This window comes from Mirounga angustirostris, unplaced genomic scaffold (assembly GCF_029215605.1).
Source record: "Mirounga angustirostris isolate CCGP_5_RB_7025 unplaced genomic scaffold, mMirAng1.0.hap1 SCAF_9, whole genome shotgun sequence".
NCBI classification, from domain to species: domain Eukaryota; kingdom Metazoa; phylum Chordata; class Mammalia; order Carnivora; family Phocidae; genus Mirounga; species Mirounga angustirostris.
In genome coordinates, this window is record NW_026991717.1 from 63,153,568 (window position 1) to 63,420,721 (window position 267,154).

Genomic DNA, 267,154 nt, shown 5'->3' on the forward strand with positions numbered 1-267,154 from the left:
AGGTCCTAATTTTAGAGATGTCACTGGAAGTCCCAGGATGAGGTCCTTATTATGAATCAGTCCCGTTTGCCCCCAGAGCTCTTGTTTTGGGTTTTGTTGCCTCAGTGAACTGCAGTAGGGCTCCAAGGGAGGAGGAGGAGGCGGGGGTGAGGCAGGCTGCTGAGCCGTGTCATGGCTCCGCTGGGCTCCCAGCCTGGGCTGATGGGGGCTTGTCCAAACCGACCTGGGGAGCAGGTGTGGGCCCTCTGTCCCCAGAGCTTCTCAAAGAACAGTTTGTTCTGCAGGGGCTGCAGCCGGGGTGGAAGGAGAGTGACAGACACCAGCACAGCCCTGGAGCCTGCTGCAGCTGCTTCCTGTTGTCAGAGGGCTCCTCGACGGAGGGGCTGAGCTCCTGGGCACCCCCACGCCCTGGCCTAGCGCTCCATGTGGTCAGTTGCCTCAGTGGGCCAGCCGCATGCCACGGACACAGAGAAAGACGGTGTTCAAGGGGAGAGAGCACAGAGGAAGGAAGAAGCTCACGGCCAGGCAAATTTCCAGTCTCATTCCTATGCAGACAGGGTCCTGTTCCTTGAAAGTACACGTGCATTCCTGCCTTGTCTCCCATTCCCTGTTGTGAAGACCTTTCCCGCCATCTCTGTAGAACTGTCCTCCCCATCCTGTGGCCCCCCCTCGGCCTTGTCCACAGTGACTGCCCCTGCCTTCCCACCAGCCATATTGGACTGTCCAGCATGAGAATGTTGGCTCCAACCTCACACTACTTTGTTCTGTGGTTTGACATTTTACCTGGGTTTGTTTTGTCTCTTCTTTAAGACTTAAAGACAGGAGAATTTGGGTCCCTAACCGCTGCCTCCTTCTTCAAACAAGATCCCTTAGAGAGCTGAGCTCAGAGCTGACCCTACCCTAAGGGCACAATAAATCCCCACTGACGGTCTCAATGTCTCTGACTTGATTCCCGCCTGAATTGCAGTCACCCCAGACTAGGGTATGTTGGGAGGAGAAGGAGGACGACCTGGGCTCCCCTCCCCAGAATTTTCTGCCCATTAGTCATGATACCTCATTACAGGAAGCTGACCAAGGCCTTGTCCCTCTTCCGGCTTGCTTCCAGGTTCCCCTCGACTGATAAGGAGCATGTTATGGGGCTGGCCTGAATGGAGCACCTCCTGCCCTACAAAGAATTTCCCCAGTGTGACTGCTTGCAGGTGCGTGGAAGAAGAAAAGGGGTGGGCACCTGCCAGGTGGCCCCCATGCCCGACTCCAGGGCACCGTTCCCAGAACACTACCAATGGGAGCTCTCCAGCCTCGGTCTTCCTTCAACCCAAATCTCACAAGGGGCCTGGATTACTCTCCCCAGGGGGTCTAAGAGGGGCTGAGGTAGGGGTGGAGTGAGCAGTCACCCGGGACTCTCAGCCCAGCGCTCTTCCCCCCATTGTGAAATGGCCTTGGATGAGGGCCAGGCAGGAAGCTGCCTCCTATGGCCTCTAATCCGAGGCCTGGCGCCCGGGGTGTGAGGATGGGCCCCAGGCTCTTCCTTCCCAAGGGAAGGCCCAGGCTGACACTGAGCCCACCTGCCAGCAGACAACCTGAGCTGCCCTTGGCTGATCAGGAGGGGCCCATGCCTTCCCTTCTACCCTCCCATTCTAGCCCCACAGGGCATCAAAGGGGTATAAAGGGCAGTGCAAAGTGCATGGTCCTGGGGCTCAGGGCTTCCAGGCTCTACTCTGCTATTACCAAACTCTGTGATCATGGGCAAGCCAATTTCCTTCTTTGGGCCTCAGTCAGTTCTTACTTGTGAATAACCAGACGGTAATGGGTTGGACTAGAAAGATCTTGGAACCTCTTGCAGTTTGATATTGTGACTCACTAAAGTCAGTGATTCATTGATGTTATTAGCAGGACTTGGCTCAGATCTGACAGTGCGTCTGTTCATTGTGTTTGTCTGGGTTTCCTTATATAAATCTGCATCTGTTGGTCTCTCAGAGTGGTGGAGTGGGCTTTCCTGGACAATCAAGGTTAAATGATGGCAGAGGCCAAGAGATGAACAGCATCTGTTACTTTTGGGAGTTAGGACACCTGGGTAATTTGTGCAGAAACTCTTGCTATATAATTATCTGTCCTTGACTTCCAAGGCAGGAAACTTAAAATGTTGGGACCCCTACTCATCATGAATAAAGGGGCTCCTCCTCCTACACACTAAACCCATGAAAGTAGGGGGAGGAGGGAGCCTGGCTGGGACTGATTGAGCAATAACCATGCCTGCTTTTCTTGGTCTTGGTTTCCCCTTGTATATTATGGCATGTGGCGGCCCTCTCCTTCCTGAGGTTTAGCAAGGAAGGAAATTATTGATGAGAAGGGGAGAACCTGTTAAAGGTTACTGTTTCATGAGTCCCACCACTGGATTCGGTACACAGCAGACCTTCCAGGCACATGGACCAGTAGTGTAGTCTCTGGAGGTATTGGGAGTTCCTTTGCACATCCCCCAAATCCCAGCACCTGAAATCCCATTAGAGTCTTTTCTTTGTTTAACGTTGCCTAAGTTTCTTCCAAAAATGGTGTGTGAAGTATGTAACCATCTGTCATGAACCTGTTAACATGATTAAGCCACCAGATGGGTTGCCTCTGCGTGGCTAGCTGAGGTCAGGGAGAGACTGGGGTTTTGGTAGGGGTAGAGGGGAGGGTGTTTTAGAGGACTGAGTATTTGTACTCAGGGTGCTGCCTGAGCAGGAGGGGGGGAAATAATGATGAAGCCCAGCCTTCCTACCATGCTTTCTCACTTATGAAGTGCTTTTATATACATTATCTCTTTTAACTCCACTATAACAGTGTGAGGAAGGTATTCCCATTTTATAGTGGAGGAAATGGAGACCCATAGGGTTCAAAGAAGTGACTTTCCTTCAGAGAGAGCTAGAAAACGCTGTGTTGGTCTAGAATCCAAGGATGGAGGACCAGACAGCAGGATTTTGCCAGCACATGTGGTGGTGGGGTAGGGTGCGATCGGGATGGGGCTTGGGATAGGGATCCACACCAACAAGGAAGGAGGGGATGGTGAGAGGTAGAGCATGGAGTCCCAAGTTTTTTTTTTACTCAACCAAGAGTTGGCCCCTTTTCCAACTTCCCTCCCTCTCTCCATCTCCTGCCCCCCTCTCAGCACCTCTTTGGACATCTGAAAGGCCTTATCTTCACTGAGCTGCTGAAGGCAGTGCTCATTTGCCTGTTCTTCTCTTGCTCAGAGACCGAGCAGCAAGGTAGGAGGCTCTGAAGGCAACTGGCCCAGATTCAGATCTCCATTCCACCTCTTACTAGTGTGTGACCAAGGCACGCCATTTCACCTCAGCCAGAAAATGAACATAAAACAACACTTCACTTCACAGGATTATTATGAGGGCTCGAGAGAGAATATATTTAAAGCACCTAGAAACGAACCTGGCACTTAGTAAATTCTCAAAAAATAGAAGTGAGCTATTATCTGAGAAAAAATAATCCCTCCCCTAATGCAGAACTCAGTCAGCTTCCCGTGACCCCAGCACCTAGAATAGTGCCTAGCACAAGTTGGTGCTGATTTAGTCCTTGTTCAATGATTTGATGAAAGTTTCTATCCATTACATAGAAACCTCTAGCCTCAGCAGAAGTGATTTTGAAAAATAATGAGTCTTGGGTGTTCTTATGGTTTGAGGTGATGGGACAAGGGCTGGGAAGGCTGGGACGGCCTGCAGCTGTGCTTGTCTGGCAAGGTCAGGGCGTCCCCTGCTGGCCACAAATTGCCGCTGCATGCAGGCCCCGGTGGGCTCTCTTGCCCCTGAGATGCCCACCTGGAGGGAGGGCATGGTGGCATTGCCTACTTCTCCTATCTCACCGTGAGTAAGGGGAAGGCCCGTGCTAACTGCTGATACTTGTGGGTTCTGGAAACTTCCCTTGGGCCCTCAGGAGAGAAGCAGTAGCTCTCATAATTTTGGAAGCAGAAGTGACCATCACAATCTAGTCTAAGTCCTTAACTAATGGTGAAAAAATTTTTAAATAGATATTTTGGGTGCTTCCTGAGTCAGCTCTTTACATGGATAATCCCACTGAAACCTGAAAACAACTCTTTGGGTAGGTACTATGCAGAGGAAACTGAAGATAAGTAACTTGCTCAAGGTCCCACATAAAGTAAGGGGCCAGCGGCTGACCCAGGTCCCCTGGCTCCCAGTCCAGGGCTCTCATGCTGTCTCTCCAGGACACTAGACCCAGGACTTCACTGGAGTGGCACAGGCAGAGGCAGAAGTCCCTGGAGCCCAGTCTCTCAAGAAGATACCCAGTGAACACTTGTTGATTGGCTGACTGGAGGAAGGAATAAAGGAATGGTAGCTCCAGGTGTCTGGTTGGATTTGGTCCAGGGAATGTGACTGCCAAGGCTACTGGGAGGATATTTGCTTACATTGGATGCACAGACTCCCAAGACAAACCCTCATCTCACCCCTGGCTACCCCTCTGGCCATCTCTAGGATGCTTCCTCCAGAGCTAACCACCTCCAACAGATTCAGGGGCTCTCCAGGCCTTAGGACCCCACTTCTGTCTCCCTGAACCCAAACCCACCCATTGCCATTCCCTGCTGCGTTATGTTGATTCCCTCTCTCCTTTCCCTCATCCTGAGCTGACTTCAAGTCAGCACAGTGGGGCTACAGTGAGGCGGTTCAGAACCTGGGGCCCTTCTCAGAGTGAAACTGGAAACAGGCAAACTAACACAACATCTGGCAGGGTGGGCACTAATCCATGCATATTGTGCTGTGATCTGCATCGGTGGGATGAATCCACCTTGACAAATAGGAAGGGGAAAGGGCTAATTCCCATCCTAAGTGACTGGGGTATAATAATGTATACCATAGCTCATTTACTCCTCCCCATGGCCCAGTGAGGTAGGCACTTGAATTACATCCCTATTTTACCGGTGAGGAAATTGAGGCACAGAAGAATTTAAGTAAATTTGGAATAAGCAAAAATAAATAAATAAATAAAAATAAAAATTCTTGCCTATGGATATGCAAAAGAATTCCGCTCAACCGTCCTCTGTTGTTGAAAATTCGATTTTTCTTCCATTACAAATTCATTTCAATATATCTGCTCTATGAATATGCCTGCTCTTTGGATTCTCCTTTGAATGGGTTGCAATATCTACCCGGTTCCCTCATTAACAGTAAGGTAAATAGGGGCGCCTGAGTGGCTCAGTCGGTTGGGTGTCCAACTCTTGATTTTGGCTCAGGTCACGATCTCAGGGTCGTGAGATCGAGCCCCATGCCGGTCTCTGCACTCAGCAGGGGGTCTGCTTGAGATTCTCTCTCTCCCTCTCCCTCTGGGCCTATACCTAGCCCCCACCACTCGTGCGGGCAAACTCTCTCTCAAAATAATAATAAGGTAAATAGATCTTGAATATGTGTATGAGAGTCATGACTTCACTTCTTTTTTTTTTTTTTAATTATCTTTTAACAGGGCTCATGTAATTTGCCTCCAGTCACTTAGACAAGAAGAGGTAGAGCTGGGATTCAAACCCAGGCAGTCAGAACATGGCATCTGTGTTTATCACCCTCACCGTATATTCCGGGCACTGCAAAGCTTAATTACATTAAGTAACTGCACCTGTAAATTAATCAACTTCAACCTAAATAAGACCCTTGACCCTACTTCAAACTCTAGCCCTAAATAAAACCCAATAAATAAAATTGTAGTCTGTCTGAGGAAAGGACACATGCGACCAGAGCATTTCGGAGAGATGATCTTTGGTGGCACAAGCAGGACAGACTCTCCTTTAGGCCCTTAGGCCCCTGTGCTGCTGAGGAGCTCGGGGGATTTTTCTCTCCCAGGTTTTCCATAGCAGCTAAGGTTAGTCAAGTAGATGCCAGTGTTCTGTGCTAAGGGGCTCCGTGTTGCTCTTGGTGCTGCTTGGGCGTTTGCTGAAGGCCCTAGGATGTGGGAGGGGATTTGGGAGCCATTTTTATTTCCCATTTCTCCTGGGGGTGAGGGAGAAGGAGGAGGAAGGTGTCTGGCTGCGTGACTTGGAGCTAGTGATCCAGCTCCCTGCCTCACATATTCCTCTGCTCCAAGTGCCAAAAGCCACCAACTTAATTGCAAGGTAGGATTTGGGGTGCTTGAAAACATTAAAATTTAACTATGTCTTATTGATATAGTCTCTTAATTTCATTGTTCACTGGGCTAACTTCATTCCTGACGGACCATAAACAGCTCCATTTTTTTCTCATTGAGGAATTTCTTTTCAGATATATATTTTTATAAAGCAATTCACTTTTGTTGCAATATAAAAGCAATTATTGCTTTCATTCATTGTTTTAAATTTTTTAATCTAAAAATTTTAAATTTAACCATGGTGTTTTTTTCATAGTAGTTATATTTGTGATTCCTTTTTTTTTTTTAAGATTTTATTTATTTTTTTGACAGAGAGAGACATAGCTAGAGCAGGAACACAAGCAGGGGGAGTGGGAGAGGGAGAAGCAGGCTTCCTGCGGAGGAGGGAGCCCGATGCGGGGCTCGATCCCAGGACCCTGGGATCATGACCCGAGCCGAAGGCAGACGCTTAACGACTGAGCCACCCAGGCGCCCTTGTGATTCCTTTTATTATTTAATGATACTGGTTTTCCATTTATGAAAATGATATTATATAAATCTGTTTAAGTATAAAATGAGTCAACTTAAAGAAACCTTTTAACTAATAATACAGGTGATATTGGGATGATGGCAGAAATCAAGGTGGAGTCCAAATGATGGAAGGTGGCTGGTCTATAAATAATAACACTGTTGTTTATTACTGTTATTGAGCATTCATTCTTCTTTTTTTTGAAAGATTTTATTTATTTATTTATTTATTTACTGGGCGGGCATGCACAAGGGGGGGGAGGGGCAGAGGGAGAGGGAGAAGAAGGCTCCCCACTGAGCAGGGAGCCCGATGTGGGGCTGGATCCCAGGACCCTGGGATTGTGACCTGAGCTGAGGGCAGACGCTTAACCAACTGAGCCACCCAAGTGCCCCTTGCGCATTCAGTCTGCCAGCATCAATGCTATTGACATATTCTGTAGTGCTGTCCAGTAGAATCTATGACAATAGAAATGCTCTATATCTGCACCATCCAAGCCACATGTGGCTATCGAATCCTTGAAATGTGGCTAGAGAGACTAAAGAATCGAATTTTTTCTTTTAATTTTAATTAATTTAAATTTTTGTATCCATATTTACCATATTAAACAGAACAAGCCTAAAGGTCTTAAATTTAGTATTTTATAAAATCTTTACAACATCTATGAGTAAGTATTATTGTCATTTTGCTGATGAAGAGATTTGGAACCTTGAGAGGTTGCCTGAGGTCACATAATAAGTAGCGGAGGCGGGATCTGAACCCAGACCCACTGGACTTCAGAAGAGGTGCTCTTCGTCACTTCCCACAGAAAAATAGAGCCCAAAGAACACTCTGTTGGTAGTTGAATTGTACTGGCCCAAGTGTGATGCTAAAACTGGCAGACTTGGGTATTTCTATTACTAGAGTAGTTTGTTCTGTTATGGGACAGGCCTGAGATGTCATGCTGGATGGCTGGCATGACTAATGACTCTCGAGTGGAACTGAGGTGTGGCTGAACCCACGGGAAGCAGTGAGATATGTCCACATTGAAGGCTGGACTCCTTCCTGGGAGTCCGCAGATGAATAGTGGCCTCCAGTGCTCCTTAAGGGCAGGACCATTTCCTTCACCCTGGTGCCCCCAGCACCAAAATCATGGCTCCATAGAATATTGCTCAATGTTCCATGAATGATAGAAGTTCAGAGCACAGTGGTCATCATTTAGGCCAACACAGCACTGTACCTGGTTCCACCTAAATTCATGACACAAATATCAAGGGGGGCCTTATATTCCCTGGCAATCTGACAACACATCTCAAATATGTTCACTCGCTGATGATTTCACACTTTCTTTCAAGCATACCCTTTGCCCACTTCTCATCCTAGGCTGTTGACTTTGTGTAGCAGACCTATGCTGGCTTTTGGTTCTCTGGGATCTGAATCTCTTTGTAATCCCCCATTGTGTGGGTCTTGCTGAAAAGCAAGTAAAATAAAAGGGTCAGAGAGTCACTCTCTCACCTGCCCGCAGGACTTGGGCTCAAGCATAGACCTAGGGTTGGCCAAATTGGAGCTCCCAGCTAGGACTCTGACTTCTGAGCCAGTGATACCAAGACCCAGGGCTTTTTAGAGGCTATTCATAGTGCTGGTCATCACAGAGTAGTCCTGTGCTGGCAGGCCTAAAGGAGGGGGACTCACCAGACTGTTCCCATCTGTTCTAGTCTCATGACGTATGAGACCCCAATTTTTATGTATAACTTTGACCTCTTTCCTGAGCTCCAAACTTGTATATTCAGCTGCTTATTTGATAGTTCTACTTGGACATGTGCAATATAATGATTTAAAAGAAATATATATTTGGTCATTCAGATGACCAGAACATATTTCTCAGATGTATTTGCTCTTCATACACAGTTCCTGAAAACACCTCAGAGCCATAAAGGCGAAAAGGATGTCTTGTTATTAACATTTATCATATCCTTTAATAAACTGAAACTGATAAATATAAGTGTTTCCCTGAGTTCTGTGACCTGCTCTAGCAAATTAATCGAATCTAAGGTGGAGATTGTTGGAACGTTTGGGCTAGTGACTAGCATTGGCAGTGGGAGGTCAGGGAGCAGTCTTACAGGACTGAACTCTTAATCTGTGGATTCTGATACTATCTTTGGGTAGATAGTGTCAGAATTGCCTGGTGTTGTGTACGTGGCAAGCTCCCACTGCACTACTGACATTGGAATTGGGTCTGGGAACCCTAAAAGAACATGTAATATGCATTTCAGATATTACATGACCAAACAAAACTTTTAATCTTCCTACAAAACATTTTACTTCCGAGGTCTTGCCTATCTTAGTAGATGGCACCACCATCCACCCAGTTGTTCAAATCAAAAACCTTTGACTCATTCCCAATTTCTTTTTCCTTCTAATGTTCACATCCAATTGTGCTTGAGTCCTGTTGACGCTAAGTATACCCTAACCTGATTGCAAATGTGCTTGCACCTGGGCTTTCGCAGTAACCTCTGTGGTAGCCCCTCCCACTCAGCCAAGATGTCTGTGTCCAAATACTGGGAATCTATGAATATGTTACCTTACATGTTTAAAGGAATTTGCAGGTGTGATTAAATTAAGGATCTCTAGATGAGGAGATTATCCAGAAAGGCCCAGTGTAATCACAGGTCCCTATAAAAGGGAGGCAGTAGAATCAAAGTAGTAGGAGATATACTGGAAGTAAGAGATTGTAATGATGGAAAGAAGGGGCCACAAGCCAAGGAATGAAAGTGGCTTCTGGTAGGACAATGAAACAGATTTTACCCTGAAGCTTTCAGACACAAGGCAACCCTGCAGACACATTGATTTTAGATTTCTGACCTCCAGACATGTAAAATAACAAATTCATGTTGTTTTAAGCCACTAAGTTTGTGGTGATTAGCAATAGGAAGCCAATACAACCCTCTAATTGGTCTCCCCATTTCCTGCCTTGTCATTCTACAGTGCGTTCTCCATACCACAGATGGAAGGAGGCGGTGCTTTTAAAATGTAAATTAGATTGTCACTGTCCTCTTTAAAACTTCCTTAACAAGCTTCTCTTTGTGCGTGGAACAAAATCCAAACTTAGCATGGCCATAGGCCCTTTATGAGCTGGTCACCTGTTATCTCTTCAAGCTCTCAATAGTCTTTCACTCCTCCTTGTGGACCCAGAGCAACTTGTCTCCATTGAGGCCTTTGTTCTTGCCATTCCCTGTGTCTGAAACACTGTCCCCAGATCTTTGAATGGCTGGTTCCTTTAGCTTTTGGCTCAAAGTTCTGCCCTAAGAGATTTTCCTGACCCCAACCTCTCTCTCATTTGTATCACCCTGTTGTCTTCACAGGGCTCATCATTATCTGAAGCTATTCTTACTTATTTCCTGCCTATTCCTTTAACCCAAGTTAACCCAGGAAACCAGGAACTTCGCTTATCCTGCTGTATCCTCAACCCCAGCAAGAGTGTCTGGCTCAGGCGAAGAGGCCCTCAGTAAAAAACCCTTGCATGATTAAATGCTTGACTTCACAGAGGGCCTGGGGTTCAAGTTGGCTACCGGCAGAGCAGGGCCTGGAATTCAGGTCTCCTGCCTGAATCCAGAGGGAAACCAAGACTGGACTCCAGTCCCTCTTGCGAGAGCTGGGCTCAGCCTTTATTTAGGGCACTAGCCTGGTCAGAGTAGATAGAAGGAGCGTTCAGAGGACCGCCATGGGAACTTACTATCATGATGACAGTGATAATGAAAACAACAACAACAAAGGCAGTTAATGCTTATGGAGCACTTTCTGTGTGCCAGGCACCATTCCAGATGCTAAATTAATTTACTCTTCACAACCACACTCTGAATTGGATACCGTTTTTATCACAGGCTCAGGAAACGGAAGCACTGAGCTGTTAGGTAATTTGCCCAACATACAACTGAATATACTAGAGGTATACTACAGGTCTCCATCAAAGCCCTCTTTCGCGCTCCCTCGCTCCCTCACACTGACGCGAGCGAGAGAACTTCCAAGCCGCTGAAACCCCTGGCCGCCCGAAGGCCCTACAGCTGGTCAGTCTACGCGGGCGGGGGGGCGGGGGGTGGCGCAGAGCGCAGGCGCTGGCGGAGGGAGAGGAGAGAACGGAGGCAGGGATTGGTGGAAGAGAGTTGCAATCTAATAGCGGAAGTCCCGCCCATTCTGGGCGAAAGCTTCCGGCTCTAATTGCTTGGGCCCTATGCTGACGCAGGGGAGCTAGCGGTGCCGGAATGGTGCTGCTGGAGAGCGAGCAGGTAAAGCCGGAGGGTCGGCTGAGGGACGGATATAGTTTGGGGCTTAGCTGGGGGGCCTCTGCCTTCTACTGCGGGAGGGACTGGGACTTGACGGGGCGAGGATTTGGGACTGCTTAACGGGGCCCGGCTTGTGTTCCAGTTCCTGACGGAGCTGACCAGACTCTTCCAGAAGTGCCGGTTGTCGGGCAGCGTGTTCATCACACTGAAGAAGTGTAAGCAGCTGTAGACGCGGCAAGGCCAGAAGGAATTTGGGAGGCCGAGCAACGCCCCGGCCGGGGTGCCCAGTGTCCCGGGGTGCCCAGTGTCGGGAACCGAGGGCGGAGTCTGTCTGCCGCGCATCCCCGCCTTCCCCCATCTTCCTCCCCCCGTACTGGGAACATTCAGGGCTGGGGGACCTGAGCATTAGGGAATGTGGCGCGTGCGACACCCCAGCATTTAGCTACCCAAGCTGGTTCTGGTTACAGTGTGCACCAATCAGAGAGGGCTTCTTGCGGGGAGGGGGGGCGGTCAAGGATCCCAAACCCCCGCCACCATTAGTGAGATTTCATCTGCTTTGCAATTACTGTGTTCCCGTTGTGGAAATGGCAAGTAGTTTCCCAAGGTTTGGCCAAATTTGATGTAGTTAACAGATCTAGAGCAGTGGAGATGAATTGGGTATCGTCTTCATATCCCCTCCCTACTTATTAACGTCTTGTCTACCTGTTAACGTTTGTGGCTCTGTTCACCAGGATGTGTTTTTCATGCAGATGATGGTCGAACTAAACCCATTCCAAGGAAAGGTTCTGTAGAGGGCTTTGAGCCCTCAGACAACAAGTGTCTGTTAAGAGCTACTGATGGGAAAAAGAAGATCAGCACTGTGGTGAGTTGGATTCCTGATAGTACAATTTTGGAGAGGGAAGACTTGAACTTAACTGAGGTTGGGCATATCTGAACCAGGTTTTTGTAAGGCTAGTAAGGGTGTAGCTCCCCAGCTGTTTCAGGATCAGGGCCACCTTTTATTACCCTAGTAGTAGGAAATTCAAGAGCAAAATTAAGTTGAAGAAGCAAAATACTCGTTGGTTCTACTGAAGTTTTGTTTTTTTTTTTAAAGATTTTATTTATTTATTTGAGAGAGAGAGAATGAGATAGAGAGAGAGCATGAGAGGGGGGAGGGTCAGAAGGAGAAGCAGACTCCCCGCCAAGCAGGGAGCCCCATGCGGGACTCGATCCCGGGACTCCAGGATCATGACCTGAGCCGAAGGCAGTCGCTTAACCAACTGAGCCACCCAGGCGCCCCTCTACTGAAGTTTTTGTGGAAATAAAATTAGCATATTAATCCTTACACATGGTGGCATTGTAAGGAGCAGTTGGCATAAATATTTGATTCTTAATTCCCTTACTGGGTTGGACCTTCAGTGAACAGTTTCTTGGTACCAGATGATTTTACTTGTAAGCTGATAATTTGCTTGAGTTTGTGGTTGACATAGCAAGCATGTAGCTGTATAGTAGGCCTGGTACTAACAAACAGAGAATATGAATTTAGTAAGCAGCCCTAGTGTTCCCTTTCAAGGTGGAGGTTGAATGTGGCAAAGCAATAGACTTTCTGGATTCTGAATGAATGCTTCTTTACTTTGCTGGAGCAGAACCAGACTGCTCTTCAGTCACATCAGGATAGGACATTCATGAGAATGTAGACCATAATTAGTTAAGTCTCCCTTTACCAGTTATCTTGAGAGGACTTTTATAGTAAAGCAAATGTAATGTGGTTTTATTTTATTTATTTTTTTAAAGATTTTATTTATTTATTTGGCAGAGAGATAGAAAGAGAGCACAAGTAGGCAGAGCAGCAGGGAGAAGCAGGCTCTCCGCTGAGCAGGGAGTCTGATGTGGGTCCCAATCCCAGGACCCTGGGATCGTGACCTGAGCCGAAGCAGACGCTTAACGGACTGAGCCATCCAGGCACCCCAAACTTATGTGGTTTTAAAAAATGAACTTGGGTATCATGAGATGTGAAAACCTTGGGAATCTTCAGAAGTAGAATTTCTCTTGTGGTAGCTTGCATTTTGCTTAAATAGGCCTGAATTAATGGAAGGTAGGTTTAAAATAAGATGAGGAGGGAGTAGTTTAAATATATCTTGCACAAAAGATTAAAATGAAGTTCTCTGACCTCTCTGGAATCCAGGGAGAAAGTCAGTGCCATGTGTATAAGAAATTTCAGAGGTGAGAAACTTAACTTCTTTAGGATCCCCCTTCTGCCTCTTGCCCTTCTTGGTACAATTCTTATGAGGAAAAAAGTGCAGAGCTGATTTGCTTCTTTCTCAGGCAAAGTAAAGTGGAGGAGAAGAATAGCTGTTAGTGTATTATGACCCCTGAAGTTGGAAAGATGTATTTTAAAGATTATGATGTTGTTGGGGTGCCTGAGTGGCTCAGTTGATTAAGTGGCTGCCTTCGGCTCAGGTCATGATCCCGGGGTCCTGGGATCGAGCCCCACATCGGGCTCCCTGCTCAGCGGAGAGCCTGCTTCTCCCTCTCCCTCTGCCTGCCTCTCTGCCTACTTGCGCTCTCTCTCTATCTCTCTGTCAAATAAATAAATAAAACCTTTAAAAAAAAAAAAGATTATGATGTTGTTTTAATGGGGCTTTTGAGTTATTGCCTGTGGTGAGACAGAGGATTCCTATATGGGTAATAGAGGTGCACCTTTTTTTTCTTTCCCTTTTCCAGGTGAGCTCCAAAGAAGTGAACAAGTTTCAGATGGTGAGTTTCTGGTGTTCCCTGTATGCCCTTTCTCAGGGCAAGAGTGAGCACAAAATTGAACACTGTGTCAAGAATGATATTTCTTATGTTTTGCCAGTACTTTGAGTAAAAGCTGCCAGGGTTTGATTTTTTACTTTCAACACTGGTATTGTCTTCCTTTTTAGTTTTTAAAGGTAGATTTTGCATTAAGCTTCAGATTTGTTCTATCTATAGTATAGTTAAACAAGAAGTTGCCTATGGTTTTCCCTTTTTGGTTAAAAAATGTCGGAAGCTGCTGTAATGTGAGGGTGTGTTTTCCTTTTACACCATTTTGCATAGGATACAAATATCCCACGGTATTACATGCTTTATCAGGTAGATAGCCTTTCTAATATTGACTACTCTAAATTCATTGTGGAAATGGGGGCAGCTGCTCCACCGATTTGCAACTCTTCCCACTAAGTTCGTGCTGTGTGTCTTTTAGGCTTACTCAAACCTATTGAGAGCTAACATGGATGGGCTGAAGAAGAGGGACAAAAAGAGCAAGAGTAAGAAGAGCAAAGCAGCACAGTGAAGGGCACCAGATATCCTTCTTTGACCAACTAACTACCGAATTACTATTTTTCCTTTGGTTATTACTTTTGGCCACAAAGCTAGGTTTCTGGTTCCCCTATAGAAACTTTTCATGTGAGATGAGGGTCATTTTGGATGGAAGAAGGGCTGCAGTGTTTACAGGATAGTTGTAAGAAGCCAAGTTTATTTTAGAATTGGCTGATTGGTCTGTGTTGTATTGTTGTATATCCTGGGATTATAAAGTCTCTGTAGCCATCTGTGTGACGAAAAATGGATCATTAAACCTGTATTTATCTGCACTGACGATCTCTTATTTATTACTTTTCCCACCCCCTATCAATAGTTTCTGGCAATAATTACTAATTCTGGAGTGTTATGATTATGAATAGGCTTTACCCCTATGTTCTAGGTTATTGGTATTAAAACCTGACAGTTTGGGGCACAAGGATGGCTCAGTCGGTTAAGTGTCATACTTTTGGTTTCAGCTCAGGTTGTGATCTTAGGGTCGTGAGATTGAGTCCCACGTTGGGCTCCAAGCTTAGTGCAGAGTCTGCTTGATTTTCTCTGCCTCTCCCTCTCCCTGTAACCCTCTCCCCCACTCATGCAGTCTATCTCTCTCAAATAAAATCTTTTTTTTTTTTAAGATTTTATTTATTTATTTGAGAGAGAGAGACACAGATTGTGAGAGCACGAGCAGGGAGAGGGAGAAACAGGCTCCCCTCTGAGAAGGGAGCCTGACATGGGGCTCAATTCCAGGACTCTGGGGTCATGACCTGAGCTGAAGGCAGATGCTTAACCAACTGAGCCACCCAGGCACCCCTCAAATAAAATCTTTAAAAAAAAAAAAAAAGACAGTTTTATAAAAAGTTGTATTCTTCCCAACTGGCTGTATAATTTAACATCCTTGTTCCTTTTGCAAATTTGAATGCATTCTCATAGCCAAATGAGACTTTGCTTAATCACCTTAAGGATAAGCACATTACAGAATCAGCAGGAATAATGATTCCAAGTTAAATATGATACTGTATTTCTTTAAGCCCTTTGGTTGGGACATTTTCTTTTTGGTTGGGACATTTTCTTTTTGGGGGGTGGGGGGAAGAATATTTTACTTTTTTCAAGAGCGCAGGTTGCAAGATGGGTTATTGGGTAATCTCTACTAGATTTCTTAATACCTGCATCCAAATGAAAAATTTTTTTAAAATTCCAGTATAGGCGCCTGGGTGGCTCAGTTGGTTAAGCGACTGCCTTCGGCTCAGGTCATGATCCTGGAGTCCCTGGATCGAGTCCCACATCGGGCTCCCTGCTCGGCAGGGAGTCTGCTTCTCCCTCTGACCCTCCCCCCTCTCATGTGCTCTCTCTCTCTCTCTCGTTCTCTCTCTCTCAAATAAATAAAATCTTTAAAAAAAAATAAAATAAAATAAAATAAAATAAAATAAAATTCCAGTATAGTTAACATACAGTGTTACAGTAAGTTTAGGTGTACAACATAGTGATTCAGCAATGCTATCGGTACTCATTAGGATAAGTGAATTTTTAATCCCCTTCAACTATTTCACCCATCTCCCCACCAACCTCCCCTCTGATAACCATCAGTTTGTTCCCTATAGTTAAGAGTCTGTTTTTTGGTTTTTCTTTGTTTTGGTTTTGTTTTGGTTTGTTTCTTAAATTCCACATATGAGTATGAGAACATGGTATATGTCTTTCTCTGACTTATTTCACTTAGCATTATACTCTAGCTCTGCCCATGTTGTTGCAAATGGTAGGATTTCATTCTTTTTTATGGCTGAGTAATACTCCACTGTGTATAGTTATACTACTTCTTTATCCACTCACCTACTGATGGACACTTGGGCTGCTTCCATACTTTGGCTGTTGTAAATAATGCTGCAATAAACCTAGGGGTGCATGTACCTTTTCAAATTAGTGTTTTTGTATTCGTTGGGTAAATTCCCAGTAGTGCAATTACTGGATCATATGGTAGTTCTTTTTTAATTTTTTGAGGAAACTCCATACTGTTTTCCCCAGTAGCTGCACCAGTTTGCATTCCCACCAACAGTGCATGAGGGTTCCTTTTTCTCCACATCATTGCCAATACTTATTTCTTGTGTTTTTGATTTTAGTCATTCTGACTGGTTGGAGGTGATATATATCTCATTGTGGTTTTAATGTGCATTTCCCTGACGAGTGATGTTGAGCATTTTTAATTTGTCTTTTGGCCATCTGTATGTCTTCTTTGGAGAAATGTCTATTCATATTTTATGTCCATTATTTATTTATTTATTTTTTATTCTTATGTTAATCCCCATATATTACATCATTAGTTTTAGATGAAGTGTTCCATGATTCATTGTTTGTGCATAACACCCAGTGCTCCATGCAGAACGTGCCCTCCTCAATACCCATCACCAGGCTAACCCATCCTCCTAAACCTCTAGAACCCTCAGTTTGTTTTTCAGAGTCCATTGTCTCTCATGGTTTGTCTACCCCTCTGATTCCCCCCCTTCATTCTTCCCCTCCTGCTATCTTCTTCTTTTTTTTTTTTCCTTAACATATATTGCATTATTTGTTTCAGAGGTACAGATCTGAGATTCAACAGTCTTGCACAATTCACAGTGCTTACCAGAGCACATACCCTCCCCAGTGTCTATCACCCAGTCACCCCATCCCTCCCACCCCACCCCCCACTCCAGCAACCCTCAGTTTGTTTCCTACAATTTATGTCCATTTTTAATTGGATTATATGGGGTTTTTTGGTGTTATGTAAGCTCTTTATATATTTTGGATACTAACCCTTTATCTGATATGTCATTTACAAACATCTTCTCCCATTCTTTAGGTTGTCTTTTAGTTTTGTTGACTGTTACCTTTGCTGTGCAGAAGCTCTGTATTTTGATGTAGTCCCAATAGTTTATTTTTGCTTTTATTTCCCTTGCCTCGGGAGACATATCTAGAAAAATGTTGCTATGGAAAATGTCAGAGAAATTACTAGTTGTGCTCTCATCTAGGACTTTTGTGGTTTCGGGTCTCACAATTAAGGTCCTTAATCCATTTTGAGTTTATTTTTGTGTATGGTATAAGAAAGTGGTCTACTTTTCTCAACACCATTTGTTGAAGAGACTTTCCCATTACATTATCATGTATCTTTGTCAAAGATTAATTGACTATACAATCATGGGTTTATTTCTGGGCTCTCTATTCTCTTCCATTGATCTGTATGTCTATACGGTCCGTACTATACTGTTTTGATTACTACAGCCTTGTAAGTGTATCTTAAAATCTGAGATTATGGTATGTCCCAGCTTTTTTTGTTCTTTCTCACAATTGCTTTGGCTATTTTGGTTTCTTTTATGGTTCCATACAAATTTTAGGATTGTTCTAGTTCTATGAAAAATACTGTTTGGGGGCGCCTGGGTGGCTCAGTCGTTAAGTGTCTGCCTTCAGCTCAGGTCATGATCCTAGGGTCCTGGGATCGAGTCCCACATCTGGCTCCCTGCTCGGCAGGAAGCCTGCTTCTCCCTCTCCTACTCCCCCTGCTTGTGTTCCTGCTTTCGCTATCTCTCTTCTCTCTCAAATAAACAAATAAAATCTTTAAAAAAAAAAAAAGAAAATACTGTTGGTATTTTGATAGAGATGGCATTAAATCCGTAGATTGCTTTGGGTAGTGTGGGCATCTTAACAGTATTTGTTCTTCCAATCCATAAGCATGGAATATCTTTCCATTTGTTTGTGTCATCTTCAATTTCTTTCATTAGTGTTTTATAGTTTTCAGAATATAGGTCTTTCTTCTCCTTGGTTAAGTTTATTCCTAGGTATTTTGTTATTTTTGGTGCAATTGTAAATGGGATTGTTTTCTTAGTTTCTCTTTCTGTTAATTCATTGTTAGTGTATAGAAGTGCAATGGATTTCTGTATATTGATTTTGTATCCTGCGACCTTACTGAATTCATTAATCAGTTCTAGTAGTTTTTTAGTGGAGTCTTTAGGGTTTTCTATATAGTAGTATCATGACATCTGCAAGTAGTGAATAAAGTTTTACTTTCTTGGGGCACTTGGGTGGCTCAGTTGCTTAAGTGTCTGCCTTCAGCTCAGGTCATGATTCCGGTGTCTTAGAATTGAGCCCAGCCCCGCATCAGGTTCCCTGCTCAGCGGGGAGCCAGCTTCTCCCCATCTCCCCCCAACGCTCATGTGCTGCTCTCTAATAAACTTAAAAAAAAAAAAAGTTTTACTTTCTTACAAATTTGGATGCCTTTTATTTCTTTTTTTGTCTGATTGCTGTAACTGGGACTTCCAGTACTAAGTTGAATAAAAGTGGTGAGAACGGACATCCATGTCTTTTTCCTAGTCTTATAGGAAAAGCTCTCATGTTTTCACCATTGAGTATGTTGTTAGGTGTGGGTTTTTCATATATGGCCTTTATTATGTTGAAGTATGTTCCCTCTAAACCTGTCTGTTGAGGATTTTTATCATGAATGGATGTTTTACTTTGTCAAATGCTTTTTCTGCATTTATTGAAATGATCATATGTTTTTTATCCATTCTCTTGTTGATGTGATGTATCACATTGGTTCATATGTGCATACTGAACCACTTTTGCATCCCAGGAATAAATCCCACTTAATCGTGGTGAATGATTTTTTTTAAATCATTATTGTTGATTCAGTTTGCTTATATTTTGTTGAGGATATTTACATCTATGTTCATTAGAGATATTGGCCTATAGTTCTCTTTTTTTGTGGTGTTTTGTTTGTTTCGTTTAAGTTGCTCCAAGCCTAGCATGGAGCCCAGCGGGGGCTTGAACTCATGACCCAGTGATCGAGACCTGAGCTGAGATTAGGAGTCAGATGCTTAACCAACTGAGCCACCAATGTGCCCCATGTTGACTTTTTTGATTACTGATTTAATTTCATTGCTGGTAAGTGGTCTGTTCAAATTCTCTATTTCTTCCTGATTTAGTTTGGGAGGTTATATGTTTCTAAAAATGTATCCATTTCTTCTAGGTTGTCTTAATTGGTTGGCATTTAATTTTCATAGTATTGTCTTATAATCCTTTGTATTTCTGCGCGGTTATTTCTCCTCTTCCATTTCTGATTTTGGAATCCTTTTTTTTTTTTAATGAGTTTGGCTAAATGTTTATCAATTTTGTTATCTTTTCAAAGAACAAGCTCCTCACTTCATTGATCTTTTCTATTGTTTTAGTTTCTTTTTCGTTTATTTCTGCTCTAACCTTTATTATTTCCTTCTTGGTTTGGGGTTTTGTTTATTCTTTCTAGCTCCTTTAGGTGTAAGCTTAGGTTATTTGAGAATTTTCTTGCTTTTTGATGTAGACCTGTATTGCTGTAAACTTCCCACTTACAACTGCTTTTGCCACACTCTGAAGATTTTGGACCATTGTATTTTCACTTTCATTTGTTTCCATGTATTTTTTTGTTTCCTTTTTGATTTTGTGGTTGACCCATTCACTGTTGAGTAGCATGTTATTTAGCTTCCATGTATTTGTGCTCTTTGCAGATTTTTTTTCTTTTTTTTTTTAAAGATCTTATTTATTTGGCAGAGAGAGAGAGAGCGCACAAGCAGGGGGAGCAGCAGGCAGAGGGAGAAGCAGGCTCCCTGCTGAGCAGGGAGCCCGATGCGGGGCTCGATCCCAGGACCCTGGTATCATGACCTGAGCCGAAGGCAGATGCTTAACCCACTGAGCCACCCAGGCGCCCCTCTTTCCAGGAAGATTTTATCTTGTTGAGTTCTAGTAACATAGCATTGTGATTGGAAAAGATGCATGGTATAACTTATTTGTTGAGGCTTGTTTTGTGGCCTAATATGTGATCGCTTCTGGAGAGTGTTCCATGTGCACTTGAGCAGAATGTGTATTTTGGTGTTTTAGGATAGAATGGTCGGAATATATCTGTTAGATCCATCTTGTCCAGTGTATCATTCAAAACCAGTTTCCTTGATTTTCTATTTGGATGATCTGTTAATATAAGTGGGGTGTTAAAGTCCCGTACTGTTACTGTATTACTCTTGATTGCTTCCTTTGTTATTACCTGCTCTATGTATTTGGGTGCTTCCATGTTGGGTGCATAGTTTTGTTACATCCTCTTGTTGGATTGTCCGTTTATTATTATGTAGTGCCCCTCTTCATCTCGTTAAAGTCTTTTTTTTTTTTAAGACTTTTTTTTTTTAAGATTTTATTTATTTATTTGACAGAGAGAGCACAAGCACAGGGAGCAGCAGAGGGAGAGGGAGAAGTAGGCTCCCCACACTGAGCAGGGAGCCCGACGTGGGGCTCGATCCCAGGACCCTGGGATCATGACCTGAGCCGAAAGCAGACGCCTAACCAACTGAGCCACCCAGGTGCCCCATGATTTTATTTGAGAGAGAGAGAGACTGCGGGGTTGTGGGGAGGGACAGAGGCAGAGAGGGAGGGAGCGAGAATCCCAAGAAGACTGTGCTGAGCACAGAGCCCAGCACAGGGCTCCATCTAATGACCCTGAGATCACGACCTGAGCCGAAACCAAGAGTCAGACACTTAATAACCCAGGTGTGACCCAGGTGCCCTAATATTCTTTGTTTTAAAGTCTATTTTGTCCCATGTAAGGATTGCAAACCTCCCCCCCCCCCCTTTGTTTTCACTTCCATTTGCGTAAGTGCTTTTCCATCCCTTCACTTTCAACCTGCAGGTGTCTGGGACTGAAATGAGTGTCTTGTAGGCAGCATGTTGATGGGTCTTGCTTTTTTATCCATCTATCACCCTTTGTCTTTTGATTAATCCATTTGCAAAGTAATTATTGATAGTTATATACTTACTGCCATTTTGTTACTTACTTTTATTTAAATTCGAGTTAGTTGGGGCGCCTGGGTGGCTCAGTCATTAAGCATCTGCCTTCGGCTCAGGTCACGATTCCAGGGTCCTGGGATCGAGCCCCACATAACGCTCCCTGCTCAGCGGGAGGCCTGCTTCTCCCTCTCCCACTCCCCCTGCTTGTGTTCCCTCTCTCGCTGTCTCTCTGTCAAATAAATAAAAGCTTAGGAAAAAAAAAAAAGAGTTACTTATGGTTTGGGGCACCTGGGTGGCTCAGTCGGTTAAGTGTCTGCCTTTGGCTCAGGTCATGATCCTGGAGTCTGGGGATTCAGCCCCACGTCAGCCTCCCTGTTTAGCAGGGAGTTGGCTTCTCCCTCTCCTTCTGCCCTTCCCCCCACTTGTGCTCATGGTCTCTCAAATTAAAAAAAAATCTTCTTTAAAAAAGTCACTTATGGTTTGCCTCCTGTTTTTATTTTTCCTTCCCTTCCCCTATGTTCATGTGTTTGGTTTCTTAAATTCCACGTATGCGTGAAATCATGTATTTGTCTTTCTCTGACTTGACTTAGCATCCTACACTCTAGTTCCATCCAGTGTTGCAAATGGCAAGATTTCATTCTTTTTGATGACTAATACCCTATTGTGTATATATACCATATCTTCTTCATTCAAAAATTGATGGAAATTTGGGTTCTTTCCATAATTTGGCTATGGTTGATAGTGCTGCTGTAAACATTGGGGTGCGTGTGCCCCTTCAAATCAGCATTTTTGAACCCTTTGGATAAATACCTACTAGTGCAATTGCTGGGTCGAAGTGTAGTTCTATTTTTAACTATTTTTTTTTTAAAGATTTATTTATTTGACAGAGAGAGACACAGCGAGAGAGGGAACACAAGCAGGGGAAGTGGGAGAGGGAGAAGCAGGCTTCCTGCCGAGCAGGGAGCCCGATGCAGGGCTCGATCCCAGGACCCTGGGACCACGACCTGAGCTGAAGGCAGATGTTTAACGATTGAGCCACCCAGGTGCCCCTATTTTTAACTATTTGAGGAACCTCCATACTGTTTTCCAGAGTGGCTACACCAGTTTGCATTCCCACTAACAGTGCAGAAGTGTTCTTTTTCTGCATCCTTGCCAACATGTGTTGTTTCCTGAGTTGTTAATTTTAGCCATTTTGACTTGTGTGAGGTAGTATCACACTGTGGTTTTGATTTGTATTTCCCTGATGATGAGTGATGTTGAACATTTTTTCATGTGTCTGTTAGTCCTCTGTGTGTCGTCTTTGGAGAAATGTCTGTTCATGTCTTCTGTACATTTCTTAACTGGATTATTTTTGGGGTGTTAATTTTGATGAGTTCTTTATAGATTCTGGATACTAGCCCTTTCTCCAGTATGTCATATGCAAATATCTTCTCCCAGTCCGTTGGTTGCCTTTTAGTTTTGTTGCTTGTTTCCTTCATTGTACAGAAGCTTTTTATCCTGATGAGGTCCCAATAGTTCATTTTTGCTTTTGTTTCCCTTGCCTCTGGAGATGTGTCTAGTAAGAAGTTGCTATGGCTGAGGTCAAAGACTTTGCTCCCTGGTATGTCCTCTAGTATTTTGATGGTTTCCTGTCTTACATTTAGGTCTTTCAACCATTTTGAATTTATTTTTGTGTATGGTTTTGTTACTTATTTTATGGTTGTTTTTGTAGTTCTTGGTTTCTTTCCTCTCTTGCGCTCTTCTCTCATGTTTTTGCAGGCTTTCCTTAGTGATATTCTTTTCTCTGTTTTTTGCCTATCTATTACTGGTTTTTGATTTGTGGTTACCATTAGGTTAGTATCTAACCTCTTAAGTATATAGCAATCTATATTAAGTTGACGTTCACTTAAGTTTGAACCCATTCTTTATTCCTCTCCCTACCACAATTCTAGGTATATGGTGTCATACTTTACATCCTTTTTTGCTGTTTCTCCCTTGACTAATTTTTACAGATATACTTAATTGCTTTGGTGCTTCCTACCCTTCTTGTGCCTGTTATGATTTTTCCTGTCCACTGAGTCCTCTTTAACACTTCTTGTAGGGCTGATTCAGTGGTCGTGAATTCCTTTAACTTTTGAGAAACTCTTTATCCAGCAAGGCTATCATTCAGAATAGAAGAGAGAGAGTATTCTTGGCTGCAGGCTTTTTCCTTTAAGCACTTTGAATTTATCACGGCACTCCCTTCTGCTCAAAGTTTCTGCTGAAAAATGAGCTGATAGCTTTACAAGGCTATGTAAGTGTTTTCTCTTGCTTTAAAATTCTCTTCATTACTACTTTGTGTCTTGATGTGGATCTTTTTGGGTTGACTTGTTGGGGGTGGTTTGGGCATTTCCTTAGTCATTAGAATTAAGGGAAAAACATGGCTATTTTCTTGTGTTCTAGCTCCACAAAACCTTCAGAGTTAAGAGATTTGCAACTTAAAAGCAGCAGATATATGAAAGCTTATTATGTTCAAAAAGATAAATTTATATATTATACATGAAAAACTTACAAAGCTCAACTTTGTAGGACAGCTTCTTACAATGTAAAGTTAAAATTACAATAACTGTACAGCATTTCGTAGTATAAGCTCCTGTCTTAGAACAAGATAACGACCATTCTTTAGGATTAAAATAAGATCCGGTAGTAGTCATCTCTGTAGCTGTACAGGAATAGCACAGACACCCTGCGAAAGAGTGAAGGTAAGATCAGTATACTGGGTGGTGAACAAAGTTAAAAACAAGTTATTTTTAGAACACTTAACTGTAAGAGTTTAGTTTAAAAAAAGATGGAAGGCTAGTGACTGAAAAAAATGACATGTTACAGAAGCTTTGACTGGCACGGGGTCTGTATGTAAGGCCCTACATAAGGGGAACCCCGGTCACCTCACAGGTTTTCTGGTCGCCTTTGAAGCAGATGGCAACATGAATGACCGGCATTCTGACAAGAGGACCTGCAGCAAAGCAGTCACAGCAGTTCCCTTTCATGCAGACACTGCTAGGAGTTACCTGGGTGATGAAAATTTTAAGTGGGACAGCTACTCCTGGCAATGCTGTGTTTTGTTATTGACAAATTGTGACTGTGATTCATAGTCCTGAACAAGATTTACTGATATCAAGTGCAGTTCTGACATAATGGTTTATCAGCCATCAAACCTCAACAAGACAATAAAATGTGTCACTTTAAACCCCTTGAATTTTAACCCATATTGAAACCTGCACTACTTTAGCAATAACTTACTTTTTTTCCACTTTGATCTTATAAATTTCATCACAGACTAATTTGAGGTATCTCTGCTTTGGCAGGCGTGACAGCAGCTGCTTCACGGTTGTGTTAAATGCCTGTGCGTCAGCATCCCACTGGGAAAAAAAGAGATAAGACTTGGTAACAGCTACTAATGTTTATTAACTGGCTTTTCCTGGGTCACTGATGAAATGCCAGTGCCATCCCCCCGTGTACTGAAAATAAAACCAGTTATAGATAGAAGTGGTGGGGCGACTGCTGGGGTTCTTCCTTTGAAGCATCAATTTTCTTTACAGCAAGACCCCTTATTAGATCCTGATTAGCAAAGCTGCAGCCGCAGTGTGCTACTGTGACTTTAGACCAGTTATTTCTGCCCATTCATTTTGTGGAAAATGGAAATAACACCTCTGTGCCTCCATCTGAGTGGCTCATAAAGCAGTAATAGCCAGCACAGTGGTATATATGCTTATTTACAAGACCACAATAGAAAATGTAGGAAATGTTACTTCTGGGGCAAAGTTCATTTATTTCATCTAATTTAATCGAAATGCTCTGGATAGACAAAGTATTCTTTAATAGGATGTTAAAAAATCCTCTGCAGCTGTGATTATAATTCATTATCTTTGCTATTAAGAATGCTTATTCACGCAGCATGAACACTACATCAAAAACTAATGAAGTACTGTACGGTGACTAACATGATAAAAAAAATGCTTATTCAAACTTTTTAAAGTTACTAGGCTATTTGATAAGAAGGCTACCCATAAAGAACTTTTTAAATCCAGTATGGTTAACACGCAGTATTATTAGTTTCAGGTGTACAATACAGTGATTCAGTAATTCTGTGTATTTACTCCCTGTTCATCATGAGAAGTGTACTCTTTAATCCCCATCACCTATTTACCTATCCCCCCACCCACCTCCCTTCTGGAAATCATCAGTTTATTCTCTATAGTTAAGAGTGTTTCTTGGGGTGCCTGGGTGGCTCAGTCGTTGAGCGTCTGCCTTCGGCTCGGGTCATGATCCCAGGGTCCTGGGATCGAGTCCCACATCGGGTTCCCTCCTCGGCGGGAGGCCTGCTCTCCCTCTCCCACTCCCGGGGCTTGTGTTCCTGCTCTCGCTGTCTCTGTCTCTGTCAAATAAATAAATAAAATCTTAAAAAAAAAAAAGAGTGTTTCTTGGTTTGTCTTTTTATTCCTTTGCTCATTTTGTTTCTTAAATTCCACATATGAGTGAAATCATATGGTATTTGTCTTTCTCTGGCTTATTCCACTTAGCATTCTAGTCTCTAGCTCCAACCATGTTGTTGCAAATGGCAGGATTTCATTCTTTTTTATGGCTGAATAACTTTCCATTGTGTGTGTATATATATGTGTGTATGTGTATGTGTATACACACACCCATCCCCACATCTTTATCCATTCATTTATCAGTGGACATCTGGGCTGCTTCCATAATTTGGCTATTGTAAATAATGCTGCTATAAACATAGGGGTGCGTGTATCTCTTTGAATTAGTGTTTTGTATTTTTTGAGTAAATACCCAGTAGTGCAATTACTGAATTGTAGAGTAGCTCCATTTTTAACTTTTTGAGAAACCTCCATACTATTTTCCACAGTATTTGCACCAGTTTGCATTCCCACCAACAGTGCACTAGGGTTCCTATTTATTTCTCCACATCCTCTCCAACACTTGTTGTTTCTTGTGTTGTTGATTTTAGCCATTCTGACGGATGTGAAGTGATATCCCATTGTAATTTTGATTTGTATCTCCCTGATGAGGAGTGATGTTGAACATCTTTTCATATGTCTGTTGGCCATCTGTATCCTTTCATGTCTTCTGCCCATTTTTAATTGGATTATTTGTTTTCTGTGCTACCCACAAAAAATTTTTATATAATGACCTCAGTTTTTACAAAAATATCTTCCATATAGTTCTAGATCTATATAAGCTTCCCTAGTTGAAATGAAGGTCTGAGGCAGCATTGTATAGTAGTTAGGAATACAGATTCCCCTAGCCTGCCTAAGTTCAAATCCTGGCTCTGCTAGCATTACTAGTAGGTTGACCTTGAGTAAGATATTTAACGTCTCTTCCATACTCCATAAAATGTAAAATGCTTTGGCTTCCGTTTATCTATATAATGGGCATAACGGTAGCTACCTCTCGAGGTTGTTATGATTATGCTTAGAGCAAGGCCTGCCAGAGCCTGACACACGATAAATGTACGAGGTGTTAAAATAATCTCTGAAACTTAGAAGTCACTAGAAAAGTATGATTCTCTCAAAATCTGATTTAGTAATATCTATGTCACATAAAAGGAACAATAATTAAATTCCTGGAACTGCCCAAAAGTATCACTAAGAAAATAATGCCATTTTCAGTTATGTTTTGGCAAATTAACAGCAAAACTTTGGAATTTTAAAGGCCCCAATGCACAAGAGCTCATCTTGCTTACCTCTAATGATAAAAACTGTAAGATTGTTTCTTTGGGTAGATCCACCTGTTGATACACAAAGATGTATGTCATCTGTCAGGGGACCTAGGCAGCACATACTGACTTGTCACAATAGTGTCACCCTGGATGGAGCAACATGCAGCCGGGCTTGCAGAGTCTGGGACGCTGCTGTGCTCTATCAAATCGGGCACACGTACGGGAACCGCGGAGAGGTAAGATGTCAACGCTGGTGGACAGATTCCCTCAGAGGCTTGCTGTTGCTGCCATACTCCATGGATTTTTAATAAGGCAAAAGTCTGAAGCATTTTAGAAAAATGGTGATTTTGGTTTTGACTCACCCTGCGCCCCATCTTTCAGAGGAAGAAAACAGGAGAAACAAATACAAAACCTTTCATTTTCTCCCCCGTTTTTACAGATTTAGATTACATGTGGTTCGCATCAGTGATAAAAGGTCTGCATCCCCATACTGTGCACAGGGAGCAAAAATGCCCTGACCTCTGAGGAAATGACTTTGATGACAGGGACACAGGCAGTCCTCAAAACGTTAAAGAGAGCAACTTACAGCCAAAATTTCAATTTCACTGCTTTTCTGATGTAAGTTGGCAAGGGAGGCCTGAAGTCGTGTTTGTACCTAAACAAGAAGACGACTTGTCAGAATTCAGAACCTGTCAACACAAACCATCTTTCTTGCCATTTTATTTCCTATTGTAGTAAACAATCACGAGTGACAAACTAAGGCCTAGAAGGGCTCCCAAAGCTTATCTAAGGACTTGAAAAGATGAGTGCCCAGCCTCTCCTGATCTCGAGATTTTATAGCCTGATTTTAGATTTTATTTATTTATTTGACAGAGACAGCTAGAAAGGGAACACAAGCACGGGTAGTGGGAGAGGGAGAAGCAGGCTCCTGGCTGAGCAGGGAGCCCGATGCGGGGCTCGATCCCAGGACCCTGGGATCATGACCTGAGCCGAAGGCAGACGCTTAACGACTGAGCCACCCAGGCGCCCCTATAGCCTGTTTTGATAATTTAATAACCCACCTACTTATTTCTTTATAATTTTAAAATGACACCTAAAACCTCAGAGCACTGAAACTGCATGTGGAAGCATGGGGATTTTGGTATTAAGCTAAATTTGGAAAAAGGGGAAGGTGACATCAATGAGGACATGGAACTGAAATATGGTAATAGATGAATGCAGCAGAAAGATGTCAAAATAAGTTGCCATCCACTATACTGAGAAACAGCTAGGAGTGCATACAAAAATGAGGTAACTTAATCTTTTGTATTTCAATCTAATCACATTTATTTTAAAGATTTATTTATTAGAGAGAGAGCAGCAGACTCTGCTGAGTGTGGTGCCTGGCTCGGGGCTTGATCTCAAACCCTGAGATCATGACTTGAGCTGAAATCAAGAGTCAGGAAACAACCGACTGAGCTACGCAGGTGCCCCTCTAATCCCATTTCTAAATAATGACTGCTCTAACACCCACTTGCCAAGTGAGGCCAGTGTCCTGACTGAGCTCATTAGCTGGAGGATTGCCCTGATCTTTCCTCCCTATTTAAATCCTTCAGGGATCCCCCTCCAGGAAACCTTCATCTATCATCCAAGCAGACACTGATCTCCACCCTGCCCCTATGTCCAACACTCACCTTCAGTGTATCTAATTCAGCATTCTGTTATTGCTCTTCTGTTGTTCTCTAACTGTATACTACATATGCTTCTAAGGTTAAAAGCTCCTTGAGGATTGGGGCGCCTGGTGGCTCAGATGGTTAAGCGTCTGTCTTTGGCTTGGGTCATGATCCCGGGGTTCTGGGATCAAGCCCCACATTAGGCTCCTGGCTGGGCAGGGAGCCTGCTTCTCCCTCTCCTGCTCCCCCTGCTCATGATCTCTCTCTCTCTCTCTGGATCTCTGTGTCTCAAATGAACAAATAAAATCTTAGGGGAAAAAAAAAAAAACTCTGAGGATTGGGGCCATGCCATATGTCTTTTAAATTTTATGTGGCATTTCACACAGAATCAGGTAGATAGCAAATACCAAAAACATGTATGCAGGGAGAAACCTGCCTCAAGTCTTGGAATAGATCTCTTCTGCTTTGTTAGAACAGAAACAAAGCAACCCTGTCTGCCATTAGATCCAGATCAGAAAGTCTTTGTTTATATCTAGTAATTCTGACAGTAGGTACTTCTAGGTGCCCATAATGTACACGGACGCCTCTTTAGAGGACAAATGGGACAGAATCCTAACACCAGAGAGATGCTTAAATTTTCAGAAGCCACCAAGTTAAGGAAGTGGGAAGAAAACTCTTTCCAGGAAACCATTTCTTATCTTCTTTCCTGTTTTCTTCCTCCTTTGTAGCTTGACATTAGAAAGCTGAGGAAAGTGTGTGTACCTGAGTTTCATACCGCCGCCTAGTGTTGGCTGACAGCTTCTCTGGGGCTATCACACTCACAATGGGAACAACTGCTGCTCCGTGGATTTCAAACAAACCTGAAACAGAGAGTTGAAGAATTTATGGTCTTGGGACCACAGAGACGGCAGAGATGTAGAATCCACTCTGGTGTGATTCTATGGGCTAGATTCTGTCTGGGCTTTGTTTTCCATCTCTGCAACTAGCTGCACTTGACCTTGAGGAACCCAGAACCCTAACACCCAGCAGTTTTAGTGCTTCTGTCGACTCCCAGCCTTCTCTCAGGTGGAAGTGGGGGTGGAAGGTGACAAAAGCATAGGGAGGCTATATGAATCACCAAAACCTCATGAACCTAAGGGAAAAAAAATCAAACTTACTATTTCTCAAACTCCAATACTTTAAATTCCTCAAAGTATTTGAAATCTGACAGTGGCAGAAAGTCAACGCTAACAAACCAAAAAGACCCAGTTCTGTTAAAAGCCAAATACGTCGTCTTGTGGACGTAATTGGGACATTTCTTTTTCAGTAAGGTTGGCAGATGTGATGAAACTAAAGACCTAACTGTCACCACCGTTCCCTCTTGGCTTTCATGAAATATAAAACGTATACATGGTCTTTCTCAAGGTTATTTATTTATTTATTTATTTTAAGATTTTATTTATTTGAGAGAGAGAGCATGAGATGGGGGAGGGTCAGAGGGAGAAGCAGGCTCCCTGCTGAGCAGGAAGCCTGATGCAGGACTCAATCCTGGGACTCCAGGATCGTGACCTGAGCCGAAGGCAGTTGCTTAACCAACTGAGTCACCCGGGGGCCCCTCAAGGTTATTTCAATATATTATTCTTCAACCTTCTGTGTGGGGAAAATTCCCAGGAAAATTAACCACATTTAATCTATACAGTAAACTGAGTCAAAGGAAGATTAAACCAGTTGTGAAAATAAGACAGGAAGACAGAGCTGTATTATGATTAGAGGAACCACCGAACTCCTAGTCATTTTCTAGGATGTGAGTTTCAAAGCATAAATTCCATTTGGTAAAATTAATTGAATATGTTACTTTAAAAATACATTTCCGGGGCGCCTGGGTGGCTCAGTTGGTTAAGCGACTGCCTTCAGCTCAGGTCATGATCCTGGAGTCCCTGGATCGAGTCCCGCATCGGGCTCCCTGCTCAGCGGGGGGTCTGCTTCTCCCTCTGACCCTCTCCCCTCTCATGCTCTCTCTCTCTCAAATAAATAAATAAAATCTTTAAAAAAAAAAAAAACAAAAACATTTCCGATGCAACAAGGAGTCAGCCACAGCATGTTTATAGCAGTGCGCACACACACAGCATTATGATGTTTAGATTCTAATTAGTCAATACCTGAAGCATTAGAAAAGGAGCCCTTCAGATTTTGCACTGCAAGATTATCAGAAGCTTCTCTAAAAAAAAGCAAACAAAAACAATTAGAAAACAGTCAATAGCACAACACAACAAAGATACTTTAAAGTGAGCCATTTTTTCCTCTTAAATGTAAAAATTAAATATTGGTTATTAGTGGAAGAAAAAAATTGAACTTAATTATGCTTTTGGTCAAGAGCAAGTAAAAATTATAAAGGATATCATTTCAAATTAACAAATGCCTAAAGATAACATTTTGATTTATTCAGCTGTGTCTGAAACCCTGGCTCAACATAAGAAGCTAATTTCAATGAACTATAATGGGTGTTCTTTCCGCTCCCTTCACAATACAAGGAAACATTAGGGAGGGCATGCCCCACCTTTTTTAAAAGTGGCAGCAACCTTGGTGATCACCTGCAGGAGAACATTTAGTAAATAAGGAGATTCTTTCAAAAGCTGTGAATGGATATTCTTTAAAGATTGAATTAGTTTACAGCCTTTGAGAGACACAAGAGCACTTTATCTTGGGAAAACAGGGAAGTAATCATGCACATGGAGGAAAGATATTAAACTTTTCCCTGCTAAAACTGAATCCCATCTGGGCCTTTTATGTGTCTTAAAATATTCAGCTCATTTTATGTTTGCTCTTCTACACCTCTGCCTTTTTTTGGGGATCAGTAATCCTAATACCTGGTACTTCTAGAACATTCTATTTCCTCAGAAGAAGTGTGATGGTGAATTTATTCAAGCTAGGTGCAGGTGGGAGGGAGCCGGGGTGAGGGAGGGAGAAGAAAGTAAGAATGTTTGTTTGATATAAGCCATGGTTTTTCATGTTGGCACTATTGACATTTTGGGCCAGATAATTCTTGGATGAGGGTACGGGGGTGGGGGGGGGCAGTTAGTCATCCGCATGGTAGGATGATTAGTAGCACCACCAGTTCTAACAGCCTAAAATATCTGCCAACAGTGCCAAATGTCCCCTGAGAATCACTGATACAAGCAAAAAAGAGAGAAAAAAAAAAGTATTTTTGGTTATAAGTGTGTATATATATATATATATATATATATATATATATATATATATAAAGTTACACATTTATAGAAAATTATAGAAATTTAAAGAAAATTAAGATCCCTTATAATCCCACTAACCAGAAATAACTAGAATTAAAAACTGGGGGGGCACCTGGATGGATCAGTTGGTTAAATGTCTGCCTTCAGCTCAGGTCATGATCCCCAGGGTCCTGGAATCTAGTCCAGCATCAAGCTCTCTGCTCAGTGGGGAACCTGCTTCTCCCTCTCATTCTTCCTCCCATGCTCTCTCTCAAATAAAGAAAATCTTAAAAAGAAAATCGGATATATCATTCCAGACAATGTACGGGCTATATATTTTGGTTTTAAAAAACAGGATTATATATCTCTTTGTGGACAGATTTCCAGGTCAATAAATTCAGCTTTACTAGAATCATCGTTTTTTTTAAAAAAAAATTTTAAGATTTTATTTATTTATTTGGCAGAGAGGGACACAGCGAGAGAGGGAACACAAGCAGGGGGAGTGGGAGAGGGAGAAGCAGGCTTCCCGCGGAGCAGGGAGCCTGATGCGGGGCTCGATCCCAGGACCCTGAGATCATAACCGAGCTGAAGGCAGACACTTAACGATTAAGCCACCCAGATGCCCCTTAAAAATTTTTTTTTAAGTAAACCCTGCGCCCAATGTGGCCCTCGAACTCATGACCCTGAGATCAAGAGTCACATGCTCTAGTGAGAAAGCCAGCCAGGCGTCCCTAGAATCATCATTTTTAAAGGCTACACACCATTTCATTGTATTGACTATAATCCAAACAATCTTCTACCAATCAATGTTGTGATATTGTGAGATTCTCCAAGTGTGGTCCAGGGACCTCTGGAAGTTTCTGAGATCCTTGCACAGGTCTGCAAGGTCAGAAAAGTTTTCACCATAATATAAAATGTTATTTACCTTTTTTACAGATAAAAAAAACCTCTTCTAAACCTCTACCTTTTTTGGGTCATCCTTTCACAAATGTGTCATGGAATTTTCCAGAGACTGTATGATGGGTGATAGCACAACAGATTGAATACAGACGCAGATAGTGACAATCTAGTTTTTTCTATTAACATGTTAAAGAGATTACAAAAATGTAAAACAATGCATTATCTGTAAAATGTCAAATTGTCACTCTTCCAAAATTTGTTTTGGAAAATGGGTTTATTGTTTTATTTTTTTAAAGAATTTTAATTTGTGTGAGAGAGAGCATGGGGGGAAGAGGGGGAAGGAAAGAGGGAGAGGGCGAAGCAGACTCCCTGCTGAGCAGGGAGCCTGGGCTGGATCCCAGGACCATGAGATCATAACTGGAAGTGAAAGCTGATACCTAACTGACTGAGCCACCCAGGTGCCTCGGGTTTATTATTTTAAAATAAATATTTTTAAAATGTGTTTTAATTTCTAACAAATTATTGTAGATATAACCCACAAAAACAAAGCTCTTTGGTGCTCTCAAATAATTTTTAAGGGTATAAAGTGGTTCTCAGACCAAAAAGATTGAAACTGTTACAAACAATGCCTTGCTAGACATCTTTGTACATACCCCCATGGAATAATTTTTACTATAAATTCCTGAAAGTAGAATTACTGGGTATTTCTTTTTAATTTTTAGTTTTAAGGCAATTTTAACTTTCTTAAATTCCTGTCCAGAGAGTTGAAACAATCTACATTTCCATCATGAATATATGACATCTTTTCCCAGAATATATTAATCTTTCAATTACTTTGACAAACACTACCAAAATTTACTAATTAACAGACCTAATTTTGGCTCCTTGGGCCTTTCAAACTGATAAAATATTCTCTGACATGTTATGAAAAACAAACCCTGAAACTATGATTGTCTTATATAGGGGGGTCACATACTTAAACTGCTGAGCTATTCGGAAGCAACAGAATGATCCATTAAAAGTTATCGTGATGTATCTGTATTTCCCAAAAGGATCAAATTGATTTTTAAAGGTACAGAAGTTCTACAGGTATTCACAGCTGGTTTTCTGGGCTTTTGTTACCTGATAGTCCTTTCATCACTGACTTTAGTTCTGAGTTTCTGCAAAACGTGGTCTATAAGATCAGACTCCTGCACATGTTTCTCTGTTTGCCTTTCCTTCTCAAAAGACTTAACCTTAAAAAGAATGAAACAGAATCAGTTTCTGAAGCCAAAAGGCTGAATCAGAGTACAAAACTAAGTCAACAGTTGAGGTTGGTGGTTCTCACCAGGGGCGATTTTGCTTATCACAGGACATTTGGCAATGTTTGGAGAACTTTCTGGCTGTGACAGCTACAGGGGGTGCTACCAGCATCTCGTGGGTAGAGGCCTGGGGTGCTGTTCAACTTCCTGTAGGGCCCAGGACAGCAGCCCCTACAATTATCTGGCCCCAAATGTCACTGTGGCGGTTAAGAAACCCTGGTATAGACTAGAAAAGCTTATCATTGATGATAGGATTTAAAAAAAGCCAAGACTAACCAGCTCCTATTTCATTTGATTCTTCCACATATTCTTCCCCTTAAACATCCCGATGGTCAGTCACCATTTTCCACAGCACTCCCCTCTCCGTTCCAAACTCAAGTCCTGTCATCCACTTCTATGGTACCTCCTCTCTCATCTTCACTCCATGGCCAGCACCCAACCTTGGCTTCAAACAGCCTTATATTCTTCCCACTGCCATTTTCCACTCACTCCGTTCCATGCTACACACCCCTGCAGATGAATTTTTCTCACATACCACTCTGATGTCCCCGTCTGTCCAAAACATGCTGGCTCCCCACTCGCTGCTACATAAAGTCCAAATTCCCTGGTTCGCATTTTGCTCTCCATGATCTGGTTAAAACCATTCTCTCCTGCTGAAGTATCCTTCTGCTTCACCCAAAGTAGACTTATTCTGGGTAATACCAGAATAGTTCTCTGCTGGCCTCCCTCTTTGGAATAGGCTATTCAAAGAATTACCATTATCTTTGCCATTCCTTCTGCTTAAAAGTCCCTTTCAGCACACATCTCTATCCTGCCCATCCATGAGGGTCCCCCATAAATCTACCTCTACCCTGAAGATTTCCCTGCTACCGCTGAGGTAATCTCCCAGGCTGATGAACCCTCAGAGAACTTGCACTGTAGGACTCTCATGGCATTTAGCACTTTCTAGCTCATAATCATGCATGATTGTGTTATGTTCCCTACCAGATTATGGGATCCTTGACAGCAGGGCCTGACGCGTCAATGTCCCTATATCCTTTGGGATCTTAAATTCCATCCCTCCCACACTGTGAACACTTAAAATGCATTTGCTGACTGGATGAATGAAGTGATGTCTTGCCCTTCAAATACGGAGATGATGCAAGATTCAAAACATAGATAGGCTGGAACAATGTGCTAGAATGAACAAGATCACATTTAATGGAGATTAATATGAAGTCCTGTAATGAAAGCCCTCATTGTAGGTGGCCAGCCAGACATGGTGATAACTGTGAAAAGGCCAATGGGTTTTAGTTGCTAAGTTCAGTACAAGCCAAAGAGCCACAAGATTGCTAAGAGTTCACTAGTAAACTTTCTGGGGAGAAATAGGGTATCTGGAATGAGGGAGGTCAGAGACCATTCTCATTTAGTTAGAATATGCCTAGAGTGCTCTGCAGAATTCTAGTATCACATTTAAAGACAGACATTGACAAGGCATGTCTAGAGGAGGTTAACTAGGAGGGTCAAGGATTTGGGAAATCATGTTATGAGGAATGGCTTAAGTAACCAGAATGTTTAAACCAGAAAAGAGGACAGAGTGACATGGCAGTCGTCTCCTACAATTTATTTGAAGGTAGCTGAGAGGGGGAAAAAATTAGACTTGTTAGGCAGAACTAAGACCACGGAGTGTAAATTTTGGGAAGGAAACTGATTCAAGTTTTTAAAATTTGTTAATCATTTTAGCAGTGTGTTATGGCTCAGATTACCCAGCAGAAGCTTGATGCAGTCACTGCTCTGGAAGAGGCCTGATCAGTAGTTCTTAGGGTCACTTAGGATTTTGTGACTAATAAGCAGACGAGTAGTGGGGACTTCCAAATCTTCCCATAAAGGATAAACTACTACAAGAAGTGCCTTCCTGCCTTAAACAATTACAAAGTCAAAGAAAACACATAGGACAATGGTTTCTCAGACCTTAGACAACAAGCAGTGGAGAACTATTTTCCAAGAGAAGGGAAACAAAGTGCCCTACCAGTGCCCGTTTACTGTGCTGAGGGAGCCTGCAGATTGCAGCACAGGAACGCGAAACCCAAACAGAGACCGGGAGTCTTGCCAAGGTGGGGAGACAGTTTAGGTAGACCCAGATGGCTAGAGGCTATGAGGCAGAGGACTGAAGAGTAGAGTGCTCCACACTCAGATCAATTTCTGAAACTCTGTGGAGAAGTCCCCTCAATTCTTGCCAGAGAACTGATCTGTGCTTTAAGGAAAGAAAACTGCCCAGGCTGGGGAAACAACCGCCAGAAATGAATAGGCGTCATAATTTCTGGAATTCACAGGGGCTGGAAATAGTTCTTATTCTTACCAGGGTAGAAAGACCTCAGAATACACAGGGCAGCAGGCAGAATCCTCCTAAGGGTATTCCTTACTAGTAATGGAGCCAACTCAGGCCTAGACTAACGGCTGCCCTGGATCTGCCCTAACAACGCATAAAATGAAGCCTGGAAAAAGATCAAGCAATTCAAGAATTTTAACTACACCCCAGAACAAAGCCCAACAGTATTTATAGGGACATAAAACCTAGCACCCAGAAATGTAAAATTCATAATGTCCAACAACCAATCAAAAGTTACTGGCAGGAGGGCCTGGGTGGCTCAGTCAGTCAAACGTCTGCCTTCGGCTTAGGTCATGGTCCCAGGGTCCTGGGATCGAGCCCACACTGGCCTCCCTGTTCAGTGGAGAGTCTGCTTCTCCCTCTCCCTCTGCCTCTGCCTGCAGCTCCTGCTTATTCTCTGTCAAATAAATAAATAAAATCTTAAAAAACAAAAAAACTACTGGCACGCAAAGTGGTAGGAAAATATGACTTATAACCAGAAGAAATGACAGATTCAGAAGTGTCAAAAATGATGGAATTAGTAGGCAAGTACCTTAAAACGACTATTTTTTTTTTAAGATTTTATTTTTAAGTTATCTCTACACCCAATGCGGGGCTTACGCTCACAACCCTGAGATCAAGAGTCACATGCTCTACTGACTGAGCCAGCCAGGTGCCCCTAAAATGACTATTTTAAATCTTATAAAAAATGTAAAGGAAACAAAAACTCTAAGAGAGAAATGGAAGATATATAAAGATACAAATATACAGATGAAAAAATACATAAGAAATGCAAAGGGATTAACAGCAGATGAGATATTGCAAAAAAGATCAGTGAATGGTCCCAAATAAAGCAAAGAGAAAGGGAAAAAACAAAACAAAAACAGAGTCTTAATGAGCTGTGTGTCAATATCAAATGATTAATATACTGTAATCAGAGTCCTACAAGGAAAAGAGAAAAGGGGGGGGGGGCGCCTGGGTGGCTCAGTCATTAAGCATCTGCCTTCGGCTGAGGTTGTGATCCTAGGGTCCTGGGATCAAGCCCTGCATCGGGCTCCCTCCTCGGCAGGAAGCCTGCTCCTCCCTCTCCCCCCGGCTTGTGTTCCCTCTCTTGCTGTGTGTCTCTCTCTGTCAAATAAATAAATAAAATCTTTGGGGGGGAGAAGGGACAGAAAAATATTTGAAGAAATAATGTCTGAAATTTTTCTAAATTTTTTAAAAAATTTTATTTATTTATTTGACAGAGGGCACAAGTAGGCAGAGCAACAAGCAGAGGGAAAGAGAGAAGCAGGCTCTCTGCAGAGCAGGGAGCCCGACATGGGGCTCGATCCTAGGACCCCAGGATTATGACCTGAGCCGAAGGCAGACACTTAACCGACTGAGCCACCCAGGCACCCTCTAAAATTTTTTTTAAAAGGTTTATTTATTAGAGAGAGAGAGAGAGAACACATGCACTAGTGGGGGCAGGATCAGAGCCAAAGGGAGAAGCAGACCCCCAGCTAAGCAGGGAGCCCAACTGAGGGCCCAATCCTGGGACCCTGGGATCATGACCCAAGCCAAAGGCAGAGGTTTAACCGACTGAGCCATGCAGGTGCCCCTGAAGATTTTCTGTATTTTATGAAAACCATAAATCTACAGTTCAAAAAAGTCCTAGCTATGAATACCAAGTATTAGAATATAGAGAATACCACACTGAGATATATCATATTCAAATTGCAGAAAATCAGTGACAGAAGAAAATCTTAGAAGCTGTCAGAAAATAAAGAGCATACATAGAGAATCAAAGCAGACTTTTAATAGAAACTACCATCATGTCAGAAGACAATAAAACACATCTTTAAAATGCAAAAAAAAAAAAAAAAAAGTCAATCTTGAATTTTATATCTAGCAAAAATATCTTTCAAAAATGAAGGTGAAGGGGTCGGTTGGGCATCAGACTCTTGGTTTTGGCTCAGGTCATGATCTCAGGGTTGGAGATTGAGCCCTGTGTCGGGCTCCACGCTCAGCAGGAAGTCTGCTTGAAATTCTCTCCCTCTCCCTCTGTCCCTCCTCCTGCTTGCTCTCTCTGTAAAATAAATAAATCTTTTTTTTTTTTTTTTGAGATTTTATTTATTTGTCAGAGAGAAAGAGAGAGAGAACACAAGCAGGGGAATGGCAGGCAGAGGGAGAAGCGGGCTCCCTGCTGAGCAAGGAGCCCTATGCCGGGACTCGATCCCAAGACCCCGGGATCATGACCTGAGCCAAAGGCAGGCGCTTAGCCAACTGAGCCACCCAGGTGTCCCTAAAATAAATAAATCTTAAAAGAAAAAAAATGAAGGTAAAATGAAGACTTTCTCAGACCAATAACAACTGAGAAAATTCACGACCAACAGACCTGCACAGGCCAGAAATAAAGGAAATTCTTCAGGCAGAAGGAAAATGAAGTCAGAATGATGTCTGCCTCAACATAGTAGTAAACAGTTCCAGAGATGGTAAATATGTGGGTAAATATAAAGGACATTTCCCCCCCTTATTTTAAAAACCTCTTTAAAAAATAACTAAAGCCAAAATAAGGGGCGTCTGGGTGGCTCAGTTGTTAAGCGTCTGCCTTCGGCTCAGGTCATGATCCCAGGGTGCTGGGATCGAGCCCTGCATCGGGCTCCCTGCTCAGCGGGGAACCTGCTTCTCCCTCTCCCTCTGCTGCTCCCCCTGCTTGTGTTCCCTCTCTCACTGTGTCTCTGTCAAATAAATAAATAAAATCTTTAAAGCCAAAATAAAAACAATGTATTGTGGAGTTTATAACATATGTAAGAAAAAATACTTGGCAACAATAGCACAAAGAAATAGAGAAGGGAAATGGAAGTATTCTGTTTTAAGGTTCTTACACTGTATGTGAAAGGCATATAATATTTTTTGAAGGTAGAATGTATAAGTTAAAGATGTACACTGTAAACCTTAAGAAGTCACCAAAAACAGGAGTAATGGTTAGCAAACCAGTAGGAGAGATCTAAAAAAAGAAGGTATGAAAAGAAAAAAATGGAAAAAAGAACAGATGGAATAATTAGAAAACAAATAGTAAAATGGTAGATTTAAACCCAACCATTTCAATAACTGCATTACATATAAATGGTCTAACCATTCCCATTAAAAGACGGGGATTGTCAGAGTAGATCAAAAAAGCAAAACTCAACTGAGTGTCTCTAAGAAACCCACTTTCAAGACACAGATGGGATGGAAACAGACATGCCATGCAAACACTAATCGAAAGACCTCAGAACAAGAAATATTATCAGGGATAAAGAAGAACATTTCATAATGATAAAGAGGTCAATTCATCAGATAGAAAATTCTAAATGTGTATTCAGCAAATAACAGAGCTTCAAAATGCACAAAACAAAACTGATAGAACTAAAAGGAGAAATAGATAAATCTACAATGATAGCTGGAGATTTTGACACTCCTCTCTCAGTAACTGATTGAGCAAGTAGACAAAATGATTAGTAACGATACAGAAGACTTCGGCAACACCATCATCTAATTTGACCTAACTGATGTTTATCAAACAACTCCTCCTAATAAGGCAGAATACACATTCTTCTCAAGTGCACATGAAACATTCATAGTTAACAGACAATTATTTTTTACTTTAAAACGTGGCTCAGTAAAATTAAAAGGACTGAAATCATACAGAGTATGTTCTTTGATCACAAGGGAATTAAATCATTAGAAATCTTTAAAGATGACATAATGAGCGCTGGGTATTATGTAAGACGAATCACTGACCTCTCTACCTCTGAAACTTTAATACAATATATGTTAATTGAATTTATTTTTTTTTTAAATATTTTATTTATTTTGACAGAGAGAGAGAGTGGGAGAGGGAGAAGCAGGCTTCCCACTGAGCAGAGAGAGCCCGACGTGGGGCTCGATCCCAGGACCCTCGGATCATGACCTGAGCCGAAGGCAGGTGCTTAACTGACTGAGCCACCCAGGCACCCGTTAATTGAATTTAAATAAAAAAATAAAAATTTTAGGGCGCCTGGGTGGCTCAGTCGTTAAGCATCTGCCTTCAGCTCAGGTCATGATCCCAGGGTCCTGGGATCGAGTCCCACATTGGGCTCCCTGCTCGGCGGGAAGCCTGCTTCTCCCACTCCCCCTGCCTGTGTTCCCTTTCTCGCTGTCTCTCTCTGTGTCGAAAAATAAAAAAATAAAATCTTAAATAAAAAAATAAAAATTTTAAAAAAAGGAAAGAAATCATGAAAGAAAGATAGTTGGAAAATACCTGAATATTTGGAAGTTAAGCCACACACTTCTAAATAACCTGTGGATCAAAGAAATCATCAAAGAAACTAGAAAGTATTTTGAACTAAATGAAAATGAAAGCATTACATCATTAAATGCTTATACTTAGATAAGTCAAGTCTAAACTTATTGATCCATGCCAGGTGCCAACTTTTTTTTCCCCCCTGTAAAGGCTCAGGTAAGTATTTTAGGCTTTGCGGGCCACATACTGTCACATCCTTGTTTTTTTTTTAAACGGAGAATGTAAAAAAGATTTGTAGTTCACAGGCCATACAAAAATAGGCTGTGTGCCAGATTTGGCCTACGGGCTGTAGTTTATCTACCCCTAACCTAAAGTTCCACCTGAAGAAACTAGAAAAGGAATAAACTAAATCCACAATTAGCAGAATGAAGAAGAATAGAATGGAAATCAGTAAAATAAAAAACAAATGAACAAAAAAATAAGAGAAAAATCAATGACATCAAAAGCTGGTTTTCTGAAAAGACAAATGAAATTGATAAACCTCTAGCCAGCCTGGTGAAGTAAAAAAAGGGGAAGGATGGGAGACATAAATTACTAATTAGCAGGCATGAAAGAGGGGATTATCATTACTGATCCTACAGATAATAAAAGAGAATATTTGAAAATTTAGATGAAATGGGAACATTCTGGGGAAGATACCAACTACTCAGACTCACTTACTCAGAAAGAGGACCTGAACGGCTCTCTGTCTAGGCCCTTGTGGCTTCACTGCTGAGTCTGACCAAACATCTAGGGATGAAATAATACCACCTGTACACAAAAATCTTTCAGAAAACAGAAGAGGAGAGGACACTGTCCAACTCATTGATGAGGCCAACATTACCCAGATATCAAAACCTGACAAAGACATTAAAAGGGGGGAAATACGTTGATTTTTTTTTTTCCTTAAAAACAGAAATAAAGGTTAGAAGTTGGTATATTTCTGAACTTTGTTAAGTTAAAGGTAACAGTAAAACTGGTTAGGAAACAGCCACAGGACATGCCAACCAGCAGGTTATCAGTGTGGTCATTCTTCTTATTTTCTGAGATGAAGAAAGCGAACAGAGGTAGAAAACTAGGGAAAACCTACTGCCACTATTTCTGATTTTTGATTTTTTAAGCTGGGAGGGAAGGGTTCCGATTCAGACTGTCTCTTACTCTATAGCCTTTCTCCAAACACAGGCCCAACAAATACAATAACGGATTTTCACCCACACCCAAGGCCAGGGGACAGCGGGAAGTGGGAATGTGACTGTGAACCGCGCACGACTTCCTTGGCTCTGTACCTTGACGTAGCTGCCTCCTTTATCCGAGACGAGGGCCACGTAGGTGATTTCGTGATGTCGGCAGTATTCCTGTAGCTCCTCTTGGGACTGAAACAAGCACAGCATGTGAGATAAACACCGAGCGCCTAGAGCGGCTCAAGGACTCAGGGAGACTGAAAACACGGTGTCCAAGTGTAGTGTCAAAGGGCCTTGCTAACCTGCTGACTCCCGGAGCGATCAGTGTTAAGCCGGAAGAGTAAGAATTCAAAGGAGCGGGAAGACCTTGCTTTTCTTACTGTCACCGCTGTCCTCAGGGGCCATGGACAATCCGTGTGCTCGCGGCACAGTAAGACACGGTTTTCAAAAGCTTCAAATCTTGGTGCAAGGTGCCCAAGTTACACGGTACGCACACATACAACGAGAAGGCCTTTGAGGAAAGCCAAGGCAACAAAAAACGGCGGACGGCGTAAAGCAGAAGTGAAGCCTAAAGCCACCAAGCAGCGGAGCAGGGACGCCTGCAGGGTCTGCCGCGGGGCAGGACTGAAGTCGGTTTCTGGAAGAACACTCCTCTAACAATTTATGCAACACGGGAACCAATGGAAGAGGACGCTGCTCTGTCGAATGATTAAAAATCAGTGCTCAGCAGACTGAGGAGGTTTTCCTAACACACACCAAGACGGACAGCAGCAGGAGGGAGGGAGGGTGGAGGTTCTGTTTCCCTGGGCGTCGCTTCAGGCTCTGGGGCGCCTGAGTGCGGGCGAACTGGACCATACGCCCTTCTGTGATCTGCTGGTGGCAGGTAGACGTTCTCTACCGGCCCCCCTTTCCGAAGGGCAGGCGGGTTCAAGGCTGCTCCTTTCCTCACTTCCAGCCCCACAGCAGGCTGCTGGGGGGGGTCTGAGGAGAGACAGCCACCCACACAGCTCAACACGGAACGCCTTTGGCAAGTGTGCGAGCCTGGATCCCGGCCCTGCAAAGACGGCCCAGCCTCATCCCTGGGGGAGTCTGTTCGCTTCTAGGGGCAAGGGAACTCTGAGTTACGGATCTTGAGACAGGGAGACGACCTGGATCAGCTGGGTGGCATCAGTGTAATTACAAGGATCCTTGTGAGAGGAGACAGGAGGGTCAGAGACGGAGAGACAGAAAGAGAGGTCAGAGAGGACAGAAAATGCTACCCTGCTGAGTTTGAAGGTGGAGGAAGGGACTACGAACGGAGGCATGCTGGAGGCCTCCCAGGGCTGGATAAGGCAGGGGAATGGATTCTCCCCCTCAAGCCTTCTGAAGGAACGGGCCCTGGCAGACACCTTGACTGGAGCCCAGTGGAACTAGTGTTACACTTCTGAATGCCAGAAATGTGAGATAACCAGCCTGTATTGTTTTAAACCAAGGAGTTGTGGTCCTTCGTTCCTGTAACAATCAGAAGCTAACACCGGAAGTGACTCTAACGAGAGAGAAGTTGAGTTTGAGAGAACCCTACTCTAAGGCTGGGGAGGACGATCGGCCACAGCAGCCGGGATGCATGCACTCCACTCAGGGGCACTTTGTGTCTCATTACCTGTGACCAGTCATACATGATTTGTGCTGTGATTCCCGCGGACCAGAGTTTCTGGGCTAGGTTGATGGCCCTGGACATGGACATCTGGCCAACACTTACGATCAGGAGGTCGCAAGAGCTTATTGTAACCTGGATCAGAAAGAGAGTGGTTACATTTAGAGGAGCCACACTGTGGGCCTGTAGGAGGGGAGGCAGCACGCATGTGAAGACAGGCATCTCAAAATCTTGTAAGCAACAGAAGTCTGGGCTTCACAATGACATATACTAAATAAATAAATAAAAAACGTCAAGGGGCGCCTGGGTGGCTCATTTGTTGGGCGTCTGCCTTCGGCTCAGGTCATGATCCCAGGGTCCTGGGATCAAGCCCCGCATTAGGCTCCCTGCTCCGCGGGAAGCCTGCTTCTCCCTCTCCCACTCTCCCTGCTTGTGTTCCCTCTCTTGCTGTGTCTCTCTGTGTCAAATAAATAAAATCTTAAAAAAAAAAAAAAAGTCAAAAACCTTTTATATTAGTCTTTTTAGAAAATTATTTCAGCTATCCTAAGCCGTCAGGAAGATATTCTTTTCCTCTGGGAAAACTAATCTTGTCTGAAACAAAAAGGAAAAAGAACCATTTCTAGCTCTTAGAGTGCGGCAGGATTTCTGAGCAAGGGGCTCTGATAGGCGTCTGCCAACATCTATAGCTCCCATGTACAGAGTGCATCAGACACGAGGAGAGTGAGGCCAGGCAAAGACGGAGGAGCTGTCTGAGGTCCCCCTGAGGGAGGCTAAGGACTTAGACGCAAGGACGGATGCCAAGTCCTAGGCTTGTCCATCATGGCAAAGATGAACCCCCCAAAGCCTCGGTCTATTGCCACGTCCAGGGCTCCATATAAAGGACTATAAAATGAAAGACCACTCAGAGCCCACTGGAAAGCTGGAAAGCAAAACTGGAACTTACAGGTTCTTCCATGTTGAGGATCGCTGCAGATATCTTGTCTATAGCTATGCTGACCCCAACAGCAGTGGGGATTGGTCCCAGAGCCTGGGGTCCTCTAAACTGGGGAATCTGGGAAGAAAGGCACAGCTTTGGTTATGAAAGAGAGAAGAAACTGTAACCATAAGCAAAGCAATGACTGGAGGGCACACACTTGTCAGCAACTTCTCATCAAAGGGTTCAACCAAGAAGTAAGTACGTGTGTGGTAGGGAGAGTGAGAGAGAGAGAGAGAAGGGGGGCCGGGGGAGGGAGAGGTGGGAGCACGCACACGTGCCAACTGAGGAAAAAAGTAACAAATGCTGCACCTAGAGCTGCACTGCGGAACACGGCGGCCACCTGCCACATGTGGGCTTCAACACCTGCAATCTGACTAATCCAAACGGACAGGCGCTGTGTATGTGAAGTACACAGAGGCTGCAGAGACTCAGAATGGAAAAAAAAAAAGAGGATATAAAATGGCTCATTAATCATATTGAGATGTCTGATTATATGCTGAAATAGTATTTGGGGTATATTGGGTTAAATATACACTGATCTGCAAAATCTTAGGAAAAAGGGGCGCCTGGGTGGCTCAGTCGTTGGGCGTCTGCCTTCGGTTCAGGTCATGATCCCGGGGTCCTGGGATCGAGCCCCGCATAGGGCTCCCTGCTCGGCGGGGAGCCTGCTTCTCCCTCTCCCGCTCCCCCTGCTTGTGTTCCCTCTCTTGCTGTGTCTCTCTCTGTCAAATAAAAAAAAAAAAAAATCTTAAAAAAAATTAAATAAATAAAAATAAAAAAAAAATCTTAAAAAAATTTTTTTTTGAAAATTTGGACTGTATGTTGAAACAACATTTTGGATATTTGGGTTAAATAAGATATTATTAAAATAAATTCCACCTTTTTCTTTTTATTTGCTTTATGTCCCTAGATAATTTAAAATTACATAGGTAGGTTCTGATTCTGGACCAAGACAAGAACACTTCTCTCTATTCCTCCCGCTAAGTAGAGCTAAAAATCCTGGACATTACTTATAAACAAACATGAGACGACTATGAAGTGAAGAGAAGGCAGCACACGGGCATGGGAACTGTAGGATCTGAGGGTAACACATGCTGACAACCCAGAAATGCCAAGGAGAACCAACAGAAGGTCCCCAGGAAACCCGCTCTCGCTAGCCAAAACATGAAGAAAGGGGCAACCCGGCAGGGCCGAAAATGTTTATATAACCCCTGCCCTGCTCCAGCCAAACACTACAGTAAAAGGTCCGCCCCCACCAGCAAAGGCTGAGTGGGGGCCCACACCTTTACTCAGATGTAAGGGGCCCCCCTCTCTCACCAAGCTCCAGCTGGGTAGCATCAGAGAAGACTAAATGGGAGCCAGGACTTTTCTTATCTGCCTGGGGTAGTGCTCCCTACCCCCCAAACAGTGTCAGGAACTGAAGGATTACAGATCCTCATGTCCACCCAAGCAGTAACGAGGCCACCCTCCCTGTGGGGGTGGTGCCCAAGGCGGCTGAGTGGGAGGCTGGAACGTTCCCTGCTCTCCAGCAGTCTCCTGCCACTTCCCCCACCCCTCACCATAGTACCAGTAAAGGCATGTGGGAACAGGAACAGGGCACCCCTCCCAGCCTAGGGATATTGAAGCAAGCAGAGTAAGGAACCTGAATCTTTACCCTTGACCAAGAGTAGCAAGGTGGCACCTCCTGCCCCTACTTGTGCTTTCAGGGGAGGCCTGCTAAACCTAAAGATCTAGCTAAGCTCCAGAGTCTCATAATACTTAAAATATCCAGGGTCCAAGTGAAAATCATGCATCATGGCAAGAACCAAGAAGGTCTCAAAATGTATAAAAGACAATCAACAGACAGGATGACACAGATGTTGGAACTATCTGACGGACTTTAAAGCAACCACCACGAAAAGCATGACGAACAGGCTTGGGACCAAAAAAAAAAAAAAAAAAAAATAGAAAGTCTCAGCAGAGAAGTAGGAGATTAAAAAACCTCTGGATGGGCTCAACAGCAGAATGGGGAAAACGGTGGAAATAATCAATGAAACTGAAGATGAAACAATAGAAACCATTCAATCTGAAGAAGAGAGAAAACAGACTGTAAAGCAGAAGGCCCCAGAACCTCAGGGATATAACAAAAACTTGAACATTTGTCATCAGAGTCCTAGAAGGAGAGCAAAAAGAGGGTAAGATGTAAGAGATATTAGAATAATATGCCCGAAACATGCCTTTACCGGTACTGTGGGGAGGGTGGCCTCGTTACTGTTTGGGTGCAGGTGAGGGTCTGTAATCCTTCAGTTCCTCCACTGACACTGTTTGCCACTGACACTGTTTGGGGGTGGGGGGCACTACCCCAGGTAGATATAAAAGTCTTAGCTCCCATTTAGTCTTCTCTGATGCCACCCTGCTGGGGGGCTTGGTGGCGGGCCCACACTGGAAGAGGACTTAAACCTCTAGATTCAAGAAGCTGAGATAATCCTGGGCGCCTGGGTGGCTCAGTTGGTTAAGCGACTGCCTTCGGCTCAGGTCATGATCCTGGAGTCCCTGGATCGAGTTCCGCATCGGGCTCCCTGCTCGGCGGGGAGTATGCTTCTCCCTCTGACCCTTCCCCCTCTCATGTGCTCTCTCTCATTCTCAAATAAATGAATAAAATCTTTAAAAAAAAAAAAAAAAAAAAAAAGCTGAGATAATCCCAAAGAGTACAAATCCAAAGAAAGTCATGCCAAGACACGTTCATGATCAAATTTCAAACTAAAGACAAAGAAAAAAAAATCTTAAAAGCACTGAGTGAAAATCAACTTTCCTAGAGGGGAAAACTCAAACAACAGCTCATTTCTCATCAGAAACCAGAAATTTGGGTCAAGTACAACAGACTTTCTTCTTCTCTTGAGTTTCTCAGCGTTTGACAGTTGAAGCAAAAAGCCAAACACTGTCTGATGTGGACATCAATGTATGGAGAGGAAATATTTAAGACAATTATATTATAAATGGCAGGAAGGGTATAGGGACCTCCAGGGAGGTAAAGGTTCCATACTTCACTTGAACTAGTAAATGTCAGCACCCACGGATCTTCATGGTGATAGAGGAGCATATCTGTATCTCGGTTGTGGTGGTGGTGACGAGACCCCACACACACAGTAACAACGGCACAGAGTTATACACATACAGTGTACCAACGTCCGTGTCCTGGTTTTGATTATTTTATTCTAGTTCTGCCAGATTTAACCATTCAAGAAAATGGAGCAAAAGGTACGCAAGATCTTTCTGTACTATCTTTGCAACTTCCTGTAAACCTGTAATTATTTTAAAATAAAAAGTCACAAACACTACAAATGTGGTCCAGAGTGTTTTTCTATTCCTAGCTAAAAGGCATGCAGGTGTTCAATTATACCACTGGTTCAGTTTTTCTGAAGCTTTGGAATATTTCAAACCACCACCTGAGAAAGAAAGGAAATTAAGCCAGACTAAATCAACCAACAAATCCGGGGTGAGCCCTCACCAGCAGGTCGTATCTGCCACCGGCGGCAAGGATTTCCGACACAGCCCTCTGCCTCCGTCTGATGACTGCCACAAATTGGAAGATGACTCCGTTGTGCTGTTGTACCTTGTAAACCAAGCCCAAATTGATCGAGACCTGTGAAGTACAAGCCCACGCAAACATGTCAAGGGCATGGTTTTCCATGGGTAGCATCAGAGCAATCAGGAATATGTCTAAGTATAGCCTGCCAGGTGAAGACTCTGTTCTCTTCAGGAATCAGCACTTGGCTGAGGCTAACTGACATCGTCAGACTTGCCGTACCATAGGAATTGTGATGCTTGCAAGGACATTCTGATTGAAGCCAAAATCGTTACTAGAAATCCAAAATGGGGAAAGCAGAGTTCTGGTGGGGGGAGAAAACGCGTCCTAGCATTAACTCAAAAACCCCATTTCGCCCTGTGCAGGCACCACAGACCCACAGGGGAATCCAGCGGTGGCCCAACCTGTAACTTGATGCCGAGTTTCTTCAACAGCCCGACAATCTCCTCTAGGTCTTTTAAGCCGTACTTCACCAGTTGGGCAACGCCTGTTTTCTGTTTTATTAATGAATTTATTGCCGGTGTTAGATCTTGCAAATCTCCCTTCTGCTCGATGAATTTGTAGAGTCGACACAGCTGGAAAGCAAAGAGGCACACTTAGCTTCCGATCCCTGGCAGGGAAGACACACTCCACACAGTGTTCAGACGTACGGGGGACAGAGCGGAGCTTCCGCACCGCCAGGAGCAGGGATTTTGTGGTCAGAGGCCATTTTAACCTTTACTGGGAACCTGACTACGGATTACCCTTTTCCAGCAACTCAGAAGCACCTCACAGGAGTGCTTTGGGCACCTACTCCCAGTGAATGCTGCCCCCAGCAGAGCAGTCCCTTGTACTAGCTGAGCCACCATGACAATATTTCCAAGCCAGGATTGTTCTTTTTTACCTTCCTCATTCTCATCAACTCCCGTTCCTGCAGGCACAGAAACGGGGAGGGCAGTGGGGGGAACACACAGGAAGGCAAAGTCTGACTGGTTCTAATTCTACTCTGAAGTAGCCAGAAATTCCCTCTGCTCCCTTTGCTTGAATCATTCCTGTTTGGAGCCTTGGGGTGCCACTCGGGTGTCACCTCCCAGACAGCCCCCTGATCCTTCCCTCCCTCTGGCTCACACCTCCATCCCAGCTCCCAGCCGCTGTACCCATCGTCTTCCACACGAGGGCAATGGCTAGAGATGATCTGTGGGCCAGGCCCAGTCCCTGGCACATAGCAGGGGAAGCAGGAACTACGGTCTAAACCAGAAAGAAATTTCCACTCGAGCTCCTGGGAGTTGAACAGAATTATAGCTATTTTAAGACTATATAAGCATAACCTGGTTCAATGATAAATTGGCACATGGAAACAGAGCTGAATGAAGACTCAGCTTATTTCAGTTTAATGTAAGAATCATACACCACATGTATTTTTTTAAATCCAAAAAGTAATATAATCTCAATTTCCTTACTATATTAAATGTTTTTCTTCTTAAAAAACTATTTCTTCTCAAATTTTAACATTAAATTACCCCAGAACAATAAACTCCCAGAAGCACTAGAGTTGCTCTCTCCAGATAAGCATCTTCACCCCATCATCAACAAACTCCATGTGACTTTGGACAAGTCACAGCATCTCTGGGCCGGAGGTGCCTCATCTGTAAAATCAGAACACTGGGCCAGACACTGGCTTGCACTATTTCTACTTCCTTTTCTAGAATCTTCAGAGTTCCATTTTTATATAATGACAGCACCAAATGTCTTTATTAGGTGCTAATTTTTCCATTTTTAAGCTAATCAAACATACAACTTTGATGCTCATCATCAGATAACCAGAGGTTTAACAAAAAGAAGATTTTAGCAACTGAGGCAGCTATCGTGTGCAAGTGTGAAATATGTTTGAAATGTGACATTAGTTCAAAGAACCTTTTGGGCTTGAGCCTTCAGGTAAGGAATCACCAGATTGGGCAGTTTCTTGAGCAGATTCTTCATGCTATTTATATATGGAACTATTTCTGCTCATAGGTATGTGCTGTGTACTTGTCTAGAGAATTATGTAAATAGTGTGCTTCATATTAAAATATTTTATCACTGGTCACTTAATATCCATTAATATCTCCTCCTCTATGTAACATCTAAAATTTAACCTGGCTTAATTTCTCGAACTCCTAGGCTGTGTCATCTGGTTGACTCTCCCTAACTGACTGCATGCTGACTGCTATGAGCTGCAGTGTGTGTGTGCAAGTTTGGTTAGAGAGCCGAGGGTAGACAGATGCTGCACGGAGCCCCCCATGGCTTTTTAAAAGGCCAATATGAATTAAGTTGGAAGCAGCCGGTGGAGTCTTCAGCTGACTCCTTTATGCCTACAGCACTATGTCCGCCATACTGTAGGTGTGTAGGTCAAAAGAATGAGCATTTCTGCCTGGCCTGTGTATAGTCATATTTTAATCTATCCTAAACATGAATTTGCTGATCATCACAGGATCATGTAATTCAGTGCCCCACCAGGGCTAGAGGGCTTCTGGGGAAGTTTTAAAAAAGTATCTCTTCTTATCTAAATATTCAGGAAAATGTCAGAAATCCCCGTTGTCTTCAGCTATCCAGTGACTCCATGAAGTATGGGTTACTGCGCCAAGATTAGAGACCTATCTGATGCCTGCTGAGAGAATAGGACAAACCTGCTTACCCCATGAGATAGTCCTCATTGCCACTGGGATCAAATGTCAGATTTTAGGGGTAAGAAATGTACCAGAAAAGCAGGAGCTTTAATTCAACTCTGATGTGTTGGAAGATCGGGGGGTAGGGTGGTGGGGGAAACCCAGATGGATGTGCAGAGCTCTGTGCCTCATTCCAGTCCCCTAGGATCTATTTCAGAAGAGGACAACCAGTACTAGACCCGCTCGCTCAGCAGGAGGCTCTGCCGAGCATGGCCCGCACAGGGCGGGAGAGCAAAGCAGCTGGTGATCCAGAAAGAACAGGATGATGACCCCACGGTGAACAGCAGCATGGAGAGGCAGGCTTTGAGCCCAGCGCTGGGCTCTCTTCCCCTAGTCCCCGAGGTTGCCAAGGAACCTATGAACACGTAGGGGAAACCTGTCTGTGAGGAGCCGTGGAACAGCCCAGCCCTGCCTCACTGCCTTGAGAATCGGGGTTCATAAAGTTACGGAGAAAGCTGTAAGAGCCCCATCCCTGGGTACTTACACTATTAGACGACAAAGACAGATTACAAAACTTGGCTTCCACTTCTCTCCTCGTCAGCTTTTCTGTCTAACACGGAAGAGAAAGGGAACAATAAGAGTCACCAAATTTGGCCCTGAACATAAAGATGCTCTCCAGGCACATTCCGACAAGTATATACCCTCCATTTTGGACAAACTGCTCCTAATCATGAAGGATGGATTAACTCTGTGATTAGAAAAATTCTTTTTCCAATTCACATAAAATTAACATTTTTTTTTTTTTTAAAGATTTTTAAGTAATTTCTACACCCAATGTGGGGCTCGAACCCACAACCCCGAGATCAAGAGCTGCATGCTCTACTGAGCCAGCCAGGTGCCCCTAACATGTGTCTTAGAATATGAAAACTCCTGACATAAAAGAATTAAAAGGGGGAGGCTGCCCTTGCTGAATGATGAGGCAACCCAGAGCCGGGCAGGCCGAGTAATGGATCCGTGTCCCTCTGGCAAAAGCCGTGCGCGGACAGGCAGTTAGCCTGTGGCTGTGGGATATGAACAAGGATGGCGTGCAGCCCCCCTGCACAATCGCTGGGGTTCTCGCCAGCGTCCAACGGACACACCATGTCTGCTATGGCCAGCAGCAGCCACGGTGCCGGGGGCGGGGACAGACGGTAAAACCAGGACCCCTGTGTGTACCTGCCAGACGAGAGAGAAGCGACTTAGGCTTCTGGTGTCTAGAAAACAGTAAGCCTGAGGTGCCCGGGTGGCTCAGTCGGTTAAGCGTCTGCCCTCGGCTCAGGTCATGGTCCCAGGGTCCTGGGATCGAGCCCCGCATCGGGCTCCCTGCTCCGCGGGAAGCCTGCTTCTCCCTCCCCCACTCCCCCTGCTCGTGCTCTCTCTCTCTCTTTCTCTCTCTGACAAATAAATAAAATTTAAATAAATAAAATAAAATAAAATAAAATTTTCAGTGACTCCCCTCCAGGCTCAGCACAATTACCGTAGAGTACCTGCACACATACTAGAGAGCAATGAGTACTACGATTTGGCTCAACTGGGAAGAGTAACTGGAGGGGCTGCTGCCCCGGACCCATAGGAAGCAGGTGCTAAGGCTCCAGCCAAGGGCTAAACTTTATTCTCAATACAATCACTCCCTCCAACTGTTTTTTTTTTTACTTTAGAGAAATGAGGGAAGGAGATAAAACTCCCCACTCAGTTCTATGGTTCCATCACTAAGAAAAACACTTATGAACTATTATCATCCTTCAATATCAAGTCAAAGTAATTAAATGCTTACCACGGCATCATACAGAATAACATAGACTTGACTGAGTTTATCTTCTGGGATCCCACAGTGTAAGAGGATTGCTTTCAATAACGTTGTATGGTTCAAGTAAATACTGTAATTTCTTTCCTAGGATACAAAAAGAAAAATTATTAGTTTCCCCATAGAAGCAGTACAGGTACCTGACCAAAGCCAGCCTTGTCACCAACTTACCATCCAGGCAGGGGACTGTGGAAGGACTGAATTTTGGCATATTGCCTCCTAGTTTATTTTCACATAAGCATGCCTTTTACATTGTCATAATCAAAGAGTGTAATATAATCAAACCCTTCATCATACGTATCTAAACCACTTCGGTCCCCAGCTCTGGTGAAAAGCCTGAATGAGTCCACACAGACTTCAGCGAGGGACAGCACAGGGGTGAGTAGTCACTGCCATTCAAGGACGGGCTGCGGAGCAACCGCGGTAACGGGCGAGTGCTCACAGAGTAGCGAGCGGTGAGCTGAGCTGGGGGCAGTGGGCTCTACAGAAAAGGGGCCACCTCGGCTCCGCCCTCGAGGAGCAGGTGGCCTCTCCCCTCGAGGGCGGGGAGGGTGGGGAAAGAAAGGTGGCCGGCCAACCGATGAGGGCGCAGGCAGGCTCCCGGGGCAGAAGGGGCACCCACCGCGGCTGGGAAGGCAGGCCTTCTGAACGAGGAAAGCCGTGACAGGCACAGCAATTGCGGGGGACGGGGGAGCGGCCCCGTGTGTGGGACCCAGAGGCAAGGCCTGAGGAGAGCCAGCAGTTGTGCTAGAGGCAGTCTCCACTGGCGAGGCGGGATGCCGGCTCGACGCCAAGTGTGAAGCTGGGGAGCTGAGAGCCAGGGCGGAGCATAGGAGGGGACCACAGAGGGTGCGGAGCAGGGTGACCGTGCTAAAAGCATCCTAGGAATCTGAGCTTATTTCTCGCACCGTGGAAGAATGGGCAGAGCAACGACACCCTTCCCCCAAAATAGATGAAGACAAAACCCACTCCTGTCAAGGCAGGGGTGAGAGCCTGAGAGAAACCCACAAGTAACCTCATCAAACTCTTCTCCGTTATCCTAGTAAAATGTGGCCCACTGCCGGCACCAAGTGAGGGGCAGTTCTGTTGTAGTCATGCCCCCCCCACCGCCCGCCCCTGGGTCAAGGACTCGAGCGGGGCGACCTCGGGACATCGGACCCTGGAAAGTAACCTGAAGTGCCGGGAACTCCTGGATGATCTCACAGATCGTGTAGATGACTTCGGCAGTGGGCAGAGAGCTGTTGGTGGTAGATGTGACAATATCAAATGCACATTCCAGAAGCTCTTTGGGATGAAATCGGTCTAACTTGCGAGGTCTGAACACGCGCTCTATGCAGTATCTGGAGAGAGAAACCCAGAAACCCAGGTCACCGCTTACTGGAATCACATACATGCAAGAGATCGTTGAACAAGAGAAAAGAAACAGAGGAAAATTAATCAGTGGTATAAGCAAGAGACCTTAAAGACAGATTTAGGTGCCAGTTCCTAGGGGGGCCACTATTAAACTATGGGGCTTCATTTTTTTTTCATGTCTGAAATAGAGATGAAATTGCACACAAGAAATAATTTTCCCTTTAGTACTTGCTCTCTACACAGGGATACACCTAAGGACCATGACTATTAATTAATTGTTCACTTGCAGCTGAGAATAAAAGCACAGAAAGAGCTCTGACTTCGTGTGAAGGAAGGCTTTAAGGTAGGGTGCCTCGTTGGCAACAATACTGCTCCGATTTATGAAGATCTCGCTGCTCGCCCTCTGCAGGATCTGAATGTACAGAAAACCCTTCCCCACTGCTAAGTGCCCGGAGGCCCGGGGCGTTCGGCACGCCTGCTGGATTGACTCCATTTCTCTACAAACAGCTTTTGTTCAGTTACCTGTGGAAGCAGGTTTCACACAGAGACCGCCGGCCATTTGTCCCTCCAATTAAGTTTTAAAAGGGGCCATGTGGGATCAAGACCAGCCATATGTTTTTGTCAAGCAACCATTTGTGAAAATAATTAGTTCTGTTGCTCGGGAACATTAGAAGGCAGAGAACAGACGGCAGGAGCTTCAGGGTACCTAGCCCCCAACAGCTACACGTCCGCTAAAGGGAAGGCTAAGAGTCTTTGTCATCCTACAAAGGGGTACTGTGGCTGAGCACTGGGACCATATTCCAAGCTCACTACTTTAAACCCAAAATTCAAACCCCAAATTCATTGCTATTTAAGGATCACAGATGATACGACATCCTTCTTTGGTCTCTCTCCCACATCCACCAAATGAAACCCCCACAGTTTCGTACCGTTTCAAATTCAAAATATTATTTCTTGCCACGTATCTTGCAAAAGGAATCTGAAACACAAAGTTTCAAGGGTCAACGTCAAAATGTGCCAACAACCCCTCCTTTGGGTTTTTTTTTTTATTAACAGCTTTGTTAAGATATAACTCACATACCACAGAGTCTACCCTTTTACAGTGTACAACTCAATGGTTTTAGTATATTCACGGAGTAGTGAACGGCTCACCATTCACGTTCCTGAAATGTTCCTGAGGTGGTCCGTCAGCAGTAGATCCCACTGCTGAGCACGCCACCAACCTTACTCACTGCAGCATTTCTTAGGGTTTTAAATTTGAGAAAAATTCACTTTTAATTAAGTATGCTCTGCCCAATTTTATGATGCCAAGTTAAAATCAGTGTAAGTTATCTGGTTCCTGTGACTTTTTCCCCTTTATCTGTTTTTTCATTCTCCCCCCCCCCTCCCCTCTGGCAATCACCAGTTTGTTCTCTGTAGTTAAGGGTCTGGGGTTTTTTGTTTTCTAGATTCCAGACAGAAGTGAAATCATACAGTGTTTGTCTTTCTCAGACTTACTGTACTTAGCATAATACCCTCTAGTTTTATCCATGTTGTTGCACATGGCAAGAGTTCATTCTTTTTATGGCTGAATAATGTTCCGCTGTATGTATATACCACATATTCTTCATTCATTCATCTATCGAAGGACACTTGGGGTGTTTCCATAGCTTGGCTACTGTAAATAATGTGAATTATGTAAATAACTGAAATGTTTTTTCAAGTGTCATTTATGATAATGCAATCAAAATGGATCTTCTCTATTATGGTGAATTCCCTGATTCTCCCATGGTCTTCTAGGTGAAATTCTTACCCACCCACTAATAATAACCACAGCTTATGAAATTACTGTCAGATTGTCCCAAGAGATCTAACATTGTACCATTAACTATGGATCAAATTCTTAAAGGGTACTCACTTTTTATTTGGGGGGGAATGTCTATTAGATCACAGAAAGCAAGCTGATGTTTAAAAATCTACACTTTAGGGGTGCCTGGGTGGCTCAGTTGGCTGAGTGTCCAACTCTTGATTTCAGCTCAGGTCATGATCTTGGGATCATGAGATCCAGCCCCGCATTGGGTTCCATGCTCAGCAGGGAGTCTACTTGAGATTCTCTCTGCCCTCCCTCTCTCTCTCTGTTCCACCCTTCCATTCGTGCTCTTGCTCCCAAATAAATAAATCTTAAGAAAAAAATCTGCTCTTCAGTCTCATAATGTCTAAAGAATAAACAGCCAGTTTTAAGTATAGCAATTTAAATATTTTTATCCGTCCAACGGGTGAAGTTGAGATACCTCTTCTCTGCATTGCCTTATTATGCATGAGGCTTAACATTGTTCCAGAGGTTTATCAGCCCCGTGCTCTGGTTATATCCTTTGCTCATCTTTCCACCTGTCAGTGCTTTCTGTACACGAGGGGAATGAAACTCTTGTCTCATGCATGTACAAGACTGCAGATGGGCTCGTTAGCAGGCCACGCTATGTGAGTGGATAACCCATCAGAGGGAACCCTGGGGATCAGAAGCAAGCAAGCACGAACAGAATTCAGCACACCTCATTAGCAGAGGCACTTGCTGTTAGGAGAATTTAATTGTTCTCCGCATTAACACGTTAGGAATTTAGTGAAAATCTAGCTAGGTGAAGAAGACAACTGTGTTCATTTGTCTGAGTTGGCCAGGGCAAGCCGCGGTGGTCACTCGGCAGAACTCAGCACCGGGGCGCAGACGTGGCATTGGCAATGCAGGGGCCCAGTTTCTAGGGTCGTAAGCACTTGTGCTATGAGCCAGCTGGACGTACACAAGGTTAGATGTTCACTGAATTTCAGTGATGCTCTCGCCCCGGTAACTCCCTCAACAATGTGTTTCCTAAAGCTCATGTTTAGAATATAAGCCGAGGGGGAAAAGTGATGGCTAAGGGTAATCCACCCGTGGCCAGACACGGCATCTGGCCTGCCCCAGGGCATTCCCAGCCTCACCCGCAGGTCAAAAGGAAGCATCACCAGCATCCCGCTGTGGTCCATGAATAAGGCGGCTTCGTTGTGCTCATATATTTGCCTATTTTGGGGAAGCAGTAGTGGGGTACACAACTGGACAGCTCCTACACCAAGTCAGAAAAAAGTAACCGATCATCAAGTTCTCATTCTTCCAGGAGGCAACTGAAAATGAACATGGACCTGACCATGAAGTCATCTGCTACTGGCCGCTGGAATCACTAGCAAGCAGTCTTCAGCTCTCTGACTCCACTAATGGACAGCTCATCTGAGGTCAAGTTTGTTAATCAGTCTTATTCCTGACTCCACAACCCAACTGTATTTTAGTAGCAAGTCTCTAATATTCAAATCGTAATATTCAAACGTTCTCCTCAACAAGCTGAATGTTAAAAATAAGCTTAAATTTTACATGAAGTCAAGTGCCTGGTACTGAATTTAAAGGTTAAATACGGGGACGCCTGGGTGGCTCAGTCAGTTAAGCATCTGCCTTCAGCTCAGGTCATGGTCCTGGGGTGCTGGGATCAAGCTCCACATCGGGCTCTTTGCTCAGTGGGGAGTCTGCTTCTCCCTCTCCCTCTGCCTCTCCCCCCCGCTCCTGCTCTCTCATACTCTCTACCTGACAAATAAAATCTTAAGTAAATAAAGATAAAATATGGTTGCAGCCAAAATCTATTAACAGTGCTTTCTAGTGACGAAACAAAACACTCTTTGAGAAGGCCTATGATTTTTTTAAAAAGGACATACCGTGTCTTTTAAAAACGCGGACGACAGTGTCACACACGTGTTGCTGTATCTTGGATGTACGGATTGAGAAGCCCTAAAATATGACCAATTAACATGTCATCAAAGCCAAATCAAAGGGACCCCCTAAAATATTCATCTGTAGCTTGCAATAAGCATCACATTACTTATTCCCAAGACCATAAAAGAGACGTCAGCAATTAGTCCCCTTTTGAACATGCGCAGGGAGGGAAGAAAAGCAGTACATCCCGCTTTAGGAAGGCCATCTAAAGCTCCAAGTCCAAACTCTTCACCATGTTGATATATAGGCCTTTCAGAGAGCCAGTCAAATACACACATTCTCCCTGAGGAGTCTCAGGGATACCATGCAGCAATCAAACATTTAATGGCATCAGGCCTCCGCTCACATACTAAGGTGATCCACTTTATATATATAATATATAATTTATATATAATATATTTATTTTGTAGAGAGCTTTCCTTTCCATTTGTTTCTTATTATACAAGTAATACCATTTCACTTGAGAAAATTTAGAAACAACAGGCAAGCAAAAAGACAAAAATAAAAAAGTCACCTATAATCCTCTAAGTATCTTTCTACTGTTGCTAGCCAGCCAAAACTGGTCTGGCCCTCGAGAGCTATACCGATCTTCCACAAATCTTACCACTACTTTCTACTACTCTTTGAAAATTACATCAGTATTTTAAGCATACAGAAACATATAAAGAGCATGGCAAATATCTGTTGTTCACCCATCTCACTTTTCCAATTTTAACATTTTGCTATATCGTTTCAGACTGTTTTTGTTTGGAAAGAAAAAAAGAAAGAAGGAAGGGGAGGAAAAAGGAAAAAAAGGAAGAAAAAGAACAAGTTGCTGGCTATGCCTCAGAAACCATCTGGGAGCTTTTAAACAGAGACTCTTGGGGTGCCTCACACCTGGACATTCCAAGTCACCAGATCGGGCAGAAGGACTGAGTGTTGGAATGGTCTAAAGGGCCTCCCAGGTGCACCTCCAGGGGCAGCCAGCGTTGGGAGCTACTGACAAGATGGTCTGGATCTCAGCTGGTTAGATGGTTTCAGCTCTGGGCAGCTGGGCCAGGGCTCAGTTTCCAAAAGCACTGCTGCTTAAACTCTTGGGTAGATGGAGAGGAGGGTGGGTCGGGAACTCCTTAGAGTTACATGATTAAAACCATGGCTCTGCGGGGGCCTGGGTGGCTCAGTCGGTTGAGCATCTGCCTTCGGGTCAGGTCATGATCTCTGGGTCCTAGGATCAAGCCCTGCATTGGGCTTCCTGCTCCGTGGGGAGTCTGCTTCTCCCTCTCCCTCTGCCCCGCCCCACCACTTACTCCCTCTCTCTCTCAAATAAATAAAATCTTTTAAAAAATTTTAAAAATAGGGGCGCCTGGGTGGCTCAGTCCTTAAGCGTCTGCCTTCGGCTCGGGTCATGGTCCCAGGGTCCTGGGATTGAGCCCCACATCGGGCTCCCTGCTCAGCGGGAAGCCCGCTTCTCCCTCTCCCACTCCCCCTTCTTGTGTTCCCTCTCTCGCTGTATCTCTCACTGTCAAATAAATATAATCTTTAAAAAAAAAAAAATTTTTTTTTAAATAAAAATAAAATCATGGCTCTTCCCAGAATAATGCATATACGGACCTCAGATGAGAACCGCATGTTGGAGGCATTAAAGGAATCCATGAAAACTAAGGAACTGACTTGACCCTTCTGTGAACCGAGTTGCGCTCTCTTTTGGCAGGACAGCTGAAGCCCACCTTCGGCAAGTTGCTGTCGTAGGTGTAATCGATGGCTGGGGAGATGCGCTGGGAGAAGATCTGGGCCATCATGGTGCGGTAGGCCTTTCCGTCCACGTTGGCCAGGGTGTGGTGCAGAACTTCGTGCAGCTCCGACTCCTCCATCTGGGGTGGGGGCAGCAGCTCGCTCTTGAGCAGTTCTGTAGCTGTGGGCCGCTTGGCGGGATCGTGGTTCAAAAGCCAGGAGATGACAGATTTCTATAATGAAAGCCAGGCACGCTGGTGACCCGACGGCAACAGATGATGCTCTGGAATTCTGACAAGCTGGTGGTTGGCTCAAACCAAAGAAAAGACACCCCACTTCTTGCACGTAGTTGGTGCATTTTAATTGGTATTTCTGAAATCTCTGCATCTGTCATTTCCCCCTTCCCTGCACTTCATTATGGCCACATAGTTGTGCAACACTGTAACAGGAGTGTTTCTTAAAAGGCAGAGACACTGGGGCACCTGGGTGGCTCAGTCAGTTGAGTGTCTGACTCCTGATTTCTGCTCACGTCATGATCTTGGGGTCAGGAGATCAAGCCCAGCGTCAGCGGAGAGTGTTTGTCTTTCCTTCTGTTCCTCCTCCCCTGCCTCGTGCTCTCTTTCTCTCAAATAAATAAATATGACAGGGGCCCTATTTATATTTTATTGTTATAAACAACCAAAAAAAATCCTCAACTCAAGAACTACAAAGAAGCAGAACTTTGGCCATACTTATAAACACACAAAATACTGTCTAAAAAAGGGTGCAGAAACATAAAACAATTATCTCTAGATGCCTAATTTTAGTAGAAATTGTAATGCGTAGCAGCTGCTGACATCCTTACATCTTGTTTTCATTTTTTCTTCTCCCCTTATGCTATCTGTATTAATGCCACTCCCTGGAATTCTCTTGATTTATGTTACTCATTTACCACGCCTTCACAGTCACTACCTCAATTAAGCAGGGAACTATTGGAAAACAACCCAAAGCTTGAAAGGTTTCTTCATGTGTCCTTAATTCTCTCATGTACAGGAAGGACTTAGAGAGAAATACTTGAGATCAGAAACATCTCAACTTTTAGGTCAAATTTATTAAGTATCTTCTAATTATGTGTTTTTAATACACTCTCTCCCAGCGGCCCTCCCAACGCTTACCCCTGTCTTAGGCTGAGATTAACACACATGTAAAGAAGAAATTAACACACATAAGAAAGGAACTGACAGGATACAGCTTTTATGAAAAGCTATATTAAATTAAACTGGTAAAAATAATACCCTATTCAGCAATACAGACCCCATTACACTGCTCTCTTTCTGTTGTGGAGCAACACTCGTGTTATTCGGTATAGAAGCACTTTCTAGGCTGCCTCCTTTCAGATAAAAAGCAACGACCGTGATGTATTGGGGAGCAGGGGTTGTGGTCCAGGGACCAAGTCATTCCAGCCCAAACACACGGAGTACGTACCTGTGAGAGGCGAGCGATCATTATCGAGAGAAATGGTTTGTACAGTTGCTCTCGTGTCTATAGCTTAAGAAAACAGACCCCACAGCTGCCAACATGTGGGACTACTGAGTAAGACTGACCGTGTTACAGGGAGAGGCTATGAAATGAACATTTATTCATGACATCTGGAAACACAGGAAACAACTCCGTTCAAATCAATGATAACAGGGGCGCCTGGGTGGCTCACTTATTAAGCGTCTGCCTTTGGCTCAGGTCATGATCCCGGGGTCCTGAGATCGAGCCCCGCATCGGGCTCCCTGTTCTGCAGGGAGCCTGCTTCTCCTTCTGCCTCTGCCTCTGCCCCTGCCTCTGTTTCTCATGAATAAGTAAATAAAATCTTTTTTAAAAAACTCAGTGATAATAGCAAACTAAAGAAGCAGAAATGTAACACGGTGTATTATCCGGTGATCCTTCACTAACAGAACAGACGAGGCAGAACGGATCCTTCTCGCCATAAATAAATGTCATGTTAAATACTACCGAATTATAGGATGCCAGTGCTGATATAAATAAAAGGTACTTAATCCTTTTATTTGACAGGTGAGGAAAATTAAAGTCTCGATTAGTTAAGTGACTCGTCCAACCGGATACATCACCAATAAGCAAGAAGTTGCAAACTAATGCCATACTCTAGCTGGGTTTCTGTCCTCAACATTAGTGATTTAAATAAGGGAGTTTGCCTTGATTATAATTAAGAAAAGTCAGTTTCAGGAATAAATTTCCATACGCCAGGAGTATCAGCCACAGAAGGCTTCACCATGACAAACCGCCAAGCACGAAAAAGCAATGCACACCAGAGGCACAAGACACAAACTCACTCCCCATTATTCATTCAAATCAGCTGGGTGCCACAGACCCCATGACAGGAGTCACATACACGCATACTCAGATATTTCTAGCACGGAGGAGAAAGCATTTTACTTTAAAATACTATTCACATCAGACTGACTAGTCTTCCCCTTTACAATCTGAGCTACTTTAACTACAAAATGGAACAAAATTATAGTTTTAAATTGTATTTTTCTTTTCTTGAATAGTTCCAAGGTTTCTCTAAAGTAATGAAATCTAAAAGCATTCTCTCCTCCTCCGATAGCGAAGCCAAGGTTCCAAACAGCACTTCAGAAGCACAATGAACCACACAAAAGAACCCTGGAGTTTGCTAATTTTCTGGGCCAGTCCTTGGCGGTTTTTTTTTTTGGTATGTTTCAAGTCTAATAACATTTTAAGCATTTCACCTTTTGATATTTTTTCCCCACACTGTTCCCAGGGCACGAGAGAGTGAGTGGCAGAAGATGACTAACTGAAAAAGAAAAACAGTGATTAAAACCCAGGAGTGAAGACACTGTAATGAAACCATCAGAAAATTACCTGCTTTGTATGCTCTTCACCATCAAAGTCTTCTGGAAACTTAGGCGAAGTGGGCTAAAAGATTATAATATTCAAATCAGCAAGTGCTTGGCAAACTGCCACAGTGAGAGCATTTATTCCCCAGAGGTAAGAAAATCAAAGACAGAAATGAAAAGGTAAGACTCAAAGTGATACCTTCTTGAAACCCAATGCCCATTGTTCCAAGTACATACATGTTATTTTAATACAAACGTGACCCAAGTGACAGACTCGGAGATAGAAAGCACTGGACAAAGTATTTTAAAATCGAATGATTTCAGAGGAAGACAAAGTAACTTTAGTAGACACACAGATGAAAAGAGGCAAAAAAACACCAAAGCACCAACAAAGAGCAAACAAAAAACATTAATACTGAAACCTCTACCTGCTGAAAAGCTCTCACCTTTCTGTTAAATAAGATCTCAGTCATAACATGAACTTGCCAGTTTGGTTTTTTTTTTTTTTTTAAAGATTTTATTTATTTATTTATTTGAGAGAGAGAATGAGAGAGAGAGAGAGAGCATGAGATGGGGGAGGGTCAGAGGGAGAAGCAGACCCCCCGCTGAGCAGGGAGCCCGATGCGGGACTCGATCCCGGGACTCCGGGATCATGACCTGAGCCGAAGGCAGTCGCTTAACCGACTGAGCCACCCAGGCGCCCACCACTTTGGTTTTTTGATTTTTTTCTTTTTACAGTTTAGATATTCTTGAAATGAGGGAACAAACATGGATTTTAGACTAAAGAAAGCCACTTCATCCAGGACCTAATTCTGTAGGAGCATTCCAAGTCAAGGCAAGGACATGGTAATCACTTCACTTATCTCCAAACTTTGTGAACACCACGGTCCATGCTGTACTGGAAATAATTCAACAGTTTTCAAAAATACCTAGAGGAGTGTTTTTAGTGTCGGTGTAGAGGACTGTAGCTCAGGAAAAAAGAAGGCTCTTCGCATCTCTTGCTCATGAATTGCAAATCTCCATCACCCTCACCTGGACCTTCCTCTCTACTTTCATCCTAGTGCTGTTTGCAGTGGGCTTCCTTGGCCTCATGCACTGGTAACGTTAGTCCCTTGTAGTTTGGGCAATAACTGAGGCAAGGATTAATCCCAAGAGCACAGAGGGAGATTTCACTGGGCAAAAAAAAGTCGAGCGGCTGACATCTTCCTCAGACCCTTTTTAACGTCTGGGCATGGAGGTATTGTTTAGGCATTACCACCACATCCACTAAGTTGGAACCTTTAATTTCTAGAACTAAATATCCATTATCCTTATAACCTATTCCCATTGTTGCAACTATATTGGTATCTGCAGAATTTCTGGATCCCTCCTTTGTTTTAAAACCAAGGGAGGGGGGCCGTACCTGGTGGCACAGTTAGTTAAGTGTCTGACTCTTGATTTCAGCTCAGGTTGTGATCTCAGGGTGGTGAGACAGAGCCCCGTACCGCAAGTGGAGATTCTCTCTCTCCCTTCCCCTTTGCCGACCCCCCGGCCCCCACTTGCACTGGCAGGCACTCTTTCTCTCTCTCTAAAATGAATAAAATCTTAAAAAAAATATAGAAATATAGGTCATAGTAAGACTGCCTCTTTCATATTATAAATACCAGAAAAATACCCTGCATTAAATTCTGATGTCCATGCTAAGATTTGGGTGCTGGAAATTGAGGCATTAAAATATCTGATACGTACATCTCTGAGTTGGTTGAGAATAAAGATCCTTTCCGAGGCCGTGACCATGGGGTGATAGGACATCTCAAAGAAGATAATTCCCAGACTGAAGAGATCCACTTTCTAGGGAGTAAAAGGAACTGTATTTAGACAGCCTTGAATGAATGAATTCCTTGATAAATGAATATGTCATTTATCAAGGAATTAGACGACGAGCACTGTTAGCTGGAAACAAGTTTGCATAAGGGAAAAACAAGCCACACCAGGAAAAAAAAAAAAACTTGATTTCTTCTAAAAAACAACAACAACAACAACACAGGTATAAAGTACAGATAAAATATTTGGTATGACGTCTCAACACTTCCCTTGAAAATTCATTGTCACTGGTTTAGCTATATACACAGACATAGAAAATCACTGGCTAAACACTGAGAGTAATCACTAAAGAGCGAGGACAGGGGCGCCTGGGTGGCTCAGTCGGTTAAGCGTCTGCCTTTGGCTCAGGTCATGATCCCAGGGTCCTGGGATCGAGCCCCACATCGGGCTCCCTGCTCCGCGGGAAGCCTGCTTCTCCCTCTCCCACTCCCCCTGCTTGTGTTCCCGCTCTCACTGTGTCTCTCCCTGTCAAATTAAAAAAAAAAAAAAAAAAAAATCTTAAAAAAAATAAATAAATAAAGAGCAAGGACAACTGAGACCTGTCAAAGGAATCTGCTTTGCACCTTTACAAATCATCTCGAAAGTGGAACGCAGACCAAAACCTGCTGTTGACAGCAGAGGTCAACTGCTGACTGCTAAGCCATACCCATGAAGACAGAAAAATGGCTCCACAGAGAGATCATGTGACTAGTCCTAACAGAACACGGAAATGCAACTAAAAAAGAAAAGGGGCGAGTCCGTGCAGAGTGTCAGGTAGGGAGATGCTGAGGCAAGGATGATGAGCAGAAGGCGGCACAGTCCTGCTGAGGGGAAGACTGTTCCCAGCCAACTGCTCACAGGCACACAAGCCACGTTCAAGGGCAACTCCGGCATGAATTTGGACTCAAGGATTAGTAGGAGAGACTCTAATTATCACCAGTGACCTCCCAAGCCTTAAAAACAAACATCTGCTGTGGCATTTCCTACACATTGGCTATAGAAAATGTGAAACATCCAGAGAAGCACAAAGAAAAACAGCACTCACTCATCATCCCACTGCTCAAGGATATTTACTACTGTATGTCAGAGATAGCCGCCCCCCTCCCGAGGTTTTTTTAAATGCGCGCGCGCGCACGCACACACACACACGCGCACACACACAATAAAACTAGAACCATACATTTTGTAACTTTTATTCCCTTAAGGTAGCATGAATAGTTTTCATTTTGCTAAAACATGATTTTAATGACATACTGTACTCAATTACATGGAAGTCTCATAATTTATTTAACCATTCATTTTTAAACACCGGTATTTTTCACTGTTCTGAATAATGCTGTCATGAACCCCTTTCATACCCATCTTTTCGGATGTTGTTGTTTCCTCTGGGTAAATTTCAAAGGGGGTAAATGCTCAGGCAAAGGGTTGAAAGAGCCTCTAAGAATTTCCTAACATCTTGCAAACTGAGCTCCGAGGAGTTCCCCGCCCACCACGCCCGCTGGGTATTTGGTGGTCTGTATAACTCCATGTCACTGCCCAGAGCTTCTTGTCAGAACTGAAACCCATACTTGGGTTTCACCGTGAGCCTTAAAATTATGCTCTGATGTGAACTGCCTAACATATTTTTGAAATTTAGCTTTACACTCTCACCCTAAGGGATCCCATCCGGTCTCATGGCTTTAAATCCCATCCGTGCACCGATGAGTCCCAAACGGATACCTTTGATTCGGACCTTTCTTCTGAACTCAAGTCCTGAGCCTTCAATAACCTACTGGACATCTCTAACTGGATCTCTCATCAGGCATTTCCAAATGAACATGCCCCCCAAAATGGAATTTTCCTTCTGTCTCCTCCTCTGTCTCTCCCCATCTTGGTCAACTAGCCTGCTCCCAGCTGCTCCATCAGAAACCTGAGCACTGTCCTATCATCCTTCCTTTTCCCAACATCTGCTCCACCAGGAATGCCTGGCAACTCCCCTCCATGTCTCTTACTCGAGCACACGTCTCCCCATTGCTACTGCCACCACTCTGGTTCCAGCTAGCAGCCACCCCACCTGACTTCCGCAAAGCCTCCAGCCGCAGATGGAGCAAACTCTCTTGCTCAAGACCCTGCGGTGGCTCCCGGTGCACACTCCTTACCATGACTCAGCTGGCCCTGCATCATCTGACCCCGGTCTTCCTTTCCAGCTTCACTTCATGCCTCTCTCCCCCATCGCTCACCACGCTGTAGCTGCTTGGACGTTCCTTTTGATCATCTCCAAGTGCGAAGGGAGTGCTCACTCAGAGTTTTCTCCTTATGCATGCTATTTCTTCTGCATACCCTTTTTTCCTCAGCTCCCACCTTCATGTGGCTTTCCCTTCTTTATCTTTAAAGCCATCCTCTTGGGGAAGCCTTCTCTGGTCAGTTTATCTGAAGATGATGCCCCTATTTTTCTCTGGTCACTGGCGTCCATTTCTTTTCTTAACAATTTGTGATTATTTTATTTTTTTCACTTGTTTATTGCCTGTTTCATCCACCAAAGGCTAAACTCCCCAAGGGCTGGAATAAGACACCTGTCTTATTAGCCAACTGTCCTGTTCTCTGTATTCCTGGGGCCTAGCTTAGGACCGAGATTAGTGCAAATCCTCTTTGGATGGATGGACTATAAGGTCCTTAGCAACAGGGCCAGCTTCGGTGGAATCGTCAACTCAATATAAGTGTGGATATCTATCAAGGGAATGAATGTTCCCTATTTCTGTTGGTAATTAACACCAAACGCTGTGATCTTGATGTCTTACTACTATCTCCCTCTAGAGACCTCCCCTTCCCAGAAAGCTTCCCCTTTACCTGGTTGTACGTGGGTCTACTGCTTCCCTGGACCTCTGGGCTTACATATAAAGCAGTACCAACCATCCCAGTCAAATGACCTGCGTGGAACAAGACAAAGGGAAACCTTTCTCATAATGGGGCTTAAGAGGTAAGGCAAATTTTTATTTAAAAAGGGGGGAGGGAGTTCTTAGGAGTGAGGCATGATCTGTTAACTGTTCACTGCCTTCAGAGGAAGGAGCAGCATGCGTTTCACCGAGGGATTAACCCGAAGTCACGTATGGCCACAGGAGGTCTTTGCTGTTGCAGAGGGGCGGTACAGATAGAAGATCCCAGACGTCCCAGGTCATGAGGTAACCTCACATTACTGTGTGGGGTCAAAGTGTAACTCTATCCAGGAGAGCCAATTATTCTAACTGAAGCTCTAATTTCTTGAAATTTCGAGGAACAGTCAATATAGTGAAGAGGGGAAAAAACTAAAGCATGTTCATGATTTTGTTAATTTTAACGAGTAATTGTAATCTGCTTTAGAATAAAATCTTTACAGATGGAAAACAGGTTTCGGATTAAGAAATTTTGTACTGTGTGGCATACTTAAAATTTTCCTAAGAGAACAGATCTTATGTTGAGTGTTCCTGTCACAAAATTAAATAATAATAATAATAATAATAATTAAGAGGGCAGGAGGAACTTGAAGGTTATGGATATGATAGATTGAGGTGGATGGTTTCATGGGTATATATGTATCTCCAAGCTCCTCAGGTGGTATACATTGTATTTGCAGTTTTTTTATGTGTAAAAAAAAAAAAAGAGAAAGAGAGAAAATAAGGGAAGAAAACCTTTGTGGTCTCTTTTTAATCCATTAATTGAATACACAGTCTTCTGGATTTACCTGAGGGGTCTGATTTAATCAAGTGATCTGCCGTATCATCTTGCTTGCCGTCAGCCTAAAAAAATACAAGTCAGCCAACTATCACTATTAAAATGTTACGTTATTCCACAGGAATGGCCTCTCGATTTCTAAATCAAGACTGACTAAAAAACTACACACAGAAAACAGAGTAACTACAATAATGCTTTTTCTGTGCTCTCCACAGTTTTAGTTTAGTTAGCCTGCTAACGCGGGACTCCCCGGAAACCCCCCTGAGATCAAGAAGGTGAAGGAGGGCAGGTCACGGAGGAACTCCTCCTTCAGGGCAGAAAGCCCCAAAAGAGAAACCAATTTATTTTCACATTGCGAATGCCAAAGCAGAATCTATTTACTAGGAAGATTCAGAGCATATGAACAACCACCACAAACTCACTTTCTAACTTTCCCACTGCTGTTCCCTGATGTGGGTCCATGTTTATTCCTCTCTCCTAGAGGCTGGTCACCAAATCTTCTCCACTGTCATTGCCAGCCCCTCTCAGATGGCCTTGCCTTTCTCAGCTGTATCCGTGACAGCACCATCTCACATACTACCCTGAATCACCACTCCACGGGCTCCTATCACAGGCACCACCATGCGTAACAGCATCTTTCACATTCTCAACAGCAGGCACTATTCTGGGGGCTTTACCTGTACTCTCATTTTATCCTGCTGCCAACTCTCGGAAGTAGGTTCTAGCATCAGGCACGTCATATAGTTGAGGTACCGGGAGGTTAACTAACCTGCCCAAGGTCACAACACAAAGAAGTGGCAGGGAAAGGATTACAGCCCTGGTCAAGGGGCCTCCTCAGCCTGTGCCTTTATCTACCCACTACTACAGCCTCCAGATATTAGGTTAAATTCTTTGGTTTGGGGATCAAGATGCCCTTCATAAGGTCCTTCCTTGGTCTTAGCACTCTTCAAAATGCCCCGCTGTTCTGCTCAGGACCACGCCCTCACTGTCCCCCTTCCATTTTCTCCCTCTCCACTCCTAACCTCACCTTCAGTTTTGTCCCTATGGTTGTTCTTACACTGATCTAAATTTCCGACCACCCTTAGAATTAATGATGTGTACTAGAGATTTTGTGCCTAGTAACTCTGACTTATAAGACTCTTCCTCCGGCACTTAAGGCCTGCCACCTATAAGACTCCCCAACTTTCCAGCATCCTCACTGCTCCCCTAACGCTTCACAGTTTTAACCAACCAGACCACATGCTGGCCTCCCAACAGTCATGTCTGTTCACCCCAGGGCCTTTGCTTATGCTGTTCTCTCTCTTTCAGATCTCTTGCCCTGGTCTGCCTTCAATCTCAGCCTGCTGGACTCCCACCCATCCTTTAAGGCCCATCCAAAATGCTAATTTCTTTATATTGCCTTTCTGGCAACTATTCTATAATGATGTCTAGGACTAGTTCTTCTGGTGTTCCATGGTTTTTTGAGCTCTATTTCCTTAAACTAACGAAAAGCCCCTCAAGGGTAAAGCATCTAGCCCAGTGGCTGGCATGGTAGACCAAACGACCAAATTATTTCATAAAGTATTATATGCCTTTGACCTAAATATCATCCACAAACCAATAATTTTATGTCTCTCAAGTGGAACATCCTCACTACAATGTATTCATCCTTTCAAAGCCTTAAGGATCATTTGTGGCTCACCCCTTCAGACTTGCAGAATTTCTTGGGGATTACAGAGCAGAGTTCAATCAACTCATAACCATGAAAGTGTTGTAAGACAGGATAATCAAGGCACCCGGGTCCATTTTTTAGGCATAGTCTAATCTGAAAAATACTCACAGTGAAGGCTAGATGGTCTGTCGCTAAACCAAAATCACCTATTTTTACATGGTCATCGGAGTCCAAAAAAATGTTGACAGGCTTCAAATCCCGGTGAATCATTCCCTGATGGAAGAGAGCAAAGAACTGTTTCCCAAGCACAGTTTATGGTTCACCTGTTTCCTCATTTCAAAGGCCAACCTTTGCAGATGCAGATGAGGTCTTCTCCCTCACACTGGCCCAGACTGTCTTGGCCTCTCCACTTGCCCCTGACTGTCCTGCCAATGACCTTGCAACCATCTCCCCGTCCACCTGCTGGTGGTCCTAGAGAAGTCAAACCCAAATGGTTCCCTGGTGGCATCCAAGGGCCCCCTCCACCAGGTTCCCAATCTCTTTCTCTCTGTGGCATCACAAAATCCTGCTGCATCTCTGGTTGGGGAGACACACACCATTTTCATTCCTTCTCCTATTCCTCTCTTCACACTATTTCCCCTGCTTCAAAAATTCTTGTTTTCTCCACTCACTTGAATTGTGCCAACAGTTCCAAGTGCCAACTCCCCTACAAAGCCTTTCAGAGTGATTCTAATTCAACTTGCATCCCCAGCACACACATAAGTGCTCAATGATTAACTGTTACATGAACTTGGCTTTCTGCCCTTCCTAATGGCATCCTTATGATGCTTACCGTTTCAGGTACTGTAATATAGGAAATAATTAAAATAATAAAAACACTTTATTGTATGATCTCCTTACTGTTACATGAAGGTAAATTTTGGCTCCTTCAAAAAAGAACAAGTCCCTTTCAAGTATGGGGTTTGCTATATGCTTGTGTGTGTCTGCATTTCTAGATGTGGCACAGCATTACATACCCAGCAGATGATTAGCAGATGCTGAGCAAATTAAGATGTAGAGGAAGAGTGCACATGCGCACAGTTCTAGTACCCCGGGTGATACCACAGTACAGAGTTCTAAAGGCCATCATTAGAATTCATTTTGATTTCCAACCTTGCAAGCTTACCCCACCAAATCATTTATAAACTAGGTGTGTAAATTACAGTCCTAGCTTTTTAGTATAAATATAGGACAGTGAAAACATTCTAAGGTTAAAGAAAATTATGCAAAGGAAAAAAACGTATTTACAATGCCCAATGCATTAGATAATCCCATTTTTAAAATGTAAGTAGTGTTTCATCCTGAAGCTAGATCCATTAGCATTTACATTGTCATGACAATTTCTAGCTTTATAAATTGTGGTGAGCTGTGTTTCTCAGTCTCATCTCTACCCTTGCTAGATGACTTTCTGGCCATGGCCCTAGGAAGGACAGGACTAAGCCAAGTAGAATCAAATAACTGGGCCTTTATTAATCACACTCACTTTATTCTAAACAACTCAAGGAATCGCCCTTGCACTTTATGTGTGTTGAAACATTTCCACTTAACTCAGAGGTTGGAGAACTCTTTTTCTAAAGGGCCAGATAAATATTTTACACGTTATGGGCCATACAGTCTCTGTTACAACTATTCAACCCACAGCTATAACACAGACACAACCGTAGGCAATATGTAAACAAACAAGCATGGCCCTGTTCTTTTTTTTTTTTTAAAGATTTTATTTATTTATTTGACAGAGAGAGACAGCGAGATAGGGAACACAAGCAGGGGGAGTGGGAGAGGGAGAAGCAGGCTTCCCGTGGAGCAGGGAGCCCAATGCGGGGCTCGATCCCAGCACCCTGGGATCATGACCTGAGCCGAAGGCAGACGCTTAACTGACTGAGCCACCCAGGCGCCCCATGCATGGCCCTGTTCTAATAAAAGTTTATGGTGGACACTAAAATTTGAATTTCACAGAGTTTTCATGTGTTATGAAATATTCTCCTTTTGATTTTTTTTTTTTATGATCCTTTAACAATGTAAAAGCTGGGCATCTTGGTGTCTCAGTTAATTAAGTATTCAACTCTTGATCTCAGCTCAGGTCTTGATCTCAGGATTTTGAGTTCAAGCCCTGCACTGGGCTCCATGCTAGGTACGGAGCCTACTTAAAAAATGAAAAAAATTTAAAGAAAATGTAGGGGTGCCTGGGTGACTCAGTTCGTTAAGCATCTGCCTTTGGCTCAGGTTGTGATCCCAGGGTCCTGGGATCAAGCCCTACGTTGGGCTCCCTGCTTGGTGGGGAGCCTGCTTCTCCCTCTCCTGCTTGCCCTGCTTGTGTTCCCTCTCTCTGCCAAATAAATAAAATCTTTTTTAAAAAAATGTAAAAGCCATTCTTAGCTCACGGGCTGTATAAAAGCAGGCAGAGGTTGGTTTGACCCCATGGCCACAGTTTGCTGACCCCTGTCCTAATCTTCAATCTTTTCTTTGAACTTTGATACCTTATACTATTTTGTCTTTTGACATGTCTGACCTATAAAAATAAATTTCAATATGCCCATAACTTTCCCTCTGTTTCTGTTTTTCTCCAATCTCACAATATTTTTTTGTCATAAGTTTTATATAAACGTAAGTTTTCAGGCATGAAATGTTATAAAGTTTACTTTCTCATGGATATATGCCAGTCCATCCAGAATCTCTCGAAAAAGCCTCCAGAGTCTGATGGTGTCTTGATATAGCCCCTGGTCAATGGTGTCACGCAAAGTGCTCTTCTCACAGTACTCCATCTGGGGACAAAAACAAATCAGGCAGCATTTGATTGTATAGGGTTTCAATTAAGGTAGACAATGGCAATTAATGTAATCCTCCATTTTAAAACATGCACTGTGGATTTTAAGTAGTTAAAGGCAAGGCTTAGGTTTTTTTTGAGAAAAGAAACCAACAGTATTTGAAAAATTGGGGGGAAAGAAGCATTATCACAGCACCCCAACATAACCATTTTAATTTTTATTATTATTATTCATTAAAAAATAAGACTTGTTTAAAATTTTTATCATAAATAATTTTTTTTTCAAATAATGAAAAAACAGAATTAAGTAAAATTTTATTTCTTTTACACGATTGTTTCCAAACCCAAATTTCCAAGAAAGGCTAATTAAAAATCTAATGATGTCAAGAGCCTTTCTCGTTTATACTTTGAATTATCGACAATGACCTTCAGGTCTAGAGCAAAACATTATAAATATCCAAACATCCAGGACAAGTCTCTTTCTCACCCCTTCTTAAATATTAATGTATCAGAAAACAATGCAGTATCATTTACATCTTCAATCAGCACGTAGCCTTTGATTTATGAAACTGGCCTATGGGTTTCAAACCAGTGCCAGAGTTGAGATCTCTCATGAAGAAGGATTTCACTGTTTTTAAAGAGAGGACCATCCCCTCATGCTCTGAATAACCACCTCCAGATTCTGACTCATCCTCGAGCCCTCACGAGGGCTGGTGATTCCCAGACTGTGATCCTACCACACCTCCAGACTCACCTCCCCTATGTCCTTCTGACTCATAGCTGTCCAGAGACTGAATGCACGGAGTACAGACTTAACAGTTAGTGGTTTAGAGGACAAATGCTTTATCCTGTGTTTGAGTGGTATCTCAGAGATACTTATATTATGGAATAATTAAAAGCAGCCACCTAATTAGTCTCTTTGGAAACACCACACTTGTCTGAGGCTTTGCTTCTGGCACATACCACTGTGTCTGACATTTAAAGATCTGCCTACTTACCGACAGGACTGCAAATACTCTTAAGGCCCCATGGCCCTATTCACTTGCGGGGGAGGCAGAGTGTTCTTAAAGATGTGATTTCTCTTACTCTTCACAAGTCACTGAGATGGCTGGATGCGCACAGAATGCGAAAAGAAACTTGCCTGAGCGCTGTGACTGGGGGATCCAGGATGAGAACTTACACAGCCTGAGTCCGGAGCCCATAACCACGGCCCTATGCCATCTCCTGCTACTTGCTCTAGCCTCCTGCAACATCCCCACCAGCGACCACCGGGAGGGGCTGTGACCCGAGCCGCACGCACGCCAGGGCCTCACCTGGATATACAGGTAGTGCACGGCTTCGACGGCCGCCGATGGCTCACTTTCATGGCAACTGCTCTTCCCACTGCAGTCTTCATCCTAATCCAAGAGGAGCGCGGGGGAACTCATAAATGGGACATGACCATCACCATCCTCAAGTCCTTTGTGCCCGCCCCGCCACACACCCGGACATCCTGTTGCCTCAGAGGGGAGGTCTGAGCAGAACGCAGCCACTGTCCTTTAGGTGCTTCCAGCATTTAAAAGGCAACTGCGCTATTACCCGACTCTACTGTATAGTTTACAGGTATGTCACTATATAGCATAATGATGGGGGCAAATAAGAAATAGGTAGGTATTACAGTTGTGCGATCTACAGAAAGATTCCAAGTCAAGTCCATTCTTTCTTACCATGGGTATCTTTTTATGGGTAAGAAAGGCAGAATGTGTACAGGCTAATATTTTAAGGTTTCAGACTTAATGGAATACCTTTCTTTGCTGGTAGGCTTACTTTGGAAGCAGAAGATGAGAGATCCATCTTTAGCTAAATCAACTTAAATATGATGATATTACCAAAAGGCACACCGCCCTCGGGGCTGTACCACTGAGGGAAAAGCACCCGGCTGCCACTTAACTGTGACTGATCTTCTGGAATGCTTTTCCACACGGCTAGTCTATTCTTCCCATACAGCTCATTTTCTTACTCTTGTCCCTTTTTTTTTTCCCCCAGTTCTTTTGGGGATGCCTGGGTGGCTCAGTTGGTTGAGCATCTGCCTTCGGCTCAGGTCATGATCCCAGGGTCCTGCGATCAAGCCCCACATCGGGCTCCCTGCTCAGTGGGGAGTCTGCTCCTCTCTCCGCCTGCCACTCCCCCTGCTGGTCTCTCCAATAAATAAAAAAAAATAAAGTTCTTTCATTCTTCTCATAAATGTTTTTAAGTATTTCCCCTCAACACCACCACCTGGGGGAAAAGGACTGGCTGAGGAAAAAGCATTAGGTAGCATTTGGTGGTTTCTGATTTACAGTTTGTTTGTGGAAGCATTTCTCAACATTTTTCCTTTAGCAAAGGAAAAAAAAAGCCCCCCTGTTCTGCAAACAATCAAGTTCTACTCCTGAATCATTTACATACCCTGGGGATTATCTGTAGAAGACTGTTAATCTCTTGGAGGCTTCCACTCATCAATTAGAATGCCCCTGGGATGTTGCCCTTAACTGAGCAAAACCAGGATTATAAATTTGGTGCTCTCATAATAATTAAATGCATAACTAATGCTAAAATCAAAGCAGTTGGTTATAATTTATAATTTTTTAAAAGATTTTATTTATTTATCTGAGAGAGAGAGAGAGAGCATGTGCGGGGTGAGGGGCAGAGGGAGCAGCAGACTCCCTGCTGAGCAGGGAGCCCAAAGTGGGACTTGATCCCGGGACTCCAGGATCATGACCTGAGCCAAAGGCAGATGCTTAACTGACTGAGCCAAACAGGTGCCCCTATAATTTATAAATTTAAACCAAACGGACTTTAAGGTGCTTTTAATAAAAGAAAAGGGGGGGGGATTACTTCTAAAAAATGCAGGGGAATACATTCAAACCTTACAATTAATTTAAGTGCTTATCTAACAGGGTGTACATGTAGACCTTTCTTTATCTACTATGAATACAGGCTTATAACTGCTTGTAATTCTGTTTTTATTTCTGGAAATACAGTCATGGCACTCAACCCCCTCTCATGGAAGTTTCCTCTACACCAACAACGGACACTCCTAGTTGTCAGTGCCATGCACCAGCATTCAGGGGCTCTGCTGGTCTGGGCAGAAGATGCAAAACTGAGTGGGGTCCAAGGCCTGGAACAGTGTTTTTCAAACTTTTCAGACCATGGTCCACATGAAGAAATGTTATTTTATATCACACTCAGTTCACATACTCACGTGAGACATGGTGTACAAACAGGTTACCTTTCCTAGTGTGATGCACGGTCTCCACTCTTCCCTACAGCACTAAAATAGTTGGTTGTGGCCCTGAAAACTGATTTCATAGCCTGTTACAGGATCATGACTCAGTGCTAAAACACTGTTCTAGATGATGGTTTATGAGAATAAATAACCTGGATTAATTGACCATAGAGGACAACAGAACTCTACAATAAGGCTGTTTTAATTACTTAAATCAATCCCTAACCCCAACCACATCAAGTACCCCCAAATCTTCTAGGAGATAGTTTTCATTTAAAGAAACAAAACAAAACAAAACCAGCATGTCAATTTACTCCTCTCTTCTAAAAGCAGTTATGTTCGGTTATGTGGACAAATTAAGGCCCATAAATAAACACAGGCGTAGCATATACATTAAATAATCATGTTTCTATATCTGCCTATCAGAGTGAGGCTTTACTGTTCCACCTGGAGCTTCTAACAACAAACACTTGTTTTCTTACATGCCCACCCCTGATAAAACGGTGTAATTTCTATTTATATATTTACCTGATTCTGACTCTTACTGTTCTCATCTTCAAAGATGATATCACTGTCAGAATCTGAAGCAGGTCTTAAAAACAGAAACGGAGAAATTATAAAGAAATCAAATTCCCTATTATAATTCCATAGCTAAGAGTTAAGATCAACTGTATCCAACTGGATAGGATGAAATCAAACGAGGAAAGTCAAGATGGATCTGGGTGGCTTCTGAGATGCACAAACTTTAGGATCTTAATTCTTGACTTTTTAGAACGGCAGTTGGCCCTATGTCAAGATTCCAGGTTAGTTTTTAAATGTACCAGAGTTGGAAGCCCTTATCCAAAAGAATGCTCTTTAAAAACTTTCTATCAATGGTACTAAGATGATGAGGTATTGAAAGGAATTTCTATTTTTCCTTTCTCCAGGGTCTGGATTTTGGAGATCTTTTAAAGACTGTAGGGAATAAACCCCTTTGGACTGAATCTGGTTCCTCTCTAAACACACAGTTCTGTACCTCAACATGGTGACAGCCTGGGTTTCTAACAGAATCCCCGCTCCCGGGGCGTGGGCCTTGCACCCCCGCTGATGCTCTTACAGGAAGGGTTGGGGGAAGACGCCCTCGTGCTCGTCCTCATCGTCGTCCTCGTCCTCGTCGCTGCTGGAGCCCGGGCCCGCGGCGGGGAAGCGGGCGCTGGCCGAGCGCTCGCCCGACGTGCTCCACTCCACCGAGCTGAGGATGGGCGGGGGCGCGGCGGCCTCCAAGCTGCCCGGGCCGTCGGGGCCACTGTTGTGCGCTGGCGGCTGGGACGAAGCTCGCCCATCCCGTGCCTGGGGCCGTGAGTCCGAGTCTGAGTCCAGGGGCAGCATCCCCGGGCCCACCGGCCGCTCATATCTCTCGATCCAGGCGTTGTAGTAGCGCACGATGTTCTCATGGTGCAGGCGCGACAGCAGCGTCACCTCGCCCTTGATTCTGCGGAAGTGCCTGCTGGCCGGGTTGATGGGTATGCGCTTCACCGCGTAGCAGCAGCCGTCCAGCTTGTTCTGCACCTGCCGCGGGGAGGGGAGGGGAAGGAACCCGGTGCCCGTCAGCCACTGGGAGCCTCGCAGACCAGCATTTGTAGCCTGTCACCCCATGCCCTCCCAAGGGGAGCCCAGAGTTCTCAGTGAGAAGCAACAGCTATAGTCCAGAGCCACACAGTTCGACTTCTTACACTGGATAAAGTCTTGACTGCCGAAATCTGTAGGAAACATCTCACCCCAAACGACACCTATATTTAGTTTAACAAGAGACCTGGAGAAAACATGACCTCCATTTTAATCATTAATTTTACCGACAATTACATTCCTGCTTTTCCAGTATCACACCTGATATCTCAATTCTAAGAAATTATTATTTTAACCCTGTTTAAAAAATACTAATTATCTGGGCGCCTGGGTGGCTCAGCCGTTAAGCGTCTGCCTTCGGCTCAGGTCATGATCCCAGAGTCCTGGGATCGAGCCCCGCATCGGGCTCCCCGCTCCGCTGGAAGCCTGCTTCTCCCTCTCCCACTCCCCCTGCTTGTGTTCCCTCTCTCACTGTCTCTCTCTCTGTCAAATAAATAAAATCTTTAAAAAAAAAAAAAACTAATTATTTTGGGGGCACCTGGGTGGTACATTCCTTAAGTGAGGACTCTTGGTTTCGGCTCAGGGCATGGTCTCAGGGTCATGAGATCCAGCCCTGTGTTGGCTCTGTGCTCAGCAGGGAGTCTACTTGAGCTTCTCTCTCCCTCTCCTTCTGCCCCTCCTGCTCATGCTCACGGTCTCTCCCTCTATATCAAATAAATAAATCTTAAAAAAAAAATACTAATTATTTTCTAAAGTCAATATGAGGTTTCAGAACTTTAGTTTCTCTCCAAGCTTTTTTTTTTTTTTTTTACACTTCAAGTCACTAAACACAAATTAAATTCCAAAAATGTTAATCTGAATACAATTTCTAATTCCGGACTTATCAAGCAGTGTAAACTTGGGCAAATGATTTAATTTCCTTGAAACTCCATTTTCTCATCTGCATGTACACCACTCCCCTCACCTCAGAGGTGACAGACTTTAGGATAAAATGCGTGAGGTGAGTAAACCACTTATGACCAAGGCCTCACTGAGCAACGGGCTCAGTAAAACGAGACTGGTATCAACACAATTACTGCCCACTGATTTTGTTTGTACTAAGATGTTTGTTACTAAGATTTATAACTGATGATATGTTTTAAGACCAGAATAATGTGATTAAGAACACAATAAAATAAAGACAAGTAAAATACAAGAGAAAGTTTCAAAGACTCCACAACCTGCACAGAGACCCTTTCTCCTGGGCAGTCACAGGATGCCACTGGGTTGACTGAAGTTAACTTTTACAAAATTCTGCTCATGAGAACATTCTGGACCCAATATGCAGGTCAAATGAGGTGATGAAAAGGAACAACTCCCATGGGCAGAGGGAGGAACTAGTTGATTACAAAATACAAAATAAAGCATCATTCTCATAGGTTTCAATTAGAATGAGAAAGGACTACTATAAAATTGAGTTTCAGATTACCTTTGTGTGGAAAGTGGCAAAAAACCATGCTTTTGAGTAGAACAGATATAGGTATGAATGCTGATTTATCTCTTACTGCATGTAGGTAACCTCATACAAATTATGTGACTTCTCTGAAGGTCAGTTCCCTCATCTGAAAAATGGGGATAATACTTATTTCGTAACAATGTCCTGAAACTGAAAGACAAGGTTTGTGAGCCACCTGGCACAGAACCTGAAATATGGAACATGCTCCAAAAAGCTATGGCCCGTGTTCTTTTACTGCTACAACATTAATAGAGTAGGAAACAGTGGTTAAGTCTTGGCACTGTCTTCGACCTTGAGTCTCAGAACACATCACGAATGCCTGGAGTCATTGACCGGGGTGTGGAGCTCACTACACTGCAAACTCCCAGGGATTCACTTATTACAGTGGAAAGGTACCTGAACCATAATGGGGCCAACTGCTCATGAAATGCCAGATGACTGAACAGAATGCCCTACCCTAACCCGGAAAGAGAGATGGAATGTGAGGGCTGTGGCCTCTCAGAGGGAAAAACCACAAGAGAACTTAGGAACTTAAATTACTAGACGTTTTCATTATATGAGCCTACTCATCATTTTTAAGTACTTGTAAGGAAATGGGAGTTTGATAATGTCTCACGTTCAAGAATTGAAAATACAAACAAGTTAAAGGACCTGATCAAAATTACGGCGAGAGTTAAAGGAATAATACATACATCAATCACCCACTCCCCTGAACAGCACTGGGATTACCCAATCAAGATATCTGCCACAGTAGGTCTATTTAACCACCTAACTATAATGTCTACACTTGCATGAAGAAAGTTGAAAATTTTCCATGATCCTCTAACTTCCTTTTGGGAAGCTTAAGATTGTCTTTCTGTCCCTGATTACCACAGAAAACCTTTTTATTTTGGGGGTTGTTGTAAAAGACCTTCCACAGTAATACCAGTAACCCTTCCTAATAACACTCTCAGAATCCTCAACAGGCATAAATGCCCTCTTGATGGTGGGCCATTCTATTCTGTGAAAGGTAACATGTCTTATATGGATTTAATCAACAATATTAGCCTGGGCCTCCTAAAGTCAAAATACTTAAATTACACAAGAACAGCTGAAATCTCCTTCTCAAAGGGCAGGTAATCACAAGTCACCCAAATAGACCAGAAAGCAGAAGAGAAAACCTAAGAAAAGCACACCTTCATAACGCACCACTGATTTTCTTTCTCAGTAACAGCTGGAAAGTGAAAGCTACTGAGACCATTTGGAGCCATTTCCCAGTGAATTCCACCTCAGCTCTAACCTCGCAGCCCTTTTATCCACAGCACCTCTACAAGCAAATGGGACCAAAAGGACAATTTTCTTTCTGAACCACAGCACAGCAAAATGGTCTTGACGTAGAGGGCCTGGCTCCACTTAAGCCCTGGGAGAATCATGTGGTTTTCTCGTTAATGCACTGTATCAAGCAAGGAGGAGGAAATGATGCGTTCTTAATGTGTCCACTGCGACTTTAAGTAAAGCCTTTAACTCTGCGAAGGCGACGAAGATCATAGTTTCAAATGGGCATATTTACTTCTCTCCCCACTCTCAAAAAAGAGCTCCCTAAGTCTGCGGAAAGGGAACCAAGAAGGAACTCGGAGGGGCCTGGGCACAACTCCACAGCACACCTTGATGACCGCTCCGAAGGCTCCTTTGCCGAGAAGCTGTAATTCTTCAAACTCAATGAAATACCGGGAAAACGGTCTCTGTGTCTCACTGAAGAATGCGGCACTGGGTAGCTGTTTACTAGGAATAACAGTCTCAACATAATCTTGTCCTCCAGAATCTGAGATAAAACAAAATGGGAGAGGCAAACAAGGCATCAGAAAAATAGTGAGAAGGGCGCCTGGGTGGCTCAGTTGGTTAAGCGACTGCCTTCGGCTCAGGTCATGATCCTGGAGTCCCGGGATCGAGTCCCGCATCGGGCTCCCTGCTCGGCAGGGAGTCTGCTTCTCCCTCTGACCCTCCTCCCTCTCATGCTCTCTGTCTCTCATTCTCTCTGTCTCAAATAAATAAATAAAATCTTTAAAAAAAAAAAAAAAAAAAAAGAAAAAGAAAAATAGTGAGAGATGCAAAACCCAACAGCAAAGCCAGGGCTGGAAGAAGAGGACCCAACCCGTAGTTTGAACAAGGACCTCTTCCCTGGCACGGACCCTTCAACACTTTTCTCCACCTCATTCTTCTTCAAGTAGGTAGAATATACCCAGGTTATGGGCGGGGCTAAGTCAGAGAGACACACACACACACACACACACACACGGACCACACACAGACAGACACACACACACACAGACACACACACCCACAGTAAAGGAATGACTACTCGATAGAGCCAGAACCCGAACCTGGGTCTCCTGACCCATCCCCAGCTCTACTGAGGTTCCTTAATCTGTTCCTTGAGCAGCAACAGGGAAATCTACTTCCGTGGCAGTAAGGTGACGGGACCAGAAGGGTACCTGACACTAAGAGAGGCTACCCCAACGAACACTCCAACCATCGAGGCTGGGGAAACCAGGACGGCAAAACAGTTCTGTGCACACGGTACACATGCAATGAATGGATTTATGTGCAGCTCAGCATAAAATAGATAAAAAAATGATCCAGGCAGTCTGTTCCAGCCTTAGGCTTCTGCGTTCTTTAAAAATAATTTATGTCAAACAGGCTTTCAAGAAAAGAGTGGTAACAGACTCACCTTCAGGACTTTGTTCCAATAAAGACATTTTTGGCTGCGGACTGATAAAGCTGTGTTTCAGCAATTGCTGGGCATTCCATCTTTCCTTGTCATCCAAGCAAACACACCTCAGTGAGAGGGAAGAGAGAATCTCAGCGACACAGAAAATGATCACTGATCTTGTTAATCAAAGGGTTTATTTTTTATTTATGGGTCTATTTTAAGGTAAATACACATTAGAGAACTCATGTTGTTTATGGACCCAAATGCACTCTTAAGTGAAAACACGCTGAACACCAGGCTGGGTGTAAGTGGGGAATCAAAAAATATATAGTCTCTGCAGCGCCTGGGTGGCTCAGTCATTAAATGTCTGCCTTCTGCTCGGGTCATGATCCGAGGTTCCTGGAATCGAGCCCCGCATCAGGCTTCCTGCTCGGCGGAGGCCTGCTTCTCCCTCTACCACTCCTCCTGCTTGTGTTCCCACTCTCGCTGTGTCCGTCAAATAAATAAATAAAATCTTTAAAAAAAAGACAAAAAATATATAGTCTCTAGGAAGACTTACCTCATGGAAGAATTTTTTTTCATGGGTTTAAGATAGCACAAGTTACAAATTTTCACGCCCACTAAATAGTTCAGTGACTTGCCATCCTACACTAAGCTTCTCCAGGGACCAGTGAAAACCAAAGCTTTCCAAAAGAAAAGCAAATCTGATGGCTGATGCAGCGTGGGGGCCCAATATGACAAACTTTGGATGAAGCCTGTTCATGGTATGATGTAACTTGGTAACAGTTACAGACTACTTTTTAAAAAGTCCCACATTTTACCATATACTTCTTTTCATTCTCATTCCTAGAACCTTGTTTCTAATAAGTGTAAGTCTTTTTTGTTCTTTAGTGAAGACAAGCCATACCTTTAACCCAGTGGTTCTTAAGGTGGGGTCCCTGACCAGGAGCATCAGTACCAGTATGACCTGGGAATTTGTTACAAATTCTGTTCTAACCCTGTCCTAGTAAATCAGCAACTTTGGTGGTTTGGGCAGTAATCTGTGCTTTACCCTGCTGTCCAGGTGGTTTCTGAGAACCACACTGTTCTAACTAATATAAACTCTTTGATTTTTATGACAATGACCCAAGTAGCACCACTTGGTGGCACCTGACCCTAATTACCAACAATGAATTTAAAAGAACCAACCAACTTTCACTTATTTGTGGAACATAAAGAATAGCATGGAGGACAATAGAAGAAGGAAGGGAAAAATAAAGGAGGAAATCAGAGTGGGAGACGAGCCATGAGAGACTATGGACTCACACAGACAGACAAACAAACTGAGGGTTTTGGGGGGGGGGGTTAGCCTGCTGATGGGTATTAAAGAGGGCACGTATTGAATGGAGCACTGGGTGTTATACGCAAACAATGAATCATGGAACACTACATCAAAAACTAATGATGTGAGGCGCCTGGGTGGCTCAGTGGTTAAGCGTCTGCCTTCTGGCTCAGTTCATGATCCCAGGGTCCTGGGATCGAGTCCCGCATCGGGCTCCCTGCTCAGCGGGAAGCCTGCTTCTGCTTCTCCCTCTCCCTCTCCCACTCCCCCTGCTTGTGTTCCCTCTCTCGCTGTGTCTCCCTCTGTCAAATAAATAAATAAAATCTTAAAAAAAAAAACAACTAATGATGTACTGTATGGTGACTAACATAACATAAAAAAAAAAAAAAGCCAACCATCATTGTGAATTCTGTACTTATCACCTGTAGCTATAAAGTGGTGGCAGTAACTACCTTAAAGGGTAACATATTTTTTTATGTCAGCACTAAAATGCAAAGCACTCCTAATTTCATACCTTGAAAAGGACAAGATCACAATAAAAGCATTTGTGTAAGATACTGGTTTTTTCCCCTAAATTTAAGATTATTTTTAATTACATCAGTAAAACAAAAAAAGTACAAATATTAAAACATTACTGATTATGATAAAGTCTTTGACTAAATCCCCATCTCTCTCCAATTCCTCTCCTCTCCTTTAGTGTCTGTCATTCCAGACTTGTTTTACGCATTTAACACAGTCGTATAAAAGATAGTTTTGTTTTGTGGATATATTGTGGATATATATTTTTTTATGACATCATCTTATATTATCCTCAACTTGCTTTTTTCATTTGCTCATGTAAAAGGTTCTATACACAATTCCACTGGTGGAGGGCTGTGGGGGAGGGGGGCCACCAAGCAATTCTCGAACGCCAGCTGGGTGGGTATCCTACAATTCAACTCAATTCTGACACTACCTACCTGGAGATAGCATCAGATCCCACAGGTTGAGGGCTCATTCCTTTAAGACTGCCCCCCAACCCCTTGAAGATGCCAATCGCAACCTTGCTTTCAACCAACCAGCTAGAGACCAAAGATTCCAACAACCCCCTCCTTGGGTTCAACTGGTCTGCTACAGTGCTTCACAGAACTCAAAGGAACATTTTTTTTTTTTTACTAGATTACCAGTTTCGTATGAAAGAATACAGCTCAGGAACAGCCACCTGTTCCTGCAGAGAAATGCAGCATCTCTATGTGTTCACCAACTGGAAGCTCGCCAAACTCCATCCTTCTGGGTTTTTATGGAGGCTTCATTATATAGGCATGGTTGATTAAATCACTGGCTACTGGTGATCGATTCAATGTCCAGCCCTTCTCTTCACCCCACAGGTTGGGAAGTGGGACTGGAAGTTCCAGCTCCTCTCTATTCATGGGTCTCATGTCAGCTCTCCAGGCAACCAGCCCTGTTCCTCAGATGAGTTCCAAAACTCACCTCATTAACATAAAAAGAGGGAATGGTTTTAAGAGCTCGGTGCTGGCCAGGCACATGACAAAGCGTCATTAAGTCTGTGTCTCAGTTATGTCAACTGCAAAACGTTAGTAAGAATAGCAGATAGAGAACAAACTGAGGGGTGAAGGGGGTGTGTGGGGGATGGGCTAAATGGATGATGGGTATTAAGGAGGGCACTTGTGATGACCACTGGGTGTTACATATAAGCGATGAATCAGTAAATTCTATACCTGAAGCCAATACTACACTATATGTTAACTAACTGGAATTTAAATAAAAACTTAAAAAGAAAAAAGAAAAAAAAAAAGAAGGCATTGGGGTTTTTATTGGCCTCAAGTTTCCAAGCCAAAAAAAAAAGCTCTGTGCTTGAAACAGGGGTGAAGACCAAATATATTTATTATAAATCACAGTTATTACACCATGTGTCTTAGAGATCTTTCTAAGCCCAGTACTTCAAGATCTCTTTGAGCTTACCAGAACTTACTCACATTATATACACATTCTCCTATTGTTGGTCATTTAGATTATTTCCAGTTTTTCACTTGTACAAAACAACGCTGCAATGAACATCCGTATACACATCCTGTTGGGTTTCTGAAGTCCACTGTCACCATAACTCAACTGCGACAGTAATCAAGAAAATTTTAAAACCTACCTAGACTGGGGCGCCTGGGTGGCTCAGTTGGTTAAGCGACTGCCTTCGGCTCAGGTCATGATCCTGGGGTCCCTGGATCGAGTCCCGCATCGGGCTCTGTGCTCGGCAGGGAGCCTGCTTCTCCCTCTGACCCTCCCCCCTCTCATGTGCTCTCTCTCTCTCATTCTCTCTGTCTCAAATAAATAAATAAAATCTTTAAAAAAAAAAAAACCTACCTAGACTGAATTGTATCTTTAAGAGAAAATTTTATAAGCCACCAGGATCTCAGTTAAAAAGATGAAATTTTCCGAGCCCATCATCTTGGCACCAGAGTAGCTCTAAGCAGCAGAGGCAAATGTTACATCCAGCTCTGAAAAGGGATGAAATGCCTGGAACCTTCCCCGTCAGATGCACTGTCCTCTCTACGGAGGATGCCAGTGCGACCCAACACTGCCTCACCACAGGCCACTTTACAGGTGTGAGTGAGCTCACTTAATCCTCACAGCCACCTCGGGAGGTAGGCAGTGCTCTTATTATTAAACCACTAAATGAAATTATTAAATCAAAATGATCCATTTTACAAGGACAAACCTCAAGGTAGAGAGTTTAAGTACTCAGTGAGGAAGAGGTAAAGGTGGGACCTGGATCCAGCTGTCTGGCTCCAGACTGGGCTCTTTCCTATCGGAGACTGATATGAAGCAAAATCTTTCTCCAGAGGATATTCACCAAGAAGTAAAAAGACAACTACAAATGAAATGTTGTTACGCTTATGTTGTTCGTGAATGGTTTTCTTTCTTTTTTTTTTAACTGAGGCTGGACAGCAAAGGAAGTAAAATAATACTGTGCGGGCTCCTCCTTCACCAAGTCGTCCATCAAACCAATCTAGGATGAGAGGAATACACACAAAAATCTCAAGAACAACCATGTTAAACAGAGTACGAAATAGTGCTGATCTCAAGTTCAATACGCTTAGAGTGTTGAGCGATTCTCTAAGAAGAAAACTAGGAAAGTTTTAGCTACTGAGTCTGTCATTTTGCTGTTAAATGTGAGAGATACGTTGCACATAAACTTCCCAGTGTTGTTTTTTAAAAAATACATAATGCTATTTGCTCAATTACCCTTGACCCATAAAGGGCCGAAAGCAAAAGGTGACATTTTGAAGAATGAAATGAGTCTATCAATGGTTCTGTCACCATATTTCCATTGATGTCCTTTTAGCCAACCTCATCCTCAGGGTGCATTTAAATAAATATTTTCAAGTTCTATTGCATTTAAGAGAAATTGCAAAAGATTTCTTTAGAAATCTTAAGATGTTTATATACTTGGAGAACACAGTTTATAAAGAATCAAAGTTGGCCTCTTTCCATGACTGTACATCATGTCTGCTTCAGTTTTACACAGAAACTATCTTATTTAAACAGAAGTACAGTTACTTTCATTTGTAGGATGTAGATAATGTAGGAAGTGGATAAAAGTGAATGGCTGGGAAAAAGAAATAAAGTGAGAAACAAGACAGAGTGCTGGGAAGGGAAGAAACCAGGCCAGCTCAACTTCCACAGGAAAGCTGGACCAGGGGTGTGCCTGGAAAAACCCACAGTGAAGGGATCTTATTTCTCGTTTAACAGAGAAACTAAGAGAACCTCGGTCTGGCTTGGACAGGGCTGAGAGGCAGGGCTAAGCTGAAAAGCACTGAAGGGAAGGACCTGGACAAAAACTTTAGGCCTAGGTGAACCTTTCATAAGGATTCTCTCAAAGCAGTCAGACTTGGCTCTGCAATGAAATGTGCACCTGGAATTTACAGGTGTCGAAAATCCTATGGCTCGTGCGAGGAAGTCACTGCACTCGATCACCTGGCTGAATGAGACATTGTTAATGAAGAACGGTTAAGAAGGGGGAGAATTGTGATTCTCCTAACGCTGTTTTTAAATAGGAGGCCTTGTCTTTGACCCCTTAGGGGCCAGCAGCTGAGGTAGATAGAGACGGTCTTCCATTTGGAATACCTGGGGCATTTCTCCCTGTTAACTTCCTAGATATACCAGGCACTCCCCAAAAGCAGTCTGAAAATCTACTACGAAGCCCAAGTGAATTTAGGAGAATGTGCAAGAAGGGAATGAAAATGGTAAGCAAGAAATCAGAACCTATGCGGCTAAGAAAGGGTTGGAAGAACAAAGAATAAACTCCAATCCTGTTCCTCGCTTTTCATCTTAAACACATCACTTAGATGCTGAGCACATTCAAGCACAATTACAAGTTCAGGAGTAGGGGCGCCTGGGTGGCTCAGTTGGTTAAGCATCTGCCTCGGGCTCAGGTCATGATCTCGGGGTCCTGCGATCACACTTAGCAGGGAATCTGTCTCTCCTTCTGCCCCTCCCCCTGCTCATGCTCCCTCCCTCTCTCTTTCAAATAAATAAAATCTTAAAAAAAAAAAAAAGTTCAGGAGTAAAGTGCAATCAGAGAGAATCTCAATGATACTCACTTCTTCAGAAAATCTTGAAAGTCAGCTGGTAAGTCACGAGGGATGGTCACGGGGTACTCTCCACATTCTTGTCCTTGGCTGAGGAAGAGCAGCAGAAGGCCAAGACACCAAACATCCCCTTTCTTGCCCGTTTTATAAGGCAGGGCACTGTCACTAAAGCTAACTCGGCTTTGTTCAAACACGTCCTCCTTGCAAATGTCTGCTAGGCGCTTAGAAATGCTGTAGTCCGTGATCTTGACATTGCCGTCTGCATCCACCAGGATATTTGATGCACGCAGCACCTTGTGTACCACATCATTGCTGTGCAAATACTCAAGGCCCGACAAGAGCTGGGCTGTGTACCTGCGGAGCTGATGCACGGGGATGGGGCCTGAGTGGCTCAGGTGTGCAGCGAGGGAGACACCATTGATGTGCTCTGATAAAATGTCCACCACGATGGAGTCATCATGCTCTTTGAGATTCATTGCAAAGTAGCGTACTACATTTGGATGGCTCAATTTTACCAGTGAGCTGAATTCCGTTTCTGCCCCTTGAATCTGATAAGGAAAAACACCACTAAGATAATATTGCATTGATCAGCATTAACTGGTATTTCATTTCAAAGGTAAAATATTTAATAGAAAAAAACAAAATATTTAATAGAAAATGTACTTTCAAAGGAGAAGGAATATGTTCTGAACTATAACCTCCCCTAAATTATAAGGCCAACCTAACAGTTCATAAAGATGAAAGCAATTTAATTAATTCTCCACTTCTGTGATCTCAAAATCTAGTGTACAAATACTATAAAATTAGTGAACAGCTTTTTTTTTTTAAAGATTTTATTTATTTGGGAGAGAGGGAGTGTGCAAGAGAGCACAAGCAGGGGGAGCAGCAGAGGGAGAAGGAGAAGCAGACTCCCCAATGAGCAGGGAGCCCAATGCGGGGCTCAATGCCAGGGCCCCAGGATTATGACCTGAGCAGAAGGCAGACACTTAACTGACTGAGCCACCCAGGCGCCCCAAAATTAACCAGTTTTCTCTATTTTTTTAAATAGGCTCCATGCTCAGCACGGAGCCCAATATGGGGCTTGAACTCAAGACCCTGAAATCAAGACCTGAGACTAAGAGTCAGACACTTAACCCACTGAGCTACCCAGGTGCTCAGGTGAACAGCTTTTAAAAGCAATTTCTCTTGCCATAAGGCCAGCAGAAAAAAAGGGAAAAAAAAAATATTAATTTTTAAAAAAACGTTTCCTGATCAGGCTGCCTGGCTGGCTCAGTCGGCACAGCATGTAGTCTTGATTTGGGGGTTTTGGGTTCAAGCTCCACGTTGGGTGTAGGAATTACTTAAAAATAATTTTAGGGGCGCCTGGGTGGCTCAGTTGGTTGGGCGACTGCCTTCGGCTCAGGTCATGATCCTGGAGTCCCTGGATCGAGTCCCACATCAGGCTCCCTGCTCGGCAGGGAGTCTGCTTCTCCCTCTGACCCTCCCCCCTCTCATGTGCTCGCTCTCATTCTCTCTCTCTCAAATAAATAAATAAAATCTTTAAAAAAATAATAATAATTTTAAAAAGTTTTTAAAAAAAAGTCTTTCTGATTATAAAGCATCAACGTCAACCTTTTTAGTAAGTACTAACACAAAAGAAGAAACCGCACAAATTACCTATATGGTCACTACCAAAAGACAACCATTATGATTTCAGTGCCTTTACTTCCAGTTTTTTCATCATAAATACACATGTCTAAACACAATGCTTTCCTACTGTTTTGTAACCTCTTTATGATGTAACTGTGCGATATGCAATGTTAAATGTTCTCCTTAAGCTCAGAATTATAAATTAACGTTCAAACTGTCTAGTCCCCTAAAATTCAGTTTTGATGCAAAGATTTCAAAAGATTGCAGAAAGCACGAGAATGAAGCTATTTAGCCCCAGCTGGGGACGGCTATTAATGCCATAACACGTGCAGACAACAAAGTCTGACCGTGTTTTGTGAGTGTTGTGAAAGGGGCAGCAAGGGGCTGAGAAACTTGGAGAAGAGGGCGGGTCCCCCACCATCCCCTCTGGTTAAACAGATCTCATACCATTCTGGATCATCTTTTTTTTTTTTTTTTTAAGTTTTTTTTTATTTATTCATTCAAGATACAGAGACACAGAAAGAGAGAGAGAATATGAGCAGGGGGAGAAGTAGAGGGAAGGGGAGAAGCAGGCCCCCCGCTGAGCAGGGAGCCCGATGCGGGGCTCGATCCCAGGACCCTGGGATCATGACCTGAGCCGAAGGCAGACACTCAACCATCTGAGCCACCCAGGTGCCCCCCGGATCATCTTTGCTAGCCAATCAAAGGCACAGCTCTTTCGTTCTGTCATCTCATCAAGTTCGAGGTGGGGCCTCTGCTCAAGGGCCACCTCGGATGCCCACCTGCTTTTTGCACTTATCAATCTTCTCCTTCTCTTGACTGGTAAGGAACAGACCCATTTTTTTCTGCCATCGAAGGACCCACTCATGCAACAAGACAAAATTGCCAGTGGCCGTTTCCAAAGCATTGTAAACTAATTTTCCAAGCGGCTCATCACTTCCTGCACATTGAAAGAAAATATAATGAAATCTCACTGGTCTATTTTCTGTGGGGGTAAAGAAAGAGGGGCTGTATCTTCACACATTCATTCAACAGTCGATACCATACGCTACCTATAAAAAATATGACTGCATGTAATACATGCTCTTTTGTGACCAAATTTTTTTTTTAATTTTTATTTATTTATTTGACAGAGAGAGACACAGTGAGAGAGGGAACACAAGCAGGGGGAGGGGGAGAGGGAGAAGCAGGCTTCCCACTGAGCAGGGAGAAGATGCGGAGTTCGATCCCAGGACTCTGGGACTATGACCCGAGCCGAAGGCAGACGCCTAACGAATGAGCCACCCAGGCGCCCCTTGTGACCAAATTTTTAATATTTGACAACATATTCTGAACCCTTTTTTTTTTTTATTCTGAACCCTTAAACATTAATTTTTATAAAGGGACAACAATCAACCATGAGATTTTAGTCTCAGATCAGTGTTTTCCTCTACCAGCCATTATTCACAATATTACTTTCATAACCGGTACACTCCTGATGATGATGCCTACCCTCACGGAGCTAAATACCAACTAAGGTGAAGGAATTTGGAAATGGGAGCACTCCATCAAGATTATTCCATCAATGTAGATTAGTATTAAAAACAAGTTTTAATAATTTGGAAATATGAATATATCAATGATCTTCTTACTACAAAATCTGAGTATGTTCAGCAAATACAAACTGGCCAATAGTTTGGGAGAAGGACCCAGAAATGACAGTTTAAATTTAAAGCTAGAAAGACACATTTATTTAGTGATAGGCATATGATTTCCACTTGTACTTGGGAGAGTAAAATTTCTGTAACACCAATTTTCATTAAAGACTATGATAGAAAATTACCAAAAAATTGGAAATGGAGAAAAATATCACCCATAATATCACCATTTTGTTTTCTCTTTCAGGTCCCTCTACTCTTTGATTCTAATTTACCAAATCATAGCAAGAAAACAGGGCTTCTCACCCTTGATGCTAGTGTCAATTACTCTAAAATCTTTTGTTGAAAAGGGCTGTCTTGTGCACTGCAGGACGTTTAGCGGCATCCCTGGTCTCTACCCACTGGATGCCAGGAGCACCCCTACCCTCGTCTTAACCACGGAAAATATGTCTGCACATCCACAAACGTCCCCCAGGGAACAAAACTGCCCCCAAATGAGAACCACTTTTATACAGTATTTTGTCTTTTTCTCTTAATATATAAGTAACAGTTTTCCATGATGCTACATTGGCTTCATAACAAAAAAATGTTCTAAAGAAATAACGGTAATTATTTTTTTCCATTTAAAAATGAAATGTAGGGGCGCCTGGGTGGCTCAGTCGGTTAAGCGGCTGCCTTCGGCTCAGGTCATGATCCCAGGGTCCTGGGATCGAGCCCCGCATCGGGCTCCCTGCTCAGCGGGGAGCCTGCTTCTCCCTCTCCCTCTGTCTGCCTCTCTGCCTACTTGTGCTCTCTCTCTATCTCTCTGTCAAATAAATACATAAATTCTTTAAAAAAAAAAAAAATGAGACATAACCTGTATTTATAAGACAGAGTGGTCTTAGCAAAAATACGTTGGAGAAATATGGCTGAATTAGCTCACCTAGACTTTTTAACTGAAAAGCAGTTTTTAACCTCATAGAAATGCTGGCAATTTAAGAAATTTTAATTAAAATGATCTGTTAACGTGAGTTACAAATTCCTGGCATTCTTAGCCTAAGGGGAAAAAACCTTGATGTGTGAAAATTCGACAACCAAAGGCAGCAACCTGTGGAATATGGGGTCTAAGTACTACACAAGGGGAGACACTTGATTTTAATGTTTATGGGATGGAATGTGATGTTATTTACAGAAAGCCTAATTAAATGTGTGCATTACATAGTACAATGTCTTGCAATATGTGTCTCCTTAATTGGAACCGGGTGGGTATCTCCTAATTGCTGACTGGAGGGTTGTTTTTGTATTGTAGCTTTGTTATCATCACCCTCCTCTTGTCACTTTTTTGTGAGGGGGGTAATAAAAGGGACAAAAGAACACACTGCAATGAGGTTAGAGGAAGTACGTTACCAGAAGATTTCTGACTGAGACTCTATTATATGCTAATGATCATTTGTACAGATAGTCTCTGTAAGTGCTTTATCCATCAGCTTTCTCTCTTTCTGTAACAGCTTTAAGTTGGAAAACAAATGTTAATTAGTTCATCTTTTATAAAAACATTTTGTAGAAAATCAGGACATATTTTAAAAATCAGACCTGTTGTGAGAAAGCAAAGTAAGTCATTTACTTGATGGTTTTGCATACCAGTGGGGATATGAGACCGAGGGAAGGTACAAAGCAGCTGGATTAATTTGCCTTCCTGGTTTCCCCATGTTACTGAACGTAGTGAGTTTTATGTTGCCAATTCAGGAGTCTGAAATGCCTGAGTCAAGGACAGTCTCAGGTCCGGGGTTGTGAGCCTGTTTAAATGGCTGCTTTGTCTCAGTACGGCACACCGTGTGTCCACATGGTCCTGTACCATTCAGGTTGCTTTCTGTCAGCCAAGGTTAAGTGTCCAGTTCATAGACTATTCAGATACTCAGTTTCTTCTCCCTCTTATCTGCTGCCTGCTCCCCGGCAACTCCCCTGCTAATTTGGATCTCCTTAAAGGGGATGGGAAAAGACACCAAAAGAAAGTAGATTCAATTTAGATCATCTGGCTGTTAGTTTTGGTAAGAATATTCATGGGACTGAAAATTAAATTTTGGAATTCACTACATACAAGTGATCCCTACACCAACTAGTGGCTGTATCTGTATGGCTGATAAAAGACATACATTTAGGGCAAAAGAGGTAGATATTGAAAACTTGATTTTAACATAAACAATTCAAATCACCATTGCTAAACCAGCTTTACTCCAAACAGCCATTAGTAGACAAAACTGCTAAATAAGACATAGAGAAAATAAAGTGGTTTTCCTGGTCAGGAATGCCAAGCAGGAAAATGCTATTCAGATGGATATCAACGTAAGAAAATCAGACTTGGTCATTAAAGATTACAGGCATTAGAACTCATTTTATTACACATATTTCATCAGCAATAGATGCGCATGCTGCAAAATTCTACTGATTCCTATTTCGACCACTTTGGTTTCAAAAAGCTTGACTAATTATAATAATGACAAATTTTAAATTATCTTTCAGCTAACAGTATTTCCAAAGGTTAAGTTTTTATTTCCATCTTACTGAAGGGGAAACCTGAGCAGTTTCTCATTCTGGTCATTAGGTAACGGGAACCAGAATGACTTACCGACTTAATAGTCCTCCCTGCATCAGACAATCTACCCCACTCCTTCATGATTAACTTTTCTTGTTTGAGTAATTTAAATCAATTTAACTAGTTTACTCACCAATGCACTTCCCTTTGTAAACCATGAGCTGATCAGGGCTCCCCACAGAGAAATACAGGACTTCACAAGAGCCAGGAGAATCTTCACTACTACATATAGAATACTGACGTTCTCGCCTTAAAAACAAATTTGGACAATGATACTTTTTTTTTTAACCTAAGATTAACACAGGAAATTCTTGCCGTTCCATTTTCTCCTGTTTACTAGCCCATTCACCATCTCTACTAGGAACTGAGTTGAAGTGTTAATGGAATCGTTAGCACCTCACTTCACTGAGGTCTTCTCCATATGAACTCTACAAACCCCTAACTCTGTATCTGTGCTGTCCAACAGGGGAGCTACTAGCCACATGTGGCTATTTAGATTTAACTAAAATGCAATGAAAAGTTCAGGGGCACCTGGGTGGCTCAGCTGGTTAAGCGTCTCATCTGCTTTTGGCTCAGGTCATGGTCCCAGGGTCCTGGGATCGAGCCCCACATCAGGCTCCTTGCTCAGCAGGGAGAAGCAGGCTCTTCTCCCTCTCCCACTCCCCCTGCTTGTGTTCCCTCTCTTGCTGTGTCTCTCTCTGTCAAGTAAATGAATAAAATCTTTAAAAAAAATAAAAGAAATTAAAAGTTTAGTTCTTCGACAGCAGTCAGTAGCCAAATTTTAGTACTCAATAGCCACAAGTGACTAGAGGCTACTCTATTGGACAGCACCAATAGGGGACACTTCCATCATCACAAAAGTTCTATAGCAGTGATTTAGCTCAGTCCCACCGTGATCCCACATTTCTGCATTCCCATACACTTGCACACCTGGAGAAAGCTGCAAATGGGGGTTCTGGAGCACTACAAATTCCTAGTCTCCAGTTGGGCCCCCAACCATTGCATGCTCTCATTCACTGTCCTACTTGTTTTTGGTAGATATGCTCTGCCATTCCCCTCTATGACTTCCCCACAACACTCAAAGCCCACCTTGTCCTTCCCTCTTCCCCATTTTCTTCTTTTTTTCTGAGTGAGAAGCAATAGCTGGGAAGCTAGATGATAATGCAAAAATAATCAGGGAATTATGAATATAAATACAATATAAATGAATAAATTGGCAAAAGTTGTAGGGAAAGAGGCAAAGGAGAGAGTTCCTGATGGTCAGGATTGGACACCTGTACAAAATGTTTTGATGAGGCACAGGGACAGATCTCTCGAAAGCAGCCCCTTCACTCTAAGCATGATCCTGCCTTCTACTTTCCCTCTTAACATGAAGCAATGGGCAGTGAAGCCCACACTTTCTATTCCACCTATAACATTTCTTGGCATCTGCACCATTCTTTCTTTTTCCCAGACTCTGAAGGACAGTGATCCTGTCCTCAGTTCCATTGCCTACAATCTCCTCTGTAATCTTGGTCCATCAGCTAGACCCTGTCTCCTGAACGTTCAGTATGACCCTCCATCTAGGCTCCAGCCCCTCAGACTATAGCTCTCTCCCAGGTCCACATTCCCCTTCCTCAATCCTGTGCTCCCACCCACTTTTTCAGTCATTAAGCGTCTGCCTTCAGCTCAGGTCATGATCCCAGGGTCCGAGCATCGGGCTCCCTGCTCGGCGGAAAGCCTGCTTCTCCCTCTCCCACTCCCCCTGCCTGTGTTCCCTCTCTCACTCTCTCTCTGTCAGAAAAATAAATAAAAACTTAAAAAAAAAAAAAAAAAAAGAACCTGGAAAATTGGGATTTAAAAAATAAATAAAAATAAAACTCTTTGTGAAACCAAGAGCACTCTAAAATTTATGGAGAAAAACATAAAGCAAAGGTTTAAAATGATACGGAGGCTTATTAACATAAATTATCCAAAAGCACCTCTATATCCACTCTATTCCCTCCAAAAGATGGTGTTAATAGACATTTTAGCCTATGTAATCTTTATGCTGTTTATAGTGTGTCAATGCTTGGTTTAACGGTGTTTTAGACTATTAATCACCGTATCACGACTATTAAGTACAAACACAATGAGAATGTTAAGAGTTCTGGTATGAAAAGATGTATCATTAGGACTGAAATAAAAATCAAGAGAATTTTAAAAGTGAAAGTATCAAGAAGACAACCAACGTGGTACAAACAGAATAGAATGTTTCACAGTAGTAATCATTCTGAAGGATAAAAAGTAAATCTCACAAAGTTTGAGGAGAAGGAATCAAGAAACAAAATCCAATGTCATCGATGTTTCCCTGTTTTCACCCAAGAAATGTATATATGCTGGGTGCTCATATTGTCTGTTTTGGACTCATCCAGAATTGAATGGATTAGAACAAGCTTTAGGAACCTAACTCACTCATGAGTAAAACAGCTTCTGAACAGCCATCCCAGGGGGCGCCAGGGTGGCTCAGTCAGTTAAGCATCGGACTTTTGATTTTGGCTCAGATCATGATCTCTGGGTTGTGAGGTTAAGCCTCAGGCTGGGCTCTGCACTGGGAGTGGAGCCTGCTTAAGATTCTCTCGCTCTCCTCCTCCCTCTGTTCCTCCCCCACTCCCTCTCTTAAAAAAAAAAAAAAAAAAAAGGAAAGAAAGAAAAGAAAAAAAGAAATAGCCATCCTAATGTAAACAAATGGAATCTAGCAGCAATAACACGGGTCTCATTGTCAAGGGTCTATTCTAGATTACGGAATGTTCACAAGGGGTTGTGGTTATCATTAGGAACATCACCCATGCTATCAGTTTTTCCAAATAGCTGTGGCAGTACGCAAAGATAAAGGGTGTTTTAAACAAGATTGCCAAATATTATTATTTTTTAAATTTTATTTATTTTAGAGAGAGAGAATGCAAGCAGGGGAGGAGCAGAGGGAGAGGGAGATAGTCTCCAGCAGACTCCTTGCTGAGCACAGAGCCCGATGCAGGGCTTGATCCCAGAAGCCTGAGATCATGACCTGAGCCAAAACCAAGAGTCGGACAGTTAACCAACTGCACCACCCAGGTGCCCTGAAAAGGTAACTGTTTTTAAAAGCCAAGTAGCAAGAAGAGAGGTGGCAATCTGTCAAAGGGGGACTTTAGAATTGGGCTCCCATCCAAAAGACTGCTCTGCCAACATAACCAAGGGTATAGATGACTGGGATGGGATAGAAAAGGGAGAATCTCACCTGAGACATATGGGGGGGATAGGACGGTCTCACCTTCCTGCCTAATTCACCCGGACGCCACAGAAAACTCTAGCTATTCATCCCTTGGTTTGAAACTCAGGGCAGCTTTGTGGACAGAAAGTTAGTAAGAATTCCCGATATTGTTTAAGTTGAGGTGAACTAGTCTATGCCCTCATGGAGCCAAGTAGAGGAACAGTGATCAATGGAGGATCACAGAGGAGGTTTGGAAAGATGTAGCAAGGATCCCCTCCTCTCCTACCCACATCTTTTATATACTTCAGTAGTTCCCTAGCTTTTTGGGGAAAATGGAGGGAATCCCACGTCTTACACACTTCATAATCTGTTCTCTGTAAGGATGAACAGCCAGCAGTTACCATACCTGGTTTTAGGATCAGGAAAACAAGCTAGGAGATGAGCCAATGTTGTTTGATGGTGGAGACAGGTGATGTCTCCTAGACTCTGGGCTACAATACACCCTAGTAACCTGCAAAGAAGGCGGCTATGAATCTGTGGGAAATAATTCTCTTCCATGAACTGCTTAGAGAGACTTTTTCTTTTTCCTTGGCTTCTCCTAAAAAATCTGAAGTACCTGTTTATGAGGCAGACTATCCCTGGGAAGAAGGCAGGGACTGGGAAGGACTGTGTCTGTACTTCACAAAAGGCAATCTGACACTGAATTGTATACCTGAACATGTTTAGTTTTATGCTATTTTTTTTTTTTAAGTCAATCCTTCAAGGGGGAAAAAAAGACAACTTGAAGGATACAGAAAATGAAGTTCTTCCACAAAAGCAATGACTCATCAGTGAAAAGCTGGGCCAAAGGGCCAGGTCCCTAGGGCACCAGGTTGGCTCAATCAGTGGAGTGTGCGACTCTCCGTGTCTTGGGGTTGTGAGCTTGAGCCCCATGTTGGGTGGAGAGACTGCTTAAAAATAAAATCTTCAAAAAAAAAAAAGACCAGGCCCTTGAGTATCAAGCCTTTCTTTCTACTAGAAGAGTGAATGGTTTTCTGTTCTCTCATTTTTTTTTTAAACAACAGAAACCTTTTGTTACTGGTTTTTTATATAACCCACAGAAAAAGAAAAGCAGAGTTGCCCTGGTTAAAGAGGCTGCAGACTCTAAAAGTGCCAAAAAGACAGTATCTGCCCTCCTTCCCATGGGCTCTCCCTTCTTCCCTCCCTTCATCAGATGTTTAGTGAGCACCTACTATGTGCCTGCCAGGCCCTGTTCCAGGTCCTGATGAAAACACAGATGAGGTCCTTGCTCTTGTGAACTTAGGCTCTCATGAAAGGAGAAAGACACTAAAAAAGCTAACAAATGAAGATGTTCAGCTAGTGGTTAAGTGCTATGCAGAAAAACAAAACAGGATTGGGGAAGAGGTGCCTAAGCAGGGAAATGGGGTCTCTGAGGTCACATATGAGGGGAGAACTGAAGGTAAAAGGGAGCCAGCCATGCCAAGTGCCAGTGGGACAGCATCCCAGGCAGGGATGAGCAGGGGCCCTGAGATGGGAAGGAGCCTGGTGTGCTCTAAGGATGAGAGATGAATGTGACTGCAACACACTGAGGGTGAGGACGAGGACAGGGAGGGATGGAGTGAGAGGCGAAAACCACTCCTCTACTATTGGTCCCAGGCTAGCCACTCTCTACTTGTACCCAGGAAGAACTTCCTGCACTGTGAATCCGATGAGATCTTATTCCTACGTAAAACCCCCCAAAGCTTCTCATTACACCTGAACTCCTGACCTGGCCAACAAAGCCCTCTGGGACCTACCCGTGCTTGCCCCATGCCCGCTACTTCTAGCCACACTGTTCTATTGTTTGATGAGCTTTGTGCATGACAAGCCAATACCAGCCTCCCGTCTTCTGCACCAGCCGCCCTCCAGCTCTGGCTGGCTCCTTCTCATCATCCAGCTCTGGTACCCCCCCTCCCAACCTAAAACCACTCTCCTCTAGCCACTCAAGATCCAATTGTGTACTCTTTCCTCCAAACTCCCAATCTAAAGTAGCCATCCAGCCTTTCCTCACCATAGCCTCTTCTTATTCTCTGTAGAGCACTAATCACTAGATGACATTTTCTTCTTTGCTTATGGACAGTCTCCTCCAACCAGAATATAAGCTCCATGAAGCCTGACTCCTTCTTGATCTTGTTTACTGAATGCCCAGGATTCAGAACAGTGTCTGGCATTTAGTAGGCACTCACTACCTATTGAATGAATGGACGAACATGGTTCTAGATGTTATTGCTTTTAGTCACAGCCAATTCAAATACTGCCCTCTTGACTACATTGATGACAAGGTCACCCCTACCAACTCTACTAAATGTATCCACTAACTGAAAGAACAAAATGGAACACTTTGCTTATTTCCTTTGGCTTTCCAACCACAAGAGACAATGAATAGCAAAGAAGAAGAATCAAAGAGTATATCATGAAGTACTTTGGTTCATCAAGGGCTTTCTGTTTCGTAACCAAAAAAGCAACTAAACTAAACTTTCTTAAAGAAAGATTTCCTTCCCTACTCAGTAGCCAACACAGTGGCAGAGTTCTATGCAGGTATGTGCAACAATTTTGGCAAATAATAGATGAAAACAATCTCTTTTCATATTTCTTCTGGATGCTCATGGAATACTGTTCTATCTAAGACATACAAATGTTATTCCACAAACATTATATAAAAGTTGTTTTACCTATGTCAAGGGGAGAGATTTTCCCATCCTCTCTTGAATAAACTTGCTAATATGATCTTTGATTTCAAAAGCAAGTCTAATCTCAGACCCAGTAACAGCCACAAAAATGGAAATGTTTAAACCTAAAAAAATTGCTTTTTGTATAGGCAGAAATACTTCTTAGCACTAATTGATTTCTGTTTCTAACACAATAGGAATTTGACAAATACTTCCTAGTGAATTACTCTGACAACTTCCAACTATGTTGCCTACTAGAAGCCCAGTTGCAAAAATACCCTAAACTGGTGTAAGGAGTTATAATCTTAAAATGGAATTGACGCCAGAAACAGTAGTCAAGAAAACATTTAGTCCACCTTGACAGTAGGTGGTTAACAATACCAAAATTACTTCTAAAGTGATTTTTTCTTTTTAAGGAGATAATTAGGGAACAAAATAACAAACAGGTAATTAGGGAAAGAACTGAAATGGTTCTTTCTTATAAATAATCTATATCCCGAAAATTTATGTAAGTCTTTTGTTGGTACCTAAAATGTTTCTTTTCACTGAAGGAAAGTATTAGTTTTAAGTGCTGCTTAGGTTCTCACAAGAGATAAACACATAAAGAAGCTGATTTATAATAACTACACTACTTAATCACCCATCTGCTCATAAATGGATTCTGCACTAAAATTCCTTCGTGCCCACAGGGGGTTACAACAAATAGAGAAGCTTCAGTCTTTAGTGGAAAAGGATGTGGAAGAAGAGGTAGTATCTTTCATGTGGTATCTGATGACAGGGAACAACCCCAGAATACCTCTGAAAATGGGGAAGCCCACTGTCCTCAGCTGTAATGGAGAGGGGCACCCTGGCAGCAAACTGGGGTTCCCATTCTCATGTAAAGGATCTTCTATACCTGTGCCCATTTTGGAATATCTGTGGTGGGACCTATAGAGTTATAGATTGAAAACACATACAGTGTGAAATTTCACTGGATGATGATTCTGATGGAAGAAAATTTTAAAAATCACTTACTCAATAGTTAGATCATTAAAAGTCAGATGGAACGGCATTGGAAGCAAGACTGTAAAGTGTCATAGGCCACTGCAAAGAGGAATGAGCTATAAAACTAGTTTAATTATGGGCGCCTGGGTGGCTCAGTTGGTTAAGCGACTGCCTTCGGCTCAGGTCATGATCCTGGAGTCCCGGGATCGAGTCCCGCATTGGGCTCCCTGCTCGGCAGGGAGTCTGCTTCTCCCTCTGGCCCTCCCCTCTCTCATGTGCTCTCTCTCTCATTCTCTCTGTCTCAAATAAATAAATAAAATCTTTAAAAAAAAAACTAGTTTAATTAAAGATAACTGGAATGAGTTGTTGGCATCACAATTAATATAATCATAAGTTATATTACAAAGCTGTAGTAATCAAAATAATATGGTACTGGTACAAAAACAAACACATAAATCAACAGAACAGAACAGAAAATCCAGAACAAAACCCATAATTATATGGTCAATTAATCTTTGACAAAGCAGGAAAGAATATCTAAAGGGAAGAAGACAGTCTCTTCAAAAAATGGTGTTAGGAAAACTGGACAGCTACACACAAAAGAATGAAATTGGACCACTTTCTTACACCATACACAAAAATAATTTCAAAATGGATTAAAGACCTAAATGTGATTCCTGAAATCATAAAAATCACAGGAGAGCTCACAGGCAGTAAGCTCTCTGACATCATCCGTAGCAACATTTTTCTGGACATGTCTCCTGAGGCAAAGGAAACAAAAGCAAAAATAAACTATTGGGGGACACGTGGGTGGCTCAGTCTGTTAAGTGTCTGCCTTTGGCTCTGGGATCAAGTCCTGCATCGGGCTCCTTGCTCAGCGGGGAGCCTGCTTCTCCCTCTGCCTGCCACTCCCCCTGCTTGTGCTCTCTCTCTCTCTGATAGATAAATAACAAAATTCAAAAAATAAAAAATAAAATAAAATAAAATAATTTTTAAAAAGATAAACTATTGGGACTACAACAAAAATAAAAAGCTTCTGCACAGCAAAGGAAACAATCAACAAAATTAAATAAAAGGCAACTACCTAAATGGGAGAAGAGATTTACAAATGACGTATCCAATAAAGAGTATCCAAAATATATAAAGAACTTCTACAACTCAATACCCCCCAAAAAGAATAATCCAATCAAAAAATGGGCACAAGACATGAACAGACATTTCTCCAAAGACATACAGATGGCCAACAGACACATGAAAAGATGCTCATCATGTACCATCAGGGAAACGCCAATCAAAACCACAATGAGATATCACCTCACATCTGTCAGAATGGCTAAAATCAACAACACAGGAAACAAGTGCTGGCGAGGATGTGCAGAAAAATGAACACTCATGCACTGTTGGTGGGAATGCAAACTGGTGCAGCCACTGTGGAAAACAGTATGGAGGTTCCTTAAAAAGTTAAAAACAGAACAACGTTATGATCCAGCAATCGCACTACTGGGTATTTATGCAGAGAATACAAGAACACTAATTCAAAGGGACACATGCACCCCTATGTTTATTGCAGCATTATTTACAACAGCTAAGATATGTAAGCAGCCCAAGTGTCCATCAGTTGATGAATGGATAAAGAAAATGTGGTATACATACACAATGGAAAATTATTCAGCCATAAAAAAGGAATGAAATCTTGCCATTCAACAACATGGATGGAGCTAGAGAATATAATGCTTAGCGAAATAAGTCAGAGAAAGACATAAACCATATGATTTCACTCATATGTGGAACTTAGGAAACAAAACAAAGAAGCAAAGGGAAAAAAATAAGAGAACAAATCAAGAAAAGGAATCTTAGCTACAAAGAACAAACTGGTGGTTACCAGAGGGGAGTTGGGTGGGGAGATGGGTGAAACAGGTGATGGGGATTAAGGAGGGCATTTGTCATGATGAGCACTGGGTGATGTATGGAATTGGTGAATCACTGTATTGCACACCTGAAACTAATATAACACTGTATGCTAACTAACTGGAATTAAAATAAAAACTTAAAATTAAAAAAAAAAAAAAGATACTTGGAATGAGCTAGAACAAATGAAAACTTTGTTTTATATTGCCAATACATTAAGATTTACAGGCTTTGAAAAAGTTACTAAATCCATTCCCTGAAAATTCCATCACATGTCACTACAAGTTGTTTTCTCTCTTCTACAACCTTCACCCTTCCAAACAAATCAGAAATCCCAGGGACTTACCTCGACCTTCCAGAGGAGTTGGTCCGATGTTTACCATTTCCCACAAAGTCGGGAGCGCCTCCATGTAGAACAGCAGCTGGTCTGTGTCCTCCCGGGTCTTTCCTAGAGTTTTGATCTTGGTTTGACAAACTAGCAATTTCTAAACGCTCCTAGAAGAAAGAAAAGTAAAACCTACTTTAGATACAAGTCATAAATCGGAGACAATCACGGTACCTAATCATTAATTCAGTAGAGAGTGCAAATTCTCTTTAAGCTGAATGCTTTCAAGTGTAATGAACTTGAACTTTTAAAAACTTAACGTCCAGATACGTACTGCTTCAAGAACTGAAGACCAGGTTACAGTATGAAGAGAATGGGAATTTTACAAATGAAAATGCTTAGAATTTACAAGATGGGTGGAAAGTCAGGGAGAAAAGCAAGAGGCGGTGAACAGAGGGAGGAGGCTTTGGAGGAGGGAGCAGATGGCTGGCAAGTGGGTGGGATCAGAGTAAGACAGAGCTGGTGGAAACAGTCACATCACCTTACATTTGTGTACGGCTCTGTACTTTCACAGAGGGCAGGACATTTCTCTGTGGGAATAACTATATGAGAGGGAAGGGAGGCATCACCAGTCCCATTTTAAGACACATTTAGTGTCACTGTCAAGGTCACAGAGCTGGCAGGAAAAACACCAAAGCTTTAAGCCAGGTGCTGCTTACTATTACATCAGTGCCTCCTCCCACCACCCCTCAGAGTTGCCCTTAAGTTAAATGCCATTAATTCTACAAAAGAGAATGAGTAAGATTTTCCCTGGATTTCTCCAAACACAGGTAACTGGTGTTTTGACTGAGCTGGACTCTGGAAAAATACAGGAAAAAGGACTTTATCTTTTCTACCACTGCTTTTTTAATCCTGCCCTGTTGGATCCTTCTTTTCCATCACTGAATGAAATCTCCAGCAGAGGGGCGCCTGGGTGGCTCAGTTGATTAAGCATCTGCCTTCGGCTCAGGTCGTGATCCCAGGGTCCTGGGATCGAGCCCCACATGGGGCTCCCTGCTCAGTGGGGAGTCTGCTTCTCCCTCTCCCTCTGTCTGCCTCTCTGCCTGCTTGTGCTTTCTCTCTATCTCTCTGTCAAATAAATAAATAAAATATTAAAAAAAAAAAAAGAAATCTCCAGCAGATCCATATGATTTCCATTCACTCTTCAGTTGAACAAATAGTTGTGTTTTCCAAGTACATACTAAGAATTCCAGTCTGGGTTAATTCCATCTCTGCTCTCCCTCAACTCATCTGATACACTACTGTCATTCCATCAACCTGTGTCATCTACAGATAACATACAACTCTAAATTTTGCATCCTCTTTGGGGAATCTGAAATACACAATGAACGATATTCGGGGATTTTTTTTTTTTTTTAATGCTTCATTTCCAGCTTTACTACTGATAGTAACACAGGAGAGGAAAACATGATCAGTGGAAAGAAAAACATTTTAGACTGATAGAGTACCTGCTTAGCCATTTCTTTTCTTTTTCTCTCTTCTTTTATCTCTTCTTTCCTTCTCTTAATCTCATGAAGGATTTCACGTTGCTGAAATAAATCATACTGCATCAAATGCCAATCTCTAAAACCCAGATAACATATAAATTCTATAATCACAAAAAATCTTTTGCATTTTTTTTTTAAAGATTTTATTTATTTATTTGACAGAGAGACACAGCGAGAGGGGGAACACAAGCAGGGGGAGTGGGAGAGGGAGAAGCAGGCCTCCCGCAGAGCAGGGAGCCCGATGCGGGGCTCGATCCCAGACCTGAGCCGAAGGCAGACGCTTAATGACTGAGCCACCCAGGCGCCCCTTTTGCATTTTTTTTTTTTTATAAAGATTTTATGTACTCATTTATTTGAGAGAGAGGAGAGAGCGAGTGAGCGAGTGAGTGCAGGGGGAGGAACAGAGAGAGAGAGACAAGCACACTCTGTGGCGAACTCGGAGCCCGACGGAGCCGGACGCAGGGCTTGATCTCATGATCCTGAGATCATGACCTGAGCCAAAATCAAGAGTTGGACACCCAACCCACTGAGCCACCCAGGCACCACCCAAAACACCTTTTGCATTTCTATGATTCAAGCCCTCCTTTCCTAAAAGGCCTGTTTATACAGAACCGTACAACAAACTACTATTTCATCAGTTCAGATGCAATACTTGTTCGTGTTTTAAAAAGTTTCCAGACTGTGGGGGAGGGGCGCTGATCCCCACTCTTCATGTTTCCACGTGGAGAGACTTTCACGACAGCAGCACCCCCACCTTGACTCAGCCCCTCCCCCTTGATATCTCCCTGTCTGTGGAGAACAAGTGCTGGTGTCTGCTCCCCGCCACAGAGGGTGGGGCCCCGTTGGTGGAGGTGGGCTGAGCTGTCCTCAGTGCCAGGACCCGGGGTGGCAGTGGCTCAAGCACTATCCCCATGTGCCAGAGACCTTCAGCTATGTTCTCTAGTTTTCTCAGCATTAAAAGCGGTATTTTGATTTCCATTCATTTGATTCACGTATCTATGGCTCAAGTGGGACTGAATTTAGGTTGGGAAAAATAGTGGGGTTTTTTTTGTTCTTGGTTTTTTTTTTACGAGTCCCCTAAAATTCCAGGTTGTGTATATCAAAACCATTAAGAGACTCACCAGAATCTGTATCAGCAATAATACAAAATGAAAAAATGCCCCAAATTTATAAGTAAACAGTATACCTAAACAAGACTGCTAGATAAATGTCCACTAATAAAAACGTGCCTTCCTAAAAATGATGAAAATAAGGAACTTTAAACTCTAAATGATAACTAGGCAAAAAAAAGAACCAAGAGCAAGAAGCTAAGAAAAGCAGAATAACAAAACCCTGGAAGTAACTGTAAGAAACAGTAACATCTAAGGGAAGAAAGCTAGAAAGCTAGAAAGCCTCACCAAGAGATAAGAATAAGCAGACAAACATTCCTGGATAGGGAGTCTGAATATTGCCAAGGTGTCAATTCTTCCTAAATGAACATGTAAGTCTAGGGCAGAGAGTTTGGCTTGATTTTGAAAGAGCGATCCTGTATTTCATCTGTAAGAATAAATGGTGAGAATGGCTGAGGGAAAAAGAAAAGCATAACAGAAGGTGAAGGGAAGGGGACTTGACTTTTCAGATATTAAAACAGCATAAAAGATACGGTAGGGACTCAAGAAAAAAGACAAATTGAACAAAATGGGTAATTCACAAATAGAGTTTCATATATATATATAGTTAAAATACACCTTAAAGGAAGTTTACAAATCAACTAAGAAAAAATGATTATTTAATGTGTTGGGAAATGTCTGGGAAGGAAAAAAAAAAAAACTTCAGACACTTATTTTTACAACCCCCCCCCCTCCAAATTCTAGGTAAGCTGATTAAAAGACTGAATAGAGGGTCACCTGGATGGTTCAGTCGTTAAGCGTCTGCCGTTGGCTCAGGTCATGATCCCAGGGTCCTGGGAACGAGCCCTGCATCGGGCTCCCTGCTCTGCGGGAAGCCTGCTTCTCCCTCTCCCACTCCCCCTGCTTGTGTTCCCTCTCTCACAGTCTGTCTCTGTCAAATAAATAAATAAAATCTTTAAAATAAAATAAAATAAAAGACTGAATAGAGAGTAAGTTAAAAATCAAGAAGGAAACTTAGGAAAAAGAAAAAAGAAGTAACCTTGGATATGTACATTATCTTTGATTAAAGGATTTAAAAAATAACACAGCAGTGTACATCCTTGTGCAAACAGATTGAAGAAAAAATACAAACGGTTACAGCACATAAAAAAGGTCAATCTCTGGCTTTTGCTACTCATTTGGACAGTAGATACCCGTCCCACAGAGGGAAGAAAATAGCCTATAAAGCTCAGTGAATTCCTGCACAGCTTTACAAGCTCAAAAGACCACAAGAAGTTTGGTTCAACAAACTTTTTTCTCTTCTTTTCTTTGAAGACCCGGACTAGACTGAAGGTACTAGGAGCAGCGTTGCTATTTGTGGGGAGGAAACCACTCGCCATATTTCTCAGTTACTCTTTGGGCCTCCTCTGACTCGGATCTCCAAGTGCTTGAAGCCAAGGCCCAGCAAAATTTAAATAAAGATTAGCATGTAGGTAGAGAGAGAGTAAAAACCGATAGGAGTTCGCCGTCTTCTGGGCCCGGCCTCCGGTAGTGACGAGGGTCTCACCTCCTGCTCCACCTTCTGCTTGGCCTCCAACAGCCTCCGCTGCTCCTCCTGAGCCCGCCTTTCCAACATTTCTTCATGGAAAGACTTGGGAGGGGGCTTGTTATGCTCGCTGAGAAACGATTGCACATGGTCGGCCAGTTCAAATATCATCACCTAAACATGTAGAGGAAAGTCAACCACAAATGGTCAAGTAATGGGAAGACAGGGCCCAAAGGAGAGGGGAAAGCAGGCAGGCAATGAGAGGCCCACTTAAAATGGTGATGCGTACTTTGATAGGACACGTTCTGAGTTAGGTATCTGAGGCAATCGCAGCAGGGAAAAGCTTTCATAGGTCTCCCCTCTTGTGCTGTCAAGAGAAATCACTATCTAGATACATAAAAAGCTTCCCTTTTCTTACAGTCTTCCTCAACTTTACTGGCATCTTCTGTAGAGCAAATCTGGTAAAATATTTTTATCTGGACAAATAAATCTGGTAGAATATTTTTATCTGGACAAATAAATCTGGTAAAATATTTAACACTGCATAAAAATAAAGTACTTTCCCAACTAGAAAACCTGTCTACAAAATGACAGCAGAAGAATCACTGCAGCAGTGAGAACTTCCATCTGTCCGTACAGTGTACTGAAAACATTCTTTGGGGTACAGAGGCAAATACTTAAAGGCCTCACTAGCTCCCTGCTAGTAACAGTCCAGTGGAGGCTGATCAATACTAAGAGAGCATTCCATTTCCACTTAGGGAAGCATTCATGGATACTACCAGAAGGAACCCCCCCCCCCCCCCCGCCGCAGACATTGCCCTCTCGGAAAGTGAAGCCACTTTCTCATACCTGTAGGAGTCATAAATCTTATCTGCGCTGGTAAACTCATAAAACAAGGGTTTCTGGGACCCTACGCTGAGTGACTGCCCCAACCCCAGAGAGGTCAGGAGTACCAAGCTCCTTCCGCAGATGACGACCACCACTCTGAAATTCCTTTTTCCTCAATTACAATAAAGCAGTTTAAAAATTCTTATTTCTGAAGGGACTTGAGAGGGTGATAATTAGTAATAAAGGTCACTATGCACAAGAATATAAAGTTAGTTCACGTGGTGTTCATGCCACCTTTCTCTCGAGGAGTAAATGCAAAGACACCACAGGGGGAAGTTAATGTATTTTTTGATTGTAGCAGAAGCTGTGTCATTCACTGGATGTACTTCACTTTACGGTTGACAAGCACTCATCTAGAGTTTAAGAGGCAAGTTCTCCAAAGAAAAGCTCTTTTAAGAAAAGCTGGGGAAGATAGGTAGTTTCTATTATGTCAAAGAGAAACCACTTCTACACCAGAAAGGAGACAGGAGCCAAGCAGTGGAGGGTTTTTCTTCTGCCAATCAATTTGAATGACTAGAATTTTCTGTACAAACACATCAGATACAATATATGTAAGACTAGATGAAAATAAGAACTACTTTCCAAACTGGCTCTTGTCCCCCCCTCCCTGTGGATCTACACGGCTGACTGTCCTGCCCCTCTCAGCACTCTGCTCAAATGTGACCTCATCAGAAGCCTCTCCTGATCTCCTTATTTAGAACAGCCACTCTACCATCCCCTCACAATACGTATCCGTATTAGCCAGGGTTCTCCAGAGAAACAGAACCAACAGGATGGGGGGGGGGGTATCCACGTGTGTGGGTGTCCACGTGTGTGTGGGTGGGTGTACACATGGGGGGTGTACACGTGCACATGTGTACGGCGAGAGACTGATTTTAAGGAATTGACCCAATGAATTATCGAGAGTCTAGAATATGTGGGGTAGACCAGCAGGCTGGAGACCTGGCAGGTCTGGTCTAACAGCCATCCTCTGATAATTTCCCCTGCTTCCAGACAAGCCAGTTGTTTTCAGTTAAAACACTCAAGCAATTGGGGTGCCTAGGTGGCTCAATCCATTAAGCGTCTGCCTTCAGCTCAGACCCTGGGGTCCTGGGATCTAGCCCTGCATCGGGCTCCCTGCTCGGTGGAGAGTCTGGTTCTCCCTCTCCCATTGCCCCTCTCTCTCCCCCTTTCTTGCTCGTGCTCGCTCTCAAATAAATAAATTCTTTAAAAAAAATTTTTTTTAAACCCTCAAGTGATTGGATGAGGCCTGCACACATTATGGAGGATAATCTGCTTAACCCAAAGTCTACTGATTTAAATATTAACCTCATCTAAAAAAAATACTTCAGAGAAACATCAAGAGGGACACCTGGGTTGCTCAGATGGTTGGGCGTCTGCCTTCGGCTCAGATCATGATCACAGAGTTTTGGGATCAAGTCCCACATCAGTCTCCTTACTCAGCAGGGAGTCTGCTTCTCCCTCTCCCTCTGCACCCCCCCACCCCACTTGCACTCTCTGGCTCTCTCTCTCGTCAAATAAATAAAATCTTAAAACAAAAAACAAAAAGCAAAAAAAGAAAAAACAAAACCAGAGCACATCTAGAACGATGTTTGTCCAAATAGCTGGGTACCATGGTCTAGCAAGTTTGGCACATAAAATTAACCATCACATCTATTAGAATATAGCTGAAATTTAAAAAGGGACAACATCAAACACTGGCAAGGATGTGGAGAAACTGGATCACTGGATCACTCAGACACTGCTGGTGGGAATGTAAGCCAATCTGTACAAGTCTGACAGCTGCTTAAAAAATTGAACATGCAGCTTCCATATACCAACAACTGCACTCCTGGGCATTAATCCAGAGAAACAAAAACTTACCTTCACATAAAAACCTATAATGATGTTTACAACAGCTTTTTTTTTCGTTTTTTTTTTAAGAGAGAGAATGTGAGGGAGGGGGCACAGGGAGAGAGAATCTTAAGCAAGCTCCATGCTCAGAGCAGGGCTCGACCTCACAACCCTGAGATCATAACCGAGCCAAAATCAGGAGTTAGAGGCTTAACCAACTGATTCACCCAGGTGCCCCCACAGCTTTATTTTTAATAGCCAAAAACTAGAAACAACTCAGATGTCTTTCACCTGGTGGATGGCTAAATCAACAGTGGTATATCTATACCATGGAATACTACCTAATAATAAGAAGTAACAACTACTGATACGTCCAACAATCTGGATGAGTCTCTAAGAGAATTATGTTGGGTGAAAAGAAAGCCAATCCCAAAAGTTACATATTGTATGATTCCACTTATATAACATCCTTGAAGCTGAGTAAAAGGGTATATAGGATCTTAGTATTAGATCTTAAAACTGCATGTGAATCTGTAATTATCTCAAAATAAAAAGTGTAATTTAAAATAAAGCCCAAAGGGCGCCTGGGTGGCTCAGTACGTTAAGCATCTGCCTTCGGCTCAGGTCATGATCCCGGGGTCGTGGGATCGAGCCCCGCATCGGGCTCCCTGCTCGACGGGGGGCCTGCTTCTCCCTCTCCCACTCCCCCTGCTGTGTTCCCTCTCTCGCTGTCTCTCTATCAAAACAAATAAATAAAATCTTTAAAAAATAAATAAATAAAATAAAGCCCAAGAAAGGGCATCAAAAGCAAAGTAAACAAGTGGGACTACATCAAATTTTAGAACTTCTGCACAGCAAAGGAAACCATCCACAAAATGAAAAGGCAACCTATGGAATGGGAGAAAATATTTGCAAAACATGTTTCTGATAAAGAGCTAACATCCAAAATATAGAAGGAACCCATAGAACTTTAACAGCAAAAAACCCCAAATGATCCAATTAGAAAATGGGCAGAGAATCTGAACAGACGTTTTTTCCAGAGAAGATATAGAGATGGCCAACAGACACATGAGAAGTTGCTCAACATCACTCATCATCAGGGAAATGGAAATCAAAACCACAATGAGCTATCACTTCACACCTGTCAGAATGGCTGTCATCAAAAAGACAAGGAATAGCAAATACTAGCAAGGATGTGGCGAAAAGGGAACCCTTGTGCACTGTTGGTGGAAATGAAATTGGTTCAACCACTATGGAAAACAATATAAAGGATCCTCAAAAAATAAACACAGAACTGATATGATCCAGCAACCCCACTTCCGAGGACATATGCAAAGGAAGTGAAAACAGGATCTGGAAGAGATACCTGCAGCCCCATGTTATTGTAGCATTATTCACAACAGCCAAGTTATGAAAACCAGCTCAGTGTCTTCCAATGGATGAATGAATAAAGAAGACGTATATAAATGCAATGGAACATTATTTGGCCATGAGAAAGGATGTCATGCTGTTTCCAACAACGTGGATGGACCCTGAGGACATTATGCTAAGTGAAATAAGTCAGCCAGAGAAAGACAAATACTGTATGATCTCACTTATATGTGGAATGTAAAAAAGCCAAACTCATAAAGACAAGAGACTGGAGTGGTGGTTACCAGGAACTGACAGGTTGGAGAAAGAGGGGATGTTGGTCAAGGGGTACAAACTTCTGGTTATATGACGAGTAAGTTCTGGGGATCTAATGTACAGCTCAGTGATAATAGTTAATAATACTGTATTGTGAAAAATAAATAAAGCAAAAGTATTTTCCAAAAAAATCCCACATCATGAATCCAAGAGACCAGAGGATTCTATAGTTGAATTTTCAGTATAACTCCGTATTATTTTTCAGTGAGACATTAGACTACATCAGAAAGAACTCTGCAGGGGCACCTGGGTGGCTCAGTTGGTTAAGGCAAAGGCTCTGCCTTTAACTCGGGTCATGATCCCAGGGTCCTGGGAAAGAGCCCTACATGGGGCTCCCTGATCAGCGGGAAGCCTGCTTCTCCCTCTCCCTCTGCCTGCCTCTCTGCCTGCTTGTGCTCTCAATCTCTGTCAAATAAATAAATAAAATATATATATAAAAAGAAAGAACTCTGCAATCATCCCCAGGGCCTACTTTTTTGTTCAGGCTGTTCTATAATCACTCTGCAGCTCAGCAATCACTGAAAATCTTGAGATAACCCAGAGGTGGGTCATGCTGTGACTCCTGTGTTATAGAATGCAACGGAAAACCTGTCCAGTCACTTTAACAGACGTCCAAAACAGACACAGAGACCTGGGATAAGTCCTTACTTAACTCTTCTGTTTTTACAGGATGGATTCTTAAGCATGAGCTGCCTAAGTGAGGAAAAGATGGGTCATACTTGAAGAGAAGTGGTCTGGCCTAAGAGACCCACGGTAACCCACTGCCCCAAGAAGTCACCTAGTCTAGCCTTCCGGAGAGTTCTGCCACTCAAGGGGGAACTCACGTACACCCTGATGTGCAGAGGATTACAAAAGAATACTGAACTAGATGGAAATGCTCCAGTACAAAAGGGACGCTGATGGAGCAGAGTATGTGGCTAATCACTGAGAAGGCAAACCATTAGCTCTTCTAATATGTAACCGGGAGAGGAGGCAAGGTTCGGTCCGAAATCATTTGTCTGCAAACATTTTCCAATGTAAAGGTTCAAGTCAAGATCAGGTTATGATGCCCGGCCCAAGGTGTGCCAACAGTATGGCCAGGCTCACGTGGACTCCTTTCAGAAAAATTCTGAATCGTCAATGTACCCTCCATATACACTCTACAATTTGTCATTCATAAAAGCTGTACATTAAAGAAATACAAGTACCAATGTTCCCCTTTGTACATATCAATAAGAAACAAAACATTCTAGTCAACACTGGGTTTGAGGTGTCATGGAAAAGCCTCTTGGCCCAAGAGAAGGCAGGAAGGTGAACACTGCTGAACGGGATGAGATTTCTACTGTCCTGTTACAACTCCAGTTAAACGTATCTTACCTCGGGGCGCCTGGGTGGCTCAGTCGGTTAAGTGTCTGCCTTCGGCTCAGGTCATGATCCCAGGGTGCTGGGATCGGGATCGAGCCCTGCATCGGGCTCCCTGCTCTGCAGGGAGCCTGCTTCTCCCTCTCTGCTACTCCCCCTGCTTGTGCTCTATCCCTCTCTCTCTCAGATAAATAATAAAATCTTAAAAAAAATTAAAAAAAAAAAAACAAAAACGTATCTTACCTCTCCACAGTGTTTTTGGGCCACTTTCTCTAGGTGGGATTTTAACAAATTAACACTTTCATTTGACAGACCTTTGGCATTCTTTAACTCTATTTCAGGGACTCTGGAAAAGAAAGAGACAAAAAGGAGTTACTCCAAAAAGTATGGCCTCTTTGCATAATATTTGCTAGGTCCAAGCACTGAGCACAGAGATTTCACACAGGCCTCTCTATACCCCTAGCAGCCTCCTCCTCCATTTCCAAGGATTACAACTGTATCCTAGCAACTCTGTCAACACAGTGTTTGACGTGGGGGTCACCTGCAGTCCCTGGGGGAGAAGCTGGTCCCCCAGATGACTAGACTTAGTGGGCTTGGGGCGCCTGGGTGGCTCAGTTGGTTAAGCGACTGCCTTCGGCTCAGGTCATGATCCTGGAGTCCCGGGATCGAGTCCCGCATCGGGCTACCTGCTCGGCGGGGAGTCTGCTTCTCCCTCTGACCCTCCCCCCTCTCATGTGCTCTCTCTCTATCTCATTCTCTCTCAAATAAATAAATAAAATCTTTAAAAAAAAAAAAATAGACTTGGTGGGCTTGATCCTGGCTTGCCCCCCAACATCAATTAACCAGCTCTCACAGTTCACCCACAAGAGTCCAAGCGCTCTGGGCTCATTCGTGTGCTTCAGCATAAAGCAAGACAAGCACGACGAGGCAAGAGGAAGCCTCAGACGGGGCGCCTGGCTGACTCAGTCGGTAGAGCATGTGACTCTTGATCTCGGCGTTGTGGGTTCGAGCCCCACATTGGGTGTAGAGATTACTGAAAATCTTAAAGAAAAAAATGAAGCCTAGGTGATCCATCCAGCATTCCCACCATGTGCCCTGTCACATCACTCCTGATTGTCAACGAGATGGAAATGCTCGCTCACCCACTCCCACAGCTGAATCCACCTGGGGGTGTTGTGCACCCTCTGCTATTACAAGGATGCCGAACACGCCCCTCTTCTCTCCGCCCAGCATAACCGACACTCAATGCTCTCTATTCAAAGTTCACAGAGCCGCTCCTCGGGTTCCCCTTGGTTCCCAATCAAGAGATATCCAGGAAGGGCGCCTAGGTGGCTCAGTTGGTTAAGCGACTGCCTTCGGCTCAGGTCATGATTCTGGAGTCCCGGGATCGAGTCCCGCATCAGGCTCCCTGCTCGGCAGGGAGTCTGCTTCTCCCTCTGACCCTCCCCCCTCTCATGTGCTCTCTCTCATTCTCTCTCTCTCAAATAAATAAATAAAATCTTAAAAAAAAAAAAAGAGAGATCCAGGAACAATTCACGGAGATCAAACAGGCTTTATTTAATTTTACCGAAGAGAAGATGACTACTTCCTACCAAGCATTTCTGAGTAACTGATGGTATTTTTATCTTAGCAAAGCCTTTATGATTCACTGTCTCTGCATTCTCTCAATGCTTCAGTGTGACAGATGGCTACAATCATGATCTACTCGGATAGATGGAAATCTCAGAGAAGGGAGTTGATATATATGAGAAAAAGGACAGAAATGCCACAGAGTCCTGAGTCTACGTATGATCTAACCAAGGACTCTGTCACAGTGGCATGAAAGACTACTTTGCAGAAAAAGTTTTCCTGTACCATGTCATCTCAAAGGATAAGAATGTTCCCCCCCCAAGTCAAGCCTTACATAATTTCTTTTTAATTCAGCTGTCATTATGTAGCAATATTAATAGAATGATGAAAAATCCATCTACAATACTAATTAAACTTAAAAAAATTTTTTTCCAGGTTTCTCTTTATGCCCTTGGCACAAAATTTATAATTTTATGTAGCTGATATTATAATGTCTACTCTGTGGCTTTTTATAATCATTTTCATGGTTTGTTTGTTTTTTTAAATCATCCCATATTATTTTTACCAATTGGACACATCAAGATTTACCAGAATGGCCCTCCAGCACAGTGGTTCCCAACCAGGGGTGACTGTGCCCCCAGGGGATGCCTGTCAAAGGCAAGAGGGAAGAGAAACTCCACGCCTCTTACCACATTCCTTCCCTATGCACCTCTTTCACTGGGCTGGTCCTGCGCTGTATCCTTTATAGTAAGCCGGTAATTGTAAGTCAAGTGCCTTCCTGAGTTCTCCATGCTGTTCTAACACAGCATCAAACCTGATGAAGGGGTTGAATGAGCTCACAAATTCTTGGCCAGCTGATCAGAAATACTGGTACACGCAAACTGGCGTTTGAAATTTTGTGGAACTGAGCCCCTAACCCAGGTCTGCAGTAACTATGCTAGTTTGTGTCAAAACTGAACTGAATTGCTAGACACCCAGCTGTCAGAAAACGCACCACCTATTTGGTGTCAGGAAAAATAAAACCCAGAGAGGCGCGGCTTTATTTTCCTTTCATAAAATTTAATTACCCTTTAACCAATTCATGAATTAAATACTAAACACCTACTCTATCTACTCTAGGCATGATGTTAGAGACAAAAGAGGGTTACTAAATTCAAGAAACTCATCTTGAGGGCGCCTGGGTGGCTCAGTTGGTTGAGCAACTGCCTTTGGCTCAGGTCATGATCCTGGAGTCCCTGGATCGAGTCCCGCATCAGGCTCCCTGCTCGGCAGGGAGCCTGCTTCTCCCTCTGACCCTCCCCCCTCTCATGTGCTCTCTCTCTCTCATTCTCTCTGTCTCAAATAAATAAATAAAATCTTTAAAAAAAGAAAAAAGAAAGAAACTCATCTTGACCTATCTGTACTTTCATCTTCTCCATCAGCTGTTAGGATAACAAATTCCACAGATTTCCCACCCACTCTGTAAGGCACAGCTTCCTTTTATTTGTCACCTGACTCCCTGCACAGTAAGCGCAAACCACAAAATGTCATCTAAGCCCATCTGCCTTTCCAGGTTGAATGTCTGAGGAAACATTACACGGAATACACACATACTTCGAAAAGACAATACTTGGCTACTGACTGCCAGTGCTTTTGCTCTGTCAGTGGTTCTCATCCAGAGGCAGTCCACGTGCAGGGGGCGCCTGGGTGGCTCAGTCGGTTAAGCGTCTGCCTTCGGCTCAGGTCATGATTCCGGGGTCCCGGGATCGAGTCCCGCGTCAGCGGGGAGCCTGCTTCTCCCTCTCCCTCTGCCCCGCCCCCCTGCTCATGCTCCCTCGCGCTCTCTCTCTTAAATAAATAAATCTCTTTAAAAAAGAAAGTATGTGGGGGTTTTACGGTTGTCTCATAGATCGCAGAGCACTCGTAGCATCACTGGCTAGAGCCAGGGTGTTAGACACCGTGCATCACAGACCAGCCCTGCACAGTGGAGTCCCATCAGCAGTGCCCCGAATAACAGTGTGACTCAAATCTCCTTTTTCCTCTACAAAGTAAAACTCCCATTAGGGCCAAAAGGCTATTCTAAGTCCTAATGCCAACTATACTTTAAAACTAAGTATACAAGGGCGCCTGGGTGGCTCAGTTGGTTAAGTGTCCAACTCTTGACCTCAGCTCAGATCTTGATCTCAGGGTTGTGAGATCAAGGCCCGCGTCCGGCTCTGCACTGAGCGGGGAGTCTGCTTGAGGATTCTCTTTCACTCTCCCTCTGCCCCTCCCCACCCCCTGAAACAAAATAAAACTAAGTATACAAGGGCTCTACTAGTCCTAATGACTTTGTCCTTTTCTCCTAAGACTGTTCCTCTTCCCAATTTATGAAGAATTAAACAAAAATCAACACATCAGAGGGGCGCCTGGGTGGCTCAGTCGTTAAGCGTCTGCCTTTGGCTCAGGTCATGATCCCGGGGTCCTGGGATCCAGCCCTGCTTCGGGCTCCCTGCTCAGCGGGGAGTCTGCTTCTCCCTCTGCTCCTTCCCCTGCTTGTGCTTCCTTCTCTCTCTCCCTCTCTTTTTTTTAAATGAACACATTAGAGAAAGCAAACAATTAGTCATGGAGCAAACATTAGTACCTGGAGTGACTATTCTACAACTATAAGCAGACTTAATGTGAGACAGGTTTCACGAAAATGTCTACTGCGGATGGTAGTTTCGGTGAGATATACACGATAGGAAATGAAATTATAAGGGGAACAGAGGCAGAAAGGAGAAAATACCATTAATGTGTCTGTTTCTAGGTTGTCAAAACAGAGAAGTGGTATCACATGGAAGGTATTTATAAATGTACTCACATGTCTGGGTAGGTTGGTGGGCATCTAACCCTCAAATCCACTTGAACGTATACTTCTTCACCAGTCAGACCCTGAGGGTACAGAACTAAATTGATTTCAGGGGGCTCACTGACCTAAAAGAGAAAAAGAAAATCTTTTTTTTTTTTCCCTCCTGGAGAGCCAATTATTATCAATTAAGATAATGAGCATCTTAGCTCAAACGTTCTACTTTCTAAATATTACGTGCAATTGTACTTTTATACAAGCATTCGGTTATCTTTTCCTAAAGCGTGGTTTAAAAACAAAACCTGGGGCACCTGGGTGGCTCAGTTGGTTAAGCGACTGCCTTTAGCTCAGGTCATGATCCCAGGGTCCTGGGATCGAGTCCCGCATCAGGCTCCCTCTCCCACTCCCCCTGCTTGTGTTCCCTCTTTCGCTGTGTCTCTGTCTGTCAAATAAATAAATAAAATCTTAAAAAAAAAAAATAAAAACAAAACCTGTGCCAGAGAGACTGCATCTTCCTTTTCAAAGTTATCTAAGAGGTGAAGCAAAATGTTCCATGGAGCATCTATTCATTCACATGTTATGGAGTACCAATCACATGGTTATGCAGGAGTACCATTCTAGGAGTAGGCTAGGAGTACAGGGGTCAATTTGGACAGATGTGGGACCAACTAGCCAACACACATGAGAAGACAAGGACGTATTCTCCATAGTGATGAGTGCTATAAAGAAAATCAGGCAGAGTAATGGAATACAGCGGTAAGGGAGATTTTCAGACAGGTGGGTCAGGGGCCTCTTGAGCAGAGGAAACCAGTTGAAACATGAATACTGAGATAATGACAAGTGAAAGCCTTAACATGAAAATCTGACGGCTCTTCTAAACATGGATATGCTCTCACCCAACTGCTTTTCGCCAAAGAAACCAAATACTCCATTTATTGTTCTTTATTAAATATGCTTTTTCCAAAAAAGGTTTGAGGCAGTTTATATTATCTGTACATCATAAGAGAAGGGAGGGGCGCCTGAGTGGCGCAGTCAGTTAAGCGTCTGCCTTCGGCTCCGGTCGTGATCCCAGGGTCCTGGGATCGAGCCCCGCATGGGGCTCCCTGCTCAGTGGGAAGCCTGCTTCTTCCTCTCCCACTCCCCCTGCTTGTGTTCCCTCTCTCGCTGTGTCTCTGTCAAATAAATAAATAAAATCTTTAAAAAAAACAAAAAAAATAAGAGAAGGGAGGCTGAGGGAAGAAATATTTAGTCTCATGGTCCAGGCACTTAACTAACTCTGTAGGTGGGCACCGCCACCGTTTTACAGATAAAGCAGCTCAGGCTCAGAAATTTCAGTTTTTTGCCCACAGATACACGACGACAAGGCTGGATTTCAGATCCAACTTTGGCTCCCAAACCTGTGTTTTTTATCAGCCACTCCCTCATTAGTGCCAATTCTGAGCTGCTGTGACCGAGCCTTGACTTTGTCTTGGAACATCCAGGTGGCCAGGGCAAAAAGGGAAATGTGACATCATTTCACATTTCACAAAAAAGGAAAAGCACAAAAAATTGGGGGGGGGGGGCAACAAAGTACATAGCAACACTAAATTCTAACAGGTATTTACAACCTATAGTACCCTGAATTATACAATAAACAAAATTCTCATCAACGATGTGTATAACATTTGGAAGCTCGGTTTTCATATGGCTTTATCCTAATGCTTGCTCAAAGCTGCAGGGTCAGGTTCCAGGAAAGCACAGATCTGTGAACGTGGTGAAACGTCCCGTGACCCATGAGGTTTTCCAGGTACTCAGTCAGCCATCTCGCCTCATCACCCACAGTGATGGGCGTGGACTCTGTCAGGCACTGGGAGCACAAAGTGAGAAAACAGACGTGGTTCCAGCTGACGTGGAACTTCCAGTCTGGTGGGGGAAAACAAATAATTAACACGTAAGTTCAAGTTCAGAAAGTCCTACTGAAGAGAAGACATGAGTGATGGAATCAGCCGCTCCATAATATGCCACTTTGGTTTAAGGATTATTTTTTTTTTAATTTTTTTATTCTTATGTTAATCCCCATACATTACATCATTAGTTTTAGATGTGGTGTTCCATGATTCATTGTTTGTGCATAACACCCAGTGCTCCATGCAGAATGTGCCCTCCTCAATACCCATCACCAGGCTAACCCATCCTCCCACCCCCCTCCCCTCTAGAACCCTCAGTTTGTTTTTCAGAGTCCATCGTCTCTCATGGTTCGTCTACCCCTCCGATTTCCCCCCTTCATTCTTCCCCTCCTGCTGCTACCTTGTTCTTCTTCTTTTTTTTTTTCTCAACATATATTGCATTATTTGTTTCAGAGGTACAGATCTGAGATTCAACAGTCTTGCACAATTCACAGCACTTACCAGAGCACATGGTTTAAGGATTATTTTGAGCTAAGGGTACTTGAAAACAGAAGGTGCAAGAAGGGCCTGCTGACCTCCTCTTTCCTTCCTGAAAACAGGAGATAAGACGCCCATGTGAAAGATGCCCTCCTACATAAGAGACGATGGACTCTGAAAAACAAACTGAGGGTTCTAGAGGGGAGGGCGGGGGAGGATGGGTTAGCCTGGTGATGGGTATTAAAGAGGGTGCGTTCTGCATGGAGCACTGGGTGTTATGCACAAACAATAAATCATGGAACACAAATCTAAAACTAATGATGTAATGCATGGTGATTAACATAACAATAAATTTTAAAAAAGAAAGAAAGAAAGATGCCCTCCTACACTGGAAAGAAAGAAATATCCTATGAAGCCTGGGTGGCTAAGTTGGTTAAGCATCTGCCTTCAGCTCAGGTCATGATCCAGGGGTCCTGGGATCGAGTCCTGAGTCAGGCTCCCTGCTGAGTGGGGAGCCTGCTTCTCTCTCTCCCCTTGCTCCTTCCCCCTGCTCATGCTCTCTTTCTCTGTCAAATAAATAAAATCTTTAAAAATAAAATAAAATACAGATTTTTATTTATTTATTTGACAGAGAGAGAATGAGAGGGGGGAGGGCCAGAGGGAGAAGCAGACCCCCTGCTGATCAGGGAGCCCAATGCGGGACTCCATCCCGGGACTCATTATCAGAGAACATTAAGGCCGAGAGAATCCTGTACAAACAGAACTTGGCAAAATAACTCTTACCTTTCTTCAGTCTCCCCATATGTTCGCTACTTTCCACAACTGCCTCTCTTTGTTCAGCCTACCCTGTAGATACTTAGGCCTGGCCACTTCTTCGGGTCTTCATGTCCCTATGGAGTTTCCAATGTGCATGTAAATACCTGTATGTTATTCTCCTGTCAGTCTGTCTCATGTCAATTTATTCTCAGACCCTAGCCAGAGACCCTACGGGGATAAAAGTACTGTCTAGTCTCCCTACACTCTACTTCGAGAATGACCCGCAGTGGGTGTGAGGGAACATACTTGGATATGGTCATCAGGAACACCTGAGTACACTGCACAGAAGCTGAGACAAGCCAGAGACCGAGCATTCCAGAGGAGGGAAGAGCATATAAAGAGGTTCAAAGCAAACAAGAGGTTGATGTATTCCAAAAAGCCCAAGAGAGGCCAGTGTGTCTGGAACACAGGAAGGAGGGGGGACACCAAGTGAAGCAGGAGAAACGTGTACTTGAGATAAAGCGGACAAAGGGACTGGGCCTCAAGGGAGGGAAGGAAAGTGTCTTCTCACAGATGCTCCTAAGGCTGAGTAGGATGACAGAGAGCATCCACTGCTGGGTAACACGGGACTGTAGGTGACCTTGCCAAGAGCGGGCTCCGTGGGCACTGAACGCAGACCCCGGTGTGATGAGGAGTGAATACTGGGCGAGGAGGAGGACTAGGCACACCTGGACGAGTCCTTCAAGGAGGTGTGGGCATTAAGGGCACAGAGGATGGGGCCACAGATGGAGGAGGATGTGCAATCAAGGGAAAAATCTCTTGTTCTGTCTTAAAGATGAGAGATACTAAAGCATGTGAGGATGTTGATGGGAATTTTATGGAAGAGTAGGAATGAGACAAAATTAGGATCTGTCGGAGGGCAGATAGTGATGAGCACAAGAGAGACAGGAGGAGGGGCCCTTCTTTAGAAGGATAGAGGACATGAGAAGAAAAAGCAGGCAGACTGGTGGGTTTCCTCAGAGGAACCTCAAAGGTTTGAGCGTGAGAATGAACTAACAGGGCTCCAGGCCTCCTGTCCCCCTCCAAGCAAGGCAGGCCAGCTGCGCTCTGAGTTGTATCTGAGACAGAATTTTGCATAGGAAGCATTTAGATAAGAGCAGTTGAAACAGGTAGTTGCTAGCAAGAAAAGCAAAGACTATTGTCTTGACCAGTCTCCTTAAACAGCCTCTCTCTCTCTCTCTCTCTCTCTCTCTCTCTCTCTCTCTCTGAAGAACTTTTTATTATGGAGATTTTAAAACAAAAGCTAATAATGATACAATGAACTCCATGTGCCCACCATACAGTTTCAACAATTACCCATTTATGGCCAATACTGTGTATCTATATGTTGCCTCTACTCCCAACCACCACCTGAGATTATTTTGAAGTACATTCTACCAACCCATCTTTGCCTCGTTACTGTTACTCCTTCTCTAACAAGAATGCAGCTCTGTAGGAGGTTATACATGTCCATTTTACAAATGTAAACACTGAGAGAAAGGCTAGTTAGACTCAAAATTTTACCAGTGCTTTCTCCACCAGATCAAACCTTTACAGGCTTTCTCATCTCACAGGCCACAAATTTTGGAGAGATATGATAAATAGTAATTTTAACAAGAAAATACTTTTTGGGGGTGCCTGGCTGGCTCAGTCAGTAAAGCATGTGACTTGATCTCAGGATTGTGAGTTCAAGCCCCACATTGGGTATGTAGCTTAAAGAAAAAAAAAGGGGTGCCTAGGTGGCTCAGTCGGTTAAGCATCTGCCTTGGGCTCAGGTCATGATCCCGGGGGTCCTGGGATCGAGCCCCACGTCAGCGAGGAGTCTGTTACTCCCTCTCCCTCACCCCCTCTGCCCACTTGTGCTCTTTCTCTAAAATAAACAAAATCTTAAAAAGAAAAAAAATGCATTTTTGCTCCCTCTTTATTGTATATATTATATCACTTTTGAAAACAATAGTATCAGAAGTAGGAGGAAGTACAAAAATAGAGTAGAGCTCAATTGTATCTTAAGAAGGGTCAATTTATCTTATACTAATACATCTTCACTTACACATTGTTCTGCCTTTCATTTTCTCACTTGGCTGTTGACCAATGAAAAATTTATTTCAGAACAACCAATGAGGGGGGCGCCTGGGTGGCTCAGTTGGTTAGGCGACCAACTCTTGATTTTGGCTCAGGTCATGATCTCAGGGTCCTGGGACTGAGCCCCACGGCGTGATCTCAGGGTCCTGGGATTGAGTCCCACGGCGGGCTCCCTGCGTAGCACAGAGTCTGCTTGAGATTTTCTCTTCCTGTCCCTCTGCCCCTCCCCCTGCACAAGCTCTCTCTCTCCCCGTCTCAAATAAATAAATCTTAAAAGAAAAAAAAAAAGAACTAATGAGAATACTGTTCTAAATCCATAGTGACTTGAGAGCTTAAAAGAGGCAAAAGAAATAAGGTAAGAATATAAGGGGAAATGCCATACAGATGGTTTTCTTCAAGTAAAATACTAAAGACCCAAAAAGCCCAATGTGAAAGAGATTAAGATGTTACAATCCAAGCACACCACCCAGGAGTTAACAGCAGACCTTTCGTTTCTGAAGCAACAAAATTAAGGTAGCCCTCTATAGCTGCAAGGAGCAAGAATTATGTAAATATAAGAACCAAAATTATCAGCAAGCCGGGGGCACCTGGGTGGCGCAGTCGGTTAAGCATCCGCCTTCAGCTCAGACCCTGCGGTCCTGGGATCGAGCCCTACATCGGGCTCCCTGCTCAGTGGGGATCCTGCTTTTCCTTCTACTTGCCCCTCCCCCCGCTTGTGCTCATTCTCTCAAATAAAATCTTTTTAAAAAATTAAAATCAAAAAAATAAAAATAGATAAAATTATCAACAAGCCTCATAAGTAGAAACTACAAATATAAACCAAAGGATAGGTCTTTCCTGGGCCCAGGATGGAAATGAACTTATAACATATAGACAACATACACCACATGAAGTGAGTTATCCCTGCAGAAGCAAAACACTGAATCTGGTTTAACATTCTCTTTTGTCTTTATGTAGGAAGTGAAGAGCGTTATCTGAATGTAAGTAACCTTCATGGGAAACGGTACAGAGAGCGTATGTCCAGAATCCAGGGAACAGGAAGCAAGCTTCAGAAAAAAAGAGGCCTATTGGGGGATTACACATTTTGAAGATGTTCTTACTCAAAGGAATGCTTAATAAAGCACAATGGATCCAGTTACGGATCGCTGGCAAGCCTCAGGGAAGGAGGCCTCTGGGCCAGTCCCAGGCACTAGGGGGACCAACACTGGGGCCTAAAGAAGTCGTAAGCACCCTGCAAACACTCCTGGGCTGGACCAGCCATGTCACACCATGCACATCTAGTGTTCCAGTTATTTCTACAACATAGCAACACTAGCAGGGCAGAAGTGATAATAGTAATGAGCCCAGGTAATGCCAAAACAAACTTCTAAAAAAGAGGAAGGAGTTTTGAAGCAAAGTAAAGAGATTCCTGGATGCGTTAAAGGTTTCAGCTTTAAGAGGTGCATGAGCCCAGTGGTGGAGGCTTGGATGAAGGAACAGACCCAAGGCCACTGAGGGATGACATACTATTGGACAAAAACCCAACAGCTTGCCTGGATCTGAGTACCAAGTGGAACTAACTCAAAGAACAGCGCACTGAGGAACGGGGTGTCTGCTACTTTCAAGGCTTTTTCTCTGGCTAACAATTTATTTTTTTTTTAAGATTTTATTTATTTATTTGACAGAGAGAGACACAGCGAGAGAGGGAACACAAGCAGGGGGAGTGGGAGAGGGAGAAGCAGGCTTCCCGCTGAGCAGGGAGACCGATGCGGGGGCTCGATCCCAAGATCCTGGGATCATGACCTGAGCTGAAGGCAGACGCTTAACGACTGAGCCACCCAGGTGCCCCTCTGGCTAACAATTTAACTGGACCAGAATGATATTCTTCTCCACAGGGCATAAACTTCAGGGTATTTCTCAGACTATTAATTGTTCCCCCAATATCCACTCTCCCCTTATTTCTTAGCAACAGAACCGCTGATTTTTTAGCTGTATACAATTCCTTTGCAGCTAACTGTGGCCATTGGGTTAATTTCTGGTTAATGAGATGAACTATGGGCACCTGGGTGGCTCAGTCGGTTGAGCATCTGACACTTCATTTCAGCTCGGGTCAAGATCTCAGGGTCCTGGGATTGAGCTGAGTCAGGCTCCGTGCTCAGCGTGGGGTGCTTGTCCCTCTCCTTCCCCCTGCTTGTTCGTGCTCTCTCTCTCTCTCTCTCTCAAATACATAAATAAATAAAATCTTTAAAAAAAAAAAAAGATGAAAGGGGCACCTGGGTGGCTCAGTCGTTAAGCGTCTGCCTTCAGCTCAGGTCATGATCCCAGGGTCCTGGGGTCGAGCCCCGCATCGGGCTCCCTGCTCTGCGGGGAGCCTGCTTCTCCCTCTCCCACTACTCCTGCTTGTGTTCCCTCTCTCTCTGTCAAATAAATAAATAAAATCTTTAAAAAAAAAAAAAGATGAGGGGCACCTGGGTGGCTCAGTTGGTTAAGCGACTGCCTTCGGCTCAGGTCATGATCCTGGAGTCCCTGGATCGAGTCCCGCATCGGGCTCCCTGCTCGGCAAGGAGTCTGCTTCTCCCTCTGACCCTCCCCCCTCTCATGTGCTCTCTCTCTCATTCTCTCTGTCAAATAAATAAATAAAATCTTTAAAAAAAAAAAAGATGAAAGAACTAACACATGCAACTTCATCCCTTTCTCCTTCCTGCTGACTGGAACGCAGATATGATGGTCGGCATTCAGACAGCCATTTTGGACCATGAAGGGCACATTAAGGATGATGGAACAACAAATCAGAAAAAGCCCTAGACCCAAAACTTCTGCATGCAGAAAAACGAACTTTGTTAAGTTTTCTATAATATGTAGCCAAACTTAACACTAACCAATACAGGGACATTGAGGGAAAAAAGAAAAAAAAAAAGGCCAGTCAGGAAACAATGACTTTAGAGGTAAGAGCAGAATATTTGCCAAGCTTTCCTTGAGCAAACTGAGGGGCTTCTCAACATGTGAAGAGGCTTTTATGCAAGCCATGTTTAGGATACCACGCATGAGCTCATGTTAGGGCAATCAAGGAGTCCTGGAGCTAAACAGGACTTGATCAAAAATGATGGTAACAACCAAGATGTGCTGGGGAGTGGAGTGGGTAGGGCCTCCTTCTTGTGTTCAGAAGATAAATGGTCATTAGAACAGTGTCGAGGGTGCCTGGGTGGCTCAGTTGGTTGAGCGACTGCCTTCGGCTCAGGTCATGATCCTGGAGTCCCTGGATCGAGTCCCGCATCGGGCTCCCTGCTCGGCAAGGAGTCTGCTTCTCCCTCTGACCCTCCCCCCTCTCATGTGCTTGCTCTCTCTCATTCTCTCTCTCTCAAATAAATAAATAAATAAAATCTTAAAAAAAAAAAGAACAGTGTCGATAAAATCTTTTACTTACTCTGCATAAGGAAATAATGAATTCCTGGAATATCTACAGGCAAGTATTTACAAAGTAAGGGATAACCAAAAAAAAATTTGAGAGCACTAAAGGACAGGAAAACACAATGCAGGATATATCAGATACAAAATGTACATACTACAAAATATATATTAAAAAAACCAATTTGTCACCCCAATGTTTATAGCAGTAATGTCCACAATAGCCAACTATGGAAAGAGCCTAGATGTCCGTGGACAGACGAATGGATAAAGAAGTGGTGTATACACACACACACACACACACACACAGGAATATTATGCAGCCATCAAAAAAAAAAAAGAAATCTTGGGGCGCCTGGGTGGCTCAGTCGTTAAGCATCTGCCTTCAGCTCAGGTCATGGTCCCAGGGTCCTGGGGTCCTGGGATCGAGCCCCACATCGGGCTCCCTGCTCAGCGGGGAGTCTGCTTCTCCCTCTCCCTCTGTGTGCTTGTTCTCTCTCTCTCTCTCTCTCTCTCTCTCTCTCTCTCAAATAAATAAATAAATAAATCTTAAAAAAAAACTCACTGGATTACAAGATAAGCAACAGATGAGGACAAGGTTTGGGAAATTAATTAAAACCACTAACAGGGGCGCCTGGGTGGCTCAGTCGTTAAGCGTCTGCCTTCGGCTCGGGTCATTGTCCCGGGGTCCTGGGATCGAGCCCCGCATTGGGCTCTCTGCTCCGCGGGAGGCCTGCTTCTCCCTCTCCCACTCCCCCTGCTTGTGTTCCCTCTCTGCCTGTCTCTCTCTGTCAAATAAATAAAATCTTTAAAAAAAAAAAAAAACCACTAACAATTTTCTGCTGCACAATAACATAAATAAGCTTAACACTACTGAACTGAACTCTGAGGAATGGTTAAGATGATAAACTCTATGCTATGTGTTATTTACTACAATTATATATATAAAAAAGTTACACAATTCAAACCACTTTCAGGTGTTTGGCCTAGAACTGTTACCTAGGACTCTGTGAATCACATCCTCCTTAAAATTTTAATGGCCAGACTTGGCTCAATTTGGCCTCTTTCTCACACGCTTTAGATCTCATATTCTGTAAAGTGGAAAGAAACTAGTCTGTGTGAAAATAGAACAAATCTAGAAATAAAGTAACATGTGCAAACAAGATAATCTGGGCAAGTTTCTGGTTTTAAGTCTGCAAAGAAGTCAAAAATAAAAATGATGATAGTAAAAGCTCAGAAAAGGAAATTAGGTAACATTCTTCTATATTTTATGTTTTTTAAATTTGATTTATTTAAACCTAAAAAAACAAAAAACAGTTCTCCCATCCTCCCCTCCTCCCTCCAAGCAAACACCAATCTGTTCTCTGCATCTATGAGCTTGGCTTATATTTTTAGATTCCACATATAAGAGAGATTATACAGTATTTGTCTTTCTCTGATTTTATGTTAAATGCTTTAATCACTGATTTTCCCCCACATCTCCTTTTCTAAATATGAGTATTTTCTGTAACTGACTTTGTAAAAATCACCCTTCTCTCTTAAGTATTTGTCTGTCAGGCTGGAGAGATTTTTAAACAGTGCTAGAATTTAATAACCTATAGCTCCATTTCAAACATATGTGAAAACAGATTAAAGACCTAAATGTGAGAGCTTCTTAGCAACATTTTTCTAGATATGTGTCCTCACGCAAGGGAAACAAAGGCAAAAATAAACTATTGGAATTATATCAAAATAAAAAGCTTTTACACAGGGGCACCTGGCTGGCTTAGCTGGTGGAGCATGGAACTCTTGATCTTGGGGTTGTGAGTTCAAGCCCCACGTTGGGTAAAGAGATCACTTTAAAAAATAAAATCTTAAAAAAACAAATTTTTTTTTTGCACAGTGAAAAATGAAACAAACAAAAAGACAATCTACTGACTGGGAGAAGATATTTACAAGTGATATATCCAATAGGGATTAATATCTGAAATATATAAAGAACTTATACAACTCAACACCAAAAACCCACAAATAATTCAATTAAAAATTGGCAGAGGACCTGAACAGACATTTTCCCAAAGACTTATAAATGGATGAGGTGCCTGGGTGGCTCAGTTGGTTAAGCATCCAACTCTTGATCTCAGCTCAGGTCTTGATCTCAGGGTTGTGAGTTCAAGCCCCATGCTGGGCTCCAAGCTGGGCGTGAAGCCTACTTAAAAAAAAAGAAAAATGGGGGGCGCCTGGGTGGCTCAGTCCTTAAGCGTCTGCCTTCGGCTCGGGTCATGGTCCCAGGGTCCTGGGATCGAGCCCCACATCGGGCTCCCTGCTCAGCGGGAAGCCTGCTTCTCCCTCTCCCACTCCCCCTGCTTGTGTTCCGTCTCTCACTGTGTCTCTCTCTGTCAAATAAATAAATAAAATCTTTAAAAAAAAAAAAAAAGAAAAATGGGGCGCCTGGGTGGCTCAGTTGGTTAAGCGACTGCCTTCGGCTCAGGTCATGATCCTGGAGTCCCGGGATCGAGTCCCACGTTGGGCTCCCTGCTCAGCGGGGAGTCTGCTTCTCCCTCTGACCCTCCCCCCTCTCATGTGCTCTCTCTCAAATAAATAAATAAAATCTTTAAAAAAAAAAAAAAGTAAAAAAAAAAAGAAAAATGGCCAACAGACACATGAAAAGGTGCTCAACATCACTAATCATCAGGGAATTGCAAATCAAAACCATGAGATATCACCTTACACTTGTGAGAATGGCTAAAATAAAAATTTTAAGAGGAAACAACTGTTGGCAAGGATGTGGAGAAAAGGAAAGCCTGTGCATTGTTGGTGGAAATGTAAACTTGTACAGCTACTGCAGTAAACAGTATTTTTTGAGGTTACTCAAAAAATTAAAAAAAAGAAATACCATATGATCTAGTAATTTCACCACTAGGTATTTGCCCAAAGAAAATGAAAACACTAATTTGAAAAGATATACACACCTCTATGTTTACTGCAGCATTATTTATAGTAGCCAAGCTATGGAAGCAGCCCAAGTGTCCATCCATAGATGAATGGATAAAAAAGAAGTGATCACACACACACACACACACACACACACACGGAGTATTACTCAGCCATAAAAAAAGAATGAGATCTTGCCATTTGTGACAATATGGATGACATAGAGGGTATTATGCTAAGTGAAGTAAGTCTGAGAGAGAAAGACAAAAACCCTATGATTTCACTTATATGTGGAATCTAAAAAAAACAAAAAACACAATAAACAAAAAGCAGAGACAGACTCACAAATACAGAAAACAAACTGATAGCTGGCAGAGGGGACGGAAATGGGGGAACGGATAGACTGGGTGAAAGGACGTAGGAAATACAGGCTTCCAGGTATGGAAGGAATACAGGAATAAAAGAGGATCAAAAGTACAGTATAGGCAGGTGGCTGGGTGGCTTGGTCCGTTAAGCATCTGACTCTTGATCTCAGCTCAGGCCTTGATCTCAGGGTTATGAGTTCAAGCCCCGGGTTGGGCTCCACGCTGGGCATGGAGCCTACCTTAAAAAAAAAAAAAAAAAAGTACAGCATAGGGAATATAGCCAATGGTATTCGAATAGGTTATATGGTAACAATGGTAAGAGATAATAGCTACATTTGTGGTGAGCATGGCATAATGCAGAGAAGTATAGAATCACTGTTGTACACTTGAAACTAATATAACATTGTGTCAATTGTACTTCAATAAAAAAATAAATGAACATGAAAATATTCAGAATCTGAATTCTCCCCAAATTAAATATATGTAATGTTATTCCACTAAGAACGTCACCATAAGTTTTTGAACTAGGCAAGTTGATTCTGAAGTTCATATGGAAAAACTACAGGAACGCCTGGGTGGCTCAGTCGGTTAAGCTTCTGCCTTTGGCTCAAGTCATGATCCCAGGGTCCTGTGATCAAGTTCCGCATCGGGCTCCCTGCTCTGCGGGAAGCCTGCTTCTCCCTCTCCCACTCCCCCCGTTTGTGTTCCCTCTCTCTCTCTCTCTCTCTCTCAAATGGGTAAATAAAATCTTTAAAAAAATTTTTTAAACATTTTTTTTTAATTTGAAAACAAAGTTATGAAAGAATTAAAAGAAAACCATGAAGACTTCATTTTTTAGTAACAATGGAGTAGGGAAATCTTTTCTAGGAAAAAAAAGGGGGGACTATAAAACAAAAAAAATAGGTCATTTTAACTATATTAGTTTTTTTAATCGCATAAATTTCGTAAGTATCAAAATGCACATGGTTAAATAGGGAAAAACATTTGCAACATATGACCCATAATGCTATTTTTTTTTTTTAACATAAAATAACTGACAAATGACTAAGAAAACAAGATAATATATGGGATGCCTGGCTGGCTCAGTTGGTGGAGCATGCTTCTCTTCATCTCAGGGTTGTGAGTTTAAGCCCCATGTTGGGCATAGAGATTACTAAAAAAAAAAAAAAAGGAGGAGAAAAGAAAATAGACAATACATGGGGCACCTGGGTGGCTCAGTCGTTGGGCATCTGCCTTCGGTTCAGGCCATGATCCCAGGGTCCTGGGATCGAGCCCCACATTGGGCTCCCTGCTCAGCCAGAAGCCTGCTTCTCCCTCTCCCACTCCCCTCTGCTTGTGTTCCCTCTCTCGCTGTGTCTCTCTCTGTCAAATGAATAAATAAAATCTTAAAAAAAAAAAAAGAAAATAGATAACACAGTGGGGAAAAAAAGTGTTTCATTCATCTACTGGCAAAGATGAAAAAGCCTGCTGTTTACAATGCTGGGGAAGATGCAGGAAAACAAGGACTCTCATACACTACTGGTGGGCCCAGAGACAGAAGCAGCAAGCTTTTAGGAGAGAACTTTGCAATAGATATCAAATTATAAATTAAGAGACCCTTTGCTGACATGCAAGATAAGCCAAGATAATTAGTACTACACGTATAACTCTAGAGTAAATTGTATTTTAACCTAGTAGTGTCCAAACTTTTTTAGTATGTAAACTAATTATTAGCATTCATTCCCAAAACGTTTAGTTATCTATAAATGATATTACAAATGCTAGTAAACTGAAACCTCTGAAACCTACATTCTAACACATCCCCTAAAAGAAGTCAAAGAAACGTGAAGTTTATTCAGGTCAATAAATTCTGAATTGAATTTATTGGCAGCAAATTTGGCCTGACCTGACAAGAGGCTATTAACAGCCTTTATTTATCCCAGTCATGTGAACATTTGAACATTCAGGTTTCACTGTGTTTAATTTTGGATGCTGCCCCCCACCCCCCCCCCCCGAGGTGTTAGGTAAGCTATGGAATGTGTACACATGAACTTGAACACAAACACCTCTGAATTTTGAAACCGGACAGGTCTCTAGGGTTTTGGATAAAGGATTGTGGACCCGCCTACTCTTCCCCAGAAGACGGGCACACAAGTGATAATAAGGACTTGCTGAATGACTGCACTCTGATTCATTGTTAATGGCCAGCAGTTACTTGCCTATGAGGCCTATGAAAAGTGTTCAGGCTATTCAACCTGTGCTATGAACCACAGACAGCTATTTGAATTCTTCTACCTGACATTTATAGTTGTTTGTTTTTGTTAATCTTCTATCTGTTAGAAAAGGTCACCAACTGTAAATTCTGGGATTATTGATATCCCTACGTACAGCAGCTCCTTTTTCCTGTCTTTTCGTAGCCTTACAACTAGATAGCTAAGCATGTATAAAGCAAATAAAAGTGGCTGGGGGGGGCGGGGCGCCTGGGTGGCTCAGACGTTAAGCGTCTGCCTTCGGCTCAGGTCATGATTCCAGGGTCCTAGGATCAAGTCCCGCATCGGGCTCCCTGCTCTGCGGGAAGCCTGCTTCTCCCTCTCCCACTCCCGCTGCTTGTGTTCCCTCTCTCGCTGTCTCTCCCTCTGTCAAATAAATAAAATCTTTAAAAAAAAAAAAAAAAAGTGGCTCTGGGGGCACCTGGGTAGCTCAGTCGGTTAAGTGTCCGCCTTCGGCTCAGGTCATGATCCTGGGGTTCTGGGATGGAGCCTCAATTTGGGCTCTCTGCTCAGCAAGGAGCCTGCTTCTCCCTCCCCCCGACTGACACTCCCCCTGCTTATACTCTCTCTGTCAAATAAATAAATAAATAAATAAATAAATAAATATTTTTTTCAAAAGAGTGGCTCTGAAGGAGGTCTTACAGACTTTGCCTTGAGTCCATGGGTACACTTTGTGACTCCCATTTTGGCTGCTTAATGGGCCTACTTACTGGTTCTCGATGTTTAGAAAGACAAGTTACCACATCACCAAAAAGTTATATTATTTTGGGCGCCTGGGTGGCTCAGTTGGTTAGGCGACTGCCTTCGGCTCAGGTCATGATCCTGGGGTCCCTGGATCGAGTCCTGCATCGGGGAGCCTGCTTCTCCCTCTGACCCTCCCTCCTCTCATGTGCTCTCTGTCTCTCTCATTCTGTCTCATATAAATAAATAAAATCTTTTAAAAAAAAAGTTATATTATTTTTAATATAAGGATGTATAAGAGGAGTATTTACATTTTTACTACTTCAGGTTAAAAAAAAAAACTTTTGAAATTAAGCACTAGAAAAGTAAGCTTCCCGAGGGCAAGAGGTTTGATATGTTTTGTCCTGGACTGTGTTCCTGATGCCCAGAACAATAAATATTTAGTGAAGGAAGAATCACTTTGAGTGAAAGGGAGAATGTTTTTGCTCTGACAGCTGTAGAAAATCCTGTTAAGGAAATCTCGGATACAGGCAGATGCTGTGAAATGCAGGAATGACAGTCAGGGAAGGAAGAGACTACCTTTTAAATGATATTCAGAGACAATTCCTCATGGATCGGGGAGAAACCATCAGTGTCAGCTGCTTATAATGAGCCTTTACTCCCAGACAAAAGGGAAAATAATATTTTAAACCAAATGCCATTTCAAAGGTCTAAACTCAGCGCACTCCTCCATTCCCACGACCAAGATGAATGTATGCTGTACTCTCTAAGTGCCTTAAAGGTTGCTCCAGGCCCGAAAACAGTGAGGACGCCTGGGGAGTACAGTGGGGTTTACACGGTTTATAGTTCTGCACACAAGGGAGGGTGAGACTTGAAGGGAATAGTGATGGGGGGGAGGGGGGATCAGTAAGGTCTGTACAAGCGCCTCCAAGCGTCGCCCGAACAAAGTTGCAACGGATCTCTATGATGCACTGTTGTATCAAACTCAAGGGCTTTCAGCAGGGGGGGAAAGGGCAAGACTGGAAGGAGGCAGGAATGTTACGGCCTATCAGTGGAAATGAGAAGTGTGAGGTAGGGCAGAGGAGCCGACCTGGAGAAGAGGCTGGGAGAGAATTCGGCCGAGGTGGGGGTTCTGAAGACCCCGGCGAGCGGGTGCAAGGACAGAAAGTAAGCGTGGGTGGAATCGGGAGGGACTCAAGACTGAAGAATCGTAAAAAGGGCCGGTGGCTCCGTGTCGGCGAGGCCAGGCCGGGCCTGGCCGGGGGCAGTCGCGCAGAGGAAAGACTGGGCCGCAACACCCAGCACCGCCCGGACCAGCCACGTTCCTACCGATTTGCACGCGTCCGGTCGCAGGTCCTGGAAGTCGGCGCCGTAGATGGCCTCCAGAGCCTGCAGCTCATGCTCCTGCCGCTGCGGGTAGCTCTCCGGCGGCTCGTCCCGGCCGCGCCCGGGGGCCCCACGGCCCCCAGCCATGGCGACGCGGTGGCCCAAGCCGGGCGGCCTTGCGGTGGCGGTGATGGGCACCCAGCGGGCTCCGGGACTGGGCTCCGCTCCGCTCTCCAGACAGGCCCGTGGGCGGGGCTCCGGCCGGGGTTAGGTCCGTGGGTGGGAGCTGCGCGCCGGGGCGGGGCTCCGCGCCGGGGGCGTACCCGGGGGCTGGGCGCAGCGCCCCGAATCGGCTTCAGCAGCGGGAGGACCAGGTAGCGGAAGCAAGGGAAAGAGGCCAGGATATGGCCTTGCTTATTTTTTGCGGGAGAACCTGAGCAAAGAAATCTGCAAGAACGTGGAAAAATAAATCAGTCAAAATGGAATGATAATGCCGGATGTTTTCACGAAATGCCTGGAACTTCTTTACTCCAGCACCATAGGGAGAGGAAACTCAAAGGGCAGTCTTTGATGGGTTTTCAACTCACTTAGGTTCTAACCTTGAACCTTCCTTCAAGACTACTAGGAGTAAAGTGACCTTTACTCCGCGTCCTCTCAGCTTTGTGCCCCCAAACTCATCCCTTTAAGGATGGATTCACCGGCCCTTTGTCCCTACATTCCCACCTTTAAGAATCTTCATTATCACCTTACAATTTCAACTTTAAAATATTGGGATGCCTGGGTGGCTCAGTCAGTTAAGCATCTGCCTTCGGCTCAGGTCATGCATGATACCAGGGTCCTGGGATGGAGCTCTCCATCAGGCTCCTTGCTCAGCAGGGAGCCTGCTTCTCTCTCTGCCTGCTATCTCCTGCTTGTGCTCTCTCTGACAAATAAAATATATTTTTTTAAAAAGTGCAACTGAAAGATGCCTTTCCTTCAGCCATCTTTTTGAACTACTAAGAAAGGAGAGTTGGAAGAAAGGCAGGCAGAGAGAAGGACCCCGCCCTAAGAGGAAACCACCCTTAAAAGGATTTTACACCACACTGGAAGGAGCCCTCCACCCTTCCCCAAGTGATAGGTAGATGATAAAAACCTGATTGGGTGACAGGTGCAGGGAGGGTTAATCAGATTAAAACATCCTGCCAACAATCCCAGAAAAACCCCTAGATCTAAATGCCAAATCGGCGACCCTCTCTGGTCCCTTTCCTGTTGGGAAGCTTTGTACTATCGCTCAATAAACTTTATTGTCCCTCAATAAACTTTGCTTGGCTACCCACCACTCTTCATCTGGTCTCCCTCTTCATTCTTCAAAGCATTGTGACCAAGAACCACAGGCACTGAAAGACAAGAAATCCTGTAACACTACAGTTCCATGAAGAGAATTATGTTCCATGCCCAGTTTACTTAATGTGAATTTAGGTCTTTCTATTATAATCCTGCCTCCAAGCATATTTTTCTTTTCTTTTTTTTTTTTTAAATTTTATTTGCCTGAGAGTGAGAGACAGAGAGCATAAGCAGTGGGGAGGGATCTGAGCAGAGAGCCCAATGCAAGACTTGATCCCAGGACTCTGGGATCATGACCTGAGCTGTAGGCAGACGCTTAACGGACTGAGCCACCCAGGCATCCTCCAAGCATATTTTTCTTTAAAAAAAAAAAAAAAAGATTTTAGGGGCGCCTGGGTGGCTCAGTTGGTTGGGCGACTGCCTTCGGCTCAGGTCATGATCCTGGAGTCCCTGGATCAAGTCCCGCATTCGGCTCCCTGCTCGGCGGGGAGCCTGCTTCTCCCTCTGACCCTCCCCCTTCTCATGTGCTCTCTCTCATTCTCTCTCTCAAATAAATAAATAAAGTCTTAAAAAAAAATAAAATAAAAATAAAGATTTTATTTATTTATTTGACAGAGACACAGTGAGAGAGGGAACACAAGTAGGGGGAGTGGGGGAGGGAGAAGCAGGCTTCCCGCTGAGCAGGGAGCCTGATGTGGGGCTCGATCCCAGGACTGGGGTCATGACCTGACCCGAAAGTAGACGCTTAACAACTGAGCCACCCAGGCACCCCTCCAAGCATATTTTTCCAAGTGCCATTTCCTTTATCTACCTCTCCTACCCCTATACTGTTTGCTAAATAATGATTACTTAAGTATCTTGCTGTCATCTATTCACTCAGTGCTGGCTCGGTTAACAGAGATATCTGGCCCAGATAATCTGATAACACAAATGCACTAGTTTGACCCAAGGCCTCTTCAAACTGTCTTCTCCTTCCTTCCCCTGGGAGCTGTTCTTTTTCCAGCAATCTGTATCTAGGTAAATGGTGCCACTCTGCCCACATTGGCCCAAGCCAACGAAGTGGTGTTCTGGATTCCTTTTCTCTCAACTTTCACATTCAGGTAGTCCATTTCTTCAATCTATCCACTTCACTTCATCCCATTACCACTAACTTACTTCACACCACAATCATCTCTTCCCTGGATGACCTTAACAGCTCAAAAAACAGTCACTGTCTTCATTTTTGATCCATTTGAAGCCATTTTTCCTATTGCAGCCAGAATAATGTTACTAAATCACAAATAGGATCTCACTCCAATCTTTAAAATCTTTCAACTTCTCCATTGGTCTTTTATTTAAAAACTTCAGTTATAGAAAATTTGAAACATATGTCAAAGTAGAAGAAATATTATAATAAACCTTCCTACACTTGGGGCTCCTGGGTGGCTCAGTCAGTAGAGCATCTGACTCTGGATCTCGAGGTTGGTGAGTTCAAGCCCCACACTGGACGTGGAGTCTACTTAAAAAATAAACATATAAATAAATAAAAATAAATAAACCCTCCTGTACTCATTACCCAGCTTCAACAGTTATAGATATCTTGCCAGTCTTATTTCATTTCTCACCCTCCACCCCAGCTCTGTAGGAGTGAATCTCAAAGAATCTCAAACATCATTTTTTTCTATAAATACTTAAGTATGTATCTCTAATAGGTCAAAGACTTTTTACAAACATAATATGCTTATAGCTTAAAAATGTAACAATTGTTTAACATCATTTAATACCCATCTATATTCAAAATTCTCAGTTTGTCTAAATTAAAATCTGTACTGGGTGATGGACCTATAAATGACATAATCAAAACAATCAGCAAGATTTGAAGGGGGTGGTGTCTGTGGACTAGATGACAGTATTGTATTAGTGTTCATTTCCTGACTTTAATGGTTGTACTGTGGTCATTTAGAAAAATGTCCTTGTCCATAGGAAATTTCCACTGCTGTCTTAAGGGGTAATAGGAACATGCAGTTAGCTCCCAAATAATTCAGAAAATGGAGGGAGGGATTATGATTAAGTCAAATGTAGAATGTAGACCTTTGGGGAATTTAGTGGAAGGATGTATGAAAGTTCTTTGGATGATTCTTGTAACTTTTATGTAAGTTTGAAGATATTTCAAAGTCAAAATTTCACAATAAAAGAAACTGACAAACTGTTTTCCAAAGTGGTTGTACCATTTTATATTCCCACCAGTTTATGAGAATTCTAGTTATTCTATATCCTTACTAGTAGTTGGTATTGTCAGTCCTTTATATATATATATATATATATATATATATATATAAAGATTTTATTCATTTATTTGAGAGGGAGAGAGCACAAGCAGGGAGAGCAGGAGAAGGAGAAGCAATCTCCCCAATGAGCAGGAAGCCCGATGTAGGGCTTGATCCCAGGACCCGGGATCATGACCTGAGCTGAAGGCAGATGCTTAACCAACTGAGCCACCCATGTGACCCAGTCCTTTATATTTTATTTTATTTTATTTTTATTTTTATTTTTTTAAAGATTTTATTTATTCATTTATTTGAGAGAGTGAGAGAGAGCACATGAGAGGGGGGAAGGTCACAGGGAGAAGCAGACTCCCCGCCGAGCAGGGAGCCCAATGTGGGACTCCATCCCAGGACTCCAGGATCATGACCTGAGCCGAAGGCAGTCGCTTAACCAACTGAGCCACCCAGGCGCCCTATTGTATGTCAATTATAACTTAATAAGCTGTTAGAAGACAAAAGTTGTTTTGTTTTGTTTTACAGTGGCTTTTTTCAGATAAAAACAAAGTCCACACATTGCATTTGGTTGCTCTATGTCAAATAAAGGGTCTGCTCAGCAGGCTTGGGATGTACAAACTGTACCTTTGAAAGGAAAGACTGGCCCTTAAGTGGCCCCTGGGAGATAACTTCCGAGCATTCCGAGCATCCAGACTGATCAGTGGGGCTAAGAACTTTTCAGGATACCCCAAGATTTTCTTATTCTCCAACCCCTCTCTAAACCCTTAGATCAAATCCCCAAGGAAGAGTCTCTACTCCCCCATGTACTCCCTGCTTCCCCAAAGTATATCTCCTGATCTTACTGTTTACCTTCAACTTACCAAGGAAAAACTCCCAGATTGGCTGTTGTACTCCAAATCTTAAAAACCACAATCCCCTTTCCCTTCATTCCTGAAGGTTATTTTCCCTGGATGGAGAGTTCTGGGTCAACAGTTCTTTTCCTTCAATACTTGAAAACTGTTTTGCCACTTCCTTCTGGCCCACATGGTTTCAATGGAAATCTATTGTTTTTACCCTATGGGTAATGTGGTATTTCTCTTTGGCTACTTTCAGGAATTTATTTATTTATTTTTTTAGTGTCTGGAAATTCGACTAGGACTATGATTTGTCTTGTGTGGATTTCACTGGATTTATCCTATTAAGAAGTCAGTAAACTTCTCAAATCTCTAGATTTTTGCCAAATACAGGAATTTTTCAGCCATTACTTCTTTGAATACATTTTCTGCTCTGCCTTCTTTCTCCTCTCCATCCAGGAGATAAAGGCATTGATGTATTCTTGCTGCTTTGTGGCCTGGCAGCCAGAAGCAGGAGAGGTAATAGAGCTCCTGCTGCTGAAGAAAGTATGAAATAAAAAATACTTAATGGCTTTTGCAGCACATAGTGGGTATTTGTGTGTATTTACACATTTACATACCCAAATGAATCTTATCCTTTAAATTCTGGAATAAGTTTTAACAAGATAAATTCTGGAATAAGTTTATATTTTTATTCCAAAGTTGTGCCATTAATTCCAAGTCAAGACTATGAGTAATAGTGGGGCTCCTGGGTGGCTCAGTCGTTAAGCGTCTGCCTTTGGCTCAGGTCATGATCTCAGGGTCCTGGGATCAAGCCCCGCATCAGGCTCCCTGCTCGGTGGGAAGTCTGCTTCTCCCTCTCCCACTCCCCCTGCTTGTGTTCCCTCTCTCGCTGTGCCTCTCTCTGTCAAATAAATAAATAAAATCTTTAAAAAAAAAAAAAAGACTATGAGTAATAGTATCTTATAATCATATCTCATCTTTTAGCAAAGAAGATATTACTATCTTGATCACTTAATTCACCAGAATTTGTCCTAAGTAACTTTTGACTCTTTCAAAAAAAAAAATCAAATTTATTTTTAAAGGACATATTTGTTATGATCAGGGATATAGAAAAGAATGTATCAGCTTCTGAAGTCACAAAAAAACGTTGGAGTCACAAAAAGATGTTGAGAAATCATGATATTCTTCAACAACTAAATAACTTCCCAAAGTGATTCCTTTAAAGGTGATAATACTTGTGGTATTTTAATTCTGGCATATTTGCTATTAAAAAACTAGTCATGTTTTATGACCACTGTGTTTATATGCTCATATGTTAAGACTATTGAGGCTACCTGGGGGAGGGGAGTATTAAACCTTGCACTTCCTAAATATTCTTTTTTTTTTTTTAAGATTTTTTTTTTTTAATTTATTTGACAGACACAACAAGAGAGGGAACACAAGCAGGGGGAGTCGGGGAGGGAGAAGCAGGCTTCCCGCAGAGCAGGGAGCTGGATGCAGGGCTAGATCCCAGGACCCTGGGATCATGACCTGAGCTGAAGGCAGATGCTTAATGGCTGAGCCACTCAGGTGCCCCAACACCTCCTAAATATTCTTGATGAATTTAATAGCAATTCATAGGTGCAAGGACTATTACAAATTGGGGAACTGAATTAGGAGATATATTCATAGATTCATATCATTTCCCAATCCACATATTGAGATAATTTGGAATACATGAGAAGGCTGTGTTAGTATCTTTTTTATTTTAAAGGTTTTTTTTTTTATTTATTCATTCGAGACACAGAGATACAGAGAGAGAGAGAGAGAATATGAGCAGGGGGAGAAGCAGAGGGAGGGGGAGAAGCAGGCCCCCCGCTGAGCAGGGAGCCCGATGTGGGGCTCGATCCCAGGACCCTGGGGCCACGACACAAGCCAAAGGCAGATGCCCAACCATCTGAGCCACCCAGGCACCTGATAATAGGGTTTTTTAAAATTACCTATTACCTTTTTGTTTTAGTCAGACTTTAACTAATTGGATGAAACCTGCCCATAGTAAGGAAGGGAATCTTCTTTTCTCGGCCTGCAGATTCAAATGTTAATCTCATCCAGAAATACCTTCATAGAAAAACCAGAACAGTGTGTGGCCAAATATCTGTGCAACCCAAGTGGCTTAGTTAAGTTGACACACAAAATTAACCATCATATCTATTTTCCCATGGATACAATAAGGAAAATCCCTAAGCAAATGTCAGTAGGTAGATGATTAAGAGAGGTGATTGGAGAAAGCTATGAGAATCTGTTCTATTCCATGCTACTATATTCCTGCCTTCCCAGCACACAGGCATTAACCTTTGTTAAATGAGTGAATTACTAGCATAAGAAGAGTAGCTCTTGGGGCGCCTGGGTGGCTCAGTCGTTAAGCGTCTGCCTTCCGCTCAGATCATGATCCCAGGGTCCTGGGATCAAGCCCCACATCAGGCTCCCTGCTCAGTGGGAAGCCTGCTTTTCCCTCCCCCACTCGCCCTGCTTGTGTTCCCTCTCTGGCTGTGTCTCTCTCTCTGTCAAATAAATAAATAAAATCTTAAAAAAAAAAAAGAAGAGTAGCTCTTTTAAATGCTGTGGAGAGTGAAGAAGGCAGACCTGAAAGACTAAGTAGGACCTCCCCGGGAGTCCTTAATCTCCAGAGAACCTCACTCCCTTTTTTTGTTCCCACTCTGCCTTGAGAACCCTATCATCATGTTTATTATTTCAATAAGAAAATGGTCCTTGAGTGCTAAAAAATGATTTAAAAACTTTGGGAACACAGGTGTTTTTAAAATTGGGAGAATGCCTTCTTATATTATTCATTACGGGAGAGGAATGTTACTTGTAAAAGCATTTTCTAAGAGCCAGAGGTTGCTTATTTTCTACTCCATTTCCCATTGAGACAGGGAAACAGAAGGACCCCGTAAAAGACTGCTTTTTTTTTTTGCTACCTCTACTCTTTTTATTTTTTTAAAGATGTTATTTATTTATTTGAGAGAGAGAGAGAAAGAAAGCAGGAACAACGGGGAGAGGGAGAAGCAGGCTTTCTGCTGAGCAGGGAACCCAACATGGGGCTCCATCCCAGGACCCTAGGATCATGATCCAAGCCAAATGCAGATGCTCAACTGACAGAGCCACCCAGGCACCCCTCCCTTTTTTTTTTTTAGAATTATTTATTTAAGAGAGGGAGGGAAAGAGAGCATGCATGAGCAGGGTTGGGGTGGGGGTGGGCAGGCAAAGAGAGAGGGAGAGAAAACCCTAAGCAGACTCACATGATGCTGTGATCACAACCTGAGCTGACACCACGAGTCAGACGCCCAACAGACTGCACCACCCAGGTGCCCCTTCTGCCTCTATTCTCGCTAGGACCTGCACCCCGCCTCACACATGCCTTACTGTACTTCCTCCTTGTAAAGGTCAAGGAGTTAATGATTACTTTGGAGACTTCCAGCACAATAGAAAGCATCTAAGGTGACTGGGTGAGGTCATCATGAAAGTTTTCCAAGACCACTGTCTCCTTACACCTTGATGCCAAGACCCCTAGCTCCAGGGCATAAGTGACTTATGGAGGATGCTTGAGCACTCCTCCTGGTTTTGCCCAGGGCCTGGTATGGCTGGGAGGATACATATAGCAGACCACCATCCTTCATTAAACAACAACAACAACAACAAAAAAGACCCCGATCAAAGACAAGACTCTCTCTCTTTTCAAGAGTCTCCCAGAAATTCTACTTCTATCTTCTCTCTCTATATATCTTCAATAAACTCTGCTCACAATTCCTCTCAGCTCGTGTTTGATTTCCATTCTGCACGAAGCCCAGGATCCTCCTGGCTGGTCCTGTGGGAATCCCTCTGGGTTCTCAGACTCAGCCAGCCTGCACATAAATGTAGGTTGGTAGTCCTACCACCTGCCTTCAGCCACTGCTGTGTACCTGATTGTTGTCTGGTATTAATATTGACCAGCTCATAAACACATAACACCTATACATGGTAAGTAACTAGAGCAGACTCCAATTAATTTTTTTTTTTAAGATTTTATTTCTTTATTTGACTGAGAGAGAGAGCACAAGCAGGGGGAGTGGCAGGCAGAGGAACAGGGAGGGGCAGGGAGCCCAACATAGGGTTCTATCCCAGGACTCCAGGATCGTGACCTGAGCCGAAGGCAGACACTTAATCGACTGAGCCACTTAGGCGCCCCTTAATTTTTTTCCCCAACTTTTCAGGTTTAATTCCAGGAAAAAAAGGTATCTAAAATGGGGCCTTTTGGTGGAGTTGTTTTTTTTTTTTTCTTTTGGACAAAAGTAAAATAGGCATTATAGCAAATTATATTTTCCTTAAATGACTATAATATCTCTCATTCCACATGCTCTCCTTACAATATAACTGCGACTTTGCCCATTTACAAGTATAGTGTATGTACTTTCCCCATAAATGTGGTGTTTTTTGGGACTGCTTCAACAAATAGTTGAACTGATCCTATGTGACTTCTGAGATTAGGCCACAGAAGTCAATATAACTGCTCCACTTCAACTATCCCCATGTTGACGTCAAACTTCCTAAATAGGTTCTCCTTTCTAGCGTATTTCTTCACTCAGGCAAAGGACCCTATGGGCAGAGCATCCCCTGACAGAAACTGAAACTACCTCCTCAAGCAATAAGGACTGCCCTGAGCCAGCATGACCCTGCCGGTGATTGATTTCAAGACAATGATTGACCTGACCCTCACTGCCCACCTGCGCATACCTAGTGTTGGCCTCACTGAAATAAATTCCTTTCTTGGTTCACCACCACTCATTTCTCTGCCTTAGGATTTGGTGAGTGGCGAGTGGGCGAACCTTGTTTGTTTGGGAGCCCTGGAGCCAGGTGCTTTTGTACCCCTGTGCCCCAGCTACACCTTGTCCTCTTGGAAATTTCTTGGAGTGCTCACTTTTGGAAGATAGCTGCCAGGCAGTGAGGAAGCCTCCACATGGAGGGCCACCTATAGGTATTCCAGCTCACAGTCCTAGCTGAAGTCCAGCATCAACTGACAGACACGTGAATGAACAAGCCTTCAGATTCCATACCCTGGCCTTGATTTTGAGCTGCCCCAGCTTATGTCATGTGGTGCAGACAAGCTGTGCCATTGAGCCTTGACCAAATTGCATATCTGTGAGCAAACTAAATGATTGTTGTTTTTTAGTCTAAGTTTGCAATGACCAGGCAAGTATAAATAACACTACCATAGACACTTAACATATATTTAAATCCTATCCAATCTCTTATATCAATCAAATTATCCTGTACTTGGTGAAAACAAGTAAGGGACAGGCGGAGCTAGGTAGGGAAAGATATAAGGGGCTCTGGGATCAGGCTCACAGAAATCCCAAAAATGAGGGGATGTAAGGAAACCAGAGATAAGGGAACAAACCAGACCACCCTGCCCTAGGCCTGTATGTGTGTGTATCTTTTTTTATGATGGTCACCTGTGACCAACAAAGAATAACCAGACCCTAATAAAAGAAGTAAGCCATTAAAGATATTATCACCAGTCCTTACTCCAGCCAAGATATCATAAGACTGATAAGGACATAAGTGCTTGGTCAGTTCTAAATAAAAGACTACCAGTGGAGGCTCACGTTGGTAACCGTGTCCAGACCCCCTCTCACTCCTGAGGTTTTTTTTTCTGTATCCTTAATAATTTTTTTTTTTTTTTTAGATTTTGACAGAGAGAGAGAGCACACACAAGCATGGGGAGTGGCAGAGGGAGAGGGAGAAGCAGACTCCCTGCTGAGCAGGGAGCCCGATGTGGGGCTTGATCCCAGGAATCTGGGATCATGACCTGAGCCAAAGGCAGACGCTTAACCAACTGAACCACCCAGGTGCCCCTGCTTAATAAACTTCTATCGCTTTACTCACTCTCCTTTGTCTGTGAGATTGATTCTTCGACTCCGTGAGACAAGGACCTAGCTCTTAGCACACAGCCATACTCAGGGAACCTGGGTTTATTTTTAAGTAATCTCTATGATGTAGTTTTGGAATGTTAGTGAGGTCCGGAGCCCACGGCCAAGAAAGAATTCTTGAGATGGCTTTGGTACAAAAAGGTGATTTTATTAAAGTATGGGAACAAGACCCTGGGGCAGAAAGAGCTAAGGCACTGGTGTTGTGAGGAATAGCTGATTATATACTTGGGAGTTGGGGGAGGTAAGGAAAAAGGGAGATGTCCAAAAGGACTTTTATATGCTAAAGAAGATTCATATGCTAAAGAAGATACTGGGCCGGGCTATTGGCAAGGGGAAGTTGTTTTTCCCTCTAGCAAGCAAAGTATTAACATTAAGACCCTTGGGAATTTCCTGGAGGAATGTCTCACCTATCCCATCCAGGAGTGGCGTGGGGGAGAGGGGTTGTTGTTGTTGTGGGGTGTCAGCTTATGCTTTGTCCTCAGTTTACCTTCTGCTCCCTCATCATCTACACACAATGTAGGGCTCAAATTTACAACCCCAAGATCAAGAGTCACATGCTCCACTGACTGAGCCAGCCAGATGCCCCAAGTTAATTTTTCTTTTTTTCTTTCTTTCTTTCTTTCTTTCTTTCTTTCTTTCTTTCTTTCTTTCTTTCTCTTTCTTTCTTTCTTTCTCCCTTCCTTCCTTCCTTTCTTTCAGATTATTTATTTATTAGAGAGAGAGAGAGAAGGAGCAGAAGGAGAGGCACAAGCAGACTCCTCGCCAAGCACGGAACCCGATGCAGGACTCAATCTCAGGACCTTGAGATCATGACCTGAGCCCAAACTGAGCCACCCAACTCAACCAACTGAGCCACCCAGGCATCCTTCAAGTTAATTCTTAATTCTATTAACCTTACACCCTAACACTGTCATCAGCTAGATCCCAAGACCTGATCTTTACTGCTCACCTGCTTGTACCCACCAGTCTTTGTCCTATAGTTTTCCTTAAGCTCTTAACTCAGGCAAAAGATCCTATACACAGAGAATCCTGTGATGGAAACCAAAACTACCCCTCAAGCAATACTGACTGCTGTGATAGAGAGCTGGCCTAGACCACCCAGACCAGTTTGAGCTTAACCCCTGTCTCATTCCTGCGCAAACAGACCATGATGTGACCCACAGAGTGACCAAGAGTTACCCTTACATTATTATTTACCCTTACCTCATTATAATACTAAAGTCTCCACCGGAGGAGGAGCACAAGCCTCATTTACATAACATACAATGTATGTATAGGTATGTTTCCTTAAGGTGCATGTGAGATCTTATGCCCACCTCTACATATAACACTAAGGCTCCCTTATCTAAATATTCATCCTAACCCTAAATAAAAGGATCCCATTCTTCCTTGCTTGGGAGTCATGGCTTTGGAAGTTATTCCCCATGATCTCCTTATTTACTGTAAATAAAGTTTCCTTTGTGGGACAACTCACCTGGTGTAGTTCCTGATGTAGGAAAGAACCTTAGGGTTTGAAGCTGAGAGCCAAGAAAGAATTCTTGAAACATTTTTGTTGCAAAAAGGTGGTTTTACTAAAGCACAGGGACAGGACCTGTGGGCAGAAAGAGCTATACCGGGGTCATGAGGAGTGGACCATTATATACTTTCAAGTTGGGAGGGGGTTAGGGATAGCATAAGTCTCTAAGGAATTTGGAAGCAAGTTTTTCAGGACCTGAGGGAGCTAGCTAATTATTGGGAAAACGTCATTTATTACTGTCTAATAAAACCTTAGTCATGAGACCTTTCAGATGTATATCGGGGGCCATATGCCTGGGGGTGATTGCCAACACTATCTTGGGGGGTTTAGAGATAAGGAAATTTTTAAAGGAATTTTTATATGTTAAAGTAGACTTACAGGATTCTAGGGAGGGGTTGGGCTAGGATTGCCTTTTACCCTTAGCAAAGTCAGAATGTCACTCTGCCTGTTTCAAGGACTTATCAATGGGCTATAAGGTAGTAAGGAAATTTAATAATTTTTCTTCTGCCTTTGTTTCCCACATCAGTTCCTGTGACTCACCAATGAGCTAACTCAGGTTAGTCTGGTTACAATACTAATCTAGGGGCTATAGAGAATTTACTGGTATCTTTTCAGAATAAAAAAATGAGGTTTCTTGCTTTACTAAACCCTTTACATCTACAAAATGGACTCTTCTCTACGTATTTTTTTTTAAAGATTTTATTTATTTGTCGGGGGTGTTGTATAATCAGGGGGAGCGGCAGGCAGAGGGAGAAGCAGGCTCCCCAAAGAGCAAGGAGCCAGATGTGGGACCTGAGCCAAAGGCAGACACTTAACCCATTGAGCCACCCAGGCGTCCCTCTTTTCTACAACTTTATCCCAGTTCTTCCTAGTAGTTTTTGTTTTTTTAAAGATTTTATTTATTTATTTGACACAGAAAGACAGCTAGAAAGGGAACACAAGCCGGGGGAGTGGGAGAGGGAGAAGCAGGCTCCCCGCCGAGCAGGGAGCCCGATGCGGGGCTCGATGTGGGGCTCGATGTGGGGCTCGATGTGGGGCTCGATGCGGGGCTCGATCCCAGGACCCTGGGATCATGATCTGAGCTGGAGGCAGACGCTTAACGACTGAGCCACCTAGGCGCCCCTCTTCCTAGTAGTTTTGAATAGGGAGTGGCAGGTAAAGAGGTATTTTTACAACTGCTACTAAACAACTCATTTACAAAACACATTCTTCAGCCTTTTCTACAGGAACATGCTGGATGTTGCTGAATGACTACTACATTTTGTTTTGTAATGATTATAGTGCAAGGGGTTTGAAAAATATGTTTGGATGCTAAGAACTAATTTTAACTACTAGAAATGGCTTTTTAAAAAAAATACACAATTGATCAGTAATTTTGATGTGGGAAACAAAGGCAGAAGGAAATGTAGATTGACAAATACTTGAGGCAGGCAGAGTATAATGCTCCTCCAGGAACCTCCCAACTGTCTTAATGTTAAAGCACTGGTAGAAGGAAAAATAACTTTCATTTGACAATAGCAAGGCCTTGGGTATCCTATGAGTTTTCTTTAGCATAAAAAAATCCTTTGGGAACTTCCTTTACCTTTACTTCCCCCAACCTCAAAGTACATAATCAGTTGCTCCTCACAATTCTGGGGCAACAGCCCAAGGTCCTGTCGCATGCTTTAATAAAACCACCTTTTTTTGCGTGGAAGCTATCTTAAGAATTCTTGGCGGTGGGCTCTGGACCCCACCACCACCAACATTCCAAAACTACATCATTTTTGCCTCTCCTCTTTTTATGGCCTCTGAAATGTTTAAAGTAACTGCTTACATGGAGGATTATTATGTGCAGATATTGTGAAACCCAATAATGTACAAGACATGGAGGGCTTTTTTGCTCTTTAAAGACTTCATGTCTTGCACACTGTAGGTGAAATAGTCACACTGTAGCAGGATCAGCCTTGAGACCACCAAGAATTTTGGTAATTTTTTTTTTTTTTTTAAAGTAATCTCCACACCCAACATGGGGCTGGAACTCATAAGCCCAAGATGAAGAGTCCCATGCCCTACTGACTGGGCCAACAAGGTGCCCCAAGAAATTCTGTAATTCTACTCAATTCTTAAGAGTTAGTATGCGGGGACCTAACGCTATCAGTCAGTATGTTAAAGCCCTCTACCAACTCCTTCACTAATTAAAAAGAAACCAATTTCCAAAACTTCAAAACAGCACATCTTTAGTTGTCTTTTCCTCTCATTTCTCCTTTTCTCCAGATCCTTTCTCTGGATGCAGTACACGTTCCTTTTACTACTCAGCTACTCTTTACTGTTTCTTGTTCACTTGGTTATCCCAGCTTCTCAACTTTTTGCATCAGCTGGCAGGAAGTTGCTCCCTCCCCAAGTATTCATTCTTCGGATTGCACCAGACTTGGGCCGTACTGTGTACCTTTTAGAAATGAGGCTCAGTAAGAAGGTCCAGGAAACCGTGCACGGTATTCCTAAATTTTGCCTTTCATCTTCGGCTACACCCAAGGCGTCACTGAGGGGCCCAAAACTGGGATACCTGCCCAGGTGACACTGTAGTGTAATTATAAGCCTCTCACGCAGCCCCTGCTGAAGAGATAAGGGGCAGTAACCACAGGAGTAAATAAGGCGAAGCCGGGGAAGCGCTTCGAACGCATCCACTGCAGCCAAATCAGGACCCCCGCGCCTCCCACGCTCCAGCCTTGGCAGTCGCGCTCGGAAGGGCCAACATGGCGCCATCCCCTCGGCCCCCTCGGCGTGGAGGGCGGAGCCGCGCGCATCACGTGACCGCCGCCCCCCACCCCCTCCTCCGGCAGCGCTCCCTTCGCCTGCTCCCTTCCCTTGCTCCTGGAGCGCGCGGGTAGTCCGGCGGTGCGCAGATGGTGTCCTGCTCCTGTAGGGGCGTCCTCCCTTGTCCCGGCGCGTCCGCGAGCGTCTCTCCCCGCAGCAAAGGCGGGAGCAGGGCCGGGAAAGGGGGCGCTAGGCCGTGCAGAGGCAAAGGGGCTCCAGAACGGTGTCTCTTGCCGCTGACACCGAGGCGGGAGGTTGGAGTCCCGGACTAGGGGCTGGGCCAGAGGAGACCGCGCCGGCGTCCTGGGGGACGGCCGGGCGCGTGAGGGCGAGGCTGTTGGGAGATTCAGGGCATTCCGCCCAGACCGTAGGTGCCGTCGGGACTCCGGGTCCCCTCGGAGCTCCGGTCACTTGGCTTGGGCATTTCACAGGTTTCCCATCGCCATCCAGCCACTCAGAGCCAGCAGGATTGATCAGCCAAATGTTCTCGTCCTCCTGAGGAGAGGGGTCAAGCCCGTCGGCCGGAGGGGACTCGAGAGGGATGGCCCGGCCCTCGGGGGGTGGAAGGAGCAGAGGTTGAAGAGGGCGGCGGGAGCGGGGAGCACCTCCTTGACTATCAGATGCCTCCTGTGTTTCCATCTCTGCCGAGTGGGCTTGGCCGCGCTGACTACCCGGGAGGAGGGACGGACGCAGCTCGGCCGGCTCTGACCGTGCCGCCTCCATGTGGCTGCTGACGGGGACCCAGGAGGGAACCGGCTTGGGGCGCAGCCTCGCCCTCCTCCCTCCCCGCCTCCCAGGCGCCGGGGCTGGCGATGTGGAGAGGTGAGGGGACCCGCGGCTGCCCCGGGTTCTCCAGGACTCCACCAGGCGCCCGCGTGTTCCACCGCACCCGGGGCAGGAGCGACCCAGGCGGGGCTCCGAGGTGGGCGGGCGACGAGTGGAGCCGGAACCCCTTCCTCGACATGGGGCACAACGGCAGCTGGATCTCCCGAAACGCCAGCGAGCCGCGCAACGCGTCGGGCGCGGAGGCTGGGAGCGCCAACCGCAGCGCGCTCGGGGAGTTCGGCGAGGCTCAGCTGTACCGCCAGTTCACCACCACCGTGCAGGTCGTCATCTTCATAGGCTCGCTGCTCGGTAAGCCGCCTACGGGGGCGCCGCCCGGGGGCGCTTCCCGGAGCGCACAGGCTCGGAGGGGCCACGGGATCGGGGGCCGCCGGAGCCGCGGTGGATTCGGGGTGCCTGGCAAAGTGGAGATAGTGGGGTTTAAGAATGCGGGGATAACTGCAGGGAAGTTAAGCAGGGACGGTTGACTCCAGCCCCCAAGCTGGAAGCAGAAGAGTTCTCGTAGGGCTTTGTCTCGGTCCGAGGACCGTGCCTGGTACAGGAGGAGGTCCGCCTCCCGGGCAGCCCTTGCGGAACGCTTCGTGATGGGCAAAACCCTGCCCAACAATCATTCCTCACCTCCTGGGTGCCTGGTCGGAGCGCTGGCCCGAGCTCCTGTTTACAAATAGCGAGGGACAAAGATTCTTTTTTGTTACTGATGACTGATGTGTTTTGCACTCCCGTCTATTCCCTATATAAAAAATTATTTTGAAAGAGACTTATTTTGCATATGTTCTATGGCTTTCTTCTTCGGAACACCGACCTGCTTGCTGGTAAACAATTCCGTGGAGTTAAACTCTATGATGCCTTCTGATAACCCTAAACAAAACAAATCCCAGTACATTTCTCTACCTATATTTTGTCTGAAGTACAAAATATGCAGATTTAGGCATACTTGTTCAACGAACTGAAATGAGTGGTTAGTAAAAACGTTTGTCCACTAGCATGAGAATTACCTGTATTTCTGATAGGTACTCTTTAAATGATAAGTGATAGCAATATTCATTTCTGTTGAGGTTAGTTGAACATATTGCATATTACTTGTAGATAAGTGACTTCCCTTCAAATGTAAATTTTCTTTTTTTTTTTTTAAAGATTTTATTTATTTGAGACAGAGAATGAGAGAGAGAGAGAGAGCACATGAGAGGGGGGAGGGTCAGAGAGAGAAGCAGGTTCCCCGCTGAGCAGGGAGCCCGATGCGGGACTCGATCCCCGGACTCCAGGATCATGACCTGAGCCGAAGGCAATCGCTTAACCAACTGAGCCACCCAGGCGCCCCAAATGTAAATTTTCTGATAAGGCATTTAAATGGATGTAAAAAGATGTGATTATGTGTGATATTGTGGTCAAGAGCAGTCCTAAAGTTTTGAAGTAGGAATAGATTTTTTGCAGACACCTGTCAATTTCCATGGAAATCAATATAAGTGACATCAGAAAGACTGGAAACATTTAGTGTTTGGAATTTCCCTTCATAATTTCTCTAATTGTCATCATCCTGTTCCACTGTATCATACTGATTTTCCACTTCTTGTTATGAGGGCATTTTCAGGAGTAGATATCAGTGTGGCTGTGTGTGTGTGTTAAGATGTGTTTTTAATGAGTAGAATGATAAATGCACATTAACAAAATGCTTGTGTATCAAATATTTGTATTCATTTAACAACAAACACTGGACACCTACTAGGTACCATGCACAATGAATTGTAGATTATTAGGAGTTAAATTCTAGTGTTGTCACATTTACTTAAAGTGTAGATTATTGGGGAGAGTAGAAGTGGCTGCATTTTTATTTCTGCAGGGTTTTACATATATATATATTTGTTTTGTTTTCCCCATTGGGAACTCTAACAATGAAGAAAGATGATGATGGGAGAAATTTTCCCAGAGTTTGACTCCAAAATTTTGAGTACTATTGAAACAGAAAATAGAGCATGTATGTAAAGGGCATAGCAAATAGTGCACACTTAATGTTAGTTCTGTTTCCAGTGTACCATCTCTTTTGTAAATTACATTGGATTCAAGAATTGCTAGGTAGAGGTGTCCAGGTGGCTCAGTCGGTTAAGTATCTAACTCTTGATCTCAGCTCAGGTCTTGGTATCAGGGTGGTGAGTCAAAGCCCCGTGTTGGTGGTTATAGAGCCGCCTTTTTAAAAATTTTTATTTAATTTTTAAAAATTTTATTTATTCGAGAGAGAGAGCATGAACAGGGGGAAGCGTAGATTGAGAAGCAGACTCCCTGCTGAGGTGGGATTCCCAATGTGGGACTTGATCCTAGGACCCTGGGACCATGACCTGAGCCAAAAGAAGACGCTTAACGAGTGAGCCACCCAGGCGCCCGTCTGCCCTTACTTCAACTTTTTCCCCACAGCGGTTTAATTGACAGGCAAGAACTGTTTTTGTGGCTTTCTCCAAAGAGGAGACTGATTTTCCTCTTGATTGTTAGTTATGCCTGGCTTGGTGAAGGAGGACATTATTTTCTCCCTTCCATGTTACTTGGCCCTCCTAAGAGAGAATTCCATTTGCTCTTTTTTCTTTTCAGAAAAAGTATAAATATGGTTAAATTCCATGAAATCTAAAGTCAGAGAACTTGGGCAAAAGGAAAGACAGCATGGGGTGCCTGGGTGGCTGTCAGTTAAGGGTCTGACTTCTGATTTCTGCTCAGGTCATGACCTCAGGGTCCTGGGCTCGAGCTGCACCTCGAGTTCTGCACTCAGTGCGGAGTTGGCTTGTCTCTCTTCTTATGCTCCTCTCCACTCCTCAAATAAAGTCTTCAAAAGGAAAGGCATTTCAGGTGTCCTTAAAATTTTAGCTGAATCATAACAGCCTTGTGTACTTACTTACTGGTATTCTTGATTGTTTTTGAGGATTTCACCTGTATAAACATATCTGTGTAATTGAATCCTCCTGGTGATGCCAGCTGAGGCTCAGAGCTTAAATTGCAAAGCCAAGTAGAGTCAGTTGCAAGGCAAGTAAACTTGGGAAGCATAGTTTCATGAAAGCCCCCCCCCCCCCCCCGCCCCAGAAAACTCACAGATTAGGAATGAAAGAAAAACATTTATTATGGAAGAATCTTTAAGGCGGAAAAGTTAAGTGGAGAATAGAATAGTATCTAGAATAGCATGTGATGCTGATTTAATCTACTTGTTTCTCCTATCTGCAAATATAGACAAATGAGTTTTTATTTTTTCCCCTTTAAACAAACTCAGATATACTTCCTAGATTGCCTAAATAGATTTTTTTCATTAGAATTTTCAAAGGCCCACTGTTAGGTGAAAATAATTCCTTTATACTATTGTGGTTTTACAGTCTTTTGGAAACTTAGTGCCCTGTATGAGGAAAAAAGTCAACTTGGGATAACTATAATATTCTAGCCATAGGGAACATTAATTGCTTTCAGAATGAACTCTTGAATTTATATAATACTCTTCAAATAATGCCTTTTGATGCTTTGTGTAAACTAGTGTTTCTCAGCCTTTTTTAAAAAAATTTTTTTAAAGGTTTTACTTATTTGAGAAAGCACAGAGGGAGAGTGAGAGGGAGAAGCAGACTCCCTGCTGAGCAGGAAGCCCAACACTGAGGGGGCTCTATTCTAGGACCCCAGGACCATGACCCAAGCCAAAGGCAGACCCTCAACTGACTGAGCCACCCAGGCGCCCTTCTCAGCCTTCTTTATGTAACATCTTGGGATATCTGAAGATATGCTTTAGGTCTTGAAAGAGTCAAATTTATATTTTTATTTTTTTTAAGATTTTTTTTTTTTTTTAACACAGAGCACAAACAGGGGAAGCAGCAGGCAGAGGTAGAGGGAGAAGCAGGCTTCCCGCTGAGCAGGGAGCCAGATTCAGGGCTCCATCCCAGGACCCTGGGCCATATCCTGAGCTCAAGGCGGATGCTTAACCAACTGAGCTACCCAGGTGCCCTGAAGGAGTTAGATTTCCCTTTGGTAAATATATGGCACACAACACTTTTAATAGTGAACAGTGTAAAATCGAAGACTCAGAAAAGATTTGGAATCACCATTTCCCATAAGTGCTTTGGATCTAACTCCTCAGAGTTGATCTTCTCTCCCTTTTTCCCAGTCCTTTGGGATTCACAATGCAAGTGCATGGAAAGCTAGTCCCCTCTCTGGTGCTTTCACTTGACAAAGGTCAGTGGCTGTTATGAAGCCTGTTACCTCTAGGCTCCCCCCGCCCCCTACATAAATTGCCTGTCATCTGTGCCTGTTACCATTGAAGGAGGCATTTAGGAGGTTTTTGTAAATGAACTTGCTCTTATTTAAAGAAAATGAGCATTGTGGACAATAGCCAACAAATTATATATCTTTCCTCACCAATGGTCTATAGTATGAAATTGATGACCCTAAGTAAAGGTCCATCTTGTCTGTGGCCTGATTCTTGAGGTGGTTATTGAAGTATTCATATGGGGAACTGTCTTACTGAATTGATCTGACAGATGATTGGATAAACACCATTTTTGCTCATGATTTTTTTTAAAGATTTTATTTATTAGAGTGTGCGTAAGACAGCACGAGCCGGTGGGAGAGGGAGAAGCAGGCTCCCTGCTGAACCAAGAGACTGACATGGGGCTGGATCCCAGGACCCTAATCATGACCTAAGCCAAAGGCAGAAGCTTAACTGACTGAGCCACCCAGGCGTCCCGTTAGTTAAATGTTTGGTAGAAACAGTGTTAATATTAGTTTGTGCTTATGAGTCATAATTATATAGGATGACTTTTAGTTAACCATAATTATAGCCAATAATAATGTAATATCATCAGCCTTATTTTACCTGCTTTTTAGGTATGCCTGGAAACCTAAGTAGACTAAATCAAGAATGTGATGTCTTCGATTGACCTAAGAAGTTTGAAATAGTGAGGTCAATAGTTACAGCCTATGTAGGTGGACTCCTATTGTATTGACTCAGATTCTCTCACATTGTTGATTTCCATGTGATACATGCATTCCCCCATTCTTTTATAATGTAGTATGTTAGGTGTAGAAAATAAATTTGACTTCCTTCTGAATGAAACACTTTTGTTAATACTATTCTTTTCATTACTAGGTCTTCAGTGTATATCCTTCCACTTCTTAATTCCTTCAGGAAATTATATTGTGTGAAAACTTGAAATAGTAGCTTTATTGAGATAAATAAAATTCCTGTACTACACAATTCGCCCAATTATATAGTATATAATTCAGTGGTTTTAAGTATATTCACAGCTAAGCAATGATTACCAGTATGGAATTCCAGAACTTTTTTTTATCATCCCAAAAAGAAACCAAGTACCCATTAGTAGCTTTCCATTTCCCCTCAATACCCTGAGCCCTAGGCAACTACTAATCTACTTTTTGTGTCAGTGGATTTGTTCTGGACATTTCATATGTATGGAGTCATACAATATGTGGTTCTTTGTAAATGGCTTCTTCCATGTAGCATAATGTTTCCAAGGTTCATCTGTGTTGTAGCATATTTTTTATTCCTTTCTATTATGGAATAATACTCCCATTTTATGGGTATATTACCTTTTCTTCATGCATTCATCAGTTGAAGGACATTTTGAGTTGTTTTCACTTTTTGGCAATTAAGAGTAATGCTACTCGGGAGGGGAAGAATGAAGCGGGGGAAATCGGAGGGGTAGACAAACCATGAAAGACGATGGACTCTGAAAAACAAACAGGGTTCTGGAGGGGAGGGGGGTGGGAGGATGGGTTAGCCTGGTGATGGGTATTGAGGAGGGCACGTTCTGCATGGAGCACTGGGTGTTATGCACAAACAATGAATCATGGAACACTTCATCTAAAACTAATGATGTAAGGGCACCTGGGTGGCTCAGTTGGTTAAGCGACTGCCTTCGGCTCAGGTCATGATCCTGGAGTCCCTGGATCGAGTCCCGCATCGGGCTCCCTGCTCGGCGGGGAGTCTGCTTCTCCCTCTCCCACTCCCCGTTTGTGTTCCCTCTCTCACTGTGTCTTCTCTGTCAAATAAAATAAAATCTTTAAAAAAAAAAATAAAATAAAACTAATGATGTAATGTATGGGGATTAACATAAGAATAAAAAAATACATGCAAAAAAAAAAGTTCTGTGGCAAATAAACATCCCTTTCATGGGTTCTAGTTTCAAAAAAAAAAAAAAGTAATGCTACTCTGAGCATTTGTGTAGTTTTTGTGTGGACATAATGTTTTTAATTTTCTTGGGTATATAGCAAGAGTGAAATTTCTGGGTCATAAGGTAACTCTAAGTTTATTCTTTTAAGAATTGCCAGACTGCTTTCCAAAATGCCTGCATCATTTTACATTCCCACCAGCAGTGTACAAAGGTTCTAATTTCTCCACATCTCTGCCAATATTTGTTACTGTTTTTTTTTTGTTGTTGTTACAGCCACGCTAGTGGGTATTAAATGGTATCTCATTATGGTTTTGATTTGCATTTTTTAAAAAAAATATATTTATATTTGAGAGAGAGCATGAACTGGGGGAGGGGCAGAGAGGGAGAGAGAGAGAGAGAGAGAGAGAGAAGCAGACTCCCAACTGAACATAGAGCCTGACATGGGGCTGCATCTCATGGCCCATGAGATCATGACCTGAGTTGAAATCAAGAGTCGGATGCTTAACTGACTGACCACCCAGGCGCCCCTGATTTGCATTTTTTAAAAAGATTTTGAGAGAGAGCATGAGCAGGGAGAGGGGGCAGAGGGAGAAGAGGGAGAAGAGGGAGAAGAGGGAGAAGAGGGAGAAGGCGGTCCCCCAGCTGAGCAAGGAGCCTCATGCTGGGCTTGATCCCAGGATCCTGGGATTATGACCTGAGCCAAAGGCAGAAGCTTAATGGACTGAGCCACCCAGGCGCCCCAAGTTGTAAGCATTCTTAATATATTCTGAACACCAGATTCTTTTTTTTTTAAAGATTTTATTTATTTATTTGAGCCAGAGAGAATGAGAGAGAGAGAGAGCACATGAGAGGGGCGAGGGTCAGAGGGAGAAGCAGGCTCCTTGCCGAGCAGGGAGCCCGATGCGGGACTCGATCCAGGGACTCCAGGATCATGACCTGAGCCGAAGGCAGTCGCTTAACCAACTGAGCCACCCAGGTGCCCTAAACACCAGATTCTTATTGATACGTGATTGGCAAAAATGTGCTCCCATTCTGTGGATTGTCTTTTCATTTTATTATTGGTGTCCTTTTTAAAACCACAAAGGTTTTAAATTTTGATGAAGTCTGATTTATCTAAAATTTTTTGTTGTTGCTTGTGCTTTTGGTATCCTATCTGAGAAACCATTGCCTAATTCAAGATCATAAAAATAACATTCTTATGTTTTCATCTGAGAGATTTATAATTTTAGCTCTTACAGTTAGGTCTTTGATCCAGGTATGTTAATTTTTGTACATAGTGTGAACTAGGGGCCTAAATTATTTTACCTGTGGATATACAAGTGTCTCAGCATCATTTGTTGAAAATACTTTTCTTTCCCCATTGAATTGTCTTGGCACTCTTGTTGATCTGGGAAAACTTTTGACACCATTGTTCCATTGAAGGATTTTCATAAACCTTTGACAAGGAATAAATAAAAGGAAAATGAATCTTTATCCCCACTGGTAATTTACTTTATGTGCTTTAAAAACAATCTGGAAACAGACTTTCCCCAGAGGCATGGAGATGAATCACCTATCTAATGTATTAATAGAGACTTACTTGCAGTACAATCAGGTAATTGCTTTTTTCTGGGTTTCTTAGATTTCTTCCACTTAGAGTAGAAATTAGTCCCTTTTCAGGTGTGCTAATACACCTTGTCTCTGTTAAGGCTCAGTCATTTGTAATTTCTGGGGTGTTAATTATCTGGCTTTATTGTAACTCTGCGACATTAATGTTACTTCTAACAGGAATTCCTGTCACCTAAAAAAACTAACTCCAGAAATATTTACAAGTTTCACCTTTACAGATGTTCCAACAGCAATGAGCCCACTGGGGCAAGAAGACAGATTTAAAGTCAGCCCATTGTTTTCTTTTTCTTTTCTTTTTTACATTCTTTTCTTTTTTTAAGATTTTATTTGTGTCTTTGACAGAGAGAGAGAGAGAGAGTGCACAAGCAGGGGGAGTGGCAGGCAGAGGGAGAGGGAGAAGCAGGTTCCCTGCTGAGCAAGGAGCCGCACATGGGGCTGGATCCCAGGACCCTGGTATCATGCCCTGAGTGGAAGGCAGATGCTTACCCTAGTGAGCCACCCAGGCACCCCAGGATTTTATTTTTAAGTAATCTCCACACCCAACGTGCAGCCTGAACCCACAACCCTGAAATTAAGAGTTGCACGCTTTACCAGCTGAGCCAGCCAGGCAACCCGGACTCAAACAATATTGATTAGTGGCCACACTTGATTCTGAAGAGTTCTGGGAAATGTTTTTTTCTGGCCAACAGTGAAATCTTGCTTCACCAAATCTGAGATACTCTGAAAAACTTCCATGTTAAGCCACAAATGTCTAGGCAGCTTAGTGCTTTAAATAAACTTCTAACAATGTTTTACTAAAAGTTTTGGAATTCAGTTTTTTTCCTTTAATTCTTTTTTTTTAAGATTTATTTATTTATTTATTTATTTTTTAAAGATTTTATTTATTTATTTGAGAGAGAGAGAGAGAGAGTGTGAGCACGAGAGGGGGGAGCGGGAGAGGGAGAAGCAGACTCCCCGCTGAGCAGGGAGCCCGATGCGGGACTCGATCCCAGGACTCCAGGATCATGACCTGAGCTGAAGGCAGTCGCCCAACCAACTGAGCCACCCAGGCGCCCCTAAGATTTATTTATTTACTTGACAGAGACACAGCGAGAGAGGGAACACAAGCAGGGGGAGTGGGAGAGGAAGAAGCAGGCTTCCCGCCGATCAGGGAGCCGGATGCTGGGATGGATCCCAGGACCCTGACATCATGACCTGAGCCGAAGGCAGCCGCTTAATCGACTGAGGCAGCCAGGCGCCCCTAATTATTTCTGATGAAAGTTTCCCCTGAGGGGCAAAATTACAGAGGTAGAGGTAGAGGCAGAGCATGAAACCTATAACAGCCTCTCTGGCTACCTGACTTTTTTTCTTTTGAGGGTTTTTAAAAATACAAAAAAATGTTAACAAATTATCATAAACCCACAACTCAGAAATAACAGATGTTTACATTTTGTCATGTTTGTATAAAAATAAAATGTTCAAGTGCATTTGACTCTCCTCTGATGGCTCTCATTCCATTCTCCCCCATATCTTCCAGAGCTGGTGGCGACCCTGAATTGGGTGTCCAGTTTAAACTTCCCTCCTGTCTGTGTCCTCTTGGTGCTGCCTGTTGCTGGCCTGTGATCATGAAGTTTTTGCCAGTAGCGCTTATTCAGTGCCTACTGCCTGGACACATGACTTTATATGCAGTGTTGATTTACAAATAATGGTCACCTCATCTAGGAAGACTGCATGTGGGCAGTTCAGGAAACTCACTGGGGACAAACGAAGGTTTTGCTAATGGGAGATGGGTGCTTCCTGGGCAGTGCACGTACCCTTGACTTAACCTGCCAGTGTGGTAACTACCAGTCAAGAATATTCCTTTTACCTTACGTTTACATTGGATTTTATGGTGTATAACTACCACATTGTTCCATTCAATCGTAATAACTTTATGAAATAACGTAGGGGCATTTTCTGTTTTTCTTGTTTGTTTCTTCTCAACATACTCCTTTACTCTAAAGCACTGCCCTCCCTCTCTATAAGACGTGCACACCTACCAGTGAGCCTCCCTTCCAGTATTCATCAGGGATTTTAGTTGCAAACAACAGCGCCTGTTGTCAAAAGACACAGTTACTGAAGCATTCAGTAAAGAAAAACATTTTACTTGCAAAGATGAATTGCAAAGGAGTTCAGGTTTTATTTATTCTTTTTAATTTTTTTTTTTAAAGATTTTATTTATTTGACAAAGAGAGACACAGCAAGAGAGGGAACACAAGCAGGGGGAGTGGGAGAGGGAGAAGCAGGCTTCCCGCTGAGCAGGGAGCCTGATGTGGGGCTCGATCCCAGGACCCTGGGATCATGACCCGAAGGCAGATGCTCAACCGACTGAGCCATCCAGGCGCCCCAGGAGTTCAGGCTTTAGAAGGACTGATTTTGCCAATTGAAATGTACAACAGAGGGCGCCTTGGGTGGCTCTGTCAAATGTCTGCCTTCAGCTCAGGTCATGATCCTAGAATCCTGGGATCAAGTCTTACATGGGGCTCCCTGCTCAGGGAGTCTGCTTCTCCCTCTGACCCTCCCCCCTCTCTCTCGTGCTTGCTCTCTCTCAAATAAAAAAATAAAAAAAATATAAAAAAAAATGTACAACAGATACTTGAAGGCAACCACAAGATTACCGTATTTACAGTTAACCATGTTCGTTGTGGGGAAGAAAAAGCAGTTGTCTCATGAGTGTTACAACCTCAAAGATTGTGTCATGCCTTCAGATACCAGCATTGCAAAAGCCAATAAAGTTGCAAATTAGTAAAGTTGTTTTTATTAGGAGTCACAGGAAAGTCTCAAGATTTCATTTATTTTGTGGACCGGAACTAGACAGTGGAGCCTGAGTCTTTTTTTTTAAAGATTTTTTTTTATTTATTCATTGGAGAGAGAGAGCATGAGAGAGCATGAACAGAGGGAAAGGCAGACTCCCTGCTCAGCAAGGAGCCTGATGGGGACTCAATCCCAGGACCTGGGATCATGACCCGAGCTGAAAGTCATGAGCCACCCCGGTGCCCAGATCCTGAGTCTTTCAGTGTTTTTATTTTTGGGGAGGAAATGGGGCTCAGGGAGCAAGTGTTGCTTTCTCATGGTGGAACGTAATGGGCACAGTTTTGCATAATGCAGCAGGGTCAGGTGTTTTACTTCTATACCGAAGTAGCCAGTTTATGAAGAAGGACATTTATTACAGGATATTGGATTACTTTCAGAATTTATCGGAGAGTCTGGGAACCAGGGACACTCAAGAAATATGCACAGTCATACCCCTGGTTCTAGCAGAAATCATGAAGCTGTTGTCTGTCATACACTACCAGTGTGTGAGGAATTAGACTCTAGAACCCTAGGGCACAGGTGGCCCAGATCTAGAACCAAAGGACATGTCTTTTTTTTTTTTTTTTTTTTTGCATTTACAAGAATCCGATGACTGTACCTAGCCACCACCTCACATAAATCATGTCTAGTTTTCTTGGGAACATCTTCTGGACAGAATATAGATCATAAGCCTGCACCACAACTGCAAGGCTGTCTGAAAAGTATTTTTAGCTTTCCAGCCTTTAGAGCAGAGGGTAGCAGCTGGTTGAAAGATTATGGAATAACTGTTTAGTGAATCAAACTAGTATCTGCTGCCTTATACTTCATGTGATTCCTTAATGTGACTGTCCCTCACAGTGCTCAACAGAGCCCCACTTCCACCCTGGGAAAGAGTGGTGGGCACATGATCCAGGCCTTGCTGGTCCCAGGATCCTATTTCCCTGTCCTCAGTAATTAGTTCAGGGATGTTGTGGGATCCAAACTTGGTCAAAGTACTTGACATTAGAGATGCTGGTAGAAAAGCCTGCCTTTTCCAAAGGGGCTGCTTAAGCAGGGATAAAGGAAGCCAGGAACTGTCTTCTCAGGAGGGAGTGAGGGTGAGAGAAAAGAGGGGGAGGAGGAGGAGGAGGAGAGCAAGAGAGAGAAACCATCCTGATGTTATTGTGTAAGTCCCTGGAAGTGCTGAGCCTGTATTTTCCAATTACAACAAAAGAAAAAATGCAAAGTCTCTTTTCCACTTAAACTTGTATGACTTAGGTTCCTGTCACACACAACAAAAATACCCTGATGTGTGTGTGTATAGATAGTATTTTTCTCACCATGCATATCCATCATTTGGGTAAAAATTCAGAGGGATAGTGACTTGCTCATTAGCAGCTTCACAGCCAGGCAGGACCTGATGCAATGGAAGTCTGATGCCCAGGAAAGAGGAGTGACTGAAACTCCGAGCCCCCGGAATTGAGCAGGAGCAGGACCCTAGGTCTGGTAGTGCAAGAGGTCCGCAATGGAAGGCTGTATTCAGGCCCGGGAGTGGAAAGGAGGCTGAAAGCCATGGGGTGTCGGAGGCCCATGCGTGTGCAGAGGCAGAAGCCCAGAGATTTTACTGGACCAGGAAGTACTCTGGCAACTATCCCACATCAGCGTTTAGCCTCCAATTTTTTTTCTCTCTCAGGGAAACATCTTTTTTAAAAAAGAAATCAATGGTTGCTTGCACAATTGGTTGTTAATTGATACAAAAACTTAGTAGCCAGAAAAACCGTAGCTGTGTTAGAAGAGGGAGATGTTGGCAAAGTTAGATGTAGCTGCTCAGGAGATGATGAGCTCATGTCGTTGGGTCATAAACTGGCTTCCACTTTACTGAGTTGTTTGTAAGGGTTTCTGGGGGGGGTCAGTGGGCAAGGCTGTGGGTGAGTCCTGGGAAACAACCCTCACCGGTCGCTTGCAGGGTGTGGGCCAAGTCCTGGACCTCTGGCAGATACATGGTTGAGGGGATGAACTGTTCTTTGTTTTCTGCTTCACATTCACCATGGCCAGTGTCCGGCTCTCAGACTGTGGAAGCAGAATCCTGTGGGGGTGAAATGCGTGTCTGCAGCTGATCCAAGCCCAGGGTGTGGAGTGGAGAGTGGGAGCTTCCCTAACATGAGGTCCAGGCATCCAAGTGCAAGGAAGAATCTGGGCCAGACTCACATGGGCCGTGTTGAACTCCATAGATAGTAAAAAGACGGTCGAAACAAGTGCCAAAAGGTGGAGAGGAGCAGAGCAGAGATAACCTACACCCCTGAAGGCCATTGTCTTTGTTCTTGCTGATGCAGAGTGTTCTTCCCTAGGTGTTTTCTGTGGCTGGCGTGTGTTCATACTTCAGACTGCAACCCAAATGTCACCTCCAAGACAGCTTCCCTAAAGTAGTCTCCCCTCCACTTTTATCACACCATCCTGCTTATTTTTCTGTGGTAGTTATAACCCCAGGGATTTTCTTGTTTGTTTGGTGTCCTATCCCTCCATTAGGATGCAGAGCCATGAGGACAGAGACTGTTTCATTCACTGCGGTGTCCCCAGCATCTGGAACAGTGCTTGGCGTGTAGTTGGTGCTCAGTAAATATTGATTAGTTAATTGAATGAAATGCTTAGGGACAATTAAATGGAACAAATAATTAAATAGGCACTATCTTGACTTGCATGAAGCTTAGGAGCTTTCTGGAAAGGAGCATGAATTTCGTCCACAGCTAGGACTCAGACACACATAGTCATATCCAGGGGCCTGGAGGGTGCTCAGAAAAGCCAGGTATTTGGAGGGACAGCAGGTCTCTTGACAGAAAATCTGCAGGGACAGGTGTTACAGCCTGATTTAAGAGTGAGTCTATGAAATAAGACAGGCAGCATTTTGAACCAGGCAGCGTTATGTGTGTGGGGATGTCACTCTAGCTTTTATTATTCATTTATTTTTTAAAAGATTTTATTTGTTTATTTGACAGAGAGAGACACAGCGAGAGAGGGAACACAAGCAGCGGGAGTGGGAGAGGGAGAAGCAGGCTTCCCGCGGAGCAGGGAGCCCGATGCGGGGCTCGATCCCAGGACCCTGGGACCATGACCTGAGCCGAAGGCAGACGCTTAACGACTGAGCCACCCAGGCGCCCCTCACTCTAGCTTTTAAAAGCTTTTGGATTCTAGACAAAGTCAAAGGATCGCTTGAAGCAGCTGGAGGCATGACCCTGCCTGTGGGAGAGTGGCTGAGAGGCACTATTTTGCGTGCTTATACGGAGACAGATGGCTCTTCAGTGTGTGAGGTCAGTGGTGCCTGTGAGGCAGATGGCTCTTCAGTGTGTGAGGTCAGTGGTGCCTGTGAGTTCTAGCAACTGTTAGGAAATACGCCTTCCTCCTATCTGTCTGGGGAGCTCAGTGGTAGGAATGGGAATGTTGAATAAGTCTGGAAACAACAAACAGAACATTTTCACTCTAGCCAGGTGTTAGGGGTTCAATTGTGTGCCTCTCCCCATAAAAAAAAAAAAGGGAAAGAAGATACGTAAAAGTGTAAACGTCTTAATCCTCTAGTACCTCAGAATGTGACCATATTTGGAGAAGGGGTGGTTGTAGATGTAATTACTTAAGATGAGGTCATACTGGAGTAGGGTGGGTCCTTGTAAGGGGAACACTGTGTGATGAAGACCCAGATTGGGATTACAAGGCTGCAAAGCTAAGGGACGCTAAAGGGCCACTAGAAGTGGGGGAAGAAGCAAGGAAGGATCCCCCTATGCGTGTCAGAGGGAGCACTCTCGGCCCTGCCAGCACCTTCATTTCAGAATTCTAGCTCTCATAACTGCGAGACATTAAATTTCTGTTTTAAGCCGTCCTGTTTGTGGTTCTTTCTTATGGCAACCCTGTAAACTACTACACAAAGGCAACGAACAAATAGGTTGAAAACCCTGATTTTTGCACAACTGTATGCAGTGAGTTTGACAAAAGAGCATCTTCAGCTGACAGAATGTGAGTCAGTGCAGTATAGGCTGGTCATCGCTTGTGCCATCCACTTACATAGCTTTCAGCACCTTTTTATTTTTATTTATTCATTTAAAGATTTTGTTCATTTGAGAGCGAGAGAGCGAGTACACACGTACAGGGGAGGAGCAGAGGGAAAGAGAATCTGAGGCAGACTCCACACTCAGTGTGGAACCTGACCTGGGGCTTGATCCCACGACCCTGAGATTGTGACCTGAGCTGAAACCAAGACTCAGACACTCAACCGACTCGGGCGCCCCTCTGCACCTTTTTTTTTTTTTTTTTTTTTTTTTTTTAAGATTTTTATTTATTTATTCATGAGAGACAGAGAGAGAGAGGCAGAGGGAGAAGCAGGCTCCCAAGAAGCAGAGAGCCCGATGCGGGACCCGATCCCAGGACCCTGGGATCATGACCTGAGCCGAAGGCAGACGCTTAACCATCTGAGCCACCCAGGCGCCCCCCTCTGCACCTTTTTAAAAATTTTTTATTTTGAGATAATTGTAGATCCATGTGTAGTTTTAGAAGATAACACAGGCAATGTTGCATACCCTTTACCCGATTTCCCCCAGTAGTACGGGGGGGAGGTATGTGTGTATGGTGGGTACAGTATCCTAACCAGGATATTGATATAACCAAGACACGTCCCTGTAAGGATGATTTTTTTTTTTTTTAAGATTTTATTTATTAGAGAAAGCACGAGCAGGGGGGAGGGGCAGAGGGAGAGGGAGAGGCAGACTCCCCGCTGAGCAAGGAGCCCGATGCGGGACTCCATCCCAGGACCCTGGGATCATGACCTGAGCCCGAAGGCAGATGCTTAACCAACTGAGCCACCCAGGCGCCCCTGCAAGGATCTTCCTGTTACTTTTTCATAACCACATCCACTTTCCTCCAGCTCCTACCCTCTTCTTAACTCTTGGCAACCACAAATCTGATCTCCATTTCTATAATTTTGTCATTTCAAGAGCTTTACATAAATGCAAAAATAATACAGTATGTAACCCTGGGGATTTTTTTTTTTTTTTTTTTTCTTTTTCATCCAGTATACTTCCCTGGAGATTTCATTCCTGTATCCATGGTTTGTTCCTTTTTATTTTAATTCTCTTTGTGTGACCTTCTTCAATCAAAGTATGGGCAACTCCATGACATTTCTGATTATTCTTAAGTCACAAAACACTTCCAGTTTAGTACATAAGATGTGCAGTCTGATGAAAGAGGCAAAGCTCTAAACTTAATAGAAAATGAAAAATTCTCCCCTCCCCACGATCCCCAGTCTAGGTCCATTGCTTAGGAGAAGCTTGAAGTTGGGGAAGAGAGTATGGTTGGCTTCCTTCCACATCTTGAGCTTCTGGCCAACCTTGGCCCTCCAGGATTGGTGCTGAGATGAGGTTTTGTGGTGCAGGGATGGAGGGACAGAAAAGGCCATAAAGACTGATCCTGGTGTAAGTGGTTTCATACTCTCTGGACTGTCACCTGTCCCTTGATGGTGGTGATGCCCTCCCATTTTCTTGGTTGGTAGCATACTCTGTCCTCAGTCCTTTGAATGCTGCTGGACCTCTAGCTTCTCTCTGTTGAGGGCTCTTTTGCCCCTGAAGGTGACCCTCTTGGACAAGTCTCAACGTGACCCCATGCCATTGCTCTCACTCGTTGAACCATACGTAGTACAAGGGAACACACACATCCTTGGCCCTGATGAATTCTGGGAGTGCAGGCTTCTCCCTGTAGCCTCTTTGAGCCACTCATCAGCCCATCTCTGGCCCTTTGTTTCTCAAAGAGGATCCAGTTTACTTCACTGTAAACCCCAATTGATCCTCAACCGGCTCTCCCCAATTGCGGCCCTCATCAAGCTGTCTGCATGGGCTTGTTGAAACTCCCTCCCTTACTTTTTGAAATCCCCTTACTGGGCTTGGGGAGAGATGGGCACCCCCTCCTTTCTCTTCTGGGTGGGTAGGACTTGTTGCCCACCCACAGCTCTGTCTTCCTGTGTCTCCTCCAGGTGAGTAGGGGTTCAGGTGTTCTAAGTATTTAACCATAACTTTGAAAAATACACATTTAAAAAAAATACTTACTTATTCATGAGAAGCAGAGAGAGGCAGAGGGAGAAGCAGGCTCCCCATGGAGCAAGGAGCCCGATGTGTGGGACTCGATCCCAGAACCCTGGGATCACAACTTAAGCTGAAGGCAGATGCTTCACTGCCTGAGCCACCAAGGTACCCGAAAAATATGCATCTTGATCTGACACTTTGGTATTTATTGTATCTTGATGCCTTGGTAAAATTTTCCAATTCCAATGCCTAAATAGTATGTTCATTTAAAAATACTTTTTTCCGGGGCGCCTGGGTGGCTCCGTTGGTTAAGCAACTGCCTTAGGCTCAGGTCATGATCCTGGAGTCCCAGGATCGAGTCCCGCATCGGGCTCCCTGCTCAGCAGGGAGTCTGCTTCTCCCTCTCCCGCTCCCCGCTCTTGTGCTCTGTCTCTAAAATAAATAAATAAAATCTTTAAAAAAATAAAAAAAATAAAAATAAAAATAAAAATACTTTTTTCCTACTTAAAATTTATGAAGCAGTTTTGTTCAAATTTTCCACATACCTCTTTGACCTCTGCAACTCTTTTTTTGTTGGAAACATTTTGGAGCTACCTTATCCAATTTTTCAGGGTCCCTCACCATTACTTCTAAGCCCTGTGAACAAGACACTGTGCTTGTTTGTTTTTTAAAGATTTTGTCAGACAGGGAGAGCACACACAAGAAGGGAGAGCGGAAGTCAGAGCGAGAGGCAGGCTTCCGGGCGCCTGGGTGGCTCAGTTGGTTAAGCGACTGCCTTCGGCTCAGGTCATGATCCTGGAGTCCCGGGATTGAGTCCCGCATCGGGCTCCCTGCTCAGCGGAGAGTCTGCTTCTCCCTCTGACCCTCCCCCCTCTCATGTGTTCTCTCTCCCTCTCTCTCTCATTCTCTCTGTCTCAAATAAATAAATAAAATCTTTAAAAAAAAAAAAGAGGCAGGCTTCCACTGAGCAAGGAGCCCAACACGGGCCTTGATCCCAGGACCCTGGGATCATGACCTGAGCTGAAGACAGGTACTTAGCGACTGAGCCACCCAGGTGCTGCTGAAATTTCACCCGAAGTGACAAGTAACCCTTCTGGTTTCTTTAGGGCAGGAATGAAGAATGATACTGTTGCCTTCTTTTTCACTTACTCTATCAGATGACATTTATAGAAGCCCAAAGTAACATTGATTGAGGTAATTTCATATCATTGTGCCTTCTCCAAACAAAATTCCAAATAAAGTAATTTATTACTTGTTCCGAATAAAGTAATTGAAGGAGTGCCTTGTATTAAGAGTGATTTTTTGTTTTCTGAGCAAGAATGTTTGAGGATACCTCTGCGTTGTGTTAGAGGGTATGAGATATTTACTACCTGGTTCCCTGGGCATCCCTGTGTGTGCTCATTTGCACCTTTAATTAACAGCTACATTTTGTTGGGGCTTCCTGTGCAGTTTCTTAGGACAAGAAACACTTCCAACGGCTGCTAACTGGAAAGGAAAGAATAATTCTCTGAAGTCTACCGAAGTGTGAATTTAATTTCCAGGAACACAGAGTTCAAGCAAGGCTCAAGCTGAGACAAAATAATCAAATTTTGGTTTTCAGACCTTCTCATTGATTGATGAGAATAGCACCTTTTGTATTTGTCCTGTTGTTTCTGTGGCCTTCTCCCAAGGCTGCAAATCTTTAGCAGCAATGAGTCTACAAATTACCAGAAGCCTTAAAATGAAACCTATGTGAAGGTCTGGATTAGGGACTAGAGAGTTAACTGCCTGTTTCTCTCAGGGATACTGTTATTGTTAAGATTACATGGGACTTAAAAAAAAAAAAAACAGGGGCGCCTGGGTGGCTCAGTCGGTTAAGCGTCTGCCTTCGGCTCGGGTCATGATCCCAGGGTCCTGGGATTGGGCCTCGCATCGGGCTCCCTGCCCAGCAGGAAGCCTGTTTCTCCCTCTCCCACTCTCCCTGCTTGTGTTCCCTCTCTTGCTGTGTCTCTCTCTGTCAAATAAATAAACAAAATCTTAAAAAAAAAGAATTAAAAAAAAAAAGAGTACATGGGACTTTAAAGATTCTTTAAAGAGCACCACATTTTTTCTTGTTAGTAACGAGTCATTGGACTCTAGCTGGTGAGGATCACACCAGGTGCTTAGGAAGGGTGGATTCTAGCCTGGCCCTGCTGTTGAGTGGTGGGTTTACTGTTGGTGAATCACTTTGCCTCTTTGTGATTGTTACTGTGAGGCAGAGATTCTTTTTTTTTTTTTTTTTTGAAGATTTTATTTATTTATTTGAAAGAGAGAGTGCATGCGAGAGTGCCAGGTGGGAGAGAGAGGGAGAAGCAGATGTGCAGAGTCCAACGTGGTGCTCAGTCTCAGGACCCAGAAATCATGACCTGAGCTGAAATCAAGAGTTGGATGCTTAACTGACTGAGCCACCAGGTGCCCTGGCAGGCAGAGATTCTTAAACCTAGTGTGCATAAAAATCACTTGTTACAAATGCAGATTCCTGATGAGTTCGATCATCAGAACTTTCCTTTTGGTGGGTTTGACATGGAGTCTTGGAGTCATATATATATGTCTTTAAGATTTTATTTATTTTGATAGACAGCGAGAGGGAATACAAGCAGGGGGAGTGGGAGAGGGAGAAGCAGGCTTCCCACCGAGCAGGGAGCCCAGCACAGGGCTCAGTCTGCATCATGACCTGAGCCGAAGGCAGACACTTAACCGACTGAGCCACCCACACGCCCCAGAGTCTATATTTTTAACGAACACTTACTGTGATTTTGATGAAGATGCTTCACACTTTCACACTGATCTAAGGGATGGCCTGGCCGACTTCTTAGTCTGTGGAGGTGACAGGTGGTCATCATGTACACTCCCAGGTTATAGCCCTGGGAGTCAAGCAGTGAGGGTAGATATCAGGAGGATGGAAGGGGGAAGACTAGTTTTTTAAGGTAAGTGCTTGGGGTCATTAGATTTCCCCCCTACTCTTAGTGGAGTAATAGCATTACCTTCAGACTATTCTTGCAAAGAGAGTTGTTGGGATGGGGTGGAAGTAGGAATTTAATTTGGGGGTTATTGGTACCATTTCTACCCATCTTTTAATAGGTAGTGTTGCTTAAGGTCTGAAGGTAATATGGAAAAAAATAATTATGAATAGACCAAACCTCTTCTCAAATCTGACTTAAAGAAACTTACCTCAAAGTTTTATGAATTGAGAAATCTGACTTCCTAATTCTTCCCCTGCCCACTGTCTCCATCTCAATATATATCCTATAGGTAATAACTAAATTACTATTTTTTAAAAAGATTTTATTTATTTGACAGAGCACAAGCAGGGGGAGAGGCAGGCAGAGGCAGAGGGAGAAGCAGGCTCCCCGCTGAGCAAGGAGCCCGATGCAGGGCTCTATCCCAGGACCCTGGGATCATGGCCTGAGCTGAAGGCAGACGCCTAATGACTGAGCCACCCAGGCGCCCCTCTATGCAGAATTTAAAACATTTTTTCAAAATTTTCATTGAGCTTGAAATTAAAAATTTAGACAATATGCACCATCTCACAGGGACTTGTCATATATCACCCCTAGTTTCTTGGGCTCCTTTTGCCTTCAGTCTTTTTGGCCGTGCTGTGCTCCACCTTCTTCTAGGAATTCCTGATACCTCAATAATTAAGGCCTTGAAATTCCACCCATCTGCCACCAGTCTGGACTTAACCAGTGTCCCTGAGATGGTTTAAGCCTAAGTGTGTCCTCCAAATACCCAGTATATATGCAGCAACAGTCTCAAACTAGGAAACTAAGTCTTTATCTAAAGAGCCATAAGCAGTGTAGATAGGGAACCCACATAGTATAGTTAAGTGTCATTTTTAGCTTGGCACAAAGGAGAACAGAGAGGGCAAGTGAGTGATCAGAAAGACCAGTTAAGGGCTACTTGGCTTTGGGGAGAATGTGATTGCTTTAGCACGCAAATCTCTTGTTAGAATATGAACAACAAGGGAGCAGGTGGGCAGCTTTAAAAGTACATTCCAAACCAATTTGGTGTGCTTATTAGGCCTTCTTATTGTTAATATCAGACATCTTTAATTTTGACTATGGGATCATCATGTACTATCTCAAGTTATAGAATGCAAAATGTAGTTTAAATCTCTGCTGCCCCTTTTTAATCTTGACATGAGTCTTGTGTGGTCGAGGAGTTAGGGACAGAGGTTGAGCTGAACTCACAGATAACCCTATTGACCTCATCATGTTAACGTCAGTATATTGACTCATATTGAATTTAGCATCTACTAAAACTCCCAAGCTTTTATTTCATGTATTGCTGTTACGATTCTTTTTCATCATCCTTGTTTGATTCAATTTAGGAGCCCAGATTAGTACTTCCATTTTATCATTTTAATTCATCTAAATTTAACTAAAATGTTTTACTTCTTTGTATCAATCTGTTAATTTTTTGGGGGGGAAGGATCCTGATTATGCCATATAACATTACTGCTTTCTGTGATATTAACTATTTATCTTTTGTATTTCCATCTAAATTCTCAAAAAGAGTATTGAGTGGTACAGGAAGAGAAGAAGGTTGGAGATCTTGTTACTAGTGATCTGGTAATTGAGGTTAATTTACTAGTCAAAACCCTTTTGGAATAATTGTTAAATTATTAACTAGAACCCTCACCCAGGTCATTGTTTCTTTATCTTGTTTCCAAAAACATTTGGAGACATCGGATGTTTTACTGAAAGTCAGATATACTATGTCTACTACATCTCCTAGGCTTACTGATATAAGAAAATAAGGAGAATCTGACATGATTTATTCTTAGTTCATCTGTGCTGGCTCCTAGTGATTACCTCTGGCCTTCCTGTCAATAATTAATTCTAGTGTCAGGTTGACCAATATGAATTTTGCTGTATTTTCCTTCTTCCTCTTTTCTGTGTCTCTAGTTCTGGTTCCTTTCCTATTCTACATAATTCCTTAAAGTTCTCCAGAGTTGGTCCAGAATAGTGCTTCTCACACTTCAATGTATAAGTAAATCTGATGGGGTTCTTGTTACAATGCAGGTTCTGATTCAGGAGGTCAGGGATGGGGCCTAAGATTCCACATTTCTTTTTTCTTTTTTTTTAAGATTTTATTTATTTGTGAGAGAGAGCACACAAGCAGGGGTAGCGGCAGGCAGAGGGAGAAGCAGGCTCCTTGCTGAGCACGGAACCTGATGTGGGACTTGATCCCAGGACCCTGGGATGACCTGAGCCGAAAGCAGCCACCTAACTGACTAAGCCACCCAGGCATCCCAGGTTCTGCTTTTTTTTTTTTTAAGATTTTATTTATTTATTTGACAGAGAGACACAGCAAGAGAGGGAACACAAGCAGGGGGAGTGGGAGAGGGAGAACCAGGCTTCCCGCCGAGCAGGGAGCCCGATGCAGGGCTCGATCCCAGGACCCTGGGACCATGACCTGAGCCGAAGGCAGACGCTTAATGACTGAGCCACCCAGGTGCCCCCCAGGTTCTGCATTTTTAACAAACTACTAGATGCTATTGGTCCTCAGGCTGTTCACATTGACTAGAAGACTTGGTGTTCTAGATAAGAGTTCTAGATTTTAGTGCTCCTCTAGAGCAGGAAGGAGGTCTCTGGTGGAGGTCTCATCAGCATCTGTATCCTCTAACAGTTACCTTCCTCATTCCTTTATCTTCAGTGTCTCTTGCTCCCAATGGCTCCTTGGCCTCCTTCTTTTGCATTTCTTGCCCTGTATTGCCTTTCTTCCTTCTTCGGTTCACAGGCTTCTTGGGAGAATAGTCTTAAATTTCATTCTTCCATTTTATCCTCTGCTGATTACTCCTCAATCAACAACTCTGATCATGTCACTCTCCTCTTTCTATCCCTTTCCTAGCTCCCCTTTCCTTCTGGCTCCTTCCAGTGACATTCTGCAACCTGGCTCCTGTTTCCCTCTTCAGCTCACTCATCTTACACTCCAGGAATTCCAGCCTACTTGTGGTTCCCAGGGTACATTCTATTTCCAGTCTTCTTGCCTTAGCTTTTATTATTCCTTTGTCCATAAAAACTCTTCCCTGCCTTATTAGCCTGGCTAATTTCTCTCAATTCCTTTCACACTCAGAAACTTAGTATCTCAGGGGCGCTTGGGTGGCTCAGTCGTTGGGCGTCTGCCTTCGGCTCAGGCCATGATCCCAGGGTCCTGGGATCGAGCCCCACATCGGGCTCCCTGCTCCATGGGAGGCCTGCTTCTCCCTCTCCCACTCCCCCTGCTTCTTTTCCCTCTCTCGCTGTGTCTCTGTCAAATAAATAAATAAAATCTTAAAAAAAAAAGAAACAATATCTCTATATTTATTACTTGTATGATTCAAGAATAATTGAAATGAGGGGTACTGGTGCTTTCCCTCTTTAAGCTGCAGCTATAACTGTAGAATTACTGGAAGGAGATGTTATTTTGACATGATGATGGTCAGTTGCACTGAAGGATTTTAAGGATACAAAGTCACTTGGTAAAATCTTATTTATTTATTTATTTATTTATTTATTTATATTTTTACAGCACAAGTGGGGGAGTGACAGGCAGAGGCAGAGGGAGAGGGAGAGGGAGAGGGAGAAGCAGGCTCCCCACTGAGCAAGGAGCCCGATGTGGGACTTGATTCCAGGGACCCCAGGATCATGACCCGAGCTGAAGGCAGTTGCTTGACCAACTGAGCCACCCAGACACCTATTTACTTATTTTTAAGTAGGCTGCTCACCCAGCATGGAGCCCACGTGGGGTGCTAACCCACAACCCTGAGATAAGACTGAGCTGAGATCAAGAGTCGGAAGCTTAACTGACTGAGCCACCCATAAATCTTATTTTTTAAAAAGGGAAAACTTAATCATCACTCTGTAAATGAAGAGGGAACAATATTTTTAATTAGTTTATCATTGTGTGAATTAGCCTAGCTGACCTATACAATATTCATTGACAAAGTTTCATGGGAATGAAGCAGTAAAATAAAAATGATAAGTTTTATCTGATGAGAATATTTCACTAATGTGATCTGCAGAGACAGTGTGAATGGTAAGGTTTTCAGATGACAATTCAGAACTTTGACATCTTGCATTGTCCTGACCTTGGGAGCAGAGTGACAAGAGAGGGTTACATGTTGGCTTAGAGAGTGGCCTTCTACAAATCACTATAAACTAATGGGGGTTACTTCACAGTAACGGAATAGAGATGAAGAGCTGCCTGACAAGATGCAAATACTGAGGATTTGATGGATTATTAGCTGGTGAGTCAAACTAGACGCTCAGGACTTGAAATAAGTCCGAAATTTTTAATAAAATTTTAAAATATTTCCCATAGCTGTGGTCATGATCTCTCAGGCAACAAATGCAATTTGCCACCAGATGTGTCGTTGCTATGACACTTGCAGATACGAGAAGGGATGGTGAAAGGTGGAGATTGAAGTGCTAATAGATTTGAAACCTTTTGTGCAAAATGATCTTAATGTATGTGTTTCAGAGATAAGCCTTAATCCTTTGTACATAATAGGTATTCTGTAAATGTGTGTAGAGCAAATATAAAATATGTGAAATATTTAAAATTAAATGAAGCAAATAACCTTTGCTTTTCTTAAGGAATTGTTCTTTATGGTGTGGTTTTATGCCTGCTGGATCACACTGTGTCCTAGATTTCTGTGACTATAGAGAAAGGCATGCAAAAGAGAGTAAGAATTGTCAGCTTCATTAAGGATATAGCATGTGCTGATATAATTTCCTTTTCCCCAGGGATGTGGAACTGTTGATGAATTCCTTTCTAGCTGAAATGCCTGAGTGGGAGCTCTGGTCTCCATTCTTGTCACGGATTTCCTGGCCAGCCTGTTTCTGGGTAATGACTCTCTCAGTTTATGTTGCCTTTCAGCATAATACATTTGTTCAAACCAAACTGTGTGTCTGGTGGGTTATACCACAAAACCAAGAACCCACAGCCAGAGCTAGAGGCAATATTTTCAATTATGAAAGCTCATAGTCATAATAGTCTATTTTGTAAAATAGTACTTGGCTATGCCAAACCTGTTTCTCTTTTGAGAATCATGTTCCTGGGATAAAAATAGGACTTCTGGTAAGATCAGTATTGGGTAGTGGGCCATAGGGCTCTAGAGTCAGAGAGTTGTGAGTTTAAGTCCTAGTTCAGCCACTTGCTAGCATTTTGTCCTTGGGCCCGCTTTTATTATTATTTTTTTTCAAAGATTTTATTGTTTGTTTATTTATTTATTTGCTAGAGAGAGAGAGAGGGAACACAAGCAGGGGGAGACGCAGAGGGAGAAGCAGGCTTCCCGCCGAGCAGGGATCCTGATGCAGGACTCGATCCCAGGACCCTGGGATCATGACCTGAGCCAAAGGCAGAAGCTTAATTGACTGGGCCACCCGGGGTGTCCCTCAAAGATTTTATTTATTTATTTGACGGAAAGAGAGAGAGAAAGAGCATGAGCAAGGGGGAAAAGGCAGAGGGAGAGGGAGAAGCAGAACCCTCACTGAGCAGGGAACCTGAGGTGGGGCTTGATCCAAGAACCGTGTGATCATGACCTGAGCTGAAGGCAGACACTTAACCACTCAGGCGCCCCCAGCTTTTATTATCTTTAATTTTTTAAATTAATTATTTTTAAAATATTTTTTCCTCACTGTAAAATAGTAAAGAATTTTTTTGAAAGCATAGGAAGTTAAGAAAATGAATATTCATATAACATGAGCATTTTCTTATACAATTAAATATTCTTCGAAAACCTCATTTCATATATTTATATAGTATTTGATTATTCAGTCATTTAATCATTCTTAACATTTTTAGACATTATGGTGTTCCTTTTTTTTTTTTTAGGATACATCTATAATTTTATTACAAAACCATTCTTTTGGCATTAGTTGGTTACAGTGATTGCAGGATACTGTGAGTGTGGCAGAGCAGCCCTAATGTAACACTGCATTCCCTGCTTCCTGGACCCAAATTTAAGTTACCTTATACCCATTACTCACAAGTAACCAGCGTTCATTAATGCTGCAACTTCTGACGCATATTCCCTTTAGGGAGGAGCTGATGCTAAGGGATTAGAGTAAATGTTGATAAGGCTACAAAAGTTCCTTCATGGGACTTGTTTCTTCTCCCTCCCCCCAAATTACTTTGCTTTAAAAGAATCAAATAACTAGTCTGAATAGCAGCGCACCCAAGAAGCATCACACTTTTTTTTTTTTTTTAAGATTTTATTTATTTATTTGACAGAGAGAGACACAGTGAGAGAGGGAACACAAGCAGGGGGAGCGGGAGAGGGAGAAGCAGGCTTCCCGCCGAGCAGGGAGGCCGATGCGGGGCTCGATCCCAGGATCCTAGGATCATGACCTGAGCTGAAGGCAGACGTTTAACGACTGAGCCACCCAGGCGCCCCAAAGCATCACACTTAGTTCTTGTTAAAAAGCAGTACCTGTGCAATGCACGTTTTACACCGCAGGCAAAAGGGAATGATCCCTTTAGTTTTAAACTCCCGCTTTAGAGTCTCTTAAAAAAATAAAAGCATTCCATCGAGTTCTTCCAGATGGTGTTATTGCTGTACATGTGTTGGTGGGTCACTCTCTGTGCTGTGTTTGCTTTGAAGGGATCTTCCAATATATCTCCAATATTCCTTTCTTACAGTGTCCTTTTCTTTAGCTAGAATCTCACACAACTCTAATGCTTTATTAAAAATGTCCTTCTTGTCACATTGGTTTTCTAGCATGTCTTCATAGATATCCACGAGAAAGGCAATTAGGTAGGGGGAACTGTGACTCGGTTGTAAATCAAGTAACTGATTTAACGGATTTGGATATTCGGAAAGACCACGATCCTGTAAAATCCCTTTCAGATAGTTCCGTGCACTTTCATTATGTGGTACTAGTTTGATCATTTCTAGAGTGTACTGGACTTCTCTCTCCAGTATAGCACGATCATTGTAGCCAGTGGTGTTAGAAATTACGAAGTACCGGGGCGCTTGGGTGGCTCAGTTGGTTAAGCGACTGCCTTCGGCTCAGGTCATGATCCTGGAGTCCGGGGACCGAGTCCCGCATTGGGCTCCCTGCTCAGCAGGGAGTCTGCTTCTCCCTCTGACCCTCCTCCCTCTCACACTCTGTCTCTCATTCTCTCTCTCACAAATAAATAAAATCTTAAAAAAAAAAAAAAAAGAAAGAAATTACGAAGTACCTTTGGTTCCAGACAGTTATTTCTCACATCCTCTTTAAGAAGTTGGTCTACATACTGCAGCTCATTATCCCAAAGTTTAAATTCCTGCATCCTGATTAAGAATATCAGCAATAAACTCAAGCTCCTGAGATGGATCTTTTAGCCATTCCACTAATAACTCGCCTATGATGCCAAAGTTGAGAGTTTTGGGGCTGTTCCTCGATTATTGCAGTGATGTAGTTCATTTCCTCATGTAGATCCTTTTTAAGTGACTTTAAGAGAACTCTCTGAAAATGCCACACTGTCTAATTGGCTGCATTTAACTCAATAGCATCTCTGGTTAGTTTAAAAGCTTGTTCACTTCTTTCATCACGCTGCAGGACAGCCCGGAAATAATCAAAAACTTCTCTATAAATTTTTCACTGTAAATTATCTGGACCACTGGATTGGGGCCATCATTCTGCGGCACTGGATCTACATCAGCCCATTCTGCTCTGTCCCTGTACAGGACGTAAGTGGGCAAGTCCAGGCTCAGGAACCCATCGTCCATAGGGGACGCCACTGCTTCTCGGGGCTCAGCTGCCATAGCTTCTTCCTGCCGCTGCTGGGGCGGCGGAGGGTGCGGCTGGGGTGGTGGTGGCTCCGGCTGCCCGGACTTTCTGCCCTGCGCAGCCTCTCCGACCCCCTCAGTGGCCGCCGTCTTGCCTTGGCCCGCAAACCATTATGGTGTTTCTTGGTTAAACCATGATAAATAGTGCTGTGACAGATACCTTTTAATTAAAAAAAAAAAAAAAAAAATCTTTGTCCAGTTTTCTTTTTCCATGAGGTAGTTTCTTAGGAAGGGTGTTCTAGAGTTTTGTTTGTACATTTTTATTTATTATTTCATGCAAGTGCTAGTGGGGGCGGGGCAAAGGGAGAGGGAGAGAATCTCAAGCAGACTCCCTAATGAGTGCTGACCGCTGAGCCAGATGCAGGCCGATCCCATGACCCTGAGAGCCTGACCTGAGCCAAAACCAAGAGTCAGACACTAAACTGACTGAGCCACCCAGGTGTCCCTGTTTGTACATTTTTAAAAAAGATTTTATTTATTTATTTATTAAAGATTTTATTTATTTATTTGAGAGAGAATGAGAGACAGAGAGCATGAGAGGGAGGAAGGTCAGAGGGAGAAGCAGACTCCCTGCCGAGCAGGGAGCCCGATGCGGGACTCGATCCCGGGACTCCAGGATCATGACCTGAGCCGAAGGCAGTCGCTTAACCAACTGAGCCACCCAGGCGCCCTTTTTTATTTATATTTTTAAAAGATTTTATCTATATATTTGTCAGAGAGAGAGAGAGAACAAACAGAGGGAGAAGCAGGCTCTCCAATGTGGGGCTCCATCCCAGGATCCTGGGATCATGACCTGAGCCAAAGGCAGACACCTAACGGACTGAGCCACCCAGGCATCTCAATAGATTTTATTTATTTATGAGAGGGAGGGCACACGCATGCCCGCGAGCACCCCCTAAAAAGGGGGGGCAGTAGGAGAAGCAGACTCCTCGCTGAGCAGGGAGCCCAATGTGGGACTCGATCCCAGGATCCCAGGATCATGACCTGAGCCGAAGTTAGACGCTTAAACGACTGAGCCACCCAGGCACTCGTGTTTATACATTTTTAATAGTAGCTTTTGAAACTCTTGATAACCAAAAGCAGAGTAAAGGGTAAGTAATTTAACTGAGCTTCAGTTTTCTTATTTATCCGTATCCTAATGGTGGGAGGATATGGGCTAATATATGCAAAACACATAGCAGAATGCCTGGCACATGTTCTTAATGTTTTTAGTCTTTGCTTTAACATATCTGTTGTCCACACCGTATCATTAAGTGCTCAACCACCTTCACTATCTTTTTAAGTTTTTTATTTTTAAAATTTATTTTATTTTATTTTTTTAAAGATTTTATTTATTTATTTGACAGAGAGAGAGAGCACAAGCAGGGTGAGTGGCAGGCAGAGGCAGAGGGAGAAGCAGGCTCCCTGCAGAGCAGGGGGAGCCCGATGCGGGACTCGATCCCAGGACCCTGGGATCATGACCTGAGCCAAAGGCAGTCGCTTAACCGACTGAGCCACCCAGGCGCCCGAGGTGAAATTTTTTAAAAGATAAAAAATTTTAATAATAAAAACCATGCTTCCCAACAGATAAGTAATAAATGTCTGTTAAGCTGAAAAGAAAACCATGCTTGAAAAATTCATAGTAAATGTTTTTCTCATCAGTGAAAAATATTATTTGCATTTTCTAAATAAAATATCTAATTATTTAGCTAGATGACAAGTTCCATATCCAGTATTTGTTTTTTTCTTTCTCCTTCTTTTACTAAGACAGAAAATACTTCATAATTAGAGTCTGTTAAGAGCGGCAATGAATGTGTGATGACTGTCATTTTGGGAAGTTGGATAATTCAGATGGAACATGTGTCCAGAAATGATGGCAAGCTTTTTCACCTGAAGAATAGAGTCAGTGTTTCTTTCTTTCTTTCTTTTTTTTAAGATTTTATTTATTTATTTGACACAGAGAGAGAGCAAGAGCAGGAACACAGCAGGGGGAGTGGGAGAGGGAGAGGGAGAAGCAGAAGCAGGCTTCCCGCTGAGCAGGGAGCCCGATGCAGGACTCGATCCCAGGACCCTGGGACCATGACCTGAGCTGAAGGCAGATGCTTAACCGACTGAGCCACCCTAGGCATCCCTCAAAAATGAAATCTTTAAAAAAAAAAACAAAACAGGTCTAAATGTGCCAATCAAAAGACAGTGGCTGAAAAGATGAAAAAGCAAGATCCATCTACATGCTGCCTACAAGAGACTCACCTCAGAGGTAAGGACACACACAGACTAAAAGTAAAGGGATGGAAAAAGATATTCCACACAACCAAAAACCAAGCTGAGGTAGCTATACTTAGACAAAATAAACTTTATTATTTTTTTTACTCTTTTAAAGGTTTTATTTATTTATTTGACACAGAGAGATAGCAAGAGCAGGAACACAGCAGGGGGAGTGGGAGAGGGAGAAGCAGGCTTCCCGCGGAGCAGGGAGCCCGATGCGGGGCTCGATCCCAGGACCTTGGGATCATGACCTGAGCCAAAGGCAGATGCTTAACGACTGAGCCACCCAGATGCCCAGAGTCAGTGTTTCTTTAGAGGCTTAGTCTACAAGTCTACGAGGACATCTCCCTCAAATTGGCCATTTGTCTTCTCAAAGAATCTCTGTAGCTTATTCTCAATATTCAAAATAAACATGTTTTTGTCCTGAATGAAAGGATGAAGAAAATCAGGATAACTAGCTATATTGCTGACATCAGCCACTTGAAATCATGGAGTGGCTCCTCCCCGGTGTTAGCTGTGTGGAACAGAAATACTTTAGTTTCTTTCCTCATTTCAAAAGTTTGCATATTCTAGTACTCAGTCAGTCTGGGGCCCATTTCTTTGTTGAGCATGCTGAGAAAATAAATGCTCAGGGGCTCTGATTTGATTATGTTCATAGTTAAAACTATTTTCGACAACACTGGATTGAGATTAGGAGGCATGTTGTTGGGTGTCACCTGTTTTAGTGAATAAAGCAGTGTGGGTGTCTGGCATAAAATTTCTTTTTTAATTTTCAACATTTTGTATATACTTTCAGGACTTCTTTTTAAAACTTCTTTAAAAATTATTATTAACATATAATGTATTATTTGTTTCAGGGGTACAGGTCTGTGATTCATCAGTTTTACACAATTCACAGCGCTCACCATAGCACATACCCTCCCCAGTGTCCATCATCACTGTTACCCCCATCCGTCCACCCCCTCCAGCAACCCTCAGTTTGTTTCCTAAGATTAGGAGTTTCATATGGTTTGTCTCCCTCTCTGGAGACAAGTTAGATGAAACACCTCTTCTATAGATTGGGGTTTTGGTGGTATTCAGAACCAAGTGTTTTTAAGCACTTCTACCTCGAATATGTCCCATTCATATGATAATTGATATGTCTGCTCTGTGCATCACTGATTTCACCTAACTGTGGAACACAATACAAACTAGTGCAAATGTGACTGGAATTACTCTTCCGTGTTGCTGTGGATGTGCGATGCCGAACAGAGCTGTTAATAATTTTGTCAATACTTGTGTAGTCTGATTTTCCTCTGAGCATTTTATTTGTCATTAACCTGGTGTCTGGCACGCTGAGTTTCTTGGAAATAGAGTAATCTTTATTTGTTTTGTATGAGGAATGCAACTTGGACTATTGCTTCTGTAGTTTTGGTCTATTTTCTGCCCTTCATGACAAAATGAACCAGTTTCATACCGAAAAGCATCATTTTCTGAAAAAACTTAAGTTTAATAGGCATGTTGCTGTGTAATTTTTGAAATTTAGTTTGAAATGATGTAAAAGTTCTTTGACTGCCTCAAGTCAGTCTTTGGTAAATGTTTATGATAGAAACACGCTTAGAAATGGAATAATTTTGTCCAGTATATTCCTTGGCAGTTGATTGGACCACCTTCACTGATTTGTACTAGAATGAAATTTACTATTTATATTTAAAATATTATTGTGAGTTCTAGTATTTCTGTTACTACTTTAATTGTAAACTTAGGCCTTAATGAGAATTTGTGAACCATCCGTTTATTGTGCGAACAGGGGATAAAAACACAATACATTAGTAACAGTGAAAAATGCGAATTTTGTTGGCAAACAGCAACACAGAAAGATGTTAAAATATGTTAGCAGGGATTAGCTGCACCAAGTACTACTTTTTTTAAGAGTGTGGTGGGTGGGGGCACCTGGGTGGCTCAGTTGGTTAAGCGACTGCCTTCGGCTCAGGTCATGATCCTGGAGTCCCGGGATCGAGTCCCGCATCGGGCTCCCCGCTCAGCGGGGAGTCTGCTTCTCCCTCTGACCCTCCCCCGTCTCATGCTCTCTCTATCTCATTCTCTCTCTCTCTCAAATAAATAAATAAAATCTTTAAAAAAAAAAAAGAGTGTGGTGGGTGTGCAACTAATGCATCGTTGAACGCTACATCACTATATGCCAGCCAACAGAACATAAAAAAAAGTGTGGTGGGTGTGAAACGTAACACTATGAAGAACATAACAGGATGGCTGTGAAAAATCCTAATCAATTTTGTATTTCAAATTTGTAAGGCATAGGGGAATAAAACTATTTCTTCAAACTGCCAAATTGCCACTGGACCACTTCAGTGATTATCTGTACTGACCTATACCATTATATATATGAGTAACTGTCACAAGCCAGCCAATGAGAGGCCAGTATACATCAAACTTCCAGTTTACTCCAATGGGTTTTTAGTTTATAACAGCCTTCCCAACTCCCGCTTTTCCTCTATAAAAGAGAGAGCCTCCTCTCCCTGGTTCTGCAGACTTACCTGTGGTGGTGCCATTGCTTGCCTGTCCCAGATTGCAATTTTCTGCTATTTCCAAATAAACCGATTTTTTACTGGTTAAAAAAAAAAAAGACATGTCATGCCTTTTATTTAATTTATGTATTTATTTGTTTGAATTATAGTTGTCACACAGTGTTACATTAGTTTCAGGTGTTTAGCGTAGTAATTTGACAAGTTTATACATTACACTGTGCTCACAATGCAGGTAGCGATCATCTGTATGTCATGCCATTTATTTTTTATTTTTTTTTAAAGATTTTATTTATTTATTTGAGAGAGAGAGACTGAGAGAGAGAGAGCATGAGAGGGGGGAGAGTTGGGAGGGTCAGAGGGAGAAGCAGACTCCCTGCCAAGCAGGGAGCCCGATGCGGGACTCGATCCCGGGACTCCAGGATCATGACCTGAGCCGAAGGCAGTCGCTTAACCAACTGAGCCACCCAGGCACCCTGTCATGCCATTTAGTAGGAAGTTTCCAAATATGTCCACTCATTCTTCAGTATTAATTGAATACTAAGTATATGCCAACCACTTTGTTAGATGCTGGAGATACAATGATGAATAAGATATATCCTCTCCGCCCCGCCTTTGAGAATCAGCTGACAGTCTATTGGGGAAGACAGAAATATAAACAAATAGTTAAAATTCCTGTGCTAAGTGCTGGAAATCCTCCAGTGAAAGCTCACTGTGGTACATGGAAATCATAGGCAGTTCAGATGGCTAGAGCATAAATTTAGGTCAGAGAGTGTTGAAAGGTGAGGCTGGAGGAATGGACAGAAATCAGATCCCACAAGGCTGAACATGGCTGGTTAGGAAGCTTAGAATTTGTCCCCTGAGCCTCGGAATCACAGAGTAGTTTGTTTGTTTGTTTCTTTTCTTTCGATTTTTAAAATTTATTTGACAGCACAAGCAGGGGGGAGCGGGAGGAGAAGTAGGCTCCCCACCAAACAGGGAGCCTGATGTGGAGCTCAATCCCAGGACCCTGTGATTATGACCCGAGCTGAAGACAGGTGCTCAACCGACTGAGCCACCCAGGTGCCCCCACAGAGTAGTTTCAAACAGGGCAGGACAAGGGCAGGTTTATATTTTACAAAATCATGCTGTTGACTGTGTGAAGGGTGGACTTGAGGGAGATAAGCTTTTAGGCAGACAGACCAATTAGGGGGCTGTTGTAGAATTCTAGGTGAAGTTATGATGAGGGCTCAGAACAAGTTGTGGCAGTAGGGGTGAAGAAATTCATAGGGGTGACAAATTCAAGAACTATAGGAGATAGGATTGTCAGGACTTGGCGATTGACCAGATATTGGGGTGAAGGTTGGGTTAAGGTGGACTGGAGGAGGATGATTAGGTTTCTGGATTGGGTATCTGTGGTGGTGCTATCAGTAAAGAGAGATTGAGTTCAGGGGGAAAAGCAGGTGGGATAAAATAGGGCATACAGGAGATAAGGTTTTAAGTTTGTTAGAGTTGAATTTGAAGTGCTTGTTGAATATCCAGTTAGGTATAAGAATCTAAAGCTTGAGGGTATAAATGTAGAATCATGAGATTTGAAGAATAATCCATGAAAGTGTGGACGGGTTCACCCAATGAGAGTGTTGAGAAGGCACTTTAAAAAGCAAGTAAAAGGGGTCACATGAAGGAGACAGTGAAGGACCGGTCATAGTGGTGGGAGGAACACTGTGGTAGTGAAGTACCCCAGAAACAAAGAGAGCAGAGAATTTCCAGGAAGGAATGATCAGTGGCATCAAACCCGGCAAAGACTAGACAATGTCCATTGGATTGGCAAAGAGGAATGCATGATGACCTTGGGAAAGAACAGTTTCCAAAGAGTGTTCGGGTCAGTTGCTGTGGTTTTAGAAGTGAGTGGGAGGTGAAAAACTAGAGAGTGTTTCTGAGAAATTCTGAGAAGAGATTACCAGGTTGAGGGTATTCACTGTGTAAGTGAAGCAAAAAGAAGGTCAAGTTCATTGGATTTGACAGGTGCAGGAATTGTGGGTCTGGTTACCCACATGAGACTTGGAAATTATCCTAGATAATGGTAAGGCCTGGGCCGGACTGAGGCTATGAGTCAGGTGCTAAGATCTTAAGTGGATAAGGAGTTACACAGAGGCTTGCAGATTACAAAAATAAAGAAGGAGTAGAAGGAGGTATAGCCAGGTAACATGAGCTGTAAGGAGCCAAGGTTTACATGAATTTAGTAGGACAATGTTCTAGATGTAGCAGTGAGAAGTGAGGAATCTGATGACCCAATTCCCATCCCCGGGGTGGAATGCATAGGAGAATGAATAGTATCCAATGGGGAAGCATGGCCCAGGTTTTAGTTAAGGCCCAGGGCTACAGGGAGGAGTCTGTGAGGTGGCCAGGACATTGTTAAGTGTTTGTCTTGATCATGGATAAGAAGTTCCAAGGGTACAGTGTGAGGTAGGAGTAGAAGAGAGAGGAGGAAAGCAAGGTCAGGGAGAAGAGAAGAAGCCCTGAGCAATGTAGGGATGAATATAAAAGAGTACAATTTTGGACGTATGACAGGATGTGAAGTGTGGTACAATGAACTGGCCTCAGGGTTTCAGTAGAGATCTTTGGCATAAAGTTGCTTTAGGTGTTCTACAGGCATTTAAAAATCAACTGATGACCTCTTCTAGCCAGGGATATGTGACTCTGTGACATATTCTCCCACCATCACAGAATGAGGTGAGATGGCTCTTCCCTGAAGCATACCATAATTGTTCAAGGTTTCAGCCCTGGACGGAGAGTTAAAGACTGGGTTTTAGTCCTACCTCTGCCTCTAACCTGCTTTGTCGTCTTGGACAAATCACTTAACCTTTTAAGACCTCATTGTCTTCACTTTTTGAGTGAAGGGTTAAGCCAGATAGTCTCTGAAATGCTAAGTTGATCCCATTTGTTCTCTAGACTTCTTCTCCTAGATGTGGTACTTTTGGTACCATTGTGGTACCATGATAGCACTCAGTAACCTCTCACTGTAGTCTCCCAACAAGATGGATCACCTTTCAGGGATAGGCACACACATGTACAGCAAGCACTGCCTGCTCTCATTATCCCAGCTGTGGTATTCAGGAAGGACCACATCCTCGGAGCCTAAACACACAGAGGTTTCTTGAATGCGCTGCTCACCTGACTTCAAAAAAAAAATGGCCCTTCAGCCAGCCAACCCTCCCTGACTGTCATTCTGGTTATTATTATTATTTTGTCCCATTCCGTTTGCTGGCATAATGATGAGCTCTATTATCCAAAGAGCTTTAAAGTGGTTTCATAACTAAAGGCAAGAAGTATATGTGATGAAGGACAATGCACCTGTCTCCCTATTTTGAACACTCCTTTCAGGAAATACTCCATTATGTTGGGGAGGGAGCATGGAGTTGGAAACCAGGAGGTGTAGTGCGTCTGACCTAGTTCCTAGGTGGGTGCTAATTTGATAAAGGGCAATATTTAGAGAAGTATTTGCTCATGTTTGATGGGGCATCTGTTGTGTTTACAGCCTACATTTGGATTTGGGGGTGGGTCTGGGTGAACATGATAGTAAATGAGTGTGTTCAGGGATGTTTACTTGAACATGTCTGTGTTGATGGGGAGAAGGGTGAAGATCAACCTATTTGGTTCTTAAGCTTTTGTTCTCCATCTTGTTCTTATGTTTCCTGGCAACAGTAACTTTGATAAAAGAGACGTCTCTAAGCCTAATGAGACAACAAGCTAAAGAATAAAAGAGGAGATAATATAAATAGCCCCGGGGACTGACATGGATTTCCGTTAGGGGTTCTCAGAGCTGCTAGACTCAGTAATTGGGTTTTCTTGTGAGGCTTTTAATTGCTTTATTAAGAAAAATAGGATAAAAATGACATCAAGCAGATATAGCAGCCAAGCTCTGGAACTGGAAAAGATAACTGGATTTGTGAGTTGGAGAAGTAACTATATACCCGTCCACCCCTCCCACCCCCTGATTCTGAGACTACCTTAAGGGGACAAAAGATACTGTAGACCACTTAGAGCATTTACCTGGCCACTGCAAAAATTTCCCACCAGAATATAGGCTAAGAAAAATGCTAGCTTTCATGAGATACTGGATAGCACATTCCATAATAATGGCAATAGAAATTAAAGTATAAACATCACCAACATAAACATAACACTGTTAACATTATACCTCTACCACTGGAACAATTGGTAGGACACTATTTTTGAGAACTGCATCCCACACTGATCTAGTGTTCTAGAAGATAGAGAGAAGGTGTGTGAAATCCAGTTTCATTGGGCCTGAATTCCCTGTGTACAAGAGGATGCTAGCAAAGAGATTTGCTAAGTTAAAAGGGAAAAGAGATTCCTGTAATTCCCCCTTAATGCAGTGTGGCGTCCATTACTTATTTTATGTGTTTAATATCAATTTTAAATGCATGTTATAGGGACCATGAAAGAGGTCATAGGTACATGAAAGCTGCAGATTTTTTTTTTCTACTGCCTAGTATTCTTTTGAAAAAAATACATGCTATTTTTTTAAAAGGTATTATTTATTTATTTGAGAGAGAGGGAGGGAAAGAGTATGAGCAGGGGGGAAGGGCAGAGGGAGAAGGAGAAGCAGGCTCCCCACTGAGCAGAGAGCCTGGTGCAGGGCTCCATCCCAGGACACCGAGATCATGACCTGAGCAGACAGTTAACTGACCGAGCCACCCAGGTGCCTTAAAATACACGCTGTTTTTAAAAAAGTAAGGAATATAGAATGGATTCAGATATCTGCAAAAAAAATACACACCAGATAAACCAGTTGATGACAGTTGATGACAAACTTGTGTGTATGTGTGAGAAACTTCTTTGAGTTAAGCAAGAGGATGAGACTACTTGACATTTTTATCATGATTCATAGTTTTTAAAACATTTTCACATATTTTATTTCACTTTTTTTCAAAAGACCCATTAGATAAAGAGGATTGGCATTATAATCCCATTTTATATGTAAAGAAGTTGAGCGTCAGGATTTGGCCAAACTCATAGAACCAAAGTCCTAGATTTGGCCAAGTTCTTAGAGTGGCAGACTGGAGGAGAATCTGGTTGCTGGCTCTTGATCTAGTAGTCTTCCTAATTAATACTCTGTACTATCTACAGATACATAGTGTTGAAAAACCCAGTATTTATGAAGCCAAATTTTGCTTGTGTGTAAGAACATGAGCATTACCCCAGGAATGTCTTTAACGTGTCAGCTCTAAAAGTGATATGAGAATATTTGTTTATCTAATGTGAATTATGCAAAGACAGGTATTTCACTGAAGACAAATCTTTGTAGTTAAAGAAACAGTAGACAGGGGCGCCTGGGTGGCTCAGTCGTTAAGCATCTGCCTTCGGCTCAGGTCATGATCCCAGGGTCCTGGGATCGAGTCCCACATCGGGCTCCTTGCTCGACGGGGAGCCTGCTTCTCCCTCTGCAGCTCCCTGCCATTCTGCCTACTTGTGATTCCTCTCTCTCTCTCTCTCTCTGTGTCAAAAAAATAAATAAAATCTTAAAAAAAAAAAAAAGAAACAGTAGACATTGAAATTTGTATTGTCATGGTAATCTAAGATATTTTCAGAAATGGTTGCTTTTACTTTTGTGAGGTTCAAAAAGTGAGATAGCATCTCCTATATTTAAGAATTTAAAAACCTGTGGGGCGCCTGGGTGGCTCAGTTGGTTATTGTTTAAGCAACTGCCTTCGGCTCAGGTCATGATCCCGGAGTCCCTGGATCGGGTCCCGGATCGGGTCCCGCATCGGGCTCCCTGCTCGGCAGGGAGTCTGCTGCTCCCTCTGACCCTCCCCCCTCTCATGTGCTCTCTCTCTCAAATAAATAAATAAAAAATCTTAAAAAAAAATTTTTTTTAAAAACCTCTGACTCGGGACAGGTAGAAACAAGGCAATGATTCCTAACAAGTGAGCCAATTCTGACTGCTACCAACAGATGGCGGTATTGGTTGTGTACTGGCTTCCATTTTCAATTAAAGTCTGTGGTAGACTATTAATTAGTCTATGGTAGATTTATGTTAGCTTGGCTTGTACTTAATTTTGAGGGGTTTTGTGAATGTTACTAACTTCATGTAGTGTCTATGAAAGTGATAAGAAGGAGCATTCTATTACTTCAAATCTTATTAGCTCTTGGGAAAGTAAAGATGATAAAACATGAAGAGATGGGGTGGTGGCTCAGTTGGTTAAGCGACCTACTTTTGATTTCGGCTCAGATCATGATCTCAGGGTCGTCAGATGGAGCCCCCAGTCAGGCTCTGCACTCAGTGGGGAGTCTGCTTGGGATTTTCTTTCTCCCTGAGCCTCCCCCACCTCCTTGCACACTCTCTCAAATAAATAAATATTTTTTTAAAAACTTGAAGAGATAATGATGAATTCTGCATGCATGCAAGAGATGACTTATTTGACACCAAGATGAACTGCACATCATGTAACACATGCGAGCCACTGTCCATATGCAGTTAAAAATACACAGCAAGAATGAAAGAAAAGTGATTGAAGAAATGGAAAAACTTTGGAGTTTGTTACTCAAGGAGGGGTCAGTCTATATAAAGGGATGACAGCCTAATATTAGTTGAGAGAGGTGAGGAGAAGGCTTGGTCTGGTGAAAATGGATGGTTTCACAAACTTTAGGACTGGTCTCATCAACAAATCATTATGTGAGAAGTCACTTGTGAGTGCCTGATGGGTTGTCAACTCTTGGGGAGTCATTAAGGAGGGAGGTTGATTTCTACCATAGGTAAGTGTTTTGGAAAAAGATAACAGTTCTAAGGAAGATTGATGAAAAGAAGAGGAAGGTGACCAGTATTAAAGCATTGAAGTATAAACCACCTGTTTGTTGGACATACATACAGAGACTGTAAACTTAAGTCAACTTGGGACTTAATAAAGCCTCATGATACCTAACTTTTTTTTTTTTTTTTAAGAGAAGAGAGAAAGTGTGTGCATTCATGCATGTGAGCGGAGGGGAGGGGTAGAGGGAGAGAGAATCCTAAGCAGGGTCCACACTCATTGTGGAGCTCCAGGCAAGACTCAATCTCATGACCTGAGCCGAAATCAAGAGGAAGCTTAATTTACTGAGCCACCTGGGTGCCCCAGTACCTAACTTAAAGTTTTGCATTCTTCATCTTGTGAGGTTTGGAGAAAAGCATGGCTAGTTGATTTCATTTTACCCAGTAGCTTTAATATCTGGCCTGGAAATTTTTTTTTTTTAAGATTTTATTTATTTATTTGACAGAGACATAGCGAGAGAGGGAGCACAAGCAGGGGAAGTGGGAGAGGAAGAAGCAGGCTCCTCGCCGAGCAGGGAGCCTGATGAGGGGCTCGATCCCAGGATCCTGGGATCATGACCTGAACCGAAGGCAGACGCTTAACGACTGAGCCACCCAGGCGCCCCTTGCCTGGAAAATCTAATCAGAACCATTAACGGGGTGATTATGTCCATTTAAATTTTACCACGTGGCCTTGCACATTTATGCTTGGCGATACGGTTAATGATTAGATTGGTCAAAAGGAGGACCAGGAAGGTAATAAGATGAAAAATAAGTGAATGGAATAGCAGTCGTGGGGGTTGGCTGGCTGGTGGTGGTGAATTATCAGTGCATCCCACCTGGTTAGTCTCCTTGGAGGTAGACCTTCCACTGAATATCCATTATCAAGGAGAACTTTAGTGCATGGTTGGTCAGTTTCTTACAGAGTGGAGTGCTAATGTACAAACCAAGGCCACAGATCCGGTAGTTCTGCATTTGCTACAGCCAGGGTTGGTGTTTTCTGTCCTATCCTGTCGTCATTTTGGTAGTGACACTGTCACGTGTAGACACCTGGACTGGAAATCTTTCAGTATTTGATTTCTCTCTCTTGCCCATTCTAAAATCTAATCTGGCACCAAGTCCAATTGATTTTACCCTCAAAATAATTTCCTATACCACCTGCCATTGCCCTAATCCAGACCTTGTCATCTGAGATAGAATGGAGGAAAAACTTGGGGTCGGCAGCCTGAGCTGATTTGGGAACCTGGTGTTGCCACCCACTAGCTTTATGACCTTGGGCAAGTGACTTAACTTTTCAAAGCCTCACCTTTCTCAACCAGAGAGTGAGGTTAGTACTAGTGTCTACCTTGTGAGAATGTCTTGAGATTAAATGAGATATTACAAGTATCGTGCTTAGTGTTCAATCACTGTTAGCTGTCAGAACCTGCACCACTGTAATGGATTCCTAACTGGTTTCAGTTCTCTGAAATCTTGCTTCTACAAACCATTTTCCCTACTGTTGTTAGAGTTACTTTCTTAAAGCACCGTTTAGGTTCTGTAACTCTTACGATTAAACACACACAAAATAGCAGTAGCAACAACAGTAACACAATAAAAGTCCCTTCCTGGCGTTCCATTACCTACATGAAGTTTGTCTATTATGACTCTTCCAGTTGGGGGTTCTCCTGCTTTGCCAACTAGACTTCATGTCCTGTCGTGCCCAGTTTTCAGCTGATGCTCCCCCTTCTCACACGCCTCACCCTCTCTGCATCTACTATGCACTTTCGGCTTTCCCTCTGCCTTTGCATCTTCCTTCAATTTAAAGGAAAATTCCATCTGTCCTCATCTACTTACTCTCCTAAGCCCACCGAGGCAGACTTCATACCTTTTCCTCTCCCCCATAACGTTGTTGGTATCTCTGTTATACAACAAATTTCTTCCTGCCTTAAGAGAATTTACTGGATGGTTTTCATGCCTCTGTCGCTGTCACATTCTAACCTTGGGAATGTAACAAACTTGCTTGTATTCTCCATAGGGCCTAACCCAGTGGATTGCATATTTGCAAGTGCTCGGGAAATAAGTATTGAATTGGATAAAATAATTATAGCTTCATTAGCCCTTGTCCATTTAACAGCAATCTCATTTGCAGTGCTAATCCAGGGTTTATTTCTGAGTGTCCTTCCATTTTAGCTTTTGGATCATTCAGTAGGGATCAGTATGTAGCATGGTGTTAACATTACATGAATGTAGGTGCTTTGAACTCAAAGCAGTATAGGTTAGATTCCCAGGCAGGCTGACTTTTTCTCTTGCTAGGAAATCATGTAATAAAAAGTGTCACTCCACCAGGCTTTGGGCATCTGAATGGGTGGAAAAGAGTTTGTGCAGATACTCCTGAGATGAAGGGAGAGGACTTTGAATTCATTCAGGGAAGCTTGCAGAAGGGTTTTGAAGCATTTATCTATAGAGCAACAAAGAACCGCAGTAGAGTGTTAGGGAAGGGGGCAGGGCGTGAGGTAAAGATGACAGTTGAGGAAGGTAACTTCAGCATGTGGTGGGCACTGTCTGTTGTCTGCTGGTACTCTTAAAGGCAGTGACCTACATTGAGGGAGAGAATTCTACTGTATTTTTCCCTCCAGAAATGCTTTGCAATGAAATACACTGCCACATCTCCACTCTCCACCTTACCCTATGTGGTAAAAGATGGAAGAATATTAGCAAAGAATGGTTTATTAAGTCCCTACTTTCTGTTTGTAGGATCTCCCTATTCTTTGCTATCGTGCCAGATGTGGACCTCAAAAGAAACATCTCAAAAATTATTTTTGGGCGTGCCTGGGTGTCTCCGTTGGTTAAGCATCTGACTCTTGATTTCGGCTCAGATCATGATCTCAGGGTCATGAGATCCAGTCCCACTTTGGGCTCCACGCTCAGCAGGGAGTCTGCTTGAGATTCTCTCTCCCTCTTCCTCTCCTCCCTCCTTGCTCACTCTCTCTAAAATAAATAAATATATATATTTTTAAAAGATCTATTTATTTATTTGACACAGAGAGTTAGCGAGAGCAGGAACACAAGCAGGGGGAGTGGGAGAGGGAGAAGCAGGCTTCCCGCAGAGCAGGGAGCCCGATGCGGGGCTCAATCCCAGGACCCTGGGATCATGACCTGAGCCGAAGGCGGACGCTTAACGACTGAGCCCCGCCAGGCGCCTCAAAATAAATAAATTAAAAAAAATTATTTTTTGACTGTTTCATTAGACCCTTGATTTAGTGTTCTTCATTTGTATTGGCCACCGGCTTGTTGAGAGTCTGCTGCAAGTTTTGGACCCATTCCTTAGTTAAATGCACATGTGTATGAGCACTCTAAAATTTTCATACAGTTTCAGATAGTTGTTGACCCTCCCAAAGTCTATCCATGTAACTAGTTGTCTGTTCAAATTCCATATTTGCCAACTGTGTTGGTTTTCTAGTACTGCTGAACAAATGGCCACAAACATAGTGGCTTAAAACAGGACACATTTTTCTGCCTTACAGTTTTCGGGAATCGGGAGTCTGGGCACAGGGCAGCTGAATCCTCTGCTCAGGGTGTCAGCAGGCTAAAATCAAGATGTCAGCTGCGGCTGTGATCTCGTCCTGGGCTTGATGTCCTCTTCCAAACTCATTCGGGTTGATGGCAGAATTCATTTTCTTGGGGTGTACCGGCTGTCCCCTGGGAGTCACTCTCAGGTGCTTGAGGCCACTGTCAGTTTGTAGTGACATGGCCCTCTTACAACACGACAGTTTGCTTCCTCAAAGTCAGCAGGAGGATCTCAGGCCGGTGGGCTCTGACTCGGGTCTCATATGTTATGTAAGCAGCCAAGGGGGTGACATCCCACTCTAGCCACAGGCCCCGTCCACACCCAGAGGCAGAGGATTATACAGGGCACGCACACTGGGAGTGGGGGAATGTTGCAGTCATCTTAGAATTCTGCCCATCATCCCAATTCTCCATTTTGTTAGCTTTCTAGTTTTGGTGTTATGATACACTGATAAATCAAAATAAGTTGTGAGATGTCACAAATACTACATTTTTTTTTGAAATGTCACCTTTTTAAAAAAATTTATTTGTCAGAGAGAAAGAGGGAGCACAAGCAGGGGGAGCGGCAGGCAGAGGGAGAAGCAGGCTTCCCGCGGAGCAGGGAGCCCGATGTGGGACTCGATCCCAGGACCCTGGGATCATGGCCTGAGCTGAAGGCAGACACTCAACAACTAAGCCACCCAGGTGCCCCTAAATCTGTGTCATTTTAAGCCACCAAATGTGTGGTAATTAGTTACAGTATTAACAATAGTCCTAAGTAACTCCTGTGCCCCCTAAGAGTCCCACAAGGTTCTAGATATACTAATGACATATCATCACCCCACAAGGTCTTTTTTTTACCCCCAATGCATTGAGACTGGAGACAAGTTGGAAGAAGTGATGGGGAATGTGTCTGATACTTGAATGTAATTGGGGTGAAGGATCTTAACAGGGAGGCAGTGGGCCTTTGAACAAGAATTGATTTTGATAATCAAAAGAATTAATAAAAGAAGGAAGGGATTGAAAAGGAAAAAGAGATGGGGGCGGTGAAGATGAGGGAAGGGAGAGGAGAAAGGCCTGAGAAGTACAGTTTGGCTGTGCCCAGTTGCTCTGCAAAATAGCTTGTGACGAGCGGCTTCTGTTTGGGAGGATTGATGGCTCAAGGCTGGACCTCTGGGAGCCAAGAGACTTGCCAGAAGTTGACATCATGACAGCGCTGTTCCTTCTCTATAGCTCGGCACAGATGTCACATGTAAGATGAACTGCTGAGTGAGGCTCCAGATCAAAGGATCTCCATTTTCCCTTTAAACAATTTTATGGAGAAAAGGTATTGAGTATTTTTAGTTTCACCAAACCTAAGTATTTTTCAAAATACCCCTGACAGAGTCCTATTGAAAGTAAAATCATGGGCCCTAAGACTGCAAAGTAAAAATCTTGCCAGAGGGTTCTTGACTTTTTTTTTTTTTTAAACTTGGAAAAATAAACAGTGCTGCTGCTTGATGAAATAAAGAGGGGAGTGTGTGTATATACAGTATTTTTGGAACCTCGAATGTCTCAGAAAATGTTTTGTAGGGCTAAGGTACTGATTTGAGGAACACTTAACTTCAGTAGCAAGCTCATACCCCATTTCTGGTGTAGTCAGACCCTCTTAGGAAAGCTGAAACTGTTACCGGGCTGAAGACAGGTCACTCAGGTCAAGGTCAAGTGTCTGAACAAGGAGAGATTCAAGCCTGGGCCCTCTTGCTCCTTCTGGTATGCACACTGTCCAGCATTTAACGGGCTATGCAGAGGACCATTAAGCTGATTGGTTACTGAAATTTTGGTTTAGTCCCATATTTAATTGTAGCCACTGGGTTAATGGGCTTATATTAGCACTAATTAAGGATATATATCTTGGGCGCCTGGGTGGCTCAGTTGGTTAAGCGACTGCCTTCGGCTCAGGTCATGATCCTGGAATCCCAGGATCGAGTCCCACATCGGGCTCCCTGCTCGGCGGGGGGTCTGCTTCTCCCTCTGACCCTCTTCCCTCTCGTGCTCTCTGTCTCTCATTCTCTCTCAAATAAATAAATAAAATCTTAAAAAAAAAAAAAGGATATATATCTTAAATAAAATGTCTGTCTTGAGAACCCACAAAAGTCCAATAAAAAAAAATCATAGCAAGCCTCTTGGAAAAGTAGTTTTTAAAACTCACTGTGGGGCGCCTGGGTGGCTCAGTCGTTGGGTGTCTGCCTTCGGCTCAGGTCATGATCCCAGGGTCCTGGGATCGAGCCCCACATCGGGCTCCCTGCTCAGCGGGAAGCCTGGTTCTCCCTCTCCCACTCCCCCTGCTTGTGTTCCCTCTCTCGCTGTGTCTCTCCCTGTCAAATAAATAAATAAAATCTTAAAAAAAAAAAAGGTACAGTCTTTGTCCTGACCACCTTAAAAATGTGACAGTGGGGGGATGCCTGGGTATCTCAGTCATTAAGCGTCTGCCTTCGGCTCAGGTCATGATTCCAGGGTCCTGGGATGGAGCCCCGCATCGGGCTCCCTGCTCAGCGGGAAGCCTGCTTCTCCCTCTCCCGCTCCGCCTGCTTGTGTTCCCTCTCTCCTGTCTCTCTCTCTCTGTCAAATAAATAAATAAAATATTTAAAAAAAAACAAACCTCACTGTGTACATAAACTTACTCCCCTCAGAGTGACCTCCTTGACTGCCCTGCATAGTAAGATGCTTGCTTAGCTCGTATTTTCCTGTAGCAAAAATACCACAGACTGTGTGGCTTCAGCAACAACAAATATTTATTTCTTGTAGTTCTGGAGGCTGAGAAGTTCAGGATCAAAGTGCTGGTGGACTCGATTCCTGGTGAAGGTCCTCCTTCAGATTGTAGACAGTCCCCTGCTTGCTGTGTGCTCCCATGGCCTTTATTCAGTGCAAACACACGGAGAGTTCTCTGTCTCTTCCTCTTCTTTTTTTTTTTTTAAGTGTTTTTTAAAGTTTTTTTTTTTTTTTTTTTTTAAAGATTTCACTTATTTGACAGAGAGAGACACAGTGAGAGAGGGAACACAAGCAGGGGGAGTGGGAGAGGGAGAAGCAGGCTTCCCGCGGAGCAGGGAGCCCGATGCGGGGCTCGATCCCAGGACTCTGGGATCATGACCTGAGCCAGGGAAGATGCTTAACCAACAGCCATCCAGGCACCCCAGGTTAAGCAATTTTATTGATCTTTTCAGCCAGTCAGGTTTTGGTTTTATTGCTTTTCTCTGTCCACTTTTAATTTTATTGATTTCTACTCTTAACATTATTCATTTTATCTTCTACTTACAAGTTTACTATTCCTTTTCTAGCTTAAGGTAGAAGCTAAGATCATTGACTTTAGATCTTTGTTTTATTGTATAAGTATTTGAAGATATAAATTTCTTCTACGCTTAACTTTTTTTTTTTTTTTTAAGATTTTATTTATTTATTTGACAGAGAGAGACACAGCGAGAGAGGGAACATAAGTAGGGGGAGTGGGAGAGGGAGAAGCAGGCTTCCCGGCGAGCAGGGAACCTGATGTGGGGCTCGATCCCAGGACCCTGGGATCATGACCTGAGCCGAAGGCAGACGCTTAACAGCTGAGCCACCCAGGCGCCCTCTTCCTCTTCTTAAAAGGGCACTGATCCCATCATGAAGGTCCCACCCTGTGATCTGATTTAAACCTAATTATTTCCCAAAGGCCCCACTTCCTGATATGACGTTGGAGGTTAGGCTTCAATTTATGGATTTGGGGGGTGGGCACATTCAGTCCGTAGCACTTAGCAGTGTGCCAGTTCTAGTGAAGTGCTCAGGTAGTTCATTCCCATTAGGTATTTGTATGTTCACTTACAATCCTCTGACCCCTCTCCCCATGGCTTTTCTTCCATTCAGAAGCTCTCTACACCCACAGTCAGCTTTGGGGCCTGTTTGTTCTTAGGCTGGTTTACAGAGTCTTTTTGCCGAGAAGAAACCTCTGCAACCTGGGTTTCTGTCGCTCAGTGATCACTTACTCCTAACCAACGGCCAGATTTGTCAAAAAAGTGATAAAGACTCTGAGAACCTGGAAAAGCCAATTGGTGGGCGACTGTTCATTATCCTAGACTCATTTTCCTGGTATCTTCCATGTCCAGCTTTCTCCTGGGCTAGTGTAAACCTCAACTCACGCATTTCCAGCCCCCTTTTGGTTTAGCAGTTTCTAGCCCTCGTGGCCTGACCCACTTCTCTAGAGACATGTCATTTATTCACTCAGAGGGTGGCACCATGACCTAAGTGTGGGCTGGGTCAGCCTGAGCAAATAGCTGGAATCCAGTGAATATTAAGACTGGAAGAGACTTCAAAGCTCATACAAAATCTTGCCCCCAGGCACCCAAATTGTCTCCTATTCCAGAATTACTTGAGCACAGATGGCAGTTCTCATCACTGGTTGTAAAGGGTGGTCAGGACCGTCAATGCCCCTCCCTCTGCCTTAGCCCTACTTCCCCTCCTCTCTCGGAATCTTTCCCCACTGTCAGTTCAACTCCATGAACACTCCTCTAGAATCTCTTCTCTCTCGGCCACCTTAGTCATCCCGCTGGAGGGATGCTATGTTTCTGGGCCTCCCATCTTGCTCTTCTCCAGCTGTTGTACAATCCACATCTGATAATTTCACTTAGCTGCTTAAAATCCCCAGCAGCCTTCCACAACCCCCAGGGTGAGTTTGAACGCCTCAGGCCTTTGACATCTGGCCCCCTGTCTCCCCTCTTGACCTGCTGTCTCCTGATAGGTCGTGCATTTCCAGACCTCTGTGTCTTGGCACATGCTGTCACGTCTCCCCATCCTCTGCCTCCTCCTCACCCTCAAGCCTCCGGCTTGAGTCTGATGCCCCTCTTCTGTGGTCCCATCCATCACACCTTCTAACAGAGCCCTTAAACCACACACAGCGTACTGGTGGTGATGGGTTTGCCTGTCTTTGGCTCCCTCTGGACATCTAGCCCCATAGCTTAAGGGACTGATTGGGGTCAGCTGGATGAGCACCTTCAAATAAGTTCTGTACTTCCTGTCTTCACCTGCCCCCTTTCTCTCCATTCTCAGAGTGAGAACCATCTATCTTCCCCTCTCCCTCCCTCTCTCTCTCTTTCTAGATTTTATTTGACAAAGAGAGAGCAGGCACAGGCAGAGGGAGAAGCAGACTCCCCACTGAGCAGGGAGCCCAACATGGCACTCCATCCCAAGACCCTGGGATCACGACTTGAGCTGAAGGCAGACACTAAACCAACTGAGCTCAACAGACACCCCAAGAACCATCTTTCTAAAGCAAATCTTTGACCTGGGTTCTGGATTCCTCATGACCCTGTTCGACGTGTTATTTATGTTCATATTTGTTCTTTCACTGTTCTTTCTTGCTTAGATTTTAATTCTTTCCTTTCTGTCAGTCCTAAAACACACCTAATCTCCTTTCCCTGATCCTACTGCCCATTCTTGTTCCCTCAGTTTTAGAACATGGGTACCCCTACTGCTGCTACTCTCACCATGCACCCCCTTTCTAGACTTAACGCCTTCCCCAAACATTACAGTGTTTTGTTTCTTGCCACATTTATGATACATTGAAAATAGTACATTTCAGGAAAAGAAAACATGTTTTTCAGAACAAGAGTCAGAATCAAAGTTCTGATTTTGTATTTTTATCTTTCTCTTACTGAGATATCTTGGTTCCTAATGACATTAATATATATATGTATTTTCTTCTCTAATATACTTAAAGTAGCTTCAAGATTGGCACGTGCAATAAACATGCCAGTGAAGTTTAAGATTTTTTTTTAGAGGGGGGGAGTGGTGCGAGAGGGAGAGGATTTTTTTTTTCTTTTTTTAAGATTTTATTTATTTATTTGACAGAGACAGCGAGAGAGGGAACACAAGCAGGGGGAGTGGGAGAGGGAGAAGCAGGCTTCCCCGCGGAGCAGGGAGCCCGATGCGGGACTCGATCCCAGGACCCTGGGATCATGACCTGAGCTGAAGGCAGACGCTTAACGACTGAGCCACCCAGGTGCCCCTGGACATTTGTTTCTAATCTTTTACCATTACAAATAATGCTGCAATGAATAACTGGATGGATTTATAGAAGTGGGGTTGCTGGGTCAAAGCGTAAAGCATATGTAAATTTCTTGGATATTCCTTCCATAGGTTTTAAAGAATTTTGCATTCCTACCAGCAGTGTACAAAATTGCCTATTTCTCAGGGCACCTGGGTGGCTTGGTTGAGTATCCGACTCTTGGTTTGTGCTCAGGTCATGACCTCAGGGTTGTGAGATAGAGCCCTGGGCTGTGTGGGCTCTGTGCTCATCAGGGAGTCTGCTTGAGATTCTCCACCCCCTCCTCTGTGCTGCCCCCCCCTTTGCTCATGTATGTGCACACACACTCTGCAATAAATAAATCTTTAAAAAAATTTTGCCTATTTCTCTATAGCCTTGTCAACACAATGTGTTGTCAATGTGATAGATGAGCAATGACAACTGAATGTTGTTTGCGTTTCTTACTGTGATATTAAGCATCCTCCCCATATTTTTAAGGGCTATTTTCCTCTCTTTTCCTTTGAACTGCATGCCTTTATTTTTGAGGGGAGAGGATGGCACATTTTTTCTCTTGGGTTTTGATCTTTTTCCTTCTTAGTTTTTAAGAACTCTCTATACATTAGGGACATTAGTCTTTTGTATAAATTGCAGATATTTTCTCCCGATTTGTGATTTCTCTTTTCATTTATGGTTTGTCATAGAGATGTTTCTTTTTAAAATTTTAAGTAGTCAGATGTATCATTCTTATCTTTAATTGTTTCTGGATTTTGAATATTTCTCACTCTGAAAGAACTCACACTTTTTTTTTCTTTTTAAGATTTTATTTACTTGACAGAGAGAGCACAAGCAGAGGGAGAGAGAGGAAGAAGCAGGCTCCCTGCAGCAAGGAGCCCAATGTGGGACTCTATCCCAGGACCCTGGGCTCATGACCCAGGCCGAAGGCAGCCGCTTAACCGACTGAGCCACCCAGGCGTCCCAGAACTCACACTTCTTTTGTCTAGTACTTGTATGCTTTCATTTTTTACACTAAAGTCTGATCTGTTTAGAATTATTATAGTGTATTGTGTGAAATGTGGAACAAAAATGGTCTTTTTTTTTAAGATTTTATTTATTTATTTGACAGAAACAGCGAGAGAGGGAACCACAAGCAGGGGGGAGTGGGAGAGGGAGAAGCAGGCTTCCCGCAGAGCAGGGAGCCTGATGCAGGGCTCGATCCCAGGACCCTGGGATCATGACCTGAGCTGAAGGCAGATGCTTAATGACTGAGCCACCCAGGCATCCCTAAAATGATCTTTCCTACATGTTATCTAGTTGACCCAGCCCTGTTATTAAACACTCCCTTTTTTGCCAGTGAGTTGTGATGCCATCATTATCATATAAAATTTCCAAATATTTTTTTTACTTTCTATTCTATTTCATTGGTTTTTAAAATCTATTCATGCTGAGTACCACTGCTTTATATTTTTTTAAAGATTTATTTATTTATTTTAGAAAGAGAGAGAGTGAGTGCAAGTGTAGGGGGAAGGAGTAGAGGGAGGGGAGAAGGAAACTTAAGCAGACTCCATGCTGAGCACAGAGGCTGACATGGGGCTCCATCCTGGGACCCTGAGGTCATGACCTGAGCCGAAACCAAGAGTCAGATGCTTAACTGACTGAGCTACCCAGACGCCCCAGTATCACTGCTTTATGGGTTGTTTTAGAAGCTTCATGGTTTGTTTTACTAGCAGTAGGACTCTTTTCCAAACACTTCTTCTCTCTCTTTCTCTTTTTTTTTTTAGGGTTTTCCTAATTTTTCTGCATTGATCATTTTTTTCGTCTGAAATTTAAAACCAGCTTCTCAAATTACAGAGTAAAATAAGTTTGCTGGTTTTATTATTGGATTCACATTAAATTTATTCATTAACTTGAGAGAGCTGCTGTCTTTCTGATATCCAAGAGTCCTAGGTAAGAGCAGGCATGGTCTCTTCACTGGCTCAAGTTTTGCTTCAAATTTTTCAGGGATCTTTGAAAATTTAAATAATGGTAGCATTTGCAAAGATTAAAAGTAAATTTTGGCAGTTGGGACTATTCATATCCTATCCAGAGTAGACATAATATCAGGAATCTCTTTTTTAAGATTTTTTTTAAATTTATTTGACAGAGACACAGCGAGAGAGGGAACACAAGCAGAGGGAGTGGGAGAAGGAGAAGCAGGCCTCCCGTGGAGCAGGGAGCCCGATGCGGGACTCGATCCCAGGACCCTGGGATCATGACCCGAGCTGAAGGCAGACGCTCGACCGACTGAGCCACCAATTCTCATTTGATGATAACAGAGTGATTTCAGTGCCTTCATTTGTACTGAATAAACATAAGCAGATATGAATGCTTTTACCACAGTAGCTGCTATACCTACTTGCAGAGCAGATGGGTTTTCTTATGAATGGGTTTTGTAGTCTTGTTGCAAATGTGTGACTTGCAGCTAATTGTAGTGGTCCAGTGACTTTTGGAAGGATTCTTAGAATCTGTATGATTTTTACCTCTGTGGTTTTTATTTATACGAATCAGCTGACATCCCGGCAAACTCATCGATGAGCCTGCTTTTCCTAACAGGGAGTATATCATCACTTATTTCATCAGGTAAGATAAAAGTTCTTACCTTTTATGGGGTGCCTGGGTGGCTCAGTCATTAAGTGTCTGCCTTCGTGGGATTGAGCCCCACATTGGGCTCCCTGCTCAGCGGGAAACCTGCTTCTCCCACTCCCCCTACTTGTGTTCCCTCTCCCGCTGTCTCTCTCTGTCAAATAAATAAATAAAATCTTTAAAAAAAAACCCCAAACTTCTTACCTTTTATTCCCATATAAAAGCTTTTTTTTTTTTTTTTTTTTTTTTTTAAGATTTTATTTATTTGACAGAGAGAGACACAGCGAGAGAGGGAACACAAGCAGGGTGAGTGGGAGAGGGAGAAGCAGGCTTCCCGCGGAGCAGGGAGCCCGATGCGGGGCTTGATCCCAGGACCCTGGGATCATGACCTGAGCCGAAGGCAGATGCTTAACGACTGAGCCACCCAGGTGCCTCCCTATTACATTTACTATATGTTAGCAAAATGACTGTAAATCATGAGATCTTGATAAATTCTGGGTCTGTTTTTTGTGTTGTTTTTGGGCCTTGGTTTTAATTTGTGCTAGCGAAAATTTAGTTTCAAACAGTATGGGGCAAAAGACTATGGAAATATGGAAATAACAGTTTCAGATTGTGTGTGTGTGTGCGCTTGAAGGAGGTTAGCAGCTCTCTTTCTTTCTTTCTTTTTCTTTTTTTTTAGCAGCTGTTTCTCAGAGCAGGGATGGGGGTTATCTAAAGAGCTAGGAACAATAAGTGCTGATCAAAAGTGCCAAATACTGAGAATCAACCCAGGAGAAGTGAATTCTTACTGCAAAGGGAGAGGCAGGGCCAGAAATGGGGAGTAAGCCAAGAGTGTCAGCAGTCAGTCGGCCTGTCATAGTCCATTCAAGCTGCTATATCAGAATACCATACACTGGGTGGCTTATAAATAACAGAAATGTATTTCTCACGGTTCTAGACATGGGCAGGTCCAACATAAGGCACGAGCAGATTTGGTATCTGATGAGGGCTTGCTTCCTGGTTTATAGACAGCTGTCTTTTTTCACTGTGTGCTTTCATGAGTCTCTTTTATAAGGGCATAATCCCATTCATGAAGGCTCCACCCTCACAACCTAATCGCCTCCCAAAGGCCCCACCTCCAAATACCATCACATTTTAGGGGCTAGGGATTAGGTTTCAACATAATCAATTTTGGGGGACACAAACATTCCGTCTACAGCCAAGCCACTGGAACGGCAAGTTCCTGAGGGGTCCCCAAGGGAGAAAAGGTCCTAAACGGTTACCTAGAACTGAGGGAGAATGTCCTAGGGCCTCATCTATGGTACTTGAGTAGTCTTGTTAAAAGACACCGGGTTTGGGCTGTAACACTGAATATAAAAATCTGGAACACTCATCCTAAGGTTTGATGTGTGGTTACCACTTCCTCTGCAACATGTCTTTAACATTTTTTTTTTTAAAGATTTTATTTATTTGACAGACACAGAGAGGGAACACAAGCAGGGTGAGTGGGAGAGGGAGAAGCAGGCTTCCCGTGGAGCAGGGAGCCCGATGCGGGGCTTGATCCCAGTACCCTGGGATCACGACCTGAGCCGAAGGCAGACACTTAACGACTGAGCCACCCAGGCACTCCTGTCTTTAACAGTTTTTAAAAAAAATTTAAGAGGGGGGAGGGGCAGAAGGAGAGAGAGTCTCAAGTAGAACCTGTGCTGAGCTCGGAGCCTGATGCAGGGCTCATTCTCATGACCCTGAGATCATGACCTGAGCTGAAACCAAGAGTCTGATGCTTAATGGACTGAACCACCCAAGTGTCCCTGTCCTTAACATTTTTATGAGAAATTTCTGAGTTGAAATACTAGAAGCCGTCTAGCTGACAGGTAACTGATGTGAACTGATGTTAGATTCCCTGCTGAGCACCATCTATCTCTCACTCAGAAAGGGTGCAGAATGTCGTTAAAGGTGGATTGTCACAATCTTTAAAAATGAGATTTCTTTTGCAAATCTTTGTTAAAGGTATAGCTTCTTACCATGTTGACATCAAAATACAGTTTTACAATTAAATTTCAAATACTCTTCATACTATAGGGAGAATAACTCTATACTATGTAGTTCCTGAAAATATTTACTGCTATGGCTACATTAAATCATGGTTGATGGACTTTGCTAGCTGTCAGGATTGTGTGGAATTTTTTTTCTTAGATAAGGAGAGTGTTTGGAGGATTTCCATCTAGAGTTTATTGACTTCTTTCAGTTATAGTTTGCCAAAATGTTGGAATTCCTGGGACATTTCAGGGACTTACTGGGGCCATGATAGACAGAATGCTCCCAGTGAGGACATTCTCAACACCTCCCTTAGGAGAGTTTCTCTTCAGGGTAATTGGTGCCAAGTTCTTTAGTCGTCCACCTGGTTTGTGCTTGCTTTTTTTTTTTTTTTTAAGATTTTATTTATTTATTTATTTGACAGAGAGAGAGAGAGCAGGAGAGCACAAGCAGTGGGAGCGGCAGAGGGAGAGGGAGAAGCAGGCCCCTGCCTAGCAGGGAGCCCGATGTGGGGCTCAATCCCAGGACCCTGGGATTATGACTTGAGCCAAAGGCAGTCGCTCAACCAACTGAGCCACCCAGGCGCCCTTGGTTTGTGCTTTCTAAATGGAGCCTGTTTCTGGATATTTGAAGGTGCCCAGCATAGTAATAATTAAGAATAGAGCTTATGGGGCGCCTGGGTGGCTCAGTGGGTTAAGCGTCTGACTTCGGCTCAGTTCATGATCTCAGTGTCCTGGGATTGGCTCCCTGCTCAGCAGACATTATGCTTCTCCCTTTCCGCTCCCTTTACCCCTCCCCCAACTCATGTGCTGGTGTGTGTGTCTGTGCGTGCATTGCGCGCCCACGCACGTGCGTGCACTCTCAAATAAATACATTCTTAAAAAGAATAGAATTTATGTTTTATTTGCAGGTGTGGCTTTAGCTTTGGGAAAATTGTAAAAACAATGTAAATATTTAACAGAAGAGCAGAGTCAGCAAGCCTCCTCAGGACCTAGAGGAGCATGGTCCTAAAATATCCTTCGCAAGCAGGTCTAGGTTAGCTTCTCTTGTCCACATGAGGGCCAGCCTGTGTTCTGAGTCCTCAGGTCTCTTTCTTCTTTATTGCCTGTATTCCCTTCTTCTTCTTCTTCTTCTTTTTTTTTTTTAGCCAACTGCACTGCAGTCAGTGACTGGAAAATTATGGCAAATTAAGTCATTTCCCGGCAGACATTCCAAAATTGTAGATGACAGAAGGGTGGAATCTGGAGGCAAAAGCACCAGATTAGGAATATTTGCCCTTGACTCTGTGTGTGATTCAAACAGGCCATTTAACTCCCCCTTAGAGATTGAAGCAGTCACTCTTGCTTCTGTTGTCCTTTGCAGGAGATGTGGAGAATGCATAAAGGGGAGTGCCCTGGGCAGGGGAGGAAAATGTGCCTGTCTTCCCCAGTCTTGACAATGCTGAAGAAGCTGTTTCTTGGCTCAGGACAACCTGAAGCTCACCAGCCTGAATCCTTGCCTTTCCCAGGACTTGAAGCTTTTAACACTTTTTTTTTTTAAAGATTTTATTTATTTATCTGACAGAAAGACACAGCGAGAAAGTGAACACAAGCAGGGGGATTGGGAGAGGGAGAAGCAGGCTTCCCACTGAGCAGGGAGCCCGATGTGGGGCTCGATCCCAGAACCCCGGGATCATGACCTGAGCCAAAGGCAGACGCTTAATGACTGAGCCACCCAGGCGCCCCGAAGCTTTTGTTTTAAAATCTTCTGTCCACATCCTTTGCATTGCCCGTCCTCTCAACCACTATGAAAAGCACGTGTTCACACCATTGTTCGTTCATTCATACTTATTTAGTGTATTTTTTAACTCTAGTGTTTTTATTTTTTATTATTTTATTTTTTAAAAGATTTTATTTATTAGAGAGAGAGAGCACAAGCAGGGGGAGCTGCAGGCAGATGCAGAGGGAGAAGGCGACTCCCCACTGAGCTGGGAGCCCAACATGGGGCTCGATCCCAGGACCCCGAGATCATGACCCAAGCTGAAGGCAGATGCTTAACTGACTGAGCCATCCAGGTGCCCCTAACTGTAGTGTTTTTAGTGGAATATCATTTACCTTGAAGTCTACAGTTTTTAATTATTTATGTAATTAGCAGAAATAGCAATAGCATTCTGTTTGAATTTAAGGCTTGGGGGGGCTACTTTATTTATTTAATTTAAATTTAAATTTTTTATTTATCATTTTAAAATTCTAGTATGGTTAACATACAGTGTTATATTATTTTCATGTGTACAATATAGTGATTTAACAATTGTATACATTTTTTAGCGCTCATAGGATACATGTACTAGTAATCCCCTTTATCTATTTCATCTATCCCTCCACCCGCCAACTTATCTCACTTAGTATTATATCCTGTAGGTCCATCTATGTAAGCCTTTTATTTGTGTGTGTGTGGTTAAAATCTTAAAATAAAATTTACCACCTTCACCAATTTTAAGTGCACAGTACAGTATGTTAACTATATGTGCATTGTTGTGCAATAGATCTTTACAACTTCATCTTGCAAAACTGAAGCTCTTCACCCATTGAACAACAACCCTTTTCCCACTCCCTTCAACTAGTAGCAACCACCCTTGTGCTTTCTAAGAATTGGACTACTTTAGGAATTTCGTGTAAGTGGAATCTTGTAGTATTTGTTGTTTTGTGACTAGCTTATTTGACTTAGCCTAATGTCTTCAAGGTCCATCTGTGCTGTAGTATATGACAGGTTTTTCTCCCTTTTTAAGGCTGAATAATACTCAGTTTTATGTATATATTGTATTTTGTTTATCCATTCATCCATTGATGGATCCGTGGGTTGCTTCCACCACCTGGCTGTTGTGAATAATGCTCTGAACATGCAAACATATTTTGGATATACACCCAGTCCCTACTTTGAATATTTTGGACATATGCCCAGAAGTGGTGTTGGTGGATCATATGGTAATTCCATTTTTAATTTTTTTTGAGGAAAGTCCATACTGTTTTCCGTAGTGGCAGTAGCATTTTACATTTCCACCAGTAGTACAAAAGTGTCCCAATTTCTTTCATTCATTTATCTAATTTCAGAGAGCGAGAGCGGAGGGCGGGAAGCAGGGGAGAGGGAGAGGGAGAGAATCTCAAGCAGGCTCCTGCAGCTGAGCACAAAAGCCTGACTCAGGGCTTGATCAGATCATTACCCTGAGATCACAACGTGAGCCAAAACCAAGAGTCGGACACTCAACTGACTGAGTCACCCAGGCGCCTCAAAAGTGTTCTAATTTCTTTATATCCTTGCCGACACTTTTTTTTTTTTGGTTGTTTGTTTTGATAGTAGTTATCATAATAGATGTGAGGGTGACATATTTTATGAGTGCCTATGGTATGCCAAGTAATGCTGCAGGCCTTGTAGATACAGTGGTAAATAAGACAGACAAGCCCTGCCCCTGAAGGACTGGCTGGCTGGCTTATTATTTTTTTACTTTTTCAAAGATTTTATTTATTTATTTGAGAGAGAGAGGGCAAGCAAGCACGAGTGGGGGGTGGGGAGGGACAGAGGGAGAGGGAGAAGAGGTTCCCCACTGAGCAGGGAGCCCAATGTGGGACTTGATCCCAGGACCCTGAGATCATGACCTGAGTGGAAGGCAGACCCTTAACTGACTGAGCCACCCAGGTGCCCCCTGGCTTGCTTATTTATTTATTTATTTACCTTAGCTTTATGAGATACAACTGACATAACATTGTGTAAGTTGAAGGTGTATTGATTTGATACATTTATATATTGTAAAATGATTACCACCATAGTATTAGCTAAGTCCTCCATCCCATTACATAGGTACCATTACTTTTTTGGTGAGAACATTTAAGGTCTACTCACTTAGCAACATTAAAGTATATGACATGGTATTATTATAATCACCATGCTATACATTAGATCTCCAGAACTTGTTAATCTTATAATTGGAAGTTTGTATGCTTTGACCAACATCTCATCATTTCTCCCACCCCAGGCCATGGTGACCACCATTCTACTATCTGTTTCTTAGTTTGACTTTTTTAGATTCCACATATAAGTGAGATCATGTAGTATTTGTCTTTCTCTGTTTGACTTATTTCACTTAGCATAATTCCCTTAAGTTTCATCCATGTTGTCACAAATGGCAGAATTTCTTTTTCTTTGTCATGGCTGAATAATATTTCATTGTATTTCTGTATACCACATTTTCTTCCGTTCATCCGTTGACAGACACTTAAGTTGTTCCTGTATGTTGGTAATCGTGAGTAATGTTGCTATAAACATGGATGTGCAGATATCTCTACAAGATCTTGATTTCAGTTCCTTTGCACATATACCCAGAAGTGGAATTACTGGATCATATAGTAGTTCTACTTTTAATTTTTTGAGGAACCTGCGTATTTCCCATAGTGGCTAAACCAGTTTTCATTCCCACCAACAGTGCACAAGGGTTCCTTTTTCTTCACATCCTAGCCAACACTTGTTAGCCCTTGTCTTTTTGATGATAACCCCTAATGGACTCATTTAACTTTGTATCCCAGGTTGCTTTTCCATTAGTAATGGTAGTTTCGAGCTAATGACATATGCATATTTCTTTATCTGATACTTAAAAAAATCTGATACAGTATATACTTGTTGGGTAGCTAGTTAGGGTTAAGAATATGATTTCTGGGGGCACCTGGGTGGCTCAGTCAGTTAAGCATCTGCCTTCGGCTCAGATGCCGGGGTCTTGAGATTGAGCCCTGCCTCAGGCTCCCTGCTCAGCCAGGAGCCTGCTTCTCCCTCTCCCTCTCTCTGCCCCTCCCCCTGCTTGTGCTCTCTCTCTCTGTGTCATATAAACAAAATCTTAAAAAAAAAAAAAAAGAGGAGCACCTGGGTGGCTCAGTCTGTTAAGCGGCTGCCTTCGGCTCGGGTCATGATCCTGGGGTCTTGTGATCGAGCCCCACATCCGGCTCCCTGTTCAGCGGAGAGCCTGTTTCTCCCTCTCCATCTGCCTGCCACTCTGCCTACTTGTGCTCTCTCTCTCTCTGTCAAATAAATAAATAAAATCTTCAAAAAAGAAAAAAAGAGTATGATTTCTCTTCGGGCAAGAGAACAAACTTACAGGCCCATCTAGGATTCCCTCATGATTTTGTTTGCATTAGCAAATACATTTCGAAAAAATCCATGGGTCAAAGAGGTGTCTCAAGGTAAATCAAAGAGTATGTTAGATTTTTAACTGCTTGAACTGATAACTGACAAGTTGACTTCTCAAGTGAGCTACCCAGAAAATAACGGACTATTTTCCAGCTTGTTTTATAAAATTGTTACGATTACTTTTTGACTGCTACAGTCAAACAGAGTGCTGGACTTGACTTTTTTTGAAACACTGGCTAAGATTCTAGTCCCAGATGGTGAATATATGTCAATGGCTCTTACCAACTCTAGTTGATTGGTTGCAGCTGCCTGGAGTTGGGTGGATGTTGAGAAGGATTCTGTGGTCTTGGACTGGGCTCAGAGGGAAAGCAGGCTCTGGCAAATTTTCAGTGTTTGCCATGGGAGAGAGAGGGGCAGTGGTAGTATGTGTGCTTTATGTGCACTGTAGGGCTATTTGGAAACTGTTCTCAAGCAAGAAATCACTGCTTGTGTGCGCTCACTCTCTCTCCTCTCTGTCAAATAAATAAAGTCTTAAAAAAAAAAAAAGAAATGATTGCCTTCATGATTATTTTCCCTACTTCTCATAATATTACAGTTGAGAAACTTCATCATTCTTTTCCTTTTCTGGGCCATCAGGAGACAGGAGACCAGAAGAATAAGAACAGCATGAAATAAAGGAATATGTAAGTCCCTTCCTTTAGGATATATCAGTAGATTATTGTTGCCTGGTGAGCTGAATCTGATTCTGTGGCCTTGTGATACCCCTGGACCACAATAGCAAAAGGAGACTATTTAAGGGCAGATAGCAGCCAAGAAAACAATTACAATACAATGTCTAATGAAGGGACAAACCTGGAAATCCTTTTTTGGTCTTAGTCTTCAGTCACTGTTAACATTTTAGAAACAACGTATCTGAGACAAAAGAGAGGACTGGAAATGGCACCAAATCCTTCATGTGCTAAAACATATGCTCAAAAAAGAGAAAAGTGCTACTACTCTAAGTCTATGTTCTGAGAAAATCATTTTGGTATGTGAGATTGCAGTTGCTATGGCAACAAGGGGCTGCAGCCCACTGACTCGAGCTCCTAAGGAAAGTAAGAATTGATGTTTATGGATGAGAACCAAGTGCGGCCTTAGAGAAGACTGAGCCCGGGATGTGTTCATTTAAGTGCCAGCCCCTCATCTGATGCCTCAGAGGAAATAAATTTTCTAAAACCTCATGATCATCTGCCTTTTGGTTTAGGTCTTCCAATTATCTTTCACCAGGTGAAGCATCCGTGTCTGACATCAGGAAGAAAACACCTAAACAAGAACACTGAGTGGAAAACAAGGTTTTTGTGTTTTTTGTGTTTTTTTTTTTTAAGATTTTGTTTATTTATTTCAGAGAGAGAATGAGATAGAGAGAGCATGAGAGGGTGGAGGGTCAGAGGGAGAAGCAGACTCCCCGCTGAGCAGGGAGCCCGATGTGGGGCTCGATCCCAGGACTCTGGAATCATGACCTGAGCCGAAGGCAGTCGCTTAACCTACTGAGCCACCCAGGCGCCTGGAAAACAATGTTTTAAGGTGACAGTTAGCTTGAAGTAGATTGTTCGCAACTTCAGGGTAGGGGACCCTGTCTTGTTCTGGTATTCATATTCTTAAGGAAAGAATGGAAACAAGGATTTCTGACTCAGTGGTGCTTCCTTGTTTCTGGTCTTTTCAGACTTAACATTTTCTTCATTGATTTTGCATTGATTAGCAGCATCGCCTGTGTTGAACCTCGAAAGCTCTTCATCTGTAGGGCAATTATTTACATCCAGATTCTGAATGTTTTTCAAGAAGAGGATAAACTAACTGAACAGTAGTCTCAAATACCCTGTGTTTGTTAGAAGAGACTCTTCCTCATCTCAGGAAATGACACCCATTATCTATTCAGTTGTTCAAGTAAGAAACCTAGGAGTTTTTGACTTTATATTCTTTCTTTCACTCTTCACCATAAACCCATCAGCAAATAACTGTTGATTATAACTCCATAGTGTGTCCCAAATCTACCCACTTATCCCTGTTTCAACTCCCACTCTGTTAGTTTTAGCTTGTCATCTCTTGTCTGATGACTTTATGTTTACCTAACTGGTCTGTCTCTCACTCTCCTACTTTTTACTATTCATCCTCTCCATCGCCAACAGGTTGAGATACATATGTGTTTGTTTATTTTGAGATAACTGTAGATTGGCATGCAGTTGTAAGAAATAATACAGGGAAACTATGTATTCAGTTTCCCCCAATGGTAATATCTTGCATGATTATAGTACAATATCACAACTAGGATATTAACATCAGTACATCAAGAAATGGAAAATTTCCAGGTTGCCTGGGTGGCTCGGTAGAGCATCCAACTCTTGATATATTGTGTTTCCATTTTCATTTAGTTGAGTGCATCCTTTGATTTACCTTGAGGCTCCCTTTTTTGATCCATGGATTATTATATATTGTTTAGTTTGGGGATTTTTTCATCTTTCTTTTATTGATTTCTACTTTGATTTCATTGTGGTTGAAGAATATATTCTGTATGATTTAAATTTTTAAAAATTTATTAAAGGTTTTTTTTTATGGCCATAGATGTGGTCTCTCTCACGCTCTTTTTTTTTTGAGAGAGAGCATGAACATGTGAGCAGGCGGGAGAGGGGCAGAGAGAGAAGAGCAAATCTTAAGCAGGCTCCAAGCCCAGTGCAGAGCTGGTGTGGGACTCCATCCCAGTACCCTGAGGTCATGACCTGAGCTGAAATCAAGAGTCAGATGCCTAACCAATTGGCCCCCCAGGTGCCCCGATATGGTCTATCTTGATATATTTTCATGAGCACTTGAAGAGAATGTATATTCTGCTATTGTTGGTGGAGTGTTCTGTAAATGTTGATTAGATCTTTAGTTTTCAGTAGGTTGACTATGATGTGTCTTTGTGTGGACTTCTTTGAGATTATCCTCTTTTGGGTTTACCCAGCTTCTTGAGTCAGTATGTTTACGTCTTTTGCAAAACTACATTTTAAAAAGATTTTATTTAATTATTTGCTGGGGGGGGGGCATAAGCAGGGGGAGCAGCAGAGGGAGAGGGAGAAGCAGGCTCCCTGCTGAGCAAGGACCCTGATAGGGGACTCAATCCCAGGACCCTGGGATCATGACCTGAGCCAAAGGCAGATGGTTAACTGACTGAGCCACCCAGGAGTCCTGAAAACTATATTTTTAGAAGCACCTCATGTAATATTCATGGATCCTGACATTTGAGGACCACTCTTCTGTTGCTCCATACTATTTAGGTGATATCCAGAGAATATCAAGGGAAATTTGTTCCTGATATTACTAAGAGCAATAGTAGCAATCCTTCTGATGCTTTACTAATGCTATTCTTTCTACCTTTCGCAGCAGAAAGAGAACTTTGGTGGAAAGTGATAGAATAACATCTTTATAGCAGTTTAACAGCTTTTGCTCTCAGCTTTATAGGCCTCCCCTAATGAGGGAAATGAGTCCAAATCACATAGAAAAGAAGATAGCAGTTGCTGCCCTGTGTTCTGAAACTGGGCTCAGTTCCCAGGAGATCTTTAAGCTATTTTTTGATTGAAGTCAGCACTTTTTCCCCCCCTGTTAACTGCACCTGCTGCCATCAGATGTCTAGTACTTTAAAAATAGTATCTACACTAGGGGGAGATTTATTGCAGTATAAATCCAGATGACATCTTAGCTGGGAATTTGACTTTTTTCCCTCCACCTCAGACAGAGCCACATTTATGTAGTAATAATAATCTTTTGCACTAGCAGAGAGCGCCATCGATCTGTCAATCCACTGATACGCTCACACTCCAGATGGGGACTCAGAAAATGTGATTCTGAGAGTCCCTTCTGGATTCCCTGTAACTGGGGCTGACCCTGGATTTCGAAGGCTCTGGTTAAGTTGATGACAACTCTCATGGTGGCTGTGGTGTATGGTGTGGGGGTGGCTGGACACCAGCCTCTTAATATTCAGGATTCAGTTGAATCCCTAGGTTGGTCTGACAATGGTCCAAACCAAGGATAATAAAAATAATGATTTAGAAGTATGAATGTTTTTCCTTGATTATGAATTACCTTATAAATCCATATAGGTGAGGCCATTTTGTGTTAGCTTTTGTCCCCGGCTTTCAGGGCTCTGGCCCTCTTCAAATTCTTCTCCCCACCCCATGTTTTTCTAGGATTCAAATGGGGGCACTTCACACACACTCTCAAAAGTCTAGATGCCTCTGTGACAGCCACATTTATTTCCTCTTCCATTTCAGCCCTCTGGCTCTGATTCCACATCTGCGGGTGCCTTCTTCGTTAAATCGAATCTCCTCTATTCTTTCTTCTAGGCTGAGATGACCTCCTTCTTCCCCCAGAGTCCAAGAAATTTGCCTCTTTTCATCTCCCTGTGTTCAAGGCACTGGTTAAAGTTTCTCACAGAGTGTCTGAATTTTTCTTTTTTTGAACAAAGGGGCTTGGGCAGGGCTGTGGGACTGGAGTGCTTCTAATACAGGGTGGTCCGAGGTCCTATATCGTATGGTGAGTCAGGAACACCATTCTTAGTAGGTGGTACAAGTGTAGATTTACACATAGCAATGGAAGAGACAACATAGGTAAAAATGTGTTCTGAGGGTGTCGTGATCTGGTGGGGAGCTGATGGCTCCGATTATCACCCTTCCGGCAGAGCATGGCAGATACGTAACGTATGCATTGTGATAATTAACCTGTGCAGTTAGGACGATTTCACAGATACTGGCTTCAGTTAACTTTAGTAAGAAACTAAATGATAATCTTCTCATATAGAGTAATTCCACAATGACTGTTTAGGTATCATGATACACTGTTGTTTAAAGTAGTATCCTATTTGCAACAACATGGATGGATCTAGAGAGTATAAAGCTAAGTGAAATAAATCAGTCAGAGAAAGACAAAGACCATATGATTTCACTCGTATGTGGAATTTAAGAAACAAAGGGGGTGAAAGAGACAAAAAAACCCCCAGACTCTTAACTATAGAGAACAAATTGATGGTTATCAGAGGGGAGTTGGGTGGGGGATGGGTGAGATAGGTGAAGGCGCTTAAGAGAACACTTACATGATGAGCACTGAGTAACTTATAAAAGTTTTGAATCACTATATTGTACACTTTAATATAACACTGTATGTTATCTAACTGGCATTAAAATAAAATTTAAAAACAATTTTTTTTTAAGTGTGTACTTTCTGCTAAAAAGAAAGTCCATATTTGTCTCTGGTATCAAGTGTTTGTTATAAATTATTATTATTATTATTAAACAAACTGTTTATTGAAAAAATAAAAATAAAATTATTATAAATCTTTATTATTTATAACAATTTGTTTACCTATCTGTTCTATATAAAGAAAGTACTTGATACATTTTTTTTTTTGATACATTATTGAAAACAGCTTAGTTTAAGCCAAATCAAACTCATCTAAAACCTCCGGAGCTTGTGAACAGTCCCCTTTCTCCACTGGGCCTAGAGATTATTTGATTGTCTGGACCTACTTAGGTTATTGCAGATGGAAACAAATCTTCTGCAAGAGCTGGTTCTGCACCAGCTTCAGCATTGTAGATCATTTAAGCATTGTTTGATGTCTCCCAAGGACTGCTTCACGTGTGCCTTAAGTGTAGCGACTTGCTGGCAGTAAGAATTTTTTCCTTTAGTCATTTAGTTTTTTGCTTAATTATTTCTTCTTACAGTTTTATTTTTTTTATTTTTTTATTTTTTTAAAGATTTTATTTATTTATTCATGACAGAGAGAGAGAGAGAGAGAGGCAGAGGGAGAAGCAGGCTCCCCGCAGAGCAGGGAGCCCGATGCGGGACTCGATCCCGGGACCCTGGGATCATGACCTGAGCCGAAGGCAGACGCTTAACCATCTGAGCCACCCAGGCGCCCCTCTTCTTACAGTTTTATTTATTAGCTCTTTATCCTGTACTTACTTGATAATATTCTGGCTGTTGCATCCTTTCCCAAACCTAAAGCAGAAGAACAAGGGTAAAAATGTACCCCAAAGTCTAGGTGACGGCGACTAACTTTAAGTGCCTGCGTGTGCACAGTGTGAAAAATCCCACTTTCTCTGTCTCTTTATACATTTTATTAGAAGGGCGTTGGGGCAGCTGGCCGGCTCAGGCGGTAGAGCATGCAATGCTTGATCTTGGGGTCGTGAGTTCAAGCCCCACGTTGGGCATGAAGCTTACTTAAAAGTGCCTTGTGAAGGGTCTGCCCAGAGTAAAAGAGATGAGTGTCGTTAACTGTGGCAGAGACTGTGGGATGTTCTCCAGCAGCCTTTCCCACTCTTTCCATAACAGTAGAAACCCTGATTTTTAGATGGGCACTGGGCTGCCCAGAGTAAAGATAGGCTCCATGACAACCTGTGTGGTCATGCGACCAATGTAACATGTCACATGATAGCTTCCTGGAATTTTCCTTGAAGACAGTTGGCACGTGCTGATGGGAAAATTAAATGAGGGAAATGACTCCAAATCACATAGAAAAGAAGATAGCAGTTGCTGCGTTTTGTCAGTTTCTCCATCCCTCCTTCTGCTCTGCTGCCCAAAATACAGATATGTTGGGGGGAGCCTTAGTTGCCACCTTGGGCTGTGAGGATGGGGGCCCTGTGTTTGGGTAAGAGAGTGAGCTAGAAAGATGTTGAGAATTCTATGAGGCAGAGGCCCCTGTAACCTGTCCTCACTTTTCGTAAGAGACTGAAAGATATCTTTGTCTCGTATTTCCTATTTGGCCAAATCCGATCTTAAGTGATACAGTGATGCTACCCTTTAGGAAGGGAGATTTCATAACCTAGTTCCTGGAAACTTATTATAGGGCTTAATCATCCTGAAGGACAAAATATTCCTTTTTGCTTTTTAAAGAGTATCTTTGAATCAGTCTGTTCCTGTTTTCTCCTGTTCACGTCTCTGAAAATGGAGAACCGTTTGTTGACTCCTTATAATACATGTTTGTATTATAAGATTTTTATTTTGCCTTGATTTTGTAGCTTTTTATCAATCAGTGGATTTGGAACTTGAAATAATTACCATTTTACTTTTTGAAAAATATTCATAATAAATCTAGGCTTGGGGGGAGGTTCTAATTATGCCTGTGATTTGTTATTAGGGATTACAACTCTTGGCGAAATGAATAAGCTGTTTGCTGAACTGTGAGGGGAGGAGGCACAGAAAGAATGCATTGACCCTATAATATCTGGAGGAGAGTTCGGAGAAAAGGACTTTCTCTGTGTGTGCAAGTGAGTGAGAGAAAGAAAAGAGAGAGAGTATCTTCAAAGCAAAGACACTTCCTGAGTTTAACTGGTGCCCTGTCTTATGGCTTCCTGGGGAGCAGAAGGCTCATGCCAGTGAGGCAGCCATGTCAGATTCCTCAGGTGCCTGAAAGAGGGGCCTCTCTCTGAGATGCCACACGCATTTCTGTGCCAGCCAGCTGTCTTCATACTCTGACTCATTCAGGAGACTACATTTCCTGCAAAAGTCACTCAAAGCATCCTTTAAAGGAAATGTAATTATATACATATTAAGACTTCCCTCATTTATGTGCCCCCCTCACCTTCAGACACACACTGACTCACCTTCTTTTCCCCTAAATAACAGCTTTATTGAGATATAATTTTAGTATATTCAAAGTTGTACACCTATTACCACAATCAATTTGAGAACATTTTCATCACTGCAAAAAGAAACCCTGTACTCACTGGCATCCCTATTTTCTTTCTTTCTTTTTTTTTTTAAAGATTGTGTTTATTTGACAGAGAGAGAAACAGCGAGAGAGGGAACATGAGCAGGGGGAGTGGGAGAGGGAGAAGCAGGCTTCCCGCTGAGTAGGGAGCCCCATGTGGGGCTCGATCCCAGGACCCCGGGATCATGACCTGAGCCAAAGGCAGAGGCTTAACGATTGAGCCACCCAGATGCCCTGGCATCTGTATTTCTCCCAGCCCCCTTTCCCTTCAGCTCTAGGCAACCACCAAGCGACTTTCTGTCTCTAAGAACTTGCCTATTCTGGATATATCAGACAAATGGAATCAGACAATATGTGCTCTTTTGTGACTGGCTGCTTCTTGCAGCATATGTTTTTGAGGTTCGTGCATGTAGTGTGTACCGGAAATTCATTTCTTTTATGGCTGAATAATAATGCATTGTGTGGACCGAGCACGTTTTCGTCTTTTCATCAGCTGATGAACATCTGGGTTGTTTTCACTTTTTGGCTATTCTGAGTAGTACTGCTTTGTACTAAGTTCTTGTGGAGACCTATGTTTTCATTTCTCTCGGGTGTAACCCTGGAGTGGAATTGCCGGATGTGGTCAGCAGAATGTTCCCCTGCTCAAAGAAGAGACCGGGACAGAGGAATGGGTCAGCTTTGCCCTTGTCTTCAAGGGGCGCCTGGGAGGCTCAGGTCGTGATCTCGGGGTCCTGGGATGGAGCCCCGCGTTGAGCCCCACACTCAGCAGGGAGTCTGCTTGTCACTCTGCCCCTCCCCCTACTCATGCTCTCCCTCTCTCTCTCTCTCTCTCTCAAATAAATAAAGAAATTCTTTTAAAAAATGAAAAGAGAAGTCCTCACACTGGAGCTGTAGAGCCAGGTTGCCAAGTTTTCAGGTGAGGTTGGGGACAGTGCTAATAAAGTGAACGCAAATACGTTTTATTTTTATTTTTTGTAAAGATTTTATTTGACAGAGAGCACAAGCAGGGGGAGCGGCAGGCAGAGGGAGAGGGAGGAGCAGGCTCCCCGCAGAGCAGAGAGCAGAATGCGGTGCTCCATCCCAGGACGCTGAGCTGAGCTGAAGGCCGGCGCTTAACAGACTGAACCACCCAGGTGTCTCTGCAAATACGTTTTATCATAGGGAATGTAGTCAATGTGAATTCCATCATATAGATTTGTCTTAAGGAGCTATTCTCATTTTAATTTTTTTTAAAGGTTTTATTTATTTGGGAGAGAGAGCGTGAGCGGTTGGAGGGGCAGAGGGACAAGCAGACTCCCCACTGAGCATGGAGCCTGATGTGGGGCTTGATGTGGGGCTTGACACGGGGCTCGATTCCAGGACATGACCTGAGCCTGAGTCAGACGCTTAACCAACTGAGCCACCCAGGCGCCCCCTCATTTTAATTTTTAATCAGAGTCTATCAAGCAATATATGCTCTTAAGTCCTTTCTGGGTGTGTCCTAAGCCCACCCTTCCACCTAGGCTGAGTCACTTTTCCCTGGAGATGCCTGTAACCTCCCTTCACGAGGCTTTTCCTAGATTCCACCCCAGGGCATTGGTTATGCTTGTAAACTCCTTACTTCCTGTGTGCACATCCTACCTGGAACCTTGGCATTCTTTCTGATCTCATCCTTACTCATGCCACGCTTTTTCATAGGTCCGAGCTGCCAGAGTTGAAGTAGTGTCCGGGGACATGTCTTTGTTCTCTGCATCTGGGGGTACATTGCCACGTGTTGGCTCTTCCTGCAGAGGTGGGGTAGTACAGTGACAGCATCCTAGGCTTGGCAATCTCCTACTTAGCCTGGGCCTAAATTCCAGCTCCGCCACTTCTTATTTCTATAGACTTGGGCAAATCACTTAACCTCTCAGTGCCCTCATCTGTAAAATGGGGTTAAAGAGGACCCATCTCATGGACTTCTTGTAAAGCTCACATGACACATGTGAAGACTCAGGCACTAAATGCTGGCGGGTGGCATTCTTTCCAGTGTTGGCACACTCTGTCTGCTCACATTCCAGCTACTCCAGCCTGGACAAACTGGTCCACATGTAATGTGTGGGAAGGCAGTTTTGTTACATACTCATTCAGGCTGAAGAGCCTCTGCCCTCAGGTTTGCATCCTGGTGGCAGCATATTTTTTGCCCATGGTGCATGCCAATGTGTCTTCAAGCTCCTTATTGATTCTCCTGGTTCTTTATAACAAGGGCAGGTCTTTTCATTTTATTGGAGCAGAGGAGAATCACACCTCTCTGATTACTTGTCCTGTTCCCTGAGTTAATTGCAAGAAACCATGTCTGGCACCTTCGATCTCTGCTGTTCTCTCGGCTGATGCTAAATCCGTGACCCCTCAAAATCCCTGTTGGCTGCCCTTCTGGCTGTCAGAGGGCCAACTCTAGGCTTGTGCTCACCCCCCAGAGAATCAGCAGGGAGACCTGAGTGGCACCCGAAATAGCGCTGGCCTTGGGCAAAGCCAGCAAGTGCCTGTGCCCCATCAGTCCTTCTGTTCAGTGTTCTTTCCTCTTGTTTGTTCTTTCTCCCGAGACAAGGTGTCCACGTCAGCAAGGTGCATGTCAGGCAGGCCAGGAGCCCAGGGCCTTCTCTTCTATCTTCTCTGCTAGTTCAGGATGTTCCTCTTGGCCTGCTGTCACTGCTGGAAAGCATTCAAACATTATCTCCCCCGTCCCACCCCAGGTTGAGGGCTAAAAAACAACTTCAGGAATATTTGTTTCTAACAACAGAAATTTGGAAATAGACAAACTAACCCTCAAAGGTGACATTTTTCAGCATAAGACCAGCCTGGCTAGACACAGGTGTGTGTGTTTGTGTGTGTGTGTGTGTGTGTGTATGTGAGTGAGGGGGAGAGAGAGCGAGCAAGAGCACATGCACAAACATTTTCCCTTTCACTTCCTTAGTTTATTTATTTATTTTAAAGATTTTATTTATTTATTTGACAGAGAGAGACACAGTGAGAGAGGGAACACAAGGAGAGGGAGCGGGAGAGGGAGAAGCAGGCTTCCCGCCGAGCAGGGAGCCAGATGTGGGGCTCGATGCGGGGCTCGATCCCAGGACCCTGGGATCATGACCTGAGCCGAAGGCAGACGCTCAACGACTGAGCCACCCAGGCGCCCTCACTTCCTTAGTTTAAAAACAAATTAAGTCTCACACATTTATTACGCCATCCCTTAATTCCACTTCACTTGAGGTAATCAACGTTGACAGCCTCGGATGTACCTTTCTACATATTTCTCTGTGTTCCTGTAGAGAAGTGGCACAATTTTTCCTCAGGATGGACATTCGGGTTGTTTTCAATTTTGGGGTCACTCTCAACAGTCCTTCAATGAACACATGTGAACATGCAGCCTTGTATATTGATTCTTATTTGTAGGATAGTTTCACAAAAATAGGGCTGCTCAAGGTCCGTGCATTTAACGATAGTGCAGGTTGCTTTCTAGATATCTATAACAATCTGCTTGCCCACCAGAAACATGAAAAGAGGTTTATACCTCCATACCCTTTAATACTGGATCTTAGAAGTTTTATTTTATTTTTGCCAAACAATGGTGGAAAAGGTTTTCTCCTTTTTATCCTAATCTGCATTTTTTGCCATGCCCTTAGGATGCACGGGGTCAGTGGTCAGGCTTCTTCCTTGGAAACTCGCCTTGATGGCACTTTTGGGCTTTCTTTCCTTTTTTCTTTTCTTTTCTTTCTTGGTTTCTTTGTTTCTTTCAAGATTTTAGTCATTTATTTGACACAGAAAGAGAGAGAGATCACAAGCAGCGGGGAGTGGCAGAGGGAGAGGGAGAAGCAGGCTTCCCGCCAAGCAGGGAATCTGACGTGGGGCTCGATCCCAGGACCCTGGGATCATGGCCTGAGCTGAAGCCAGACGCTTAACTGACTGAGACACCCAGGCGTCCCTTGGGCCTGCTTTCAGGTGCCTCCTGGCTTCAGTTTTCTCCAGGCAAGGGCTGAAGAAGCAACTTCAATGATCACAGTGCATTTTAATCACAGCAGCTGACGTATGCTGTATGAATTGAAAACTATCACAAGGATGGATTTCATGTAAATGCCACAGGAAAGGTTACAGGAACGAGGACGGAAGAGTAGATAAAGTGTGTGCGCAGATGCTGAGTGTTTTGACTTCCCCCAGCTCTGTGCAGTTGTCACCCTGTGGGTGTGCTGCCCTCCTCTGCCCCGCTCTCTGCTGAACATACAGGACCCTTTGCAGGAGAGCAGGACCTTCCAGTGGCTAGCTCCCTGGGTTTAGAGAGAGGAGCATTTGGGGTGTGAAGGACTCCCCAGAGCCAGCAGCTTCCAAGCCTTTCTCGCACTTTCCTGCTAAAGCCAGGCCCATCTTCCTTTGTGGTTCCCCTTTCCTGAGGTTTTTCTAGCTCTTAAGCACTCATGGGTCCTGTGATTACTCAAGCCATGGAAACTTCTTAGTGCTTTTCCGGAAGAGTGCCCCCCTCAATGTCCTTTACTGAATAGTGAGTGGATTTTTCTAAAAGTGACTCTTCATCTCTATAGCCAGCAACCTTAAGTGCCTCATCTGCTCTGCTCTGGCTTGCTCAGATGGGATGTCTCTTGGACCAGGGTTGTACTACAGTCCTGGGGACTTGCTTGTTGTGGATTGTAGCTTTCCTTTGAAGCATAGGGTTTCCTTCTTTTTCCGTTTCCTGCCACTCTGTTCTTCTCATCCAGCATGCTATGAAGTAGGCACCCCAGTGCCATGCATACTAACACACTCTTGGGGATGTTGTCCCCCACAGACACAGTGAATGTGACCTGGGAGACAGAGCACTGATGTAGGAAGGTCTGCCTGACCCAAGCGGATCAGTTACTGAGCTTCTGGCTGACTAGAACAGTGTTCAACCCCAAACTGGCTGGATTACCTTCCAGAAATGTTATAGTAATCTACTCTGAAAAGTATATGCCCCACATCTGATGCCTCATCCACGAGGCTTAGGCACTGGACACAAGGACTACTCGTTCTGGGTCTTAATGTAACATCTCTCCCAGTGATTGGCAAAAATCAATGCGAAGTGATAGCACCTGCTGCAGGAGGGAATTTTGGAAGAAGATGTCCTATATGCATTGCTGGTAGAAAGGAGAAATCAGGATCACAGAAAGAAAAATACCAGGAAATAAGCATAATATTTCTTGCAATACTGTTTAAAATGGCAAAAATCCATAAGCCAAGTAAATGCCCACTTGGAAGACAAAGGCTTAATAAACTATAATATATTCATACATGGGGCACTTGGGTGGCTCAGTCGTTAAGTGTCTGCCTTCGGCTCAGGTCATGATCCCAGGGTGCTGGGATCCAGTCCCTCATCGGGCTCCCTGCTCAGCGGGGAGCCTGTTTCTCTCCCTCTGCCCCTCCCCCGGCCCATGCTCTCCCACTCTCTCTGACAAATAAATAAATAAAATCTTATAATATATTCATACCACAGAACGGGGATTTTCCCACTGTGTGTTGCATATATATAAAATAAATGATATGTTTACAAGAGAAATAATGACAAAGTACCATATATGTCTGTAAATATATGATTAATAAAATTGGAGAAAGGTATATTCACATTAGTTACTTAAGAAGATGGTGTCCACAAAAAAGAACAGAATTGCAAATGATATATCATTTACATAAAATTATGTATTTATGCATGAAGAGATGTATTAAAGGATGATGACCAGAATATTAATCATGTTTATCTTGAAGTGTGAGATTCAGGTGATATTTCTTTCTGCCTATACTTTTCTGAACCATTTGAATTTGTAACAGTGAATATGTGTTAAAAAAACAACTCAGGGGGCGCCTGGGTACCTTAGTCTTTGGGCGGCTGCCTTCGGCTCGGCTCGTGGTCCCAGGGTCCTGGGATCGAGCTCCGCATTGGACTCTCTGCTTGGCGGGAAGCCTGCTTCTCCCTCTCCCACTCACACTGCTTGTGTTCCCTCTCTCGCTGTCTCTGTCAAATAAATAAAATCTTTAAAAAAACACGAAAACAAGCAAACAAACAAAACAGAAATAAGCTAAGACTATTTTGAAAAAGCAGAGAGGTAGAAGAAGGAAATGCAGAGTTTGTGATGTGTAGCTTACAATTGTACTTCTAGGCTTCCCTCAAATTTGGGGTCCAAATAAGATCCTGCATGACTAGTAAGCATAGAACTAGTGAGACATGATCCCCTATGTTCATTTGTTTTTCCGTGTATTATTTTTTTCAGTCAACAAATACATACTTAGCATTTTTTAAAAGATTTTATATATTTGACAGAGATAGTGAGAGAGGGAACACAAGCAAGGGGAGTGGGAGAGGGAGAAGCAGGCTTCCCGCTGAGCAGGGAGCCTGATGTGGGGCTCGATCCCAGGACCCTGGGATCATGACCTGAGCCGAAGGCAGACGCCTCACTGACTGAGCCACCCAGGTACCCCTATATTTAACATTTATGATTTCTAGGTATTACTCTGAGCACTGGGGCTATAGGGATAGGAATTTACAATAATAATATATAATAGAGTTGCAGTCCCTGCCCTCATAAAGTTTGTGATTTAGTGGAGATTGGCACATACGGTTTTAACTAATTCCCAGTGTAATAGATGCTGCAAACAAGACGTGATACACATAGTGAGAAATACCCAGAGGGTCTGCTTTAGATCAGAGGTGGCAGTGGTGAGAGAAGGTTTTATTAAAGCAGACTTGAAAAATAAGGTCACCTGGAGGGCAGAAGGACAATCTCGTAAAGTCCCCCAGGAAGAGGAGAGCTTTGAAGTTTCAGGGATTCTAGAGAAAGTCCGTAGGGGCTGCCACACCACCTTGTCCATAGCCCCCTAGGGAGCAGTTTTGACTCAAAGTCGTAGTCTTGTATCTATTACAAGTAAATAACAGGTGACGGTAAAGGGGTGGCTTTTCTGATTGCCACAAGAAGCAGTGGTGGGGCATGCTAGACTTTTGAGTTCCTCTTTATGAACAGTGGGAAAGCAATAGAGGTTTTCAAGAAGGGGATTTAAAAATGACTGCCTTTCTGAGATGGGTAAAACTAGAGGAGGGGGAAATTTGGGAAAGAAGGCCAAAAGTTTGGTTTGGGACATGTTTAGTTTGCGATACTCATGAGAGTCCTAAGTAAATATGTTGGGTGGACATACAGCTATCTGGGACTTAGGGCTCAGATAAGAGGTGAGGTGGGGCAAAAATAGGAGAGCCATTAAAGCTTAGGGAAGAAGGTCAGTAGTCTGAAATAGTCTAGGGGGAAAGATGGCACGCAGAGGGCTGAGACTGAGCCCTGATGTCGGAGGAGAAGCCAGGAAGCCAGCAAAAGATACTGAGAAGTGGCCAACGTAGTAGAAGGAAATCCAGGGGAAGTATTCTGGACGTGTGTTCCTGGCAGTTCCTAATGTCCATGGCCTTGGAATGATGGGGCTAGTCATCCCATAAGGTAAAGGTGGATGCTGTGCTGCCATCCCACAGCTCTCGTCTCCAAGGTTAGTGACCAATACACCTTGACTGTAGCTTTTATGTTCTTTCGGATAGCTGCTTATCAGGGCAAATCGCATTTTGCCCCTTGAGTGGCTACATTTCCTGATTTCCTTAATTTAATGACTTGGAAAGAAGGCAAGCTGATAAGCTTATTTTAAGCACTACTAATTTGGGGGGTTTGGTGTTCATTATTCTTCCTTGTCTTGGAAGAATAAACAGATTTACTCTCAGGAGTTAACGGAGCTGCATCGAGGGGAAAAGTTTAAAGGATTTTGATTTTTTTCTTTAAATTTCTTAAAGAAAAGCTGAAGAATATAACACTCTGAAGAAACATTATTTTCTGGTTGCGTGGTGAGTACTGTGATACCTTTTGTGACTTCTAGAAATGGCTCACAAATTTATAGTTACGTGATGATCAGTAAAGGAAAGTTTAAAAATAGTGATATTAATGGGGCACCTGGGTGGCTCAGTTGGTTAAGGTCATGATCCTGGGGGTCCTGCATTGGAACCCCCCGTCAGGTTCCCTACTCAGCGGGGAGTGTGCTTTTTCCTCTCCATCTGCCCCTCCCCCCTGCTCATGCTCATGCTCTCTCTCGCTCATCCTCTTTCTCAAACAAATAAATAATAAATAAATAAATAAATCTTTTAAAAATAATGATATTAAAATAACATTAAAGTTGTTTAACACTATGGATGAGGCACTGTTGGCATTTTTTATACATTATTTCATTTAATACCATAGTCCAGCCAGGTAGATTTTATCTTTCCCATTCTATAGATGAAAGAGACAGGACAGAGTCTATGCAGTGTGTTTAAATGGTGGACCCAAACACATAGGAGCTTCAAACAAAAACACGTTATCTCACCGTTTCTGTAGACCAGGAATTTGGGAGTAGCTTAGCTGGGTGTCTCTGGCTGTGGGTCTCTCATAAGGATATTGGTCAGACCTGCAGTCCCCTGAAGGCTTGAGTGTTGCTAGAGGATCTCCTTCCAGGTTGGCTCACTCACAGGGCTATTGGCAGGAGGCCTCAGTTTCTCACCACGTGGATTTTTTCCATAAGACTGCTTGAGGTTCCTTAAGATGTGTCAGCTGGCTTTCCCCAGAACAAGTGATTCAGAAGAGATAAGGACAGAAGTGGCAATGTCTTTTATGAACTAGCCTTGGAAGTCTCACTGTCATTTCTGCTATTGTCATATTGTTGACACAAGTTGGCCCTATTCATTGTGGGAGAAGTCTACACAAGGATGTGAGGATTAGGAAGCTGGGATCATTGGCCATCTTGGAAGCTGCCTACCTTAGCGTACTGCTTTTCCCAGAAGACCTAGCAATTAGCAAAAATATATTTTCTCTGTACAAAACTTATATAATATGTCTTACCTGGAAACAAGGAAAGTGTCTATGACTCTCCCAGGTTTCTTCCATCCATATGAGTGTATAAGGTCTATTTGGTGTTATAGATTACCTTCTAAACTCCTGTTAAAGAATTTCAGAGTTCTTCATTAGAAAATGATTATTTTATTTTATTTATCTTATTTATTTAATTGAAGTATAATTAACATACAGTGCTATATTAGTTTCAGGTCAATATAATGATTCAGCAATTCAGTACATTACTCAGTGCTCATCACTGTAAGTATAGTGATCATCTGTCACCAAGCAAAATTATTACCATCTTACAGACCATATTCCATATGCTGTACTTTTCATCTCTGTGACTCATTTATTTTGTAGCTGGAAATTTGTACCTCTTAATCACTTTTATCTATTTCACCCACCCCTCTCTCTACCCATATCGCCTCTGGCAACCACCCGTTTGTTCTCTGTATTTAAGTCTTTTTTTGTTTGTCTCTTTTTTCCCTTGTCCTTTGTTTTGTTTCTTAAGTTCTACATATGAGTGAAATTATATATTTGTCTTTTTCTGTCTGACTTATTTCACTTAGCATTATATCCTTTAGGTCCATCCATGTTGTTGCAGATGGAAAGATCTCATTCTTTTTTATGGCTAACATTCCATTGTATATATACCACATCTTCTTACTCATCTATGGATGGATACCTGCTTTGCTTCCATATCTTGGCTATTTTAAGTGCTGTAATAAACATAGGGGTGCATGTATCTTTTTGGATTAGTGTTTTTGTTTTCTTTGGGTAAGTACCCAGTAGTGGACTTACTGAATCATATGGTAGTTCTATTTTTAATATTTTGAGGAACCTCTATGCTGTTTCCTACAGTGCACCAATTTGCATTCCCACCAACCATGTGCAAGGGTTCCCTTTTCTCCACATTCTCATCAACACTTGTTAAGTCTTTTTGATTTTAGCCATTCTGATGGGTGTGAGGTGATATCTCATTGTGGTTTTTATTTGCATTTCCCTGATGATGAATGACATTAAGCATCTTTTCATGTGTCTCTTGGTCATTTGTACGATTTGTGTTTTTTTTGGTGTTGAGTTGTGTAAGTTCTTTATATATTTTGGACGTGAACCCCTTATCAGATATATTACCTGCAAATGTCTTCTCCCATTCAGTAGGTTGTCTTTTATTTTGTTGATGGTTTCCTTTGCTGTATAAAAGCTTTTTATTTTGATGTAGTCCCAATAGTTTATTTTTGCTTTTGTTTTTCTCGCCAGAGGAGACATATCTAAAAAATATTCTACAGCCAATGTCAAGAGAAATTACTGCCTATATTTTCTTCAGGTCTCACATTTAGGTCTTTTTTTTTTTTTTTTTTTAAGATTTTATTTATTTATTTGACAGAGAGAGACAGCGAGAGCAGGAACACAAGCAGGGGGAGTGGGAGAGGGAGAAGCAGGCTTCCCGCTGAGCAGGGAGCCCGATGTGGGACTCGATCCCAGGACCCTGGGATCATGACCTGAGCCGAAGGCAGATGCTTAATTACTGAGCCACCCAGGCGCCCTCACATTTAGGTCTTTAATCCATTTTGAGTTTCTTTTTGGGTATGGTGTTAGTAAGTGGTCCACTCCCATTCTTTTGCACGTAACTATCCAGTTTTCCTAGCACCAATTGAAGAGACTGTGTTTTCCCATTGTATATTCTTACCTCCTTTGTCATAGATTGATTGACCATATAAGCAATGGGTTTATTTCTGGGCTGTCTATTCTGTTCTATTGATGTATGTGTCTATTTTTGTGCCCATACTATGCTGTTTTGATTATTGCAGCTTTGTAGTATATCTTGAAATCTGGGATTGTGATACCTCCAGCTTTGTCCTTCTTCCTCCGGATTGCTTTGGCTATTTGGGGTCTTTGTGGTTCCATACAAATTTTAGGATTATTTTTTCTAGTTCTGTGAAAAATGCTATTGGTATGTTGATAAGGATCACATTGAATGTGTAAATTGCTTTGGGTAGTATGGACATTTTAACAATATTTGTTCCTCCAGTTCATGAACGTGGAATGTCTTTCTATTTATGTCATCTTCATTTTCTTTCATCAGTGTTCTGTAGTTTTTGGAGTACAGGTCTTTCATCTCCTTGGCTAATTTTATTCCTAGGTATCTTACTCTTTTTGGTGCAATTGTAAATGGGATTGTCTTCTTAATTTCTCTTTCTGCTACTTCATTATTAGTGTATAGAAATACAGTAGACTTCTGTACATTAATTTTGTATCCTATGACTTTACTGACTTTATTTATCAGTTCTAATAGTTTTTTTTTGGTGGACTCTTTAGTCATCTGTGAATAGTGACAGTCTTACTTCTTCACCAATTTGGATGCCTTTTATTTGTATTTCTTGTCTGATTGCTGTGGCTTGGACTTCAAGTACCATGTTGCATAAAAGTGGTGAGAGTGGACATCCTTGTCTTTTTCCTGATCTTAGAAGGAGAAGCTCTCAGTTTTTCACCATTGAGTATGATGTTAGCTGTGGGTTTTTCACATATGGCCTTTATTATGTTGAGGTGTGTTTTCTCTAATCCCACTTGTTGAGAGTTTTTGTTGTGAATGGATGTTGTACTTTGTCAAATGCTTTTTCTGCATCTGTTGAAATGATCATAAGGTTTTGTCCATTCTGTTGTTAATGTGATGTATCATGTTGATTGATTTGTGAATATGGAACTACCCTTGCATCCCTGGAATAAGTCTCACTTGATTGTGGTCAGTGATTTTTTTTTTTTAATGTATTGTTGAATTCAGTTTGCTAATAATTTTGTTGAGGATTTTTGCATCCATGTTCATCAGAGGTATTGGCCTGATCAGATAGTTTTGGAGAGATATTGGCAGAGATACAATTTTCTTTTTTCATAGTGTCTTTATCTAGTTTTGGTATCAGGGCAGTGCTCATTTCGTAGAATGAATTTGGAAGCTTTCCTTCCACTTACATTTTTGGAATAGTTCAAGAAGAATAGATAGTAACTCTTTAAATGTTTGGTAGAATTCACCTGTGAGGCCATCTGGTCCTGGACTTCCGTTTTGGGGGAGTTTTCTTTTTTTTTTTTTTTTTAAGATTTATTTATTTACTTGACACAGAAGAGAGCACAGGCAGGGGGAGCGACAGGCAGAGGGAGAGGGGCAAGCAGACTCCCCATGAGGAGGGAGCCTAACGTGGGGCTCTATTCCAGGACCCCAGGATCATGACTGAGCCACCCAGGTGCCCAGGAGTTTTCTGATTACTGATTCAATTCCATTGCTATAATCAGTCAGTTCAAATTTTGTATTTCTTTCTGATTCTGTTTTGAAAGGTTGTATGTTTCTACAAATACCCATTTCTTCTAGGTTGTCCAATTTGTTGTCATATCATTTTTGATAATGTTCTTTTATAATCCTTTATATTTCTTTGGTGTCAGTTGTTATTTCTCCTTCATTTCTGACTTTATTATTGGAGTCCTTTCTTTTTTTTTCTTGATGAGTCTGACTAAACGTTAATCAATTTTGTTGATCTTTTCAAAGAATTAGCTTCTGGCTTTATTGATCTTTTCTTCTTCTTTTTTGAATCTCTATTTCATTTATTTCTGCTCTACTTTTTTTTTAAGGTTTATTTTATTTATTTGTCAGAGAGAGAATGAGAGAGAGAGAGCATGAACACAAGCAGGGGGAGTGGCAGGCAGAGGGAGAAGCAGGCTCCCTGTTGATCAAGGAGCCTAATGCGGGACTCTATCCCAGGACCCTGGGATCATGACTTGAGCCGAAGGCAGACACTTAACTGACTGAGCCACTCAGGTACCCCTATTTCTGTTCTAATTTTTACTATTCCCTTCCTGCTACTGGCTTTGTTTTTCTTTTTCTAGCTCCTTTAGGTGTAAGGTTATATTGTTTATTTGAGATTTTTCTTGTTTCTTGAGGTAGACCTGTATTGCTATGAACTTTCTTTAGAGCTGATTTTGCTACATCCAGAAGATTTTGGATCATTGTGCTTTTATTTTCATTTTTCTCCATGTATTTTTTTTTAAAGATTTGCTTTATTTATTTGACAGAGAGAGGGAGAGAGAGAGAGAGCACACACACACAAGCAGGGGGAGTGGCAGGCAGAGGGAGAGAGAGAAGCAGACTCCCTGTGGAGCAGGGTGCCTGATGCAGGGTTCCATCCCAGGACCTTGGGATCATGACCTGAGCCCAAGGCAGATGCTTAACTGACTGGGCCACCCAGGCGCCCCTCCATGTATTTTTTCATTTCCTATTTGATTTCTTGGTGACCCATTCATTGTTTAGTAGCATGTTATTTAGCCTCCATGTATTTGTGTTCATTCCAAATTTTTTTCTTGTGATTGATTTCTAGTTTCATACTATTGTCAAAAAAGATGCATGATATGATTTTAGTTTTCTTGAATTTATGAGACTTTTTTGTGGCCTAACGTGATCTATCCTGGAGAATGTTGCATGTGCACTTGAAAATAATGTGTATTCTGTTGTTTTGGGATGGAATGTTCTGTATATATCTCTTAAATCTATCTGGTCTAGTGTGTCATTCAAATCCACTGTTTCCTTGTTGATTTTCTGTCTGGATGATCTATCCATTGATGTAACAATGAAAGTCCCTTACTATTTTTTTTTAAGATGTTATTTATTTGAGAGAGTGATAGAGCGAGACAGCATGAGTCAGGGGAGGAGCAGACGGAGAGGGAGAAGCAGGCTTTTCCCTGAGCAGGGAGCCCTATGCGGGGCTTGATCCCCAGACTCCAGGATCATGACCTGAGCCAAAGCAGAAGCTCAACTGACTTGAGCCACCCAGGTACCCCAAAGTCCTTACTATTCTTCTTTTTTTTTTTTTTTTTAAAGATTTTATTTATTTGACGGAGAGAGACACAGCGAGAGAGGGAACACAAGCAGGGGGAGTGGGAGAGGGAGAAGCAGGCTTCCCACTGAGCAGGGAGCCTGATGCAGGGCTCGATCACCAGGACTCTGGGATCATGACCTGAGCTGAAGGCAGACGCTTAACGACTGAGCCACCCAGGTGCCCCCCTTACTATTATTCTATTACTGCCAATTTCTTTATTTCTGTTAATAGTTGGTTTATGTGCTCCTATGTTGGATGCATAGAAACTTACAATTGTTATATTGTCTTGTTGAATTGTTCCCTTCATCATTATATAGTGTCCTTCTTTGTCTTTTGGTACAGTCTTTGTTTTAAAGTGTATTTTGTTCGATAGAAGTATTGCTACCCACAACTTTCTTTTTGCTTTAATTTGCATGGTAAATGTTTTTCCAGCCATCCACTTTCAATCTGCATGTGTCTTTGGGTCTGAAGTGAATCTCTATCAGGTAGCATATAGATAGGTCTTGCTTTTTTACCCATTTAGTCACCTTGTGTCTTCTGATTGGAACATTTAGTTTATTTACATTTAAAGTAATTATTGATAGGTCTGTACTTATTGCCATTTTGTTACTTGCTTTATGGTTGTTTTTGTAGTTCTTTTCTGTACCTTTTTTTCTTCTCTTAACTCTTCCCTTATGATTGGATGGCTTTCTTATTGTTAATACTTGGATTCCTTTCTCTTTTTTTGAGTATGTATGTGTTTTAGGTTTTTGATCTGTGATTGTCATTAGGTTCATACATAATACCTTATGTGTATAGCAGTCTATATTTAGTTGATGGTCACTTAAGTTTGGACACATTCTAACAGCACTAAATTTTTACTCTTCCTGCCATGTTTTATGTATATGATGTCATATTTTACACCTTTTTATTTTTGTGAATACCTTGACTGACTTTTATAGATACAGTTATTTCACTGCTTTTGTGCTTTAACTTCCATACTGGTTTTGTAAGTGCTTAAACTAGTACCTTTATTATATGTTTACATTTACCTGTGAAATTTTTTCCTTTCATAATTTTCTTACTTTCAGTTAAGGCCTTTTCTTTCCACTCAAAGAATTACCTTTAACATTTCTTGTAAGGCTGTTTTAGTGGTGATGAACTCCTTTAACTTTGGTCTGGGGAACTCTCTCTCCTTCTATTCTGAATGATAGCCTTGCTGGGTAGAGTATTCTTCGTTGCAGTTTCTTTCCTTTCAGTACTTTGAATATATCATGCCACTCTTTCCTGGCCCACAGAGTTTCTACTGAAAAATCAGCTGATAGTTTTATGGGGTTTCTCTTGTATGCAACAGTTTTCTTTTCTCTTGCTGTTTTAAAATTCTCTCTTTATCATTGCTTTTTGCCATTTTAATTATGTGTCTTGGTGTGGACCTACTCGGGTTAATTTTGCTGGGGATTCTGTGCCTTCTGGATCTGGATGTCTGTTTCCTTCCTCATGTTAGGTAATTTTTCAGTTATTATTTCTTCAAATAATTGTGTGTGCGTGTGTGCGCAAAATGGTGGTTTATTAAAGCACGAGGACAGGACCCATGGGCAGAAAGAGCTGCTGCACTGGGGTTTTGAGGAGTGGCTCTCAAATAAATTTTCTCTTCTCTTCTTTCTTTCTTCTTCTGAGATCCCTTTAGTGCAAATGTTACTACACTTGATGATGTCAGTGAGTTCCCTTAACCTATTTTCATTTATTATTATTCTTTTTTCTTTTTGATGCTCAGCTTAGTTGCTTTCTATTATCTTGTCTTTCAGATTGCTGATCCATTCTTTTGCATCTTTTAATCTGCTATTGATTCCCTCTAGGGTATTTTTAATTTTAGTTATTGAGTTCTTAATCTCTGACCAGTTCTCTTTTATATTTTCTATCTCTTTGTTGAAAGATCCTCCACTCTTTCTCAAGTCCAGTGAGTATCTTCATGACCATTACTTTGAATTCTTTATTAAGCGTATGGCTTACCTCCATTTTATTTAGCTCCTCTGTGATTTTTGTCCTATTCTTTTATTTGGGACATTTTTTCTGTTCCCTCATTTTGTCTAACTCTGTTTGTTTCTATGTATTTTGAAGAAGAAAATGACAGTTCTAAATGTTGTAGTATGTCACTGTTTCCTTTATCATTGCATATATGCTTATCTTTATTTCCATACTTGGGGTAATATTAAAATTTGTTGGCCAATACTTATTGGTCAATGTTCTGCCTTTATCCATGGTATTTGCATGCTTGAACCTTTATAAGAATAATGTCAGGGGCAAGACTAATGGAAACTGGGGCTTAATGAAAGTGAACAGATTTTATATTGTATCTTATTTATTTAATCCACATTGAATCAGTGACATTGATTGCACTGTGAAAGCCAGTAATTTACAAACCCACAGGATGGAAAATCAATATTTCACAGAATAGAAAAATCTTCTTCCTGCCTTTTGTTTTATAATGGGAAAATAAGAGGTCACATCTCCTCATTGATCTTAGTGCTTTAAAGAAGCTAATACCATTTCATGCTGATTTTATTTTGAACCAGCAGGAAAATTACATAATAAATAACTCAAATCAATTAATATTAAAGGGAAAATGCAGGAATTGGAAGCTGATTATTTATGATGTTCAAAATGTTAGGAGAATTATTCTCTGTTTATCTGTGTCAGTGTGGTCACCATAATTATGACTCTTGGATTCGTAGAACATGATACAAAGCAAAGAAACCTTTTGTCCAGTTTTCAGCAATGTGACTAATGAAGATTGAGGCACAGAAGGCCTGGGTTCCCTTAGATAGTCACTGGGAAATGCACAAACAAAATAGGGCTTGGTGTGAGAGATAAATGGAATTGAAATCATTCTCCCTATTATTTTACTCTCGATTTTTGCTCTCTTCTCCTCCTCTTTTTTCATCCTCACTTACTACGTGAGGGAAATGGAAGAGGAAGGAGAAAAATCGAAGTGTTAGGAATTCTTTTTGTCCCCACCATGTGCGCTTCATTACAAGTACTTCCAAAATCATGTACATCTGCAAGGTGCTTAAATACAGTGTGCTGGTTTCTGTGTTGCCTTAAAAGGAACCATATCAAAGTTCAGGGTCTAGATTGAGGTAGTCCTAGTTATCAAGCTCCTTTCTTGTTACCCATGTGCCAATCTAATTTTTTCTTACTTTACTCCCTCCTTCCTTCCTCTGGACCTCTTGGCTCCTAGTATTTTGTCTGAACATGTATTCCATTTTCTTATGTTGTCAGTTGGCCTGATGGGCTGTGTGTAGTAACTCGTCTTTTCAGTGCCTCTTATGATCTGTACTCAGGGTTGTTGTGACTTTAAGGTCCATCACTTCCTCATAGAGCCTTCCTTGCCTTGGCTATCTGTTTTTGACCTTGTCCTGGATCTGACCACCTCCACCTTTTATCCCATCTGCTGCCCTGGCTCTCCTAGTCCTAGCTCCTCATTCTACAAACAGCCCTCTGTTGTTGACATTCTCCTTCGTAGAGATGGGAGAAAGTGGTGAAGGGAACATGGCAAGTCTACCATAGAGCAAATTTAACCTCTCCAGTAGTGGGAAAGTGACCCAAAATCTGTTAGAAGTAAAATACCATTCCTTGCTCTTCATCCTCCAGTCTCCTCCCCACCCCCCCAAATTTAGCTACAGAAAAAGGAATGGAATTTTCAACTTTTAATCAATGTCATTGTCAGATTGTGCCAGATCATAAGGAGTAAGAGACTCCCATTTCCAAAATCTTACTCCTCCATCTCACATCAGACATGCTGGGTCCCCATGGACTGAAGCAAAATCAGGCTCACTTTCCTTTCTTAGTCCTCTAATTATCTTGCCCTTGTGTTCTTTGGAAATATTTCCAACGTAATTTTCTCTTTCAGACTGCATAATTATAGTTGCTGGAACAGAGGGAGTAGGAGAATAGAATACATGAGTATTCTGTGTACGTTCACTAGACTAATTATAGTATAGCATGATGTATCATTGTCAAATGCATCTCTCCCAACCCTCTCTGATGCTGTGTATTGGCAATGGGGAGAGAGTAAACATTCAGCTTGTTGATCAGAGGCGGTTGCCATCAGTAGGCGTACCTACAAAAGTCAGTACACAGGAAGAAAGATTCTGGTGATCTGATAAAGTAATAACACACTTCAAGCTCTTATTTATTCATTCATATTAAGTATTTATGAAGCAACTCTTAGGTATGAAAATGTGATTGGTACTCATGAGGGTCAACAGAATTTTCAGGTAAGGTTCTTTTCAGGCTTCATAATCTTACAGTATTTTAGGGGAGAAATAACTGCTCTAGGCTAAATGCAATATGAGTGGTACAGAAGATGTGGACCCTGCCTTCATAGATTATAGGAGCAACCTAATATAGGCAAGGATTTCATAGTCAGGTAACCTGAGTGGTAGATATTTAGGGCAATGAACTACTTCATCTCCACCCAATCAAGAACGGCTTGTTTGGGTGCAGATGCTTAGTGATGTTAGATAATTTGTTTTGTCCTCTTCTCTGGAAGCTTTCTCTGTATATCTATAGAGGAGGAAAAGGAGCCTGGGCTTATTAAGGGTTGTGACATTGTCACAGTTAGATGGGACCAATGATAGAGAGACTCTTGGCATGGCTTTTTAGGGAGGTGGTTTTTTGTTTTTTGTTTTTTTAAGATTTTATTTATTTGACACAGAGAGAGAGACACAGCGAGAGAGGGAACACAAGCAGGGGGAGTGGGAGAGGGAGAAGCAGGCTTCCCGCCGAGCAGGGAGCCCGATGCGGGGCTCGATCCCAGGACTCTGGGATCATGACCTGAGCTGAAGGCAGACGCTTAAGGACTGAGCCACCCAGGCGCCCCTTTAGGGAGGTTTAATACACATAATGTGGAAGATCAGAGAGCAAGGTATCTCATGAAGCTGTGAACATTTTCTAGTTCATTTATATGGAAGGAATTTGAGTAGTCACAAAGAAAGGAGAGTTACCAACTTCAGATTCTGTGTGTTTCTTCTTAATTTGTACATCTGTGTGTATCTTGCTGTGTGTTAAGAGATGTGAGGGACTGAGCTTATTTCAGGGACTTTGTGACTCCCCAACGACAAGAGAGCCCCTAGGATCATTTTGTCTTGAATTGTGCTCTACAGTTTGCCTTACTTTTTGGGGTACCACTGTTGCTAAAACCTATGTGCATTTGCTGTATAGACTCATCTAAAATCCTTTGTGTGACTTCACAGGAGCTGACTGGAAGAGGCCATCGTTGAAATCTTTTTATCTATTCCTATGTATTACTGAAGTGAATCTTGTTAATATTTTATCTGAATTATTCATTGTGGACAAGTATTCCAAGGAGAAATCATACAAGGTTAGACTGGGAATATATATTTCATAAGATGCTTTTCATTCAAAGTAATTATTTAAAATTCATCATGAATTTTAACAAACTTACTGCATAGCTTCTTCCTGCTATTCAATTCCTGGTTAATTTGAACCTCCCATATCATTTCAGAAAAAACTCTGGAATCAAGTTAATTGTAACTAAAGTAACATATTTTTTTCATGCTAATAGAGATCAGCTTAAAACAGAGTTGGGCAGCTATTAGATGGTTTAATCACAAGTTATAGCAAATTGACTCTTCATTAGAGAGGGAGAGGCTCAAATTTTAGTTGGGGAGGCAGAGCAAATTGTATTGAAAATCACCAGACATAGCTCTCTGGTACAAGCTGGTTTCTCCTTCACATTCTTTTTGGCCATAATTCTGATACTGGTGGCAAAAAAATTACTTACTTCCAGCCACTGCTGATGCTCTGGGTAATTGGGAAATTTACCCATGTAGATTAAAGAAAGTTTTTTTTTCTTTTAAATCAGAATGAAGTAGAATCCTTTTTGGAACTATTTAAACTTTCCTGTGGAAGTGTGAACTTTGAAACTCAGCTTTTCATGTCGGTGTCCGCTGCGCCCAGGCCCACACTGCTTAACAGTGTCTTGTTTTGAACACTCTGGGTACAATTTGCCTTCTCTCCACTGAGGAGTTCTTTATTCCCCTCTGAGCTTGCCCTCCCTCTCCCTCTCCCTCCCTCACTCACTCACTCTGTCTTTCTTAGGAAAGTGATTCCCTTTAAGGGTTTTGCTTGGGCAGCAGATTTAAGGGTTCAGAGAAAAACATGAATTTGACCTTAGATTTCCAGGCTCATTCCATTCCGTCATGATGCTACAACTTTGGGTAGTACATGTTGGGCCACCAGAGGTCATATCTTAAAGGTCTTTTTTTTTTTTTTAAAGATTTTATTTATTTATTTGAGAGAGAGAGAATGACAGAGAGCATGAGAGGCAGGAGGGTCAGAGGGAGAAGCAGACTCCCCGCCGAGCAGGGAGCCCGATGTGGGACTCGATCCCGGGACTCCAGGATCATGACCTGGGCCGAAGGCAGTCGCTTAACCAACGGAGCCACCCAGGCGCCCCCATATCTTAAAGGTCTTAAAGGCTAATTTATGGTGTTGGGAAGTCTGGATTTGTTTGTTTCTTTTAAAAAAAAAAACAACTTTATTTATTTATTTGTCAGAGAGAGAGAGAGCACAAGCAGGGGGAGTGGCAGGCAGAGGGAGAAGCAGGCTCGCTGCTGAGCAAGGAGCCTGTTGTGTGACTTGATCCCAGGACCCTGGCATCATGACCTGAGCCAAAGGCAGATGCTTAACCCACTGAGCCACTCAGGCGTCTCTACATAGGTTTTTAGTAATCATTATTTTAATGCCTACAAATATTTTATCAAGCTTTATCATAGATTTACATAGCTATTATCTTAGTGAACACTTTAGGTTTCCAGCTCTTTGCCATCATAAAAACATTGTAATTAGCATCTTTTTGAATATAACTTTTCTTTTATTCAATGAATTTCTTAGGATGAATTTGCCCAAGTGATTTGATAACTATGTCAAAGAGTATGTGTATATTTTACTTTATTTTATTTTTTATTTGCGTATAGTTGACAATGTTAATTAGCTTCAGGTGTACAACTTAGTGATTTGACAAGTTTATGCATTATGCTGTGCTCACAAGTGTAGCTACCATGTGTCATCATGCAATGCTAGCACGATATCATCGGCTGTATTCCTTATGCTGTGCCTTTTATTCCCATGATTCATTCGTTCCATAACTGGAAGCCTGTTCCAGTTCCCTCTCCCCTTTACCCATTTTCCCAACCCTCCACACTTCTCCCCTCTGGCAACCATCAGTTTGTTCGATTTATAGGTCTGATTCCCCTTTTTGTTTGTTCATTTTTATTTATTTATTTATTTATTAAAAAAAAATTTTTTTTTTAAAGATTTTATTTATTTGAGAGAGAGAGAATGAGAGACAGAGAGCATGAGAAGGAGGAGGGTCAGAGGGAGAAGCAGACTCCCTGCCGGGCAGGGAGCCCGATGCGGGACTCGATCCCGGGACTCCAGGATCATGACCTGAGCCGAAGGCAGTCGCTTAACCAACTGAGCCACCCAGGCGCCCTGTTCATTTTTTTCTAGATTCCACTTAGGAGTAGAACCACATGATATTTGTCTTTCTCAGACTGAATTATTTCACTTAGCTTAGTATCCACTTGGTCCATCCATGTTATCTCATGGCACTATCTTATCTTTTTTTTTTTTAAGATTTTATTTATTTATTTGACAGAGAGAGACACAGCGAGAGAGGGAACACAAGCAGGAGGAGAGTGAGAAGCCGACTTCCCGCCAAGCAGGGAGCCTGATGCGGGGCTGGATCCCAGGACCCTGGGATCATGACCTGAGCCGAAGGCAGACGCTTAACGACTGAGCCACCCAGGCGCCCCAGCACTATCTTATCTTTTTATGGCTCTGTAGTTTTCCATTGTGTGTGTGTGTGTGTGTACCGCATTTTTCTTATTCATTCATCTGTTGATGGACACTTAGGTTGCTTCCATATCTTGGCTATTGTAAATAATGCTGCAATAAACAGAGATGCATATATCTTTTCAAATTAATGTTTTCATTTTCTTTGGGTAAATATGCAATAGTGGCATTATTGGATCGTATGGTAAATCTATTTTTAATTTTTTGAGGAACCTCCACACTGTTTTCCACAGTGGCTGTACCAAGTTACATTCCCACGAACAGTGTATGAGGGTTTCTTTTTCTCCACATCCTTGTCAACATATGTTATTTTTTGTCTTTTTTATTTTAGCCATTCTAATTGATGTAAGGTGGTATCCCATTGTGGCTTTGATTTGCATTTTCCTGATATGAGTGATGTTGAACATCTTTTCATGTGTCTGTTGGCCATTTGGATGTTGGATTTTTTTGTTGGATTATTTGTGGGGTTTTTTGGTGTTGAGTTGTATGAGTTCTTTATATATTTTGGATGTGAACCCCTTATCAGATATATTATCTGCAAATATCTTCTCCCATTCAGCAGATTGTCTTTCATTTTGTTGGTGGTTTCCTTTGCTGTGCAAAAGCTTTTTATTTTGATGTAGTCCCAGTAGTTTATTTTTGCTTTTGTTTTTCTCGCCAAAGGAGACATATCTAAAAAATGTTCTACAGCCAATGTCAGAGAAATTACTGCCTATATTTTCTCCTAGGACTTTGTTTTCAGGTCTCACATTTTAAGTCTTTAATCTGTTGAGTTTCTTTTTGGGTATGGTGTAAGTGGTCCACTCCATTCTTTCACATGTAGCTGTCCAGTTTTCCCAGCACCATTTACTGAAGAGACTGTGTTTTCCCATTGTATATTCTTACCTCCTTTGTCATAGATTGATTGACCATATAAGCAATGGGTTTATTTCTGGGCTGTCTATTCTGTTCTATTGATGTATGTGTCTATTTTTGTGCCCATATTATGCTGTTTTGATTATTGCAGCTTTGTAGTATATCTTGAAATCTGGGATTGTGACACCTCCAGCTTTGTCCTTCTTCCTCAGGATTGCTTTGGCTATTTGGGGTCTTTGTGGTTCCATACAAATTTTAGGATTATGTTTTCTAGTTCTGTGGAAAATGCTATTGGTATGTTGATAGGGATCACATTGAATGTGTAAATTGCTTTGAGTAGTATGGACATTTTAACAATATTTGTTTCTCCAGTTCATGAGCGTGGAATGTCTTCCTATTTGTTGGTGCCATCTTCATTTCATCAGTGTTTTACAGTTTTTAGAGCACAGGTCTTTCACGTCTTTGGTTAAATTTATTCCTAGGTTTCTTACTCTTTTTGGTACAATTGTAAATGGGTGTTTTTATTACAAATTTATCTTTTTGCTCTTTTCGCTTTTAGTGTATAGAAATGCTATTGATTCTTGGTATTAATTTTGTATCCTACCACTTTACTGAATTCGTTATTACTTCTACTAGTTTTTTGGTGGAGTTTTTAGGATTTTCTATGTTTTTATTCTTGCTATAAATAACTGCACAAATTCATGTTTTGTTCTTTTGTGGATTCTCACATTTCTTAGATTCTATTTTTGTTCTTTAGTACCTTGCAGTTTCATAGAGCTCCCAGTTCATAATAAAATGTTGGCCAATATTTGAGTGCTTACCAGCATTGTCTTAAAGTCATTTTATGGATTTTGCCTTCATAACAACCATTTAAGTGTTATTACTATTTCTACCCCTGCTTATAAAAATGAGGAAACTGGGGCTTAACAAAGTTAAATAACTTGGCAAAGGTCTTCTGACTCTAAAGCCTGTGCCCTGAATAACTGTCTTGCTGATGTCAAGCTGTTTAGATAATTGGATTTAAAGCATTATCAGGCAGTCACCATTACTTTTGAGATTTTTTAATTTTTTTAACGAAACCATGCCAAGATCATTGATTCCTTTTTTAATTTTCTTGGCCCTTTGTGGTTTTTAATTCACTCTGGTGCTCTATTAAGATAAATCATGGGAGCCCTGGGTGGCTTAGTCAGTTAAGGCTCAGGTCATGATCTCAGGGTCATGGGATCGAGTCCTGCATTGGGCTCTCTGCTCAGCGGAGAGTCTGCTTCTCCCTCCCACTCTCCCTTTGTGCGCTGTCTCTCTCAAATAAATAAATAAAATAAATAAATAAAATCTTAAAAATAAAAGACATAAGGACGCTTGGGTGGCTCAGTTCATTGAGCTTCTGAACTCTTGATTGCAGCTCAGGTCATGATCTCAGGGTCCTGGGAACAAGCCCTGTGTTGGGCTCTGTGCTCAGTGCAGAGTCTGCTTGTCCCTCCCCCTCTGCTCCTTTCCCCCAACTCATGCTCTCTCTCTCTCTAAACTAAATAAGTAAATAAATATTTTTTAAGAAAAGATATATCATGTTTGTGTGCTGCTATGGGCTTGATGGATTCTAGGAGCAGGACCCCATCTGGAGAAGAGACGTCCTTCATCTGAGACCTCTCAAGTGCAATGCAAGTGGAGGCTGGATGTCCTATAAAGTAGCAGATCTTGTGGTGGCTCCTGCCCACCCACCCTCCAGTCCCACCAGGGAGACAAGGCTTTAGTGAAGTCGCTGACTGCAGACGGCGAGGAGAATGGAGACAAGCTGTGTGTCCTGCAGGCCTGAGGAAGGAGACAGCTCTGTGTTTGCTACAGCTGCTTAAATGCGATCGTATCAGGGCCCCATCCTGACCCCATGAGACAATCTGCTGTGATTCTGCCAGAGCAGCACCACTCAAGAGACCTCCATGGGTTAAACCTGGGTGATTCTTCCTTGGCATACCCCACTCTTCCTTTTGGAACTCAGAGGCCAGTCAGTCCGACTTTGTTTCTCAGTCCTGATTACTTCTTTTTTTTTTTTTTTTTTTTAGTCCTGATTACTTCTAAGTCCCTCCAGTGAACTGTCCTCTTCCATCTTTATACATGGCTCCAGGTTTCTTTTCTTCTCGGCCAACCTCTCACTCTTTCTCGTTTGTCAGACCTCTCCTTTGTGCAACTAGTGATAACCGTAACATATATAACACTTAATCACATATTATGTGCAAGAAGCTCTTCTCACTGCTATACATATATTACTTGCATTGTTTGATTTAATCCTCACATTGTCCCAAGGTTGTAGGCATTGTTAGTATGCCCACTTTGCAGGTGATGAAACTGAGGCACAGGAAATTTAATTCATCCAATATCACATAGTTACGAAATGGTAGAGGTGGGACTAGAATCCAGAAGTAAGGTTACAGAGTCTGTGCTCTTGTGCTTAGTCATTAAAGTATCCTGCCTCTCCCTAGGATAAAAATTTCCCTACACACTTAACCTTTCTCAGAATGGACCTTCAACCATATTGTCTTTTATTTGGATACAAAAGTGCAACAAAGTACTAATGTGTGCTTGGCTAGCCGCTTGGAATACTTTTTTTGTTGTTGTAAAAGATTTTATTTGTCAGAGAGAGAGAGAGCACAAGCAGGGGGAGCAGCAGACAGAGGGAGAGGGAGAAGCAGGCTCCCTACTGAGCAAGGAGCCCGATGTGGGGCTTGATCCCCGGACCCTGGGATCATGACCTGAGCCGAAGCAGATGCTCAACCGACTGAGCCACCCAGCATCCCTGGGATACTTCTTTTTTTTTTTTTTTTTAAGATTTTATTTATTTTTTGACAGAGAGAGACCCAGCGAGAGAGGGAACATAAGCAGGGGGAGTGGCAGAGGGAGAAGCAGGCTCCTGGCCAAGCAGGGAGCCTGATGCGGGGCTTGATCCCAGGACCCTGGGACCATGACCTGAGCCAAAGGCAGACGCTTAACGACTGAGCCACCCAGGCACCCCCCCTGGGATACTTCTATAACCAGGGAATACAGCTTCCTAGGGAAAAACAACCCCCACACATGATGTGCTCATAAGTGAACATTAAAAATCATATGAGAGGGCTCCTGGGTGGCTTAGTCGTTGAACATCTACCTTTGGCTCAGGTCGTGATCCTGGAGTCTGGGGATTGAGCCACCAAAGAACTAGACACAGCAGAATAATCTGAAAGAAACTATAAGCATTTAAAAATATGATTACATATTAAGGAATGGAAACTTAGGGTAAAATAACTGGACACTGGAAATAAGAATAGGCAGTTCTACTGGTTATAGATCCAAATTCAGATTTCAAAAAGCTTAATACTCAATAAGCTATAAAAAAAAGTATGATTTGATTTTCAGATGAATTGAGAATTGGTAAAATGGAAGGTAGACCTGGGAAATACCACCCAGCTGTCAGAAGATGATGAATTGATGGAGAATATGAATGAAAAGGTCAAGAGATATAACCAATAGAATGAAGCCTAGTATAAGTTCAACATGGGTTCCGGAAGTAGAGAATAAAGAGAAAGAGGGTAGGGCAAAATTCAAAATAGCAATGGTTGAAAATTTTCTAGAAATAAGGAAAACATGATTCCTAGGATTGAGGAAGCTGCCAAATTCCAAACATTTTCGTGAGACTGCAGAATTTTTAGCAAGCATATGGGGAAACCAACTCTCTCATATGCCTTTTGTGGGGGGTCATTTAACGACATATATAAAAATGTGTAAGTATTTTGACTCAGAAATTCTGCTTCTAGGAATTTGTCCTTAGTAAATAATCAGTTTAATTGGCAAAGATTTATATATATAAGGATGTTGATCTCAGCATTATAGAGATGGATATATTGGAAACAGCTTTAAAAAAAACTCACCAGTATGCAAAGATGAAATAAATTTGGGTATAATTGTAAAAGCACTGTTGCTTTTATGTAGCATAGAAAGATGGTTGATACGGTGACAAGATCTAGTTAAAAACCAGTGTGCAGGGGCACCTGGGTGGCTCACTGGGTTAAACGTCTGACTTCGGCTCAGGTCATGATCTCGGAGTCCTGGGATCGAGCCCTGTGCCCTGCGTTGGCTCCGTGCTCAGCAGAGTCTGCTTGTCTCCTCTCCTGCCCCTCCCCCTGCTCATGCTCTCTCTTGCTCTCTCAAAGAAATAAGTAAAATCTTACAAAAACAAACAAACAAAACAGTATGCATAGGTTGGTCCCACTGGCATAAACAAAAGTGTGTATATATAACAAGAAGTTTGGAAGGATAAATAGTTTAAGCTTACAGATGGTTACCACTGGGTGGGTAATTTTTACTTGTTCCTTTATTATTTATTTTTACTATCTTGTTTCTTCTTCTTCATTATTTATTTATTTATTCATGTCTGAATTTTAAAAATTATGTGTTGCCTTAATAATTATAAGAAACAATGGGGCATCTGGGTGGCTCAGTTGGTTAAGCATCTGCCTTCGGCTCAGGTCATGATCCCAGGGTCCTGGGATCGAGCCCCGCATCGGGCTTCCTGCTCAGCGGAGAGCCTGCTTCTCTCTCTCCCTCTACCTGCTGCTCTGCCTACTTGTGCTCTCTGTCTCTCTGTCAAATAAATAAATAAAATCTTTTAAAAAAGAAGAAACAATAAAGTGTTTCACTCGGGAAACACACAAAAAAAGCCCGAAACAAAAATGGTGCCCTGAAGTTCTAGACCTCCCAAGTAATTAGAGCAGTTCTAATGACCAAGGTATAAATTATATTACACAGTAATCAGAACTGTAGCCCAGAGAGCAAGACTCTTGGGTTCATTCTCCTGTTTCATCCTGCCTTGACACCTTATTTTTCAATTTTTCCCCCTCTTCTTTGTAAAACAAAATATATGTTCCCAATGTACTTTATGGCTATGGCATGAATGAACTCATTTTTAAAACTGGAAATAAATGGATTAAAGTTAGTTAAAATCTGTCTATCCTTTCTGTTTTGCCAATGGTGAGCAGCTGGGAAAGATGCCATGAGTCAGTGAGTGTGGATAATGAAAACTGGTCAAAGATGTCATCCTTTCTTGTATTTCTCCTCTGGTAGGAAAAGCTGTTTCTGCAGCTGTAGCTCAACCTGTGTCTGCAGGCCATGTTGAGAAGCTGAGCAGCAGTCTAGCACTGATCACTGACCAGAGAAGGATTTCCTTGGGGCTCCATAGAGATTATAATTAGAGCTCAGTGTGACTTGGCATGTTTTTGCTTTCAGTACTGGGGAAGGGCTCTCTTTATATTTGGGGAAAAAAAACAATGATTACATTGAGATGCTCAGTATGGTGAAGGCTGACAGTGAGTGGCTGTGGTAGTGCTCCCTGGCTGTTATCAGAACTTCCTACTGAGCACATAAAATTAAGATGCCCAGATCTTCCAGCGTTCTTATTTGGTTGGGCTGAGACCTAGGAATCTGTATGTTAAAAGCTTCCCAGGTGATCCTAATATTACGAAGATTTAGGAACCATAGGTCTGTGGAATGGTGTAGTAATGGGAGGTGTCTGCTCCACATAAAATATTTATATTTCTTTGTACCCAGTCTTCCTCTTTTTCCTTATCTTCTTTTCCTGTTCTCTCACTTTAAAAAATTATCAAACATATTATTTCTTGGGGTGCCTGGGTGGTTCAGTCAGTTAAGCAGCTGAGGTCATGATCTCAGGGGTATGAGATTGAGCCCCACTTTGGGCTGCATGCTGGACATGGAGCCTGCTTAAGATTCCCTCTGCCCCGGGGCGCCTGGGTGGCTCAGTCGTTAAGCGTCTGCCTTCGGCTCGGGTCATGATCCCAGGCTCCTGGGATCGAGCCCCACGTCGGGCTCCCTGCTCAGCGGGAAGCCTGCTTCTCCCTTTCCCACTCCCCCTGCTTGTGTTCCTGCTCTCACTATCTCTCTCTCTGTCAAATAAATAAATAAAATCTTTAAAAAAAAAAAAAAAGATTCCCTCTGCCCCTCATCTCTCTCTTCCTCTGAAATAACAATAATAATAATCATAATAAATAATAAAATTTGTTTAAAAAATGTTATTTCCTGGTTTTTGCCTATGTAAATCCTGTGTATATTTATGGGACTACTAAATGAGGTTGCTGACCCATGGCCTGGGATCTGGAATCTGACCTAACTAGTGTTTTGGTATCATTGTGTGTGAGTGTTTGTTTATGCATGTCTGTCCAAATGTCCTGTAGATACTATTTACCAGTATCTACTATCCTAAAGATGATATATAGCTTTCAACCTAAAATTATGAGACATAAAAAGCAAGGAAAATAACCCACTTCAAGAGACAATCAGAGATCTTAACTAACATATGATCTAGGTATTGAAATTATCAGAGAATTTTTGAAAACTGTGATAATCCAGGATAATCTCCCTGTCTTAAGGTCAACTGAACAGGAACCTTAATTCCTCTTTGTCATGTAACCTAATATATTCATAGGTTGCAGGTATTAGGGTATAGACATCTTTGGTGGTAGGGCATTATTCTGTTTACCACACAAAACTACATGTAATTAGAATCCCTGAAGTAGAAGTGAGAGAGAATGGGGCCGAAGAGATACTTGAAGAGATATTGAATGGCTAGGAATTTTCCAAAAAAAATAAAAGATATCAAACCATAGATCCAAGAAGTTCAGAGTGCCCTAACCAGGTGTACACACACACACACACACTTCTAGACACTTCAAACTGCTAAAAACCAAAGAGAGAAAATCCTGAAGGACGTTAGAGAAAATAGAATACATGCAGAACAACAAAGGTAAGATTTAAGGCAGACATATTATCAGAAACTACAAAATCCAGAAGACAATAAAGTGACTTCTGTCAGGTACTGGAGAAAAACCCCACTCAGCTCAGAAAATTATAGCCAGCAAACACATCTTTCAAAAGTGAAGGAGAAAGAGAGACATTTTCAGACAAACTCTGAGAGAATTAATTACTAGCAGACCTGCACTACAAGAAATGTTAAGAGAAGTTTTTCAGGCATGAGGAACATGATACCAGGCCGAAACTTGGATATACACAAAGAAATGAAGATCTCCCAAAGTGATAAAAGTGAAGATAAATATAAAAATCTTCTTTCTTTTATTTTAAATTACTCTAATCAGCTGTTGAAAATGAAAATTTCTGCATTGTACTTTGGGTTTATAGTTTATATAAAAGTAAAGTATGACAATGGAAGTGCAAGATTCTTATACTACATGTGAAGCACTATAATGGAAATTTGAAAGTAAACTGTAATTAAAGATGTAAACAGTAGGGGTGCGTGGGTGGCTCAGTTGTTAAGCGTCTGCCTTCAGCTCAGATATGATCCCAGGGCCCTGGGATCAAGCCTCACATTGGGCTTCTTGCTCAGTGGGGAGCCTGCGTCTCCCTCTCCCACTCCCCCTGTTTGTATTCCTGCTCTCACTATCTCTCTCAAATAAATAAAATGTTTAAAAAAAAAAGATGTAAATAGTAAACACAGGGAAACTGCTACAAACATTTTGAGAAGATGTGTAAATAATAAGACAATAGTGGAAATAGAGTGGAATTCTAAAAAATATTCAATCCAAAATCAGGATGATAAAGAGGAAAAAAGGAACAAAAAATGGATGGGACAAATAGGAAACAAATGGCAAGATGGCAGATTTTACTCCAACCATATCAATATTTACACTAAATGTAAATGATCTAAACACAAATTAAAAGAGATTGTCAGATCAGTTAAAGAAGGAAGGGCCAATTCTTTGCTGTCTAGGAAAGCCACTTTAAGTAAAAATACAGGGTAAAAATCATTCCTATTATTATCTGGCATGTTAATTAAAGTCATTTATTAATATTCTTTTTACATAATTCTTTTAACCTTAAGAGATTCTGTTCTTGGTTATTTTTTGGGGGGGGAGGTGCAAACTGAAGCAAAGAAGAAATCTAAAATTCCATTCTACACAAAGTAGTTGTCTGTTCTGTTTCTTCTATTATGGAATAGTATGACCTAATTTGCTTAGACTTTGCTCTTATATTACATGGTGTTTGCTGAGAGTAAACATTCCTCTGTAGTCTTTCTAACCCTTGCTCATTCACTTTGGCCTCTCTTTTGGCAGTCTGTTGTCTTAGGGTTTTTCTTATAATTTAACATTTGCCTACAGTGTTCATTTGCTTTTTTCAAGATTCAATTTTTAGAATGTTCTGGGTGTTAAGAATGTTAGCTTTCTGGAAAAGCATGACCATGAATTTTTTCGCTGCTGTAAGTCTCTGGGGAAGCTGATTGTTTTTAAAGAGTTACGCGTTTTCCCAGGAGGATTCCCAAAGGCATACTCCTTTCCAAGGCACTTTTGGAATATTTCATTTTGGTTATTAGTCCCTTTAACACAGGATTGTTACTCTCAAATATGCAAAGCCTGTGAACCACTTAAAAAGGACAGCCACAGTCAAATTTTTTAGAGGCAAAATGTAGTTGGAAAAAAATTTCCTGGTTATTTCCCCAAGCACTATGTGTGAGTAGTAGTTAATTGACATGTCTATGTCTTCAACATCAATTATTTTTAAGTTGGAAGTATACGGTATAAAGAGAAATCTTTATTTGTATTTTAGATTGGGAGGAATGATAGAGTAACAGTAGTCCCAGGGAAGGTAGGTTTGTCCCAATGCCATCACCCTCTACCTCTTCTTTCCCTCTTGGTTGTGTGTGTTGTGAGTGTGTACCGTGTTGCTGTGCCCACAGCTTGGCCACTGAATATTGTCATGGAATCCAGTATTAGAATGTATAATGAGTATATATAGGGAGAAATAATGGGTACAGAACTTGACTTATTTCCAAGGGGCATTAGGTGATTTAGAACATGATCTCTAAAAAAGTATCTCAATGTTGAATATTGTGTTACTTAAAATATATAGTGAGTTATCCTTAGGATGCCTTATAAAGCTAAGAAGAATCTGAAGTGCTAATAAGGGGCGCCTGAGTGGCTCAGATGGTTAATTGTCTGCCTTTGGCTCTAGTCATGATCTCCGGATCCTGGGATTGAGCCCCACATTGGGCTCCCTGCTCAGCGGAAGCCTCTCCTTCTACTGCTCCCCCTGCTTGTGCTCTCTTACTCTCTCTGTCAAATACATAAAATCTTAAGAAAAATAAAGTGCTAATAAAATGAAATGACCAAATATGTAATTATTTTACTTTGTTGTATATTTGTGTGCATGAATGTGTATGTGTCTGCTCATGTGCTGGTAAGTGTGAGTGTGTGTGTGTGTGTAACTGTGTGTGAGTATATATACACATACTTGTTTTCTTATGTGTGGTCAATTAGAGATTGTGTGCGGATGCTCCTCTCCTGATATTATGGTCTAATTCAGGTTTTTAGAACCAAAGAAGTCAGTTTTTAAGTGAGGAGAGAGGTGGTTTAGAAAATGGGAAGAACTCAGGCTTCTTCAGCTTCAGGTTCTTAATAGCAAAAGGGATTAGGCTCCAGATGCCACCTACCATTTTATAAATAAGTGGAGATAAAATGTGACTATAGCAGTCTCAGGTTTTTCAATAATAACTTCTGTATGAAAGTGTGAAGATACAAATAAAATGTATGATTAAAAAAAAAACAATAAAATAGTATGCCTGGCACAACTGGGAGGGGGAGGGAAAGAAAGGAGAATAGAGTATGAGAAATAATAGAAATTAGCTTCAGTTAAGTTTCAGGAATCTACTGTGTGCTCGAGAGACCCTGGCCCACAGCCTGTCCTCTCCTTTGCAATGAATTGTCTGTTTGTTACTCACAATGTTTTATTCAGCATAATCTACCAAAGTAAGAATATTGACAGTGATAAGAGAAAAAGAAAATCCTAAAGGTCTTGATTTAGAATAAGGAAGGATTATTATGGGAAGACCCAAGTAGACTGGAAATACCCCTGGTTTTGACAACTGAAGATACTGTGACATGTACTTGGTCTTCATGGTAGACTTAGTCCGTCCTTCCTTCCTCCTTTCCTTCCTTTTTCTTTCTAAGATTTTATTTAAAGCACGTGCTGCATGCAGGAGGAGGGGCAGAGGGGGAGAGAGAATCTCAAGAAGACTGCCTGCTGAGCAAGGAGCCCAACTCGGGGGTTGATCTCATGACCCTGAGATCATGACCTGAGCTGAAATAAGAGTCCGATGCTTAAGTGACTGAGCCACCCAGGCGCTGGGGCAGATTTCTTTAAGTGGGCTATTTCATGGTTGGATGGTTACCAGAGTTTATATTCTCTCTGAAAAACTTAAGTGAGGGAAGATGCTTCAGCCAGATTCTAATCTGTGCTTCAGTGGGAAAAGGCCAGAGGAAAAATCCCCCAAATCAGCAGAGCTTCAAGTACATCATTATTGCTCAGTCTCTCACCTTGGTGACAGGAAAGTGTGAGGGGGCCTGAGGTGGAGGTATTCGTATGAACAGCTCTTACACCGAATAAATGTGTATATATTCACAGTGCTGGTTTCTTCTCACTGAGGCAACATACCACCGTAAGGAAAGTTTGGGAGAGAATTTCCTGGAAGCAGCTGGCCTACTTAAGTACCTCAACACAGTGGCTGTTTTTTATCTTTGGCAGATAAGAGGTAGCTGTAGAATATTGTATTGGAAGAGAGAGTCTTGACACCAGTTATGTCAACCTCGGAGGCACTGAGGCAGGTCCTTGCAATGGCTGGCTGTTGCCCCTGGCCCCGCTGTTCCTTCCCTGGCTCTGTCACTCTCCTTCCAAGGGAGGCTGAGCTCTGGCTTAGTGTTAGAGCACATCCTCTGAGCATGTGCACAGGAGGCCGCCATGTCCTTGGGGCATGACTCATTGTCCCCATGGACCTGGCTCCCTCACCACATACAAGCTTTAACCGTAAGGTAGGCTGCCCTGGCTACCTGAAGACTTGGAGACTCTTGCGGGAGGCTACCTCTGTTGAGGACTGGGATTTCTGAAACTTTCCATCTGGGAAAGTTGTTATTAAGTGCAGATTCCCAGTTCCATACCCATTAACTGTGGTTCAGCATGTCTGGTATAGCAATTCTGATGCACAGTGAGGTTTGGGAACTACTGACTTAGAATATTCTCACATGATGAACGTACTACCAAAGGTGTTAGCATAACCAAAGGGACTTTTGATTACTACTTGTCTCCCGATTACAGATCCATGTATTCAGTAAATATCTACTGACTGCCTGTTCTGTGCCAGATACTGAGCAAAACAGTAGGGCTGTAAAACAGTGAACAACACTGACACGGTTTGTGTCCTCATGAAGTGGAAGGAAACAAGTAAATTAGTAATTATGATAAGAGCTATGAAGACCGCAACAGGGTATTATAGGAGAGGATCATGGAGGGAGGAGCAGTGAGTATTTAAAAGAAAAAGCTGGTTAAGGAAGGCCTCTCTGAGGAGGCAGCAATTACAGTGAGACCTAACTTCAAGGGAACCAGACATATGAGGAGCATGTTACACAGGATAAAAACTGGGGCAAAGGCACTGGGACAGGCTCAACTTTGATCCTATTTCAAGAATGGAAGGAAAGGCCAGAGTGGCTGGTGCCTAGCAAGCCCAGGCAAGAGAGGAGTGAGATTAGGCAGGTAGGCACCAGATCATGTAGGCAGGCTTTTGATAACAGATTGAGAGGGAAGGGAATCAGACATTTTGTTGGGAATAGGAGTGTGGAAATGAAAAGAGGTCTAACATCAGACACGAATGTGGGAGTCATTAGCATTTTGATGAAGAGCCACCTGAATGGGTCATCTTGCCTAGAGAGTGGCTCTAGAGAGAGGATAGAGAAGGGCCTCGTAAGAAAGATGAGGAACAGCCAGGACATGAGAGAGTGGGGGGGGGGAGGTAGGAGGAAAACCAGATTATAGGCCTGTGGAAGCCACAATAGGAGAATGCTCAAAGATGTGTCATTGCATCATTGCTGCTGAAGGTCTAGAACACAGTACAATCCCACACAGTAGCCACTAGCTGCAAGTCACTATTAAGGACTCCAGATGTGACTAGTGCAAATTGAAATGTGTGCTTCTCTCTCTCCCTCTGCCTGCCGCTCCCCCTGCTTGTGCTCTTTCTGTCTCTCAAATAAACTCTTTTTTGAAAAGTGTAAAACAGGGCGCCTGGGTGGCTCAGTTGGTTAAGTGACTGCCTTCGGCTCGGGTCATGATCCTGGAGTCCCAGGATCGAGTCCCGCATCGGGCTCCCTGCTCGGCAGGGAGCCTGCTTTTCCCTCTGACCCTCCTCCCTCTCATGCTCTCTGTCTCTCATTCTCTCTGTCTCAAATAAATAAATAAAATCTTTCATTAAAAAAAAAAGTGTAAAACAAATTGTACACCATGGACACCTAAAATGAATTTGATGTTATATGGCAGTTATATTTCAATTAAAAAAATGCACACCAAATTTCAAAGACAGTGTAAAAACAAGAATGAAAAGTATCTTATCAGTACTTTTTTTTTTTTTTTTAAGATTTAACCTATTGTTAGAGAGAGAGAGAGAGAGCACAGAAGGAGGCTCCCCGCTGAGCAAGGTGCCAGACACAGGACTTGATTCCAGGACCCTGGGATCATGACCTGAGCTGAAGGCAGACGCTTAACTGACTGAGCCACCCAGGCGCCCCTCATCAGTACTTTTAAAAGTAATGATTACATGTTGAAACGACAATGTTTGTGATATACTGGGATAAATAAAATTTCACCTGCTTCTTCTTTTTTTTGCAAAATACGGCTGCTAGACATTTTTAATTACACTTGTGGCTTGCGTCATATTTCTCTTGCAGAGTTTGGCAATGTGGAGGTCATTTGCAAACTTGGTAAGAGTAGTACTTGCCTGAGATTAAGTAATACCTAGCAAATTCTTTATACTCAGATGAGACTGAGTCATATCTAATACTGTTATGTCTAAAACTAAATAACAGAACTCACCACCAAAAATCCTTCTAGACTTTTTGATGTGTACATAAGTGATTTAATACTTTCACATAAATTGACAATAGAATATGTACGTATTTACATGAAATCCTTTTAAATCAACTCTCAAATGTGGTTTTTCAGATCTTTTTTTAACCTGTCCCTTTCTTTCCTTTGTCTTCTTTCTTTTCATTTAATTTTTTATTTTTAATTTTAAAAACTTTTTTATTTTAAATTTTTTTTTTTTTTTTTTTTTTTGCCTATCTGGCCAGGAAACTTCATGGTGTTATGGTCAACTTGCCGAACAACCGTGTTCAAATCTGTCACCAACAGGTTCATTAAAAACCTAGCCTGCTCCGGGATTTGTACCAGCCTGGTCTGCGTGCCCTTTGACATCATCCTCAGCACCAGTCCTCACTGCTGCTGGTGGATCTACACCATGCTCTTCTGCAGGGTCGTCAAATTTTTGCACAAAGTCTTCTGCTCTGTGACTATCCTCAGCTTCCCTGCCATTGCCTTGGACAGGTAAGATTGGGTAGTCCAGGGTTCAACGTTTTTTTTTTTTCCGAGTGTATTGAAAAATTAGCATCACAAAGCAAAGGGTGACTAGTCAATGTTCCACATACTGTTAAGTAGTTCACTAATGGTCAATGGAAAGAGAACGAATGTCTGAAATATATGCCTCACAAAAGACACGTTGATTTCACGGCAGCTATGGAAAATAGGACCTTGAGAAAAGACGTGGCATGGGGGGTGGGTTTCATCATGAGGTTGCTGGAGCAGGCTGGATCATGGTGTAGCTTCAGCTTGGTTGGAATTGGTGGTATTTGCGTTGCAATTTGTAGTAGATTGCTCATCTGATTGATAACTCTGCAATTAGTGCTTTTTGATGTAGGATGAAAACATTTCTGGAAGAACAAGGGGACAATTCAGTGGTGATTTAACAAATGATTAGACAGCCCAGTTGGACCTGGCAAGATAATACCAGAATTCCTTTGGAGGATTGATTTCCAAGCCTCTATATTGTGGTGGTGGTTGTTTTCTCTTCCCATCCTCTTTAAAAGGATGTTCACTTGGAAATGAATCATATCTTCGCTACTGCCATTGTACATAATTGGATCAAATTTATCAGGGTCAAGTGTAAAGATCTCCGTAATCAGCAGCTTCCTGCCTTCTCCTTTCGTTGTGAGTACTTCATGAATACAGTTTGAGTTAGTAATACATTTTAGAGAATAGAACTAAATAAGCAAACAAGAGCTGAGGAGTTGCATCCATGAGTACTTTTGATTTCAAGATTTACAGAGAGGAAAAGTTGCTGAGGGGAAAGTGCTGGGTCTTCTGACTTTATCCCCATTGATATATTTTAATGGATTTTACATGAATTTTGAATTTTTATTTAAAAAAAATATTTTATTTATTTATTTGAAGAGAGAAAGAGAGTGCAAGCACAAGCAGGGGGAGCAGCAGGATAGAAGGAGAGGAAGAAGCAGGCTCCCTGCTAAGCAGGGATCCCCATGCAGGACTCGATCCCCAGGACCCTGGGATCATGACCTGAGCCGAAGGCAGACGCTTAACCGACTGAGCCACCTAGGTGCCCCATGAATTTGGAATTTTTGAACTCTTTATCCATTCAAAACATACTTGATACCTTAATGACCTATGAGGGCATGGATTGCAGAACCAATCTGTGGAGTCCCTTCAGCCGCAGGCCTGGAACTCTGATTTGGTCAGCTGCCCTGGGTCATCTGCATGGAGGGACACAGAGACCCACAAAGTCTCCAGCGTACTAGGAGGAGTCATTGACTTTGTGGTTAAGAGAGGGGAGGCTGGAGCCCCAAGTGGCTTGAAGCCCTACCTACACACCGCTTTTGTGCTGGGTTGCTTTGGGCAAAGTGGCTTAACCTTTCTGAGCCTAAGGTTCCTCTGCAGTAAGAAAAACTAAATGAATTATTTATGGCCTGTGCTTGGATAGGCTGCATCAATATTTGTCTGTCTTTCTCTAGGCTTCCCTTTCGATGGGCACATTTTTCCTTAGATATATTGTCTGCAATCATTGTACCGTCAGATCTGGCTGGGAGCCACTGTAGCTCTTTGGAAGTTTCTCAGTAGATCACCACCTCCAGGGGAAGGTGAAGCAGGTGACAAAGCCAAGTGTCACTGGCCAGGTTGGGGTTTTGTGTCTGCATTCCTGCTCATAGGGGTCAATAACCCAGCAGATGCAGCTAATAGTTACTTTGTGGGTATCTAGACTCTGTAGGCAGGACTTTCTATTTTCTTAGAAGAGAAATCAGAAATCTGGAGTTTTACCATTTTTATTTATTTATTTTTTTGTTCCCTCTCTCACTATGTCTCTGTCAAACAAATAAAATCTTTAAGATTTTATTGTATAAGTGATCTCTACACCCAATGTGGTGCTCGAACTCACAACCCTGAGAGCAAAAGTCGCGCACTCTACTGACTGAGCCTCCAGGTGCCCTGAATTTTATTGTTTTTAAATGTTGTCGACTAATTTTCATTCAAAAAAGATTCCGTGGGTCACTCAATCCCTTCAACAAGCTGAGGGTGCTCCATGCGATGCCATTTTGCTGCGTGTGTCTCTTTCATGCTTGGCAAGAGGTCTCTGAATATCTGGAAAGTACACTTTCACCCTAAGAAGAGACCACCTGCTCATTTACAGTCATTCCCCGCCCCCCGCCCCCCGCAGATCTAGGCAACCACTAATCTATCTCTGTATGTTTGCTTTGCTGGGGGGCGGGGGACATTTCATATTGTGGAATCATGCAGTGTGTTCTTTTGCATTGGCCTTTCATGTTTTCAAGGTTCATCTGTGCCCGAGCACCGGTCCTTCATCCCTTTTTCCTTCATCCCTTTTGCTATAATTGACATACAGCAATATATAAGTTTAAGGTGTACAGCAAGATGACTGGACTTACATTGTGGAAGGACTACCAGAGTAAGTTCAGTTAACATCCATCATGTCATACAGATATGGAAAAAAAAGAAGGAAATGTCTTTTTTTTTCTTGTGATGAGAACTCTTAGGATCTACTCTTAAAAATTTGCCCCGTTCCTTTTTTTATTACTGAATAATATTCCATTGTATGGATATTGTTTGCCCATTTACTGGTTGACATTTGGGTTGTTTCCACTTTTTGGCTCTTGTGAATAATGCTGCCGTAATAATCCTGAAAGATTTTTACAACAGGATGCAACAACAGTGGGGACACATTATTCTGAATCATTTGCTACCATGCCTTGAAGCAGTGCAATAATCCCCGTGGGTGGTTTCTGGGCCTTTAGTCTTAGACAAGAAAATACGTAGATGATATGAAATCCTTATTTTCTTTCCAGCACAGAAAATCGATTGTATTTTTGCTATTACTAAAAAAAAAAAGTAAACACATCTTTTTAGTAGAAAAAGAAGGCTGGTACAAAAAAATCCTATTTTAGGGCTCCTGGGTGGCTCAGTTAAGCGACTACCTTCAGCTCAGGTCATGATCCCAGAGTCCTGGGATCGAGTCCCACATCGGGCTCGCAGCTCAGCGGGGAGCCTGCTTCTCCCTCTGACCCTCTCCCCTCTCATTGCTGTTTCTCTCTCTCTCTCAAATAAATAAATAAATAAATAAAATCTTTAAAAAATCCTAGTTTATTATGCAGGGAAACCAATTGCTGGCAAGTGTAGGCTGGTGGGCATGAAGGTGAAGGGAAGACAGTCCTTTCTCTCACTTCTTTCTCACTCAGATACTTGTTTCCTGGCTCCTAGTCAGTGAGTTCATTGGGAGGCCACTTCCTGCATCATCTTCTAGAGATGTAAACATAAACAAGATGATTTCTAATGAGCCCGTGTGCTTTTCCAGTACATAGTGGAAGCATGGTTTTGTTACCTGTCAGTTGACCAATGGGAATGTATTCATGTGTGGGTGTAGCACCTTGACATTGGATTTTTTTTGTTTTTTGACATTGAATTAAGGAGTTGTGATTAGAAAAGTGTATCTATATTCAGAGAAAAAAAAATTGAGAGCATGCATAACCTATGCACTTCTTTCTCTTTTTTTCCTCCTCCCAGAAAGAGGTCTAGGACCCATTTCACCACTCTCCATCCATTCCTGATCATCCATGGTCATGTTGTGCTTACATTGCATCTTCCTCAGCCTGGAACATTCTCCCCCAGCTTGCCCCCTGCCAGACCACCACAGTGCCACCTTCTGTTGACATTTTTCCAGGTGCTCCTTTTCCCGTCCCTCCTTTGTGCATACCTCTAGAAGAGCAATCATTTCCTTGGTTATACCTGCTCGCTTGCATGCCTTTTCCCCCATGGGGTTTAGAAATATTGCTGTGTGTCTTTTCATCTTTGTAACTCAGTGCCTGGTACAGTACCTGGCACAGATCTCATGCCAGGAAGACATGCTTGCTTCCCTGGCCCCATGAGCGATGAATGTTAATAGAGTTGTAAGGTCGACTCCAGATTTGGCTGACTGTGGAGATGTATGCTCACCATAGGTCTGATGGCTCACCACAGCGCTTTCATGACAGATGTGGTTCCTGGGGTCTGAAGAATTACTCAGTTTCCCTAAATCATGGGTGATACTGAAACAGGGTGCTTTTGGAATTCTGATTACAGACGAATCAAGTGAAAGCTTGAAGAAAGAAAGGTCTGATCTGATTTTAGCAAAAATCTAATCATGCAAGCATTGTAGACTTACTAATTGCTAGGGTTACGAGTGATCATGAACAGTGAGTGAACAGTGGCTGTTGAGCAGGCATAATTTTTGTCAGTTGAATTGATTTTTTTTAATGTTTTATTTATTTATTCATGACAGTCAGAGAGAGAGAGAGAGGCAGAGGCAGATGGAGAAGCAGGCTCCCCGCCTAGCAGGGAGCCCGATGCGGGACTCGATCCCAGGACCCTGGGATCATGACCTGAGCCGAAGGCAGACGCTTAACCATCTGAGCCACCCAGGCGCCCCAGTTGAATTGATTTTTGTGCAAGGACCTTGTTGGAGTCCGTCCTTCACACGGGGTTCTTCTGCCCTGAGCAGCTATAAATGCTAATGATATCCACGTATGCACTATGCCATGAATCTGCTTTAGATATGTGTGTAGGCAAATTTCTTTCCATTAGTGGCTTTGAAAATTGCCCATAAGCTCCTCTAGCCCATGTAAAATTTTTTTTACAAGTTACCCTTAAATTGACATTTTTTTACAAGAGACCCTTAAATTGAAAAATCTATGTCTTTACAGCAGATGGAGACATCCTTTATATCAAGGGCACTCCTTGGGATCTAATGCTGGTGGCAATATTTATAAAGTTAGCTATGAAATGCAATTATTTACCTATTTTCCTGATAGTCTTGAGTGTCCCTCCCATACGACGGGGCTCTTCTCTGCTCACTTGAAAAGGTCCTTTTTTTAAAAAAAAATTTTTTTTGGCCTAATGATGCTTTTTGTGTACAGCAAAGTCCTCAAAACTTAAGGTCTGGCTTCCCAATTCCCTCAGTGATTCCCTTTGTCTGAGGCAGAATAAAAGAACTTGACCCATTCTTTCCCCCTCTCTCCTACTTTTGGTAATATAGAGACCCCTCATTTAAACAGTACCTTCTCCTGTGAGATGAACTTTGCTTGTGCATTTTGCAGGTACTACTCCGTCCTTTATCCCCTGGAGAGAAAAATATCTGATGCCAAGTCCCGCGAACTGGTGATGTACATCTGGGCCCACGCAGTGGTGGCCAGCGTGCCCGTGTTTGCAGTGACCAACGTGGCCGACATCTACGCCATGTCCACCTGCACCGAAGTGTGGAGCAACTCGCTGGGCCACGTGGTGTACGTGCTGGTCTATAACATCACCACGGTCATCGTGCCTGTGGCTGTGGTCTTCCTCTTCCTGATACTCATCCGCCGGGCCCTGAGCGCCAGCCAGAAGAAGAAGGTCATCATCGCGGCCCTGCGGACCCCACAGAACACCATCTCTATCCCGTACGCCTCCCAGCGGGAGGCGGAGCTGCACGCCACCCTGCTGTCCATGGTGATGGTCTTCATCTTGTGTAGCGTGCCCTACGCCACCCTGGTCGTCTACCAGACCGTGCTCAACGTCCCCGACACGTCCGTCTTCTTGCTGCTCACGGCCATTTGGCTGCCCAAGGTGTCTCTGTTGGCCAACCCTGTGCTCTTCCTGACTGTGAACAAGCCTGTCCGCAAGGGCTTGGTGGGCACGTTGCTGCAGCTGCACGGGCGCTACAGCCGCCGGAACGTGGTGAGCGCGGGGGGCGGGCCGGCCGGCGCCAGCCTGGAGCCCAGCCTGCGCTCGGGCAGCCAGCTCCTGGAGATGTTCCACATCGGGCAGCAGCAGATCTTCAAGCCCGCGGAGGATGAGGAGGAGAGCGAGGCCGGGCACACTGGCTCCGCGGAGCTCCCGGCCCAGGAGCCAGCGGGGCCCCGCCTGCAGGGGGAGCGCGGCCCGCAGCGTGCACCTGCTGCGTCTCTCCCGCGCGCCGCCGACCCCGTTTGCCCGGGGGCGCCTGCGGCACCTGCGGAGCCCGAGACGCTGCCTGACAAGTACTCCCTGCAGTTCGGCTTTGGGCCTTTCGAGTTGCCTCCTCAGTGGCTCTCAGAGACCCGGAACAGCAAGAAGCGGCTGCTTCCGCCGCTGGGGAACACGCCGGAGGAGCTTATTCAGACAAAGATGCCCAAGGTAGGCAGGGTGGAGCGGAAGATGAGCAGGAACAATAAAGTGAGCATTTTCCCAAAGGTGGATTCCTAGTCAGGACTGCCGAGCTCCCATACTCCTGCCTTCCCTTCACTCTGGCTAGCCCCAGGGTTTGGGGTATCTCATTGTAACCAGGAACCGGCTGCCTCCTCCTGCGTGGGCCCTCCTGAATGAGAGGGAAATCTTTAGAAGATCAGTTGTCCTCTTTATTGAGGGAGTCTACGTATGTGTCTCTGTGATCTGTGTCCTTGGTGAAGTGTGCATTCCTCTCTGTGGAGACAAAAGGTGGGCAGTATGCAATGGGTCTTGGGATGGATACTCCATGTGCGTTTTCCGAGGACTCCTTGATTCCTGGGCCCGGCAGGGAGTAAGGGAGAGAAGAACATCTGTGAGCTCGAAGGGAGCAGGGGCACCCTGAGGGAAGCCCAAGATAATTACGGAGTGGTGTGGCCACAGAGAAAAGGCCTATTTGATTGACTCAAGTAGGACAAATATTAAAAAACGTTTCATATTGATATGTATCTTCAGGGGAGATAGGGACTTGGCATTTGACACCTTTTCTCTGGAAGGCCTGATCGGATGAATCAGTTTCTCCTGAAGCTCTTCATCTCTTTCACTGGGATGTAGATGAAGAAAGGCGTTTCCACCCCCATTTGACAGACAAGGCAATAGGTGGGCCTGGGGGTCAGGGAGGAGATATTCTGTCTCGAATATCCTGATATTCTCCTGGCACCACTGAAAGCCTCAGAAAGTCTGTCTGCAGTGTTGGTTGGAAAACACTACAAGTGCTTTACTATGTCTTTCCCCCTAAATTGCATTTTTTTCAGTCAACGAGAGAGAAGCTAAGAGGTAGAGAAGAAAGGCAGAAATGTCCATACCCTGTAGTCTCTTCTCTTCCAATGTTGATTTCATGTGAAAGGGGCCATGTCACCATCAGTAAGAGTGAAGTATATTGAAAAAAAATTACCTTGCGCCAACTTTTGGAATTAAAAGGTAATTTAAAAATGCAGAGTTAGTGTAAACTGGGTCCTCTAGAAACATAAAAATACTTGATTAGGAAAGGTGATGCTGCCAGAAGAGTGAGAGAAGTCAAAGATGGCTTCCTTCTGATGAGGACTCCAGAACCCAGGTGTGGTCAGCCTCATGTTCAGTCTCTTTTTGCAACTATGGTTCTCCCTTCATTTTGGACACAAAGGAGGAAGAGGACAGGGAGAAAGATTTTAATCATTTTAAAATGCCCAGGTGGCACCTAGCCCGGGGGAGCCCTTCACTTCCTCTTTTCTGGTAAAGTTTTAGCAGGAGTCAGAGTGGATAGAGGAGGAGGACAGTGTCCTCAACAGATTAGCCTCCTGGCGGGGGGTGGGGGGGTGAGGGTGGGCTCTCACAAGCAATTCAAGTCTTCTCTGGGGTGGATTTCACCAGGCTAAACTCAAACCATTGATGACACTTCCCTTTTAATGATGGCAGATCACGTGCCAGTTCCACTCTTCTCTCTAGGACATTTTGTTCTTGGTAATAGTATGTTGGCGGGGTGGGGGGGTGGGGGGGGCAATCCAGTGCCTTGAGCAAGCTTGAATGAAAGTGGACATTCTCACCGGCAAACTTCCTTCCACATCCCAACGGCAGTGGCTCTCATGGATCACTTCCTAAAACCGCACTGACCTGTTGTCCCTCTGAGGAAGCTCAGGCTATGTGTAGGGAGTTTCCTTTTCCTGTTCTCTTCCTGGGTGTGGTGTCTTGTGATTCCAGAATATGAACCCAAAGTCCCTTCCCCGGGAGAGGGAAAGCCTTCCTCTTCGTGTTGTGTCTCCTTGCCGTGTTGTGTGCACTCAGCACAAACGGGGGGCTGCCACACCCTCTCGGCGCCCCCCACCTCCCAGGCCCTTTGTGCATGCCCTGATAGTTAACTGTGGCCCTTCAGGCTTATCTTTCAAAACCTTCACATTGTTACAACGTTTCTCCAGGGGAAACATAATTTGTCAGAAAATTGTGTTTAGAAGAACCCGTCAAATGTAGCCACTTTGGTGGTGTTCTGATAATATATATGTACATCTTAACACATTCTGGTGAGGCAGAATTTGGGAGTTATTTCTTATGTATGTTTGAAGCGGATGGTTGACTTCTAACAGGTCATTGCCAGATGTATTTCTATAGTCTTTGAAGAATTCCGTTTTAATAAAAAACTGAAAAGCCGTTTCTGAACTCAAAAAAAGTTGAATGAGCTTCGTTTTTTTTTGTTTCTTTCTTTCCCTCTCATGTGGGCATATTAATGTAAATGCTGAATGTTGATTTAATGAAAATTACAATGATAATGGGAAGGTAGAGGAGAAGTAGAGGGGATGATTATGCAGGAGAGCAATGTCCTCATTTACCCTGACAGGATGCAAATGATGTCCAGAGTGGATGATGCAAAACAGAGTAGAATACACATATTTAGAAATACGGAGATGTGTGACTGTGGCTGAAACTATTGCAGGTCCTTGTCTCTGGGACTGTTTTCGGTGTTTGTTTTAGGCCTTTTGGTTATATTTTAAAACAGTCTACATGTATAGATAAAAATACAAATCAACTTAAAAACCTTCTGAGTTTTGCAGCACATCATCAGAATAAGCAAAAGAAAAGAGAAGAAACCATAAGCGTCATTAAAGGGAATTGAGAAAATAAGACAATTTAGGCTTTCAGAATCAGAGTAACCAATGGCTTTCTGCTGATACGCTCAAATAATGTCGGTTTACTCGGATAATTCCTTTGGTTCGGGTCTATGAACTGGGCAGCTACAGGCTATTCTGAATTCCATATTTTCTCAGTAACCAAGAAGTAATATTTTTTTCCTTTTTTTGTGTGTATTCACTAAAGTACATTTAAGAATTATTGCTACTTTCGGGGTGCCTGGGTGGGTCATTCGGTTGGGCATCTGTCTTCGGCTCGGGTCATGAACCTGGGGTCCTGGGATCCAGCCCCGCATCAGGCTCCCTGCTCATCAGGGAGGTCTGCTTCTCTCTCTTCCTCTCCCTCTTCCCTTGCTCGTGTGCTCTCTCTCTCTGTCTCTCAAATAAATATAATCTTTAAAAAAAAGAATAATTGCTACTTTTTAAGAGCAAGTTTTTAAGTAACGCTAGTTTACTTCAGAAATTTATTTTTTTTATTTTTTATTTTTTTTAAAGATTTTATTTATTTATTTGACAAGAGAGACAGCGAGAGAGGGAACTCAAGCAGAGGGAGTGGGAGAGGGAGAAGCAGGCTTCCCGCTGAGCAGGAAACCTGATGTGGGGCTCAATCCCAGGACCCTGAGATCATGACCTGAGCCGAAGGCAGTCGCTTAACCAACTGAGCCACCCAGGCGCCCCTACTTTAGAAATTTAGGACCCACCTAGTATTTCACATTGATAGAAAAATACTGAATTTAATGAATTCACCTATTCTGGAATTTGTTTACTTATTTATAATGTATGTTCCCATCTACTTAAGACAATATCTAAAGTGAACACAATATAAGTACCTTTGCATTAACTACTTCCAGTCATTAGAATATTACCTAGAGGATCTCAAGTAGTTTTAATTTATAATACTCTCTGTCTTAAAGTTTATTCCCTTGGCAGCATTTGGCTTCTCAGTGCCTGCTTTGTGTTTATATATGATGTTTCACTGGAGGATATTAAAGCACAGCTCACAGACTTTCTGTAGGCAATGATATAATCTCTATTCTGCAGCTGGGGAAACCAGAGGCACAGATGGCCAAGTCATTAGCTCTCAGAGATGAAGCAAGTAGAGACAGAGCTAAAAACAGTACAGAAGGCGTCACGGCCCGATTCTTCCACTGCACCCTCCGAAGTACTGATGATTATCATCCGCTGTTACGATCGTTATTTTTGAATACCCACTTGGCACATATTATTAAACTGTACTGGGGACTGGATTAAAGCCCTTAATGCCTGACAGCTGTTTTTCTCAACGTTATTCCTCAAATTTTCCTTCAGCTCCATGATTTCCCCAGCTTCATTGTAGAGTAATTGGGTGCAGAGTAAATGTTAAGAAACTCTTAATGGAATGCAAAGATAGCCATCATTCGGCTGAGAGTATTCACAGACATCGTCTTCTGCCTCGTGTCCTCCTTTCTATTTCTGCACCGAGGTCACCTTTAGTTTAAGGGTCATTGCCATCAAAGCACTCTCAGCCATCACCAACACTCCCGCAGGGACACTCGACACTGTTTTCTGCAAGTATCTGAAATGTTTACAAGATTCATTCATTCAGAACAGTAAATATTACTGCATTTAATGATGCTATTATAGTGGAGTAGAAAGTACTCAAGATATGGTTCCTGCCCTCTAGATGGCTTGGGGGAGAGAAGAAAGCCCCTATAAGAGACAGCAGTAAATGCTCAAGTGCTAACAAGAAGTGCTGAAGGAAAGTGAAAATTACGTTTTACTGTGTGCATTTTAGCGATTTTATTCGATGGATGACAAGGTTTTTCTTTAAATTCAGGAAATGTCTCTCCATAAAAATGCCTGTTTACTTCACATAATCATAGCACTTAAAATATGGAGGATCTTAGCCTACTTAAAATATGAAGAAATCGGGGCCTAGGAGATGGATTTTTTTCCAAGACCTTGGACCGGAACTCATAATTAAAAAAATTTTATTTATTTGAGAGAGAGCACAAGCGGGGGCGGGGAGGGGCAGAGGGAGAGGGAGAAACAGACTCCCTGCTGAGCAGGGAGCCCGATGCAGTGCGGGACATGGGGCTCGATCCCAGGACCCTGAGATCATGACCTGAGCCGAGGGCAGATGCTTAACCAGCTGAGCCACCCAGGTACCTCTGGAACTCATGATTTTATTTTTTTAATTTTTATTTTTTTAATTTTTAAAGATTTTATTTTATTTATTTGACAGAGAGAACGCGAGAGAGGGAACACAAGCAGGGGTAGAGTGAGAGGGAGAAGCAGGCTTCCCGCTGAGCAGGGAGCCTGATGTGGGGCTCGATCCCAGGACCCTGGGATCATGACCTGAGCTGAAGGCAGACGCTTAACGACTGAGCCACCGAGGCGCCCCTGGAACTCACGATTTTAAAATATGCCTAATCCATAAGCAAGATGTGGGGAGTGGAGACCAGTGATTTTTATAAATGTCTTTTTCATGATGAAATGTAAATAATTCAGTAGATAGCCAGTTGAGAGGATGAAGAAATACTTTGCTAACTAAGGCGTTCCATTTTGCTATCTGCTACTTGTTGCAGATAGGTAACTACTACTTGGCACTTAGAAATCCCCCTTACTGCTGACACTTTCTGAGTGGAGGTGAAAAGTTGGAAGGGATTCATATGACCACCTAGCCCCTGCCCCTAGCAAGATCACTAGACATGATTAGAGAAAGGCTGAAAAACTCACTTGCTCAGAAATGGTTTTCAGGAGGATTTGACTCAGTACATGACCAGTGAAAGGTGGACAAATGAATGCATGAATGCAAGTGTGCCACCTGAATACAAAATCCCTCCAAATTTGGGCCAAGGTAACAGTTTCTAGATTCATAACAAAAAACAGTTGACAATTTTCATAAAAATACCAAGTCATCTGTAGCAAAACATGTAAGATCCCAGGACCTGGAGATTATGACCTGAACCGAAGGCAGTCGCTTAACCATCTGAGCCACCCAGGTGCCCCTAATTTTTCTATTTCTACAAAGTAAGGAAAAGTGCTCAGGAGTTACCGACCCATTAATCAATGGAGGGGCTGGTAAATTGAAGCCTGCAGAAGTGAAGGGCCTTGTCTTTCTGAAGTCAACAGTAGAGGGGGATGCAAATCCAGATCTCAAAACCTAAACCAGTTTTCAATTTATTCAGTTGCATCATGCTATAAAATAGGGCACATCTTTTGTCGTTTTGCTGTTTAATTCTTTACTTGTAGATTGCAGAGGACAAGACTGATGGCTGTTACTATAACCCAGATGTTTGTAAACAGGTAGTTCTTGCTGTCCAGCCTGTTGAGCAGGTGTCTTTTGTGCTGGTAAGGATACTGTTGCAGCTCGGCCTGGGACACACAGAGCAGGTAGTTTCCAGAGGGAACCAAGCCTGCTTAAATTGGGTGATCACAGTCTCAGAGCTGAAAGCAAGCTTAGAAGACTTTACCCAGCCCTTATTTTACCAAACAGGTTGAGGGAGGTCAAAAGATCAGGCCCAGGTCAACTCTTTGCAGAGCCCTGATGAGAAACCAGGGATGCATAATTTAAAATGGTTTTTATGTGTCAATGTATGAATTACATAACAATGTATGAATTATATAACATTTTGAGCCAAATTAGAATATCAATTCTAGTTTGTTATGATAAAATGAAGGGAAAATAAATCAACTTCTGTTAAATAAGGAGTTTGGATGATCAAAGAAGAAAGAGGTTTAACAAGAAAGCCAATAGTCATCAAAATACTGCGTAGTTCCTAGTGTAATAAACACCTTTTATGGGGCGCCTGGGTGGCTCAGTTGGTTAAGCGACTGCCTTCAGCTCGGGTCATGATCCCGGGGTCCTGGGATCGAGTCCCGCATCGGGCTCCCTGCTCTGCGGGGAGCCTGCTTCTCCCTCTCCCACTCCCCCTGCTTGTGTTCCCTCTCTCGCTGTGTCTCTCTCTGTCAAATAAATAAAATCTTAAAAACAAACAAACAAAAAAAACCAAACACCTTTTATGTTCCGATGGAAACATTACTTTGAGTTTGAGCTAAGAAAAAAGATGTGTTAGAAGGAAGTGAGATGCTAAGAAATTCAGGATGGCAGCCTGGCTGCTGACTGATGAACAGCCCCTGTGCTTTTCACCTATGTCCTCTTTATCTCAGAGACCTTAATCCTGAGAAAACGAATTTCTCTATGTTGTTGCTTAAGACCCTTGAAGTTTGATTTGAATTCATTTCTAATATGCTATGTAAATCACTTTTAACTTCCTTTTGTGTTAAATTAAAGGTTTACATAATACAGATTTATATAATTCAGATACTAAAAAATGCAGTTTAGTACATAGATCAGGAGACCCAATTTAAAACAAACAAAACCCAAAACCCTACAGGATCAGAGACCTAGCTCAATATAGAAGTTATGGTTTGGAATCCAAGGAGAAGCACCAAGCATGACACTCAATGCCTGGACAGAGTTGAGAAACAGTGGGTTTCAGCCCAGGATTGATTGCTGCAGGGAAATTGCTGAACTTCTCTTCAGCTATTATCCACAAGCAGCAGCTCATCCATTCCTGTGATCCAGGTGACAGACCAGGAGTCCAGCACTGTAATTTCAACTGGCATCCAGCAATGGAAACTGCAGCAAGCCTCGGGAATGTTCTGGAGACTCTTTACAGATACAGAATTGCTCCAGATGACCAAACTTTGGAGCCAGCACTATAACTAGAGTGAACTCCCAGGGAATTCTCTGAGAGGAGAAAGAGATTTCCCCCTTGCTGGTGAATCACTCACTTGGCAGAGCTTCTCTCTTGAGGGCACAACTGAGATGACCCCAACCCCCCAAAATTCATTCTGGAGTTTTGAAGATAATCTTCCTTTTTGATTTATTTTCCTATCTTTTTTTAAAGATTTTCTTTTTTTTTTTTTTTAAAGATTTTCTTTATTTATTTGAGAGAGAGAGAGAGAATGAGAGACAGAGAGCACAAGAGGGAAGAGGGCAGAGGGAGAAGCAGACCCCCTGCCGAGCAGGGAGCCCGATGCGGGACTCGATCCCGGGACTCCAGGATCATGACCTGAGCCGAAGGCAGTCGCTTAACCAACTGAGCCACCCAGGCGCCTAAAGATTTTCTTTATTTGACAGAGAGAGACACAGAAAGAGAGGGAACACAAGCAGGGGGAGTGGGAGAGGGAGAAGCAGACTCCCCGCCAAGCAGGGAGCCCGATGCGGGACTCGATCCCAGGACCCTGGGACCATGACCTGAGCCGAAGGCAGACGCTTAACGACTAAGGCACCCAGGCGCCCCTTATTTTACTATCTTAAAAAAAAAAACAAGCCTCTATTAGCTTTCTGGATCATAAATGTAAGGCTGCACCGTTTGTGTGTGTATGTGTGTGTGTGTGTGTGTGTGTCCTGGCATACTTTGGTTTTTTCCCCCCACCCTGAAATTCATATCGCTGGGACAAGTTAAACAAGGTCGCATGACAATGCCTGGGCTAACTTCTTTTGCTTAAAAAATTCAAGGGGTAGGGCGCCTGAGTGGCTCAGTGGGTTAAGCATCTTCCTTTAGCTCAGGTCATGATCTCAGGGTTGTGGGATCGAGTCCTGCATCGGGCTCCTTGCTCAGCCTGGAGTCTGCTTCTCCCTCTCTCTCTCCCTTTGTGCTCTCTCTCTCTCTCAAATAAATAAATAAAATCTTCTAAAAATAATTTCAAGGGCTATTGTTATGTGTTTGGGCTAACAGATATTGAGAAGTGGCAAACTTCTTCCCCCCCTCGATGTTTAAAAGGGGGACATTCTCTAGGTAGCACTTGATTCTGCGTAGCACTCCACAATAGACAGGAAGAGGGAAGAAAGGGTTCAGAATCAAGGAAGGGGGAAGGGAGAACATGTCCCAGTTTTTTCCATTACTACTTACAAAGGAGATCCTGGGGGGTCTCAGTGTCTCACAGCTCCAGGGGGCTCCATGGCACCTCGCAGAGCTGTGGCCTCCTCACCATTTACTCTTTAAATCTTTTTTTTTTTTTTTTTTTTTAAGATTTATTTATTTATTTGAGAGAGCGAGAATGAGAGTACATGAGACGGGGGAGGGTCAGAGGGAGAAGCAGACTCCCCACCGAGCAGGGAGCCCGATGCGGGACTCGGTCCAGGGACTCCAGGATCATGACCTGAGCCGAAGGCAGTCGCTTAACCAACTGAGCCACCCAGGTGCCCACCATTTGCTCTTTAAAACAGTGTTTTTAAGTTAGCGTTTTTCAAAGCATGCTCATGTTTCTACTGCACCAGAACCACCCAAGTATTTGTTAAAATTCAGATTCCTGCGCTTGACCCCAGACCTACTAAGTCAGGGAATAGGGATGAAAATGAACATTGTAAGTAGCACATGAAATGATCCCTATGGATAACAAAATCTGAAAACCCATTTTTAGCAGATTTATTTCATAACTTTGAAGTACTAAAAAAGTACTAAACACATACTAAACTTAAAGTGCATTTTACTTTGAATAAAAATAGGGTCACCTGCTCCAGAACTTGCTTTTTGTTCTTTAAGGCTTTATTTACTTCCCTGTTCATGCCTCTAGGTTATATGGATAGCACTGTGGCCACGTGGGATTGGGAGGGAGTGCAGTTGGTATAAAAGGGGCAAATGAAATAAAACATGAACTTCTTTTTAAGTCTACAGATTTTCTAAAAATACAAATGTGTGAGAACTTCAGTCTTTCGAAGTCACCAACGGTTATTTGATATTAGATATTTATAATATGTACTAGGATATTTTAAAAAATCCATTCTGTTTTTTTGAGATTTAATTTTTATTTTTCCAATTCAGATGGCTATTTAAAGATGGATCCAAGCACAGTTCAAACATACAGGATACTTGGTTTCAGTGGTTTCTTGAATCACACCTAAAATCCAAGGAAAGTGAGTTTGAGAGTTCTGTATTTAACAAAAGACAATCAGCACCATCTAGTGGATACACATAACCTCTTTTTTTGAATTCAGTCCAGTGAGGAGGCAAAGAGAGCAGGCTTTGGAATTGGGTTGGAAATTCAGTACCAGTTGGTTCCTGAGTGACCTCAGAAAAATTACTCAACCTCTCTGTGCTCCGCTTCTCAACTATAAATCTGCATAATAATAGTGCCGCTTCATAGGATGTTATGAAGTGAAGTGAGATGATACATCTAAGGCATGTCCCAAACACTCAGTAAATGTTATTTTTTAATAACGCTAAGCCATAGACTCGCGGGACATGGGAGCTGTCCAGTGGCATACATTTTTAACTGCCCTCCAAAATAAATGGCTATTTAGCTAGCTTGTAGAATCTATACTATGAGACGTAATGAGTTCTGCTCCTAGTGTGCTGTCACATTTGGCTGAAGCTTATGGTAAGAAAAGGGGAATTGGGGCAACAGAGCTGGAATGGTAGTTGGGGCCCAGATGGAATACAATGTGGGCTCTCTCTCATTCATTCGAATCTGACTCCACTTAGCAGGGGAAGGTCAAGGGTAGAGAGAGATTTAAAACAAAAACCAACTCTGAAACCAAGACTGCCATATGTCACCAACCTGGAATGAGACCAGGGACATTTTAACGTAAAGTATCTTGACTCTGGAAGAAATCTTTATGAATTATTTTGAAAGGCACAATACTTTCTAGAATATGTTTGGGCTTTTTGAACACAACAAAACAGCAGAGAAAAATACTGCACTCTGACAGATCTGAATATGAATTATTTGGAGGGTGTCACCTGCAACAGTGGACACTGAAGTATTTCAGGAAATTAAAAACAAAAACAAAGTGTATTGTGTGCTAATACACAACAAATACAATTTGTTTAAAACTTGCCCTCAAGGCACATACAGCCTCTGGCAGTTCACAAGAGGTAACAGCAGGAGGTAAACAAAGTGGGAATGACAGAAAACAAGATGAGTTTCTGCAGAGTGACTTCCTTGGAAGGCAGCTATGCTCACCACTATACCACCAAGGCAAGTGACTTCCTTGGGCACTTAGGTTTGGTAAGACTACAGTGAAGAGACACTAAGTTTCTATTCTATTGAACCTGATTTTTCTTTTCACTTGCTTTTTATGTATCTTCTGTTGTATATATTTTAAGAGCAACAGTTTAAAAAAAAATGAAAGGCACAGGTCAGAGCCTTGATTTCTCTTCGTTGGTTTTCTCTCCCCACATCCCCAAGAAATCTGAAATATGTTATTTCCTTAATAAGCACCATTAGTCACCAAAAATAAAAATGGAAAGAGTGGCCTTTATTCATGGAATATTAGAATTGTGTGGCATTTGGAGTTTATCTATTGTCTAGCTACTCCAAGAGTGGTCGGTGGACCGGAAGCATTGGCATCACCTGGGAGCCTGTTAGAATCCTGGAGCCTTCACCTGACACACTGAATCAGCATTTTAACAAGAGCCCCAGTTGATTTATTTGCACATTAAAGTTTGAGAAGCCCCAGAATTTCAGGTTCATTGGCTCTTGGATACAGCCCTAGGATCAGTAATTCATGAAATCTCCCCAGGTGATTCTAATGCAGTAGACTTAAGAACTGCAAAACTAGTCCAACCACATTTCTCAAATGAGGAAACGATGGCCTACAAAAGTTTACAGATTTACCCAGGATAACCCAGCTATTTAGTATCAGAATCCAAACAATGTCTTCTCCTCTCCTTATTTAAAAAAAAAGCAGAGTCAAGGGAACAGAGCATAAGGAGTGTGGAGGCGGAGATTACTATTATTATTATTTTTAATTTTCTTTTTTTTTTTTAGGGGGGAGGTGGGGTGGGTCAGAGA

General features: G+C 43.0%; 3 protein-coding genes and 1 pseudogene across 16 annotated transcripts; 2 read left to right on the forward strand and 2 right to left on the reverse strand.

The window, feature by feature from the left end:
- Positions 1 to 10,722: 10,722 nt before the first annotated feature.
- On the forward strand, positions 10,723 to 28,629 carry SRP14 (signal recognition particle 14). 2 transcript variants are annotated; one of them, XM_045900367.3, is made up of 5 exons: positions 10,723 to 10,878; positions 11,018 to 11,090; positions 11,625 to 11,737; positions 13,579 to 13,611; positions 14,075 to 14,462. In XM_045900367.3, exons 1-5 carry the CDS (start codon positions 10,855 to 10,857, stop codon positions 14,162 to 14,164), a joined length of 333 nt encoding a protein of 110 aa, XP_045756323.1. In that variant the 5' UTR covers positions 10,723 to 10,854; the 3' UTR covers positions 14,165 to 14,462. The 2 variants fall into 2 exon arrangements, with proteins under 2 accessions (XP_045756323.1, XP_054369592.1); XM_054513617.2 differs by lacking the exon at positions 14,075 to 14,462 and adding an exon at positions 23,845 to 28,629 and having other exon boundaries at positions 10,768 to 10,878.
- Positions 23,416 to 132,430, reverse strand: EIF2AK4 (eukaryotic translation initiation factor 2 alpha kinase 4). Of its 12 annotated transcripts, XM_045900368.3 has the most exons (39): positions 132,174 to 132,429; positions 116,028 to 116,140; positions 111,881 to 111,983; positions 105,911 to 106,063; positions 103,217 to 103,297; positions 101,730 to 101,878; positions 92,709 to 92,824; positions 89,149 to 89,306; positions 86,750 to 87,285; positions 80,849 to 80,955; positions 79,785 to 79,942; positions 76,138 to 76,589; positions 75,570 to 75,633; positions 73,111 to 73,194; positions 71,673 to 71,795; positions 69,163 to 69,267; positions 67,354 to 67,408; positions 66,483 to 66,562; positions 63,543 to 63,644; positions 61,840 to 61,893; positions 58,965 to 59,201; positions 57,201 to 57,273; positions 56,442 to 56,563; positions 54,422 to 54,471; positions 53,311 to 53,479; positions 52,110 to 52,226; positions 50,841 to 50,906; positions 48,077 to 48,247; positions 47,595 to 47,729; positions 44,075 to 44,182; positions 43,138 to 43,266; positions 41,604 to 41,690; positions 33,510 to 33,622; positions 30,417 to 30,475; positions 29,041 to 29,138; positions 27,213 to 27,281; positions 26,651 to 26,695; positions 24,193 to 24,311; positions 23,416 to 23,638 (listed from the first exon to the last, which is right to left on the reverse strand). In XM_045900368.3, exons 1-39 carry the CDS (start codon positions 132,315 to 132,317, stop codon positions 23,581 to 23,583), a joined length of 4,962 nt encoding a protein of 1,653 aa, XP_045756324.1. In that variant the 5' UTR covers positions 132,318 to 132,429; the 3' UTR covers positions 23,416 to 23,580. The 12 variants fall into 12 exon arrangements, 9 of the variants coding, with proteins under 9 accessions (XP_045756324.1, XP_045756329.1, XP_064426760.1 ...); XR_010405058.1 differs by lacking the exon at positions 33,510 to 33,622; XM_045900373.3 differs by lacking the exon at positions 105,911 to 106,063.
- Positions 132,431 to 147,803: 15,373 nt separating this feature from the next.
- On the forward strand, positions 147,804 to 257,014 carry GPR176 (G protein-coupled receptor 176). Of its 2 annotated transcripts, XM_045901921.2 has the most exons (6): positions 147,804 to 147,975; positions 199,372 to 199,394; positions 212,218 to 212,231; positions 215,354 to 215,374; positions 249,330 to 249,521; positions 254,630 to 257,014. In XM_045901921.2, exons 1-6 carry the CDS (start codon positions 147,804 to 147,806, stop codon positions 255,750 to 255,752), a joined length of 1,545 nt encoding a protein of 514 aa, XP_045757877.1. In that variant the 3' UTR covers positions 255,753 to 257,014. The 2 variants fall into 2 exon arrangements, with proteins under 2 accessions (XP_045757877.1, XP_045757876.1); XM_045901920.2 differs by lacking the exons at positions 199,372 to 199,394; positions 212,218 to 212,231; positions 215,354 to 215,374 and having other exon boundaries at positions 249,269 to 249,521.
- LOC123862000 (protein farnesyltransferase/geranylgeranyltransferase type-1 subunit alpha-like) lies at positions 173,763 to 178,801 on the reverse strand (annotated as a pseudogene).
- Positions 257,015 to 267,154: the final 10,140 nt, after the last annotated feature.

What these genes read in the sequence shown, in the direction of transcription:
- EIF2AK4 (XM_045900368.3), bottom strand. Translation starts at nt 132,317, where the DNA reads ATGGCTGGGGGCCGTGGGGCCCCCGGGCGCGGCCGGGACGAGCCGCCG. An exon ending in ACGACAGCAACTTGCCGAAG is followed by an intron (nt 57,274 to 58,964) that starts GTGGGCTTCAGC and finishes GTCATATTTTAG; the next exon opens with GGCTTCTCAATCCGTACATC. An exon ending in CCGCGTTTTTAAAAGACACG is followed by an intron (nt 56,564 to 57,200) that starts GTATGTCCTTTT and finishes GACTTGGTGTAG; the next exon opens with GAGCTGTCCAGTTGTGTACC.
- GPR176 (XM_045901920.2), top strand. Translation starts at nt 147,804, where the DNA reads ATGGGGCACAACGGCAGCTGGATCTCCCGAAACGCCAGCGAGCCGCGC. An exon ending in CTTCATAGGCTCGCTGCTCG is followed by an intron (nt 147,976 to 249,268) that starts GTAAGCCGCCTA and finishes CTATCTGGCCAG; the next exon opens with GAAACTTCATGGTGTTATGG. An exon ending in CCTGCCATTGCCTTGGACAG is followed by an intron (nt 249,522 to 254,629) that starts GTAAGATTGGGT and finishes TGCATTTTGCAG; the next exon opens with GTACTACTCCGTCCTTTATC.
- SRP14 (XM_045900367.3), top strand. Translation starts at nt 10,855, where the DNA reads ATGGTGCTGCTGGAGAGCGAGCAG. An exon ending in TGCTGCTGGAGAGCGAGCAG is followed by an intron (nt 10,879 to 11,017) that starts GTAAAGCCGGAG and finishes CTTGTGTTCCAG; the next exon opens with TTCCTGACGGAGCTGACCAG. An exon ending in AAGTGAACAAGTTTCAGATG is followed by an intron (nt 13,612 to 14,074) that starts GTGAGTTTCTGG and finishes TGTGTCTTTTAG; the next exon opens with GCTTACTCAAACCTATTGAG.